This window comes from Hippoglossus stenolepis, chromosome 23, assembly GCF_022539355.2.
Source record: "Hippoglossus stenolepis isolate QCI-W04-F060 chromosome 23, HSTE1.2, whole genome shotgun sequence".
In the NCBI taxonomy this organism is placed as follows: Eukaryota; Metazoa; Chordata; class Actinopteri; order Pleuronectiformes; family Pleuronectidae; genus Hippoglossus; species Hippoglossus stenolepis.
In genome coordinates this window covers 11,792,610-12,044,292 of record NC_061505.1, presented here as the reverse complement: position 1 = coordinate 12,044,292, position 251,683 = coordinate 11,792,610, and the positions used below count along the sequence as shown (strand labels likewise).

At 43.4% G+C, this 251,683-nt stretch overlaps 13 protein-coding genes, 1 long non-coding RNA gene and 3 pseudogenes across 17 annotated transcripts in view; 2 read left to right on the top strand and 15 right to left on the bottom strand.

The window, feature by feature from the left end:
• Positions 1 to 3,798: 3,798 nt before the first annotated feature.
• On the bottom strand, positions 3,799 to 6,310 carry LOC118102468. Its single transcript, XM_047338886.1, has 5 exons — positions 6,086 to 6,310; positions 5,288 to 5,977; positions 4,487 to 4,600; positions 4,133 to 4,176; positions 3,799 to 4,036 (listed from the first exon to the last, which is right to left on the bottom strand). The coding sequence occupies exons 1-5, from the start codon at positions 6,141 to 6,143 to the stop codon at positions 3,917 to 3,919; spliced, it is 1,026 nt and encodes a 341-aa protein (XP_047194842.1). The 5' UTR covers positions 6,144 to 6,310; the 3' UTR covers positions 3,799 to 3,916.
• A 6,328-nt stretch (positions 6,311 to 12,638) lies between these two features.
• Positions 12,639 to 13,500, bottom strand: LOC124851387 (annotated as a pseudogene).
• A 1,615-nt stretch (positions 13,501 to 15,115) lies between these two features.
• LOC124851137 lies at positions 15,116 to 26,536 on the bottom strand (annotated as a pseudogene).
• Positions 26,537 to 28,196: 1,660 nt separating this feature from the next.
• LOC118102472 lies at positions 28,197 to 30,475 on the bottom strand (annotated as a pseudogene).
• A 2,773-nt stretch (positions 30,476 to 33,248) lies between these two features.
• On the top strand, positions 33,249 to 36,834 carry LOC118103063 (prostaglandin D2 receptor 2-like). The gene is made up of 2 exons (XM_035149733.2): positions 33,249 to 33,333; positions 34,788 to 36,834. The coding sequence occupies exon 2, from the start codon at positions 34,836 to 34,838 to the stop codon at positions 35,976 to 35,978; it is 1,143 nt and encodes a 380-aa protein (XP_035005624.1). The 5' UTR covers positions 33,249 to 33,333; positions 34,788 to 34,835; the 3' UTR covers positions 35,979 to 36,834.
• A 4-nt stretch (positions 36,835 to 36,838) lies between these two features.
• si:dkey-165a24.9 (G-protein coupled receptor 4) lies at positions 36,839 to 39,132 on the bottom strand. The gene is made up of 3 exons (XM_035149735.1): positions 38,675 to 39,132; positions 37,744 to 38,576; positions 36,839 to 37,598 (listed from the first exon to the last, which is right to left on the bottom strand). The coding sequence occupies exons 2-3, from the start codon at positions 38,322 to 38,324 to the stop codon at positions 37,175 to 37,177; spliced, it is 1,005 nt and encodes a 334-aa protein (XP_035005626.1). The 5' UTR covers positions 38,325 to 38,576; positions 38,675 to 39,132; the 3' UTR covers positions 36,839 to 37,174.
• Positions 39,133 to 41,679: 2,547 nt separating this feature from the next.
• On the bottom strand, positions 41,680 to 43,260 carry ugt5g1 (UDP glucuronosyltransferase 5 family, polypeptide G1). Its single transcript, XM_035149702.1, has one exon. The coding sequence runs from the start codon at positions 43,258 to 43,260 to the stop codon at positions 41,680 to 41,682; it is 1,581 nt and encodes a 526-aa protein (XP_035005593.1).
• Positions 43,261 to 45,666: 2,406 nt separating this feature from the next.
• Positions 45,667 to 51,238, bottom strand: LOC118103041 (cornifelin homolog A-like). 2 transcript variants are annotated; one of them, XM_035149705.2, is made up of 4 exons: positions 51,085 to 51,238; positions 50,001 to 50,117; positions 49,608 to 49,762; positions 45,667 to 48,443 (listed from the first exon to the last, which is right to left on the bottom strand). In XM_035149705.2, the coding sequence occupies exons 2-4, from the start codon at positions 50,104 to 50,106 to the stop codon at positions 48,324 to 48,326; spliced, it is 381 nt and encodes a 126-aa protein (XP_035005596.1). In that variant the 5' UTR covers positions 50,107 to 50,117; positions 51,085 to 51,238; the 3' UTR covers positions 45,667 to 48,323. The 2 variants fall into 2 exon arrangements, with proteins under 2 accessions (XP_035005596.1, XP_035005597.1); XM_035149706.2 differs by having other exon boundaries at positions 50,001 to 50,114; positions 51,085 to 51,192.
• A 199-nt stretch (positions 51,239 to 51,437) lies between these two features.
• Positions 51,438 to 57,107, bottom strand: LOC118103040 (cornifelin homolog B-like). The gene is made up of 5 exons (XM_035149703.2): positions 56,994 to 57,107; positions 56,856 to 56,919; positions 56,021 to 56,138; positions 55,774 to 55,928; positions 51,438 to 52,974 (listed from the first exon to the last, which is right to left on the bottom strand). Exons 3-5 carry the CDS (start codon positions 56,133 to 56,135, stop codon positions 52,804 to 52,806), a joined length of 441 nt encoding a protein of 146 aa, XP_035005594.2. The 5' UTR covers positions 56,136 to 56,138; positions 56,856 to 56,919; positions 56,994 to 57,107; the 3' UTR covers positions 51,438 to 52,803.
• Positions 57,108 to 60,142: 3,035 nt separating this feature from the next.
• On the top strand, positions 60,143 to 63,815 carry si:dkey-112a7.4. The gene is made up of 3 exons (XM_035149212.2): positions 60,143 to 60,498; positions 60,781 to 61,118; positions 62,042 to 63,815. The coding sequence occupies exons 2-3, from the start codon at positions 60,947 to 60,949 to the stop codon at positions 62,119 to 62,121; spliced, it is 252 nt and encodes an 83-aa protein (XP_035005103.1). The 5' UTR covers positions 60,143 to 60,498; positions 60,781 to 60,946; the 3' UTR covers positions 62,122 to 63,815.
• Positions 63,816 to 64,255: 440 nt separating this feature from the next.
• Positions 64,256 to 70,433, bottom strand: cldn7a (claudin 7a). Its single transcript, XM_035149211.2, has 4 exons — positions 69,924 to 70,433; positions 67,839 to 68,003; positions 65,986 to 66,070; positions 64,256 to 65,412 (listed from the first exon to the last, which is right to left on the bottom strand). Exons 1-4 carry the CDS (start codon positions 70,144 to 70,146, stop codon positions 65,244 to 65,246), a joined length of 642 nt encoding a protein of 213 aa, XP_035005102.1. The 5' UTR covers positions 70,147 to 70,433; the 3' UTR covers positions 64,256 to 65,243.
• Positions 70,434 to 76,172: 5,739 nt separating this feature from the next.
• On the bottom strand, positions 76,173 to 80,309 carry LOC118102688 (homeodomain-interacting protein kinase 2-like). Its single transcript, XM_035149052.2, has 9 exons — positions 80,226 to 80,309; positions 79,836 to 80,143; positions 79,518 to 79,703; positions 79,239 to 79,420; positions 78,900 to 79,023; positions 77,406 to 77,525; positions 77,182 to 77,267; positions 76,902 to 77,089; positions 76,173 to 76,745 (listed from the first exon to the last, which is right to left on the bottom strand). Exons 2-8 carry the CDS (start codon positions 79,878 to 79,880, stop codon positions 77,011 to 77,013), a joined length of 822 nt encoding a protein of 273 aa, XP_035004943.2. The 5' UTR covers positions 79,881 to 80,143; positions 80,226 to 80,309; the 3' UTR covers positions 76,173 to 76,745; positions 76,902 to 77,010.
• Positions 80,310 to 80,688: 379 nt separating this feature from the next.
• Positions 80,689 to 83,470, bottom strand: LOC118102689. 2 transcript variants are annotated; one of them, XR_004694729.2, is made up of 6 exons: positions 83,392 to 83,470; positions 82,356 to 82,515; positions 82,164 to 82,231; positions 81,942 to 82,052; positions 81,128 to 81,241; positions 80,689 to 80,837 (listed from the first exon to the last, which is right to left on the bottom strand). It is a non-coding gene; the product is annotated as an uncharacterized LOC118102689 (long non-coding RNA). The 2 variants fall into 2 exon arrangements; XR_004694730.2 differs by lacking the exon at positions 83,392 to 83,470 and adding an exon at positions 82,600 to 82,788.
• Positions 83,471 to 96,146: 12,676 nt separating this feature from the next.
• On the bottom strand, positions 96,147 to 107,347 carry chrnb1l (cholinergic receptor, nicotinic, beta 1 (muscle) like). The gene is made up of 11 exons (XM_035149017.2): positions 107,118 to 107,347; positions 105,342 to 105,475; positions 105,037 to 105,081; positions 104,522 to 104,631; positions 104,129 to 104,237; positions 103,880 to 104,027; positions 103,437 to 103,622; positions 102,030 to 102,253; positions 101,761 to 101,936; positions 97,047 to 97,185; positions 96,147 to 96,758 (listed from the first exon to the last, which is right to left on the bottom strand). Exons 1-11 carry the CDS (start codon positions 107,206 to 107,208, stop codon positions 96,618 to 96,620), a joined length of 1,503 nt encoding a protein of 500 aa, XP_035004908.1. The 5' UTR covers positions 107,209 to 107,347; the 3' UTR covers positions 96,147 to 96,617.
• Positions 107,348 to 109,851: 2,504 nt separating this feature from the next.
• Positions 109,852 to 129,221, bottom strand: chrnb1 (cholinergic receptor, nicotinic, beta 1 (muscle)). The gene is made up of 11 exons (XM_035148969.2): positions 129,009 to 129,221; positions 126,691 to 126,824; positions 124,426 to 124,470; positions 123,883 to 123,992; positions 120,963 to 121,071; positions 120,699 to 120,843; positions 120,143 to 120,328; positions 117,755 to 117,978; positions 115,760 to 115,935; positions 111,381 to 111,528; positions 109,852 to 111,220 (listed from the first exon to the last, which is right to left on the bottom strand). The coding sequence occupies exons 1-11, from the start codon at positions 129,067 to 129,069 to the stop codon at positions 111,065 to 111,067; spliced, it is 1,494 nt and encodes a 497-aa protein (XP_035004860.1). The 5' UTR covers positions 129,070 to 129,221; the 3' UTR covers positions 109,852 to 111,064.
• Positions 129,222 to 135,259: 6,038 nt separating this feature from the next.
• On the bottom strand, positions 135,260 to 216,047 carry fgf11a (fibroblast growth factor 11a). 2 transcript variants are annotated; one of them, XM_035149272.2, is made up of 6 exons: positions 215,633 to 216,047; positions 214,159 to 215,266; positions 175,827 to 175,937; positions 163,656 to 163,759; positions 142,551 to 142,749; positions 135,260 to 140,499 (listed from the first exon to the last, which is right to left on the bottom strand). In XM_035149272.2, exons 2-6 carry the CDS (start codon positions 214,349 to 214,351, stop codon positions 140,357 to 140,359), a joined length of 750 nt encoding a protein of 249 aa, XP_035005163.1. In that variant the 5' UTR covers positions 214,352 to 215,266; positions 215,633 to 216,047; the 3' UTR covers positions 135,260 to 140,356. The 2 variants fall into 2 exon arrangements, with proteins under 2 accessions (XP_035005163.1, XP_047194863.1); XM_047338907.1 differs by lacking the exon at positions 215,633 to 216,047 and having other exon boundaries at positions 214,159 to 215,513.
• A 32,709-nt stretch (positions 216,048 to 248,756) lies between these two features.
• tmem102 (transmembrane protein 102) overlaps positions 248,757 to 251,683 on the bottom strand; it is an 18,390-nt gene continuing 15,463 nt past the window's right edge. Inside the window, exon 6 of the mRNA XM_035148827.2 lies at positions 248,757 to 251,683. This exon is cut by the window's right edge and continues 1,114 nt beyond it. The gene's annotated coding sequence lies outside the window, so the exon portion shown is untranslated.

The following is a 251,683-nucleotide window of genomic DNA, read 5'->3' as shown; positions in this document are numbered from 1 at the left end:
ACAATAGAAAATATTTAAAAGAAAACATAATAGCACAAATATAAGAATACAAATGTTACAGATGAAAAAATAGAGTAAAATGATATATAGTCTAACATAAATAAATAACAAACAATTGGAAAGATCGGAGAGAGATTAGAAAATATTTATAAAAGTTACAGGTGAAGTCAGACCCCAAGGACTAAGACAGCACATGTATAAAATGTATCTCAAAAGAGGATAAGGAGTTTGGAACAATCTTCCTATGGAGATCTGTCTGACAAAGAGGGGGGGCTCTAACAGAAAAGACCTGGTCCCCTTTGGTGCTCCAGCCGGGAATGTGGAATGGTTATTAGGGCCTTTGCCGTGGACCTCAGGTTACAACAGGGACCACATGGTATAAAAAAGTCTGAAGTCAACAATAAAATCATGGAATAAATTCAAAAATTTACTACTACTCTACAATTTAGGCAATGAAGAGAAGTGATGAAAAGATCCTGGATCAGCCCCTTTTGTCCAGATCTGTACCTCAATTGAATGGGTTGTTTCTTGGCCCACGCCCTGTCCTTCTCCCAAGCAGCCAACCAGCCAAGACAGGGGTGAAAACATAACCTCCTTAGTGGAGGTAACAATTTAACATAAGAGTAACATCAACACTTCTTGATGAGAGCATTGGTGATTTACTTTTTTGTCAACTTCTGTTCATTTCATTGCTGTTCACTTGAAGTAGTCTGCTGGGGTGTAGTGAAGACACTGCAGAGACTTCCTGTTTGAAAGTGCTCATACAAAGAGAGCAGACGGTCTTTTGACCACACGGAGGCTAAATACAGATCCTCACATGTCAGGTACGAAATTGTTAAACAACTTGGGGTTAAGTTCAAGAAGTATATTCTATATTTAGTGGGAGTGGAGAATATGGCAACTGACAACATCAAATCATTTCGGCTGATTTAATATCTTTAATTTGTTTTGCATAGAGAAGCTTTACATTCAGCATGTATGGAAGTGTAAGATGTTCAGCTCTACTGCTTTACACTGGTGTACACACATTCACTCCCATCACCGTCTGTTTGTCTTCTTGCTCTGCTGAACCTGTGCTCCATTAAAGCAGCATAATGTGGGTGTCATGGTTTTGTCTTTTGAGTGTTTAGTTTCCGCCTCTTTTTGAAGAGTGTTTTCAGTTCATTAGTACCTCCTTGTGTTTCATGTATATCCTTGTGTTTATGTTTGTATGTGTTGTTGTTTCTGTGTCTCTGGTTTTCCCACTCCCTGTGTTCTGTTTCCTGTTTTATTTTGTAGGCCCTGCTCCGCGTGTGTTTTCTTTCTTCACTTCCTGTCTTTGTGATTGCCTGCACCAGTCCTCATGTGTTCCACCTGTGGTCAATTGCCCCTGCCTTCCCTGTGTGTATATAAGTCTCTGTGCTTCCCATTGTCGTATGTTTGTTGTGATCTCTTGTGCTTGTCGTTATGCCCTGTCTTAATGTCTGTCTTACTGCCTGCCGAAATCTCCTGTCCTGTCTATATGCTTCATCTCCTGTGCTCGCGTCCCCTGCTTCTTCAGGTCTTCTCGTAAGCTTCCAGTGTTTTCCCCTGTGTGTCTTTTGTTTTCTCAGTTTTTGACTTTTTGAGATTCTCCTTTGTTTGTTGTTTTTTCTGTTGGCCATTAAAGGGACACCTTTTGTTTAAACTCTGCATCCTGGGTCCACTTGCCTAACCGGACCTGACAGTGGGTTGTCTGCAACTTGATGACCCTGCTAATAAAACATAAGTCATTTGTCATATTAGGAGGACGTGTGTCTAAACATAACTGATGTAGACAAGTGTTGAGAACAGAATTATTAAAGTCTATCTTCACCCCAAAGTCCCTGGAAATTCAAAAACGCCTGTGGAATGTGGTGCTGGGAGGTGGGGCTAAGACACAAAGGAAAGTTATCTATATTGTCTATGGAGGACAACTCCCATAGCAGCACACACCTTTGCAACAGAAATGTCACGGTGTAAATATATATGAAAAGGTCAGGACGTCCCAAATGGTTTATTCTACGTAAGAAATGGTCCTACAGGTTCCAAGATGTTTGAAACACCGTTAGTTGGTGTTATGAGCCATGATCAATCCTCTGATGTAGATTTAAAAAAAATTTAAACTTGTGTCATACATGTGAAATTCAAACCAGCTTCTTAAGTATTGCAACACTACCACTCACCTCCATATTCAGAGCTGCTGCAGCTGCTTGAGATTCTAGTTTGTGACAAAAGACAACAACAAAAGTCTTATTCAAGATGCAGTGAACTGGATGTGGGGTGACTCTATTTACTTAGTTGGAACAAAAGTAATGAAGTAAATTTAAATGTGTCCATCACTTCATTGAGATTGAGTCATGGTGCAGTACTGAGTAAACAAACAGCGGCACTTTATTACCACTCTCAATCTGTGGCATGGACAATGTTTTCCCGTAGGTCATTTTCTGCAATGTACGATTAAGTAGCGCTGGGTTGTGTTTGTTAGTGTGAACGTGGATAAGCACAAATCAGCTCATGGAAAAGTTGGCATTATCGATACGAGGGAAACATCAGACAGTTTTAGTTTTTATTTCAAGAATTTGCAAATATAGCAAAACAATGTAACTTATTCCCATTAAAAAACTCAATTATACACAATATAAGCACATATGTAAATATAATACACAGGAAAAAGGAAACAAGCATTGAAACAAAAAGGAAACAAAGAGGGGGATATTTTTGATATCATGACCTACTGACACCTCTGACCACTGTTGTACCTGCATGGCCTACACTGGAGCCAGTTCACATGTAGCAGTGAATCCAGACGGCCAATCAGATCTTTAAAAACACAATTATCTTCAAGGATATAGGGTTAGTAATTTCTGGCATCCGTTTGATGTAGGTTATGGATATGTGGTGGAGGCTAAAACCTGGAACGCTAGCTGCTAGACCACATGGGATCATAGATGATGCTTCCAGGAAACAGCGAAACCTATATCAATGAATTAATATCATACTTTGCTGTCCCAGCACTTATTATAGGGACGAGTCATGAAAGTAAAGAAGAATGTATCATCTGTTCAAACCATCTACCAATGTAGCCAGAGCCTTGAACCTGATATGAGTAATACCCTTCATTTGGAAAAGATGCCTTTGATACTTGTGTCCACATTCTAAACCTCCTCTCGCCTCTCTTGGAGAAACGTGACAGAACGTTGTGACTTTTCATTTGTCTCCCAGGTCAGGGCGGCCACGCGGCCCAGATGAGCAGCGCTTGGGGTTTCGCCTATTTCCTCCACATGCTGCGTGCTGTTTCAATGTCTGTTGAATATGTCACAAATATATATATTTGCAACACTTCCTGTACCTGTTTCAAAGTAAAAAGCACTGTAGCGTTTCTGTCCACTGAATCCATTCACTTGTTTAAACCAGGTTTTTATTGTTATTATTGTAGGACCGGAAGATGCACAGCTTCATATCGTAGAGTCCTGGCAGTTAGTTGAGAACAAACCTTCTTTTATTCAAGGAAATACAGAAGTCATAACCTCACGTAGCAGCTCCTCAGTAGACACACTCCCTATGTGAACACACAGCAGATCAGAGATGCAGCCGTCACCCGCTGCACACACACCCAGACTGGGACACAAACTTTCATTACATGAAGTTTAATCATCGTTTTCCATATGTCATCGTCAAAGTGTCATTCCATCAAAGACCAACAGCAACTGTCAAAACATTGCCCCCACACACACATTGTCTAACCATAAAAGTGTAATTACATCATGAGTTGTTTTTTATCTTTTATCACAAAAAAGCCACATTTATATTTGGAAAACGAATAAAAAAGCATTACAGACAAGAATCATGCTCCACCTCTAAAGAAAGACTGAGAAATCCCTCATCTCAAACATAGACCGTTCTTAAAAACACAATTCTACAGTTTAACACTTGAGTACAAACATTCATCGTTTGTGTTGTCCCTCTGTCGTCTTGATCTGCTGGCCACGTTCACATTTACTGCAGCGTAATGGAGGTCATCTGCATGTTGGTTGCCCTAGAAACAACATATAAGTAGATCAAGATGGCTCCTGATAAAATAAACGTATTTATTGTCAAATGTAAATTTCACACTTAAAAAGATTGTATTTACCTCTGCATTTGTTGTGGAGGGAGATGATGGTTGTGTACGAGACTCTGGTTATGAAACACATACAAAGACAAAGACTTAGTCACTCTTGTGTTCACATATGTCCTGTTAGGTGCCTTTACCTCTTAACCTGGTTTTACTTCTTAACTAGTCTTGTGTTGTACGTGTTGAATTAAGATGTTTGCGTCTCTAATCCACTTTTAACACTTGGTTTAACTTTAATTCATGAATCATGGATTTACTTATCATATATTTTAAGGTGTCCTTATCTAGAAAGGGTCAGTGAAATAAAACGTATTATTATTATTTTGCTAAAAAGCCAAATTGAGTGAACACAAGCTAGAGATGAGTGGTTACCTGAACATCTCCAGCATCTTCTCTTGTTTATCTTGTACAGTAACACAGCCAGCAAAAGGCTGATGGTGAATCCCAAAGCTCCACTCAGGAAATACACCAGCCAGTTCACTTCATCTGCAACAGGAGAAGTTCTACTAATTCTGTCTCTTCTTTTTTGCAATTTTCATGGAACTTTGCAAGACAAGAGACAAAACATTGACAGAACAAAACAAAGAGGACAAGAACAGTAAATAGAGGACAGTTAAGAGAACAACAACGCTGTGTGTGTGTGTGTGTGTGTGTGTGTGTGTGTGTGTGTGTGTGTGTGTGTGTGTGTGTGTGTGTGTGTGTGTGTGTGTGTGTGTGTGTGTGTGTGTGTGTGTGTGTGTGTGTGTGTGTGTGTGTGTGTGTGTGTTTATGAAAAGAAAAAAAATTATTTATAATTATAACATTACTAATAATCTTAGAATAATAATATTCCGAGCACTGTTAAAATAATCTTATTATTAAAAATTATCTCACCGATACAATAATAATTATAGTGATAATATAATCTTGGAGAAAAAATAAAGAAGAAAAGTTGAACTAATACTTAATAAATTATTATTTATAATAATAAATATATATTTAGTCGTGGTGCACACCTCCACCGTCCACTGGTGGTGAAGCCTTATTGGGTCACCGTCAATGGGGACATTCAGACAGGACCAACTGGGTTACTGTTTCATTTTGTTGTTAAACAGTATTTTACCAAATGTTTGGTCCCGTCTCTTTCTACGTAACTGTCACTATTCATTAAATGAGTCTCTGGTAGTGACTCACCGTCAAACTCCAGCTTGGTCCCGTCTCCAAACACAATGTGTCCACATGCAGCGACAGCACAGTAGTAGGTCCCAGCATGAGAACGGTTCAGTCTCTCCATTGACAAGTTGTAGACACAGGTGTGTGTCTGTGTGTCGGGTTTCCTCTCACACTGATCGTTCCTGTCTCCGTGGGTGTAAATGAGTCCTGGCTGAGGTTCTTCAGAGTTCTTGAACCAGTAAACACTGTGTTCTCCATCACAGGTCCCAGTGTGAACTGTACAGCTGAGAGTCACAGAGCCTCCTGGCTGGATGCTCTCAGACTGATGCACCAGAGCCTGGATGTTAGACCCTGAACCTTTCACACTGACAGTGACGCTCTGCATAAACTGAAGCACATATATCTCTCTCTTTGAACAGTAGTAAGTAGCTGAGTCTGAAAGCTGCAGATCTGAGATATTTAGGTGACTCACAACATCATTAGTTTCCACAGTGAAGGATTGATTGTCCTTGAATTCATTCAATAACGGAAAATCTTTCGAGATTTTGTACGTCATTGAGATAATTCGAGGTTTCTGTCCTGGTGTTTGTTTGTACCAATACATCCTATTGTCCCTCTCCTCATATGAACACTGCAAAGTCAAGTTGTCTCCAACATTAACTGATTTAAATACGCTGTCTTGATGAGACAAGATAAAATGATGCATCTGAACTGAAGAGAAAAAGGAGAAAAGCCAAATAACTGTTAATGTTATGTGACAGAAATTAAATCGTAATCAGCATCAGGACTGAGTGAATATTTAAAAAACACACAACTCACCCATTTTCCCCAAGAAGAAACATGTCAGGTAGAGAACGAACTTGGGAGATGTCATCATGTTGAAATCGTCGTGTTGAATGACAAACAGCCCGACACTTTCTCCTCTCTTCAGAGTAAAGACTTGTGTTGATTGGCCAGCAGGGCAACACTGATCACATGATCACTGCTACCTTTGATCTGAATCTTTGTTCTTTAAAAAGAGTCACAGGGTGAGAGACATCTGAAGCAGTTAGAGTACATAATACTACTACTACTACAATTGTATTCAGTTATTCATATAGCACCTTTCAAAGCACAGTTACAAGGTTACAAGTTAAAAGTGAAGAATTAAGGGCAAACAATGGAAAACAATTAAAATAAACATAAGAGCACAAGTATATAAATGTTACAGATTAGAAAAAATTGTGAAAAATAATATATAGTCGAACATGAATAAATAACAAACAGCAGGTAAGATCGGAAAGAGATTAAAATATATTAATGAAAGTTACAGGGGAATTCAGACCCCAAGGACTAAGACAGCACATCTATAAAATGTATCTCTGAAGAGGATAAGGAGTTTGGAACAATCTTCCTATGGAGATCTGTCTGACAAAGAGGGGGGGCTCTAACAGAAATGACCTTGTCCCCTTTGGTGCTCCAGCCGGGAATGTGGAATGGTTATTAGGGCCTTTGCTGTGGACCTCAGGTTACAACAGGGACCACATTAAAAAATGTACTACTACTCTACAATTTAGGCAATGAAGAGAAGTGATGAAAAGATCCTGGATCAGCCCCTTTTGTCCAGATCTGCACCTCAATTGAATGGGTTGTTTCTTGGCCCACGCCCTGTCCTTCTCCCAAGCAGCCAACCAGCCAAGACAGGGGTGAAAACATAACCTCCTTAGTGGAGGTAACAATTTTAACATAAGAGTCACAGCAACTGCTCTTGAAGCTTTCAGTGACTTGTAGATGACACACATTCATAGTTTATAATGACGTGTGACTTGAAAACAAAAAGATATAAGCAAATATGAGGGCAGTGTTTTGTGTATTACATCAGAAAATGTAATTTTTAATGCTGTGGGCTGTGGGTAACTTGTTATATTGCTTCATCTGCCCCTATCAAGTCAAACATACTGGATCATGGCTACCATGTGGTTGATAGAAGAATAAATATGATTTCATGAGTAATGTTTTAACATTTTATTTGTGTATGTGTATCTGTGTAAGTTTATTTAACACTTTTAATCCCTGTTTTGTGACACTTCTTGATGAGAGTATTGGTGATTCTGTTTTCTGTCAACTTCTGTTCATTTCATTGCTGTTCACTTGAAGTAGTCTGCTGGGGTGTAGTGAAGACACTGCAGAGACTTCCTGTTTGAAAGTGCTCAGACAAAGAGAGCAGACGGTCTTTTGACCACACGGAGGCTAAATACAGATCCTCACATGTCAGGTACGAAATTGTTAAACAACTTGGGGTTAAGTTCAAGAAGTATATTCTATATTTAGTGGGAGGGAAAATATGGCAACTGACAACATCAAATCATTTCGGCTTTTTTAAAATCTTTAATTTGTTTTGCATAGAGAAGCTTTACATTCAGCATGTATGGAAGTGTAAGATGTTCAGCTCTACTGCTTTACACTGGTGTACACGCATTCACTCCCGTCACCGTCTGTTTGTCTTCTTGCTCTGCTGAACCTGTGCTCCATTAAAGCAGCATAATGTAGGTTGTCTGCATCTTGATGACTCTGCCAATAAAACATAAAAGAGTAATTTGTCATATTAGGAGGACGTGTGTCTAAAGATAACTTATGTAGACAAGTGTTGAGAACAGAATTATTAAAGTCTATCTTCACCCCAAAGTCCCTGGAAATTCGAAAAACAACCGTAGAATGTGGTGCTGGGAGGTGGGGCTAAGACACAAAGGAAAGTTATCTATATTGTCTGTGGAGGACAACTCCCATAGCAGCACACACACCTTTGCAACAGAAATTTGCATGTGTCAATATATGAAAAGGTCAGGACGTCCCAAATGGTTTACTCTACGTAAGAAATGGTCCTACAGGTTCCAAGATGTTTGAAACACCGTTAGTTGGTGTTATGAGCCATGATCAATCCTCTGATGTAGATTTACAAAAATGTAAACTTGTGTCATACATGTGAAATTCAAACCAGCTTCTTAAAGGGGACATAGCATGCAAATTCCACTTTGTTAGTGCTTCTACAGGTTAATGTGGGTATCTGGCATGTCTACCAACCCAAAACTCTGGGGAAAACACTTGCGTGTTTTGTTATAGTTCCTCTAAGTCAGAAACGTCATGCTTGAGCGACTCGATTGCGCTTCCTGGGTATTGTTTCGTAACAAGGAACTGGAAGTCTCCTACATGGTTTGGCCCCCCGTCCCCGGCCCCCCACACTCGTTACTTCCGGGTTTACACCGAGGCAGAGAGGCTGCGAGGCAGCGCAGCGCCGTCTCCCACGCAGCCGGGCTGTTCACACGGGACGAGCATTTCTCCGCTGGTCAGCCCGCGATTCACTCACATGTGGCATTTGTCTGGATCGTTGGGACTGGGAGGCTGCAGCAGCTGCTCGGGAGCGACCGCTCGCTCTCCCGTGCGTGAGCTGGAATTTGTGTCAGCGCCACACAGCGCACAGCAGTGTGGAGGACTTCCGCAGTGTTCAGCGCTACTGTAACCCCCGAACCCCGACATTCAACGGGTACAACAACAAGCGGAGAAAGCAGAATCGCGGGCTGACCTTATATATACAGTCTATGGGGCTGACCAGCGCGGAGAAATGCTCGTACCGTGTGAACAGCCAGGCGGCTGCGCGCTTGAGAACGGCGCTGTGCTGCCTCGCAGCGGTCTTCCACACTGCCAGCTGTGTGGAAGACTTCCGCAGTGTTCAGCTCTACTGTGGCTGCTACAGTAGTTACGCTGGGTACAGTAGTTACGCCGGGTTACAGTAGTTACGCCGGGTACAGTAGTTACGCCGGTACAGTAGTTACGCCGGTACACCGGACGCGGAAGCGCGCGGGCAGGCAGCGCAGCGCGTTTCTCCAGCACGCAGCCGCCTGGCTGTTCACACGGGACGAGCATTTCTCCGCTGGTCAGCCCATAGACTGTATATATAAGGTCAGCCCGCGATTCTGCTTTCTCCGCTTGTTGTTGTACCCGTTGAATGTCGGGGTTCGGGGTAAATGATGGTCTTCATAGCCCCCACCTCTCTTTCTCTCTCTGTCTGTCTGCTTGTAGTGGATGGGCAGAGGGGGACATTTAATTATGTGATTGGGAAAATTAAAACTCCAGGACAACAAGGGAATACAAAGTATGGGATGCATATTTGATAATTTATATCATATAAAATATGTAATTTATATCGTTTAAAATCATGGGGGAGAGGGGGAGGGGGCTGGCTCATTAGCATTTAAAGGAACAGGCACTCAAAACAGGTCACTCTGTGGAGGGCTGTTTTATACAGGGTAAAAGGGTGCTGTTTTAAATGATCCTTGTGGTATTTTGACCAAAGTATGTTACAGACATTTCATTAAGACCCCAAGGAACCATATCAACTTGTGGTAAAATGGGCATGCTATGTCCCCTTTAAGGTAACACTACCACTACCTCCATATTCAGAGCTGCTGCAGCTGCTTGAGATTCTAGTTTGTGACAAAAGACAACAACAAAAGTCTTATTCAAGATGCAGTGAACTGATGTGGGGTGACTCTATTTACTTAGTTGGACTGTATAATGAAGTAAATTCTAAATGTCCATCACTTCATTGAGATTGAGTCATGGTGCAGTACTGAGTAAACAAACACCAGTACTTATTACCACTCTCAATCTGTGGCATGGACAATGGTTTTCCCGTAGGTCATTTTCTGCAATGTACGATTAAGTAGCGCTGGGTTGTGTTTGTTAGTGTGAACGGATAAGCACAAATCAGCTCATGGAAAAGTTGGAATTATCGATACGAGGGAAAACATCAGACAGTTTTACTTTTATTTCAAGAATTTGCAACATAGCAAAAACAATGTAACTTATTCCCATTAAAAAAACCCAATTATACACAATATAAGCACATATGTAAATATAATACACAGGAAAAGGAAACAAGCATTGAAAACAAAAGGAAACAAAGAGGGGGATATTTTTGATATCATGACCTACTGACAATTCTGACCACTGTTGTACCTGCATGGCCTACACTGAGCCACAGTTCACATGTAGCAGCAATCCACACGGCCATCCTAGATCTTTTTAAAACATAATTATCTTCAAGGATACAGGGTTAGTAATTTCTGGCATCCGTTTGATGTAGGTTATGGATATGTGGTGGAGGCTAAAATCCTGGAACGCTAACTGCTAGACCACATGGATCATATGATGATGCTTCCAGAAACAGCGAAACCTATATCAATGAATTAATATCATACTTTGCTGTCCCAGCACTTATTATAGACGAGTCAAGGAAAGTAAAGTAAGAATGTATCATCTGTTCAAACCATCTACCAATGTAGCCAGAGCCTTGAACCTGGATATGAGTAATACCTTCATTTGAAAAGATGTTCTTTGATACTTGTGTCCACATTCTAAACCTCCTCTGCCTCTCTTGGAGGAAACGTGACAGAACGTTGTGACTTTTCATTTTGTCTCCCAGGTCAGGGGCGGCCACGCGGCCCAGATGAGCAGCGCTAGGGGTTTCGCCTATTTCTCCACATGCTGCGTGCTGTTTCAATGTCTGTTGAATATGTCACAAATATATATATTTGCAACATCTTCCTGTACCTGTTTTAAAGTAAAGCACTGTAGCGTTTCTGTCCACCGAATCCATTCACTTGTTTAAACCAGGTTTTTATTGTTATTATTGTAGGACCGGAAGATGCACAGCTTCTTGCTATCGTAGAGTCCTGGCAGTTAGTTGAGAACAAACCTTTCGTTCAAGGAAATACAGAAGTCATAAGCTCACGTAGCAGCTCTCAGTAGACACACTTCTATGTGAACACACAGCAGATCAGAGATGGAGCCGTCACCCGCTGCACACACACCCAGACTGGGACACAACTTTCATTCCATGAAGTTTAATCATTGTTTTTCCATATGTCATCGTCTTCAAAACACCCATCAAAGACCAACAGCAACTGTCAAAACATGCCCCCCCACACACACACACATTGTCTAACCATAAAGTGTAATTACATCATGAGTTGTTTTTTATCTTTAATCACAAAAAGCTTTATTTATATTTGGAATACGAAAAAGCATTACAGACAAGAATCATGCTCCACCTCTAAAGAAAGACTGAGAAATCCCACATCTCAAACATAGACCGTTCTAAAAACACACAATTCTACAGTTTAACAATTTGAGTACAAACATTGATCATTTGTGTTGTCCCTCTGTCGTCTTGATCTGCTGGCCACGTTCACATTTACCGCAGCGCAATGGAGGTCATCTGCATGTTGGTTGCCCTAGAAACAACATATAAGCAGATCACAACAAGATGGCTCCTTGGCAAATAAACGTATTTATTGTCAAAATGTAAATTTCACTTAAAAGATTGTATTTCACTTCGCATTTGTTGTGGAGGGAGATGATGGTTGTGTACGACTCTGGTTATGAAACACATACAAAGACAAAGACTTAGTCACTCTTGTACTACATATGTCCTGTTAGGTGCCTTTACCTTTTAACCTGGGTTTACTTCTTTAACTAGTCTTGTGTTGTACGAAGCTGGAATTCAGGTGTTTGCGTCTCCTAATCTATTTTTAACACTTGGTTTAACTTAATTCATGAATCATGGATTTACTTCTATCATATATTTTAAGGTGTCCTTATCTAGAAAGGGTCAGTGAAATAAAAACGATATTATTATTTTGCTAAAAGCCAAATTGAGTGAACACAAGCTAGAGATGAGTGGGTTACCTGAACATCTTCCAGCACTCTTGTTTATCTTGTACAGTAACACAGCCAGCAAAGGCTGATGGTGAATCCCAAAGCTCCACTTCAGGAAATACACCAGCTGAAGTTCACTTCATCTGCAACAGGAGAAGTTCTACTAATTTGCCCTCTTCTTTTTGAAATTCTCATTTAACTTTGCAAGACAAAGACAAGACATTGACAGAACTAAAACAAAGAGGACAAGAACAGTGAATACAGGACAGTTAACAGAACGGGAATGACAACGCTGTGTGTGTGTGTGTGTGTGTGTGTGTGTGTGTGTGTGTGTGTGTGTGTGTGTGTGTGTGTGTGTGTGTGTGTGTGTGTGTGTGTGTGTGTGTGTTCTATATGAAAAGAAAATATTATTAATAATTATAATAAAAATACTAATCTTTTAATAATAATAATCGGACCACTATTAAAATAATCGTATTATTAAAAATAATCTCACCATTCCAATAAAAATTATAGTAATAATAATATAATCTGGGAGAAAAAATTTAGAAAAAAAGTTGTACTAATACTTAATAAATTATTATTTATAATAACAGTAAATTATAATCATTACTATGATCATCGCTATCATCACAAATAATAATTACAATAATAATCATCAATAAAAAATATATATTTAGTCTCTTTCTACGTAACTGTCACTATTCATTAAATGAGTCTCTGGTAGTGACTCACCGTCAAACTCCAGCTTGGTCCCGTCTCCAAACACAATGTGTCCACATGCAGCGACAGCACAGTAGTAGGTCCCAGCATGAGAACGGTTCAGTCTCTCCATTGACAAGTTGTAGACACAGCTGTGTGTCTTATTGTCGGGATTCCTCTCGCACCGATCATTCCTGTCTCCGTGGGTGTAAATGAGTCCTGGCTGAGGTTCTTCAGAGTTCTTGAACCAGTAAACACTGTGTTCTCCATCACAGGTCCCAGTGTGAACTGTACAGCTGAGAGTCACAGAGCCTCCTGGCTGGATGCTCTCAGACTGATGCACCAGAGCCTGGATGTTAGACCCTGAACCTTTCACACTGACAGTGACGCTCTCCATAAACTCAAACACATATATCTCTCTCTTTGAACAGTAGTAAGTAGCTGAGTCTGAAAGCTGCAGATCTGAGATATTTAGGTAACTCACAACATCATTAGTTTCCACAGTGAAGTGTTGATTGTCCTTGAATTCATTCTCTAACGAAAGACTTTTAGGGGATCTGTAGATCTTTGAGATAATTCGAGGTTTCTGTCCTGGTGTTTGTTTGTACCAATACATCCTATTGTCCCTCTCCTCATATGAACACTGCAAAGTCAAGTTGTCTCCAACATTAACTGATTTAAATACGCCTGTCTTGATGAGACAAGATAAAATGATGCATCTGAACTGAAGAGAAAAAGGAGAAAAGCCAAATAACTGTTAATGTTATGTGACAGAAATTAAATCGTAATCAGCATCAGGACTGAGTGAATATTTAAAAAACACACAACTCACCCATTTTCCCAAGAAGAAACATGTCAGGTAGAGAACGAACTTGGGAGATAAGTCATCATGTTGAAATCGTCAGGTTGAAATTTATCAACAGCTCCGACACTTTCTCCCTCTCTTCAGAGTAAAGACTTGTGCGTTGATTGGCCAGCAGGGCAACACTGATCACATGATCACTGCTACCTTTGATCTGAATCTTGTTCTTTAAAAAGAGTCACAGGGTGAGAGACATCTGGAAGCAGTTAGAGTACATATCACTACTACTACTACAATTGAATTCAATTATTCATATAGCACCTTTCAAAGCACAGTTACAAGGCTACAAGTTAAAAGTGAAGAATTAAGGGCAAACAATGGAAACAATTAAAATAAACATAAGAGCACAAGTATATAAATGTTACAGATTAGAAAAAATTAGAAAAATAATATATAGTCGAACATGAATAAATAACAAACAGCAGGTAAGATCGAAAGAGATTAAAATATATTAATGAAAGTTACAGGGAATCTAGACCCCAAGGACTAAGACAGCACATGTATAAAATGTATCTCTGAAGAGGATAAGGAGTTTGGAACAATCTTCCATGGAGATCCGTCTGACAAAGAGGGCTCTAACAGAATGACCTGTCCCCTTGGTGCTCCAGCCGGGAATGTGGAAATTGCTATTAGGGCCTTTGCTGGGACCTCAGGTTACAACAGGGACCACATTAAAAATGTACTACTACTCTACAATTTAGGCAATGAAGAGAAGTGATGAAAAGATCCTGATCAGCCCCTTTGTCCAGATCTGCACCAATTGAATGGGTTACTTTTGGCCCACGCCTGTCCTTCTCCCCAAGCAGCCAACCAGCCAAGACAGGGGTGAAAACATAACCTCCTTAGTGGAGGTAACAATTTAACATAAGAGTCACAGCAACTGCTCTTGAAGCTTTACAGTATGACTTGTAGATGACACACTTCATAGTTTATAATGACGTGGTGACTTGAAAAAAAAACAAAAAGATATAAGCAAATATGAGGGCAGTGTTTGGTGTATTACATCAGAAAATGTAATTTTTAATGCTGTGGGCTGTGGGTAGCTTGTTATATTGCTTCATCTGCCCCTATCAAGTCAAACATACTGATCATGGCTACCATGTGGTTGATAGAAGAATAAATATGATTTCATGAGTAGCTGTTTTTAACATTTTATTTGTGTATGTGTATCTGTGTAAGTTTATTTTAACACCTTTAATCCCCTGTTTTGTGACACTTCTTGGATGAGAGTATTGGTGATTCTGTTTTCTGTCAACTTCTGTCTATTTCATTGCTGTTCACTTGAAGTAGTCTGCTGGGGTGTAGTGAAGCATTAATTGCAGAAACTTCCTGTTTGAAAGTGTCAGACAAAGAGAGTACAGACGGTCTTTTGACCACACGTGGAGGCTAAATACAGATCCTCACATGTCAGGTACGAAATTGTTTGACAACTTGGGTTAAGTTCAAGAAGTATATTCTATATTTAGTGGGGAGGGAAAATATGGCAAACTGACAACATCAAATCTATTTCGGCTTTTTTAAAATCTTTAATTTGTTTTGCATAGAGAAGCTTTACATTCAGCATGTATGGAAGTGTAAGATGTCTAGCTCTACTGCTTTACACTGGTGTACACGCATTCACTCCCGTCACCGTCTGTTTGTCTTCTTGCTCTGCTGAACCTGTGCTCCATTAAAGCAGCATAATGTAGGTTGTCTGCATCTTGATGACTCTGCCAATAAAACATAAAAAGAGTAATTTGTCATATTAGGAGGACGTGTGTCTAAAGATAACTTATATAGACAAGTGTTGAGAACAGAATTATTAAAGTCTATCTTCACCCCAGTAAAGTCCCTGGAAATTCGAAAACAACCGTAGAATGTGGTGCTGGGAGGTGGGGCTAAGACACAAAGGAAAGTTATCTATATTGTCTATGGAGGACAACCCACAGCAGCACACACCTTGCAACAGAAATTGCGGTGTCAATATATGAAAAGGTCAGACGTCCCCAAATGGTTTACTCACGTAAGAAATGGTCCTACAGGTTCCAAGATGTTTGAAACACCGTTAGTTGGTGTTACAGCCATGATCAATCTCTGATGTAGATTTACAAAAATGTAAACTTGTGTCATACATGTGAAATTCAAACCAGCTTCTTAAGTAGTGCAACACTACCACCACCTCCATATTCAGAGTTGCTGCAGCTGCTTGAGATTCTAGTTTGTGACAAAGACAACAACAAAAGTCTTATTCAAGATGCAGAATCGGATGTGGGGTGACCTATTTACTTAGTTGGATCAGAAGTAATGAAAGCAAATTTAAATGTGTCCATTACCATTGAGATTCGAGTCATGGTGCAGTACTGAGTAAACAAACACCTCAGCACTTTATTACCACTTTCAATCTGGTGGCATGGACAATGTTTTCCCGTAGGTCATTTTCTGTAATGTACGATTACGCTACGGGTTGTGTTTGTTAGTGTGAACGTGATAAGCACAAATCAACTCATGGAAAAGTTGGAATTATCGATACGAGGGAAACATCAGACAGTTTTAGTTTTTATGTCAAGAATTTGCAAATATAGCAAAACAATGTAACTTATTCCCATTAAAAACTCAATTATACACAATATAAGCACATATGTAAATATAATAATAATAGGAAAAAGGAAACAAGCATTGAAACAAAAGGAAACAAAGAGGGGGATATTTTTGATATCACAATCTACTGACACTTTCTCTGACCACTGTTGTACCTGCATGGCCTACACTGGAGCCAGTTCACATGTAGCAGTGAATCCACACGCCAATCAGATCTTTAAAAACATAATTATCTTCATGATACAGGGTTAGTAATTTCTGGCATCCGCTTGATGTAGGTTGTGATATGTGGTGGGAGGCTAAAACCTGAACGCTAACTGCTAGACCACATGGGATCATAGTGATGATGCTTCCAGAAACAGCGAAACCTATATCAATGAATTAATATCACACTTTGCTGTCCCAGCACTTATTATAGGGACGAGTCATGAAAGTAAAGAAGAATGTATCATCTGTTCAAACCATCTACCAATGTGGAAGCAGAGCCTTGAACCTGATATGAGTAATACCCTTCATTTGGAAAAGATGCCTCTTTGATACTTGTGTCCACATTCCCAAAACCCTCCTCTCGCCTCTTGGAGGAAACGTGACAGAACGCTGTGACTTTTCATTTGTCTCCCAGGGTCAGGGCGCTCACGCGCCTGTGATGAGCAGCTGGGGTTTCGCCATTTCTCCACATGCTGCGTGCTGTTTCAATGTTCGTTGAATATGTCACAAATACAAATATTTGCAACATTCTGTACCTGTTTCAAAGTAAAAAGCACTGTATCGCTTCTGTCCACTGAATCCATTCATCTGTTGAAACCAGGTTTTATTATTATTGTAGACCGAAGATGCACAGCTTCATATCGTAGAGTCCTGGCAGTTAGTTGAGAACAAACCTCTTTATTCAAGGAAATACAGAAGTCATAACCCCACGTAGCGCTCCTCAGTAGACACACTCCTATGTGAACACACAGCAGATCAGAGACGCAGCCGGCCACCCGCTGCACACACACTCCAGACTGGGACACAAACTTTCATTACATGAAGTTTAATCTCTCATTGTTTTATATGTCATCGCCAAAGTGTCATTCCATCAAAGACCAGCAACTGTCAAAACATGCCCCCACACACACACATTGTCAAATCATAAAAGTGTAATTACATCATGAGTTGTTTTTTATCTTTAATCACAAAAAGCCACATTTATTTGGAATACGAATAAAAAGCATTACAGACAAGAATCATGCTCCACCTCTAAAGAAAGACTGAGAAATTCTCATCTCAAACATAGACTCGTTTAAAAACACAATTTACAGTTTAACACTTCTGAGTACAAACATTGATCATTTTGTGTTGTCCTCTGTCGCCTTGATCTGCTGGCCACGTCTACATTTACTGCAGCGTAATGGAGGTCATCTGTATGTTGGTTGCCCTAGAAACAACATATAAGTAGATCATGATGGTCTTTATAAAATAAACGTATTTATTGTCAAATGTAAATTTCACACTTACAAAGATTGTATTTACCTCTGCATTTGTTGTGGGAGGGAGATGATGGTTGTGTACGAGACCTGGTTAAGAAAAACACATACAAAGACAAAGACCTCTAGTCACTCTTGTGTTCACATATGTCCTGTTAGGTGCCTTTACCTCTTAACCTGGTTTTTACTTCTTCACTAGTCTTGTGTTGTACGTGCTGGAATTGGAGGTGTTTGGCGTCTCCTAATCTATTTTTAACACTTCGGTTTAACTTTTAATTCATGAATCATGGATTTACTTATCATATATTTTAAGGTGTCCTTATCTAGATAATAGTGAAATAAACGTATTATTATTATTTTGCCAAAAAAGCCAAATTGAGTGAACACAAGCTAGAGATGAGTGGTTACCCGAACATCTCCAGCATCTTCTCTTGTTTGTCTTGTACAGTAAGACAGCCAGCAAAAGGCTGATGGTGAATCCCAAAGCTCCACTCAGGAAATACACCAGCCAGTTCACTTCACCTGCAACAGGAGAAGTTCTGACAATTCTGTCTCTTCTTTTTGAAATTCTCATTTAACTTTTGTGCAAGACAAAAGACAAGACATTGACAGAACAAAACAAAGAGGGACAAGAACAGTGAATACAGGACAGTTAACAGAACGGAATGACAACGCTGTGTGTGTGTGTGTGTGTGTGTGTGTGTGTGTGTGTGTGTGTGTGTGTGTGTGTGTGTGTGTGTGTGTGTGTGTGTGTGTGTGTGTGTGTGTGTGTGTGTGTGTGTGTGTGTGTATTTTCTATGTTAAAAGAAAAAGTACTATTAATAATTATAATAACAATACTAATAATCCTATAATAATATTAATCAGACTACTTTTAAAATTATTGTATTATTAAAAATTATCTCACCAATACAATAATAATTATAGTAATAACAATAGAATCTTGGAGAAAAAATTGTTAGTTCTACTAATACTTAAAAAAATATTATTTATAATAACATTAAATTATCATCATTACTATGATCATCCGCTATCATCACCAATAACAATTACAATAATAATCATCAATGAAAAAGATATATTTAGTCGTGGTGCACACCATCACCGCCCACTGGTGGTGAAGCCTATTGGGTCACCGTACAGGGGACATTCAAACAGGACCAACCGGGTTACTGTTTCATTTGTTTTGAATCAGTATTTTACCAAATGTTTGGTCCCGCCTCTTTTCTACGTAACTGTCACTATTTATTAAATTAGTCTCTGGTAGTGACTCTCACCGCCAAACTCCAGGCTTGGTCCTTGCCTCCAAACACAATGTGGCACATGCAGAGACAGCACAGCAGTAGGTCCCAAGTACGAGAACGTCTGGGTCTCTCCATTGACAAGTTGTAGACACAGGTGTTTGTCTGTGGCGGGTTTCTCAGCCACACTGATCGCTCCTGTCTCCGTGGTGTAAATGAGTCCTGGCTGAGGTTCTTCAGAGTTCTTGAACCAGTAAACACTGTGTCTCCTTCCATCACAGGTCCCAGTGTGAACTGTACAGCTGAGAGTCACAGAGCCTCCTGGACATGCTCTCAGACCGATGCACCAGAGCCTGGATGTTAGACCCTGGAACCTTTTCACACTGACAGTGACGCTCCATAAACTCATACTTATATATATTACCCTTGAACAGTAGTAAGTAGCTGAGTCTGAGCTGTGATCTGAGATATTTAGTTGACTCACAACATCATTAGTTTCCACAGTGAAGCGTTGATTGTCCTCAAATTCATTCAATAATGGACAATCTTTCGAGAATTTGTACGTCATTGAGATAATTCGAGGTTTCTGTCCTGGTGTTTGTTTGTACCAATACATTTTATTGTCCCTCTCCTCATAGAAACACTGGAAAGTCAAGTTGTCTCCAACATCAGCTGATATAAATCCACTGACTTGATGAGACAAGACAACATGATGCATCTGAACTGAAGAGAAAAAGGAGAAAAGCAAAATAACAGTTAATGTTATGTGACAGAAATTAAATCGTAATCAGCGTCAGGACTGAGTGAATATTTAAAAAACACACAACTCACCCATTTTCCCCAAGAAGAAACATGTCAGGTGAGAACTAATCTCTGGGAGATGTCATCATGTTGAAATCGCTTGTTGAATGGACAAACAGCTCCCACACTTTCTCCTCTCTTCAGAGTAAAGACTTGTGTTGATTGGCCAGCAGGGCAACACTGATCACATGATCACTGCTACCTTGATCTGAATCTTGTTCTTAAAAGAGTCACAGGGTGAGAGACATCTGAAGCAGTTAGAGTACATAATACTACTACTACTACAATTGTATTCAGTTATTCATATAGCACCTTTCAAAGCACAGTTACAAGGTTACAAGTTAAAAGTAAAGAATTAAGGGCAAACAATAGAAAACAATTAAAAGCAAACATAACAGCACAAATATAAGGATACAAATGTTACAGATGAAAAAAAAGTAAAATAGTATATAGTCAAACATAAATTATTAAAAAACAGGTAAGATCAGAATTAAATTAAAATATATGAATAAAAGTTACAGGTGAAGTCAGACCCCAAGGACTAAGACAGCACATGTATAAAATGTATCTCAAAAGAGGATAAGGAGTTTGGAACAATCTTCCTATGGAGATCTGTCTGACAAAGAGGGGGGGCTCTAACAGAAAAGACCTGGTCCCCTTTGGTGCTCCAGCCGGGAATGTGGAATGGTTATTAGGGCCTTTGCCGTGGGACCTCAGGTTACAACAGGGACCACATGGTATCAGCAGCTGAAGTCAACAATAAAATCATAGAATCAATTCAAGAATGTACTACTACTCTACATTTTATGCAATGAAGAGAAGTGATGAAAGATTCTGATCAGCCCCTTTGTCCAGATCTGCACCTCAATTGAATGGGTTGCTCTTGGCTCACTCGCCCTGTCCTTCTCCCAAGCAGCCAACCAGCCAAGACAGGGGTGGAAACGATAACCCCTCCCTTAGTGAGGTAACAATTTTAACATAAGAGTAACATCAACACTTCTTGATGAGAGTATTGGTGATTCTCTTGTTTTCTGTCAACTTCTGTTCATTTCATTGTTGTTCACTTGAAGTAGTCTGCTGGGTGTAGTGAAGACACTGCAGAGACTTCCTGTTTGAAAGTGCTCAGACAAAGAGAGCAGACGGTCTTTTGACCACACGGAGGCTGAATACAGATCCTCACATGTCAGGTACGAAATTGTTAAACAACTTAGTTAAGTTCAGTTATTCTATATTTAGTGGGAGTGAGAATATGGCAACTGACAACATCACATCAATCCTGGGTTTTTTAAAAATCTTTAATTTGTTTTGCATAGAGAAGCTTTAGACTAGTACATGTATGGAAGTGTAAGATAGTCTAGCTCTACTGCTTTACACTGGTGTACACACATTCACTCCCGCCATCGTCTGTTTGTCTTCTTGCTCTGCTGAACCTGTGCTCCATTAAAGCAGCATAATGTAGGTTGTCTGCATCTTGGATGACTCTGCTAATAAAACATAAAAGAGTCATTTGTCATATTAGGAGGTGATCGTGTCTCAAGATAACTTATGTAGACAGGTGTTGAGAACAGAATTATTAAAGTCTATCTTCACCCCAAAGTCCCTGGTAATTCGAAAACACCAGAATGTGGTGCTGGGAGGTGGGCTAAGACACAAAGGAAAGTTATTCATTGTCTATGGAGGACAACTCCCATAGCAGCACACACTTTGCAACAGAAATGTCGCGTGTAAATATATATGAAAAGGTCAGGACGTCCCAAATGGTTTACTCTTAATGCAAGAAATGTCCTACAGTTTCCAAGATGTTGAAACACCGTTAGGTGTGTTATGAGCCATGATCAATCCTCTAATGATTTCAAAAACATAACTAATGTAATGCATGTGATATTGAAACCAGCTTCTTAAGTATTGCAACACCACCACTCACCTCCATATTCAGAGCTGCTGCAGCTGCTTGAGATTCTAGTTTGCATAAAAGACAACAACAAAGTCTTATTCAAGATGCAGGAATCAATGTGGGTGACTCTATTTACTTAGTTGGATCAGAAGTAATCAAGTAAATTTAAATGTGTCCATCACTTCATTGAGATTGAGTCATGGTGCAGTACTGAGTAAACAAAACACCAGCCCTTTATCATCACTCTCAATCTGTGGCATGGACAATGTTTTCTGTAGGTCATTTTCTGCAATGTACGATTAAGAAGGTTGTGTTTGTTAGAGGAACGTGATAAGCACAAATCCTGCATCATGTGAATGCACCATAAGAGATTTCCCTTACTGTCTTTCAATGAATCTAGATGTCCAAGTAACATGTTGGAACACTAACTCAAGCGAAGATCTTTGCTGTTCTTCAATATCACACAAACTGAATTAATTAATAAATATAAATAATGAGGATTACCCCACCTGAGCACTGGCAGCAGTTTGTCTTGAACGGGCTTTGGCTGTGTGTCAGAGAACAACCAGGATTGTGGTGGAACGCCAAAAGTCCGGCCACAGGAAACAACAAGGGAAGATAGTCCACCACTCTGCAGAGCCAGACATATGAGACATTACTGAGCTTTCCACCACCATTCAACAAATGTCACAATCTTTGCTAAAATTCTAGTTACCTTCAAAGTCCACTTTGGTGCCGTCTCCAAACACAATGTGTCCACATGCAGCGACAGCACAGTAGTAGGTCCCAGCATGAGAACGGTTCCGTCTCTCCATTGACAAGTTGTAGAAACAGGTGTGTGTCTGTGTGTCGGGTTTCCTCTCACACTGATCGTTCCTGTCTCCGTGGGTGTAAATGAGTCCTGGCTGAGGTTCTTCAGAGTTCTTGACCAGAAAACACTGTGTTCTCCATCACAGGTCCCAGTGTGAACTGTACAGCTGAGAGTCATACAGAGCCTCCTGGCTGGATGCTCGTGACTGATGCACCAGAGCCTGGATGTTAGACCCTGAACCTTTCACACTGACAGTGACGCCTCCATAAACTCAACACAAAATGAACGACTCTTGAACAGTAGTAAGGTTGAGTCTAAGCTTTTGCAGATCTGAGATATTTAGGTGAGTCACATATGAATAGTTTTCACAGTGAAGGGCCGATTGTCCTGAATTCATTCAATAAACGGAAAATCCCAGAGAATTGAAGATCATTGAGATAATTTTGAGGTTTCTGTCCTGAATGTTTGTACCAATACATCCTATTGTCATCCCCTCATAGAAACACTGAGTCAAGTTGTCTCCAACATCAGCTGAGAATCCACCGTCTTGATGAGACAAGATAAAATGATGCATCTGAACTGAAGAGGAAAAAAGGAGAAAAGCAAAATAACAGTAAATGTTATGACAGAAATTAAATCGTGACTAAAGGGCCAGGACTGAGGAATATTTAAAAACACACAATCACCCATTCTCAAGAAGAAACATGTCAGGTAGAGAACGAATCAGAGATGTTTATCATGTTGAAATCGGGTCAGTGTTGAATGACAAACAGCCCGGCACTTTCCCTTCAGAGTAAAGATAAAGGATTGGCCAGCAGGGCAACACTGATCACATGATCACTGCTACCTTTGATCTAACTTTGTTCTCAAAAAGAGTCACAAGCAGTTAGAGCATATAATACTACTACAATTGTATTCAGTTATTCATACAACAGCACCTCGATAGTTACAAGGTGTTACAGCAAAGGTGAAGAATTATGCAAATAATAGGAAAACAATTAAAAGCAAACATAGCAGCACAAATATAAGATACAACTGAAAGACAGATGAAAAAAGTAAAATAGTATATAGTCAAAACATAAATTATTAAAAACAGGTAAGATCAGAATAAATTAAAATATATGAATAAAAGTTAGGTGTAGTTGACTCAAGGACTAAGACAGCACATCTATAAAATGTATTCTAAAGAGGATAAGGAGTTTGGAACAATCTTCCTATGGAGATCCGTCTGACAAGAGGGGGCTTCTTAAACAGAGAAGACCTGGTCCCCTTTGGTGCTCCAGTCAAATGTGGAATGGTTATTAGGCTTTGGCTGTGGACCTCAGGTTACAACAGGGACCACATGGTATAAAAAAGTCTGAAGTCAACAATAAAATCATGAATAAATCAAAATTAGTTTACTACTCTACAATTTAGGCAATGAAGAGAAGTTGATGAAAAGATCCTGGATCAGCTCCTTTGTCCAGATCTGCACCCCAAATTGAATGGTTGTTTCGGCCCACGCCTGTCCTTCTCCCAAGCAGCCAACCAGCCAAGACAGGGGGTGAAAACATAACCTCCTTAGCAGAGTGTAACAATTTAACATAAGAGTAACATCAACACTTCTGACGAGAGCATTAAGATTTACTTTTGTCAACTTCTGTTCATTTCATTGCTGTTCACTGAAGTAGGTCTAAGCTGGGGTGTAGGAAGGACACTGCAGAGACTTCCTTGTTTGAAAGTGCTCATAAAAAGAGAGCAGACGGTCTTGACCACACGGAGGCTAAATACAGATCCTCATACGCTGATATGAAATTGTTAAACAATCCTGTGGGTTAAGTTCAAGAAGTATATTCTATATTTAGTGGGGAGTGGAGAATATGGCAACTGACAACATCACATCAATTCGGCTTTTTAAAAATCTTAATTTGTTTTGCATAGAGAAGCTTTTACATTCAGCATGTATGGAAGTGTAAGATGTTCTCAGCCTTACTGTTTACACTGGTGTACACGCATTCACTCCCATCACCGTCTGTTTGTCTTCTGTTTCGCTGAACCTGTGCTCCATTAAAGCAGCATAATGTAGGTTGTCTGCATCTTGGATGACTTCCACAATAAAAACATAAAAGAGTCATTTGTCATATTAGGAGGACGGTGTCTAAAGATAACTGATGTAGACAGGTGTTGAGAATGCAAATTATTAAAGTCTACCACCTCAAAGTCCCTGGAATTTAAACACCCGTAGAATGTGGTGCTGGGAGGTGGGGCTAAGGCACAAAGGAAAGTTATCTATATTATTCATGGAGGACAACTCCTTAGCAGCAACACACACCTTGCAACAGAAATGTCGCTGCAAACATATATGAAAGGTCAGGACGCCCAAATGGTTTATCACGAAGATTTGGTCCTCTACAGGTTCCAAGATGTTTGAAACACCGTTAGTTGGAAAGAGCCATGATCAATCCTCTGATGTAGATTTAAAAATGTAAACTTGTGTCATACATGTGAAATTCAACCAGCTTCTTAAGTATTGCAACACTACCACCACCTCCATATTCAGAGCTGCAGCGTTGAGATTCTAGTTTGACAAAAGACACCAACAAAGTCTTATTCAAGATGCAGTGAACTGGATGTGGGGTGACTCTATTTACTTAGTTGGAACAAAAGTAATGAAGTAAATTTGCCCATCACTTCATTGAGATTGAGTCATGGTGCAGTACTGAGTAAACAAACACCAGCACTTTATCACCACTCTCAATCTGTGGCATGGACAATGTTTTCCTGTAGGTCATTTTCTGCATTGTACAATTAAGTATATTAAAATCTGAATGTATGATGCTGCCATTACAATCTGTTTTAGAGAACAACTAGAATGGCACTTTGAAGAGCGCACACTGGCACCAAGGTCCAACAGTCCCCTAGATTCAAACAAACTGGCCACTGATCAGCCTCAGGTGGCGCTGGGTTGTGTTTGTTAGAGTGAATGTGGATAAGCACAAATCCTGCATCATGTGAATGCACCATAAGAGATTTCCCTTACTGTCTTTCAATGAATCTAGATGTCCAAGTAACATGTTGGAACACTAACTCATGAAGATCTTTGCTGTTCTTCAATATCACGCAAACTTAATTCACACTAATAAATATAAATAATGAGGATTACCCCACCTGAGCACTGGCAGCAGTTTGTCTTGAACGCTCTTTGGGCTGTGTAAGCCAGAGAAACAACCAGGATTGTGGTGAACGCCAAAGCTCCGCTCAGGAAATACACCAAGGGAAGATAGTCCACCACCTCTGCAGAGAGCCAGACAACAGGAGACATTACTGAGCTTTCCACCACCATTCAACAAATGTCACAATCTTTGCTAAAATTCTAGTTACCTTCAAAGTCCACTTTGGTGCCGTCTCCAAACACAATGTGTCCACATGCAGCGACAGCACAGTAGTAGGTCCCAGCATGAGAACGGTTCCGTTTCATTGGACAAGTTGTAGACACAGGTGTGTGTCTGTGTCGGGTTTCCTCACACTGATCGCCTTCTGTCTCCTGGGTGTAAATGAGTCCTGGCTGAGGTTCTTCAGAGTTCTTGACCCAGTAAACACTGTGTTCTCCATCACAGGTCCTGAGTGTGAACTGTACAGCTGAGAGTCACAGAGCCTCCTGGCTGGATGCTCTCAGACTGATGCACCAGAGCCTGGATGTTAGACCCTGAACCTTTCACACTGACAGTGATGCTCTCCATAAAGTCATACGTGTATAAATAACCTGTTATGCAGAAGCAAGTAGCGATTCGAAATTTGCACATCTGAGATCTTCAAATGATTTTTACCTGTGGTAGTTTCCAGTTTAAAGCGCGTATCATTCCTAAATTCATCACTTAGTTTGTCCTTTTTATCATTGCTGTTGTGCTTAAAGAACTTAGACACCAGCTTTGGTTTCTGTCCCAGAATCTGTTTGTACCAGTATAGCATCACTGTAGAATCATCTTCATAGAAACAGTCCAAAGTCACGTCTTCACCAACTTTAGCTGATTTAAAGCGTGAAGATGGTGTCACTTCAGCTGAGGAGAAAATGGACAGTGAGCATATTGTAACGCATGGCAGAGAATGAAAGTTTAAATCGTGACCTCACTAGTGCCCTTACAAAAGAAACAACTCACCCATTCTCCCCAAGAGCAGACATGCCACGCACAAAGCAAAAGTCAGTTCCTTCATTTTGTTGGAGTTGCCGTGCTTAATGGAGAAGATCTCTTCACCTTCTCTGCTTTTCAGACACAAGACTGCTGTGTCGGCCAATCAGAGAGGAGCCTGCTTGATCATGTCACCAGTGCCCCCACCCCACACACACACACACACATTTCATGTCCACGAGAAGATTTGTACAGAGATAAGTGACGCAGAATTGGAAAATACTACTGGATATGCTTTCAGGAGGGGACTTTGATTCAGACTTATTGAGGAAAATGGAGATGCTATTTATCTCAATACATTCCAGTGTGTATGACACTTATATGGCTTCTGAAGTTCGTGAGGTACAATTTGTTTCAATCAACATGAGAAACCTACTGAATCGTCTGTCGTGTCAATAAAGGGGAGTGGTGGCCTAAATAAAAGGTCTGAGACGTCTCACGAGATGAGACTTCAAAAAACAGGCTGTGGCTGAACGGGTTGATGTTAAAAGTTGTTGAATGTATCTGATGTTTTTGTCAAGACACGCTCGTGATGCGTGCTTCTTCATTTTTAGTGTTCATGTCGACAAAATCACGAAGAAGATGTGTCTTATTTGGATTGGAAGGAGTAGAAAACTCTAATTTTCACCAGTAACAGACACTCCCACTTTTACTTACAGCCAATAGGTATTGATTTACGTTTTTTTTTTTGATCTAATGTGATTGGTCATCCCTGATCGTGCTGCATCAGGTAAGTCCGCCCACTGAGTTGAGGCTCCGCTCGCAGCTGACCGGTAAACATACGCCGACTTCAAATGGAACTGCGGTAAATCCAGTGAATTCTTTCCTTACACATACACCATGACGGCAAAAAAATAGGATAAAGGAGCTCGGTGCCGACCGACCTGATTTACAGATTCAGCAAGTGACGAGGATGAGCTACACCCCCGACTCCTCCCGATGTTGTTATGAGGAAACAGAGTTGACCAACTGGATGTGGAGTGAGCAAGGTTTTTTACTGCTTCCCCTGTTTTGCGAGACCTTAAACATCTCTCTGAAAAATGCAAACAGCATGAAAGCTGCCACGGTTACAATGAGGCTACATTTTCGAGGAAGGCTACAGGACCGGCATGTTGTGACAGTAGATGCATGTTCATGAAGGTTCGGTCTGATGTGGATTAGTTCCACTTCTTCTACCAGAGCAGTCGTGAACCTACATGATACTGAATGTCCTCTTTCTCAAAAAAGCTTATGTAGCACAAACCGGAAATGTCATTATGATCGGTTTCCTGACATGAGCATAAGAGGAGTGTAACTGTGAGACCGCAATGGATCACCCAAGCACATTGTGGTTATTCATCAAAAAGACTTTAGTGCATGCACGGCTTGTTATCTGCATTCAAGACGTGGGGTTTGTTGTCAGATGCTGTGACCCACAGCCTGGTCTTCCTGTGTTTAGGCGCTGCTACGACTTCTGTTTCCACCAATGGAAACTTGTGCTTTGCAGACATTGCCACCTTCACCACAGGCGTGAAAGGTGAGCGTGTACCCGGGTGCAGGTTGGAAGGTGCGACCTGCGCTTTCTGCTAACAGGAGATATTAATAGATCATAGGGGATTTTCACGTATCTGATGTTAGACTCTTGTGTGCGGAGATGCTGATGCTCTCAGAACATACTTGACATAACAACCCTGCAAACAAATATATATTTTATTTTATTTCTACATTATTTCACATTTGGTTTTGCAACAGTAAATGACAAATATGGAAGCTTCTGTGCTGACATGGTTGGAAGTTCACTTTCTGCAATTCTTCAATCGAGAGTAAACACAAACAGACTCCATGTTGTCCCTTCGATGACGTTGCTCGCCGTTTGTTTTGAGACACAGAGCAGCACAATGGAAAGTGTCTTCATCTTGGTTCTGTTCAGGACAAAGTAACAATAATGAGTGAATTATTCAGTACGAGAAGAAAAGAATGATACATTTGATTTAAATTGTATTATTGAGCAATACCTCCATACACCAACAACAGGTTTTTGAATTCTTTTAAATTTTAAAATTAGTTTTAATTAATCCTCACAGCCATATGTATTACTTATTGCATTATATTAAAAATATTGCTCTTTTTGTGTTCATCCCTTGTGCTCTGCTTCTCCACTCACCTCCATATTCAGAGCTGCTGCAGCTGCTTGAGATTCTAGTTTGTGACAAAAGACAACAACAAAAGTCTTATTCAAGATGCAGTGAACTGGATGTGGGGTGACTCTATTTACTTAGTTGGAACAAAAGTAATGAAGTAAATGTGTCCATCACTTCATTGAGATTGAGTCATGGTGCAGTACTGAGTAAACAAACACCAGCACTTTATCACCACTCTCAATCTGTGGCATGGACAATGTTTTCCTCAAGGTCATTTTCTGCAATGTACAATAAAGTATATTAAAATCTGAATGTATGATGGTGCCATTACAATCTGTTTGAGAGAACAACTAGAATGGCCCAACAGTCCCCTAAATTCGATCAAGCTTGACCAAATTGACGTAATTCTTGTCAATCACTCCAGTTGAATTATTTGTGTGACGTGATGTTGTGAAAGCCAATCAGCGCTGGCCGGTCCTGGCACCGATGCGAGCTAGTTGGTGCTCAAACTGGCCACTGATCAGCCTCAGGTGGCGCTGGGTTGTGTTTGTTAGAGTGAATGTGGATAAGCACAAATCCTGCGACGTGTGAATGCACCATAAGAGATTTCCCCTTACTGTCTTTGAATGAATCTAGATGTCCAAGTAACATGTTGGAACACTAACTCATGAAGATCTTTGCTGTTCTTCAATATCACGCAAACTGAATTCACACTAACAAATATAAATAATGAGGATTACCCCACCTGAGCACTGGCAGCAGTTTGTCTTGAACGCTCTTTGGGCTGTGTAAGCCAGAGAAACAACCAGGATTGTGGTGAACGCCAAAGCTCCGCTCAGGAAATACACCAAGGGAAGAGAGTCCACCTCCTCTGCAGAGAGCCAGACAACAGGAGACATTACTGAGCTTTCCACCACCATTCAACAAATGTCACAATCTTGTCTAAAATTCTAGTTACCTTCAAAGTCCACTTTGGTGCCGTCTCCAAACACAATGTGTCCACATGCAGCGACAGCACAGTAGTAGGTCCCAGCATGAGAACGGTTCAGTCTCTCCATTGACAAGTTGTAGACACAAGGGTGTCTGTGCATGGGTTTCCTCACACTGATCGCTCCTGTCTCCGTGGGTGTAAATGAGTCCTGGCTGAGGTTCTTCAGAGTTCTTGACCCAGTAAACACTGTGTTCTCCATCACAGGTCCCAGTGTGAACTGTACAGCTGAGAGTCACAGAGCCTCCTGGCTGGATGCTCTCAGACTGATGCACCAGAGCCTGGATGTTAGACCCTGAACCTTTCACACTGACAGTGATGCTCTCCATAAAGTCATACGTGTATAAATAACCTGTTATGCAGAAGTAAGTAGCTGAGTCTGAAATTTGCACGTCTGAGATCTTCAAATGACTTTTACCTGTGGTAGTTTCCAGTTTAAAGCGCGTATCATTCCTAAATTCATCACTCAGTTTGCCATTTTTATCAATGCTGTTGTGCTTATAGAACTTAGACACCAGCTTTGGTTTCTCTCCCAGAATCTGTTTGTACCAGAATAGCATCACTGTAGAATCATCTTCATAGAAACAGTCCAAAGTCACCTCTTCAGCAACTTTAACTAATTTGAAGCGTGAAGATGGTGTCACTTCAGCTGAGGAGAAAATGGACAGTGAGCATATTGTAACGCATGGCAGAGAATGAAAGTTTAAATCGTGACCTCACTAGTGCCTTTACAAAAGAAACAACTCACCCATTCTCCCCAAGAGCAGACATGCCACGCACATAGCAAAAGTCAGTTCCTTCATTTTGTTGGAGTTTCCGTGCTTAATGGAGAAGATCTCTGCACCTTCTCTGTTTTCAGACCAATGGAAACTTGTGCTTTGCAGACCTTGACACCTTCACCACAGGCGTGAAAGGTGAACTCGAGTGCCGGCCGCTTGCTGCTAACAGGAGATATTAATAGATTATAGGGGACTTTCACGTATCTGGTGTTAGACTCTTGTGTGCGGAGATGCTGATGCTCTCAGAACATACTTGACATAACAACCGTGCAAACAAATACATATTTTATTTCGACCTTTTTTTTTGGACCTACCGTGGCTGCAGAATATCCCGGGTAAGAAACGGTTCCTGCAAATCAAAAAACACGAATGGTCATGTCAAGTCATTACGGCAAAATCCCGTCGATTCGGAAAATCCTTACCTGAGCAGGCAGGGCACATGACGAAAGCCAAGACGAGCAGCCCGTTCAAGGACACGGCCAATGCCACGCTCAAGCAATAAGCCAGGAGTGGGGGGACATTGGTGAAACTGTCCAACATTGAGTCAAGAGAGATACAACAGTTCACATCCTAGTTATATGTATGTTTTTGAGAATCTAAGAATCTATTTAACTTGGGTATTTTTTTCAAATTGTAGTAGGAAGCAACATCTGACATCTACAAAATAATGAAAAAAGGAAATGTAGATAATTCATGTCAACAGTTTAATGGCAGTGCTGTCGTCATATGCCACTCAGGTCAGAAGTGGCAGTAGTTCCGACAGTTCACAGGACATCTTTATCATCATCATCATCATCGTCGTCGTCGTCATCGTCATCTTGTATTTGGAAGAAATCACATCAAAAGTCTACAGTATTACACAGAGCAAGTTTTAGTTTAATGCCAAACCACATGTAATTGTTTGTTATTGTTGCATCACTGCTTCAAATCTGGATTGAAGGGATTGAGGGGAAAAAGTTTAAGACAGAGTCACACAAAAATGTACCCACGGTCTGAGATCGCCTGGCCCCCATTCCCTGATATAATCTAGGATGTCTCATCATTACATGTAACTGACTTCACTTCTTCCTCAGAGCTTTATGTGAGGGATCCCTCACATGTGACTCAAGGGTAAAAGGATGTTGCACCGTGTCAAGCTCTATGAGTCAAATTGTGATTAGAGAGCGAAACAATGTTGTGCACTTTATTACATCCTTGAGCATGAATGTGGCTGCAATTTAAAGTAAACATTACTTATAGATTACGACGCAAACATATGAAACACTCACTGATTGTAACGTGTGGGTAAAATATTTCACTGCACATTTATTTGTGTGTCTACACGTGAAGGTACTTTGATGATCTGATGTGGTCAAGTTTCTGCATCAGTCCCCAATGCTTTGAATACCATTTAGTATGTTTGTCTCAGGCCTTCACTCTTATGTTTGCAGATGTAACGGCCCCGTTTGCAAATGCAGCTACCGTGTGACTCATATGTGTCCTGTGATGTTTGTGGTCTGTGCTTTTGAAAAAAAACAAACACAATTGTTAAAAGCTGTACAGTTGTTGACTGAGTCGAGGCGAGACACGACTGGCCAACACTCGTCTTACTTGAAACCATACTTCGTGAGTTGTGACATTTGGGCGGGCCCCATGTTCGCTGTTCTCTGCCGAGTCGAAGCTCAAATGGAAAATAGAACCTCCCTGACTTATTTTGAGAGAATGTAAGTCAGGCCGTGTGGTCTGAGATTAAAAAGAGGATGCGGTGTGATAGGAAGCAAACAAGGTGGAAACACTATTAAGACTTGTACAGTAAGTTGAGATGCACAGCTCTGCACTGTGTCATAAGGTTGTTTCAATTTCAATTGCTAAAAATGTCAATTAGCAAACATGGGGGCGGAGAATCTTCAGGTCAGCTGACCCCAACCTTTTCTCTCCTTTATTAAATATACAGATATAAAAGGCACCCGTTTTGTATCCTCACCATGGAAAAGAAATCAAAGTCTTTCAGCAAATATTTCCTTGCATTCGTTTATTTCCTGTTTTCAGTGTTGTCTTATAAGTGTGCCAGAAACAATGTGAGTTGACCACCACAGCACCACACTGGGCTGCAGATGCATCTTGTGGCCACGCTGTGCTTTTGGCATTTAGAAAAAAAAAATGTAGGTCAGTTTGCGGTGAATATACTTCTTTTGACAAAAGAGCAAATGCTTGTGTTGCATAAAGAAGAACTGTGTGTCTAATCCGATAAGATCTTTTTTCAGTTTCCAGTTGTGAAAGGTGAAGCGTATGCAGAAGTGCTTAAAACTGCAAAACTACAGAGACCTGGCAAGTGCTGGCTCCAAAAAAATCTCTGCAATAGACTCCAGAGGCTGCAATTCAAAAAACACCATCAAGGCTCAAAGAGCCACCTGATTGACACTCCGTAGTCCACAGGGTGCCACTGCAGCATCATTATGAAGTGTTGATAAAAATGTTTAATGTTGTCTGCTGCTACCTGTTGTTCAAGAGCTGAACTGCACACAAGGACTGAATAGAAACAGGAAAGACCTTGTACTAAATTTAAAGGAGCAACGCACAAAGAGAATGTCATGAAGAGAACTACTCAGTCTGGGAAAGGTCTGAAAATGATCAACCTGAGTACTTTCCATTTAGCAGCACACAGTAAAACATTTTTTCTACCTTTCTCCTTCTCACACAAACACAAGAAGAAAGACAAAAATGTGATCTGTTCAAGTGATAAAACATTAAGGTCAATAAGTAAATTACAAACCACCATTTCCTCATTGACAGTTTCCTTCTTGGAAAAGAAGTTCAAAAGGTAAAAAGACTTTAGCTCTACAAGCCTGAGTCCTCAAAGCTGTACTTCCTTTCTGGGGTTTTGACTTCCTATTACTCTACTTGTACAATAATAAGGCTGGGACAGGGCACTGTGTCATACAGCAGCATGACATGACACAGACCTCATCAAAGTCTGACATCCCGGTAAGTGTTTTTTCTTTTTCTAGTGACGAGAGGCTCTTCATGTGTGTACAGAGGGAAAGGGAAGTCAATGTTATGCAGTGCCGTTTTTTAACGCATTCATTTTTTTAAATTTTGAAACGCTTGATTATTGTCTCTTTTGAGACACTGCAGCAGAAGTTTTTTCTTTTTGCAAAGTTTGCATCCTCATCTGTGTAACAACCACAACTATCTAAACACACGACTGAACAAAAGTCATGTTTGCAGTAATTTCTGATTTTTTTAATTTGTGAATTTACATATTACTGCTATGTAATTTGATTTTAATATCCACCTTTAAAAGGAGACCCCAAGAAATCTTCAAAATTGTAATTTTGCATTAGGTGAGGCTTTACAACCAAACTTGAAACTCACAAACCGGTAGAGATGAACATGTTTGGTTAGAAGATCAAATCAGTCGGGGTAACATTTACAGAGTGAACATGGAGGATGCGGCAAATGTGAAAAACAAGATTGTGGAGATAAGGAGCTGCAGTGCAGACAGAGCAAAAACACTTTTAGAAATCCCCCTTTCTTAGAAGAAAGGAAAAATCATACTGCAGGGTGTCCCCGTCACGAGCACGTATTATCCATAGATATTTGTAATTATATAAGATTGGTAATTTTATCATATTACAGTTTGCTTTTTAAAAACTGGTGAGGTGCAACAAATGAAAATGATATCATATTACTAACTCTGGGTGATTTACAGTGTTTTGATTACTGTTAGTTTATTTTGTACGTCATGTATATATTTTATTAATCATTTGCTTTGGTATTGGATATATTTTATTAGAGGTTATTTGTCAATCAGCTGGTTGTTTTCACTGATTAAAGCATGTCACAGTTTTTTTTTTTGGACGACTTCAGAGAAGTGCTACATTTAACAACCGTGGTGAGACACAAAGATGACTTGGCTACTTCCTTCCTCATTTACACAATCATTTTAAAGCCTCTCACTGTTCTTTGTTGGTTTCTAATTAAAATCGTATCACTCGCATACAAATAATTTATTTTAAAAAATGAACGCACTTGATAAATGTATTTAGAGCTTATAATAAACAGCTTTAAACTACGTGCAGCAGCTTGCGTCATGCTCCTCTCACCTCTGCTGCATTTCTTCTTCTGTTGCAGAACAACACAATATGTGCAGAATGTATTTCAACCTTAAAATACAGCGTTTTACATTAATAACCACTGATTGTGACTGCTGGAGCACATTTGCACTAAACTGTAACTAAATGCCTGAATAGCTGTATACTGCTGTTGAAAGAGAAAAATATAAGTGTGCTCCATGGACCAAAACAACAGAAATAAGACATTTTAGAATCAATTTTCCATCAATTTCCATGTCATTTTTATATTTTAAAAAGCTCTTCCTGATTTATAACTTGAAATTGTCACCTGTTTAGTTTAACATGATCTAATCTCTGTTGCAGTGTAAAGCAAACGCCTGAGTGAAAGGATCAAGGCGTTTTCCCTTCAGCATGGCACACTTTGTTGAGTCAAACACCTCCTACCTCCCATCAAACCAAACAGACAATATGAGTTCTTTGAGCATTTTCGCCATTTCCCTCCACGGCTTGGTCTCTTCCATCGGCATCATAGAGAACCTCCTCATCCTCTGGGTGGTGGGCTTCCACGTCCGCCGCACCGTCATCAGCGTGTGGATCCTGAACCTCGCGGCCTCCGACCTGCTCGCCACCGCTTTCCTTCCCTTCTTCACCCTCTACATGGCACTCGGCAACACCTGGACACTGGGCAGGACCTTCTGCCGCATCTACTCCTCCACCTTCTTCCTCAACATGTTCGTCAGTGGCTTCCTGCTGGCGGCCATTTCTATGGACCGCTGCCTGGTGGTGCTGAGACCAGTCTGGGCCCAGAACCACAGGAGCATCCGACTTGTGGAGAAGACATGTGGGGTGATTTGGGCCTTAGCTGTGGTCTGCACCATCCCTTTCTACATATTCCGTGACACCATTCCCCTTCCAAATGGGAAGATCCTCTGTTACTACAATTATAATGTATCCCTCCCCAGTCAGCCGTATGACCTGCAAGCATTATTCAAGCAGCGGAAGGAGGCCTTGGTCTTCATGAAGCTCTTCCTAGCCTTCCTCATCCCTCTGCTAATCATCATCCTCAGCTACATCGCCGTGTATTCCCACTTGGCACGCAGAGGCTACCGACGCTCTTTTCGTTTCGTTCGTCTCGTGGTAGCCGTGGTGGTGAGCTTCATCCTCTGCTGGGCGCCGTACCATTTCTTCATCATCATGGAGGTGATATCTCCCAGCGGGCACCCTATGCAGAAATTCGCAAGCGGGGCCCTCCAGGTCGCGGCGACCCTTGGCTTCCTGAACAGCGTCCTGAACCCTGTTCTGTACGTGTTCAGCTGCCCCGACCTGTGCAGCAAGATCAGACATTCCCTGGGTGCGGTGATGGAGAGCGTACTGGCGGAGGACCTGGCCGAACTGGCCCGGCGCCGCAGCACCGCCCGCAGCTCGTTAAGCACCACCACAGAGTTTATAAAGAAGCCGTCTTCCGTCGCAACCCTCTGTCTGAAAACAGAGGACCAGGAGCAGGATGAACGTGTTGCTGAACCAACTGAACTAATGCTGAACCAACTGCACTGAGAACCAGCAGTCAATAGAGAAATGCTGATAGGAAATATATGAGAAAGGCATTTATTTACCTTTTCCCTTGTTTTTTTAACGATAGCTCATCATATTTACTCTTTAGCCAGCTTCTATTAGGGATTATTACTGGTTATTACTATTGTGCACCATCAGCTATCATGACCATTAGTAGACCGCTGGCTTTTCTGTTAGAAATTCAAATTTTCTAAGCTTTGTTATTCATTCCTGTCTTATTCCTTATATTTAAGAGTAAATGTTTGAATGATACACTTGTGCATCACCATCACTTCACTGCACGTCCCAGGGCAGGGACGGATGAGATGACTTGAAGTGGATAAAGTGTTGCCCACATTTATTTTAGAACTTACAAAACTGTCAGCTTCCAGGACAGAAATCACTTTTGCAGAAAATGGTTAGATTGCATAAGGGCATTTAGTCAGAATCACTATCAAGTATGTTATATATATATATACGTTTGTGCCTGTTTTGCAGCTCTTGTCCCTCTCAAATGTATGAGACCTTCTCGAACAAAACAGAACAAATACAGCGTTTTTACGTGGATGTGTCTGATCGATGTGTATAGGTATTATTGCTTCTGTTTTTCTCTCTCTCTCTATTGTGAAATAAGCTGTTTTCACATGTGGTCTCACACCAGATTTTATCAGCAGCTGCAGGAGCTGACATGAACATATCTCTGTGTGGGTTAGGGTTAGTGACAGTGTACGTCTTAAGTTTTGCATTGCACATCTGCTTCAGTTTCCAATAGTTCACTCCTTGCATTTTATATCTACACTTTGTAATACTTATACTGTAAAGTAGCTGTTCTTAACGGTAATAAAGACAACGAGAAGCACTCCTTTGTTGCAATATCATACTTCCCATTTAATTATGGAACTATAGTCATGACAATAAACAAACAGTTTGAAATGTCCACATTTCACTTTCAGTCTCTGGAAGTCATATTTCACGTGGTTATATATTTCTACTTTGATGATTTTATTTGTAACAACATATCAAACTGTGAATTTCTATATTTGTAGGTAATTACACAGTAGTGTAAGCAACAGCTCAACAGTTCTTCACTTTGAAATATTGTGCCACACAATTGCATGAACCAAGTGCACGTATTTCCACTGGGTGGTGTAGTTGCATTGACTCAAGTTGCCATAGTCATGTCAGTAGCCAAACCCAGGCTAAATTGCAAGAAGGTTATTGTGTCCAGTTTCACTCCCCCCCAGGTTGTCTGGCTGAGCTCTGGCACCGAGGGCCTCCTTTCCGCGGGTGTTTTGGCCCCGCCCCAAGCAAGGCAGGGACCTCTGCAGCTCCAGCCGAGCGTCAGCGCACAGGAAGATGTAGAAGAGGGGGTCCAGAAGGGTGTTAAGGCTGGTCAGGCCGTAGCACAGGCGATAGATGAGGAAAATGGAACTCTCCAATCCACACGGTTCATCTGTCAGCAGCAAGGACACAAACCTGTATCCGCCCACGAGGTGGTAGGGCCCAAAGACCACGATGAAGTTGATTGTGATGACGACCAAGATGCCCACGATTTTGTGGCGCTCGTGGTCGGAGAGGGAGGGAGACCGCCTGAGTGTAACCCCGATGTGGGCTGAGGTGTAGCTGAGGGCAGGAGCAGAGATAAAGATAAGAAACTCAGCCTGTTCATCAGAATACACAAAATAGGAACTTTACATGAACTTATTTGAAGACACAGTATAACATCTAGGATAAAGCAGGAATATCCTCGTGCTTGGAGTCCACTCACCCTAGTATGGCACATGGCAGCAGAAAACCGAGGACCACAGTGGTGATCTTGAACTGGGCATATCTGGGACTGACGGGGTACTGCTCCAGACACAGCAGTCTGTCAGAGTCAAACACAGACGGCAGCAGCCCGCTCAGGCAGAACAGGAAGGTGAGGGTCCAGACCGCCACACCGGACACTGCTGCCACCTTAACACTCCGCACCCTGCGGCTGCTCAGCGGGTACACAATTGCCAGGCAGCGGTCCAGCGCTATCAGGCACAGGAACATGACGCTGGCGTAGACGTTCACGTAGAACACGTAGCCGACCAGCTCGCAGGTCAGCTGGCCGTAGGGCCAGCGGTGCTTGCCCTGGAGGTAGAGGATCCACAGTGGCAGGGTGAGCAGCTGGAGGAGGTCTGACAGCAGCAGGTTGAGGATGTAGACCAGCTGGCAGCCTCCTCCGCCTGAGCGACCCAGTTGGTACAGTCCCCAGAGAGACAGCAGGTTGCTGGGGAGACCCAAAGAGAAGATGAGGCCATAGATACAGGTCAGGCCGAATGTGTCTGTGTCCAAGGGGAGGTTGCAGCTTTCGTTGTACATTTCTCTGACGGTCAAATACCTGACATGGGAAACGAGTAGACACCTCGCTCAAATGTGGATGGATGCTTGCAAGAGGATGAGTTGGTGTAGAAACACCCATTCATTCACTCAGAGCACAAGTCTGACTCTACTTGTTATTTGTCCATTGTTCAAAATTCATAAATGCATTCTCCTGTGAGGAAGGTCGGGCTCAAATTTTGTCCTGTCAGTCATCCAGGCCTCAAAGCATCCAGGATCCATCAGGGGAAACACCTGCACAACAGATAGAATGCCCGTTTCCAAGTGGTTTACTATCAGCAGCTACCTGAGGGATATAAACCTCACAATACAAACCAAGAGTTCTTACTCACCTTTCCCAGCAGTGAGACCCACTCTGTTCAACTGAGGCTCGCCGCCCGTTCTGCAGCCTGGTGACCTGTGCTCAAGAAATGTTGGGAACACGGTGTCTCGCCTGAGCCTCGTTCATTCTGTGATCGTTTCCTCCTCAGGAAACCCACTTTTTCAGCTTTAAAGGCAACATCCTGAGGCAGGAGAACGCCTTTCTGGCCCAGAACAAAAACACACACTCTCTCTTTCTTTCTCTCCGGGTCTCCTGCTCTCTCTCACTCCAGCGGTTGACACGATGATTGAGGTGGCTGTGGGCTGCGAGGGGAGGAACGAATGTGGGGTGTCCACTAATGCCCTTTAGATTGTTGCTGGCTCTGTGCCATTAAACACATTAGCCGCTCTGCTATGTGATTTCTTCAAACGTGCTGTTCAACCATATTGTTTACAAGGTGGAAATATGCAGAGGTTTCATTTGGCAGCTTTAGATGTGTTTTACAACACAGCAGAGAGTTAGGCTTTCCTTCCCGTGTTGGGCGTGTGTGTGTGTGTGTGTGTGTGTGTGTGTGTGTGTGTGTGTGTGTGTGTGTGTGTGTGTGTGTGTGTGTGTGTGTGTGTGTGTGTGTGTGTGTGTGTGTGTGTGTGTGTGTGTGTGTGTGCGCGCGCAATATCTGTTTGTGTCAAAGAGACAAATAAGGAGACACATGGGGACTCAAAAAGTAGTTTTGTGTCTTCCTTCCTCTTTTGGGCGTCTCACTAAATGTGTGTGTGTGTGTGTCTTTCTCATGGAGACAACTATGGGGGCACATGCAGTGATCTGTCAAGTTTTGCAATGTGTGTGGGTGCATGTGTGTGTGTGTGTGTGAACATGTGTGCAATATGTGTTTGTGTCAAGGAGATAAATATGGGGACACATGGGGATTCAAACAGTATCCTCTATTTTGCTGTGTGTGTGTGTGTGTGTGTGTGTGTGCTAAAACTTGTCAAAGTTTTGATTGTGGTCATGAACACTGTAGACATAGTCTCCATTGAATGAATGCATGTGCACGTGATGCTCTTCTGTAAAAGCCAAGCTGATGGCTGTTGATTGACAGATGAGATTAAAACCCTGCAAAGAAATAGCGAGCAGATAAACAACCCTATAGAAAAGTAAATTTAAATGTTGTTTATATATATCCAAAACATGCCAGCGAATATGTTAAATTTACCAGGATACATTTTTCTCAGGCACCACAGAGTGAAAAACAGTAACACAATTGAAATTGTGTTCTTGAAGAATGGGTACGTTGAGACAATGGGTGTTGGTACAAGTATTTTTATCACATGGTTTACAGGAGAGGAGGGTCTACTCACTCACTTTGTTTCTTTTAAATGTCACCGATCTCTGAGTTACTGAATAAGCCGCACATAAACTGATCAGTCCCCCGAGACATTATACTGCCACCCTGTTTGCTCCAGGGCTCTGCATGTAGGTCACCATGACCCCGTGCACGCCCCTGTGCAGTGTGCACAGACAGCAAATCAGCAGCAGGGGAAAGTGTCCCAGGATAAGGCCCCCAGCAGAGAGGCAGCCTGATAAACGGCTCCTGCAGCAGGCTGGATGTATACTGCACGAGGTTTGTACAGTAAACACAACAGCCAATCACGAAACACAAAATGGAAACTCTAGGTACCTGCTATTACAAGGCTAGTCACTGATTGGATGGACGCACTGGCCACGTTCTTTTGTGATCTATCATTGTGCCGTTGGGTTTTCTGATTTCTCGTTGTGCTCTGTATTTCTCGTTGTGTTTTCCAAACTGCTATTGTGTTTTTTTATTTGCCGTTGTGATTTGCACTTCAGGGCCACCGTAGTTCTCTACTCAAACTGCCATAGAAAAGCTCTACATACTGTACTATATACACATAGAAAAGAAGGGGATGGAGTCACTGCCATGTGAGCTTCACTACATTTTACCAGCAGCAGCCTGAGATACTCTGCTTTAAAAGCCCAGTAGGGAACAGTGGATCAGTAATATAGAGTACATAGTCTATAGTGTGTTACTGCAGAGTTACCTAACATGACAGATCGCACAGGAAGCTGCAGTGTGAAAAAAACGGCATTTCATTGAAAACACTCACCCCACCTAAAAGGTCAATACACCAGCTGGGTCGTTTGCTGCTTGATGACACAGAAGAAGGCAGGAAACACTCTAATATGTATAATATACAATATGTTTAATTTAAGTGTCCCTGTAAACAACAACAACACACTATTATTTTAAACATTTTCAGTTCTGCTACCAGTTTAAATTTCTGCAAACTACTTCTAAATTCTCCCCAGAGCTTGGCCTGAGGTCCTTTAGCAATTTAGCAGTTATGCAAACTACTGTGCACGCTATGATCGTACATCTGTTTGTGGTTCACCGCCCTGAACTCTGATCTCATTGATAAGACTGTGTGTTTCTGTGTGTTTCAGCTATATGCTTAAGGTACATTTAGCCTGAAGTATCATACATGCTCTTTGCATGTCCATTTTATGTTGATATTATATAAAGAAGGAAAGCTGGAAATGTGTATAATAATGTACAGGAGTTGGTTTATTAATAATTACATAAGATAAATACATTCATCAGCATTTTTTAAATAAAAATCCCCCAAAAGAGTGAAATAAAACATGGTAGAAAAACAGATGGTGCGGTTTTCTTGAGGTTTTAGATTTCATCTTCGACAACACACTCCACTCACGTTGCCTTTGCATCAAACAGGAAGTGAGTGAAACTAAACTAATTCACAAACACATTTTTTGCTTGGTTAATGTTTGAGGATGGTGTCTTGTAAAGTATGAAGGATTACTTGAGGTATAAGTGAACGTACTCCCCAAAACACATGTCACATGTCTGGGAAAAAACTATTATATGGGGGGAAAATTCTGCATTTAAATCTAACCCTTAACTACAATCTAAAATTTAGAATCTTTATTTTCTGAAAAATGTAAGTCTAAAATAAGCAGCTAAAATGTGTCAGCTGCCGTTAAATAATTTGAATCGTGTCACTCTCCTTTTATCTTCCTCCTGAACCTCCTGCAGCAGAGAACCTTAAAGAACAGGACTGTAGCCCAGACGAGGGCTCCGATGACGGCCATGATGAAAACAGCCACATCCAGGCAGAAGTAGGAGTACCAGGGCAGACTAAAACCTGCCGGCTGCAGATGGGCTGCTCCTTTGTTCCTAATGACGTACTCAATCCAAAAGATGGCGGTGTCCATTGGAGACACTGGCCGGTCGTGGTGTAGCAGGGAGAGATGCTGGATTCTGTTTAGGTACGTGGGGGTCTCCAGGACGTCCTTTAGAGCCTCGAGGAAGTTTTCTTTGGTGAGTGAATTGACCTCCACCACCCGCGCTGCCCCGCGCACCCTCAGCCGGAGTAGGTTGTCGAACTGGTCAAAGAGGAGCGGCAGGCCCACGACAGGAACACCGTGGCAGATGGCCTCATACATGCCGTTGGTGCCTCCGTGGGCCACAAAGGCACGAGTCTTGGGGTGTCCCAGGAGATCTTTCTGAGGCAGCCACTTCATTAGCCGGGTGTTGTTGCCCAGCGATGACGGCTTTTCTCCCGCGAACTTCCACACCACCTTCTGCGGGAGTTGAGCAAAAGCAGCAGCTATGGCCTCAGTGACTTCGCGAGGCAGGACTGACACATAGGAGCCTAGTGACATAACCACCACTCCGTGCTCTCCAGAACTCTGCATGAAGGCCTCCAGCTCTGCAGAGAGGGGTCTGGCCTTTTTGCACTGGAACCCACCTATGTAGACCACATTGGGCATCGTGGGTCGAGGGAACTCGAAGACAAAATCCGCCCTCAACAGCCAGATATCAGCGGCACGCTGCAACGACAGCAAGTCAGTCCCAGGGGGGAAGTGCCGCTGGAACAGATCGGAGTAGTGAGGGTTAATAATGAAGTGCTGTTCAACAACACTGTAGAGATAATGCAACATATTCTTGGTCCTTTCCTGAAAGTCCATCTTATCATGGAGTTCACTTCCTGACACAGGCACGTAGGAGACAGGAGAGGGAGCCAGGATGAGGTGACCCTCCCCGCTATTGATCCAGCGCACATTGAAAACCATCGGTAGCTTGAGGTAACTACCCAGAAGAACTCCTAAAGGCAGAGCAGGGTCCGTCAACATCAAGTCAAACTCGGCATCCTGCAGCTTCTTAATGAAAACAGGGTCATCCAACATTAAAGCAGCTGCTCTGGCAAGGAACTTATGGCCAGTTGCCAACATAGAAGTGAGCAATTTCTGCTGGTATAAGGTCCGTATAAAACTTTGCGACCTGCGGCATTCCATGACATCTTGTAGCATTTTATTTGCAAAGTCCTTGTCTGACTCGTCCTCTATCATAATCACGTCAATAGATGTATAAATAGAAGAGTTACTGGGAATGAACCAGCTCTTGGCGGAGCGCAGCACGGTGATGTTGTGGCCTCTGGAGTGCAGCTCTTGGAGGATCACCTCCATGTTGATCCAGTGGCTGCCATCAACGGGTAATACCAGAATCCTGCTGCCAGTGATGGGATTTAGCAGCAGGAGGCAGAGCCATGACAGGAATATTGGGATTGTGCCGGACATGTCCTCTGAGAAACAACAGATAAAACACAATGTTAGAATGTTTTCTAGTCTGTCTGAAGCTTTGCTGTGTACGATGGAGTATAAGGGCCATACTGAAGGAAAAAACAACTTTGTACACAATGTTGTAATATTACAAGAGTAAAGTCGCAATACTACGAGAATAAGGTCATATTATTACTAGAATAAAATCCGAATTTTACCACAAAATGTATGTAAAGTTTATTTCTGTAATACTACACCTTTTTTTTGGTCAAATTTCGACTTTATTCTCAATATCTCATAATTATTATATCTTTAAAGTGGCCCTTATACGCTGCTGTACTTTTGTGTAACACTATCAACAATAGTTTGAGGTTAAGTCATAGATCAGAGAGGATGCAAGCAAAGTGCTTAACTGGGATGTGGAAATGTCCAAAAAAGGGAGGGCTTCGAGCATGAAGAGGTTCCTGACTGAGTCACAGAATTGCAAAGCGAGTCTTCACATGCTTTCATCAGCAGAGGAGATCGTGGGGGAAATCTCTCGTGTTGTGTGTGTGTGTGTGTGTGTGAGCCACCTAAATGGAACGTTAGTTGAGAAAAGGGAACTGACGTAACAGCCTTACTTCCACCAACGCTGGACAAAAACCTCCATCAGAGGAGTTCACAGCGAGAGGAGAAATCCTTGTTTACTGTCGGTTTCTGACCAGCTGACATGCTGCACACACACACACACACACACACACACTAAAAATGTCACATCGTGCCATCCCTACTGCAATGAGCATGAGATGACAGGCGGTGGTGTCACAGCATGATTTTGCCTCTGCTGGGTCGTCACTGTGAGTTCTCCAACATCTCTCCTGTTACTCGACATGTCTGCTCACGTGCATTTCAAGACCATAACCACTGCTCATTCAGTTCAGGATCACAGCAAATCAAAAAGGAAAAAAAATGACTAGTTATGTTTTGACACCTGTATCATCACACAGTGTAAGTGTATATCAAAGCTACTGTAAATGATATGTTAAGGATCAGATGCCTCACCTGGTTCTTTTTGTGTCCCAATCCAGAAGTTTGGCTCAAACACCAGGTCCAGAGGGAGCCAGGTTATTCTGTGGTCTGTTTCCCCATAGTTTAACTTTGACACATATACCTGCAGCAAGGCCAAAGTCCAGTATGTGGATTACCTGTAGTTCACACAGGTCCAGAGAGTATCACTGGTATAGGTTAGAATCTTTGTGTGCGTACCGGATATCGAAAAAGGTTTTGTCAATGGAGGAAGCCAACATTTTGAATTTGTAGAAATTCTGTCAATTTGTTTCATGTTTTCGGGTCCACACATACGTTGCTGTTGTGCGTGTGATGGTGAAAAGTTACCCCTCAGTTCAACCCCTCAACTGCTGCCAGTTTTTTATTTTGTCAGTTTTTCATTTTTCTTGCATGTTCCCCTTTGGGTGCTCTCATGCACAACCCTCAACCCCCGTGCACAGGGCTTCCTGAGCCGGTGGGGGTGTGCAAATCCAAACGGAGTCACATTCATGGAGTGTGAGACGGGAGTGGCGGGGGAACGAGGGAAGGAGGAAGCGGCGAGGTCACGCAGCGGAGGGAAAATGAAGTGAGCAGTGGTGATTACAATAACAGCACGGGGTAGAGTCATATCAGTGGACTGCACCCTTCCCCTCTCCCCTCATGCCTCTGTGGACTCACATAAACCTGACTGTTGGGTTCAAACGTGACACGAGCATGTTCACCACAGTCTTACTTTTGCACCAAAATTAGCAGGTAACCGCAGGTTTTTTGAAGTAAACCTGCTACGAAAATGCAAGTTGCGTTTTTGTACCATGTGAACGTGTAACGCTATGCATCATAAAAAAAAAGTACAGATATTTGCTCATATATGTGAAGTAAAAGTGTTACAGGAAACCTCCTTTAACACAGTTTTATACTGAGTCAGGTCCAGAGCTGGCCATGTTTTTTCTTATATTTCACATTGTCTTTTCTGCTAAAAAGAAATGAAGATGAAGTAAAAAGTACTTTGTTGAGTCCCACCACTCATCACCTGCTCCTGCAGCCGGATGTGTCCCTCACCCCTCCAGTATTTCGACTCAGTCTTTTTCTCTCGTCTCTGTCACTTCGTCTGTTAACTTGAGTCGTGTTGGGTCCAGTGTTGGTCCTGCTCACTGCTTCTCTTGTTCCTGAGTTTTTGTGTGTTTGCTGTTTGAGGTTTAGTTTTGGACTCTCTATCTTAATGCAGTTAATGGACTTGGTTTGTCCTCACCTCTCCCAAACGAAACACCAATCACTCCCACACACAGATTGTGCTCTTAAAATGCATACACCCTTCAACTTTTCAAAAACTAATTCTAAGTGTGAACCTTTTATTAACTCCAATAAGAAACATGTATATTAAATAGTTATTACCAAAAATCGTTTTTTACAACTTTAATTAATTTTATTAAAGGTGAACATTTTCTTGAAACTCTTACACAAGTGGACAGGGAACTGATTAACCCTGCTATCAGTCTGTACCTTTCAATCATGTTAATTATACACTGGACTGTGTGCTGACAGGTTAGCTGTTCTGAACATAACCTTCCAGGTCAGGACCCACTGACGAAGAGCTGAGATCATTGGCTGAGAGCTGATAACTCATAACATATTGATGTTCGCTGGCTGGGCACAGAAGACAGTCACCAACAGTCCACTTTTATCTCCCCACTGTAGATGCACATGAAATGCAAAGAAAGTAATACCTATGAAAAAGATTATTTTTCTAAACCAATGGTTCTCATCCAGGCTCCCACTGGGGTCACAAAATCCGTTTTGGGGGTTGCCAAATGGTTGTGAAGAAACAAAGAATATGAGTGAGATCAAATATTTAAAATAAAAGACATATTTTAGACTTGGAATTGTTTTTACATTAAAGTATCCATACCAGTGACATCAAAGTCTGTTTGCACATGAGCTACTGCTTGGACAAATAGAAAGCAAACATCACAGAAATCCTCCTCCTCATGATTCATCGGGCTCTTTAAATAAGAAAACACAATTAAGCACAAATTAAATCATAAGTTTAAGGGTCATGACCTGAACAGGTTAACTGATCCAAACTCGCCTGGATTATGGAGCAGTTGTGCACATGGAAACAGCACATTGACACAGGTGAGAGGCCTGATGGGACACATAACCTCTGGAGGGTGATCCCCAGTATATCCACCAGGGGGAGACAGAAATACTCAGAGGAGGTGTAACAGACAAAGCAGCTATACCCCACAGCCCTGATGGGTTTGCAATAATTTATCAGGGGATTGTTTAAAATATTCTTGGACAATTTATAAAACATTTCAGATTTGAGCTTGAAACATTCAAAATGAAGACGTTTGTCCAGATGTGAAGGAAAACAACAGCCCAGGATTCGGGTGAAGTGCATCTGAAAGCTTGATGCTGCAGCTAAACAAGGTTGTTGGCCTTTACTACATCAGTGTTAAAAATATAGATATTGACTTATGGCAGCCTGACGTCTCCAGTGAATATTGATATATCACTGGAGAAGTCAGTGATGTATCAATATCACATTTATGATGCTCTGGCAACACGGCAAACAAGCAGGAGATATAATGAAATTATATGAACACAAATACCAGGCTGCCGGTTGTTGATGAACACATGTGTTGCCATGGCGATCACTCAAATAAGGAAGTCGTGAAAAAGTAAACACCTTTCATAATTTTTCTCGTGGGACACTTTCGGCATTCATTGCACCTTTCTTCAAAGTTGACCCGAAGCCCAAATATCTGAGCAAAGCTCCCGAGACGCTCGCCGGTTCCAAACTTTTCCTTCCTACAATTGTTCCTTGCTGTGATATGGCTCATTTGAATCCACATCACAGCGTTCACACCATTTACTCACATACCTGCCTTGTTCTGTCACTTGGTGACAGTTGTTTACTATCCATCAAAACACGTCCCTGCAGGAATTTCACACGAACCTGAAGTTTGTGGGAATATAAACTGAGTCTGGGAGCTTCACATGCACACTAGAAAATCAAGCCCAGCAGTGTTCAAATATGCTTCAGTGTCTTCTGGTTCAGAGTTTAGAGTTGAGTTTGGTAAATAGTCACCTGGTGTTGAAACGTATTTGTCGCAACTGGTTTTGATCACATGGAGGAGAATTTGGCATTTAATGCTTAATGCTGGTGTGTGTAGGATGTAGGAGGATCGATAGGGATAAATGGAATATGATATCCATGATTATGTTTTTTATTAGCTTATAATCCCCTGAAACTAAGAATCCTTCTGTTTTTATTGTTTAGAATGAGCTCCTTATTAGGGCTGTCACCTTTTATTTGAAACTCCAACGTTCATTCAAACGTGGGAGGAAAAGTTCTTATTCGACCTGTGATTACCTGTTTTAATTCAAAATCTACAGTCGAGAAGGACATCAGACCGTCTGAAGTAGTTTCTCGCCTGTTTCAATAGAGGGCGATAACTCTCAGCTTGACCTGCTTGACCTCTCAGGAGAGTAGGTCATTATTGTTACGTTGTTTTGCTATGAAAATGGAGGACGTTAGCAATCAACATCTTCCTGAGCGGACAATCACCACACCAGAGCGTCTTAGAAGCAGCGTGTGGAAGTACTTTGGGTGAAAATCACAGTTTATTCCCTTTGTACCATGCAACGGCCTCAAATGGGGGCTCACCTGTTACACACCAACGTCACACATATAGAACAGCAAACCATGTTTTAAATAGAAAAAAAAAATATATGACTGGAGAAAGATGCAAAGCAATTAAAACAGAAGGGAAAAACAGCCAGTTAAAAATTGTAATTGTAGTCTGTCAGTGGATTGTCGGACAGGCCAAAAACCTGCTTATCTCATTGTCATTCCAGTAAGTGACGAATCCTCTCGTGTGCTGATCTTGAATCAGCTGCTCAGTGACATTCCACAGAAGCAGACGTGCCGAGAAACAGATCAGAACGCGGTTGATTCAAGTGGCCCGCTCTCCTCCCCGGGCCCTGGCGATGAAGAGAAGTCCGTGAAGATGGCGATGATGTTTGCTTTACCAGTGATTAAAAAAGGAGAATCAGGATGACATGTTGACGAATGTGATGGGGTTGGTCCTCATCTTGATTTCTCTCGCTATCTGACACCAGCTGCAGGGCCCGCAGCAGCAGGCGAACAGGCAGTCCCTGCAGATTGTGCCCTGTGAGGATGGAGACACGATAAGAGGAGCGATGGGATATGACGTGTAAAACATGCAGCAGCTGTGGCATAAAACCGATGCAGCCAAGATAGTTCCGTGTCAACAATTACTTAACAAGGCTTACATTTAACATCATGCATTCATCATTGTTAATCTATCTACCTACTAATTCCACAAACGTCTGTCTGTCTGTATCTGGAGATCTCGAGAACCGTTCATCGTGTATGCTTCACACATGGCATTTATATTGTTAAGGGCCCAGGGAGGTGCAGTGTCGAGTTTGCAATGCATTAAAGAGGAATAAAATCTGAATCACGAGGCGACCAGCAGCACTGTGTAGCACTGTGACTTCAGTCTGTGGACCGTTGATCATGTCTTTGGATAAATAAAGTAATGGGTAATTGGGTCAAACTGAACAATAAATTGCTGCCGGAGTATTTTCTTATTTTGATTTCACCTTACCGGACCGACACAGACATTCTGGAGTGTAGCAGGTGCTGATCTCCGTCATGGCAGCAACATTCATAGAACCTGTTTGGTATTTTGCCTTCGAAGTTAAAGCACTATGTTGGTTTTGTTGCAGTAAATCTTTATATTGGGCTGAATTACAGAGCTTTTATTTTGAAAAGTTTTGAACAGGGGTCTGAAGATTGTGTCAATAGCTTTTCAGACCGCTGAATGTATGAAAAAATAGCAGCAGTTCAGTAAATCATTTCAACTTATATATAATAAATCAAAATCATTTTCATTTTATGAACAACAATGATTAGATAAAGATAAATGCAGATAAACCAGGTAGGATGAACACAAAGTTTGTCTATCTTCACTCTGCACTATAGACTGTTTTTAAAAGCTCTGCACACAACGTCCAGCACACAAACAATAAAAAGTGACAGTGTAATGTGGAACTGTTTGAGGAGGACTCACTAATGATCAGGAATAATTCTGATGTAACTCCAGAGCATCAACACAGCACAAGAGGACAGCCCATTACAAACAATGCACTAGTCTTAACGAGACATCTGGATACTGTTTTGTACAACAGACTGTTACAATCAGGTTTAAGAGTCATCAGAGATCAGATAAAGAGTGACGGCGACACTGACTTTTATGCTGGTGAACATTTTCCCCCTAAGTATCAAAGCGGTTGTGAATTCTGGTTACCTCGATGCCATATTTCTGGCGTACTGACACCCTGAGGGCTGTGGACATAGGCGGGATGATTCCGAAAGCGTCCAGCAGGGGCAAGCACACACACTCCCCGGCCTCGTATGATGTCTTACAGGTGAAGCAGGGAAGGCACCAAAAGGCCAAGCAACCTGGAAAAAAAACCCATGCAAATCACATCAGGAAAAGGATACGAGACAGATTTGTATGTGGCAACACCCATTGATGTCCAATCTGTTGGCATTCTCAAACCCAGATCAGCGTGCACGATCTGCACGCTTTCAAGCTCATGCACAAGGAACATGTGGACAAAACATTGCACCAGCTATCTCTCCTTATCACTCGCTAGATGTGCGCCACGCCAGATCGCATCTGCACGAGAGCACTCACACTGGGGCAGGTCTTCAAAGCAGTCGCAGATGCTGGAGGTCCATTGGCTGGATGAAGAGGTCGTGATGAAGGGCCGGGGTTGGGTAAACACCATCTTCCCAGACATGGCTCTAGCTTCTGAAGAAAACAGTCACTGTGAAGATAACTTTACAATCCGATTTTAAACCCCGACAAAGGCTTTTTTCTCGGCTAAATACTAATATTTGTTGAATTTCGAAAAAAGCTGTTTGATCACTGTCTATGGAAATCTAGCTGTTCATGTAGAGATTCATTAAAAATGGCAAAAAGTATGACATACTCAAAATGTTCTTTTGTGGGTTTGCATAATTTTCGTCTAGATCTTCAAACCCACTGGATTATTTCAAACGTGAATGGTCACTCAAGTGTCTTTGTTTCTGAAAAGCAGACTTGGTTTCCTCTGACTGCTGCAGAAACAAGTTATTTGAGGCAGAAAAGGCACCAGAATGGACTCAGTTCTATTGTTTAATTCATTCACTCAACTTTTATTTGCCTCAGAAATATATGGAGGCAGAGACCTCATTTATGACATGGCCGATGCAGAAAATGAATTAAACATTCCAGGACACCAAGAAAACACAAAGAGTAAACAGTAAAAGCAAAACATGAAAGCCGTAGGAATAAATAAAAGTATACGCAATTTTACTTAAAGCAAAAAAAATCTATTAAAACCGATGAATCAACTAAAACAGGAACAGCTGGAGGTAAAATAAAGTGAGATTCAGAACTCAATTGCCAATGAAATTTTTTCTCTCTTTCTCTTTTTCTGAAATGGAATAAAATGCAGAACAACATCTCCAAGAAATGCTGACTTGGTGGTTCCTAGAAACGGTCTTGAGAAAAGATTTGGTCTACTTCTGTTTTCTTTGAAAGGGTTTCATAAATCCGCAGGTTGCAGAATTTCCATGACAGCTGTGTATTGCAATTCTTCACCTCAAGTTACAGCATACTTAGTCTGTTGCAAAACCATTGAAAAAACAATTTGAGCCATCAAGTGTTTCTTGAATACCAACTCTAAAAATTAAATATTAAAATAACAAATTGCTCAGTTAGCGGATTGTCCTACCTTACTGTCTGTCCAATTGGAGCGAGAAGAGACTTTGGGGACAAATCCCAGATGTTTACGACTGGGGAATTTGAAGGGCACTGTGGCGTCTTATAAACCCGCCGAGATGTGGTGATCGTGACAGGGACAACGCAAGCGTGCATGTCCCCGACTGGTCCGTCCTGTCCGACGGGCGTCAGAGCCTTTTGACAGTCAGACGTCGGGACTATCTGGCCGTCACGCATCTGGTAAAAGCTCAGACGTCATTGTACCACAAAATGACCTCATTATTTAAAGTGCAAGTCAGTTCTCAGATAGAGGAATGATAAGAAGAAAAGAGAATGTCCTCCCTGGCACATGCGACACGTGCCTCTGAGCTTTCGTTTGAATGTTCTCCGTCATTCTCCTGTTGTTGCCGCTGCCATTTGCCTGGATTCAAGTTTTGTTTTCACCCTTGTCTGTTTAACCTTTATTAAATGTTTCCAGATCTGAGTTTTTATTTCTGTAGGAAGACAATGGAACACAAAAACATGACAATTCACAGATCCTCAGATAGAAACCTCATTGAGGTTAGATGGGAGAGATTGGTAGCGCATTTAAAAACCAACCAATCTCCCTTGGTTGATTCTAAGAGCTCGGTCACACATACGCGAATGCGAAGCAAATATAGCGATTCAAAGGAAGAGGCCAACAAAAATGAACTCAGGAATAAAACACAAAACCAGTTGCATAAAGAGATGAGTAAGTAAGGTCAGTGGTGAGTGGAAAAAATAGGTTGGCCTCTGAAATCCATTCACGTTTTTAACTCAGTTTTCACCCCTGTCAGTTTGTTTGTTAATACTGAAAAACAACAGAAAATGATTTCCATGAAACTTGGTGAAGGGATGTGGTGAGTGTCAGAGAGGACCCCCTTACATTTGTGGTGCAGATCTGGATCAGGGGGCAGATCCAGGAATTTTTCTTTTATGTTGCAAGGTGTGTTTCAACATTTTCACTGTTTTACCAGGGAATAATTCATGGATCTTGATGGGGAAAAAAGGCATATTTAGGTAGCTAAAGTCTATGAGTGTGTGGAATTTGGTGCGTCTTAATCAAATTAAAGGGGACTGGTAGAGGTATGCACTATCCTGTTGAAAATGTGTCTTAACTTTTGCTCTTTTGGGAAATATTGGAGTTTTTGTAACTTTTGGGAGTCAAATAATTATTCAGATAAAACCATGTTAGAGGATAAATCCTTTGTGGGACTGCTAGGTCTGTTGTGTTTTTTAGGAATCAGAAGAATGAACTGTAACAATAAATTGCATATTTATATATACATTTCACATGGGTGTGTAAAATCTTAATTGTAAATGTAGTTAGCTATTGCTTAGTGTGGTAAATATCATGATACTAACATTAGCCTACAATTGATATGAACAAAGTGAAAATATTGCATTCAAATAGGATTCATGAGTAAAGTATCTAACTACTTGAGTAAATGTACTTGATTACTTTCCACCACCAAAAGAATCTAAACAAATAAGATGATTGATGCCCCAAGCTAACTTGCATAATGACCCCTGCTTTTATCACAGTTCTTTTACTTCATCTTTGGACAAACTGAACTTTCCTCTCTGTGGGACACATTGTGTCCCTGCTGAATTCTCAGAGGTAACAGGGAGCGGCTGTAGACTGAAGGAAGTGTGATTAAATCAACTCCTGGGCTCTGGAGGACTGCTGAAGAAAAGTGGTGGATGGTGTCTAGACCAAGTGCGCCCCCTGCAGGGAGGTCAGAGCCGTGGATCTGGCCGATGAGGAGGAGGAGGAGGAGGAGGCGTGGGTTGCTGCTCTCCTTTTCAGCTCTCTGGAGATCTGGAGCCAGGATAGCGGATAGCAGCAGCATCCGTACAGGCAGTCGCTCCACACACTCCCCTGTAAGACACAGAGAGGCCTGAACACAGGTGGGAGGCTCGAACAAAAGGTGAACATTTGCATTTAGGTGCAGAGAAAGACAGTTTTCGCCGATGTACAATGCAGTTGAGTGTTTCGTTTACCTGTGGCACTGATGAGCACCCTTTGTATTTAACAGTATTCATTTAAGTTACAATTACACTTAAAACTACATTCCTTTACAATAAGAAGATCAACAAATTAAGTAAATACGCTACAAACAAAGTGCATGAAGTAGTAAGGTAATTTTATGGAATGTGTATTGGTCAGTGACACAGTAACAAGTGTCTTGCAGCCAAGTCTTTGCTCTTAGCAACAGGAGCCGCGATGCAGAGCTGGTGGGTGAGGGTTGATGAATCGATGAAGTCGTAGCGCCACAGTTAGAAGGCCTGTGCAGCCTGTGCATGTGATAATGATAATGAGTCAGCACTGTCAACTGATCGCCTATTATTACTTGCATCGTCGTCCCCGCTGGGTCCAAACTCAACATAATATCAGTCCCTCCAATTCAAAGTGGAACGTGACATAAGGGACCACAACGTCGATGTAAGTTTATTTGCGAAAGCTTTCTGCAGAAAGGATCACACAGGCGAGGTGGATGCTGTGAGGGAGATGTCTATGCTCGCATATCTCTGTGTGGGTTACGCCCCTGACCAAAAAGAAACGCGGGGTGTGTGTGTGTGTGTGAATGTATTGTTCTGTGTCTGGAACATGTACATGTAGTCTGTAAAGGCGTGACTATAGGCTGCCTGCTAAATGTGTTGGAGAGGAAATAGGGTTCTGTATGATAAGGGTGCTTGTCAGTCAGCTGAGTTCCTCGAACAAAGGATAAACGGAGTTCAACCAGAGTGCAGCAATAGGTCACTATAGAATTCAGATGAAGAATAACAGCATTTTCCCAGTGAGATGATCCAGAGCTTTCAACGCATATCCAAAGAGCTGCGGTCCGTTTAACATGTGTCCTGATACACACAAGCTGTACTGGAGAACTGTTGCCTTGCTTTATAAACAACCTACATGCTGGGACTTGTTTCAATAAGAACTTATCTGGCATCTTCCCGAAGCTCATTCTCTGGCAGTATTGACAGCGGCCCACGGCCCACTCCGCCTCCAGAGGAGCCAACATTACCAACCACCTCCTTCTAACATGGCAGCGCTCCAGCCGCCGCCTGCCTGGCCTCCAATCGCTCCCACCTCCTGCCTTATCTCCACTGTCCCGAAAACCGGTTGATCCGACGTCAAACTAGCATCTTGGCCTCAGATATGCGCTGTTTGCATGTGGATGTGCAGTGAATGGTGATGGAGAGCTGATGTCTGTGGGACATGCACGCAGAAGCATAGGCAGAGAAGCCTGAGCAGCTTCTTAAAGGCAACCACAACAGTTTGCTGTTTATTCTTTTAGTTATTTATAGTTCTTGGGCAGATTTATTAATTTTATGTCCTGGTTTCACTGCATCCTCAGTCTTCGTTTCATCTGATGTCACCACACAGATTCAAATCACTGTTTGCATCCCTAAAGTAATGCACAGTCATCACTGGCATCACTGAAACGTGTCATTATCTCAGCAGCAGTGGTCATTTTTTCAAAGCCCCAGCACTTCTTTGTTATTGAGGTCGAGACACAATGTGGTTCGAGTTGGTGCCCGGATTTTCCTGTTTCTCACGGAACTGTGAGAAACAGGAAAACATCCCAGGGAAACACATGTTTAAGATGCACCACATGTTAAAGGAAAACTGAATTAATGACTGCAGCAGAAAGCAACTGTAGACATGGCATAGTACATGTTTTAATCACATTTTCCACAAGGCGAGAACATGTGACTTCTATGCTCACAATAAACAGATCAATAGAGTGCTGCAGTGTGTATAAACCAGCCTGGAGTTTGACATCACCATGCGTATAGCACATTAGATTTACAATGTATTCAAACTGAAATAGTCAGGAGCAACCAATTCAGGGTTAAAATCAGGAAAAAGGCTTTCCAGTACTACTGTTAAAACGCTACATCAGGGAATATGCTCTGGAAGAATGTTGTTCATCTTGAGACCTGGAGAATCTTGGACAGGGAGGATTGAAAATGCTCTGGAGGCTCATAATGGACCAAAGTACTCTTACTACTTTTTGGTATAATTTGTAATTCCATAACCTCCGGCAAGAAGGTTATGTTTTCACCCCTATTGTTTCTTTATAAGTCGGTTTGTATGTTTGTTTGTGAACAAGAATACGTACGCAAAAACTACCAGATTGGATCACCTCGAAACGTGGTGGAACCATGCGGTATGCGTCAGGGAAGAACCTGTGAAGAGCCGTCTGGACTGATCTCTCACTTCCTGTTCATGGCCTCCAGCTTTACTTCCTCCATTTGTTCAGTTTCCCACCATTGCACTCACCACACATGCACCTCAACACAAGTCAGTCACCTGCACACACCTCTTCCCTGCCAGTTTCTCTATGAACTTCATGTCGAGCACTGCATGTATTCCTTTGCGTGGCCCAGCCATGACCATTGTCTATTCCCTGTAAGTTTTGCCCCTATTGAAGATCCAGATCAGTGGAGTGTGATGGAAAACAAATCCAGAATATTTAGGGGTCTCTCTGAGAGTCTGTGAAGTTTGGTGCAGCTTTAAGGGGACTAGTGGCAATGGGGACAAGTGGAATTTTAGTTTCCCAATGGCATTTGAAAAACAATGTCCAACAATCCAGTTGGGATGTACATGAGGCCACAAATGATGCATTTTAAAAACTTCGTACCTCATCATGTTATTATTATTATTCATTACCTGTATACCATATCGTTCTCTGACAGAAGCCCTCATGGCGAGAGCGGCCGGCGGCACACAGCCAATACAGTCCAGCAGAGGCAGGCAGGGACACGCCCCCACCGCACTGGTCACCTTGCAAGTGAATACTGGGAGGCAGCACAGGGCAAAGCAGCCTGAAAGTACACAAAAATATGACACCTGTTACTCAGCGCTGATGGTCAGAAATACAGTCAATCCACAAACATGTGTGATGCTGAGTACTTACAGTCCCCTATGTCTTTATGGCACTCACACAGGCCAGTGCTCCACTGACCTGCCTCATGATCCCTGCTCTCCGGCTGGACCTGGACCACCCGCCGAGACATACCTGAACTGTCCATCCACTGTCACAAATAAATAAATAAAAGGATAATGGAGGCTTGCTATGTACCAACACAGTCAACAACACATCAGTAATGGTTTTCAGCTTGTTGTTCACTCTTTACTGCCAACACTGTTAATTTGTTTTCCTGCAGCGTCTGTTCCTGGTGACTAAAGCATGATTAATGTTTTCTGTGGTTGGCTTTCAACAACGTAAAGAACATGTTTCGGGTGAGTGACGGTGATGCGGTGATGAGTGACGTATCCAACAGCTACACCATTACAAACATGCTATTTCAAGTGAAAGTTCACCATCTGAAATCTAAAGAAAACAGTGCACATGAATTCATTGGTATATTGCATTGCATTTATAAAGCGATGATAAAGTTAGTAAATATTATTATTAATAATAAAGGTAAAATGATCATGTTAATAATTATTATTGATATTGATTTGTGCTCTACTGAGTGCCCTTCTAGTAAATAGCACTTATATGAGATGTGTATGATATGAAGTCTCTATATCTACAGCTACAGCTCCACACATCAACCACAGTTAGAGAGAACTCAAAATGACTTTGACCGATCATCCACAGGAAACTGGGAAAAGAGAAGAGCGTCACTCCAGTGAGCTGTTTGCTAAGAACCAACTTCCACGCCCCCCCCCGTCAGAAAGCATCCAACCATGTCTCCACGTCTGGGTTACTCTTCAGCTCAAACTCAGAGTAAAGGATAACTGACCTTTTTTCTCTCAGTGTGGCTCCGATCCAACCTGCTGCAGTCAGCAGAATGATTTACACCACCTCTGTAGATAGAGTGAAATCTCAATAAAGAAAAAGATTCAACCAGGGTTGTTTAGATAAAGAATAGATGGCTTACCTGTTTAAGAGTTTAGTTTCCAAAAGTCCTTGGAGGAGCAAGTACAGGACGGTTTTGTTATCTACTGTGCTTCACTTTTTCCTGTCCAACTGCCTTTTCAGTTTGACTTTCGTGTGTGTGTGTGTGTGTGTGCGTGTGTGTGTGTGTGTGTGTGTGCACTCTTTGCTTGACTGCAGTGTTTTTGGTGTAAATATGGAGCCGTCAGATAAGATGGGAAAACAAGGCGCTCTGTTCCCCTGACTGCTGACCTACAATATTTTGGGTCCTCGAGTGAGAGATTATAGCTGATGACTAACAAGGAATCCCTGACACCGGGAGTTTCAGTCAAGCTATTTGCTTACCTACAGAGGTCAGTTCCACTCCATCAGTGGAAAAGAAGAGTGTTTTGATTTGAGAGTTACTCAACTGGAAGCCACAGCCACAAAAAAAACCACATATGTCATCACAGAATGTCCTTTCCTAAAAGAAGGAAATGTCGGATACCTCCTGAAAATTGAACTGCAGCAACAAAATAAATCAATCCATTGTAAGTGGTTGAGACATTGATGATCCTTCAGATATTATATTATATTGTATTATGGATAGGTGTCTATTTAAGTGTTATTTACCTTCCTTTTCTTATATACATTTATACATTTTGTATAAGAAACTGAAATTGCACCTTGAGCAAAGGTTTCCATCACTGAAGCACCATAATATAAAAAATAAATAAAAGCCTCCACTTAGATATCTGATGTCTGTTTGTGTGTGAACAAAACAAGAGATCGGGAACGGCCTGGTGGAGGGAATCCGACCTCAGTCGAGAAAAGCCACTTCCATAGGGGCTGCAGCTGACACCAGGGATCGCACAGGAGATTAACACAGGTGACATTCTTTGCATGTAGAAGGTAGATATCAGTGACAGCAGGACCTGATTATTAACGCTGTCAAATAATAATAATCATTTATATACAGGGAGATAAGATAATGGTACAAATACAGAGATTCAAAAGAGGCAACACTGTCTTCACTTGAATTTTTGACAACAAAGTATCAGTGTATGTATTCACCACATATTCCTGCTCCCATGACTTTTTGGGATGTATTTCTTGCTTGCTATAAAAAAGCTAAGTTAGGTTGTGTAGCTATGAGAGGTGATTCCAGTAGCAGCACACACACTTTGATGACAGAAATGGAATATTCAGTAGAGGCTTCTTGTCTCCAGCGTTTCGAGGCCACGGCCGTCTTAAGCCATTTGAATCACCAGCACAGGCGTCTGCATCAGCATCAGCCATTGTTTCCAACGTCCTCAATGATTGACACGATGTCCTGAAAGCTCCAGGATGGGTTTGGAACAGAACATGCAGGTTTAGAATGGGCACTGTACTCAGCTGCCCCAGTCATCAGTCTCTCTCATGGGTTATAGCATCACTGTGGAAAATGTTTAACCCAAATATCTGACTCACCCCGGTACCTTTTGCTTTTTGGTCACACGAAATCCGGCCGGTAAAGCTGCACACAGCGGAAAATAGCAAGATGTCCTTTGTGTGGAAAAAGAACAAATTACCCATCAACCATTTACAGTCTCCCCCCGTAGAGATTGACTTATTAACAGAGCGGTGTGTCAAAGTTTATATTTTACAAGTCAGACACTGTTGCTTAATTAAAAGTTGTAAAATATGCAAAAACTATGGAAATAAAACCTCTCTTTGTTATTAACCTGCGCTGTGGACAACAACCATGAGCAGGAGGGCGACGCCTATGATCCTGGACATGATGGCAGCCGCTGACGTGCAGTGATTTTCTCCGTTGACGTCAAAGCATTAAAAAAATGATATGAGAAGTCAGTCAGTTACATACCAGCACAGACAGAGCACATATGTGGGCCTGCAGAGCCTGATCTGCAGGCTGATCAGGGGGATTTTGCTTTGATAATCTCTCAACTCTGCATGGATTCATTCATAATATGTTTTATATTTGGAGATAGCCGTTTCAGCGGGTTTAACTTTTTATCCACCAATGCTTTAAAACTGAGACTAAAATCATCCTCACATTGATTTGTATACGTCTTAAATCCCACAGACATTTATTTCCACGCAATAGTTTAAATTTTCTAATTAGCTGATCTGAACAACAAAACATTTTAATGTCTCTGGGGGTAAATCCAGGGGTGGGACCAGGGGGGCACTGGCCCCAGCTTAAAAATTAGTTTGGCCCCTAAATTTCCCCTGTCCTGTCAGTAGGCTTGAAAGAAAGATTAGTCACTTACTGACCAAACTAACAATAAATATGACAATTTGTCACGATTTTCAAAACGTGTTCAATGATGAGTGTCTATGAATCAAAGCTATAGAGCTAACAGTAAACAAGGAGTGAAATATGAACCTTATTAAGTCAGGAATTGTAAATGGATGTTGGACATATAATTGGCCCCTCTGTGTAAAATGTGGCCCCTATTTGGCGCCCAATATAAAGGAATCCAAGATTGTCTGACTGTCAGGGGTATAAATACCAAGTTCATGCCTTATATATGTTACAACTTTTGACTCATAAATATAAAGAATAACAAAAATAATCCCAAATACTAATACGAATGCACTGTTTACGATGATTTATTGATTCATGACACTCATTCATGACATTCATGCAGTAACTTTATCTGAATTATTGTTGCGTTTATTTTTCGCCCTCCACAATAAGCAGCTTTGTGGAACCTAAATGTTGTATTAATTAATCAGGTTTATGTGGGTTTTGAAAATTGACAGCATGACCTTGAGTTTGATGATGTTACGGTAACTATTCTGTATCTCCTACTGAGATAAGAGAAGCAACATCGTTGGAGTCTTATAAATCTCTTTTTCAAATAGTTATGTTTTTATTTATGTTTGACACATATTACGTACAACTTCATTTCGTTCCCCTCTGTTTTAAGACCTGATTATCTTCATTTGATTGTTGCTAGTCATCGTTGTTTTTGTAGCTTTGTTGAAAAATGACAGCATTACAAAATAAGTTTCTTGTTATTATTTAAAGTGTGGTAACTTGAGCGGCATGTTACATGAAGACGTACATGGGTTATGTATTGCCTGGGGGGGGGGGTAATCCAGCGGCGCTTCTCATTGGCTGACGCCGAAGTCAGTCTCGCGCATGACCGCCGGTGCGTAATTACGCAGAAGGCGCCTTCGAAAAACTTTGGCACACCTCCGCTGCAACAACCCGAGGTGTCAGCACTGTCGCTCTCATCAGCCCCGGCGGTGACGTGCACATGCCGCTGTGAGTCAGGACACAATGCGAGGAAATCCCCAAGGCCGAGAACACGACGAGAGGCCCCTTTAAATCGACGCTTCCTCGGTGTGGTGCCAGGAGAGAGGGAGAGAGAGAGAGAGAGAGAGACACACACAGAGAGAGAGACAGGAGAGAGAGAGAGAGACAGAGAGAGAGAGAGAGCTCTGATAAACAACAACACAGTTCTCAGAGCAGCGTTCAGCGGATCCGGCTCTGAAACTGCGGCCTCAGCGAGAAAGAGGTGAGGTCTCTGTTTGTCACGTTTTAACGGCGTTTTGTAAAGGACCCGACAGGAAGCGATCGGGCGCCGCTGCCTTTATCGGCGGGGTTTATTACCGTCCGTCCGTGGACACGTTACTGTGGCGCCGCGCTGTTGTGACTGTCAGGGGGAAACATTGGCTTCACCTGCTCGAGGAGAGCACACATCGTTTATTTCAGTGTAAACAAGTGTTGGTGCGCGGCGGCCACAAGCCCCTGACGCCTGAGCGCCATTTGTGACGGACGTGTTTACTTCCATTCACAGGCACAGAGGACTTTCTCCCTCTCGCTCCCCAGCGACTTGTCGTGCCGTCCATACATTCATTGTCCAATGCCATTGCGGAAGTGAGCGGCTCCACAGACACGACGCAGCAACGCCTGGAGTGTGAGGACACCTAGCGGCCGGTCGGGAGAGGAGGCGTGCGGTGGAGATGTACGGAGCTTCAGGTATCCCCGAGCTCATCCCGCCCGCCGGGCCGCCCCGGCAGCCCGGCCCGGCGGGCCAGTACAACCCGGGACACCCCCAGGTCAACGGGGGGTCCAACCCGCAGAGACTCGGACAGAGGGCGCCCAAACTGGGCCAGATCGGTCGGACCAAGAAAGGTGAGTGAGGTCCCCTTTGGGTTGGACAGGGTGCCGGAGACTGCAGCTTTATATAAAATACACAAGCTGAGTTCAGCAGCTGCACACATACACAATGTAATTATACATAACAACGATAAGTATTAATTCACATGTTTTTCTTTCGTTCTTTTCTCTTATTTAATTTGTTACTTTCTTGATTATTCATTGTTTTGCTCTCTCTGAATTTCCCCCTTAATTTGTAAGATTATTGTTGTAAAGATTAGAGCATTAGTTTACTAATAAGATTATTATCACAGTGGTTAGATTATTAATATAATCATAGGATTTGTATTATTAGCATTGTTATTCTATTCCATTTTCTTGAACCTCCCTCCTAATGCTCCCCGCGGATTAGAATCAAACCACAGAACATGAAATACACCCAGTTGTATTTGTTTATTTTTTGCATATGCAACGTTTGCTGCAGAAATGAACAGACCATTTAGAGCATCACACATTGCGAACGTACTTCCACGAGCTGCCTATTCCCAGGGATTAAGATGAAGAAATTGGATTTCTTCCTTTTTTGAAGAAGAAGAATATTGAAATTTTAATAATCCAGATGATATTTGCAGCCCAAAATGTCGCCACGGGTGTGCAGGCATCACATAAATGTCATCTCCGAACACTCATGGTTATTTGAAAATTGTTAAATCTTCCAAGCAATAGCTCTTTGGAAGCATCATTCTCCATTTTCTCTTTTTAAAATGTGTATCACGTCTATGTTGATTAATTTGAAGCTAAAGCAAACTTATCTTAGCATAAAGAAACATGGAACAGTAGCCATGAACAAGCTGATCTCTTAATGTGGATCAAATAGATGCACTGTATCTACGCTCCAGTTTGACTCTCGGTCCTGTAGAGTCGCCCCCTCGCTGACCTTTCGACCTTTTCCTCCTCAGTGGATTTGGACGACGAAGACGTGGACGACATCATGAACAACAACGGGCAGTGTCCCGTCTCCCTCGCTCCCATCTCCTAAACTTCACCATGAAGTGCCAAAAAAAAAAAAAAAGAGTGAAGAAGCCCCCCCCACCTCAGCGGGAGACGCCAAACCTCCACGTCGGCGATCTTGGCCTCGATCCCGTCAAGTGTCCTACTGAAAGTGTCTGATGGCTCAACGCGGCACAAAAGCGGCTCGTTTAGCGCCGGCCGAAAGCCTAGGCTCTGATTGTATATAGTGTTTATTTAACTTTGGTCATACTGTGAAGTAATTGTATTGCACCCCCACACACACACACACATACAGACACACAGACTATCAGGATTATGAGTGGGATGTGGAGGAGAGCGTGTATATTTTTCAGAGCTTCTCAGAAAAAGGGCTACATTTCTAAAGTTGCACTGAGCAGGCGGTGAGACGACGAGCGGCGTCACGCCTGAGTGTTCACCGGCGAGGGTTACTGATTTGTCCGGGGGAGGGCGGGCGGGCGGGGGGGTAACACACGCCTGTTAATGTGTGTCACGCAGGTAAAACATTAAGCTTTGGTTGTGCAATGACTATCTTTCTCTACTCTCACACTGATGCAAGCGCTGTACTATTTTTCCAGTGGATGAAAGCTCGCTATTTATAAAAGAAGAAGAAGAAGAAGAAGAAGAGGAAAAAAACAACTACTGCTAATTATTTAAACAAACTGAGACACTTTCTTGTGTTGTTATGGCTTCTTCATTCTCGTTTCTGGACGGACACTGCTTCTGTCCCGTGTAACTGAGATTTGACTCTTTTTCCATATGGTGCACTTTGTGGGAATGCCTGTTATGTGCAGTGACATGTTGCAGAATTCTATGCATGGAGTCTGTGAAAAGCATCAGTGACCGGTTCTCCTGCTGCCAAGGGCTAGCTGTGTGTGAGTAGGGTTTCAGACCACGCCACCGTTTTTTGCTCTTTTTAGATGGCGCCGAGTCGCTGGAGCTCGAGCTGCAGACTCAGCGGTTAAATATCACAAACAACAACACGCTCCCGGAGGTTGTGTGTTTGTTTCCGACGCCGGGGTTTCCCAGTAGTCGGCTGCACCTATGTGATAAAAGGTCATAGAAATTTCTCAGTGTTTGGATGAAAAAAATAGCCAGATGCCAAATTATATGTAATATATTTACAACAGAGGATTGTTGAGCTGCTCCTACATGGCGTCGTAGTGAATTGCAGGTTCAGGTTGACTATTTGAAGATTATGTCAACCGTTGCTTTACAATTACAATATAAGATCCTGAAAACAAGCAGCCTAGGATTAGCTGGTATTGCTGAGACAATCTTAACATTGATTTATATTTTGAAATGGGGATTGCAGTGGACCTTGGAGTGACATAATGTCTGTAAAGGATCAGGCTGATGTCGCGTTACTTAGCTGGCTGTGGAATTGTTACTGGTTCACTTTGCGTCGCGGAAGCGCTGCGTTTTACTCACAGCTTATTCTCCGACTCGGAGGTCGTCGTTCAGGATTTTTCGCGGCCGCCGTTTGCATGGAAACGGTCGACGTCTCGTGACGCAATCTCGAGAAATATAAAGACAAATCTTCGTGGTATCTTTGCATTTTGTGTTATGTTAAGTGAATGTACTTAAACATGGCTGATTTGCAAGTTTTTTTTCTCTGTTGTTCCGATGCACTTTTGTCAGTTGTGTTCTGAAACAGCGAAATGCAGTGATTGATACTTAAAAATGCATCTACCTGACTTGTAATTTCTGTGTTATGATTCTTTTCACTTTTCACACGACACATATGAAAACTGTCAAGGTACAAAATGTTTGACCCCATAACCAGGACGTAAAAGGACAAAGAGATTCACTATCTGCTGTCTCTCCCCAAAAAAGGAAGGAAGCCAAATCGGCAAAAAACGTTAGATGTAGGTAAGATGCAAATGTTAAATGAGGAAAGGAGTTCAGAAGAGGGTCATCCAAAAAAAGACAATTGTCTTGCTTTTCTCAAGGAGAACAAGATTTTTCCAAAGATTTTTAAATACTTACCTTTAGTTATTCTATTGAGATTTAAACAAAAAAATACAGATACAAATACCTCAATTTAGCAATAGGATGTATATCTTTGTATTTTCAGAAGGGGGACTGCTGGGCCCTTTGCAGAGGTATTCTAGTTTATCACAGTTTGACCACCACTCGATTACCAATGTTGCAATGTCTTTATTATATAAGTTCTGTTGTACATGTTAAAATTGTTCTTTCATTCCTTTTTCCATGACACCATTACCTGCTGGATGAGCCAAGTGTATAAAACTATGACATTAAAAAAAACAGCCAGACACTGTTCAGAGCACAAAACATCTTAACAAACATATGAAAGCTACAAAAAGGGGCCACAGTGAACTACCAATTATATAAATCTACACATGAGCCCCAAAAAAACCTACAAAATAAATAGAGGCAGTTTATTCCCGTGGTGGCGAATATGGAAGCTATAAGAGCGACGGTGACTGCGCGGTGAAATATTTCGTCGCCGAGCAGGGTTTGTAACAGACTGGTACGAAGAGGTGCGGGGCCTGTAGTGAGTGTTGTCGTAAAAAAAGGGCCTGTGTGACACGCTCACCCTACAGAGTGAGCCCTGTGTGTGAAGTCGCACCCTGCTCGTCGCAAAAGCTATTTTAGAACCACCACCAGTTAATATAAAACACTGTATTGTCAGCCTGCGTCTCTGTTGTACAGACCCCCTGATTCACAGCCCAAACACCAAACTGGAATTGATTACTTTCAATTACATGGCAAACGCTAATAGACGCTGGTTCTGACACGGACGTGCAAGTGTTGGCTGCAACCCACGCTTTAGGCTACAAGAGGTTCCACCCTGAGGGTTGTCTATTAAGTCAGGGGATCCAATTATAATGTGTTTGCGAGGCCCACTTGTAAACAATCGTGGAATGTGTGGACGGGGTGTGAGACATTGTTCGTGGAATAAGTGGGATTGCAGCGTGATAATCGGGGGGGGGGGTTATCAAAGGCCTGAAAGGAAAGGAAAATAAATGTCTCATTTCTTTGCATCTGTGATTCACAACTTCAGTTTGACTCCTCGCTGATGCTGCAACAAGGTGTGTGTGTGTTGGGGGGGTGGGGGGCTTCTTTGTCTGAGTACCACCGCAGAGAGAAGGACAGGGGGCGCTCTCAGACGTATTCCTTCGTGCCGCTCTGAGCCCCGGAGCGGGAGCTGGCCATGGATGGATATTTGGACACCTGCTTCTTTCTCGGACAGGAAGCGGCCATCATGGCCCCGCCGAGGACGTCCAGGAGGGAGCCCCCCCACGCGATGAAGATGGCTGCGCCGAACTCGAACCTGATGGAGATGAGGCGAGAAAAGAAAGAGCAACACCACTGTGAAACTTATACTTATACAGCAAAAGTATGAAAAGTAGCTTATTTATTCAATATGGGCCCTCAAGTGGTTTACATAATCATTATCTACATTATATCAATTATATATTTTGTTGATCACTGATTCATTTATCTATAAACTGTATTATTGTAACAACTGTTCTGATTAATCTGTTAAAAAAGAATATATCATCATATGACAATATGTTTAGTATAGTAACAAATGTAGTACAGCAAATAGAAACATTATAGTGTCTGTACAATACATTCAAATTTAAAGGAATAGTTCAACATTTTGGCTAATACTTGTTTTCTTTCTGCAAAATGTTGGATCTCACGTCTATCTCTGTAAAGTATATAGATATGTATATATGGTACTTTCTTTATGAATCAAGCAACATGTTTTAAGACACGTTATTATTTTAGTCTTTAAACTAAGCTAAGTTAACCATCTGTTGTGGTAAGCTTCATATTTCACAGACTGATGTGATCGTGGTAATGATCTTCTCTATATACAGTTACTGGGGTTACTCACTTGGTGTTGACAGGAGTGTAGGGGTTGTAGAAAGCCCTGATGACATTATGAGCAAACCAGGAGCACGCTACGATGGCACAAAGCCCTGAGAGGAGAGAAAGTCAACCGTCAATCAGTCCGTCATCAAATCCTGAGAGATCAGACATTGCTTTTAATTCCCTTTGTAGTCACCAGGGAGCTATGGACTACAGCACAGTTGGCTTTCAGTGTTCCTGGTCTCTTCAGAGCCAGTTTGACCCTTTTACGTTAGAATCAAGTGAAGTGGTCTCATTCAGTCTTGTGACCTCTGAGGGGCCGGGGCAGAGGAGTGGGAGGAAAGCTGTTTGGACTCAGGATCAAACTTCCTCCCACCTATTGTGTGATGTACAGGAGATCTAAGCCACTCTGTGATGGTGAGGTGAGTCAGGGTGAAATATCTTACAACTGGGGCCGTATCATCACTGGAACCACACATGATACTCTCAAGTATTTCAGCTGCTCACGAGTTCTGCAGCTTTACTTTACAGGCTTCACTGAAAGGTCAGATGAGTAGGAAAAAGAGTCTTAGCCAAGTTGAGTATAAGTAAAAAAGATTTTTCTTTGATTGCTAACTTTAGGGGGGAATTCACATTCACAGCTGACATGAAAAAGTGCGTGTAACAGGGTAGAAAACTATTAATACCATCACACTGGCTCACTTTCGCACTAGTTGGTGGCTCACTGCTTGGGAGGGGTTTTGTGTGTGTGTGTAGCTGTGTCCAAAATCACTCACTTATCACTATACAGTCCACTATATCATGGGTTCACCATTTTGTAGTGGTGTCTGAATGTTAAGTGAAATGTTGTATTGCCTATATAGTGCACTCATTGTTTCCCATGATGCGTCATGAAAAATTGTCTACAACTTATGGTCACTACCAAGCAATATATACCATCATGCACTGCGCTCGCAGCAGAGACGAGGAGCAAATGTAAATACGAGCGGAGTTTTTTTCCTAAAGGTATAATACAAAGTGTAAATAAACAATTTTACATGTGACACAGCCTGTGACTTCACGTTTGCTGTGAGCCGATGGCTGTGATTTAGGTGAGGATTGAAGGCAGGTGTCTGAGTGTGCCTCCACGCTGCAGTTTATTTAAACCACCTGCAGCAAACACAGTGACCCCTCATTTCCTCCTGTGCTCCTCTGTGCGCAGGTAAGTTATGCATGTGAGACTAAATGAATATTTAAAAGGGCTCTCACCTCAACTATGCCGTGTGCCTGTATGATGCATGTACGATTCAAGTGGATATCTGTAAAGAGGTCCCTCATTTCCCTCATGTGTTCTGTAGGCCAGGGTCCACGTGCCGCGGTTTTAAGACAGAGTTGGGCTCCTTGAAGAGCAAAGTAAGCCGCTCTCAGACATGCACTGAACTGAAGAAAGGGGCTGTATGTCAGAACGCAACCGTCCGATTGAGAGGCCACAGACTTTCTGAGGGGTTTCTCCTACCAGCCCCTTCGGGAAAACTCTAGATAATGTCCGAATGAGCAGATGTAAGAACGTAGCAGGAGATCCTCCGCATGATTCACCAAGAGTGAGTTGGTATATACATGTAAAAAACACCAGTGAAGTTGTCAAGAGAGCTTTTGTTCATAAGGGCCGAATATTGCCACAAGCTCAGATGTTTTGCCTTCATTTTAGTGTGGTTTACCATGGTTTTATTATTTATTAAATAAAATGAGCTCTTTAACTTATCCAGTGGTCTTTTACCCTTTGCTGAGACTGGTTGGTCAAAGAACCTTACATGCACTGTAAATCACTGCAGTGGCTGTGTTACATGTGGAAACTTATCGGTAAAAATTCAATAAAAGGAGCATGCCCCTCCTCCTCACCGCCCACTAGGAGGATGATGCCCCCTGTCATGGCGATGCGGGACTTGCGCAGTTTGTTGTTCCCTCCACAGGTGGTGCACTTCATTCCCATGCAGGCCACGCCCAACCCTGCGATTGACACGATGATGCCAACTATCATCAAGGCACGAGTGGCCTGAAGCGAACCTGGGGGAGACGGAGAAAGAGGGGGAAATAGTTATCATTTTTACAAGCGGAGTACAGTAAATGTGTGCTCTGTTGTGTAGTGGAATGTGGGAAGGAGCTCATCAAGTCAAATATTGAATCCTATTTGCAAAGTGCAAACGTGCGATGCAGAAAAACAATAAGGAATGACTAATAAACCGTCCTATCAAAGAAGCTTCATGAGTGTGTGCAGAGGCTGTGAATTACATTCATAGAAGCCTTTCAGGACACTTTAATGTGAGCTTTTCCTGGAAGAGAAACCATGGGATACACACGGTCACACATCGGCACACACACAAACACTTTGTGTTCCACTGTCTCCCCTCCCCATCTGGTGCTGTTTGAGAGGTGGAGGCCGGCTCTACCACGACTGTGAGGATCCCAGGATCATCATCCGTCAGGAACCCCCTCTCCCCCTCTTCACACTGTAAACCTACCACAAGGGTGCCCCATCACCCCCACCACCACCACCCTCCGTCCACCTAGAACCAGTCTGTGCCAGTCTAGGCCATCCCTGCCCTGTCCAAACAAACAAAACCCTCCAGCAGCGAGGGAGGGATTGAGGGATGGGTAGAGAGACACTGAGGGGAAGAGGATGTAGAAGAGAGAGAGAGAGAGAGCGAGAGAAGAGGGAGAACTCTATAAAACCGAGGGAATGGGAAACAATAGGGTGGATTAAATGGTAAACGCAGATTCTGTCAAGTCATTCGGTCACACACAACTGAATGACTTGATTTTAGCCAATCATGGGTCATGAATCCACTTCAAAAATGAGCCCCACTTTGTTTTAATTCAGGAATCCGCACCATAACAACATGTATGAGGCCCCTCGTACATGACGGACACACAAGGCAAACCCTTGTTGAGGCCCTTTTAATTTCACATTGTATGAATCAGATTGTCTCAGACAGACAAAGGGTCAGACACCAAAGGCTGTTTGGCCATATATCCTGTTTGTTATCCAGCTCATTACTAAGCCTACTGTATTCAGTCAACATAATGCAATCAGTTATTATCACTTAGATCGTATACATCAGCAGACCAAGTTTTAGTTTTAAATGATGTTTGCAAAGAAGGTATTTGTCCATAATTGGCATCGGAACTCAAATTTACTCCAGAGACTTTGATGACCTCCATCATTGTCAGTCAGCAAATTAGGTGTAACGCAGTTTTCGCTGCCCGGCCGGTGGGCACGTCTCCTTGAATAACTGTCATTAATCAAAGTAAATCATCGTGATGGTTTGTGTCCAGCAGATAGTTGTGATGCCTGCGCGCTCCGTAGTTTAGTTACCATGGCCACCGTGTTGACACAGATTATTTTGGCAACATCTTCTGCAGCAATTGCTGTGGTGTTTTGTCTGTTTTATTTCGTACAGAGATTCTGGTGAAGCAGAGCTGCAGTTTGTCGTATGGGACGGTAAGATAAGATCAACTTCATTGAGCCCACGCTGGGGAAATTCACTGGTTTAAGCAGCGGCTAGTGATTAATACAAAATAGAAATATGAATAGGCAATAAAATTAAAATAGTTTTCTGGGCCCATCCAGAAGGAATGATGCTTGGTTCATGTGTCACCTTGTAAGTGAGTTTATGCATTAGGAAGTGGGAGGAAGGTTTCCTTGAGTTTTCCTTAACTTTTTAACCCTCATCAGTTCCTTTTGTCTATCTGCTGGTGATAACAGTGGATGGTAATTATGGGATGTGATGAGCAGATTGCACCCTGGGTCTGTGAAGCTGATCAGTAAAAACAGTGTGGCTCACAGGGGGCTTTTAAATGAAGGATGGATGGAGGAGGAGGACGCAACCCTGCGCCTTGCCTGCCACTTTAATTGAATCAAATAATAAACAAAAGAAGAAGTAAGCACATGCATGCACAGGTGAAGTCAGATTGAGTCCTACTCACTGTCCAGCTGCAGGATGGAGTCGTAGATCTTGCACTGGAGCTGCCCGGTGCTCTGGAAGGCGCAGGACATCCACAGTCCCTGGTACATGGCCACAGCCGTGATGATGTTGTCCCCGATGTACGCGGACATCTTCCACTGCGGCAGAACGGTCCCGATGATCAGCCCCACGACGCCAATGAGGGACAGGAAGAATCCCAGCAGCTGGATACCGGAGTTGGCCATCGTTAAAAAAAATCAACTTATCCCCCCCCCCAAAAAGAATCAAATGATGCGGCTGCGCACGAATCAGCCTCCGCAAGTTGGAAATCTCCACGGATTCAATGCTTTCAAGTTCTGATAACGGTCGTTAAAGGAGGCAAAAGCGGTGTCCGTGTGGCTCCTGAGGTGTGTGCCGGGGGTCTTGAGTCGGGGATGGGCTTCCAAGATGTGGCTGCTGGTGTGAAGTGGGTGTGTAATTATCATGCCTGCTGATGCATGGAGCCGCGAGCCCCTGGAGTTGCTGCTGGGAAATGTCTCCACACGCGTTTCTAGCAACAGCAACAGGTTGGTGTTGTTGTTGTTGTTGTTGTTGTTGTTGTTGTTGTTGTCACCGTTCATGGACCGTTTTTAAACCTTTGATTACAAAACGCATCCCCACGACTTTATTTTAAATTCTTTCTTTATTTTTGAAACAAGATGTTTCTTGTGCCAAGGTGCATTTTGGGGGAATTTGTTAAATAAGTTATGTCTGCGTTTGGTATGTTGAATATTCACATGACAAAGGCTATATGACCGTCCCCTTGTGAAATACACATTTAACTTCACCAGGTCCAGATTTTTATTTGCACCAAAGTGCGCACACTCAAAAATAGCAGTCCCCTAAACATGCCTGATATTATTTGGTTCCCTTGTGGAGATATTAACAAAAATCACGAAAACCTTCCTGATGCAGATCTGCACCCAAATTCAATGGCTTCTACTTCACGTCATGCCCCACACCCCCACAAAATTGCATGCAGACGTAAACATAACCTTCATACTATAGCACAGGAGCGCATACCTCCTCTAAGCCCCAAAAGTCCCCTTGTTAAAATACATTGAAATGGATTATTGTTTGCACCACTGATACATATCAGTCCCCTAAAAATGAATAAAGATTTGTGAATTATTCTCTAAGAAATCAATCCACATGTTTAAAAAAGTCATATCTCAAAACAAAAAAAAGCTCCTGGATTCACCTGCTGATGCAGATCTGCACCAAAATTAAATGAGTTCTTCCTTGGGTCATGCCCCAGCCCTCTGTAAAATGTCATGGACATTGGGCAAGTAGTTTTTGTGTTATCCTGGTAACATACATACAAATGCAGACAAAAACATAACCTCCTTGGTGACTAACACTGCACCAAATTGTACACACTCATATAGATGTCAGTCCCCTTAATGTGTCTGACAGTTTTGATTAAGATCCATGAATTATTTCAGGGGGAAATTGGTGAAATTGTCCAAAAACAGCACTTGCGATGTTCAAGAAAGTGAAAATACAAGTGAGAGTGTGTGTGTGTGTGTGAGAATACAGTATACACACAGTCTGCAGTCACCCCTGAGCCAGGCCTGAGCTGTAACTCAGCTCCGCGTCTCTGCACAAAGTCCTGAACTCCTATAACTGAGCTGCGATCATCAATCACACGCTGCTGACAAACCCTGAGCAGATTCACGACCTCTCTGTTTCCAGTGAGGTGATAATGAGGTGCTGTAAACCGCTGGAGGAGAACACCGTGATTTGAATGTAGAAAGCGCATCTAGTCACGGGAATGTTGCGTATAAATAGGAAATGACATCGAAGTAAGGCTTCGGTAAAAAAAACGAAAAAAACTTGAAATTGCTCAGCTTACTGCGACTCTTGAATGAAGTGAACAAAGACTATTTAATGGAAACGTAAACCTAGCAAATTACTTGCTGCCTTCTAACTTTTCAGTTTCATTTGTAAATGTCGCCACCAGTGCATCATTAAGGGCGTGAAAACACACCGAACACAAGCCTTTGAGGCCCCATAGAGATGCATGCCCCTTGCTAGATGCATTTTCATCATTGCATTCAATGTTACGTGAATGAATCGGATGGGACTATTGCGTACTTGGTGTAAGTTAATGACGTTTTACGATATATCTGTTCCATTAGGTCCAGTAACTTGGAAATAGAGCGGAACTGTGAGCGTCCTTCTAGAGCTGCTCTGGTTCCGGAAGTAACTTACTCTCTTGACGTTTCAGAAAATCCGTTTAAAAAGATTATTAACCTGGAACCAGGCCGACCAGCTGTGATATGAATTGTGACCAAAACAAATTTGATTTGCAGACAGTATATTGGAGTAAAGGTAAAGCTACATCATTATTTTAAGGGTAAAGGAAGTAGGCATTCCATAAACCAATGAAAATCCTCCCTTTCCGACCTTATTTTAGTGATTTTCCCTCTGTTGGACTCTTTTCCTCACCCCTCCCCATTGTGAGAAATCATTGTGGTAAACATAATGTAACACCGAACCATCCAATCGACATAGCCGACATGATATTTGTGATTGGTGTAAACATTTCCATGGTAACAGTGAGCTCTACCAATCACAGACGTCACATGGGGACATGGGTGGTGTAGTATGTGACACTGCAAATAAAAGTGGATATCATACGGACTTGTGGTTTTCTACAGGAGCAAATAACATCATTTGACGGTCTTGTTCCTTGTGGCAAGTCCACCTTAAAATATTATGGCGGATCATCAAAATCTCTATTCAGAGAATGAATGGCATCAGTACCCCTGAAAACATGTTGTTGTGCTCTGTTCCAGTGTAGCAAATGGAAGGGGGGAAAAAACAAGAGACAATAGCCATCATTGTCCATATCAGAGAACAGGCTTATCCCTGCAGTGTGCATGACTTCACACTGGGGCAAAAACAATAGTGCTACAGCAATGGGAGAGGAAGTAATAACCCGTAAGCCTGGAGGAAGTTATCCCCACTGCCAAGTTAATGGGAATGTGCTCACCTACTGGCTGGGTTACCTATTTGAACTTAATGAGGCTTTGCCAGATTCCTCTCACAGGTCTGTCCGTCCCCCCTTCTTTTCTTCCTCCGCAGCTCTTCTGCTCTTTCATTTTCTCATGTTGTTGCCCTTTCCCCGCACCTTCACCCACAATGTTCCCCCTCTATAACTCCCCCCCACCCCCCCACCCCCGACCCCCCTACTGTATCCAAGCTGGAGTAATAGGCCTCGAGTTTTGGCTGTATATAGAGGCTGAGAAATGCCGGGTTGTTGCCGGGGAGGAATGGGCTGATAGTTCAAGGAATCAGGTCGACCTGAGCCCCACTGGTCAAAAAACCCACCGACACCTACCAACATCTGGGTTTCGTCTGCAGTGAGAATGGATACAATCAGGTTTGTCAGGTTTTTATCGCCTCTGGCTCCGATTGGCAGTGATGGAAACGTGACACCCGGCTGAATGTACTAACTTGGCCTGACAGCGAGGGGACAGAGCACTGACGTGTGACTTTTTAAAACGGCATATTCCTGCTAATTTTGGTTTAGAAGAGGCATTTGATCGTGATGTTTGGGGGGGTTGAATCCGTCCCGGGGGTCAAGGTTGGAAGGGAAAGATGAAGAGGAGGCAATGAAGAAGTACAAATATGTGGGTAAGAAAACATTGAGCAAGAGGTGAAGGGGGGGAGGATGAGCAGGAAGACGATCGGGGCCCGGTCTTAGGCCTACCAGTGCTGTTGCTACCGGAAACCTGATTTATATGATGTCCTCTTGGCCGCTTTTTCCACCCAGGTCCTGGGTTGCAAAGAATACAAAAAGAACATTGCTTCGCCCCCCCCCTCCTCTTTTCTCTTATAACTACTTTCCTTTTTCAAAAGCGTAAACACACATTCGTCTTGCCGGTTAAGCCGTTGCTTAACGTTCAATAGGAGGTGGAAAGGAAAACAGCTAAATCAGCCCAAAAGAGGGGCACTATAACAACCTTCTCTCAGGGGGTGCTCTCCCTCCCGCTCCTGAGGCCTCATCTGGGTCTGAAACGAGTGGAGTGCAAATCTGATGATTGAAGTCCTTTAAGTGCCCTTGGAAGTCACCGAGGCATTAGCAATAAAACATGCTGGGCCCACGGCTTTTCCCTGAAAAGCTCTGAGTGCACAAATGAGGGGGATGGCGCCCTTCTCTTCACGTCCCCTGTCTTTTCCATCTCCAGCCGTCTTATACAACAAGACTTTGCTTTTGTGCAGCAGCAGTGGGACGGGACCGATAGATTGTGTCCTTGTGGCTCTACGCTGCACACCAGCGAGCAGGAAAGTGGCAACAGTGTAACTGTGGAATGTACTTGACTGTAAGACAAGCTAATCCACTGGGGAGCAGATTGAGAGAGAGGTCCTCGTTTGTCAAATTTGAAAAAACGTGTTTGGATTCAAATTCAAAAACCCGCTTCTGCTTCTATTGTTCCTTTTACCTCTCTGTATTGATGTGATATCATTTTGTGGTCGTTTTGTCTCAGTTTAGTTTCAACTCTTTTTAGTTGTTTTAAATTGCTTTTGCATCTCAAACCAATATACAACTAGAAGACTGACATGTTGCTTGATTCTCCATTTATTTTAATGCATTTTACCATCCTGCTTACAAAATATAGTTCTCACTGAGATAGGAAGTTTGTCTCACACTGGTTTCACTGATGGCGGACAATTCAAACTCAAACTGCACCTGGGAAAAAATATATTTTTAAATATATATATATTATCCATGCTGCTGTACAGCATAAGTCAACTGATAAGCATATTATATCATCTTATCTATGCTGTACAGTATAAATGTGTTAATTTTCATTGAATGCTCTATCAAAGTGTTATGTCTAATAATTTTTTTAAACATGAAATACTAAAATAACAGAAATAATGTACTTGTTTAACTCGTCTAGGTTGAACCATGTCATGTCTCAGACGTGCCACACACATACAGCAGCACAGGTAAAAAGCATTATTTGAATCTATTGATATTTTTCTATTATACAGATATAGTTGATTATAAACATAGCTTCTGGGCAACATTACATATATAAGTGTCTCTGTATGAACTCAGAACTTGGGAAACAGAGTGATACACAGGCAGACACATATAAAACTCCCTTTTAGCTTTGTGATTCAGAACCATGTCAGTCAGGATGCAAGTCCCAGTCCGGACCGTACCGTCACCATGGAGACATCACAAAACACACTTTTAAACTTTTAATCAAACTTTACATTTTGATTTATTTTTCACAAACAGTTATATGGTGCTTTACCATAAAAAAATATAACAGGAGTTTCCTGAGTTTCTTCTTGAATTGTTGTTTTTTGCTTTGTAGAAGAGAAGAGCGCTGCACAAATGCTGCAAAAGCCTGCCACCCAGTGGATCGAAGTGGTACTACTAAGGCATGCATCTATATTGCACTTATTTACCTTCCTGAGGATAAGAAATTAAATTAAAAAAAGATGATTAATATGATAAATATATTAACTCATAGTGAATCACAATGAAAATCTAAGTATTTTCTCTTGTTTACTGTTATTTTCTTTTTAAAATAAATGACGATTTGGTCCAAATCAACTAATCAGATACATGAGCAAGCATCAAAGAAATCCCAGATATAGAGATTACATATATACATTGAGATAATGTATGCTCTGGTTTAGTGCTTTATAAATACAATTTAATTGAATTTATATAGATGCATGAAGGGTACCATTTCCAAATAGGTGATTAGAAGAATGACATCAATTGGTGATTGCAACTTTCCAAACTTGGTCGTCCTCCGGTTCGATCCTCAGTCTTCCCCATCTGCATGCCGAAGTGTCTCATCTCATAGATGTTGAATGCACTAATTGTAAGTCGCTTTGGACAAAAGCGTCCGTCAAATGACTTTGTAATGTAATGTAATGCTGCTTGTTACATTTTAGAAAGAGTGGAAAAATAGAAACATGCTTTCAGGACACCAGTGCATAGGTTCACTCTTTAACTAACGTAACTATATAAGAGAATGGGTATATACTGGGTTCCAAAGGCATTTTTTGAATTTCCAGAGACACACACTTCGGCCAAAAGCTATGTTTGAAATTACACTTTAAACTAGGATTGTTGTATCATAATTATTTACATTGGACCACTGTTTATGGATGAATTAGGATGCATAAATCTGTGTTAAATGTGCAGTTTGGTTTTCCTTTCTTTGGGAAAAAGATAACGAATTCATTACTCATCTCAAAGGAATAAACCGATTTATTTACAAGTGCCATTTATTTACAAGAGCCATCTTTCATTCTGACTGTCAAACATTATTTCTGTTTCTGGGGATGGCGGGTCTCAAGATGGGTCGACGGGTGTTAGCGGCCCGGTGGCTCTGTGGTCGGGGCTGCGGGTGTTGGTGGCCCTGTGGTCGGGGCTGCGGGTGTTGGTGGCCCTGTGGTCGGGCTGCGGGTGTTAGCGGGCCTGGTCCTCTGATCCGACTGATGATGGCAAGTGTGCAAAGGATCATGTCTGCTGTTTGACGAGGGAAGAGTGTTTTTCTTGTGAGGCTGCACATCATCATGCTCAATCTTCCTCTTCCTTGACCCCTCAGTTCCTCTGGTCTGGGTGGTGGTGGTGCAAGGATGTAGGGCGGTGTGGTGGGGCTGGTCAGTTTTTCTCCCCTCAGCACGAGATGGAGGATTCTGCTGGACGGGGTTGGTAGCTGTGCACCGGGGCGGCTTCAGTGGCCCACACACAGCTGTGCCACTGCCAGAAGTCGGGATTTTCTTCTGACAGATTTGCATAATTTGAAAACAGGACCTGACACTGCAAGAAAATGAATCCTTTCATTAGCTAGGTTTATCACTGTAAGGACCTGTACATGAACTGTATCCACAGTAACAAAGGTACAAGTGGAATATATATAGAAAATGATTAATTATACATTTAAAAACATTTAACCAGATCACATTGTTGACTTACTAGTTGCTTTGATGGTCCATGCTCCCAATGTGGCGCATGCTGATGAACTTGTGCTCCAGCACCTGACGGGGTGTGATCCTTCTGTCAGGATCAAGCTGAAGCATCGCCTTCAGCATGTCCACAAACATGTGGACGTCGGCCATCTCTGCAATTTTATCTGCAGAGTTGTGAGTGCTGATGCGTCGGATCTAAAACACGAACATGTCATCGGTTAGCTCCAGTAGTGAATAAAAAAACCTCTCTAGGACATTCCGAGTGTTTTCTTTTTGAAGAACGATACATGCAAGAGGCCGTCAGGGAGGTGAACTTAAAACACCTGTTCTCCATTGGCTGCCTTCCCGTCTCTTTGCAGTACTCCTCTGGTGTCTGTTCAGAAAGTGGTGTGGTTAGCAGAGTGCATCAGACTCGCACAAACGTGTAGAGGGAACCAAATATGTTACAGCAAGACAGACACGAGATGGAGAAAGGGATATTTGAATATAACAAGCTGTTTCAGGTCGGCACCTTGAGTTTCCAGACAGAGGTGGTGGAGTCGACTTTCCTCGTGAAGAATTGTGGAGTTTTACCTCCATGGTTCAGCATGGTGTCGGGTAGCTGACCCTGAGTGTCCATGATGTATTTGATCTGGAAATACAACACAACTTAAAATTCCACCGCAGTCCAGGTGAAGTACTACTTATTAATTTTAATATTATGCACATGTTATTGCCTAGAAGGGATAGGGGTTAGGTTTAGGGTTGGATTCTGCTCTAAACTGTTCACCCCTGAGACTCCTAAAGTGTTTTGATAGTAGATAATGACTGAATTTTCATTTCTGAGTGAACTGTCCCTTTAAAGGGGACATAGCATGCCCATTTTACCACAAGTTGATATGGTTCCTTGGGGTCTTAATGAAATGTCTGTAACATACTTTGGTCAAAATACCACAAGGATCATTTAAAACAGCACCCTTTTTACCCTGTATAAAACAGCCCTCCACAGAGTGACCTGTTTTGAGTGCCTGTTCCTTTAAATGCTAATGAGCCAGCTCCCCCCCCCCATGATTTTAAACGATATAAATTACATATTTTATATGACATAAATTATCAAATATGCATCCCATACTTTGTATTCCCCTTCTGTTGTCCTGGAGTTTTAATTTTCCCAATCACGTAATTAAATGTCCCCCTCTGCCCATCCACTACAAGCAGACAGACAGAGAGAGAAAGACATTCAACGGGTACAACAACAAGCGGAGAAAGCAGAATCGCGGGCTGACCTTATATATACAGTCTATGGGGCTGACCAGCGTGGAGAAATGCACGTCCCGTGTGAACAGCCAGGCGGCTGCGCGCTTGAGAACGGCACGGCGCTTCCGCGTCCGGTGTAAACCCGGCATAACGAGTGGGGGGGCTCTGTGTGTTTGTGCCAGTGGTACAGTAGTGCTGAACACTGCGGAAGTCTTCCACACTGCTGGCTGTGTGGCGTTGACACAAATTCCAGCTCACGCATTGGAGAGCGAGCGGTCGCGCCCGAGCAACTGCTGCAGCCTCCCAGTCCCAACGATCCAGACAAATGCCACATGTGAGTGAATCGCGGGCTGACCAGCGGAGAAATGCTCGTCCCGTGTGAACAGCCAGGCGGCTGCGTGTTTGGGAACGGCGCTGCGCTGCCTCGCAGCCTTGCTGCGTCCGGTGTAAACCCGGCGTAACGAGTGTGGGGGGACCGAGGGGGGATGAGGTGGGGGGTGGGCCAAGGCCATGTAGGGAGACTTCCAGTGCCTTGTTACAACACAAAACCCAGGAAGCTCAATCGAGTCACTCAAGCATGACGTTTCTGACTTAGAGGAACCATAACAAAACGCGCGAGTGTTTTTTCCCCAGAGTTTTTGGGTTGGTAGACATGCCAGATACCCACATTAACGTGTAGAAGCACTAACAAAGTGGAATTTGCATGCTATGTCCCCTTTAAGATATTAATAAAATTGAAGAGACAGTGCATTTCAAGTAGTATCTGTACCATTTCATATTCACCCAATCCAGGGTAGAGCATGGTCCCGAGGTACATCGCAGCAGCCATGCAGCCCAGAGACCACATGTCTATGGCCTCTGTGAAGGGATGCCCCAGCATGATCTCTGGGGATCTGACAGAGGAGCAACAACCACGATCACATAAACCATGAAAAATATGTGGGTTGTTTTGAAGGACACCTTAATAACCTTTACTGCTACAGGAGTAAAACACCTCACAAAGACATTTGTGTGAATGGATAAAGACTGGATGTTTTTATTCTGAGTTTAAATGTTTTTTTCAGTTAATAATACGCCACTAAGATCCGTCATGGTTCCAGGTACTCACCGGTATGGACGGGTCTGAATGTAGGAACCCAACTTGGCAGCTGACACCTCACACGCCAGTCCAAAGTCGATCACTTTGACCCTGAAGGGCTCCCGTAGATGATCGACCAACATGATGTTGTCCAACTTGAGGTCTGCGTGGACAATCCCTGCAGCCTTCAAGTGGTTGAGTGCATGGGCAATCTGAAAAGTTCATTTCATAAAAATGTCAACAATGTTCCACCTGCATATATTTTCATACTGTTTGTTAGTGCAGAGAGGAAAACAGGTGGACACATACCTGCTGGACAATTGGTCTGATCTCTTTCAGAAGGAGAGGTCTGAAATGTTGTTCCTTCATGAAATCAAAGAGACTTTTGTCCAGGTGCTCAAACTCCAGGCAAATGTGTCCTCTGTCAACGAAGTACTGGTACCACTGGACAAGGTAGAACGTGTCCAACGATCTCAATTTCTTCAGAGTAGCCACCTGGAGATACATGGCAGGCCACAGAAACATTGTATATCAGCTTGATGTAAACTTAAACAAGGAAGTATGTGTACATATGGATTGCACATGGTATAATTAAAACTGTGATAAGCTCACAGATATGTTTCTTACCTCTTGATTTGCCGCCTTTACATACAAGCCCTGCAGTTTAATCATTTTGATGGCCACAGTCTTGTTGTCGTCCAGTCTCTTGCACTTAACAACTTTTCCAAAAGTGCCCTGACCGAGAAAAGACTGCAACTGGTAGTAAGAGGAGCCGGAGCTAAGCAGGCCCTGTGGTCGGGGCCGTGGGTGTTAGCGGCCCGGTGCCCGGTGGCTCTGTGATCGGTCCTGCTGAACAGAGGCCTGCTGGTTGTCATGGTAATGAAACTATAGTTTCTCTGTATTGACTTCCTGTTTGGCATGGCTAAACTGGCCACCTGGAAGAGCAGGAAGAACCAGATGTTAGGTGAAGGCTGGACAGATGTGGTCAAGTGTGTCAAGGGCTTGGTAGCAGCTCACCTGAAAATAGAACTCGCCTTCGCCAGCCTGACCAGTAACCTGGAAGCTTTCAGATCTCAGTGGGGGATCAGACAGGTTCTACACTGTAAAAAAAAAAAAAAAGTGTACATTTTACGTTAAAATACTGGCAGCTGTGGTTGCCAGAAAATCACGGAAAAAAATACAGTGACAACGTATACAACATTACAGTATGCCTTTTTGGAACCGTAAATTTCACAGTCGAGAACTGTTGTACTTTACGGTAATTTACTACGAAAAAAAAGTATAAACTGTAAACCGGTTTACGGTCATTTTCTTTAAAAAAAACTGTTGTAAAATAAACATGCTTACAGTAATTTTCTTTAAAAACAGTTGAAAAAACATGTGTGCCCATATACATGAAGGACAATCCATGGTGGACTGAATAAACATTATGAAAAAATTGTCACTTGCCCTTGGTTAATCAGGAGTAATGATTCCTAACTGAAGAGGGGGCTCAACATGGGATAGAGTGTCACACGATGTCCAAGACATTGGAACTTGAAGTATGTGTTGTCACCAGTTCTGCTTGATGATTGACATGTTGTCCCATCAGGGATCCGGGTTCACTGTAGACTGGCACTATCCTTTCTGCTGCCAGAAAACAAACAAAGCCAAAGTTAGATTGATTCAGTGCTTAAGCATGATGCTTACATATAGACAAACTCACAGCCTTCCGTTGTTAATTGAGCCCCTTAAACGTAATTAATGATTGTTTTACAGCAGTTAAGTTCTAAAGCAAAAAAACTATCCACTAGAAGATGTTGCATTGTTAAGATTTGTGTAAACACACACACAGAATTATGACTACTCAGATTTAAACAGTAGACAACGGGAAATATAGTTATAATTAACATGCAGCCATAGACGATACCACTGCTTACCTCTACAAGACTGGTGTCCTAGTCATTGGGTCCAGACTTGACAGCAGGTTGAACAGTCACATACAGACATGGTACGATGTTCAGGAAACTTTTTAGTAGGTCTTTTCATCATCGCTGTGGATTGACAAAAAAAACCAATAATAGTTATATCCACACTAATAACACAACAATTTGCATAGTATTTAAACAGTGGCTAAGTTTGTTTCACAACAAATATGAAAAATAATTATACGAAACATTAAAGTTAACAAAGAAGGCCATAAATGTTCAAATCTACTGAGAAATCCAGCAGTAAAAGCAACAGAACCAAGGTGGTTTAACTAACCTGTTGAACATCAAATGGCAACACTGTGCTTACAAAAAGAGATAAACGTAAGGTCTTCTTTTGTTAAAAGTTCAGTGTGTAAAATGTAGTGATATCTAGTGGTAAAGTTGCATGTTGTAGCGGAATACCCCTCACCTCACCCTCCCCTTCCAAACATGAAAGAGAACCTGTGGTAAACTTCACTTTTCACAAAAACTCAAAGGGTGTTTAGTTTGTCCAGTCCGGGCTATTGTAAAAAAAACATGGCTGCCTCTGTAGAGAGTACCCACTCCCGATGTAAATATAAAGTATTTCTATATAAAATAGCCTAATATAAAGGGTACATTCTAGAGTAAAGAAAACAACAATTCGTACAATTTAGATGAAACACACTAGTGAAAAAACGACTACTATTATTTTATATTAGATTTCTGCGAATAGATCCCTTTCACCTAAATCTTACACACTGAATCTTTAAATGAACATACACTTAACTGTACAACCACTTACCACTGTTTATCCTTGACAAGACTGGTAACTGATCAGAGGGTAGACTGATGGGGCAGCTCAGAGGTTGCTTAGGTCCACATGAAGTAGAACCACTGGTAGAAGTAATAAGACCTGAAAGAAAGTAAAGACATATAGTAGTATCGTAGTCATATATGGAGGAACACATACTAACTTGGGTCGTTTGCTGCAAATCATCATTTTTATTTCGGATCAGAAACTCACCATTTCCTTGGTGTCCCAAAAGCCAGCATGTTGTTCCCTCCCACTGCTCAGGAGTTTTAATACAATGTCTGAAAGGTGGCAGGAGTGAAATTCTTAATATCTTTGACATGAGGACAATTTATGCAAGGTCAGTGGGTACAAATTATTAAGAGAATTTACTCTTAACATGTTAAAATAGTTAAGTTTACTTACCTCAAAGAAGATCCAAAGAACTGAACAATCATGCAGTTGCTGTCAACCCAATCAGCAACTGTAATTGAGTGACTGGGTGAGGGGGAAGGAGAGAGTGAGGAGCGTGATGAGGAAGCTGGAGAGGTCAACACTGGCTCGTTGCAGAATTCAGTGCTCTGTCCTGTAAAACAAAAATAATAACATTAACAACATGTGTAGAATGATCTTTTCTCTACTAAAATAAATTTTGGCAAAATGTATTTACTTGTCTGTTTCCAGGCAGCCACCAAATTTCTGGCTTGAATTGGTTTTTAGTACTGAAAGAAGATCAGCTTGCTGGATAAAGGAAAAATCCTCAGTGGTCTCCACCCCCAACGATTGCAGTGTCTCCTCCAGAATTTCTAGACTTGAGCCTGGGAGGTCTGGCAAAACCTTAGTAATGGCACTGCTGAGGATGTTTTGCTCTGCATCATCCATTTCTGATTTCTATGAAAGAGTCAAGTGAGCTCAAGTAACACCAGAATGACAGCCCAAGACATTCATTAGTGTGACAACACACTGTGCGTCAATGGAACCATTTGATATCCATCCTTCATATAAGATGGCAATGGATAGAAATCAATCAAGTCATTGATGTTCAGACACTGCATCTTTTCATTGTCTTTTCGAACTGTGTAAAGATGGTACTGGGGAAGGAATTCTGCTACCTGCTTTGACACCAAAAAATGAACAGTGTCAAAATAAGCTCTCTCTCTGTCATCTATTATGAGAGGCAGCAGCCTTAAAAAGTTCCAGTTCTGTACGGCCTGTCCTGAGAGTTTATATGCTGTAGGGCTGACCTCACTTGGCTTGGTCGAAGCATCAGAGGCGCAGTATTTGAACTGTTTAATGCGCCGATTGAGAGTGGAGTAAGTGAACCATGCCTTCTTCTTTATTAAATATTTAAGATACAGTGCCACATCATAGGACAAAACTCCCTCAAATATGTCATGTCCTAGACAAGGTGGCAAACCTGGCTGACAGATGTTATAAGTATTTTAAAGAATTGAATACTGACTTGAACTTTACTCCTTCCACATCTGGTGTATCTTCAGTCTGGAGGCGATCAACAGCAGAATTGTAGCCGTCTATGGTCCACAGAGATTTGGATCATCCCCCTGAAATTCAGATCGCGTTATTAGGCATGTACCTACAGAAATATTGTGCGCGACTGAAATTCTCAATGAAGCCACCAATGCGATGGGAGCCTAAATTATCTCCAGCAATGCGATACAAGCTTCCTTTGACAACTGTTCCATTTGATGCTAGAATTCCATTCTCCTCCAAGTCTGCTAATAATTCAGAGGACACCTTAGCACGCCCAAATGCTTTGAAATATTTCTCTCTGCACAATAAAAACCAGTGCCAGGTGGTCTGTGTCTGACCGGACATGAAGTGGCACCTGCCTCATATACTTGAGGGCAAAATCGTAATCATCTGATTCATTTTGAGCAGACGATGACTGAGATGCAGACTCTGTATTTTAAAATCACCGATTGTGCTGTCGGGAAAATCTGTGCGTTTCCGTGACATGTGGGCAGTAAATGAAGATTTAACTTTGAAAATAGTTGCGCATCCCGTCACTGGACATGTCACGGCACGTCCCTCCACAATATGCTCCTTCAAATGAGCTGTTAAATCTTGAATATTTTGAGACTGGCGTTCACACAGCGCCGTTCCGCATTTGTAAGGGGTGACGTTGACGGTAACGGTCGTTCTGACAGAAGCAGTTCCGGCAGGAGCAGACGCATAATGCCTCCGGTAAAAATGGGCCTTAAACGCTCCATAGCGACAAAATGTCTGCTTGCAGCCGTCTCCGATGCACTCAAATAAGCAACGCGGTTCATTTCTGTGAAGTTTGCAATGGAGCACGTAACCCTTCGATGTCTGAAAGCGACTTGCCACAGAAGCTACAACTTGACATTTCTCTCAACCTTGTGTAAAGTTAGCCAACAGTAGCTACAGTTGAACACAGCACGCCCCGAACAGACGACGCGAAACAAAAGTCAACTCTCTCTCTCAACTCCGAAAACGGCGAACGTAAAGTTAACTCACCCTTGAAAGCCGCAAAAATGCGACGACACGGTTAACCACAGCTCAAGAAAGCGTTTACTTTCAGACTGGAGGACACTTACCTCAAGGAGGAGTGTTTGAACCTGTAAGTGTAGTTTCCCCCCCCGCGGAAAAGCGACGCTAGGCACGGAGAAGTGGCGCCAACTGCGAGCGTCGACCGTTAGACGCGCTCCGAAATTCAAAGTACGTCAGCGTTGAAGTTCGCGCTCTCCACATGTATATGTGGTTGAAGCCGACTGTCTCCACGTAGCTCACTCTCCCATCTGACTTGAGTTTACCGTCTGGCTCTACGTTGGTTTGTCTGTCCACTTGTCCGTCCACTTGTCCGTCTGTCTGTGTCTCTTCTTTCGCTCTCTGCCGTGTACTCCGGAACCGGAAACAGTTAAAGCACTCTCCAGGTGCATGCGAACAAATAGTTCACTGTCACATACCCACAGCAGTGTTTCACAGGCGGTGCGGCAGGTCGAAAAGGAAAAGAAATCAAATATATATCTACGCGTTTCGAAGTTTGTTTTGCAAAAGTTGCATTATTAGGAATTATATTGCACACAAATTTGAATTAATTTCTTTGGAACGGTATACAGTGGAGGAAATAAGGATTTGATCCCTTGCCGATTTTCTAAGTTTGCCCACTGACAAAGAAATGAACGGTCTATAGTTGTAATGGTAGGTTTATTGGAACAGTGAGAGACAGAATTTCAAATAAAAAAAAATCCAGAAAATCACAACATATAAAAATTATAAATTGATTTGCATTAGATTGTGTGAAATAAGTATTTCATCCCCTAGCAAAACATGACTTAGTACTTGGTGGAGAAACCGTTGTTGGCAAGCACAGAGGTTCAGATGTTTCTTGTAGTTGGGCACCAGGTTTGCGCACATCTCAGGAGGGATTTTGGTCCACTCCTCTTTGCAGATACTCTTCAAATCCTTAAGGTTTTGAGGCAGTCGCTTGGCAATTTGAAGCTTCAGCTCCCTCCACAGATTTTCTATGGGATTGAGGTCCGGAGACTGGCTAGGCCACTCCATGACCTTAATGTGCTTCTTCTTGAGCCACTCCTTTGTTCCCATGGCCATAGGCTTTGGGTCATTGTCGTGCTGGAAGACACATCCACGACCCACAGTGTCCTGGCTGAGCAAAGAAGGTTTGTCGCCCAAGTTTTAACGGTACATGGCCCCGTCGATCCTCCTCACGATGAGGTGAAGTTGTCCTGTCCCCTTAGCAGAGAAACACCCCCAAAGCATAATGTTTCCACCTCCATGCTTGACGGTGGGGATGGGGTTCTTGGGGTTATAGTCATCATTTCTCTTTCTCCAAACACGGCAAGTCGAGTTGATGCCAAAGAGCTTGATTTTGGTCTCATCTGACCACATCACCTTCTCCCAAGCTTTCTCTGAATCATTCAGGTGTTCATTAGCAACCTTCAGACAGGCCTGTACATGTGCCTTCCTGAGCAGGGGGACCTTTGCGGGCGCTACAGGATTTTAATCCATAATGGCGTAGTGTGTTACCAATGGTTTTCTTGGTGACTGTGGTCCCAGCTGTCTTGTGATCATTAACAAGTTCCTCCTGTGTAGTTCTGGGCTGATCCCTCACCTTTCTCATGATCATCAATACCCCACGAGGCGAGATCTTGCGTGGAGCCCCAGACCGAGGGGGCGATTGATGGTCATTTTGTGTTTCTTCCATTTCCGAATAATCAGTTGTCTACTTCTCACCAAGCTGCTTGCCGATGGTCTTGTAGCCCATTCCAGCCTTGTGCAGGTCTACAATCTTGTCCCTGATGTCCTCAGGCAGCTCTTTGGTCTTGCCCATGGTGGTGAGGTTGGAATCTGACTGATTGATTCTGTGGACAGGTGTCTTTCATACAGATAACGAGTTGAGATTCAGAGTATTTTCCGCGAGAGGACTAATCTAACCGGTCTGTGGGAGCCAGAATTCACAGACCGGAGAGCACACACACACACACACACACACACACACACACACACACACACACACACACACACACACACACACACACTCTTACTGTAAGCAGAGTCAGCATTGCACTGTACAGTATGTAAGCAATGACACGTGAACCTCACTGCGACCTGTTTGAACCACTGTGCTCAGGGGCTGCAGAAAGACAGGCATAGATAACAAGCTGCCTGACAGCCTGGGTCGTGTCATGCCATGCGTGCACATTCTCACCGTGTCATCCGTGTCCTGCTTCTTCAGCTGCTCGGCCATGTATGTCACTGCGGAGATGGCCGACTTCAGGTTTGGAGGGAGGATGAGACAGTAGCTGTCAGTGTTCGGGAGCCGCTGGAGCTGCACCGTGCTCTCACACCTAAAAGACAGAAAGAAAGAGAGAACTTGGAGAGCGGGAGGCAAAGGAGCAGAAAGGGCCTGGAGACATAGACACTGGCTGCAGTATTTAGTCCATAAACTCTACTTTAACATAAAATACTACATGAATAAAACTAAATAGTAATAACTCAAGATTGATTTAGGAACTTTTAGGAAGATTTTTCTCTCGATTCTCAAGAATCAAGGATAAACTCAACCTCAAGTGAGTGTTGGGACCAGAGGTGGGGCCAAGTGAATTCTGATTGGACCCTTGGATGTGTAGGGTGACAGTTAGTTTATCTTATAAATTAACAATAAGAAAATAAAACTGATTGAATGATCATAATTTCAAACCTTACTAATTTTGGACTTAAAATTATGGAATATTAATGGAGAAAATAGTGAAAATTATAATCAATGTTATGTTGTTGTCATAGCCAAATTAAAAAAACTAAAAGTTCTAATTTACTGTCATCGAAGACTAAGAAAGCCAGGTAGTGATCTGTAAATATAAAGGTTTGACTCCAGACAATCAAGAGTGTCTGGGCAAATGCCATAGAAAACAATATGAAAAAAATGGAATAACACGTGAGAAAATATTACATTGAATATTTTTTTTTTAATAAAAGGTAAAAAAGTCAAGATTAGAAATACATAAATGGGTAAATATATTTACCCATTTATCTATTATAAACATAGCTTCTGGGCAACATTACATATTTCAGGCAATACAAGTGTCTCTGTATGAACTCAGAACTTGGGAAACAGAGTGATACACAGGCAGACACATATAAAACTCCCTTTTAGCTTTGTGATTCAGAACCATGTCAGTCAGGATGCAAGTCCCAGTCCGGACCGTACCGTCACCATGGAGACAACATCACAAAACAGACTTTTAAACTTTGAATCAAACTTTATATTTAGATTTATATTTAAAAAAACAGTTATATGGCGCTTTACCATAAAAAAATATAACAGGAGTTTCCTGAGTTTCTTCTTGAATTGTTGTTTTTTGCTTTGTGGAAGAGAAGAGCGCTGCACAAATGCTGCAAAAGCCTGCCACCCAGTGGATCGAAGTGGTACTACTAAGGCATGCATCTATGCATGTGCCCTATGTTGTGTTTATATTGCACTTATTTACCTTCCTGAGGATAAGAAATTAAATAAAAAAAGATGATTAATATGATAAATATATTAACTTATAGTGAATCACAATGAATAAGAAAATCTAAGTATGTTCTCTTGTTTACTGTTATTATTTTCTTTTTTAAATAAATGACGGTTGATTTGGTCCAAATCAACTAATCAGATACATGAGCAAGCATCAAAGAAATCCCAGATACAGAGATTACATATATACATTGAGATAATGTATGCTCTGGTTTAGTGCTTTATAAATACAATTTAATTGAATTTATATAGATGCATGAAGGGTACCATTTCCAAATACGTGATTAGAAGAATGACATCAATTGGTGATTGCAACTTTCCAAACTTGGTTGTCCTCCGGTTCGATCCTCAGTCTTCCCCATCTGCATGCCGAAGTGTCTCATCTCATAGATGTTGAATGCACTAATTGTAAGTCGCTTTGGACAAAGCGTCCACAAATGACTTTGTAATGTAATGTAATGCTGCTTGTTACATTTTAGAAAGAGTGGAAAAATAGAAACATGCTTTCAGAAGGTGCATAGGTTCACTCTTTAACTAACGTAACTATATAAGAGAATGGGTATATACTGGGTTCCAAAGGCATTTTTTGAATTTCCAGAGACACACACTTCGGCCAAAAGCTATGTTTGAAATTACACTTTAAACTAGGATTGTTGTATCATAATTATTTACATTGGACCACTGTTTATGGATGAATTATGATGCATAAATCTGTGTTAAATGTGCAGTTTGGTTTTCCTTTCTTTGGGAAAAAGATAATGAATTCATTACTCATCTCAAAGGAATAAACCGATTTATTTACAAGAGCCATCTTTCATTCTGACTGTCAAACATTATTTCTGTTTCTGGGGATGGCGGGTCTAAAGATGGGTCTACCGGTGCCCGGTGGCTCTGTGGTCGGGGCTGCGGGTGTTAGCGGCCCCGTGCCGGTGGCTCTGTAGTCGGGGCTGCGGGTGTTAGTGGCCCGGTGCCCGGTGGCTCTGTGGTCGGGGCTGCGGGTGTTAGTGGCCCGGTGCCCGGTGGCCCTGTGGTCGGGGCTGCGCGTGTTTGCGGCCCGGTGCCCGGTGGCCCTGTGGTCGGGCTGCGGGTGTTAGCCGGTGCCCGGTGGCTCTGTGGTCGGGGCTGCGGGTGTTAGTGGCCCGTGCCCGGTGGCTCTGTAGTCGGGGCTGCGGGTGTTAGTGGCCCGGTGCCCGGTGGCCCTGTGGTCGGGCTGCGGGTGTTAGCGGCCCGATGCCCGGTGGCCCTGTGGTCGGGGCTGCGGGTGTTAGCGGCCCGATGCCCGGTGGCCCTGTGGTCGGGCTGCGGGTGTTAGCGCCGGTGCCCGGTGGCCCTGTGGTCGGGGCTGCGGGTGTTCGCGGCCTCACCCGTGGCCCTGTGGTCGGGCTGCGGGTGTTAGCGGCCCGGTGCCCGGTGGCTCTGTGGTCGGGGCTGCGGGTGTTAGCGGCCCGGTGCCCGGTGGCCCTGTGGTCGGGGCTGCGGGTGTTAGCGGCCCGGTGCCCGGTGGCCCTGTGGTCGGGGCTGCGGGTGTTAGCGGCCCGGTGCCCGGTGGCCCTGTGGTCGGGGCTGCGCGTGTTAGCGGGCCTGGTCCTCTGATCCGACTGATGATGGCAAGTGTGCCAAGCATCATGTCTGCTGTTTGACGAGGGAAGACAGTTTTTCTTGGGAGGCGGCACATTGTCTTCATCACCTCGTTTTCTTTTCCGTCCCGACAGAGCCTGACCCTCAGTCTGGGTGCTGCCTGAAGGACCCGTGTTGTGGTTTTGGTGGTGATCAGCAGGCCTGGTCCTCTGAGCCGACTGATAATGGCGAGTGTGCCGAGAATCATCACTGCAGGTGGATCTGCCTGCAAAGTCATGCCTGTCTCTTATCCTCTCATAGTCCCTGTAGTCCCAGTTTCCCTGGAACCTTCTGTTTCTATCTGAACAGGGAAGAGAGTTTCTCTTTGGAGGCGGCTCATCGTCTTGATCACCTCCTTTTCTTTTCAGTCCCGACAGAGCCTGACCCTCAGTCCGGGTGCTGCCTGCAGGACCCGTGTTGTGGTTTTGGTGGTGATCAGCAGGCCTGGTCCTCTGAGCCGACTGATGATGGCGAGTGTGCAAAGGATCATGTCTGCTGTTTGACGAGGGAAGAGAGTTTTTCTTGTGAGGCTGCACATCGTCATGCTCAATCTTTCTCTTCCTCGACCCCTCAGTTCCTCTGGTCTGGGTGGTGGTGGTGCAAGGATGTAGGGCGGTGTGGTGGGGCTGGTCAGTTTTTCTCCCCTCAGCACGAGATGGAGGATTCTGCTGGACGGGGTTGGTAGCCGTGCACCGGGGCGGCTTCAGTGGCCCACACACAGCTGTGCCACTGCCAGAAGTCGGGATTTTCTTCTGACAGATTTGCATAATTTGAAAACAGGACCTGACACTGCAAGAAAATGAATCCTTTCATTAGCTAGGTTTATCATTGTAAGGACCTGTACATGAACTGTATCCACAGTAACAAAGGTACAAGTGGAATATATATAGAAAATGATTAATTATACATTTAAAAACATTTAACCAGATCACATTGTTGACTTACTAGTTGCTTTGATGGTCCATGCTCCCAATGTGGCGCATGCTGATGAACTTGTGCTCCAGCACCTGACGGGGTGTGATCCTTCTGTCAGGATCAAGCTGAAGCATCGCCTTCAGCATGTCCACAAACATGTGGACGTCGGCCATCTCTGCAACTTTATCAGCAGAGTTGTGAGTGCTGATGCGTCGGATCTAAAACACGAACATGTCATCGGTTAGCTCCAGTAGTGAATACAAAAAAACCTCTCTAGGACATTCTGAGTGTTTTTCTTTTTGAGAAAGACATACATGCAAGAGGCCGTCCAGGGAGGTGAACTTAAAACACCTGTTCTCCATTGGCTGCCTTCCCGTCTCTTTGCAGTACTCCTCTGGTGTCTGTTCAGAAAGTGGTGTGGTTAGCAGAGTGCATCAGACTCATACAACCGTGTAGAGGGAACCAAATATGTTACAGCAAGACAGACACGAGATGGCGAAAGGGATATTTGAATATAACAAGCTGTTTCAGGTCGGCACCTTGAGTTTCCAGACGGAGGTGGTGGAGTTGACTTTCCTCGTGAAGAATTGTGGAGTTTTACCTCCATCGTTCAGCATGGTGTCGGGTAGCTGACCCTGAGTGTCCATGATGTATTTGATCTGGAAATACAACACAACTTAAAATTCCACCGCAGTCCAGGTGAAGTACTACTTATTAATTTTAATATTATGCACATGTTATTGCCTAGAAGGGATAGGGGTTAGGTTTAGGGTTGGATTCTGCTCTAAACTGTTCACCCCTGAGACTCCTAAAGTGTTTTGATAGTAGATAATGACTGAATTTTCATTTCTGAGTGAACTGTCCCATTAAGATATTAATAAAACTGAAGAGACAGTGCATTTCAAGTAGTATCTGTACCATTTCATATTCACCCAATCCAGGGTAGAGCATGGTCCCGAGGTACATCGCAGCAGCCATGCAGCCCAGAGACCACATGTCTATGGCCTCTGTGAAGGGATGCCCCAGCATGATCTCTGGGGATCTGACAGAGGAGCAACAACCACGATCACATAAACCATGAAAAATATGTGGGTTGTTTTGAAGGACACCTTAATAACTTTTACTGCTACAGGAGTAAAACACCTCACAAAGACATTTGTGTGAATGGATAAAGACTGGATGTTTTTATTCTGAGTTTAAATGTTTTTTTCAGTTAATAATACGCCACTAAGATCCGTCATGGTTCCAGGTACTCACCGGTATGGACGGGTCTGAATGTAGGAACCCAACTTGGCAGCTGACACCTCACACGCCAGTCCGAAGTCGATAACTTTGACCCTGAAGGGCTCCCGTAGATGATCGACCAACATGACGTTGTCCAACTTGAGGTCTGCGTGGACAATCCCTGCAGCCTTCAAGTGGTTGAGCGCATGGGCAATCTGAAAAGTTAATTTCATAAAAATGTCAACAATGTTCCACCTGCATATATTTTCATACTGTTTGTTAGTGCAGGGAGGAAAACAGGTGGACACATACCTGCTGGACAATTGGTCTGATCTCTTTCAGAAGGAGAGGTCTGAAATGTTGTTCCTTTATGAAATCCAAGAGACTTTTGTCCAGGTGCTCAAACTCCAGGCAAATGTGTCCTCTGTCAACGAAGTACTGGTACCACTGGACAAGGTAGAACGTGTCCAACGATCTCAATTTCTTCAGAGTAGCCACCTGGAGATACATGGCAGGCCACAGAAACATTGTATATCAGCTTGATGTAAACTTAAACAAGGAAGTATGTGTACATATGGATTGCACATGGTATAATTAAAACTGTGATAAGCTCACAGATATGTTTCTTACCTCTTGATTTGCCGCCTTTACATACAAGCCCTGCAGTTTAATCATTTTGATGGCCACAGTCTTGTTGTCGTCCAGTCTCTTGCACTTAACAACTTTTCCAAAAGTGCCCTGACCGAGAAAAGACTGCAACTGGTAGTAAGAGGAGCCGGAGCTAAGCAGGCTTCCTGGAACCAGCTGGTTGTCCTGGGCAGTTAGTGTAGCAGCCATGTTTCCTCAGTTAATGGCGTTAAAATGGAGAAAAATGCACAAAGTGTGCTGTAGGTTCGAGAGCAAAAGGTGAAATGCTGGGACAAATATATAATTTGTAACGTTATCAAATTCTGTCAAGCCTTGTAAAAACTCAACTGATTTCCTTTAAGTTATACATTATTGTAATAAAGGAATGATGATGCAGATAAAAGGTTAAATTGTAACCTTTGATGTTCTGTCAAGTCTGGTAACCATGGCTCTCCCCCCGCCCCCTCTCCTCCTCTCCTCCTCCCCCTCTCCCCCTCCCTCTCCTCCCTCCCTCCCCTCTCGCACTGCATGCTGGGAGTTTGATGGTGGTCAGCGTGTGAGAGTTTGCGTTTTCTCGCAAACTTCTATACTTTATTTCTAACTGTGTTTTTGTATGATTGTGTAGTTGTTGTATTGTTAGTGTGTCTGTGGTTGTTTGGCGGACAGTGAGCCGTGTTTTCTCGGCGGGATGGCGTCCTCTGGACCGCTGTCCCTGAGACACAGAGCGAGGCTGGTACCGCAGCGGGACAGCCCGGTGCAGCAGGTGTGGTTGGCGGTTGGAGAGCAGGTGGGACACGGGAACATCTCCTACAACTCACGCATGAACAAAGCGGTGGTCGTGTTTCTGAAGGAGCTGAAGTTTGTGTCGCAGCTCGTAGAGAGCGGTCTGGTGATCCAGGACCAGCTCGTCCAGGTGTGGAGATGTGGGTCACAAGCGGATCTCCTGTCCCCACAGCAGCCACAGCGGGCCGGGGGAAAGGAGGCTGTTCCTCCGGAGCTCGGCGAGGCAGGCGGCGGGGGCCCGGTGGTCGGGTCGGCTGGTGTCAGCGACTCGGTGGTCGGGTCCGCGGGGGCCGGAGGCTCGTTGGCCGGTGTCATTGCTGCCGGTGGCTCTGTTGTAGAGTCCGCCGGGGATGGCGGGTCTAAAGATGGGTCTACTGGTGTTAGCGGTCCGGTGCCCGGTGGCTCTGTGGTCGGGGCTGCGGGTATTAGCGGCCCGGTGGCCCGGTGGCCCGGTGCCCAGTGCCCGGTGGCTCTGTGGTCGGGGCTGGGGGTGTTAGCTGCCCGGTGGCCCGGTGCCCGGTGGCTCTGTGGTCGGGGCTGCGGGTATTAGCGGCCCGGTGCCCAGTGCCCGGTGGCCCGGTGGCCCGGTGCCCAGTGCCCAGTGGCCCGGTGCCCAGTGCCCGGTGGCTCTGTGGTCGGTCCTGCTGAACAGAGGCCTGCTGGTTGTCATGGTGATGACGTGGACTCTGTCAGATCCTCCCTGTGGCGTTTACTGATCATCATCTAGTTTTAATGGAGTTTATTTTATCCTCCACAGTTAAACCGAAGTCTTTTTGGCATTTTAACGTTAAATTATTGCATGATTTTACTTTCTGTGAGAATTTTGTCTTGGGCCTTTTGGAAAACTGCAGACAGCGCAGAAGTTGTTGTACGGCTGCGGTCTCTGCTGGTTGGCTCCTGCTCCTCAGACAAGCTGGCCGGCTGGGGCTGGACAAACATCTCTTCACGATGTCATCATCTGAAGCTGACCTGCCTGGACTGACGCCTTTCTACAGCTCGGTGGTGAACGCCTGGCAGACGCTGGAGGTCAAGCGGACTCCTGACCCCAGACCAGGGACGTGGCTCTTTGAGGAGCCGCTCTTCCACAATGACTTCCTAAAAACAACCACATTTTCCTCTGCAACACTGAGAACTAAGTTTGTTGAGGCTGGCATCGTTAAACTTTCCTGTATAAACCTCCTGGGGTGAATTATACATGGAGCTTTAGCTACAATCAGACACAGAGCTCACCTGGACCCGAGCACTGGGGAGGGATGCGTGTTCTGTGACGACTGGGAGACTCTAGAACACCTAGTGGTGTCTTGTCCTTCGACTAGAAGTTTTATTTAGACAAATGCAGCAGTGGGTGGAGGCTCTGGGGGAGAACTTTTCTCTCCCGCTGTTTGTTTTTGGTCCTAAATACCTGAAAGAAACAGAAACTATAGTTTCTCTATATTAACTTCCTGTTTGGCACGGCTAAACTGGCCACCTGGAAGAGCAGGAAGAACCAGATGTTAGGTGAAGGCTGGACAGATGTGGTCAAGTGTGTCAAGGGCTTGGTAGCAGCTCACCTGAAAATAGAACTCGCCTTCTCCAGCCTGACCAGTAACCTGGAAGCTTTCAGATCTCAGTGGGGGATCAGACAGGTTCTATGTTCACTGGAGGAGGACGGTTAACTGGTCCTTCATTTTTAAACTCTGTGTATGTGTGTGAGACATGTAGTTTTCTTTTGTAAAATGTTATCTGATTGAAGTGTTATTTATTGATCTAAATGATCTAAATAAAAGTTATCTTAAAAGTCAAAAGTCTCTCTCTGTCTCTGTCTTCATAAACTTTATTTAAAACATTTTATATTATAATTATAGAAGTAATGTTTTCACCTGTGTATGTTGGTTAATTTGTAATAACAGGTTTAAAAAAAAAAATATTTCTCATATTTCTACTATAAGAACTAACCCATCATGTGTAGGATTGTGGCGGAGGTATCCGCTCTGACTGTAGTTTCAGTTATTTTTTGATTTATTACACACACACACACACACACACACACACACACACACACAGTCATACAAGGACTTAGAGCACCCCCAACTGGGAGACAACACTGACAGAGAGAGACAAAGTGAAACCCTACAAGATGCAAACACAAGTTGTACATTCAAATACATGAGGCACATACAGTATTTTACACTCACTGTATGTTGTATGCGTACTATTCAAGTATCCTTTCACTCTATTTGTTTCCCTCCTACTCTCTGCACTTACACACTTTAAACTCCTTATGTGTGTGTTATGTAGCTTATAGTGTTTGAGTAATGTAGTTAGAGCAGAGCAAATGTTTTCCCACACACGGTCCAAACAAAAGCCAGGTGACTTCCACATCCCCACACACACACACACACACACACACACACACACACACACACACACACACACACCATGAAAGAGGTGCAATTGGAGCACCTCTAAACAAATCCACATTGGCCCTCCATTGTGGCTGTGCTCGAAAACAGTCACATGGGAAACAGCATAAAAGCTCCAACCGTATTTCTCCTCCTGAACACGTGTGCGCGAGATGTGTGTGTGTGTGCGTGTGACAGTATGTGCGCACCGACTGGCAGTGGTTGCACACTGGCACAGAATCCGGGCTGCTGTGATTGTGTTGGTGATGGGAAGATTGTGCAATCAGTGGTGGGAGGAGAGTGAGAGGAGGTAGAGAAGGAGGGAAGAAGCTCAGCAGAGAGGAAACTCGATGTAGCAGGGACAGGGTGAGTTACAGCTCTGCTCCCAATTTACTTTAAAAAGCTTCTCATATTTATATTAACATGTTTCTTACACCTACAGGTTGCGATGAATGAGAAGAAGTGGTAAATATAAAAAAATACCCCTCATGCTTTAGAGAATAACTGTTTAAAACCTAATAATAAAATGTCAATAAATCAGTTTTGCCTGAAATATTGCTTTGTTTATATATTTTTCTCCTTATCGACAATAAGACTGCAAATAATGATTGTTAACATTAACAATTAAGCGGAGCATTGTCTTTATTTTCATGTCAACTACAAATGTGTAGTTTTTTCCCAAAAAAACACTCCAGATCCCAAATGTATTTACTTTACAAGGACATAAAAAACAATAAATCTTCACCTTTAAGAGCCAGCAAAATTCATAAAGTCAAAGAAACAAAGACAGTATGCATAAATTTACATTTCGCATTTGTGAATATACAATTAAACAAACATACGTGGCAGCTTGTAAAAGATTGCTATACCACTTTTTTTCTGTATTTTGAGAACGTCAATGCCGATTACTTCTCGTCAAATTGAAATAACTGGTCATTTCGGGCACAAGAAACAGGTTCCAGGGTCTCACAATGATGACTGTAGATCTACAGCTCGTGTGTGTGTGTGTGTGAGAGAGAGAGAGAGTGTATATTAGCCTCAGTGGGCACACACAAAGGTCTGTGGCACCATGGCCCGCTGAGAGACAGAGTAAGAGAGAGAGAGTGTGTGTGTGTGAGTCTTCTACGGGAAGGGGTCATCAGGAGTGTAGTTGAAGCTGGCGTCTAAGAACATGGCCAGAGTTCCCAGGGTGGTGATGATGACAAACAACCACAGGAAGAGACGGTCCACCACCAGAGCAATGAACTGCCAGTCTCCTGTCATCTGCAGGAGAGCACACACAAACACACACACACACACACACACACACACACACACACACACACACACACACACACACACACACACACACACACACACACACACACACACACACACACTCTTACTGTAAGCAGAGTCAGCATTGCACTGTACAGTATGTAAGCAATGACACGTGAACCTCACTGCGACCTGTTTGAACCACTGTGCTCAGGGGCTGCAGAAAGACAGGCATAGATAACAAGCTGCCTGACAGCCTGGGTCGTGTCATGCCATGTCGTGCACATTTCTCACCGTGTCATCCGTGTCCTGCTTCTTCAGCTGCTCGGCCATGTATGTCACTGCGGAGATGGCCGACTTCAGGTTTGGAGGGAGGATGAGACAGTAGCTGTCAGTGTTCGGGAGCCGCTGGAGCTGCACCGTGCTCTCACACCTAAAAGACAGAAAGAAAGAGAAAACTTGGAGAGCGGGAGGCAAAGGAGCAGAAAGGGCCTGGAGACATAGACACTGGCTGCAGTATTTAGTCCATAAACTCTATTTTAACATAAAATACTACATGAATAAAACTAAATAGTAATAACTCAAGATTGATTTAGGAACTTTTAGGAAGATTTTTCTCTCAATTCTCAAGAATCAAGGATAAACTCAACCTCAAGTGAGTGTTGGGACCAGAGGTGGGGCCAAGTGAATTCTGATTGGACCCTTGGATGTGTAGGGTGACAGTTAGTTTATCTTATAAATTAACAATAAGAAAATAAAACTGATTGAATGACTTAAAATTATGGAATATTAATGGAGAAAATAGTGAAAATTATAATGAATGTTATGTTGTTGTCATAGCCAAAATAAAAAAACTAAAAGTTCTAATCTACCTATAAATATAAAGGTTTGAATCCAGACAATCAATTGTGTCTGGGCAAACGCCATAGAAAACAATATGAAAAAAATGGAATAACACGTGAGAAAATATTACATTGAATACATTTTTTAAGATTACAAATATATAAATGGGTAAATAAATTAGACCAAAACAATATTAACTAGGGGAAATAATAGTAAAATGATGAAGCAAATAAAACCAATATAAAAGTCATTTTATAAGACAACTTTTTAACGCATATCCAGACCAGCAGGGGGCAGTTAACTCCTCTCCAGTTCTGCAGGAGATGCAATGCAAATACATATCTTTATAAAAGCACTTTAAAGTGTAAACACTTGTTTAAAGAATTTCTTAAAATTGCTGCATCGTGCTCTCAGATTGCAGCACTTTTCAGTTTAATCATGGGTGCGGTGGAGAAATGATGTATTTACTACAGTTTCTTTTCTAAATTATGCAGTTTGTGTTTCACAGAATTCCAAACCAACGTTACACTGGACACATTGTTGTTGTAGAACTCATATTCTAATCTGGGAATGTCCCGCGAGTCAAGCTTGTCTGCTAAAAGAAATGAACGATCCACAAATGCTAAGATTGTTGTTGTGCAACCCGCACAGCATCGTTCACACACCAGCGCTGACATTATCTGTCCCGTGGAGGACGTTCAGTATGGATGCAGGTGTCAGTGTTGCCTCTTAGTCACATACATAACGTGTTGTGTGCCCTCTGGCCACTGACGAGCAGTCTGAAGGCTCTGAGCTCTGACGGACAGCAGCACACTCCCTCCACAAAGGGGTGACATTGACACAACACATGGGTCAACACTCGTGCGACGCCGTGACCTACGACCCCGTCATTCGTACCCTCGCACAGTTGTTCCATAAGGCAGATGAGCGGCGAGTTAGAGGCTCTTATTGACGGCATTGTTGTAGTGCCAAGCCAAAATGCCTATTGACAGATAGATAGATAGATAGATAGATAGATAGATAGATAGATAGATAGATAGATAGATAGATAGATAGATAGATAGATAGATAGATAGATAGATAGATAGATGGACAGACAGATAGCTAGATAGATGGACAGACAGATAGATGGACAGACAGACAGATAGATAGATAGATAGATAGATAGATAGATAGATAGATAGATAGATAGATAGATAGATAGATAATGGACGGATAGATAGATAGATAGATAGATAGATAGATAGATAGATAGATAGATAGATGGATGTAGACAGATAGATAGATAGATGATAGATAGATGGAGATAGATAGATAGATAGATGGACAGACAAGATGGATAGATAGACAGATAAGGTATAAGAATGTCATATAGTAAGGTATCAAAATTGTTATGAGATGCTAGTGTGAACCGATATAATCTCCCAATCGTTTGCTCATGTGTTCTACTGCATCACGAGCTTATACCTAAATAGCTTCACAAGCTTTGGTTCCATCCCTTATCATTATATCATTAGTCCTATACTGTATCTATATGTCTATCTCTGAAACATTGAGATTTCAAGGATACGTATGTGTCACCTTGTGAAGAAGTCTGGCTCGGCACCACGTCCACCTGTCATATTGACCCCTTCACTACATATCTACATACAGTCCACGCGTGTAGTGTACACAGTTTTGAGGTGTGCATTGCGTGTGTGTGGTTGTTTATTATGTGCGGAACCTGCAGGAGGTGTCAGAGACGGAGCAGGAGAAGTTACCAGTGTCACAGAAAGATGGCGTGACAACAGATGGGTTGCAGGATAATAAAAAATGAGTGACCACAAGCTCCCGTGTGTGTGTGTGAGAGCGAGAGAGAGGGCTTGAATGTGTGCATGTCTGTGTGTGTGTGTCTGTGTGTGTGTGTGCTATGTGGTGTTCGATACGCATCATGCATGCCATCTGCATTCCAGAGCTTGTATTCATTACCACAGACAAGGGGCACCTTCTCACCGTGACACACACACACACACACACACACACACACACAACACACACACACACACACACACACACACACACACACACACACACAGAGTACATACACATATGAATATACATATACTGACTGATATCCTTTTCATAACACTGTACTCACTCAAACACGCACCCTTGGGTATTCAAACTGATGTTCACACACCAGTTAATACTAGTGATAACAGTTAAATACACACAAGGGGTGACACATATGAAAGTAGCTCACATCTTCAAACATCCAGAAAGTTCCTTCAAATGTGTCGTCGAGGGCAACACCTGCTCTGACTAACCCTCAGAATAACAAGATGAAGAGAGGTGGATGAGGGAAAGACGTGTACATGGGTTGGAAGATGGCGCCCGTTAGCTAACCCGACCGCCATTTCTTCCATATCAGAAAATGACAAAATCCTCCCAATCACTCAGCGCTGGTCTTCCCTTTCACTCATCTACCCCCTATCTGTTGTTCACCCCCTGCCTCCGCCTCCACTCTGTGGGATTACCCCCTAATGCCCAACCTAAACAGAGGCTTAGTGAGTGGCGACTGTGGACGGGGGGGCGCAGGGCTTAGCTGGGGCTGAATGTGATGCCTTTGGAACGGGATGTGAGACGCCCAGCCCTGGGACTGGTTATAGTGCCAGGGCTGGGTGGCAAGGCAGAGGCCTACCGGCACATTAACCAGAGTGAGGCCCTGCGTGGTCGGACAGACGGAATCTGAAGAGAACATATCAGGTACATCTTTTGATGGAGGAACAGTTTAAGCAGCAACAACTACCACGGCCGAACGGAGAGCCTCGACTAAATTAAAGGTCTATAATTGATAAGACACAGTTGTTAGGCTGCTAATGTTTGGTAACATTACACAAAGTAGAGATGATGAAATGAAACAAATGTTTTGACGATTTGATTGTTTAGGTATTTCGCCCCAAAACCACAAGAAGAAAACTTGAGTCACTCACATTCTCCCTCTGGGGATCATGAACATCTGTACAAATTTCATGGCGATCCAATAAATAGCTGTACTTACAGTCTTATCCCTGAGGCCGTGCTATGCGTGCAATTACAAATGAGAGAATCAGATTACGACAAAACACGATAATAATGATAATAATAATAATAAATGTGTGAAATGTGCATTGAAGTACACTGAGTTTAGTCGTTCTTTGAAGACTGTACGAACCAGTATCCTTACTTCATGTTGCTGTCCTGACACATTCTCTGAGCTGCTGTGGTGATGCCTGCAATTCTGCCAAGTCTATAGCACACGGTGTACTTTACTGGAATAGCTGCTCTGGCAACAGATCCAACATTCACACTTTGGCAGAGTGTACAAAGAAGATTCATGACTGCGCTGGCTTTTTATTAACATTAATAGAAGGAGCTTCCCCCCCCGGTGTAACATTGGGATCAGCACATCTTAGCCTGGAATTGGGCTGAATCAGGACGGACGAGGCCTCGTGCTCATCACTTCTGGCCTCCTATTATTCATTGTTAGTAGTATTTTTAGTGGTAGGTGTAGCAGAAGTAGTATTACTGATTTAGTATTTCTTATCAAAACACATTTGTGTGTGTCTCTGGTTGGTTGCGAGCAGTGTTCTTCCTCTTTACCCATATTAGAGAATTTCTATGTTTGTTGGGACTACTGCCACCAACTGTCCATCGGCAGAAGAGCTTTGAACCTGGTGTCAGGATTTAATTGCAGAACAACTGCGCCTCAGGTGAGAGAGTGTGCCGTCTACAAACAAAAATGGGAGCCACTCGCAATAACTGCTCCATACACAGGCTTTGACTCCTGGGTTTTAAATCCACTCTAAAAGTGGAGTAAGGACCAAAAAACTGTGATTTAATCAACCACCTCCAAATTGGTCAGAGCACTGTAGAGAAATCGAAAATATGATCACGTCGCACCCATTTCTGCCTCATTGCACTGGTTACCTGTGGTTTTTAGAATTGATTTTAAAATTTGATTACTTCAGTGAAATCACTGAATGACCCTGCACCCCTGCTCATAATCTTCAATTCTGCTAACCAGGTGATATTCTCGGTACCCAGGGCAAGATGAGGTTTCACTCTTTATCTTTTCAGTTTAAATAAGATGAGACAAAATGAAACACGCCTCGAGGAGACTCCTTGTTGGTAAATGTCTCTTTACCTGTCTCTCCAGGGCATGACGAGATCAGGGTTGATCTTGCGAAAGAAGTACTCTCCTCCGGGCTGCCGTCCGTTGAAGCTTTGTATTGGCGCGTCATCGTCAGGCTCCTTTGACATTGGTTCCTCTGGGTTTGGCCTCATCATGCCGATGTACTTGGGCAGGAAGTGAATGAAAACCTGCACATTTGACATTCATTCAATTCAGGATTCTCAAAAAGCACTGAAAATATGACCGGTGAGTGAATCTGGACTGTTCCGCCCACACCTCACCATTCGAACCCAGTTTGGCATGATGTGCGTGCTGGGCGTGCGGTGGTGCAGATTGAGGACGACCACGCTCAGGATGACGGAGAAGGTGACCAGGATCATGGTGAACATCACGTAGTTGACGATAATTGGGATGGCGAGGGAGGTCTCGGGGACTCTGTCAGCCAGCAGCAGCATGAAGACAGTCAGAGCGATGAGGACGGAGATGGACAGAGTCATCTTCTCTCCTGCAGGGAGCAGAGACGGAGGATTAATCATGACAACGCAGCAGCAAGTATTACTCTGCTAGCTTCTCCTACATAGGGCTGGTCGGCTGTTTATTCCAAGTTTATTAACATTGAATGTATCGCGTGTCCAATTCGCTGCAACAGCGTTTGCCTCCTTGCTTTCCCAGCCACTCATTTTGTGTAATTGGAAAGAGACCAGACCCCCCAGTGCTTTATTCAGTGGAGCCGTTGCTCCAAATTTGCTTTGAGTGGATCGTATCAGAAATTCGATGAAACGCCATTTAATTAGATATGTTAAAGGTCTTTCATTTCCTGTGAATTAATGATCTGTCACTGCGATATATAAATATATTGGCGGAATGAATCTGATAACAGTCCTATTATGATGCCACAGCTTGGATTATTATTATTAGTAGCAGTAACAATTTAGTTTTTTCCATCCATCCATTATCTATATCACTTATCCTTTGAGGTTTGTGGGGGGGAGGTGCAGCCAACCCCAGCTGACATTGGGGCGAGAGGCGGGGTACATCGTTCATAGGTTGCCAGTGTATCAGGGCCAACATGATTTTAAAATGTTTATTATATCTAATTTCTCTTAATACTACTTACACATTTTTTATATTCTATATTAGAATATGTATGTATATTAGTATATATATTTTATTAGCATTTTCTTTGATATTATTATTTTTGTATTTGCGTGACCCTGGACAGGGGACAGAATCAGGTTAGTGGATATCTGTGTTTGGCATATTGAAAATGGAACCCTAATAAAAAATAAAAAAGAGTGTGAATCTAATAAGATGAATGGTTCCCGGGAGATGCGTTCCACATACAGACAGACAGACAGTGGCGACAGTAGTAGACCGCTATTGCAGAACAAAAGCATTGATCGTTGTTGTAAAAATCACCGGCCCCCTGTCAGAGACGCATCAGTCTGTAATCTGACCACACAAGGCCAAAGATTGACAAAGTGGATTCCTGGTCAAGGTCACTTTCCTTCAATCCATAACAAATCAATAAAACATCTAATCCCTCAAAGGCTGCTCCAGTGTGTATTAGACACATGACTCTTGCCATGACTTTAGACAATGAATCAAAGGGTAGTCTCACTCCCTATAACCCCACTCCTTGACAGTGATGTGTAGTCACACTGTCGGAGCATGTCAGATGTGCAGACCTGCTCCGGGAGGCAGGTAGAAGACAAATATGGCGAGCACGCTGGTGAGGATGCAGGGCATGATGATGTTGATGATGTAGAAAAGAGGCTTCCTCTCTATGATGAGATAGAAGGTGATGTCCTCATACAGGTCTTCCTTCACGTTCTTCCTCGAGGGCTTGTGACAGATGGCCCATTCTCCGCTCTCTTTGGGGAGGAGACAAAGGGCGGTGGAAATAAAACACCCGACATTAGTGGATGATATGCAACCCCATAAACCTCCAGTTAAGAGGCCGTCTATATTCCATAAATTGTTATCAACCTCGATAAAACTGGGCACCATTTGGAATCGGTTGGCCATGGCAGCTACTGAGGACACTCAAATTATAATAGCTAATAAGAATAAAAAGTTATTGTGTTTTGACAAGAGAAAAGTGCGATAAAAAGGAACTGAAGTTACTTACCAGTGAAAGCATTCTCATCTATAACAATCTCGTGGATCTCTTTGCCCTCATCATCCAGGAAGTACTGCAGTTCCACCTCAGAGGCGTCATAGGTGTAAGAGCTGAAAACCATGCTGCAGTTCTGCCAGTCGAACGGGAAGTACGCCACCTGCGGGTTGTTGGATGTAAGCAGGCTGTGCATATTTACTGTAACATCAGCCACGACGCGTCCTCTCTATGATCCCAACAGAAGAACGAGGTTGACTGTACCTCTATGGAGCAGGAGCTGCGGTAGATGGCCGGGGGAAGCCAGTTGACCGTCCCGTCGCTGTAAACCAGGACGTTGACGTACAAGGCCACGTCAAACTGACCGTCATTACTGTGGGGAGGGAAAACAGAAATGACCATCATCAGTATCAAATTATTATAATTATTATTATTAGAAATAATACTAAAAATAATCTTACCGCTATGATAGTATGATTATAATCCTATTATAACAACAATAATCTTATATAAAACAATAATATAATAGCATTATTATTATTATTAATATATATTTTTTATAAATGTTATAATTCTTATATAGAAAAGAAATGCAATCTCTCTCTCCCTTTCTGCTTCGTCATTCCATTTCTGTCGGGGTCTTGCCTCGACACTCACTTGTTTATGAGGTAGATGTCGGGGCGCCACACCTTGTTGGGAGGAATCCTCAGAACATCAATGTTGTCATATTCCTCCGGCTTCCATGACAACCTGTAGTCTGTCCAGGCCTGGAGTGGATGGAGAGAGGAAGGAATGAAGGAAGGAAGGAAGGAGGGAAAGAGGAAGGTGTAATGGGAGACGGGGGAAAGAACATGAATAGCCCAGCAGACAAGAAGTGAAATCATTGCTGTCTCTGTCGTTTACATCCTTGTTGCCCCTGCCTTTGATAAGTCACTCAAATCCCACTCATCTTGACACAGACTCTGTCACAAACACTCAAGACACTCTGTATTCTGATTAGCCGGGGCGAGGGACAGAATTGAAAGAGGGAGTCCGGATGAGGCGAGAAATCATTTGTGGTTATAGAAAGTGACAAGTCCATTTGAGGGCCGAGCGACAGAGCAGACAGGAGAGAGGAGTCGGGGGAGCGGAGCGAGACTCGGTGATGAAGACGAATGTTTTCACGCTCGTACCAGATTCATGAACACGTTGGTTGTCATCTCACCGTTCTTCTCATTCTGTGGCGGGATAGAGAGACACAGAGAAAGAGAGAGAGGGACATAAATATTAGGGATGCCACCATATTTTGTGATGCATGGGAGAGCTGATGACCCTGCCGCAGTCAGCAGTAGTAGTGTGTGTGTGTGTGTGTGTGTGTGTGTGTGTGTGTGTGTGTGTGTGTGTGTGTGTGTGTGTGTGTGTGTGTGTGTATACTGGAGGATAGCCTTTTCGCGATAAAGGCTAACTTGATATCAAGATGGTTCAAAGTCGTTCTTACCAAGCTGACAAGTTGAGAGAGGGTCATCCCTATGCGGACCATCACCTTATCCTCCCAGTACCGAGCAGGTCTGACTTTCATGTTGTAGTTCTGGAAGATCTTCTGATGGAGCCTCCGCTCGGTCTCTGAGGCTCCTGGATGGAAGAAGTCGTAGGCTGCAGTATATGTGTTTTATGATGATGCTCCAAACATATGAGCACTGACTTCACAATAAAACTTTCAGAATCTCAAAGTAAATTAAAATGTTTCGATTCAAAATAAACGCACAGATGGAATCCACATTTTCACATGTTAATTGCCAGAACAACAGCAATGCCTCCATCCATCCATCCATCCATCCATCCATCCATCCATCCATCCATCCATCCATCCATCCATCCATCCATCCATCATAGTTTAAAATTAGATGAGCACACAACATAGGCCCAGACGCCCAGACCGCAGCATATTTGTTGCCAGGGCATCAGTGCGTCCGGCCTGCAGTGGTTAGGGGTTCAATTCCCTCCAGAATGACCTATGCTAAAAATACACTGTATTCTCGGTATGGACCGATTGATACTGGTGTTTTGTGATTCATATTCTAACAGTGTAGAGCAAATAGTGGAGAAATCATTATTATTTAATCTGAGAATAAATCCATGATAAATGAAAAAAACTGCCCTGAGGCAGAGCAAGAAAAAACCATTATTGAGAAATAAATTGGTTTCTCTTTAGTGCCTAAAATTCAGTATTGGGAGAAGTGGACAAACTGACGTATTATCATTTAGCAGAATTAAGCTCTTATCTCCAATAAGTGTCCCTCAGTAGCTACGATGGTGGACTGACTGACTCTCGTTCCAAATATGTGACGGAACAAACACGTGGAAAAGATATAGAAGGACAAAAGAAGCAGGGCAGGTGCTGGTGGTGTACGATGGGAAGCAAAGGTGACTGAGCTAATGTAATTGATATGCAGCAGGGGGAATGGGATCAAAGGGATGTCTGGGATACCAGCTCCATCGGGGACGGAAATAGACTCTGATTAACAAACAATGATCTGCTAATATGATTCATTATATGTTCTCACAGCAGCCTCCTTTTGCTTTTCACGCGGAACAACGTCTACGACAGGACATTCAATACAGGACTTCTTGCCGTGGGATTTCCCTCCGTGTGTCTCCCGCTCCGTCGCTATGTCCTCTGCGTGCCGTGCCCTTCTCTTTGGGGAAAACAGATGTAGCATCAACCCGGACGGGGAACAATCCATCACAACCTCTCTGGAGGTCACAGCCAATTCAGGGAAGCCGTTTTGCTTTCCGCTCCCACTGAGGGTCAAAGTCAGAGCCCTTCAGCCGAGCACAGATAAGAACTAGTCATCGCAAATCGATTCTAATTATGATTTTATCCGAAAGAAAAACACAGAGGGAGCGGAATCAATAGCAGTTTAACTGAAATGACAGAATGCAGAGGGACGCTTGTCTCTTATCTGATTATAATGTCACTGTCCCGAGAGCTTCAATCCCTAAGTGTATCTGCTAAATGGAGGTGGAGAGGGTTGTGTTCTAAGGTAGCAGTGTTAGGACAGACAGAGGAATGGGAACCTTGCAGAACAGGTCGCCAGCGAGCACAGGGCAACGGTTTGTTTTCCAATCCCTGACTCGAAGGGGTGGGGAGGGGTCAAAGGTCAAAGTCAAAGGCAGTCAGACACTAGCTTTTCTTTCTTCCAATGTCCTTCCATCCCTGACCATTCAAAACCATCCACAAAAACACAGCCACCTTCAAATGAAATGTCCTTACCAGTGAAAGTGAGACAAATGCTGCTGCATACGAGGAGAAGTGTGTTGAATCTCAGGTTAATGTTGAGCTCCATCTTTAATCCTTCAATCATGACAGTTCTGACATCTTCTTCCGCTTTAATGTGCCAGTCAAAGGCCCCTCTCCAGGTTTTTACACCCCCGCCCCGGCACCTTCACCTGGAACCTATTGTAGACACTCTAATACGGCTCAGGCAAACAAATGCACACACTGTTCAGCTAACGTCTCTCTCTCTCTCTCTCTCTCTCTCTCTCTCTCTCTCTCTCTCTCTCTCTTCTTCACTTTGTGCCCACGGCTCCATGGGTGAAACCACGGCCTGATTGGGCGCGCAGCGCTGGGAGTGACGAGAGGGCGGAATGTTTTTGTACTGGGAGGCCTGTGGGCCAGGCACCTGTTGGTGCTCACCAATGTGAGGTTGGGAAGAAGAGGAAGTGGAGGGGGGTGGGACGGGGGTAAAGGAGTGGCAGTGGGTTACGGGTTGTGACAATGGAGATATTTTTGGGAGGGAGGGGGACAAGTGGGCGGGTGGAGTGAGGAGGTTGTCATTTTCTGTGGACGGAGAGTAATTGGCAGGGGTTTGGAGCTGAAGTGGTTAAAGCTTTTACTGCCTCGCTCATCCTGTAATTGACCTCTCCTCTCGTTCTTATTCCCCTGTTAGATCAAATCTCCTCAATCATTACACTGCATACCCCCTGTACTGTTTCCTCAGCCTGTTCCAAGCAATGCCGGAATTCAAGCTTTGCATGTATATCTCCAGGTTCAGTTGTATATTGTTAAAACATTTTTTGATTAAATCGTCTCTTACTGTCAGATTTGAATGGGGGTCCTTTAAAGAGCTACAGTACACATGCAGAGAGGGGGTGGGAAGGGGTGAGGGAATTATTAAAACAATGTCCCATGGATGTGGTTGTCTATGCTTCCTTCAGGCCAGATTTGACTGGAATTCTTTAACTTTTCACTCATTCATTGATAAATAAGTTGCTTAAACCCCAATAGTGGCTTTAAAGCAACACCAGGTCATTTTTATACCTTAGAATAACATCTTCAAAATCATTTTGATGGTGCACAATCTTATAACAGGGAGCATGGCAGGTCTGTCTTTGTCACAGCGCCCCCTGGATGCCTGGGACTGCACTAATCTAAGAGGTGTACTGTGCTGGTACATTACGGCAAACGTCACACACTAACAGCCAGAGCTCACCATTCTCAGTGGGGACAAGAGTAAGAAATCGAATAAGAGTGAATATCAGAGCGGTTTTCACTCATTGGTGAGATGCAGAAGTCAAAACCTTTGCTTGTTTGCTCCGTCTGTTCTGCTTGCTTGATGTCGGGCTGCGAAAGTGAAGTTATCGACTTGCTAATTAATCATAAGAAGCAAGATAAACCCATTTCCATAGAGGTATAGCAAGTTGGGCCAAAGTTTCTGGCTACCTGCTTCCTGTGTTAGCTCGCTTTTACGACAGTGAATTACACATCCGATCTGTAGCATTGTGTCGCTTTAAGTAATATGAACAGTATGGAACTACCTTTTTATAGTCCACCAACGAAATGAGCCATTCTTAAGCAGCTCTGATGTTATTGTATGGAAATCGGCGTGGTCATGGCAAGTGAAATAAAGACAAAGAGGGGGGAGCAGTTAGAAGAGCTGAAACTGCGTCATTCAGCAGAGCGACGCTAACATGGTTTGACTCGATATGTCTCCAAACCATTAAAGCTAATGCATGTGTGGGAATTAAAATGAAATTCACCGGCAGAGTGTGCTCTGCTGTGACGGATGCTCTACGGTGAGTCTGGGATGACCGAACCTCTCAGCAGGAGGAGACGTCGTCGGCAGTGATGGAGAAGTCCAACTCATCCGGAGCGCGAGCAGAGCAAGAGCATCTCAGTCTTGCTGATATTGAACTTGAAGTGAGCTTGAGGGAAGAAAATTATGTCAAATATATAAAATAGAGATGGATGTTGTCGCCACAGAAATGGTGAGGCGAGACCTCCTGGTAAGACTTATCGATGGAGCGAAGGACTGTGAATGGACTTCATGTCGCCTTTTATGATGTCTGTATTCCGAGGGTCATGAAGGTTTTTTTTTGTATCTGTTACACGAGATAAGGAAACATATATACACTTCATCTCTGTCTCAACTTTCAATTACCTGCCTTCTTTTGTATTTGAGGTCATACTATCTGATCTCGCTCATCCCGGTGAGGGTCTCCAGTGCACAAACGCAACATAAATCAGAGCCACGTGGAGAGTTGAGAGAAGGAGAATGTCTCCGACTTGCCCTCCTGCATGCCGCCACTCCTGGTATAAATACATCAGCCAGAAGGGCCCCCTTGGTGTTTCCGTGCATCTGTCGAGCGGCCCCGTCTTCTCGATGCTACAGTTTCATGCAAGGTCAGAGAGTGAGATAATAAGCCGGGGATAGAAACGAAAGTAATTCTCAACAGCACTGGGGCGATGCTGCTGCAGCCGGGTCTATAACATTGCAGGGCTGTTGCCACAATGAGCTGCAGACAGTCTTCGGATGCCTCAGCTGACAGGGCTCACGCCTCACGTATGCATGAGTGTACTTACACACAGGGAAATGTCAGGGAAGCCCATGCGGCAATGTCCAGTAAGTGGTGCCGTGTGTGTGTGTGTGGGCGGTTATTAATAGCAGAGCAGGCAGGTGACGGAGCGAGGGTCGCAACTCTCACGGCAACAATTCTGACAACAGATGGAGCTTTTAATATCCTCCCCTCAGATCTTTATTTTAAAAAAAAAGAAACACACACAAAAAAATGAAAGCACAAGATTAAAAGGGCAGGCGTGTGTTTGTGTCATGTGAGAGAATCATGTGGCACAGGTCTTGTGCATGATGGAAATTCCAGAGGCCATCGGTGCGACTGGTGAATTGAGTTAGCGTGCTGCCCCGCACTCACACACATGCACACCGCTGCCGAAAATACAAAGAGGATTACTTCAGTGGCCAAAATATCCACGGAGCATGTGCCACGCTCTGGCACATTCTGACACAGGGAAATGAAAGGCACACAGCTCGCTCATTATAGCATCTGGTTGGTCTTGGTGTTTATGTGTTAACACTATGTATGAGTATCCAACGCAGGATCCACACTCTTCAGACCTACTGAAAGTAATACACTGAAAAACTCCCCAGTAAATCCGATAAATATTTTCTACATGTCAGGCGTTTCTAGCATTGGCTCCATATCGTTATATTTCATGCAACAGGCTAATCGATGCTACTGGACGTGCACGGCAGTTTGTGCTGGTTTAAATGATCAATGTCAAGCGCTCACATTTTCATGTTTTTGTGCACGGCTGCTTATTCGGCCGAGAAACCTCAAGATGTCCTTTCAATTGCACCTACTTGCACATTGACAACAGGCCTTTTGCTTAGGAGTAATTCATAAAAATGTTATCAGGTACATCATTTTTATAGTTGTATAGTTGTATAGTATAGTTTGACCCATGTCCCATCCACTAACATGGAGGAGGCACGGTTTTTGACCTATACTTAGGGAGCTGTCATGTCGTACATCCTTACGGACACTCTATGGTTTGATCCGAGACAACCAGTCAAATTGTACAAACAATGTTAGTGAGTATACTGTGGACACGTGTACTACACGTATATGTACTAAGTGAAGTTTTCAATTTGAGACACGGCAAGTTTCTACCCTCTATTGGTTTTGTTGTATTGTATATAGTCAATATGTGCTTCATCTGTTTTGTCTATGCTACATTCAAATGAACAAGAGAAACACTTTGAGGTCATTTTGCAAACAGGCAATGTGAGGTGCAATGTGAGGTGCAGGCGGCACAATGGTGAACTACACAGAGAGAATCACTGGCAATACAACAATGTCCCATTTCCCTTATTCTAAAAGGCGGTACATCAAGGAGAAGATGGCTGATGAAACTCAAACGTTTCAGTGATTCAGTTGGACTTGAAAAGGGTCAGTGGGCGTGTGGTTGAATTTGGCGTCGGAGAAGATGGCCAAGGTTCCCACGGTGGTGATGATGACAAAGAGCCAGAGGAACATGCGGTCCACCACCATGGCCACGTACTGCCAGTCCTCCTTCAGCTGGACAAGGCCGTCAGGTGGTAGAGATGGCGATAGGATGGACGGACATAAGCATAAGAAAGGGGACAAAAGAAATGATGGCCAGAGTGAGAAACAAAGTTATGCAAAATCAAAGATTATTGAAACATAAAGTTATGAGACATCAAGAAAAGACACTTACAGCCTCGTAGTCTTTCGCAGCCTGTAGAGCCTCTGCGATATATGTGATGGCTTCTATGGCTGACTTCAGCTCGTCCGGTAATGAAAGGTAGCTACTGGGGCCGTTGATAAACTTTCTCATGTCCGTGCACATGCCCTCTGGCTGAAACCTGCACACCACAAAATGCACAAAACATCACATGGTCAATAAATATCGCATCGGTTCAGGAGTAATCGAGCGGGTCCACATGCAGTGTCAACACCTGAGCTGAACAAACGCACACGGGCCTGTGGAATGTAGCAACGTGCGAGCAGACGTCAGGCCGCACTAATTAAAAGCTGTAAAGTAGTGAAGCGTGCAGGAGGCCGGGCTCCGTGTCTCCTCTGCACTCCTCTCGTCATTCAGAGGGGAATAAAAGAGAGAAGGTCAGAGGAGCTCCCAGGGCTCGCTGTACCGGCGTGGGAGTCACCGCTCTGCATCTGCTGACTGCGCTGTTCTGGCTGAGAAACCCTGTGTGTGTGTGTGTGTGTGTGTGTGTGTGTGTGTGTGTGTGTGTGTGTGTGTGTGTGTGTGTGTGTGTGTGTGTGTGTGTGTGTGTGTGTGTGTGTGTGTGTGTGTGAGTGTGTGCGTGTGCGTGTTGCTGTGTTTACTTGTTGCCTTCCGTTACCAACTGTCAGCTACAATTGGGTGCCAGGGGTCGCTGGGGGCTTGGGGCTGGGTTAGAAAGTTGCTTCCTATCTTTGTCACTCGCGGGGTTTTCACACATCAGATGTAATCGAAATCCACGTTTGTTTGCCTCCTCACACTCGAGCTTCCCGGTTAAACTTAAAACCCCCCACTGCAACAGTCAGTTCCACAACAGACACATTAGCCACAGCAACCAACTGAGCTGTAATGGTAAATGTTGACATATACTGTAGTGTAGCAGCAGTACAATTACAGAAGACTATTTTTGGATTGTGTATATGTACGAATATCAGCATATATAAGCCTATATATACATATTTATCCATCTATTGGATCTATCATATCATATTGTATTGTTCTATTTATAGAAATGGGGGCCACATCCAATCAAGACAAGCTATAGCCTCAAGAACACCTAAATAAATAAAGTGAGCCAGATCAGCTCATGTCTTCAACTTTTCAATATAGTGTTATTTCCTGTTTAAAAATGTCCTGTGGTTCTGCTTTGACCCACAGCGACTGACCAAACTCCAAGCGTTTCTCATCAGCGATTTATGCTCTGATTTTCCCTGCTGCATTTCCATGCGTAGTAGTGCAGCATGTCCTTGAGCAATGACACATGGATTTCCACTGGCCGCGTCCAGAAGAGAGACATACACGGACGTCTAATACTCCTCTCACATTAGGCAGTGATACAGCACGACTCAGACAGCGGGACCCCGCAGCTAAAGTGTCTGGTAGAGAAATGACATTGTCTCAGGAGGGGAAGAATGATTCTAGTCTCACTTTGAGGTGTGGGCCATCACATCTGTTCGACATAATATGATCCTGGATCTAAATGTACCTGGGAACTCTGTGACATGACACTATATCTGTTGCAGACACTATTTCGTGTCCTCTGCACAATACTTACATTTGTTTAATGTATACCAATTACAATATTTCATATGTATGCCTCTTACTGTGACATCCTTCTATTTCATATAGTCTTCTATTTCATATAGTCCACCTGGTGACTGCATTCATCAGTTATTGTGCAGAAAATCTGAAAGTGGCTCTTTAAATCCTGTCTGCTACAATTGTCAGACATATTTTTTGTGATGTCACTAAATTCCACGTGTAAAAGGACTGAGGGTCACGGATATAAAAGAGTATGATGCAAAATGAATAACAATCTACAAACAGTCACAGGTGCACAGAAAAATGCATTTTGAGCAGTAAAACTCTTTAACAAAGCTTGTAAAACTGCACCTGCTGTTCGTCCTTTTGACCTCGTCTGGGCAAAAGTAAGTGAATCCTCTTTGCAGAACAGCTGCACTCGGCAATCTGTGTGCTTATGAAACACCTGGAGTATGAAACACCTCGTCCACGTGCACTTTTTAGAAGTTGGGACATAAGTGAAGCCAAGGAAAGAGGAATTGCAGGTCAGGCAGCTCGACACTAGAGGGCAGTGTGGCACCATGTCTGCAAGAGAGCATGACATCGCGGAGTGGGGCCTTGCAGGCAGGGCAGGGGTGGGGGGCTGCTTGGTATTCAGTGCAGGACTTTGGGGGGGTTTATGATGCAGCGCAGCCGTCGCTGCTGCTCCTGCGAGTGTGGCAGGTGAGGAGGCTGCGACCTGAGAGAGGTGGAGCCTCATCATATAGAGAGAAGGAGATAAGAGAGAGAGAGGGGTGAGGGAGAGACACAATTTGGCCTCTTAACTTCATCAGCGAGAAGTAAATGACTGTTCAGGAGACTAATTCAACTAAAACTGGCTGCGTCTGGTGCCAAGACATGCACTAAACCCAATTAAGGAGGTGTGTGTGTGTATGTGTGTGTGTGTGTGTGTGTGTGTGTGGACTCAGGAGAGATACTGCTGTCTCATCACACTGCTCTAATAGAGGCCCTCCCCCTCCCCTTCCTCTGTCACCCGTTCTTTCACCTGGACACACAGCGTCCCGCTCTATTGTGTCAGAGTTGATTTGCGCAGGTCATTATTATTTTAGCAACGATTCTCTGCCGCCTCCCGTCCTCCCCCCCCTGGACGTACTTCAGTTCTCGCAGGAGGTGACGGATGGAGAGGTGGGGAGATTTTTTTTGGCGGTGTATCAATAGAGCGGTGGGGGAGGCATGGCTCGACGAAGATGTAGATGACTTCCTGCGAGGGCCAGAGTCTACCTGTATGCCAAGGTCATCTGTTTCCTTGTGTCCAGCGCATTGGAGACCGCAGTTAGACTGATGGGACAGTTTGTCACCAATTTGTGTGCCAGCGCTGGCCGACATCCAGCTGCTCACAGATCCAGCTCCTTACTCAACAGCCTCAGGGACAGCGCTCTGTAAAACCTTTAATGAAACTCATCAGTCTGGGTTTCACTGGGGGTGTTTGGGAACTAAGGTCCAAATACCCCCTTTTCTATGCACCCAAGCAAAAATACCTCTACTCTGTATAGTCCTGTTCATGCATGATGTTCATAGACTGTATAAAAAGATGGCTGACAACTCTCCATTTCCTCCTACTGTTCAGAAATGAAGCCAAAATATTCTGGATACGAAAGTTGCCATCTTGCGCCGATTACATTATTTTACAATCGGGATGTGAAACCATGATGTTTCAGTCCATTTTAAGAGCAACAAATAATGAATCAAATCCAAATGTAGAGGCAGAAATGAGCCTTTGAACATCAGTTAGTCTTTCTACTTGGATCCATGTCCCATCCGCTAACATGAAGGAGGCAGGATTTGTGGCCCGTACCGCTGGCAGCCACTAGGGGACGATCGAGGAACATTGGCTCCACTTTGGGGGCCATCTTAATGTACAGTCTCTGAATTTAACACCAAAGGTCAGAAAGTGAACCTCCGGCTTTTATGTCTCATATGACTTGTTCGCTGATCAGCTCTTGGCTTGCAACTGCAGCTTTTACTGGGAGCTCATAAAAAGTGACACCGTGATGTTTACATACAGGGCGCGTAATGTTCGACTGTGACTTTTAGGAATGTGTTTGCTCGGATGCCTGAGCACATCGCCTCAGCTCCTCATTCTGCGGCAGATTAGAAGTGAGATACAGGCACGGGAGGAAAAGGGGAGTACATGCACAGCAACAATTCCGTCTCTCCATATTTGAGGCAACTGCTCTGAAAAATGCAAGCTGTGGGAAAAACAGAAGGTGCCCGGGCAGCTGACTTCAAAGATAACCTGCTACACGGACTTATACATGAAATTCGATGAATACTAAACACAGGACATGAAAGATTAACTAACGTGTTTCACTTTAAAGTGCTATCTATGGAAACACATTGGCAGTTTACTTTGAATGTGTTTTTAATCACTTAGATGTTATTCCTTTCAGATATGGATAAAATATTATCATGGGAACACCATCGACACGCAAAACACAGTAGGAGGCTAGTGTTAGTTACACACGCACATGTAAACATACACACATATGTGCACACACACACACACACACAAATATATATACACATCAGGGGAGATTTCCCTGAACATTTTTGTGCCATTAAAGTCAATATAGAAACAAGTGTCAGCTCTGAGATCTGTCAGAGGCTGAGCTAACGTCAGCACAGTCTGTACTGCATAACCATAAAATCACACACGAGGCAAAAAAAAAATTCTATCATCCGAACACATCTGCAGGCATTCAATTATTGGGGCTAACATGCACACTCACATGCACAAGCACAAATACGTTCACCTTGAGGACGCCTGGTCTCACCTGTGGGGCTTAGGGAACAAGATGGACGAGTCTGGTTTGCGGATGAAGTATTCATCGGCCACTTTGCTGATGGCGATCTTGGGTTTCTCTCGGCGGGGCAGGTTCTCCAGGAACAGGGGGGTCTCCACTTTGGGCCGCAGCATGCGAAGGTAAGGAGGAAGCATGTGGATGAAGATCTAGGAGGAGGGCAAAGGAGTAACATCCACAATTTACAGTTCAGACAGTCTTTCTTCAGCATTTCTTCCTGCTATTATGCAAAAACAAGGACAAAACAAATACCCATCAAACGCACTGTATTGTGTTTCCTTACCAATAAACCACATTAGTAAACAGAAGGTTATTTAACTGTACTTTCCGCTCTCAGTCGATAGCTTGTTGGCTCGCACCGACCTCCCAAATCCATCGCCTCTCCTTGTATTAAAAATCCATTTGTTTGGCTCCTCGTTTCATGATTTATGGGAAAGCTGAGATGTACTCGCCTCATATTTGCCTATTAAGGGTGAGAAATGACTCAAAATGTGGAATTTAGCAGCGAGATAACCTTTGAGAACAGTTGCTGCTGAATGATGTGGGCGGGGAAACCAAATGGGAAACGCTCTCCAATTCCTCAACGTCTACTCTCAAGGTGTCCTTGAGCAAAGATCCTAAACTCCGGACGCTCCAGTGGAGCTCCTCAGTGAAGGACGAGAGTTGTACTCTGAGATGTGCGTGATTAAAGCTGAAATGAATGTTTCTTAAACCCTCCGATTTTGTCTTTATAAAACCATCAGCTGGAATTCCTTGGATGTCAGACGTTCAAAAGGATTTCACAGGACTTGAAGATAAAACTGGGCCAAATATCAGACTTGATCAATATCACGATGCTGTAAAATGGCTTCTTTATCTGCACTTTGAAGTGCTTTGATATCCATCTCTTGAAATAACTCTTGGCTTGCCTGTATTGACACATGGATATCAATAATATCCCGCTGGCAGGGAACACGCTGTAGCTGCAATAGGGAATGTAGCAAGAGGCCTAAAAAATGAAATGTGGCTTGTATAGTGATTTTTCTTTAATTGAGAAGTAACTAGAATGGCACTGAGTCAAGGCCCAATAGTCTCTTTATGAAATCATGTTTAAATACGGATTTTAACGTGGACCTGCATTCATTCAGATACTTAATACTGGCTAGATCCCATCAACCACCCCCAGTGTGAGGAGTTTCCTGTACTAAGCACAGCATCCCCCCCCCCTTCCAACCTTGAGGACATCACGGGGGGGGGTCTAATAAGCGCCAAATGGACTCTCACGTTCTGTGCACAAATCTTTCCTTCCCACGCGGACGCTGAACATCTGGAGAGTAGCAGCGATAAGAGGCTGAACTTATAATGCTCCTGTCACCGTCAATCCAGCACCGACCCCCCCCTCGGTTCAGTTAAGACATTGAACCTGTGTGAATCAGCCGTATGTGTCAGAGCCTTGTCGCAGCGAACGTTGCAGAACCCGGAGCAAAGTGTAGAGCTGCTGTAATTAGCTTCAGATAATGTGCAGCGAGGGCGGCAGCCGCTGATGGAGGTTAATGGTGCAACATGACGTTCAGGGCGTTCGGGACTGTGTGGACTTCATTCAGTGGACTGCCCGAAACCTGAACTACTAATACATCCATTACCGATTTAACAGTGAAAATAAGCAATACGTTAATTGTTCAAGGCCCACAATTAACGTCAATGACACCACAGTTCAATAGACTGGACAAAAGAATGGAGGACGTTACAGCTACCCAAAACCGAAGCCAACACATCTTTATTGCCCCCTTGTGGCAGGCTGCTGTATAGGCCAAACACCCTAACTCCTACGTGTTAATGGATCAGACATGGATCAAAGTTCTTTTATTAAGATATACTTAATCATCCTGTATGCCACCATTATGTCATCATAACACACCATGAACCCAACACACACACATAGAATCCAACCAAGTGGATCCACCTGGCCTCTGTGATATAGGGCCTCACCTTACGGACCCACATGGGCATCATATGGGTGTTGGGGGAGCGGTGATGCAGGTTGAGGACGACCACACCGAGGATGACGGAGAAGGTGACGAGGATCATGGTGAACATGATGTAGTTGACGATGATGGGGACGCCCAGGGACGTCTCGGGGATCTTATCAGCCAGCAGCAGCAGGAAGACGGTGAGGGTCAGCAGCACGTTGATGGACAGACCCATCTTTTCACCTGGTGAGGACAAAAAAAACATCTGGAGTTGAGGAGAGTTTCACCCGGACAAAGTTTGTTTTCCCCCTGTGTGGGTGAGATAGTATTTTAGCAGCATCTGGCCCATGCATTGAAAAATTCCTCTGGCGGAAAAGCACAAAGTTCAACATGTCCGAATTCTTCCTCCCCTGACAACTTAATCCAAGAAAGTGCAACGCATAAAATTATTGATCAGCAGCCAAAAAAAAAAACCTATTGGATTATTACTACTTAAATGTCCTTGACTTGTCTGTGTATCAGGGATGAGGATCATTCTTTATGATCGGGCACACATGTCTGCAGATTGTGCAGGGGAGCAGACCTTGAGCTGTCCCACAAGCAGAAACCTGAAAAGATGGGGAGAATTAAAGCACAGAGGCTGGAGAAGACTTTGCAGGGACACCGGCCACCCACAGCCAAAGGAAGACATGGTCCCAGTAAGGGAGAAAAATGACAACCACCTCTTTCTTTGGACAATGTGGCATGTTGTGATTTTCCCTGGTGGGAGAGGGATATAAGGGATTCGCTGCTGAACCCAACCCGAGAATATCGGAGGAGAACGGGATGATGTGTTTCTCCTTCTAAAGAGAAATTACACCTGTGTCAAACGCTGCAGAAACAACAGCAAATGGCTTTAGATATAAAGGAGAGAACAACTGGGCCGAAAGAAGAAGACAGGAGGATTTGGAACAGAGGCGGTTGTGTCAAGGCTGATAACTGATGACGACCCGAATGAGGCCGACACGAGGAGAGTTCCAACACAGTCTTTAACCTAGTTTATGAGTTTGGTAAGCAGGTAGGAAGTCGTGGTGAGGTTCCCCACAGATTTTTTACACCGTGATCAGGGAAATCAGGCGATCGCCATGCGTATGAGGGACAGAGTGACACAAACTCACTGCAGCTTCTATTCACTGCATTGGACTGCATTGGAAAAGCAGAATGTCTGTCGGGTTTGGATCGAGCTCGGTTGGTTTTTCTCTCCGGCTCGGGCAGGTTTGGACATAAAGAGGTGCCGCTCTCAATTCTTCACAACTGACGTCCACTGAGGCGTTTCACCTCCTCCAGCGTGATGTGTCATTCTGTAGCAGGATGACACAGCAGAGCAGGAGGATCAGTCAGCTTCTTTTCTCGCCTGTGTTTTTGTGACTGAATGTAGTTCGGGGACCAGTCGGCGGTTTTCTCCTGGTGAAAGATTGTTTAGCGCGTTGACCTCCGTCACCAAACAGTCGTGTAATGTGAACTACACAGAGATCCAGTGACTGTGAAGCTTTAGAGATTTTTTGCATTTCATAATACCATCTCTAAAACATACACATTTACTCAGTGAGGAGGAAGTATAAATTCTTAGATCACGGGACACAGGCGTCGGCTCTTATCACCACAAACTCTCCCGATATCTTTGTCGGTGTCTTCTACATGTGTGACTCGGCTTTTTCATCCTGAGAGATTTCTTTTCTTTTCATTTTTTGCGTCTGTCGGGTGTTAGAGCCCCCACCCCCACCCGGCTCTCCCGCTGTTTGCTCATCAGCTTCTCTGGAGTTTCTGCGGACTTTATACGAGGGGGCCAGATGGAGAAAGTCTGCAGACACTCCAGAGGCTCTCACTCGGACACTCACTGCCTCTTTAAATCGTTTTCTTGCAGGTTTTCCAGTCATTTATTACTAGAGCCTCTCTGCAATATGCATAACTCTGTGGACACATTTAAATCTGATTCACTCGGGCCAACATAAGGGCACATATCCATGTTACTACCTGCACTACCATGGGAGGTGCACAAATAGACTGATGACCTGATGAATCAATGTAAACCAGCCTGTTGGAGGAAGCACATTGAAAGCGAGGAGGTACAGCGAGCAGGGCAGAGTGTCGAGCTGATTACTCTCAGTAGTTGGTGGGCTGATTTCTACCGTTTTCATTTTCCAGGTTATCGATTCAGCTGAGCGCCAGGAAGCGACTATCTAATCTGAAATGAAATCCCTTCTGTTCCAGCGATTGCACGAGTGTGTGACTGCCCAATTTAAACAGACCACACAGGCACAGTTAGGAAAGCAGTAAAACAGTGGAATAACTGTCCTGCTCGCCATAGCGATGCTGACACAGTCGCCTTTACCTCAGGCTCTTAACAAAGCGGCTTGTGTCGTCGTACCTGCGTCAGGTGGCAGGTAGAAGTTAAAGATGGCGATGATGGTGATGAGGATGCAGGGGAGGATGATATTCAGGACGTAGTACAGAGGCTTCCTCTCGATGATCAGGTAGAAGACCATGTCCTCGTACATGTCGTCACTCACCACCTTCCTCGCCGGCTTGTGCTTGATGTGCCACTCGCCGCCCTCTGGGGGGAACATTTCAAAATCATCACTTTTACTGGACAAAGCAACACATCTGCATACCACAGGGGGCACACAGTGAGGAGAAACACTCTGGTGAATGATATCAATCAAAATGAAGAGGAAATATAGAATAAAAAATACAGAATAAAGAAAATAAAGAACATGGAAGAACTGATTCAGCCGTTTACAGTCGTTTACTGTGCATACAAATATGACTACTCTTCATATTTTTTTACTGTTGCAATCTACGGAAAGTTTAATTTATTCTTTAATTCAGAAATGTTGTCAGTGTGTCATCACACCTTTCCCTTTATTTAACAGAGCTCACTATTCCCTTTATTCTGCCATCCATCCTTCCATCCATCTTCTCACCGGTGTAGCCATCGTCCAGGAGGATCTCCCGTATCTCTTTGCCCTTTGAGTCCAGCGCGTACTGCAGGTCGATCTCCGTCGAGTCGTACGTGTAAGAGCGGAACTGCATGGTGCAGTTCTGCCAGTCGAAAGGGAACAATGTCACCTGGAGGGACAGACGTGGACGTGAGTGGAGACACAGCAGGGGAACGATCTTAAGAGGAATTGAATGAAAACCAGGGTGTGTGTGTGTGTGTGTGTGTGTGTGTGTGTGTTGATGTTCACCTTAACTCCACAGGAGCTGCAGTACAGTGCAGGGGGGGTCCAGGTTACTCTGCCGTTACTGTAAGCCTGGACGTGGACTTTCAAGGCCACATGAAACACGCCGTCATTACTGTGAAGTTATAGTAAAATGAATCGATTTGTTTTGTGTATGTATCTCCACACACACTGAAATCAGAGCAGCGTCACCACTTGTGTTCTGCGCTACATGAGATTGCCGCTCCCTTTCTCGACCTCACTCGAGCTACACGTGTACAACAAGTGCAGCACATGGACAGTCATCAATGTTGCATCAAAGGAACAGGAAGAAGTAGCCGTCTGGCAGGAGATGTTGCTCCATACAAGCAAAAAGAGTCTTCGACAGCTTCTTCCCACAGGCAATAAGACAGCTGAACTCGGAATGAGCACAATAAGTTACCTCAGGCATTTGATTGCAATATATGATTATCGTGTTTGTGCTAACATATCCTGAGAATGTATGTTTTACGGATATTTTACCATATCCATTTTACGGATATGGTAAAATGTATGTTTTACGGATTTTCCAAGACATTTAATGCGTAATCCAGCAAGCAAACAAACAAACGCTGACAAACAAATAATCTCCTCGGTGGAGTTAATTATATTTCAAGAGAAACGCTGACTCAGCGGTCACCAGCAGCACCGTCGCCTCATAGGAATCTTATGCTGGATCCTAAATGTGATAAATTGTGGTGTCTAGTATTTCGTTGACTGACTGAAGTGCTCACTTTAGGGGAAACTCCCCCCTGTGGCATGAAGTGGCAACAACTTGTGAGCCGATCACATTGTCCAGACTACTTTTATCTGGAAAGCGACCTTTGTTGACCCTTACCAGAAGTGCTCACTCTAGGTCATACCCCCCCTTGTGGCATAGAGGGGCAAAAACTTGGTAAACTGGTGTATTTCCAGTGATCAACTTTACAGTAAATTAGGTTTTAATTGGCGATCGGATGCTATAAAAACAGGTGAAACATCATGATTGACAGCTACAAATCTGTAAAATGGCGGCACCTGGGATATTTTGGCTTCGTTTCTGGATAGTTGGAGGAAGTGGAGACGTGTTTGAGCAATGCCATTCTGTCAGTATGTTGGCCAGAAAACCAGTTAAACCAGTCATTGTGCAGTTTGTCATAGAGGTTGGTTTTGACGTGTTTGTCACAGTAAACAGGGTTAGAGGTGTAACCCTGACCTCCTTTACCTTTTACAGGCTGGGTTCAGATGTCAGGTCCAACACGAGGCACAAGTGTAACAAAGGATGTACTGGTCTTTGTAATCATTAGCATGTTAATGTAGCGTCCTGCAAACTCCATCATGTAACAGCAGCATCCAGCCCCCGAGGCCTTCGTTTTAATGTCGTCCCACTTCCTCCTACTTTCCCCCGTCTCTTTGTCCTGCACGATGAAGCAGAGTTTTACCTAAGAGGACGTCAACATTTGGCTGCAGTCCCGTTCTGAGAGACCCCCACTAAAACATTTTAATTGACGCGGATAAAAAAAGGGAAGAACTCCATTCATTTCACCTGACGCCTCGGAGTGCAGCGCCACTGCACACAAAGCTGTTTTCGCTCACAGCACGATGCACAACAAAGACACAGAGTCAATTAGACACAGATTTAGTCGTCTGTCGGGATGTTTTGTTTGGCTTTTATGGCTCCGGATGATTTAACAGAGAGAGGCTTCATGTGTCCTTCATGTAGGGCCCTCCTGAAACCCTCGTGCCTGTGAAGGGGGCTGCTGCTGCTGCTTCGGTGACAAACTCTCACACCCACACACCCACCCACACACACACACACACACACACACACACACACACACACACACACACACACACACACACACACACACACACACACACACACACACACACACACACACACACAAAAGGGTATAGACATGTTTGCATTCGTGTAAGTCTGTGTTTGTGCCTCCTGAGCTGAAGAAGCTGAGCATCAGAAGAAAAAAAGGATTTTAAGTGTCTACATATTTCATTTAAAGGTGTGATATATGTGTAGTCTTTCCATTACTGGACCAGTGTGGTGTTCGGGCTCCATCGCTACAAGCCGTTCTGGTAAAATACAGCAGGATGTAAAGTGGGGTCGTGGAGAAAAGTGCCGACGTAGCTGTGACCGGTGGATGTCGGGGGTGATGGGCCGTTATAAGCTTCACTACGCTTTTACAACACAGTGCAACCGCGTCTCCCACGTCACCTCCTCTCACAACCAAAACAATAAATAGTCCTAAGAAGTGATTACGACCTTGAGTAGAGGTGTAAGTGATCGAGAGGCGAGAATTAAAGCGGACGGACATGGATGAATCTCTGTGTATCAGGAGCAGTGGAACAAGCAGCAAATACATCTTTACTGACTCATGAACAGAAACGACCTTAACTCAGAGTCAGTGGAAGGAAAAGGGGAAAATATATTCAGCACATGTTGTTTTTTATTTATATAATTATGAATAATATCCTAATACAAAATGTATCAAAATGGAACAGGAACATTAAAATGTATGGGAGGGAGAAAAACACTTTTCCCTTCCCATTTTTAGTTTTTATATCTAATTATTTTTCTCATTGAATTCTGACTTTATTCTCATAATATTGGAACTTTTTCTCATTAATCTATGAGTCTTTAGTACTATCATGACTTTTTTGCATTAAATTATGACTTTATTGTCATAATCGTACCACTTTATTCTCGTAATATTATAACTTTATTCTCATAATCTTATATTATTCTCACGATATTACAAATTTATTCTCGATATCTGAGATTTCTTTCTTCACAATGACCCTATCCTACGTCTTAACATCCTATATTTAAAAAAGAAACATTTAAAAAACAGAGGAGATTAAACAAATAGTTTCTGAGTTCATATTGATGAACGTCAGTGTGATTTCTTACTTGTTGATGAGGACGATGTCAGGCAGCCAAACCTTGGCAGCGGGGATACGCAACACCTCAATCCCATCATAATCCTTGGGTTTCCAGGACAACCGATGATCTGTCCATTCCTGTTTGGAAAATGAATACAAAATATTATTTATAAATGCAGGGATTTCCCTTTGCATTCATCTAACCAAACCAAAATGTAATTTGCCTAATGTTTAACTTTACATTTGATCCATGTTGTTATGGCTAGTCTACCCTGCTTGTTTGTGTGGTGTATGGGCAGTGGGCTGCACACGGAGAGTCAGGTCTGATGTTAATACATTTATTTCCACTGGTGCTGGAGTCACGGTTGAGTTGGTCAAAATGATGAGAAATAGCAGGCGGTTGTTCAGTGTTTATGAAGTGGAGGGCTTCCCCCCCCCATCACGCAGCAACGAGCCTGTGTTGTCGCTCATAGACCGTTTGTTGTTGTGCAAGATGGCCAAAGCAAACTTCACTTGGTAGTCAAAGGTGCAACAAGGTCTGGGAGGGCGGAGCTGATGTGAACAGACTTACCAGGTCCATGACAACAACCGTGCTCATTTCTTCATTCTTCATATTCTGGAGGGAAAGTACAAGTATCTGTGTTATCAAAGCTTCTTTTTCTAGCACCATATTTTCCTTGTGAAAACCGAACATTATCTCATTTATTCTGAGGTGAATTTAATAACCTTCCTTACAGCACAGTTCTCATTACAATAAATTCAGTGGCAGCTACAAGTGTCTGTAAAAATTATAGCAGGCACCTGAAGCTGCTACTGAATTGATTGTGCGTTCGGGTCTCATAAAACACTTTGGTATCTTCCAAGCAGTGTGGCCATGGTGAACCCGAACGGCAAAACTGTCACACAAAAGTATTGGCAGAAATTGAATATAAAATAATCTAAATTGCATGAATTGTTTTTGTAACCCTAACCCTTTATATCTACATACTTTATATTTACATCAGGAGCGGTTCCTCTCTACGGAGGCCCCCTTGTTTTTTACAGTAGCCAAGACAAAACAAACCTTTTAAGTTTTTTATGACAGCTGAAGGTTTCCACAGGTTCTCTTTCATGTTTGGAAGGGGAGGGGGATTCAACTGCAACATGCAACTTCACCACTAGATGTCACTTAATTCTACACACTGAACCTTTAACTGGGAAGATATTTCAGGTTCAAGACTTTGGATTTGAGCCACTTACAATGCACTAGCTGGATTAAATGTTGCTTCTGTTGCTTGTTGCCTACATTTAAAAGCGGTATACAAAATTAAGCTGAAATATATAATGTATTGAGAATAATTTTCATGTGTTCTTTGGCATGTCCCTTTGTGTCCATACTGCATGTGAGCAGGTTCGGCCGGTGGAGATCACCCTGCACATGGCGGGTTACGATGCACACGCAGGTAGAACAGCTGAGAGCAGAGACACTGGCTGGTGATTGTCCGTCCAGCTCGAAGGAGACCGGGGCTGCTATTTAAAACGCTGGGAGGAATGTCAGGGAGACAGCTGGGACAGGGGCTGGGAGAGAGGGGGGGTCGGGGGCCAAGAGACGACGACTCATACCACACCACACACACACACACACACACACACACACACACACACACACACACACACACACACACACACAAACACCATATCTCATCACCGGCCTATTGCCCACTGATACTTCCTGTAACTGTGTGAATTTCCCTCTGGGCGAATGTTAATAATAATATTGCAGCGGTTATCCAGCTGACGGGTTCCGGGCGGACGGGGACCGAGCGTCAAAGTGGGTCCGTTTTCAAGACAACTTAGGGACCCCACGTGACTTCCTCCCCAGAGTGAGAGTGACCTTGAGTATGTTAATGTGACACGGTGTGCACGCACAGTGTGGGTCTGCTGGATTTCATACTCGCATTTTACCTTCTTACGGAGCCACGCAGGCAGAAACACTTTTGCTAACACACATTTCCCAAGCATGGATGAATGGAAATACAGATCTTCCCATCAGGAGCATGACTCTACGTGCTATCGGACTCAGCAGGCCAGCAAGCACTGAATCTAGCCCCATATTGCTCAGATGTTTTAAAAAACATTTGCAGGTCCCGTCGTGCGTGACTACAAGGATGGTGGTCCTCAGCGTGGGGAGCTCAACCCTCATAGAGACGCGTTAGTCTGTGTCAATCCGATTCTGAGTTTTAAGCACTGATTTACTTCAGAGGCAAAACTACATTTTCTGGCTGAGCCCAGTGAAATGTGAAGGGAGTAAGAGAGCAGGGTGGGAAACAGACGCCCGGGAGATTCTGTGCTTCTACTGGAACAGGAAACCCTTCAAAAAATCCCATTTTTGAAGAGGACCGATAATTAACCAGCATTTTCTATTACTAGTGCAGTGCTTGTGTGGACTGGGCTGTTTGCTTGGCCTGTGGTGATGCTGGTTGCAGCTTTTCTTTCTGAAACTGTATAAGTGACCTGCAGTACATAAGCCACAGCAAGTAAAGACCTGCTGCAGGACTCTGAGTGCCACACACAGTCTGGAAATATAACATAGATAAAGCATGAGTACGGTAGCGTGTTGTATTTACTAGAGAAAAAAAAAATCAGCTTGTTTTTCTGAATTAACGGCTTAATTATTTCATTAATTCAGAAAAACAGGGCTGTTTTTCTGAATTAATGAGATTTAAACATTTAAAAAAATTTATTCTGCTCGTTTTTCTGAATTAAAGAGCCTCTCACAAACATGTCCCCTCTGTTTAGCTTAATCCGGTTGTATTTTGGTTAGGGTTTGAGACATTTTGAGATTTCTGTCGCTCACCAGCCCAACGAAGGAGGACAGGACCATACCCACGCGGACCACCACCCTATATTCCGGGGTGGGGGCTGGCCGGACCATGAGGTTGTAGTTGGTGAAGATCTTCTTCATCAGAACCTGCTCCATCTCCGCGGCGCCTGGACGACACATGGAGAAAGGTTTGGGTTACGACCTCAGGCATCAAGCTGACTCATCAGTTTGATTTGTTAACAGTGGATAATCAGATCTTTAGCTTCAGAATTTCCCTGAAGCTAGTCAAGTTGTTTTTCTGCCTTAATGTCCCTAGTGTACCTGTTCCACCTCCTTAAGTGTGTATTTATTATTGTTACCATTCTGAACACAACCTTTATGCCTGCATACTGTCAATCTGTGTCCTCGCCTGTTAGCGGTGACAGGGATCGCTGCAAAGTTGTACTTCTACTCCATTTTTATGCAAAAAGCTCCTGTTTTATTCGCAGCCATCTCCTGCTCGGTGCTGGAAGGTTAGAGGCATTTATAATCAGCAGCTCCGGCGACGCTGCATTCATCACGTTTGGCACCGCCGTGGCCCCAGCACGATCTGACCTGACAGGAATAAATGACAACGATCACCCGGCACGGCAGCCCCATTAGCTAGGCACGGGGCTGCATGGCTGCTGATGGGCGGGAGTGGGAGTCGGTTGAGGAAGGCTAAAAAAAAGAATTAGCATTTTCTTCTCCCTGGCTGGTCCTGACTTGGTAAATAAGTCAAACTCGAGTAGGAGACCGGTGAGACCCGATGAGGTGGGACATTATTGAAGGCTCGTGTTGCACAGAGGGAAATCTGAATGGTCGTTTGTGAGCTTTGGTTTTCTGTTGTCGCTCTGATAAAGGACAGGGGAGGAATTTATGAAACCTCCAGAAAAGGCACTTTAATGGGATCGCAGCCGTTTTCCCCACTTGATGACTTGTATTTACTGATCAGTGATGAACATTCATTCAAAATTGTCAATACAACACAATGACCACAAGTCATAGAATCCTCTGAGGTTTCGTGGAATGGTTAAGGTAACATGAGATGATAAATACAAAACACGTAACTTATTTAACACATCCAGTTCTGATCTACTGAATGTGCTGCAATAGTTACTTTCGTATAGTATAGTATAGTATAGTATAGTATAGTATAGTATAGTATAGTAAAGTGCAGCATAATATAGTATAGTATAGTAATGTGCAGTATAGTGTAATACATTGTGGTATAATGTTGTATAGAATAGTCCAGTACAATAGTATAATGAAGTGGAGTAGAGTATAGCAAAGTAAAGTGTAGCATAGTATAGTATAGCAAAGCATGATAGTATAGTATAATATGGTAAAGCATAATAGAGTAGAGTAAAGTACCGTATAGTGCAGTACAGTGTAGTTTGATATAGTATAGTGTAGTAAAGTTCTGTTCAGTACAGTGTAGTATAGTATAGCACAGTGTAGTACAGTTCAGTACAGTATAGTGTAGTATCATATAGCAGAAATTTGATTCCTCCGAAGTTTGTGTATGTTGTGTTTGGCTTTGGTGTCTCTGATTATATTTAGTTGACCTAATGAGTCACTGTGTGTAACTTTGTCAGTCTGGTCTCTGCTTATTTTCCCTTTTATCCCTAAATAGTCTCAGAGGCGGAAGTAATCGCAGCAGCTTTCCACAAAGCTTTGTGAAAGACTGTGGTTAAAGTCAAGGAAGAACCCATTACATTTTCACTGGGAATAATTCATGGATCTTAAAGGGGGGAAAAAAGGCCCATTCAGCGGACTGATATCTCAGAGTGTGTGAAGTTTGATTGAATTCAATGGAACCTTAAAGTCCTGATGGAGGCATGTGTCCTAATGCTTATTGTTTTAATCTGGTGCCTGACATTTTCAGCCATGCGAGCAGCTTTGCTCGGGGGCAATGCTGCTTTGTTGCTCTGCTCCAAATCTCGACTGGGACCGACCAAATACCTCCAGATCTTACGACTTTTCCCGTCATCATCAGCTGCCCTCTCTGTGTGGTGCTAATCAGCGTATGAGAGGGGCAGCAGGGAAAAGGCCATTGTACACACTAAAGCAACATGGGGGAGTATAGAGGCCATGCAAAACTGAATTGACCAGACCTGCATTGCAACACACTATGAATTAAGCTGAGCCAACTGTCACTATCACTCCTCTTACACAACAATAATCCAGCAATATGTTTTTTTGATGGCTTCCACTGGTTCATACTGATGGGTTTCTGGTGAACATGTGCCATATACTACATACTGAAGTGTTACATGACCGCTACAGCTCTGTTACAGGACCTGGTTATGTTGTGTCGACCTGTCACTTACCTCCCAATGTGCCCAGGCTGCACAGGCAACATGTCAGCAGGAGCAGATCCGAGCGTTTCATGTCCCCCCCTCTTCAAAAACAGATCCTCACTGGGTTAATCCAACTCCTGCGACTTCTCTCCCTGTTCTCCAGTGGAAGTGTACAGTGCGAGTTTTTGGTTTGGACTGTTGTTGCCTGTCACTCAGGCCGGCCTGGCCAACTGCTGTCTGCTCCGATTACCTCCTGGAGGGAGGGGGTTTGTGTGTCACTGTTCCCCCCCACCCCTCCACCCCTCAGTGTGAGCCAGAGAGCGGCAGCCCCCCACCCCACCACATGGTTCTCAATCTGTAGCTGGACTCCCTGTGAGGGTCCATGAGAAAAGGAGTAAAGATAACATTACAGAAATATTTCAGGGGAGAATAACATGGAGGTAAAAAAGGACTTGTTTGATAAAAGGGTTCAGTCGTTTTAGTTCAATACCACACAAGTCAAAACATGACAATGTTTGGGTCGAGCAGTGTCCACCTTTACAGATACAAACCTATTTATATTATTGAGATGATATTTTACAACCCCAGAAATCTAATCTGACTAACCAAGAAGATATGTTTGTAAAGTCCAATTCATTCTGTATATAATACGTAAAGTGACAAAGCCTAACAAAGACACGAAAACCAAACCTGAACAGACAAACTGTGACAAACTCACTCGACACAAGTGAAACACATGAGGAAATGAGACAACATGAGGGATAATGAAAGGTTGTCAATCACCTCCTGTTCATGGCATCAAATAAATTCAACCCAAACTTACTGGAAGAATGAGCACTTGAACATCAGTGTGATAACAAATATCTAAAATAACAAAAACAATCTTTGAGAAAAAAGTATTTGACATGTACTTTGACATGACCTTTTTAGCTTGATCCATGACTCATCAATTAACATGGAGGAGGCAGGATTTAGGACCTGGTGTGCAGCCAGCAGGGGGCGATTAAAACTCTTTGGCCTCATTTATGGGGAGCAGTCATGTCGTCCGTCTTTACATACAGTCTATGATTCTAACATTATTTCGGGGACAAACAACACAACCTGGTCTCACCCATTTTCCTGTGACTTTCTGTCCAACATTGTCACATCTCCCTTTTCTGCCATTTCTCACATCACAGTCTGTCAGAGTCTGGCCCTGTTGGCTACTTACCATGACGTGACCCTGAAGGAGCCAGTAGTCTTCAACCGATGACCTTGATGGACTGTTGCAAGTGGCCGAAACCTCTTGGCGTCGGGTCAGTGTGAGTCTGAGAAGCGTGCCCGCTAAGCCAGGCGTGCAGAGACGAGAAAACGTCCAGAATTTAGAATAGCCAGAAGTTAATACTCACTTTTGACTTTCTGGGGGCCAACTCGTGTTCTTGTCCATTTTAGTTGTGATATAACATTTGCTTTTACATGGCTGTCCTCCACATGCAACCACTGTACTAACAGGACATACAGAGGTGAGACAGGGGCCATTACTCTCTTTGTAAATTACTTCAACGCTAAGTTTAAAAAAAGTTTGATCGCCAAACGCTGCTGTGTTTTTCCGAAGGCCCCGGCTGTAAAGCACCTCCATCCTCCCCTTTATATCCTGCGTTCTCATCTCTTTATGCCACTCCGCTCTCGCAGACGCTCGTCGGCCGTCCACGCCGCTTTAATTTACGACCCACTGTCACTGCCGTTTGGCCCGCCGCCAATTTAATTACCATAGAAGCTAACTATTAAAAGCTAGCGGCCAGTGTCGAGTCACACATCAAATGGTCCGGAGGGAGTGTATAAAGCGCCTGTTGGCAGTGACTCAATTTCGGTGATCTCTCCCGGAGCAACTGTTATAGATCACTGTTTAATATCAGGAGTAAGTCGTCAACTTAAATTACACTGATTGTTTACACAGGTAACAAGTAATTTTAGAGATTATCTTTACACTGTTCCAGGACAGAGTCAAAAGTCCCCACTTTATTTCCTGCTTTAATTACAGTCAAATTACTTTGTGTGATAACTTTCTTTTTTGTTGACTCTGCTAACTACCTCAGAGATAAAAGTCTTCTTATCTGAGTTCTCAAATTAGAAGCCAGTTAAAACATGTTTTCAGACTTTAACTGAGTCATCAAAAGAACGCTATGTCACCCAAAAAGTTTGGAGACGCACAACATGGCCATAACAGCGAAACGGCATCGTTGAACAAGTTATCACCAAAATAAAGACATTAAAATGGTGCTGATTCTGGAATCTGGCAAATTCATGCAAAAAGCTTCATAGTTTACTCTGACACAAGTGCTGATGTGTCCCCAACATCTGCTGGTGGTCGGAGGACCTTCAAACATACAAGGGACATTCACAATTTTATCCCATTAAAAATATTGTTTTGCAAATCTTCTCAGAGTCAAAGCTCAGTCAAATTTGAACACAAAGACATACAGTTTTAGAGTCAGGGTGATTTTCCAATGACATCCTTATATTTGATGTCCATACACTTGCTTATACAAAAAAGGTGATTCTAATAACTCCAGAACTATTATGATAATCATTACAGGGCTGCCACTTTTTATTTGAAATTCGAATGTGAAGGAAAAGTTCACATTGAATCCGACTGGTTCTAGAAGCGCATGAGAGCATCTGAAGCCGTTGTGTCCTGATCCAGCAGAGGGCGATCACTGTTGTGTTATTTTGCAGTTAAAATGGAGGATGCTAGCATGTAAAGCCGTCCTGAGCGGGCAAGCTACACCGTAGACAGCAGAGTATTGATCAAAGGTGAGTCTGTTTGTCGTCTTTGTACCAATGAAACTGCCTTTTAACAAATCTTTGGCCTCACCTGGAGACACCACAGACGAGCGGAGCAATGTCAAGCGTTCGACCTCGTCTGACTGCAAGGAATTGTGGGTCATGTCAAACTGACTGCCCTATTTGGAAAATGCCGTCGAGGCTGGGCGGGCGTGGTTACGCATTACAAAACCCAATAGGAGACCTGCAAACACCTAAATGTAAACATGCACAGCAGGTTGTACGGCGAAGGAACAAAATCAGAACACACGCCAAGAAATCTCTCAGGAGACCAGTGTTACAATCATACAAATATATTAGTTCGTTTTTATTCAATTATATCCAATAATACGTCTCTGTTGACTTTGTGTAAGTTATTATAGAAATAAATACAGATCATATTGCAAATGCAGAGACAGGGGTTTGGGGATAATCAGAGTGTCGGAGGGAAGAAGGGGGGGGCGGGGGGGGGATTAGAGGGTTAAAGAGTAAATATTGGGTAATGACTGTTTCTTCGAAGGTGTCCAGTAAATGATTGGCGCATGCATGCTTGTAATCCCGCCCATCAGAGACCATCTCACCCAACCCAGGAGTCTCAAACTGCAAGTCCCTCTCAGCTCCTTTCTCCAAGTGATCCATGGGTTCGGATGGCGTTTGGCTGTCGTGTTGTTCCACCTAGGCAGCAACAGGGGGAGTTATTGCACCCCCCCCCCAACCACATTTGCATGGATATATTTATATATATAGAGATATATAGATATATTATTTTTTTTTGCCCCATTTGAATACAAAAATAGTGTCATTGTGGCTTTGATAGCTGGAAGACTGAAGCACTCTTTGTATTTGGAAGACAAGGAGGAAGATTAAGGTGATTTCCTTAAAATCTTTTCGATAAGTCGGATCGTCCATGCAGTAGAAAGAAAGAAAAAGTCCCCAAAAAAAAAAAAAATCCTTCAAGGATCGATCACAGAATCACACACACACACACACACACACACACAGGTAGAAGAGGTGTGTGTGTGTTTGAGGGAGAGACGGACGGCGAATGAGCAGTCCACATGCTGCAGGTGAGCCAATTAAAATCCCGTTAAGAGATCAGAGGGCGGAGGCTGGCGAGTGGGGGGGGGTTTCTGGGTAGCGGGGGGGGGGTCATGAGGAAGAGGTTTGAGGCCCATCAGTCCCGCTGCTCCTTGTCGTCCTTTCTTTTTGTTTTTCCCGAAATCCCACACATCAAGTAACAGGAACAAACAGACACGGATATGCATTGAAAGAAACACACGTCAAATCAATACAAACACACGCGGACAGACTAACAGTGATTTATAAAGGGGCGTTACAAGTCATTACATGTCACAGCACTTCCACTGAGAAACACCCAAAACACAATCCGCTCTCTCTCTCTCCAACAAAGTACACTTGACAGAGAAAGAAATCTGTACTTTTTTTCCCCAGCATAGTTTACAGTGTGAAGTCCCCACTAAAACATTTGAGGGGCATTAGCTTGTAAGAGGTGAAGTCCCTCCATGTTTTCATTGCAAAGGTCACCCCACCCCCAAACCCCTTCCCTGTTTAGCCACATCTGTACCGGCGTGGTGCAGGGTGCTGTGTGCAATGCAGATGTGTCCGGGGATTGTGGGTGTGTGCGCCTTTAAAGAGAAACAAGCAAAAAAACACACGGCCAGATTTTTAGATGTGAAGTTAATGTGTTGGTTCGAAAATATGAACAGGATTTGACGTGAGATTCCAAAATAATTTTTTATGAAGCAGCTTAAAAGGGGAAAAAAGTGAAGGAGAGAGAGAAGAGAAAATCCGTCCGAGGACAGCGTCACTCTTTTGTCGGGAGCACGTGAGCCTCTCTCTTCCTCCCTCTCTCTTTTTTTTGTGTTTTCTGCTGCATTGCAGATGTGGTGAAGGGACTCCACCTCAAAGTAACACACTCACACGCACATGCACACACACACACACACACAAACACACACACGAGCAAACTCAGCTCCAAAAAAGGGGAAAAGTGTTAAAAAAATAAAAGCTCTAATAAAACAGTTGGTTTCTATATCAATATTAATCTTTTCCCCCCCCCACACACACACGCACGCACACACGCACGCCCTATCCCAGATAATGTGGCTGCACCTTGTTAATAGAGTTTATTGCTTTCTGCCCAAGGACTCATGCTCATTGATTTGGCCTCTGATTTATGCTCTGTTTCCTTCTCTCTCTCTCTCTTTCTCTCCATCCTTTATTCCTTCTCGTCTTGGATACACGCAACGGACACACAATGTCATTCAGTCACAGTTGCGCAGTGACAAAGACCAAAGCCGATGAGTGTGGAGCATCTGTGGGATCTCTCCGCACACGCACGTACAGCACATACATACATTCTGCCTCCGGGTTAAAGGGAAGTTGCAAAAGTGATGGCGGAGAGGAAGTGAAACTTCAAACGGAGGCTGTGAGGGAACGAGTTAGCTACACTACAGTATGTGAGGCCAGTCGCTCTCTCTCTCTCTCTCCGAGTCCTTCACAACCCCAGATGACCCTCTCTCTGCAGTTGTAATCCGCTCAGTAAGCGGGGAGGGCCCTGACTCGGGAGAAATGGGAAAAAAGGGAGTCCCCCCGGGGAGACAAGTGTGTGTGTGTGTGATGTGTGAGGTGTGCATCTGAATCAGATATACATAATTTAACCCCCTTCGATACACACACACACACACACATTCACACGGCACACACAAACATCTTTTCTCACACACTCTAAAGAAACAGAGATGCTGAGCTCTCCAAAGGGCCGATATTTGACATTTAGAGCCCAATCCTGAGACATTCAATCAGCGGGTTTAAGTTGAAGCGTACTGGCAAGGGTGCTTGTCTCACTAATCAAACGCGAGCTCAGACAGACGGGCGGCCGAGATAAACGGCGATCTTTTACATGCTGTAATTCACGCAGAAGCGTTTGAAGTGCGGCCTGAAGGCCGGCGAGCAGACGGGCTGGAGCAGAGAGGCTGATCGCACACTTCACAGAGGACGCAGGCGGAGAGAGAGGAAAGAAAAAGAGGTAGAGCTTGAACATGGCAAAACACACACACATACATACACACACACACTCGCGCATTCATGCAAACTTTCCACACACAGTGAATGACTTAATGATTCTACCTTTCTGCCGCCAAAATCGACAACACTGCAAACCGATATTTTCACGCTTTCCTTTTTAAAAAAAAATCTTAAACCTGTCACTTGAAAATAATCCAAGAATAAAAGGTTGCATCCATTACTTTGATAAACAAAGATAAAATCACACAGTAATTCTATTATGGCTGAAAACATAGGTCACTATGGGCAGCAACGTTTCACAAATACAGAATCCTGGTTGATTTGAAATGACTCAACTAAAAAACAGTCTGCAAGCTGCAATAGAAAAAAGCTCATTTAGCTGCATATTCTACAGTGGAAGAGTGAGATACTGGTGATTGATGCAATGTGGTGGGAACTTCTCAATCGAGAATCGTTCGCTGGGTGTCACTGTCGACTGACGGCCCCGTCGCTAAAAGCAAACAGAGCTCCTGATGGCTTGATTTCAAATAAATCGTGGCTCTCGTTTCGTTATATAACTCAGAGTTTGAGGCAGGTGATGAGACGACTGTAACCCTACAAATATCATCTCTTTTTTTTTTTTGCATCTGTACAGGCTTATGAATCAACAGAAAATAATACTGCATTCATTCTAAGGGTTGAATTCCAACTATTAAGTATTTCCCTTCCATAGTTCCAGATTCTACAGATTAAAATGTTTTTCTTCCTATCTTTATTCAAGACGTGATGGTCTTTCAATTCAAGAGCAGGACTCGTTGATTTCACGTCCAGATTTTCTAACGCTTTCACTCAAACCCTTGCGTTTGCACTCAAATAGCCTCTGCTTGTGCTTAAATTCCCTGTGCTCCAGCTTCAGCTCTTCTCCTCGCGCTTACGCTGCTTCTGTGCGAGTGCGAAACGTTTGCTTTCTGATTTCTTCTTCTGCTCTTGGATTTTTTGATGCAACAAATTTGCCCACCCAATAGAATGCCAAGTGTAGTGTTGACGGATGAACTGTTGGTGCTGTTCCCATGAAATACAAGGAGAAAAGAAACAGGGCGGGGTCTATTTAGTTTTTATAGTGTTTAAAATTCCTTGATTTCTTTTTTTCTTCAAGCACACCAACGGGAAGCCGTGGTTAAAGTAACCGCCCGTACAGGACACTCAAAGACATAAAGCTAACACACCCACAACGAGGGTGGGACAACTTCACTTGTCACCACTACACCTGGCATTCTACTTTTTGGGGAACTTTCACAGACTTGCTGCACAAAAAAGTTCGAGAGCAGAGGAGAAATCCGTGAGCACACGTTTCACCAGTGCACAGAAGAACCATGAGTGTGTGGAGAGGAGCTGAAGCCGGAGCGCTGGAAATCGAAGCACAAGCAGGGTAAATTGAGTGCGAACGAATGGGGGCTTTGAGTGAGAGCATTACAAGATCTGAACATGAAATCAATAAAGCCTGATCTAAAACTGATGGACCACGCTCTTGAAACAAGATCGGAACAAGTGCTTCGCTGTTTGAACGCATCTTTAGAAAACAGTTTTCAACAGTTTTCAGCTGAGCTCTGTGTTAAAATCTGAGGAATGCCCCTTTAACCCCCCCTTGTGTGTATTCAAGCATTTAATGCATTTAGCATCGTCTCTTTTTCTTTATCTATATCAAAGCGCACAAACTTTTGTCATCAACTTATTAACGCACATTAACTACTTGAACTATTTTAGCCCTTAACCACTTTTTGTCTTTAAATTCATAGTCTGCCTGAATTCTGAAAACAACAAATAAGACGCTCACGTGACAAAATATTGCAATGCAGATTTTTCAAAGCCCTTAAAATATAGAGCAGAAGGCGTGAGTGAAGACGTTGCTGCTACGTCTGTTCGCTGACTTCTTCCTCTCCTCTAACAGTATCTCTCCATCTTGTCCCACACGCCCCTAAATCTACTCGAGCAGGCGGGAGCCTCATTTAATTAAACATTTGTGTAATTACTTTGCGAATAATCGTCAAACACTGTGTTCTGGGTTTAGTGATCCATAGGGGGTGACTGGTCAAACACACCAACCTGAAGGTCTATTTAACAGCTTAATTAAGGTCTTTGGTGTGAAAGTGAGGTTTTAATAGTAACTTGTTTTGATAAATCTAAAACACAATGGGAGTAACTCTCTAACGCGCCGTAAGTCACCGAGCAGTAAATGTGGCTTTTTCTCACGTCTCCTTCTTCCCTCTTTCTTTCTTTCCTCCATCATCACTTTCCCACTCTCTCCTTCCTTCCCCACTTAATTTGTTTCTCCTCAGGATATCAGAGGTAAAGTTTGCTTCATCATCTCAGGAAGCATGATTACTTTGCTCAGCAGCTCGCCGCCATTCTGCACCGGTTATCAGCTATTATTATTTACAACTGCAGGTTACAGGGGTGCCGAGGATTATGCATAGAAGGAGCAGTGTGTGTGTGTGGGTGTGTGTGTGTGTGTGTGTTCAGGGGACGCTGTTCTCATTCCCATAATTCTCTCTTAAATCTCTCTTTGTTCTGCTCATAATCACAAATTTTCCTACAGTGAAAATCTCTTGTGTTTCCTTTTTTGCATCGTCCCTCTCTCTCTCTCTCTCTCTCTCTCTGAGTCCTAATCATCAATCCATCCTCGTCTCTACCTCTGCAACACACGAGACTCCCTCGCTTCCAACAATACATAAACGTTAGGCAGAAACAATTACCCCGCCCGGCATATTGTAGCGTGAAAGTTCGCTATGAAAAATTATTACTTTTCCCACTGAATGGAAACAACAAATGCAAACACGCGAAACAGGGTATCCTGAAAGAGAAATATGAAATTTTAAAAAAATGCTAAATTTACTTTCTTCAACAAGAAGAAGCACTGACAAAAAATGTGATAAAAAAAAAAATACTGTACATAATACATCAATCTTTCTGTTTCTCTTTTTTAAGAATCACAGTACGTACTTTAGCTGTCAATTTCATTCTCTATACAATGCTTTGGTTTTTCGTTATTTTCCTCCAGAAATCACAGAAATCAAACTTGAAACAGCAAAGAACAAGTAAAGCGTGAAAGCACATGAATCATGGAGTTGCACATATCCATGAGCAAATAAAGACTGCTGTCACTCATATTACAAAATGAATTCAAAACGTGGAGGGAGAAGTTCATCTTCAACCTGTAATGACCTGTTCGATTTCAAAAAGCGCATCAGACCGTCTGAAGAAGTTTTTTATCCTGATCCAGCAGAGGGCCACCTAATGCCTGCCCTATTGACCTCTCAGTCAAGTAAGCCTGCAATGTTATGTTGTTTTGCAACAAAAATGGTGGATGCTACTAAGCAAAGTCGTCCTGAGCAGAGGATCGTGACACCAGAGGATCTGAGAAGCGGTGTGTGGAAGTATTTTGGGTTCTACACCTTAGGCGGCAAAGTAACGATCAAAGGTGAGGCTGTTTGTCGACTTTGTGAAACACACCTGCCCACTTGAGTGTTAATGTTCAAATGTTTATGTGTCATGTAAACTTGTGTAATTTGGGGAACTCTGATAAACACTAAGGCTCCTACACAAAGTACAAGCTATTTGGATCAGGTCAGAGTAACACAAAGTCAGTTCAGCTTACATTAACTGCATCGGGCTCCATTTCCAACACAAAAATCTGAATGCCTGTTGGGTTGGGGTTAGGCCAGTTTAGTTTTCTTTTGTGCTCCGACAGGTTCCAAAATTGTGGCCCAAGCCGCACTCGAACGTACAATATCAGCTTTTCCTCCATTGTGCATTCTGTGCCTGGCTGGGTGCTTCACAAAGATCCATGAGTAATTTTTGCAAAGAATAGTACGTTTCAATGTTTGACAGTTGGATAGCTACTCTATTTCCCGCGTGCACAGCATTGTGGGTAAAGGTGTGTACCGCGCACTGCAGAGTCAAGCATGTCTTAGGTAAAATACTGATGCCTTGTGTATATATATATTTTTAGTGTAGAAAATCATCTGGTTTTTAGTGAACACAGCTTTAGCATAGCTGGTGTGTTGCATCAGCCTTCAAGTCGGGAACGAAAGAAATTAAGCAAAAACTGTTCTCCCAGGGGGATTAGTACTCCCCACGGCATGTTTCCTGACACTGACATATGGTGTGCCCTTTTCAAAATGAGTCGACATGAGAGGAATACAGTATGCAGAATATTTCCGGTCAGGAGAAAGTGATGGGGGTAGCCATGCGGCTGCAGAAAAGGCTAATATATGCACAAAATGACTATATATGCATATACCTTTCAACAGGAACTCCACACAGAGTGAAAGACGGTAACAGATACTGTGTGGGCATCAGGTGTTTGTGCAATGCATGACCACCGACAGTGAGAAGCTATTGCAGTGCAAGCTTCACAGGTCAGGCTCCATCAGCACCACATCTCACTGGTGATGTCCCCATCATCTCCCAGAACCTGCACACACACACACCTCCCATGTTACCATCTGTGGATGTGTGTGTTAATGCATATCATTGTAAGATCATTGTTTTGCGGTTAGCGCTCGAGGATATCAGGGAGCTGAAATGTGGGGGCGACTACCTCCACGTGTGTGCGTAAATGTCAGGGTAATAACGAGGGTGTGTGTGTGTGTGTGTGTGTGTGTGTGTGTGTGTGTGTGTGTGTGTGTGTGTGTGTGTGTGTGTGTGTGGTTATTGTTACGCCGAGTGGAAAATTGACTCCATGTCACAAACTAATCAAAACGCGCCAAAGGTGAATGGAAGAAGAAGGGAACACACGCACACACATACACCCACAAACAAGGCTGACAAGTATTCGGGCCATCTCGCCAAGTCGCTGACACGGACAGAAGACGTGGACGGAGCAGATGGCTGCAGAGCAAAAGTCTGCGAGGGTCCGCGTGTCAGCCTCAGCGTATGCATGGCCCTTGCGTCAGGCTAACATTAGCTCGGAGCCCTACAGGGAAATAAAAACACAACCCATTTGTAAAGTATGTGCTGCAGGGGGACGGATTTGACCGCCACACCCGCCGTGGTGAAACCAGGGCGACTTGACTTCGATATTTGGTTGACTGGGCGGATGTCGCTGATGACACCTCGAGGGTGTGTGGGATTTCCTCGCAGCTGGTTAAACGCGCCGCGGTGACATTCTTTACGATGCTCGGCGACCGTCCACCTCTTTGTGGAGTTATTGCTTTTGTGTCCCAGGCTCGGATAATCATGGAAGTTATTACATGAGATTACATGCGCTGGTGTGGAAGTGGAGGGTGGGGGTCTGTGAGGGTAAATGGGTGCTTCCCATTGGCCAGCATCACTCTACCCAGGCCTGCTCCTTTTTCTTCAACGCTACACCGGTGCATTGTGGTATGCAGAGTTTTTTCGTGGGGGGGTCAGTGTTGCAGGCAGTAGGGGTGGTGGAGGGTGGCGTGGCCCTCACAACCCTTTTCAGGTTTCCGCTGGTGCCCAGTGCCCTGTACGCTTGCACCCCGACCCCCCACACCCCCCACCACCACCTCCCGTGTGTCTGAGCGCTAGGAGGTGGACGTTTTGGTTTTGGATTGAGGGTCTTTCTTGCCGTTCTGAAGCACGGGCGAGTTACTGGAGGTCTTGGGCGTTTTCCTGGGCGGACTCTGCTCTGCGACGTCGTGTAGAGAGGGCTCCCTGTACATGGCCACTGGGGAGAGAGAAAGGTGGCACAGAGTTACATGAGGCCGTTCTTTTGGAAAATGCCTCATTATTTCAAAGAGTTAAGAGTTAAAAATCTGTTTATGGCACAAGATGGATATTGGTGCCACTGATAAGTTGCTGTTGGCTGACCATGTGCAACCATAGACTGTGTATAAAGATGGATGCCATGAAAGCTCCCCAAAAGTGGAGCCAAATGATCTTGACTGCTCCCCGGTGGCAGGCTGCAGTATATATTATCAACTCCATGATTGACAGCTGACACCGGATCATGATTGGTCGAGCGCCCGTATCTGCAGGGCCTTAATACCGCGGCTTAACTCCGTCATCACTACGATCATATCCGGGGTTATTTTGTCTTCAATCTTGGATATTGGGATTAAGTGGAGACCTGTCGTCCATCTTTAAATACAGTCTATGGTACCGACCTGCATGTCTGCCAGCGACAGTCTCTCCATCGAAAACTACCTCTGCACACCATCAAAGCCAGAAATACAAATCTACACAGGGGCTTTGACGATGTGAACATGAACTTCATTCACAGTGGGAGTGCACTGTAAATAGACAGGGATAAAGCAGTGTAGAAGGATCATTATGGGCTGTGGTTAAGGTTTGGATTATTATTATCTTTTAGAATAGGTTTATAAATAAAAGGTCATGTCTGCCTGAGGTGAATTAATCATTGATTTATTTCACCAGCTGCTGTGCAGGTCACACACTGTGTTTTTACTGCGTCTGGGTCGACATCCACATGTTGTCTGCTCTGGGACGACACTGTTTCATTTATTATTAATAAATACTGTGACACTGAGGTGTACATTGTCCTTTTCATCTATAGAACATATTTGTTTCACCGTTTTGAGTGTTTCTGATTAATACGAGAGTGGCTATGCAACAAAAGGGAGCTGTATATGTGTTCGTGCACAGGCTGCAAAATGCCTTCATGCACCCAAACCTCAATTAACTAACTCACCTGTTCTAACATGACTCACCTCTGCAGCAATGTTTGTAGGTGTAAATAAGGCCAAACATATGCTAGTGGGCCTTTGTTGACTTAAACCACCCACCTACCACCCTCTGCAGATTGTGTTCTTTCCCTGTTACACTGATGAGTACAGTGAGTAAATAATCCATGGCAGCTTAATTATATGCCGAGAGGCCAGCGTGACCTTCTGTATTAACATGCTTGATTGAACTCAACTTTATTTACAGGAGTTTGCACCACAAAAAGAAAAAGAATCAAGGTTTAACGAATATTTTGACACAGCACCATTATACAAGACAAGGAAACTAAATTGACTATCAAACGTGGATCTAGCATAGGTTATGTTGTAATTTGGTTGTGCACGTTTCCTCCCTGACTGGCTGCTACTTGAGCCTTGAGCCTTTAGGTCAATGACTTCATTGTACTGGACACATTGTTTGATCTAAAGGAAATATGACGAGAGTTCCTGCACCGTGGTTATATGCCTCTACCAACTAGTTTAGTTTCAGTCAACACAAATTTCTTTTTCCAGGTTCATATGAGTGACCTTTGACCTTTGATCACAGACGTCTAATCAGTGAATCTTTGGTAAAAAAACTGTTCAAAATTGGAAAAAAATATCCAACGGCACACTTGAGATATCATGTTCATGAGGAGAAATTCACGTTTGTTAGGTCACTGTGACCCTGACCTTTGACCTTCAACCAACAAAATCTAGCCTAATCTGTGAGCCTAGGTGACCATGGGAACGTTTGGTGAGGTAACTGTGACCTCGACCTTTGACCTCTACTTTCTAATCAGGAAATGTTTTAGTCCAAGTGAATGTTTGTAACAGAAGTAATGAAATTCCATTGGCACAAAAATTCCCTCAAGGTGATTCCAGGGCAAAAATTGTTCCCTAAAAACCTTCTTGATATATCATGCTCACAAGAATGGAACGGACGGACAACCCGGAACTGTAATACCTCCAGCCACTGGGTGCCACCAGCAATGAGAGCTTAGCACCAGAGATGGAGACAAAAGTCAAAAAACACTAAAGTATGCCTGTGCTGTACCTTCGATGAGTTTGGGCAGGAAGTGTGCAGCTCCCTTGGTCTTCTTGACGCGGTTCCCCTTCATCACCTGTCCGTCCCGGTTGATGCCGATGTACCACGCTCGGCCCGACTGGGTCTGCCTGTACAGGATGGACGAGTAGGTCACGTAGTAGTTCTCGAACACGCACTCCTTAAACTTGCACTCTGGCGTGAAGTGTTCCTGAAACACACACACACAAAGAAAACAGCACCCGCATCAGGAGTGTTTGCCTTTTTTTTTTTAAATGATCTGTTCTATTATTTATATATTTACTTTCCAATTCCACCGGGCTCAGCTGGGAATGGGTGGAAATGGGTGCCACATTTCATTGTGACAGGGTTACAGGAGCATCTGTGGCTGTGTCAAGAAACTGCACTAACACACACACACACACACAAACACACACACTCATTCCAACATGTGCACACGCCCATTTACCACATGGGCAAAGTGCTCCGTGAGTCGGGATGCCATAACTCAGCTGATTCGGTTTACCTGTAACAAACAACAATCAAGCGGATCCTTCACCCCCCTCCATAGTTTAACGACCTCGCCGTCGGCCTTCAGCTCCCGCAAACATACGCACAAGACACACACACACACACACACACACGCCAACACGCATTGCTCTGCATTAGACAATATGTCATCACCAGGACACCCCCCCCCCTACACCCCCGCTCATCTCTCTCTCGTTACAGCTCGCACATATCCCCTCTCTATCTCATATTCTGCCTCTGCTTCCCCACTTCATTCCCTCCATCCCTCCGTCACTTGGTAACCTTGTCAAGGAACAAACCAATTTGCAGGATTGATTTGGAGCCTTGATATGACAGGTGAGCAGAAAATGCCTGAATAAGGAGTTTGCTTTCTCTTTTCTCTCTCATCTCTCCTCCTCCTCCTCCCGTTCTCCATCTTCCCTCTCCTCTCCCTCCCTCCCGCTGCTCGTCTGCCTACCGCAGGCACGGGGCCATCGCTGCCTGCCTATATCCATTGTACCACACATAAACAAGCTAATTACATTGACTGTATCACCCACTCTTTAATTACACAGCCATTCACTTCGGCAGCCATTCATTTCCTCACCCGGCTATTAACTTTGCCCTATAATGACACAGAGCGGAATCCAAAGGTCTGGATCGTCTGGGAAGGTGTTGCTATCATTACCAGTGTTTGTGTGTGTGTGTGTGTGTGTGTGTGTGTGTGTGTGTGTGTGTGTGTGTGTGTGTGTGTGTGTGTGTGTGTGTGTGTGTGTGTGTGTGTGTGTGTGTACAGCCTGCCTTGTAAAGCGTGATCATCACCTCCCGCACCCCCGAGACAGACATGCTCAAAGTTATTCTTTGGGATAATTACGTCAATTAAACCAAGTGTGGCGACATGAGCAATGTGTGTGTGTGTGTGTGTGTGTGTGTGTGTGTGTGTGTGTGTGTGTGTGTGTCAGTAACAATCCGTGACCCACCTTTGAACTAAAGGGTGCCTTCTGATCAGACATTATCATCAGAATCAGGGACTCCACCCTGAGTATCCGACAGAGGAAAGATACAGGGAACGTCTGACTATCTGAGGGAAGCAGAACATTTTCTGTGGCCCATCAACATTGTTTTGCTGCAGCAAAATCACGTAGGACATTACAGATTAAATACCAGACATGAAAAGATCGGCGTCTGAGTGGAGAATCCAATGCTCTGTTGTTCATGCGTGAAAGGCAAACTCCGGAGAAAGTCCAGACCCAACTGTGCTGACATCCTCCGGAGTTTATGTCAGACAAGAGCTTTAGGCAAAAACATGATCATCCATTTTTGTTCTTCTTGCAAACCCACTATATCAAAATATTTGAAATTAATATTCTATCATATTAGGATGCATATGCAGCAGAACCTTTTAGGGAACTACTGTAATGGTTTTGTATTCTGAGTGTGTTTATTTGTCCGCCTCTTTATTAAGAGTGTTTTCTGTTTAATTATTACCTCGTGTTTCTTGTATATCCTTGTGTTTATGTTTGTATATGTGTTGTTTCGATGTCACATGTTTCCCCTGTGTTCTGTTTCCTGTTTTATTTTGTAGGCTCTGTTCCTAGTGTGTTTTCTTTCTTCACTTCCTGTCTTTGTGATTGCCTGCACCAGTCCTCATGTGTTCCACCTGTGTTCAATTGCCCCTGCCTTCCCTGTGTGTGTATATAAGCCTCTGTGCTTCTCCTTGTCAGTTTGTCGTCGTAATGTTTGTCATGATCTCCTGTGCTTGTTGTATCCCTTGTCTCCTGAGCGCCTGTCCTCTGCATCTCCTTGTAATCTTCTGGTGTTTTCCCCCGTGTGCTTTTGTTTCTTCCGTTTTGACATTTTGAGATTCCTTTGTTTGTTGTTTCGTTCCTGTTGGACATTCACCTATTAAAAGGACACTTTTTGTTTAAACTCTGCATCCTGGGTCCATCTGCCTAACCGAACCTGACAACTTCCTACGTTTCCACCAGAGGAATCAGGGTTTCATTTCATACTCGTGTCAGATACTAGAAATAAAAATGAACAGGGTGATGCATCAAATGTCACATGTATGTTTAAGACGTGCACGGTATGAGGTGGTAAAATATACCTAACAGTCAGCACACGTGACTGGACGAGCAAGAAACACGAGTGAGAAAAACTGCTGTGCTTCGAGTCTTTAATTTATGATTCCATCATGTAAAATACACCTTTTAATATTTCATGTAATTTGACTCGGCGTAATGTTGCTACAATGACTGAATCCCCCAGCAGGAAAACAGAGGGACTTGTTTGCAGCTTGGAATCCTGACTGCATGAGTATACACACAATACAGGTACAGCTAATGTGGTCCTGTGTATTTATTTGATGTGAGGAGTTATCGCTTTTAAAAATAGATTCTAACTAAATGCGTCTTTTGTTTTTGCCAGAAGCCACTTACTTGTACATACTTAGTCACAGAGGTGCAATCGCCATCGCTGCTTTATGGGACAACACACTGTTAAACAGCCATTTACAGAGGCACATTATTCACACAGCAGACACACAGGGGACGGATGCACATCTGTCTGCGGAGCGTTTAGTCTGACTGCACTTCAGGCTGATTTCTGACTGATGGTTTCCTCTTTATCATAAACTGCAGAGGCCTGACTCCGTTGCGCCTCTGCACCCAAAACATCCGACAAGCTACTCAGGTAGTTGCCTCCAGCTAATGAAGACGGCCGATCTATCTGTCACCTGAGTCCAATCAGTCTCATCTCCAAGACGAGGGGGGTCTTCATCGTCAGGGATGCAGTTCCCCGTGTGTTCAGCAGGGGCTGCTCCGAACACACAGGCAGTGCGAGGCTCCTGTCACTGCTGCTGACGCTGCTCCAAAATTAACTTGTGTCCACTCACCACTCCATAATACTCAGCTCTGCCCGAAGGACCTTGTTTTGCAAGCTGAAAGCCACTCCAGCTGTACAACAGCCATAAACGCGGACAATTATTTATTTTGGTGCGGATTCTTTTGCACCAGGCTCAATGTTCCTTTGTATATTTGAAATTGAACTTTGCTGAAATGTCCTGTCATGTTGCATTCTGTGATTTACGATAATATCGTTGATTTGTAAAAACTCTCCGGCCGATCGGCCACTTCAACTTCTGCTCGGGAAGTAAACAATGAGGCAAGAATATGGACATAGAGACAGAAAAAACAACATGCCTACGAAGAAAGAATTTGAAAACACCCAAGAATCAATTCAAACACTTTTTGACACTAAAACAACAACTTTCTGTTTCACAGTTTTAGAGGAGACAACAGTATTCTCTCTGTGTGTGTGTGTGTGTGTGTGTGTGTGTGTGTGTGTGTGTGTGTGTGTGTGTGTGAGGGTGTGTACATCCACTCATGCGTGTCTGCTGTTGTGACAGGGAGACATGACGGATCCCTCTTACATCAGTGGGAGGCCACCGGGCGCCAGATGACATGCATATACACACACACACACGCACACCCTCACAACATCAACAGTGACGGATGGAGCGGTCGCCTCCCTCATCACTCACACACAGAAGGGGAGAAAGAGGTGTGGAAGGGAAGAGAGGGAGTGTTGGGGAGGGGGGGAAAGAGGGGACGGGATGAATCGAGGGAGAGAGAAAGAGTGGAGTAAAGAGAGAAGGAGATAAGCACACAAGAGTTGAAGGAGACGTGTAGATAATACAGTGGGATTATTCCCCAGCAATGACACACACTCTCATGCCGTTGTCTCATTTCCATCCGTCGACACCCAAAGACATTATTCAGCCCCGCTCACGGGCACATGGCTGTCATTAACCAGTGAGCCTCCCATGTGCTCAACTGGGGAATTGATTCCATGTAAGACCTCTGTGAAAAGTCAATAGGCATTAGGGCAGAAAAGAACCTGGATTAGGCTTTGATTGGACGAGCAGCGCGGCAACGCAACCGAGTGTGAAGAACTTAAAACGACTTACAAGCTGCGATCGGACAACCACAGGTTAATTCAGGGGCCTCCAGTCGCGGGCACTTATCGACCACGTCCCGGGGGACAAATGTATATCGAAGTGTTGATAGGCAACCTGTGTGTGAGTGTGTGTGTGTGTGTGTGTACTGTACATTAGATGTGCTGTGTTTTTACAGTTTTCAGTGAATGATTTTTTTTTCGCTGCTCCATGTGTCAGCAACTACAACTGCTCAATACAAAAGGTCAGGCGGCTTCATTCAAGCGAAATGTGCTTTTGTAAATCAAGTCACTTTAACAGACATTGACCAAAGTGTTGTTCAGATAAAATAGGGGAGATACATAAAAATTATAAGACATTGAACGATGGGCAAACTGTACAATTACGCAAACCTTTCTCTCTATATTGAGCATTAAAAAAATAACCTTTTCTAGTTTTATCTAATTTATTCTAGATTTGGTTTCTATTGTTGTTTTTATTTCATTTTCCCCTTGTGCTGCTGTGTCAACTTAAAATTTCCTCTATGGGAAATCAGAGAGGTATACGTCACAATGTCATCAACTCTAAAGGAAGTGACACAAAGACGTTGCACTCGGGTTAATGTGTTAATTGAAACATTAATTCAAGTCATCTCTATGCTAAAGATAAATGTGCACAGTTTTTCACGAGGGTCACAGCAAATGTGAAAATGTCCAAACCTCGGTCGGCTGCCTGTCGGTGAGATCACGGCTTCAGCCTCCCTCTCTCTGTCCTGCCTGTCGCTTCACTTCACAGTTCAATAAAACAGCTCTTCTGGAAACTGTCGTAAAAATATCCCGCAGGGGGGAAAAAGTTTAAAGTGATCGCCGGTGTTATAAAAATATATTGAAGTGATCGTGAATGGAGAAATGTTTCCTTTCTTCCAAAAAGTACAAACATTAATATTTTCTCATGCCCTTCTGCAACTCCCCCTTCGCTCGCGCACTCAGCCATCAAAAGCCAGACTTCTGTCGGTGCAGACTGCTGCTGCTGCGAGGCTGTTAACCAAAACTAGTCGTCGATCACACATCACACCCATTCTTGCATCCCTTCACTGGCTTCCAGTTACACCCAGAATTTAGTTTAAAATGTTGTTAATCACATACAAGGCCTTGCACGGCCTGGCCCCTGCTTCTCTAACAGAACTGTTGAGCCCGAACTCTGAGGGTCGGCCGCTCTGATCATCTGATCAAGGCCTTGTATCTGTTCCCCGTACATATTTTAAATCCAGAGGTGACCAGGCAGTTTGCAGTTGTAGCTCCCACACTTTGGAACAGCCTTTCCCAATCCATCAGATCTGCTGAATCTGCGGTTAGCATCGAGCAGCTGCTGAAAACTAATTTCTATAGGTTAGCCTTTCTATGAATTATCTCTATATCTTTTCTTCTATGTATGGTTGTCTGCATGCAAGTTTGTATGTATGTACATAAGGATGGATATAGTCCTTTTGTGTATACCTTATCTTCTGTGTTTTACCTGTTATGTGAAACATTTTGTAACGAAGCTCAAGCCTGTGACACCTAATGTTCCAAACTGAGATTTTGTGATACAGGACGTGAATGTAGATCGTCAAAACTTCTAAGACGAAGCTGTTGTTGTGCTACAGCTGTGAATGTTGCTTTGTCTTCCAAAACAATTCATCAGAAGATGATAAACCTGGGAGTGAAATAAAGTTTATGTTCCTGTATAATGAATGATGTAATATTTACCTGCACCTCCTGTCAGAAGGATAAGAATCAGCACTAAAAGCACACAGAGCAAGGTTAGCCTCGCAAGAGCTTGTTTACCAGAAGAGCTGATTATTATCTGAGCAAATGAGCAGGAAAACAACTTTAATTGAGGACAAACAGCTGAGGAAGCATCGCGGGAGCTCGAAAAATAATTGTCTAAAGATAGGAGTAATTATCAATGACTAATATATGCATGGACAACATGTAGCCCCACTGGCATTCTCTGCAGTGTTATCATCAGCAATGTTCTTTTTGAAAATTCTGTCTAAACGATCACTCTGCATTTGGGGGGAAGAAAACTGTTCAGAACGTGCATTGTATTCTCTGGTGGAAGGGATGGCCTGCTCCCGCGTTTAAAACATCAACTTCTGCACAAAAAACACAACCTCTGACATTCAAGCAACTTTGTCAACTCCCACAGCAAATAGTCTGTTTGGTCTGGGTTTTAAAAAGCAACGTTTTTCTCGCTGACTTGTGCCACAACTGATTGGAAGTGTTATTAAGCCTTATCATTTAAGTGATTGACCTTCTATTTGAGTTTGCTTATTATTTACTTCGAAACGCACCATACTAAGAGGATTTATCCTTGAAGTAATCATTTTGGGCTTGACAGCATTTTTTGTTCAGTCAGTTGCTGTTTTCAAAGTCAAGAATGAACTTTGAGCCCCACAACATTTGTGCTAATAGCACAGTGAGACGTTTTCTTAACAAACAATGGTTAATTTAAAGTTACCGAGCAACGTTACTATCCATCAGGAGTCACTTCATGGGCCTTTTTAGCTCTGTTTTTGGTCTCCACCACCCCTGAGGGAATGCTTTGGTATTTTGCTAACTGCTCCACTGTGTTGACTAGCTAGTTATAAAATAAATATCTATTTGTTAGGTGATGGGAAGGTAGCATTTAGAGGGATTTTGCTAGAAAATGTGGCCTCCTGGTGGTTGCAGTAGGAAGACTCAACCAAAACAGTAAAGTTTCTGGTCTTAAAACAAAAACAAAGAGTTTAAAGACCCTTAAATGCTCTGTGGAGCAGAGGGGAAATGCAGAATCTGCTGAAAACATTCTTGTCAATTCATCTCTGTGAGCACCCCCCTTTTCACATGCATCTCATTGGATCATTTGTTAAGGTATAAAGGTTTAATATACCAGGCTTAATATATTGATATATTATACCTATAGGCTCAGAGAAAAGAATACTTTTAAATATCCTAAGTTGAGCAAGGAACAGCTAACATCTATATGCCCTAAAGGTCTTTTTTCTGTCTTCCTCTGTCTGCTTTTCACTTTTTGGACTCTAACTGCTCTTGTGAACTCTCATGAGTGTCTGAGTTGCTGACCGACAGAGAGGAGAAAGAAGTTTTTAGTTTAGGCGGAGAGGGAGTCCTCGTCTGTGCCAACATTCTGGCATTTACAGGCGCCCTGAGGAGTGCTGGAGCTCGACCAAGGCTGATGGACTCACACACACACACACACACACACACACACACACACACACACACACACACACACACACACACACGCGCATATACACGTACATGTAGACCTAAAGGCAACTGACACACAGGCAGGCGAGGGAAGCATCATCCACAAACAGAGTGTAAACACACATTCATGATGTCTGGCTGCACAAAAGGATGAATAAACAAGATTTACGCATGAAACAACCCCTTGACACAAACACACGCAGACAAATGAGTGGAGAAGAAGCACACACGCACACACGGCGTAATGAGAACAGCTGGAGAGGGTGCAGGCGGGTGCACAAGGGGGAAGAAGCAGAGGGGGAGGGAGGGTTGTTCTCTGCTTCTCACCTTGACTCTGCCAGATCCTCAATGCACGTTTGGGGTTTTTCCAAAGGGAACCAGAGATAACCTGCCTCACCTCTACACTACCTTTTTCATCTCTCCGTCTTTACTCATCTTCCTTCTTCCCTCCCTCTCTCTTCAGCTCCCTTCTTTTTTTCCTCTGTTTCTCTTTGAGTATCCTCCATCCTTCCTATCCCTTTCCTTCAGAGGAGACATAGACACAACTTTTTGTGTGTGTGTGTGTGTGTGTGTGTGTGTGTGTGAGGTGAGGTGAGGGAGGGTTAATCAGAGTGTGAAAGAGGAAGAGAAAGACCAGAGAGTGAAAGAGAAAGAAAGGCAAGCAGAGGTAAGGAAACAAGAGTGCTGACTCAAAGAAAAAGAGACAAGCAGTTTCTGATTCGATGGGTGGATGAGGAAGGTCAGAGGACAGGAGCTGGAGCGGGGAGCTTGAATGGGGGAGTGTGTGTCTGTGTGTGTGTGTGTGTGTGTGTAAGTAGTACTTTTATATACTATTCTTACAGGGTATACTCTTATATATTATTATATGTGGCTGTTATAGACTTGTATATTACACACCGCTGTACTCCATGAGAAAACACAATCTGAATCGACAGTAGAGTACACGTGTACACAAATATAGACAGTAAAATTATTTATGACTACATAATAAACTGCTCACTATTTTTGAACAAGGGCCAGTCTTGGAGTTAGCTTTTTATTTGACGTTTTTATTTGCGTTGTAGTCGAAACCTGCAGGAGGCAACTGTAACTGAACTGGAAGGTACCCAGTGTAGTTTTGGGGGAAAAAGCTGCTTTTTGAGGGAGATCTTAATGAATCTGAACAGGGACAAGGATCCTATATGAGATCTCATCCCCCCTTAATAAACACATATATGAACATGAATGGGACTTTAAACAAAATCATGAACTACCACATATGGAGGAGTTTGGGCAGTGAAGGTGCTGTGCCAGGAAAGTGCACTGTTACGAACCCCTGAATTGATTTTTTTTCATTTATTTAAGTTGTCATGTTTGGCACACCCTGCTGGCCTCGTTGTTGTGGTGTTTTGCTGTTCCTCTATTTCATTCCCCAATAAATGTTGCCATACCCTTTATGGGAGAGGAGGGAGAAGAGACAGAGCTGAGTTTGTTCGCGTTGCAACCGCCAAGCTCCTTGTGAGCTCTTTGACCTTTTGACCCTAGTTCGAGACTTAATCTCTCCATTTATGTTGCGGTTTGTCTTCTGAGCATTCCATAAGATGCACTGGCTAGTGTATCAGCAAAGCCAAAGTGACTATGTTTACGTGGACACCAATATTCTGATATTAACCAGATTAAGACAATGGTCTGAATACGATCACACTCAGAATAAGCAATTATCAAATTGAGACATGTGGAGTCGCATTGTGTATGTCTTAATCGCATTTTAACGTCCTATTGAAGAATTGAAGCTGTAGCTTTTGCAAAATCAAAGACAACGCGTAAAATGGAATATGGTGGCATGGTGTAGTGGATTTAATGACATGAGTTCATAATCAGACTAAGCTCTGTAACATGTAAACAGGAATACAACTGGAATATTCTCTCTCATGTAAACATCATAATTGAAATCATGTCTTATTCTGAAGAGAAAGTCAGAATATTGGTGTCCATGTAAACATTTTCTGAGTTCGAGGTCAGGTGATGATGTCCATGCTCTACACCTGCATGACTATAATTGGATGTTATTCGTCGTTGTAATGTTACCAGTCTTGCTTGCTAATGGAAATGAGCCAATAGTTGTGAAGTATTTGTCAGACAGCTGAAGAAGCCTTGATTTCTACTACTAGAAATCAAGGCTTCAAGTGCTCTGGCTAAACTAAAACTATTAAAATGTCCTTATTGCAAACTACCCAGGACTGTGTGATGCGGAGCTCTCCAAGGTGCTGATCCAGCTGCAGGCAGCAGTTCAGAAGCTTTCCCTGGTACCCTTTCTTTCTGTCTCTCGCCCTTATCAGTACTGGGCACTACTTTATATGTGAATGTGCAACTACAGGCAAAAAAGTGTTAGGTATTGTGTGGTCCTTCATGCAACTTCATATAAGTTCAGCGGTGACAAGTAAGGGCCAGCTGAGGTGGAAAATAAACCAGAGGGTGTGGTGGTGAATAAAAGTCAAATCACTTCTCTCCCTGCGCTAAAACAACTTGATCTTAGTGATGTATGATGACAGAAGCTCAATCAATAGAAAGAGGCTTTTCATAGAAATTAATTAGCCATCTGGAAGGTGTAGAGCACTATGATCTGAGAGCCCAACAGCTTGTTTATATGAGCATATTAATCTGATGCTATTAGAATTTTATTCAAACCGCAACACACGTCATTAATTATCAACATGTGTCCGTTGGATTTTAATGAACAAAGGAGAAACTTAACTGTACATAACTGCATAGTACAAAAACTAAATATTCAAGTTAGTTAGCAACTAGCTGGTAAACACAATGTACAATTCAATAGCTCAACGCCCGGATATTTCTTCTGGTGGAGAACAAAACAGAGCTTAAAGAGAGTATAGGATTTAATTTCATCTGGGGTGCAGAAATGACTCCAAATGAAGGATATTACTCCATATTTGGTGGATGTATAAACAAGCAAGTATTTTATCAATAGGCTTGAAATAAATTATATTATCTCAATGTTGTGTTTACAGATGTTTTTTGCTGCCCCCACATCCGCTTTTTCAGATTTAAGTCCCTAGCTGCCAAACAGTACATATAGTTTAAATATGAAGATCAGAGGTGAAAAGTGCATAGAACACAGTATTTCATATAGTGATGCATAGTAGATGAATTCATGGCTGCCAGAAGACAATCAGACTGCAATGCATTTAAAAATGTAAAAGTACAAATTCAAAGATATAAAACAGATTTAGCTAAAAATTTAAACAAAAACATCTCTCTGTTACTTTGCCAGTTTGCCTTTTTAATTATTTAACACTGAGGAAAATGACTTTGATGTTTCTGTTCTCATAAATTAACAGGAACATATATCCCCCGTCCTGCATCATATGACCTACTCTCCACAGAGGCACTGCACGGAAACCATTGAACTACACGTCTTGGAGAAACCAACCCCACAGACTCTCCCTCTCACACACTTCCTCTCTCTACCTGTCTCCACGGAGAAAGGACCTGCTTGCTGTTATGCAACACAGCGCGATGATGAATGTGGTAACTCTCTATATCACAAAAGACCATCCATCCCAATTAAGTGGTTTTGCGAAGACATGGCAGCAGAATGCCACCGCATGAAATTCATAAAGAACAACTCTACCCATAGAAATTAATTTTGAGTAAAAAGCTTGTGTGCTTGAACTTCTTCTATCCATTTATATCTTTTAAAATAGCTTTATGCATACACCTGTATAAGCAGCACTGTGACGCTGTGTGTTTATGGATTGTTTGTACTGATCAGAATGCAGAACGGGGCTCTGCCCTCTCAGCTCGTTGGGACAGCTGTAACTCTTGTCAAAATGCAGCAAGGCTATTGCGTTGGCTCTGGATGCAGCTGCGGCATTTTTAGGTGGATATGAAATCCTGTCTTATATCCTCCTCCTCCTCCTCTTCCTCCTCCTCGATGCCCCACATCTATCTTTACCCCTTCCCCTACCCTTCCTTTCTCATCCCTTCCCCATATCACACATCCCTTGCTCTCCTCCTCCTTCCCTCTATCCCATCTCACCCAAGTTGGTCATGTGAAGAGGGGTGTTCCCTATTTAGCGGCCGGTGCCTCCATGCATCCCTAAAGGAGTCCCCAGTGGAGCGCTTAGAGGAGGCCACAAACAGAGGACAGGCAGGGAGGGGGGATAACAACAGAAAGCTTCTTCTGCAGGCTTGGTGATGACGTGATTACTCAGAGGTCGTTGGCGAACTAGTATAACGGGCAAGATAACTACAGCCAGCCAAGACGGTGCATATGTTGTTAACTCTGTTTCTTCCCATTCTCTCTGCACTGAGACAGTTACTGCCCTTGGCGTTTTCGTCTCAAGAGTCCACATTACATCATTTAATCGAGTTCCACCAAAGAGGAGAAAAAAGCTCTCCTGGCTAACAAAGGTTGCCAACTGCTTGCTAACTGTCAGCAAGAATGGTAGCGCAGCTCAGGACAATAACTTGTGCTTGTTCTAAACCTGCCTGTTCTTAATGCTCCAGAGCTACTTTAGAATCATTCCTTATCATTAGCGAGTCCTCCGAAAACAGTTCCACAATATACTGTCGCGCTTTTATTGTTTGCGTGCTGGACGTTGTCCGCAGAGCTTTTAATAAACACTTTATGCTGCAGAGTTAAGTTTGAAAACGTTTGTTTATCTTACCTGGTTTATCTGCAATGAAGATTTTAGAGTCCACGTTTGAATGTTGTAAAACTTGCTGAATAGGAAGTGATTCTATGAATGTTGCTGCTACAATGGAGATCAGCACCAGTGACTCTTGTGAATATCTGTGTCAGTGGGGAAATCGAAATAATCCGATTATCCAAACTATCTGGTCGTGATTTCACCTCCAGATTAATCCAGTTGTCGACTGCTGCGCTATGTAGAGGAAGTCACTTTCAACCTGGTCCACAGACTGAGAGACTTTAATAGGGTGAGGGTACTTTAATATACAAAGTGTTACAACTTACGCATTAAAAAAAACTCACAGGGTAGCTATTTTTGTCTCTCCCCTACAACTGCTTGTGAGAAAATGGGTTTTATTTCTTGCTCCCCATCAGTGATTCTCAGTGCTGGGTCACGGGTGGAACTGTGTTCGTTTATCCTCTAAGAGCAAATCCACAATGTCATCTGGAGGAGTAAAGTTTTACTTTTCCCAACTTTCCCCCCTGTTAACTGCAGAGAGCTTGGCCAGAAATGGTCCCGGGTATCGGAGTCCGGCCCAATTATGTCTGCCTGCCTCTGTCAAATTGTTTATACCTGGCTGAACATGTGTGTTTGTGGGGAAGTGGAGGGTGTTTAAATTGCACAGGGGAGTGTGTGTTTGTGTGTGTGTACCGGTTCATTTTGTGTGTGCGCCTTTGACTACATATCACAACACCACGCAGACCCCCACCACCACTCCTCCCTCCCTCCCCACTACCGACTGTCTCTCTGCCCGCGAGGCTTTTCCAGAGCGCACGGCTAATAAAGTGGGCCAGGTCCACGCCTGAGCTCTATTTTTATCAGAAAGCAATTTTCAGGAGGTGCCCACAGGTAAGCGGGTCCCAGCGCGCCAGACAATGGAGCCATGACAAGGAATTTCCCCCTGCCATTAACCTCTGCTGAGCTCCTCGCTAACGCCCTGGTACTCCAGGAGCACTGCACAGCCACCACAGAGGCCTGCATGGACCTGCACCAAGTCCCTGGATTTATATCGAAACCGCCAAAAACCCATTTATTTCACTATAAATCGACAGGACAAAATAGATACATAACTGATGACCCCCCCTGCATGCCTGTTATTTGCTCTTTAGTTCTCTCTCAAGTGTCTGTGTTTTCAGATTTGTAGGGCGTTACGACGTGATGGAAACGGAGGCAGTTGGTGGAGAGTAAAGAGAGATGTATAGTGACCAGATGAATAAAGGTACTGCAGAGGTGAAGGCGACAGGGGGATGATGAAGAGGAGGTGTGTGTTGTTGGGGATGTGTAAAGACAGATGGATGCACACAGTCCATCTGGCCTCTTTCCTCGTTCGGCTGGTCTTTCTGGCTGCGCTAGGAAAAAGTTTCTTCTTGTGCACGTTATCATTAACATTAACTGCACCAAAGTGAAAATGTTCAAATGTTTAGATGCAGGTCACTTAGTAACTGGAACAGTGGGGAGGTGTGACAGATTTGTTTCCTATCTGGCTTTTTCTCATACGCTGAATAAGTGTACAAAAGCAATGCAATTTAGAGCTGCACCTACTTCAAATATTTAAAATTATAAGCTTCACTGCGGGGCTGCAAGTTTATTTGGTTAGTAAAGTAAGTAAGGCCTGATCTACGTGTGCAAACTTGATTTCACCCGCAAAAAAACGCTTTTGGTATAATTTCATGCTAACACTCACAAACTTTTTCTGAGGTAAAATTTCAAATAGGCTACATGACCTTGAATGGGATCTTTTTACTTTGAGGTGTATATATTTCACTTAAACTTGCATTTACTTAGTTTTGACCACTTGGGGGCAGTGCAACAAGCTGTAAGCATAACACAGGTATGTTCTAACTTTATAATTGCATTGTTAAAATCAAACCTGAGAGTTTGTCAAACAATGACTTGCATAATGTGTCTGACCAACTAAAGAATGGACGTCTATCATTACCTCTCCTTTTAGTTCTGTTTTGGTCACCACCAACTCCTGAGGGAAATCTGTAGCTGCTTATTTCTCCACTACGTTCACCCACTTGCTTTTAACTTTGTATGCCTAGTCTGACTGTACAGAGTTGATCATAAAAAAATAAAACAAACTGAAAGATGCTTGAATGCTCCACATGGCCGGGTTGAACTGCAAATGTATTGATGGTTCTCTACAGGTTTTCCACTATAAGTAATGTATTTTACATCACATTGTCATTTGATCTATTGTAAATATAAAATATAGATTAATACAGCTTTAAGTATAATGTTTACTTCATGTCCACACTGGAAAATATTAAATATTAGTTTTGAACACTTGCTCCACCAGTAGCTGTGCATGTCTACCCCGGTGGAAATTTTGCTGAGTCAGCATCGACATGGAAGAAATAAAGGACTCTTCTCTACGTCTGCTCAGTAAAGAACATTTAATACAACACTCTCCACATATGTTTTGACAAACTGAACTCACATTATATTGCAACGTGAGAAAGAAAGGGTCTCAGAATAAATACAAAAAAAATCTGATTTTACTGAGCAATGATTCTGTAAAGAGACAGGGTTCAGTGAAAGGATTGGTGACACAAAGCAGTGGGGTGAAAGTGTGAGAGGGTAGAGCTGACCTTGAAAGGTTTTAGGACAAGGAGGCGGAGGACAAAGGGAGAGAGGGGAAAGGAGAGCAGAGAGGTAGAGGACAGAGCTAGGACAAGGACAGCAGATAAGGGACACAGGAAGACAGGGATATATATTCTGAATAAAAGAGGTTCATGGGGTGACAGAAAGCAAAGGGAGGAGGGACGTGGCGATGGTGGCGGGGAAAGAAAAAGGCAAACCACAGGAGAGGCCAAGAGACACAAATGGCTGGACAGGGAGCAAGACAGACTGACAGGCGAGTAAAAGCTGTACAAGTGAGACAGAGGGGGAGAAAGAAAGATGAGCGTGGCGGTGGTTGTTGCTCCCAGCGGAGACGTTATGTTCGGTATGAGTCTGGGCCTGTCAGGCCATCTTTCTCTCTCTCCCTCCAAGCTCCCCCCTTCCTCCCCTTTCTCCTCCCCCCCTCTCAAGTCAGCGACAACAATCAGCTCTGTTTGTTATTACTCGTGCTAAGATCCAGCGTGTCCTGTCAATCAAATTGCCCCGCCACGCTCGTACCCTCAAGGAGTGCGACGAGCCCTGGCCTTGAATACAGATTTGCATGTGCGCTGTATGGATACACGCCACGCAAGATTTACATTTCATGGATTGGAAGGTCAAAAATGTTTGATCTGCTACATCTCATTTTATTTTGACACCAGCTTTTCATTCCACTTGGAACTATATTTTTTTTATGTGTGGCTGTCAGCAGGGGCCTCGTTTGAAAGAAAACTCCGTCCCTGTCCCGCACATTTTTATGCAAATGCAGAAAACGCCAATGCTTCGCAGTGACTCACTCCCCCTGTTCTCCTCCTCACCTCTATTATCATGTTGTTTTATCCTCCCGAAAACAAGAGGCTCATGTGAGGACAAAAGGACATTGGCTCCATCATTTAGCCTGTCACTCCCACACTTTTATCCAGCTTGTGCACTCGCAAATCCACAAACAGTTTAAGGCATTTCGAATGTGTTCTAGCCCCACACAGTAGATTATATGGTGGAAGCACACACAATTAGCCCAGTGTCTCCCCCCTCTCCATATCTTCAGAGTACTAAAAGAAGCCCCCAATTGTTACTTGGCTCATCCTTATACATCTCTCAGGGCATGAAGTGAGATGTTTGGCTTCCTGCTTCTTCACTAGAGGTAAGTGAGTTAATTTTGTTTTATTATCTTGTGCTGGCAGGAGCTACTTTCACTGCAGCAATGTCCCCGGAGGTTTAAGTTGTGTCGTCTGGTTAAACAACACCAAAGAGGGGAGTTTGGGGATTTACTACACTTGCATGCGATCAATTATTCATGGTGTGTGTTTGCAAGGGAAACACCACTGAGCCTTTCAAACGTCACGCGCGTTGATGTTTAGAGTGTTTTTAAAATTAGATTTGTTCTCTTTTGTAAATAAAAACTACAACGAATGCAGCTAATGTGAACATATTTTCGATTTCATTTAAACTTTAAATGCTGTTCTGAGGCTCCCCTGACCTTTGACCTCCTCACAGCGGCGATCAGGAAAAGAGAATTTCTCTGTGGGCATCAGTGACCTTGACCAAAACTTGCTAATGGGACTTTGACTCTATAAACTGCCCGTAGCTGTGAATGTTGTTTGTTGCTAATTTTAGCTTTATTTGGCTCTAGCCTCTCAATACCCTCAATTTATAAGCGGTATAGAGAATGGATGGATCGATGGAGAGCGCCATATAACAGATCTCAAGTTCAATTTTGTCCTTGTCTCTCTCTGTCTGCTGCCCCACCACCACCACCACTACCACAAATATGTGTATGTTTATAAAAGGTGTCTTGATGAAATTAGATTTGCTGATTAAATTACATTTGCGTCGCTCTCCCGAGAGAAAAATTACAACAAAGAAGCACCGAGTGCGAACGATGCAACTGATGAATAAATATAAATGAAGGGTCTGAGGAAGGCGGAGGCAGAAAAACTACTTTTCCTTTTGCTCAGAGCCATTACTGGCAAATGTACAGCAGGGAGAAGGCACTTAATTTTCAAATCCTTTAAATAAGTGTTGTAATTATCTGCTTGTGTGTGTGAGGTTGCAGAGGGGAGAGGGAGGCCCATGAAAGATTAATGCTGAGTAGCCACTGGAGCACTGCCGCAGCCGAGGTGAGCCTTTTGTTATTGCTACGCAAAAAGAACTAGGAAGCACCTTTCCACCTTGGTCACGATTTTTACCTCAACACTGCTCCTGGAGAATCCGCTCTTTGATTCGAAAAAGTGAAAACAAATGTAACGCAACTGTCGGCTTTGTCTACTCAAAATCTTTTTTCTCATGAATTGCAACAGTGTATAGGTTTTACAGGAAACTTAATACCACGTGTGTCATGTTATTAATAAACAAAATCCTGAAACATTGTTAGTTATTGAATCGTTACAAAAGTGTTTGCAAATGATTCATTAACAATACAGTTCATTTGTTTTCCTACATCCCATCATAGCAGCCATAGCAGCATTTAAGCCTTCACAGTTATGGTTAGTTAAAAGATCAGCATCAAGGTTAAATGCTGAAAAAATCAACAGTGACTTGAAGCAAGGACAATATTTTTTCTATTAACATTTCACTGAAACTACAATGTTTATTAACCAAATATTGAAAAACCCCTCAGGAGTTTCCACGGCGTAAACACAGTCAGATGGAGCGCTGGTTGTCAGGCCGAGATAAACCGAGATATGATCGTATAGATTTGATGCATTTACACACAAGTAAAAGCATAAAAGATAGGACAGCGCAGGCGTTTCATTTAACTCAATATTTTTGTCATTTTTTTGAAAGCATTGAGAAATGGGAAGAAATTGTGAATCTGCTGATTCTGCTCTACAGACTGAATATACTAGGGAGGGGCAGGAAACCCTAAAACATCCATGACTAAATGTTGCTTGATGTTGTATCAGTTTTACAATTATATCTTTACATTTACAGCCTGGATTTACGTTTTCTATAGTACAAAACCCCATTTTTTCCCCATGCTCTCCATTTTATGTTTCTTGTGTATTTTGGGTCCAATATGTTGATATACTATGTCAAAGTGAAAATTATAATTGTCTGGTCATAAAGGCAATGTTGTGCTGAAAACAAAGGTGCCAAACAATGGCATGATCATTTTTTATGTGGGACATATTAAAAAGCAATATTCATAATCATTAAAAAAAATAGGCCAGGACCCCAAGCTATCCTGGAGGAAATATCTGACTTGTTGTTGTTGTGAGATTTAAGTACAACAGTAAAGTTCTTGGGCCGTAAAACAAAAATGAACTGAAGTGAATCCGCAGAGTCAGGTAATAACTCTCCATGAGTTTGTTGCTCTTTTTTTTCCTCTCGCTGCAATGCAGACCGAACCACCGCCCGCCAACTAACAGCCATTATCTCAAACATCCTCCGAATTATAACACTTTAAAGAAAGCACACATAAGTAATTAAACAACAACAGAGTTTCCCCTCATCCCGCAGAGCAGTTTCCACTTCAGACAGCAGAACACAATCAGTAACCATGACCCAAAATGGCACATGTACCAAAATCCTCTCTGAAATATTCAACATATTCATGTCAAAATATTACATTGAAGTTCTTTGACCCCTCCAAACACTTACACGTCAGGGAACGATCCAAGGGCCCAGTTCCCTGCACGTGCTAACACTTGCATAACAGGATGTAAAGGCTCTCTCCGGACCCTGAGGGCGGCACAAAACATGCCTTCTTTCTCTATTTCTGTTCTCCATCTTCTTCTCCATCTCTCACTGTGGTGCTCACGTTTATACATAACAATGGGAGACGAGGTAGTTTGAATTAAAAGGGTAAAAAAAAAAAGAAGCTTTGTCCTCCCTCCGTTCTCATCTCCGAGGGATTCTCTCGAAAGGTTCTCTTCTTCCCTCCGCTGCCTCTCTCCCTGTGGTTCTTTCCCTGTGTGAAAATGGGTCACCTTTCTTCTGTCAGGAGAATGCCCAGGAAAGTATAACCTCTAAATCCGTGTGTGTGTGTGTGTGTGTGTGTGTGTGTGTGTGTGTGTGTGTGTGTGTGTGTGTGTGTGTGTGTGTGTGTGTGTGTGTGTGTGTGTGTGTGTGTGTGTGTGTGTGTGTGTGTGTGTGTGTGTGTGTGTGTGTGTGTGTGTGTGTGTGTGTGGTTTTTACTGTCTAGTGGGGTTCCAAGCCCTGGAAAAGTCATGTTCAAGGACCATTTTCTGGGGCTCGTTATAGGGGAAAAGTTTCTTTTGGGGTTGCAGTCACAGTAAGATTGCATTTAGGTTGAAATATGGTTGGGGCTGCATTTGAACATTTTAAACCTGGGTTTTATTCTAATTATCACAGCCAAGAAACATGAATTCCCATATATTAAGGCAAGCGTGTTGGCCACTGTCAGGGTTGTGCTTTGTCACCGACTTCTGGATCTGCTGCTCTTTCGTGTTCAATGGAGCCAGTTCAATTTCACTTTTTCAGGCATTACCAGTTAGACCCAGAACATGCCGGAGAGACAATGTGTAGATGGATGGAGGAAGGGATAGAGGGAAGGAGTCGTGGAGGGATAGAATGGATGGATGGATGGCCTATTAAAAAAAGAAATGCAGTTAACTACAATAGCTAATTTAAGGAAACTGTGTTTGGAAGTGATCAAATGTCATTTTATCTATAAAAGGTTTAGGAGGCTTATGCCATTTGTCAAATTTCAGTTGTTTTGCTGGTGTTTCCCAAATCTCTAACACTGCAAAGCTGGTACGACCAATAGCCAGAATGGTAACAATTCGGTAAATGAAAGTTGAAGTGAACTTGTTGACTTCCTTAAATCAGAAGTAGAGGTTTAAAGCTGCAGCTGATAGATTCCACATTCCTAATTTGAATTTTTGTCTAGTCACTGAGGAGTTATCTCCCTTATTGAACATCAAGACACAAAAGAATTCAGGCGGCAAAGAGAATTCAGTCCGAGCTAAACTTTCCAACTACTTTATGTAGGAAGGCTTTGAACTTAAAGACATTAGAATTCTCTGGTTGGGGAAGCTGTTATAGGACAGACATTAATCATTGTGCATGTTTGTGTCTCAACAGATGCTCACACACTGCACACGAGGCAGGGGGAGGACTTCAGTGTACGGGTTCTTTCCAGGCGGATTTTTAGATTGTTCCAACCGATAGAAACCCTGTATCGCCCCTCCTCGTCTCTGCCGCTATGCGTGTCGGCAGCATTAGACGGACTTTGAAGTGAGGGTACCGATGCACTTCAAACAAGATCTCACACAATTTGCCTGTGTGCCAACGGGAAAAAAGGGCTGAAGAAAGAGCTTTCCTGTGCATCCTGACAGAGTGCACTCTGATCCGTGCCTCTGTCTCCATCTACTCCTCCATCTGCCTCTCAAACGTGCAGCGCAGCTCTGCCGCTTCTCTCTGCACATCAATGCAAAATAACTCTCAGGAAACATCATACGAGCTGTTTCCCCGAGTTGTAGCATACAAGTGCTGCTGTGACCGATAGCAGGAAACCGTTTGATGCGCGCACACACACACACACACACACACACACACACACACACAGTACATGTCATCGCCTCAGCCTTTCACAGTTATTGTTTGAGGGAAAAGAAACCAGGTCGGGATGAACAGACAGACTCAGACAGTCTGAGATGACAATTTGTCAAGTGATGCTGCGATGTCTATCGTCCCGACACAGTTTCACAAAGAACCTGCGCATGTGTGCTGCGCTATTTGCAGCTCCAATTGCCGTCTGCTTGCTTGCACTACCGTGTGCTCGCACTAGTGTGAGCTCCTGCAGGCTCACACTAGTGCATGCTGGTCCGTAACGTTTTTACCGTTCACGCAGTCAGTGGGACCTCATAGTTTCAGCTGCAGCATTGGAATGGAGTGCAGTTCTTTCTCCCTAGAGAGGACTTATCTTTCACTCTTTAGTCTGTGTTCCTGTCTCTGAGAATCTGTTGCACCTGAGAGCGACCTTTGCGCGCATGCACACGCACCCCTGTTTCCACTATAGATTGAATTCATTCTGTTATATTCGAAGACAAAAACAACGTTTCTAAACAACTTAATTTAACAAAATAAATGAAGGATCAGTAGGTCATATAATCCCATCATCATTGAGGCATTACTTCATTGCATGTGCTGACCGTACCGAAGTGTAGAGGTAGCCCTCGCTGTTCATGGCGACATAGAGCCCTGTCTTGGTGCTCTGGATGGCCACTATCCTGAGCCCCACAGGAATCAAGTTGAACTGCACTGTAAAAAGAAGGAGACAGGGAACAGTGGTGTTAGAGCGATCATTCTTTCTCTTAAATGTTCACAGTGCTTCCTCGTGGCATAAAAAGACAATTGCTTTCCAGCTGTCTCTTATTTCATCCTCCCCGTCGTACAGTATATCTGTCCCGCACGGAAATAGGAAGTGGGTGAAAAAGAGAGGGAGAGAAGGGGGGAGGGATTAGGTAAGGGGGATTTAGGAGGAATAAAGTCTGATTGCTGGTACACTGGAGGGCAGACAGACTCGGGAGTGACTGTACGGAGAATTCCCCTGCAGGAGAGAGAGAGAGAGAGAGAGACAGCACAGCTTAACTGAGAGCTTTCAGAATACAGTACATTAGAAAGTGACATCTCCTGAGCCTGCTTTGAATTCATTGCCTCCGTCCCGTCACAGTAAACAGCACTTTGCAATGGACTTTGCAGAGTTCCCTCCTGTGGAACCTTGGATTTCTTATGTGCATAGCTCTCCATATAAACTATGTTCAACCTGGCCACTGGAGCAGCACTCAGACAGTGTGTGTGTGTGCGTGTGTGCGTGTGTGCGTGCATGCGTGCGCGCGCATTTCTGAACTTGTCCGTGTAACATGTCCACCATGTATTTGTGTAAGTACATTTTTTCCTCGTAAATCTCTCAAGTATGTGCTTTCTGAGACGTGACATGCTAACTTGAGTGATGCTGAGAAAATTTGCGATGGATCCAGGCTCACGGTTTCCACATTTCCCATTTCCAGGTGTTATGCTAATGTTATGCTTCAATCACACTTACTTAAATTGACATTTTCCCAATAGGAGTTCTGCATTGTATGCTAAGGGCAAGGTTAGGCTGATAGGTGCGAATACATTTCAACCAGGGCATATCGGTTCAAGCTTCATATTGAAAGAACAGATATGAGAGCAGAATTGATCTTTTTGCCTAAATCCAAGCAGAAAGTGGATTTCCAAATACTACATTAAATATAGTACATATTTAACATGAAAACTGTAGACAGAAAAACAGGAAAATCAAAAAAAAACAACTAAAGGTACACTTATTAACTTCATTTGAGCTTTCAACATCATTTCATGGTCTTAATTGAGTTTATATATTTGTGAAGTTGCTTAGCTCCCATGGACAAGTCAGTACAATACACCTGTTTATAAAAGCTCTAACTAATGTTTTTCCTATCAAACTTTTGTAAGTATAAATACATTTTTCCCATTTTTATCAGCACATAATGCCTGAAACACAAGTTTTATTTGTCTTTTTTTTTCTTGGACGAATTATAAGTGTGCATTATAAAGCCGCAGCCTGGTTGTCAAAATGACACATCTTTCATACGGATGAAAAATGCAGTCTGGAGAGCATGTTTTCGACTCATGGAGCCATTAGTTGCTATCTGACAAATCAATTTCAAATCAGAAGTTCTGCCAACATAATGGATGGAAGTGCGGCTATCAGAGGGCGATCAAAAGCCAGAGCTGGAGATAGAAAAACAAACTCAAAACAAGTTTTTCACAGACAAACTTAAGCAAAGATCCGGTGTGGCAGATTCTTCCCCCTAGAGTTAAATTTCTACTTTCTAACTGTGTGCTGTGCAGCGGCAGAAAGTCTTGCATTTCCTTTTTCTCACCACCGGTGTAAACCACAAGCATCTCCATTGTCAATCACACCAGTGTGAATTAAATAAAACAGGCAGGACAGTGATGTGTGTCCAGTTTCAAGGTTCAAATGTCAGAAATGAAAACTGCACATACATCTCTCTCTCTCTCTCTCTCTCTCTCTTCCTCCCTCTCTATCCTCAGGGCCCTGCTTCTATTTGCTCGATCGATCGCTGCATCTCAAACAGTCGGTTTCGCAAATGAACAAAGTGTCACCAAAGACCATGGCTGGGATGACAAATAGAGCAGGACACACACACACACACACACACACACACACACACACACACACACACACACACACACACACACACACACACACACACACACACACACACACACACACACACACACACACACACATCAGAACCTTCGCTGTGGCGATGACCCCACATAACCCGCTGCACACCAAGCACACACACACACACACACACACACACACACACAGAAAGAACAACCACTGCACTGCCCTTGATTATAAAATGGAAATGTCTCCGATGTTTTCTCCAATGTAGCTGTAGTAAGAGCGATACTTTTGTTTGACTTTTTGGGCCAAAAAAAGAAAAGAATGTTTCCATATACAATCATTGGAAAAAGGAGCAGCTATAAAATGGTAAACTAGAATTGCACTCAGCAGAGCATATACCTCCGCCAAGGCCCATTAGACCCCTTATGAAACCCAATTTAAATTCACTAGAACCAGAATTGTATTTGAAACTGCCCAAAATTGCACACACTCATTAATATCAGCCCCCTAAGCATGTCTGATCTTTTTCATCAGGGTCCATGAATTATTCTCTAAGAAATCAAGGAAAATGTTGAAAAACTTTTCGCAATGTTAAATTAAATGTGACAAAATTCCTGGATCCGCCTCCTGGACCAGTTCTGCACCAAAATTCTATGGGTCATGTTTTTACTTGTCCAGGATAGAATTTGCAATATGTATGTAATTGAAGCGACAATTCAAATGATATTCACATAACCTCCGTCTATTTGTCCAAGTATATACGAATAGCAGCCAAAATTAGTTTACATTACAGTTAACATTATGTTAATGTCTTCTACATGGATATTAAACTTGGACATGCAGCGGTAGCCTCTATCTTTAAATGTGATATATATAAATTTTAGGCCCTTTTTACAGGGTTCTTGTTTTAAAACCTATAAAGATTAAATGTTGAAACTTTCAGCTCAGCTCAATTAGATAAACAGTAGCTAAACCCTGTTGCTATTTCAGCCAACGAAAGCAAAGACTGGGAAATGTATCTTTCTACCACTGTCTGACACCAAGTAAAATCTAAAAAGTACTAATATTTCAATGACAAATTTTGCCACTTCTACCACTTTCAACTGTGTATTGCATTATATCACAAAACGCTTGGCAACCAATTACTTTCCTATTCCTTTGTATTTTTTTCTTTTTTCCCTGTGTGCATATATCTCTTTGTATTTCCCCTTCAAAGAAGAAGTTTGCTTTGCATTCTCGACCTCAATCAAAAAGAGCTTTGCTTATCATATAGATCACATAACTTTGGGCCTGGATAACAGAGGCATGCCACCCTCCTTTTGTCCTCCCGTTTTCCTCATCCCTCCCTCTGTCCTTCCGTTTGACTTCCCTTTCTTCTCCGGCGCTACTCAAAGTGGCTGCTAGATTAATCAAAAGTCTTTCGAGGGGGCGACAGAGGGAGGGGAGAGGAGTAGGGAGGAGAGAGATGAAGGGGAGGGAGAAGGGTGTTGCCAAATCAATCCCACAAGTCAATTTGAGACTCGAGATCATCTACACAATAAATAAACAAGGAGAAAGTGGCGGCGGGATAAAAGAGAGGAGGAGGGGGGGACAGGACACAGAGGTAAGCTGTGCAGAGGGCATCTGCAGGCGGGCACAGTGCACTGCTGCTCTGCAGTGTTGTGTTGTGCAGCCCAGTTGGTCTCAACTGGAATGGGAAGAGGATTACAGTCATCTGTGGGAAGTCACACAGAGTTTAACTTCTGGACAGGCACTGGCAAATCTTTATTCAGTTTCCTGTGTGAATGGAACACAGTGGATAAGAGCATTTTCATGTTATAGTTGCACAGGTTTTGGGAATGGAAGTCAGGTGATGCCGTATATAAAAGGGACAAAGTCTGCAGTTAGTGGTGGATGGATGAGATGACAAAATACTGGACATTGAAACTCATGGTCACTGTTGTTTCTTGTATCTATTTCCATAGCACAGACTTAATCAGGGCTTTATTATTCCAATGCCAACAAAGATCATCTAACTGCTCTGCAACCTTGAAAAGAAACTGCACTGTTAAACGTGTATTTTGAGCGGTACACTGAATACTAGGACTGTACTGTGATGGAACACATTAATGGTGGATTTAACTTCTACATTTCTGACCAAATTTATAAATAACCAGCATTTAACGAGTTGAACAAGACTCATAACGACCCTGTGTTTTCTAACCATCTTGAAGTTGAAGCCGTCTGATCGAAGCCGTCTGGGGAATTGGTGTTTGCAGACAAACTGTGGTCTGGTCTTATTCCAGAAGCTATCGTTGTCTTTGGCACCTCCCGACAACACACACATTCTCTAAGGGAGACACATGACTGCAGCGCCCACACACACACACCTGGGTAAAGGATATTAAATACACTGCTTTCCTATCACTATGACTTTGGGTATTACAGTATTCATGTTACTATCACCGTGACTCACGATTGGTCAAGCATTGTGTATCGGCGGGACCTGATCACCACTTCTTCACAGACTCTGGCTCCCAATGTGCGAGGTGGCACATAGCGACATGAACATGAAGACGGAAATTAATTTACGCCATATACATAGAGATATGGTATATATAGTGTTTCCCATACTGAATTAATGTTAACAGCTGGTATATGGTTTAGTTTGCACAAACAAGAGGATCATATTATCATATTTAATACCAAAATCATGAGGATTTTTGCAGTTAAAAGTCAAACTTAAAATAACACCAACATCTTGAAATGAGACGGACGGATGATTTCACACGCCGTCAGAAAAATGAGCTTATAAGACTCTGTAGTAGGTTAAGTGATTTCTAGCTGATCTCCATGCCTGATTTCCCCGGTGGTCGATGACTCTGACGACAACTAACCACACTCTCCTGTTATTTAACTTCCACCTCTTCCCCCGGGCTTTTCTCACTCCTTTCAGTCCATCTGACTTTCCCTTCTCCTCTCCTCTCTCTCCCTGGTGCTTCCTGGGCTTTCTCCCCACCTTGTCGTGAATTAACAACCCCTTCCTTATCGCACTCTCTCTTTTAATGCATCTCTCCATTTTTCCTCCTTATTTGTTTCCATTCAATTCCCCCGTTGCCAGCTGTCATTCCCTCACACCTCTGAAACCAATACTCCTCCATCCGCATCCATTCATCTTTGTCCCTCTTTGCCCTGCAGCCTTCTCTGTCCGTCTCTTCGTCACTCAATCTTCTTGTCTCCACCTCCCCTCCTTTGTATTCCCCCGTCCTTACTTCTCCATCGTTTGGTATTCCCCATGCTCTTCTTCACATCCTTATGAGCCTCTTTCCTGCTCATTTGGCTGAGAGAGCGTTTCCTTTCCACATTTGTTCCTCTTTGAATGCCGGCAGCTCGCACACAGCGCAAAGTTTTCATCGTTTGTCTTTCAAGTCTTTGAATTTCTCTCCCTCTGCCCTCTGTGAAGCAGCATTATTGAGCACTGGGGAAAGTTAAACAGAGAGAGAAAAAGACGACTTGTTCCGGAGCACAGAGAGAGATAAGTCAGATTTTGCCCCAACAGTGGGAGATCGTAATTACAGTGGATGGAAGTGAGGGAAATCACACTCCTCCTCATGGCTTTTCTGATTTAGAATCTCCAGCTTTCATCTCTCCCTGTCCCCGTCTCTCTTCTCCCTTCTTCATTTTCCTCCTCTCTTTGTCTGTCAAATTGTCGTTCTCCTTGTGTCATTTGGGGTTTTTCCACTCCTCCTCTTCTCTGAGAAAAAGAATTCAGAGCGAGATTAAATCCAGTGACAACCACACCAGAAGCCCCATCACACAACACTGCGCTCTGTGCATTCTTTCTCTATTTCTTAATCCATCTTTTCTTTTAGTGATTTCCATTCTGTCACCTGTCTCACTGTTTTTTTCCTCATGGCTGAACCCCATCCTACAGATTAACAGATTCATTAACTCCCATGAACACACACTCACAGACAAAGGCATTTAAACATCATAAAAACCTTTTATTCTCATTCATCTTACTAAGAGCTGCGGGATCCTACATGAACACAAGATGATCTCGTTAGTTCAAAAAAAACAATCTCAGTATTTTCATATTTTTCGGCTGTTTTCAGTGGTTTGAAGTGGGCGGGCATCAGTTGGGTCTGCAACGTTGCAATCAGTTATTCGGGGTTTCCAGAACTTCCAATCAGATCTCTTCATAAATAATAACCAACTGGCTTTGAGATTTTCTTATAGTCATGAATATATAATGCCATAGAGAAGTGGGCTTTTAAGAAGTGATTCCCAGTCCTGGGCCAGTGAATCCTCCAAAGGGGGAAATATGACAGGTCATTGTATTATCACTGTATGTTATTATATCTATATCTTTTTAGATGTCTAGTCTTTTTTCCCCCCTCTTTTTAAATATAAGACATGGGGGAAACGGGGAAATCAGACATCGCTTTTCTCTTTTTGTTTTAAGGCGTCAAAAAAAAGGATGGAAAACCAAAAGTTTTACAACCACATGGGTATTTTTCTCCTTTTTTCACACTGTATATAAACCAGTCTTGACTTATATAGTTTAGGTTCTGCATGATTTGGAGAGAATGCCATAATACTGCGAACTATACTTGCATTTTCCATAGAAGTGCATACAATCATGAAGCTATTGAAAGCATCAAAATAGAAACATTTCTACTCATACAGTAAGTAGCCTACTTGCCAATTGGAAGGTGCTATAATCTTATTTATGTTCCTGCTAACTTCATTTAATAGCATATGCAGTAAATTGTATGCAGTGCACTTTAGTCCAACCTGAAATATCTCAACACCTATTAGATACAGTGCCATGAAATTTGGTACAGACATTCAAGGCCCCTAGAGTATATCTAAAAAGTTTGTAATAAAGTGAGTAAAATTAGCAAAAACACCAGTACAGTCCTTTAACAAATCCCTCTTCCACACTAAATAGATAATATATCTCTCCTCCCTCACCCTACTCTCCTGTCCCTCCTTCAGTCCTCTTCCAGCTTCATTACATAACAGCCTGGACGAGCCAAGACCGTGGACGGAGGGGGGAGAGAGGAGCATGTGGGCGGGAGGAGGGGGCAGGCAGCTCCTCTGACCTCCCACCAGAGGGGGGAGACACAGTTGTCAAGGCGGAGTCACATCAGCTACCTGCTCCTCCTGGCTTCCCTCCCTCCCTCCCTCCCGCCCGCCCCTCTCTCTCTCCCTATTCTCTCTGTCATCCTCACATTTGTCCTCTCCTGCTTGCTCCCTCTCTCTCTCTCTCTTCCTCTGCCAACCCGTCTTGTCTCGCTGGCTCAGTTTTTTTTTTCCTGGCATGTTCCACCGTGCCCTCTTTCTCTTCCTCTTCTTGTCTCTGATCCTCTTACTCTCTGTTTGCATCCCCTTTGTCGCTTTTTGCTTTAATATTCAGTCACTTCAAGCTTCCTGACAACTTCCTCTATCGCCTAGTTATGGAAGCCCTGAGGGAACTTGGTTAAAAAAAAAAAGTGATACAAGTATTGCAAGGCCATACAAAAAGCCACTCTCTTCACTTTTTGTTCTGCTACAACCCCTCAGGGCTTCCATACCTCAATCCAACAAATGTCCCTGCATCAGTCGTAGCCCTTCAATGTGTCCAGCCTTACTGACAGGAGAGAACCAGGAGGTGGGATGTTAACATTCCCCTTGTTCATCCATACTTCCTCCTTCCTCCTGGAAGTCATCTGTCTACTAATTCCACAAATCTCTGTTTGTCTGTATGTGGAACACGTATCTCGAGAATCGCTCATCTTATCAGCTTACAACTTGGGACGTGTATTACTAAAGGCCCAAGGACATGCAGTGTCGAATTTGGTGCAATTTGGACATGCGATGCATTCAAGACTAATAAACTTTAAATAAACAGGCAAACAGAGCTTTGCAGCGGTGGCAACAGGCAGTCTGCAGACTGAGTTGGATGACCGACAGTGATGGCAACAGTCGGCCCGCTGATCAAACTGACCCCACAGATTATTTTGATAATTTGATAATTTTTATTTCACCCTATTGGACTGAGACAGACATTCAGGGGTGTCTTGGTGTTAATCTCCATCATGGCAACAAGATTCATAGAATCACTTCCTCATAAAAAATAGTTTTTACTTTGAAAGGTTGGCTCTGAAGATTGTGTCAATTTCTTAACAGACCTAGTTTGAAAACACTATAAATCATTCAGAAGTCCCACAGAAATGAACAGTAACAAAGTGCATTCAGTTTTATCTTATGAAAAAAACATTAAATACAAATGTGCTGCTGCTGCTGCTGCAAAAAAGAATCTACTTAATAATGTAAGCACGGCTTTATTGCAGATAGACCAGGTAGGATGAACGCAAAGTTCTCTAACTTCCTGCCCGCAGCCAGTCTTTACTCGCCGCGGCTCAATTACTGCACTTTTGCAGTTTCACAAAACCTTATCTACTATCCCAATAGATCACTTTGCTCCTTTAATACAGGCTCACTTGTCGAGCCTTCAGCTGCTACGTTCCTCTCCCGTGGAACCAGGCAGACACCATCTCTACATTTAAGGTTAGACTTCAAGCTTTCCTCTCTGATAACGCTTATACAGTAATAAGGGCTGGTTCAGGTGAGCCCTGAGCCATCCCTTAGTTTTGCTGCTACAAGCCTAGACTTCTGAGGAAGCCTCGCTTTCTCCCCTATGTATTTATATCACACAACTGCATACCATTTACTTTGTGTTTCCACTCTCACATAGCTTCCTCTCACCTTGTCCTCATTCTGCAGGTATCTCTCACTACTCAAAACTGATTCATTATTATTCTTTCCCCCATTTCCCTCCTTAAACCCAGCCGATCTAAGCAGGACGCTTGACCTTACAATGTAAAGTGCCCTGAGTTAACGTATGTTATGATTTGGAGCTTTATAAATAAAATTGGAATTGAAGGGCACTAAGCGTTATCACCTTTTTTCTGAGGCTAGTTTTAGGCTTTCTATGTTAATGACCTAATCTGCAGAGGTCAGTTCAGACCAAGAACTACATTACAGCGGAAGCCCATATTCCTAAATTGGTTTACCAGTATTCAGTCAAAATGTATCCCAGCGTATTCATAGAACAGACAGGAGGAGGAAGAACAGAGCGTTTTCTGGTGCCCAGCGGCTCGTTTTTTTGCCCCATGATCCCCAAAGAAATTTGTTCAGCCATCTTAAAGTTGTCAGTGGACTTCTTGACAACATTAAGAACTACTTTGTTGATACAGTTAGTTAAAAACTTGATCTTAATTGGCTGTAAAAAATATATATAAATGAATAAATAAAAAATTTAGGGGGAAATTGAAATTGAGTGAAACTGAAAGCAGTCTGGTTCCAGGCCAGTTTGCATTATAGAGCAAGTTTCGGTTACCAGGGAGACTACTGAAGATAAGCCTGACAGCCTGCAACACGCTAACACACACACACACACACACACGCTCACACAGCAATTCTGACTCTTTCAATATTCTGTGCAGCCAGGTAGATGATTGCGCTGCTGATTGATGCTAAGTTACAATGATGTCAATCACTCTACAATTCCTGCATGAATGAATAAAATGTTTGAAATTGATTTTAAAAAAGAGCTCGATTTATGAGTTCCACAGGACTTGCCTGTCAACTCCCCCTCACACTGTCCACTGACAAAGCAACGAGCCCAGGACAACACGAAACCACACACTGGCATTGATGGAATTATCGTTGCAATAAAATTAACCGTAAGTAAGACCCACGTAATTATGTTGTGGATTGACCGCACGCTGACTGATGTTTAATACCCTGACAAACCAGAGACACTCCTACATAACAGGAGTCTTTACATCCGCCTGGAAATGAGCCCTGTTCGCCTTCGGATTTGCCCTGAAGTATTATGCGATGAATATTTCAAATTGGACCAGAGACTGTTTAAAGTTCAGTGTGTGGCGATGCTTGCCTCAGTGTAGGTGGGCTGTTACATAAGCGGGAGAGGGGAGAGCGGGTCTGATCGGTTACGGTGCTGCTGTGGGCCTAATTCAACCAAACAGATGTGGTTGGTAGATTCAAAACACCAGGGGACACATACCTGCTTCCTCTCACAGGTTTCTGTGCGAGTTTGCAATTAGTGAACACGAGTGAAGTGGTCATTCAAAACCTGCCTGTTTGGAATGGGCTGTTCCCTCGACCTGTGTTAATGCTCTGGAGGTAGTTAAGAATTATTCCTTGTCATTAGAAATTCCTCCTCAAATAAAGTTCTACAATATACTGTCACTTTTTATTGATTGTGTGCTGGATGTTGTGTGCAGAGCTTTTTATAAACAGTCTAGGGTGCAGAGTGAAGTGTTTGTGTTCATCCTACCTGGTTTATCTGCAGTGAAGATTTTATAATCTATGTTGCTCATAAAATTAAGCTGAATTTACTGTACTGTTCACGTATGTGGTTCATGTGACAAATTGCTGAGGAGAAAATGATTCTATGAATGTTGTTGCCATGACAGGGAACAGTAACTGCGGCCTGTGAATGTCTGTGTCAGCCCGATATGGTGAAATAAGAATAATAAAATTGTCAAAATGATCTTGCAGCAATTTTGACCTGTGATCTGACCCAGTTGTCCGTTGCCGTACTTTATCTGGGGACATAGAAGAAGATTCATCTGGGTCCACAGACCGTGGGCACACCGCCTTGCCACCGACTGCTAGAGAGCGCTGGTTGCCTGTTTATTCAATTTTAGATAATCCAGTGTCCAAGTTACACAAAACACACTGCTGAATTTTCTTTCCGGGACAAATGCCAAGGGAAAACCTCATTATGAACAACTCAAGGTCAAATCCAGGTTATTCTAACATGATACTTGCTGCCACATGTATTCTGACATCTCAATAAAACGCTGAAAACCCAACTTTACACAGGGAACCACAGCTGAGAGTCAAAATGGAATTTTTCCCCCCCTTCTTCCTGTAGATTGCAAATCCAAAATTGTGCTAACTCCATGTTTTCCATCCAAACTGGGGCTTTGACAGACAAAATGCTGTCTTGCCACATCAGGGATAAACTAATACACTATTGATCTCTCCGGGAGGTTTGGACAGAGTCCAGGAACTCGTGGGGGTATCATGGGATAGGATGTTTTTGGTCAGTAATCACCTAGGTGCTGACCCCTAACAAGGTGAGGCGTGTGCGTTTCTCTGGTTGGTACAGCTAATATAAAAATGTTCTACCCCCGTCCACATGAGCAGCAGTGAAAACAAGCCATGCAGGCACACGACATGCCCACCGGCCACCATCCTTCATCTTTAGCCATGCTAGCTGGCTGCATGACTCGATGGAAGGCAATGTCAGTTACTCCACCGCTTTAATCCAGACTGAATTATCTCAACAACTATAGGATTGGACTGTGCCAGGTCATTATATTTGATACTATTAACAGTTAAATGTAGAATATCACTTATGTACTAGATTCAACAGATCCATTTCGCAACATTACGGCAGCTGTTGTGACCTTTTATCCAGGATCATGGAGATTACAGTAGGCAGCAGAAGACACCCGCTGGCTCCGGTATAATTATACCTAGAGTGATTTGAGTACCCTGTTAAAAAATTCTATAGGAATCACAATGTAGTACTTGCATCTAGTGTCTGAGATAAGCTGGGAACATCGTCTGCCACTGGCTGCTTTACAGCACACAGCCACTAAAATACATCAGGCAGAATTTAGAGCACACAGACACACACACACCTTGACTACACTGAATACACTCACACAGACGCGTTATTCGTAGACACATGAAGCATGTACCTGAAAGGTCAGACTGATTGTAAGCAAAACAATTCAAAACATGTGTCTGAAAAGATGCATCCTTGCCAGGGATCTGCTGTGATTTATTGCGTAGCGCGAACAAATCCCATTTAGCTGGCGTTCACCGAGCGCACTTTGCCAAGTGTGCATACATTTTCTGCCTGACCGATCAGAGTGCGAATAAAACCAGAAAAGCGTGGCTGTGTTGCGGTGCAATTATGTGCTGTTGAGATGTTCAGATATATGACAGTCCTGCCAGGAAGTCTCCTTTTACATGTCCCTTGGCGCGGAAGCATGGGGAGAAAATCCCAGCGTTACATGTGCCGCCTGAGCCAAGAAACGCACACCTTCATCAAACTAAGTGACAATACCTCCGTGCGTCTGACTGTTCACTTACAGAAGGAGCTGCTTTCGTCCTTTGTGCCTTCCATGGTGCCATCCGGCAGCATCTGGAGGTAGAAGCCGTGTCTGCAGTAGAGCCGCGTGACGATGCCCTTCAGCTGGGGCTCTGCGGAGCAAACACAGGGTTAAACACACGTTAGCAACTTGTTGGTGAGCGTATATTAATGCGCACACCTTCCTACGAGCGTGCACATTGACTAAACAGCAGGCGGATCTTGATATTTACACGGTGAAATGGTCAAACAGTGAGGAGTGTGCGCTTGCATGTGTGTGTGACTGTGGCATTCAGCAGGATTGATGGGCCCTGTGTGTCTGCAAAAAAAAAAAAACTCTTTCACAGACAGATTCAAGTGATGGAGACACGCTGTTCATTTTGTGTGTCTGCGGGTTCTTGCAGCAGCTTCACATCACACAAGCAGGCAAGCAGTTCAAACTTGTATTAGAGCTAAAGGACTTAGGAGAACCGACTTAGCAGTACGTTGCATGTTTCACTACAAGGAAAGCCAATGTTACCGGTGACCAAAAACAGCCTGGACTGAAATGGAACTATACCCTGATTTAAAAGTGTCTTTGCTCTCAGTTGCCTGAATTTCTGAGTGAAAAAGGTTACGGCAAAAAAATTTGAGAGTAACCGTTCTGATTCTGTATTTGATTGGAAGCTTTGTTTTTTTTTCTGATATGCATGTGTGTGGTATAATATATTTTGGTTATACTTTGCCAACTATTGCATTGGTATTTTTGTATTTTGTTTGTTTAAAGGGGTTTGGTTATTATTTGGGGTTAAACAAAACTTGTGTCACTTTTGTTTTGACATTTCTGTTTCTTATAAGTTGTGATGACTTCAATTTAAAGAGGTACAAGTTTGTGGTAGCTTTTTAAGTACAAACTCAATAGGCCCCCATTAGTCTGACCTCAATCCATAGCATCAGACACAGGACAGAGTGTTGGGCTGCTACATAAAATGCTTGTAAGATGTAGACACCTTCTTGTTAGCAGTGTAGAGCAGAAAGTTCAATATCTCGGATGCAAGATGGCAAAAGCTCAAGAAACAAGCAACAGCACGTTCATCGTCATGCTGAAAGTTTAATGAACCTTCCCCCGGTCGTCTGTTTATCCCACTCTCAAATACCAACTGTCGTCATTTACTCAATGCACTCTGAGGCATCAGACTACTATTTGTTTCAGTGAGCCAATCGGGCGTTCTCCTCCAACGCTGCTCCGGAGTTAAGCTGGCGTGTGTTTCTCTAACCTTGTGTTTGTGTTGGGATGTGTTTCTCTTTCCCAGGCTGCACACGCATGGCTGCGAGGGCTCTTCCACTGGGAAGTGCTGAGGGAGGCTAAATAGTGGATCAGAGGGAATGTCAGAATGCTGTAGTGTTTCCACAATCAAGTTTTAATGAGACGCATCAAATATGGATGAAGACAGAGAAGTACGGGGGCAGCTGGCAGTTGGCCCTCGCTTGACAGCAGGGATGCGTGTGTGTGTGTGTGTGTGTGTGTGTGTGTGTGTGTGTGTGTGTGTGTGTGTGTGTGTGTGTGTGTGTGTGTGTGTGTGTGTGTGTGTGTGTGTGTGTGTGTGTGTGTGTGTGTGTGTGTGTGTGTGTGTGTGTGTGTGTGTGTGTGTGTGTGTGTGTGTGTGTGTGTGTGATGGAGAGAGACAGAGATGCACTGCAAGATATTCAGCATTTCCCTAGTTTTAAAAACATTTTCCATACTTCATTATAGTCCTAACACTTTTTCTAACTTTTTTTTATTTTACCACAATTACAATTTTACTGACAGGATTCTCTGTGATTTCAAGAAGACGCTTTCTAAAATTAGGAGAAAAAAGTTATAATTTTAGGCTATGTGTCGTCTTAGAGGGGGAATATGAGACCAACCTTTCACCTGGTTTCTAATGAGGAATGTGGAGGATCTTAAATTGTACTTTAATACAAGTTTCAAAAAATAACAAACAAAATCAGAACCACATTATCATGAGTATCAGGACTTTTGTATCAAGATTATGCAAGAAATGGAAGTGGAGAAAATGTCCTCTTTTTTTTGGAGGAGTAAATGGCTGGAAGTTGTTGACTGCAAGCCTATCGTTGGTTAAAGAGAATTCGTAGATTCTGGAGAAACAGTGAGATTGGTCAAGATTCTTTGGATCAAGAAGGACCTTGAACGAGCACGGGTTCTCCTTGCTGCCTATTTCCTAGAAATATATAAATATAAAGCATATCTAAAAAAAAACAGAGCTATGTCAGATATCCTGGTGGACTTTTGGATCCTACATTTCCAATATCGCCAAGTGACATATATTCAACTAGGGATAAGAGTGCAAAAACAGTTCTGCATAGTGTCTCAAGTTGACACTCATTAGGATGTGAGTTAAACCTTGAAGGCTGTGAATTAGTCGAAGAAACACCAGTGTGCAAATCCTTCCTTTCATGCTGACAGTGTGACCCAACATGTTTGGAAGCTTTTCTTTGGAGGTGCTGGCCTCAGCAGCCAGATTGAGTCTGTGTAACTACAAAAAGATAAAAGCTCATCCGTCCATCGTATAGGCTGACTAGACACAGAAGGTCAAACGTGGAGTGTGGTAATCTGTAATATCCTGAGTGTTAATCTCAAATTAAGCCTCAGACGCACTCCAGGCCATGTGCTGCTTAACACATCTGCCACAGTGCGGAGCAGAGCCGAACAACAAACACACGCAGGGGAGGCTGATGTTGACCTTTAGCATGACTCCGCCCCCGTTCTGTTTGGGAATAACGCTTTGATCCGGAACATTGAGAGGAAATACAGCTTGGACACAGGGACAAGGGAGACTACGGATGCAAGTGCAAAGCCGATACACACACAAACACCATCGCATACTGTTACTGATATACATACTGATCCATGCAGAGTGCAGAGGAGAAAATTGCCTTGAGTCATACCTGAGGCAGGATGTGACAATGCAAGGCAAGATGGTCATTGGCTATAATACATAAACAAAATGCCAAAACATCATAAATGAATCCTCTTATTTTCTGATATGCTCCTTCCCTGGTCAAAAGGTGGCACTGGAGGAAAGCTCAGAGTCCATCGAAGACAAAGTGGGATTCATCCTCTGAGGACCATGAATATGTCATTTTTGAACTTATCATTTCAGAACAAAACTAACTATTGTTTTTGAAATGCATTGAACAAAATGTTGACCAAAGAAGATTTTTGTTGTTGGTAGCATCCGATAGAAGTTAGGGAGTGGAGTGATCAGCATCATCAGAAATAATCCTCTGAGGAGCAAGACAGTTCATACCAGAGTCCAAAGAAATCCATCCAGCAAATGTGGAGACACCTTGGTCCAAAGAACAGTCTTGGAAAAGCGTTCAACCACTACATGTGCATGTATTATCAGCAGCTTTCGTGGTGTAACTTGTTTTTGTAGTACAGACAATTCATTTAATTAAGTCCACTAACTTTGCAGGTTGTTCACCAAGCCACAGCTGAGCTTGAGGAGCAGTGGTTTGCATACAATACTCTGCTCTCCGAGGAAGGATTGAAAGAATCATAGTAATGATGATTGTGCTGGGAGAACTAATCCTCCCTTAATAAACACACATGAATATTAATTTGTGGTCAAATCAGAACTACCAGAGGTTCAGCATACAGTTTAAGTTTAATGGGCAGTAACATTGGGGTATTACAGTAATGCCATTCAGCTGGTAGCCAAGTAGATGATGATACAGCCTGACTATTAGTCCAGAGTGTGCATCAAGTTAACAGGATCCAAAACACTGGAACCTACATTTACCATACTACGACTTGATAGTATCTTATGTCAGATGTTCAATGCTTGGTGAATGCCACCCGGATGCCACCCATTGGTTTGTAAACTGCCGTCGTGGTTTTTTGAAACCATATGTAACCATATTTGGAGTAGCGAGGGGTGGAGCCTGACACCCACCTTCACCTGCTGCCTGCACCCATTGGACGGTACTAGCTGTCAGTCAGACGGTATCTTAAGACCATATATATTGAGACCATTAACCTTTGAGAAAAATGTTTACTCACGTTATACATCAAGTACGAAGTAGGGTAATTTTCTCATAGAGTTCTATGGGGAAAAAAATATTTTTGCAACCAGTGGTGTTGCTCTCTGCTGGTCATTTAAGAGAATGCAGGTTTCAGGCCCTGAACGCACACTACATCCATTTTTATATCGAATCTATGATAAATGCCCATGTTTCTCCTCCACACCTCAATTTTGCAATGCTGGCTTTTCCGTAATAGTCAAAGTTCTTCCTCAGCCACATGAGCTGAGTAGTACTTTGAAGTGTGAACTGACTTTGAAGTGGAGTGTTGCTTGGACGGCCCCCGGAATCATTAAGGGTTTTACCCTTCACTCAGCCCTTGTTCAGAGGGGTCCTGAAATCGTTGATTCAGGGGTAAGGCTTTAACATCAGTTGAATCCCGAGTCCAGTCTTTGTTTTGACTGAGGGAAGCTTTAAATGCTCATATTGACATTTGGAATTAAAGCTGCCATTTTCATTTTCACATTTTCCAAATATTACAACATTTCAGCGTTTCCCTTGGAGTTTTATTCTTAAAAGGGGAGAAAAAGCCTCTGAAATGGCATTAGGAACATGGGGACTAAAACAAATTCATGCTCTTGGGGACTGCAATCAGACAGTCACATTAGAATGCATCCTGGGAATATAATAGCATTCGTCAACAAACATAAGGTTTATCAGACTTCATCACATCCTACAGCACAAGAGCGAGGGGCTGTGTGTGCATGTGTTTATGCATGAGGAGGATTTGTGCTCATAATCCCACAGACATTCAACGCTAATTATGGAGTGACCTTAATAAAGAGCAGGATTAATTTTACTTATTGAGAATTTCAACCATTAAAGTCACCCTGAACCCTCCAGCTGCCTGGAGCCTCATGGCAGATGACAACTGGGCAGCAGCTAGTTATTTTCACCCGCTTTCCTCACTGCACGTCTTAATGTGTGTGTGTGTGTATGCTGGACACCCACATAATGGGCTTGGCTGAACAAGCAGATGATCTGCCAAGGAGAATGTCTGTATGTCTGTCATCACAAACACATAACAGACACACATGGTAGATATATATTTTTGTCTCCTTCCCCCTGTTCAGCTCAGACTTTCTCCTCTCAAGTGTCCTCTAACCATTTACAGTCCAGCCTGGGGAATAACGTCCACATTGGACAACTGCAGAGGTCAAGATTTATGTTGAGTGCCAATGTTCAGTACCAGTGAATGAAGTAGTGTGCCCTATGTTGTATGTGGTGATGCAGAAAGTAAGGGTGAAAAGGAGAGGATGGGGAATGGATGTGGTGTACTGTAGAAAGAAAATAATAGATGCCACATTTAGGCTATAAGCAGTCTTATATATTCAATGTGCTATATAATATAAGTGTCATTTTATGTAAGACCTGATGAGCACACTAATATATTTATTCATTTTGTGGGCATGTGTGTGGTGTAGCTTTTAATATCAATTCTGTACAAGAACATGTGTAATTATAGCCGCAGGCCCTCAACAGAGGGGAGCGGCTCAATCGTCAAAAATAGATCCTTGTTGAGTAATGAGTGAGTTTCAGGTTTGAGAAAGCTAAACAAATTCGCATCAGCTGGTTAACTTCTGTTAAAAACACAGTGTTGAAACAATTACACACTTATTTCATGTGTATTTAGCATTTGTTTAATTGTGCACACAAAGGCCAAAGCCGAGCTGGGATTCAAATCAGGACCCTTCTAGCTGTGAGGTGACAGTGCTAACCATTCCACTGCAGACCAAGTTTGCGACCCTACGGTAAAGCAACTTGGAACGTTTATTCCAAATTGAATAGAAATTGCCCGAGCGACTGCTGTGACAGACTGACAGAAAAATGCCACCGATAAGAACAAACCCATCTACTAGCATGTAGCTGGGGTAAAATGAAACATTACTGAACAAGACAAACTGTGCTGGGTGTCAGACATGACACTCAGAGGAAGAGTAGGAGGCAAAAAGGGATGAAAGAAAAGGAGACAAGATAGAGTTATTGAGGACAAGATTTGTGATTGTATAGGTATGGATATGTGTTTCCCACAGGTAGTCAGATCACTTCAGCTACACTGGGATACGCAGACGACTTTCTATTGATGTTTCATTTAGAGAGCACGCTGATTCATTCTTTTCTTAGTCACTCAAGTCTGTCAAAGCACTTGAAGCTGAAGGCACTGCGACAATCGCAGATTATTGCACTTCCATCTGTTCGTCGAGACGCCATATTAAATGGTCTCCATTCAGTCTGTGTCAGCACCAACGCAGGAGTAAAACTCCAGGGAGCCCAGATGTGCTACAGCACTGACGCATCACTGATGAATTGTGGTCATTGTAGTTCGCTAACTGTCTCGGCGCTTGGCAGAGTTAAAGCTCCAACACTTCATTGGAGAGAATCAGCAGCTTCATGCATCACTGCGCCCGAAATGAATCCACAACAAACAGCAGACGGGACACTGGATATATTGTGAGTCGATTTTAAGTACTAGACTTGCACTATACTGAGTGCACCTCAACAAGTTTTAAACATGAGTACTGCACATTGCCACTACAAAATACATTGAATGATGCAGTATCAAGCATTATAATAAAAGGTTAGATTGTTTTGTTGCAATAAATCGGTTCTTAAGTGGTCAAATATTTTGTATTTAATATTTCGAAACATATTTTGTGGTCTCTTTTAGTTGGCAGACGTCGACAGCCACAGTTGCATCACATTTATTGCATCAGGAAGAAATAGGGTCTGTAACCCAATTCCAACAAAAACATCCATGAAGGGTTTATTGGAGAAGTGATGTATTGCATTGCATTAGGTTTACTATATGTGCCTAATAACTGGTAGCCGAGTGTATTTCTTCATACAAACCTGAAAAAACAATGTACTATAAATACATATTACTGTACCTTTACTATTTGTATGAGGTATGGAATTGGGACACTGAGACTCTGTTTCTTCCTGTTCAGATAAAGTTGATGCAACAAGAAACTCCGACAACATTCTCAGGGTTCCGACGTGATGAAAAATGTCAGCCGCCCTAGTGTCTTATAAAATGTCAATATGATTACTTGTTGGTAAAATTCCTCTCATACAACCCCGTTTAACACAATTAAATCAAAAGTAGCCTTTGAAAATGAGATCTAGTACTTTCCTCACTGCACATCCTAATGCGGGCTTTCCAACATGTATCACAGCAAAGCGTCTAGAGACGAGAAAGAGGTCCTATATGCTGAAGACTTCAGACTTTACTGTCCCCTGGGGGAAATTTGTTTTCACAGTTATTTCAGTGCAATCAACACTAAAGGACACATTTCAGCTGAGGCAACCCACCAGACAGAGGCAGCCTGCCGAACATCACATGAAACATAAAACCAGTACAGACAAGTCACAATTCACTGTGGCAATTTATTTAGTGCTGCAATGGCCCCTACTGAATCGGGCCCTTCTCTACTTAAGTGTTCTGTACCTCTGTCCGGACGGCAGTAATGTTAAGGTTAAGGGGGGGGGTCGGTGTCGTCTACTATGGTGAGTGCTAGACCTGTGATGGCTCGGTTAGTGATTTTGGGTGTGGGAAGTCCCTTAGTCTTGTCAATGTTAAGCTGTAAGAAGTTGTAAGTGCACCACTGTCTGAAGTGAACGATGGAATTGTGATTTGTGAATCCCAGCATGGCAGTGAATGGCACTGAAGTTGCATGGTTTAGACCTATGCAAGCGAAGCCCTAGAGGGATCTGTCAAGCATTTGTTAATTTTGATCAGGGGAGACGGTATGACTCGCCTGCAGTAGAGACCATATGCTTGTTGCAAGAATGTGGCATCTATCGAGTGTATGCTGATTCTTCCCTGCCTACCAAAGACGGTAAAATGAATGAGAGAGGAAAAGAGCGCTGTTCTTTTCGATGCCATTGTGGCCAGTGTTTAATCTCTGACCTCCTGTTTTGCTTTGGGTCCCTCGACACAAATATCAGGTGGTTTTGACTTTTAAAAATAAAGTACAGATCCCGCGATACAGTTTGCAGCCCTAACTATAGGATGCTCACCTGCACACACAAATTCTCCGTCTGCACACACACAGCACTCTAAGGGGGCGAGGGCTGAGAGCAGATTGCGATATTGTCAGGTTATCAAGGAGAACGCATTTTGACTTTGAGGGGATGCCAACACCCCATCGCCCGACAAATTGCCTACCGGTTATATAATGTAACACAAAACTCTCAGTCAACTGGCTGACACGTTGTTCTCTGTGCTGCCTGACAGGTGGAATCACAGCACAGTTGCATTTTTCAAGTAATTACTCCTTGAGGCCGAGCAACAGAGCAGCAGTAACAGACTGCGATCTTCTCCACTCTGTGTCTCTACTGGTGTCACTGTGTCGCATGAGGACATGTGTGCAAACTCACAGTGCATTCAGCTCTGTTATTATCGTATATTTGTATGCATATACGGTTTAAAAGTCAACCTGCAGTTAAGGCCATATGCAGCTGTTATTCCCTGTTATCAACTGCAGCACTGTGGGTAAACTCCAGCATGGTTGCTCCTGCTAAACATGCCGTGTCTCTGCACACTGGCCCGAGAAAGACTTCTCAGCTATCTCTCGAGTTAATAAGCTTGTTACTCCCCACTGACTCTAATATTGTCTTTCTCACCACTAGTGTGAGAGCCCGAAGCTATTAATCCATGGACATATGGATTTTACAACTGCTAGTATTTCATCTCGCGGCAGAATTACTGCATCCAAAGGTAAATGCTCGGCGGCAGCCACAAAAGCAATAACGCATCCAGTATTGAGATGAGACCAAGGAGTGTGATACTGTAGGTGGACTCTTTACACATCACAGTGAGAGCAGAGATTGTTGTTTTGCCATACTTTCACTCTTAATTCTGAAAACATTCTCATATTTTTTCAGATTTCACATTAAGTGCAGAGCTAAATTGCATAAAATTGGGGGCTCATATTGGCCCCAGCTGACAGTGAATAATGGGCATAAAGGCGGGGAGAACGTGCATGGTAATGGCCATATTTACAGGGACCATCAATCATCTCCAAACCGCCAGCAGCCTCATCCCTCATAGGATGAAGAGAGAAAAAGGGGGCGGTACCCCTTCCAAAACAAACTGCTTCTCCCTCTTTTCCATCCAATCAGTTTTCCCTCCCTCCCTCTCGCTCCCTTTCCCTGTCATCGTCCAACTTTAGCTTTTAGGGAAATCAATAGTGATGAAAGTTATGAAGTGCAACCTTGCTAAAAGTTTACCAGCCTTCAAGCATGGTCATATTTTGGGCTATGGGAATAATCATGTGAATGACAGAGCACTGTGCATGGAGCTGACAACACTGGCTGAACAGCAAGATGGAATTTCCCAGCCCTCGAACTGGCCAAATTGGAGAAAGAAAAATGAGCGCTTGGTAAGGGAAGATCAAGTTGACATTTGTAAAAATCTAATTCCGGTGTGTGTCAGGGTCTGTGATCCAGAGGAGAGATCAATGTCAACACACAAACAGCAGCAGAAACACTTGAGAGCGGAGAAGAAGCTGAGAACAGCGAGTGTACTTCAACCTTGAGGCTCTGTAGGCTGTATGTAATGGGATGACAATTACTACACAAAAAACCAGAATGATACAACCTAGTTGCTATGTTAAGTTGATAAGATGTGACAACATACTGTAAAGCAATAGGGTTTAAATTGGCTTTAAAAGCTTGTCTTAATATAATGATCCACATTTTCAGATTGTGACTTATCAAATGCTCTTTTAACGTAAATTCAACCCTGCCTACCTTCTTTTCCTTTGGCTATTTTGCTAATTAACAAAAAATGATGTGGGAGTAGGGGGACTGTAACCACAATGTCCACTGTTTAATACCAGACCGGAGACAAGGTCGTCCACTAATCAGAAGGTCTGAGGCTAAATCCCTCTCCGACTTTGGGCAAGAAACCCCTTGATGTCTGTACTGCCAGTGTGTGAATAGTAGGTCCCAACCCAGCCCAACGGTTAGGGTGCGGTCACGTTTGTGTTGGTCATGTTCTACTGCACTGCCCATGTATGTATTCATGGAAAATAAGCAATAACCATGCGTTCCAGGGACAGGTACGTTCGGACATAGAAAAACAGAATGCCTGTCGGGTTCTGGTTGGAAAAAACACTATTAAGTGTCAGGTTAAAATAAATTATTACATTTTTTTTATCCAATACCACATGATTATGGTTCCGTAACTACTGTGAAAAAACATGTGAAGACTGTGGTTATGGTTAAATAAAAAAAAACATCTATTGGTGTAACAGGACACAAACTCTGGTTTCTGGACTGAGAGTCATGCATTAACTGTCCATCTGCATGTGGTGCTACATGCTGACAGTATATTGACTGTGGATTGAAATCATTATGTGAACGTAAACTAAAACTACATCAGTATCACAGCAATGATGATTTTCACAAAGTTGAAGTGAGCGTACTTTAAGAAGCATCCATGACTCACTGAATACATGAGAAAAGTGTTCAAAGGGAACAAGAGACCACTTGAACAAGAAGTGACACAACATGCTCACACTTGTAGGTCGGGGGAGTAAAGTGGTGGATTCATTAGAAAACCGACGGGTGAACGTTTCCAGTCTGCGCTGAAAAGCTTAATGATTTAAAGCTCAAATGAATGGTCTGATGATTAAGTCAGAGAGAGAGTGAATGAGAGAGAGACAGAAACAAAAGCAGCTGTCTCAGAAAATGAGGGAGGGAGCGTATATGGAGAGGAAGATAAGGACAAGGAATAAAAAAAAGAAGAGAATGGGATGAGAGGGAGAAAGAGTGAGCCAGAGATGGTGAGTATAAATCAAGACAGCAGCCAAGACAAAGGGAAGGAGACACTTCAGCTAAGAGACGGGAAAGTTACCCTTGGGAGTTGTTGTCGAATGAGGGCTGTTAGTGAAATGTGACCATGAGAGAAGAGGAGTAAAGGAACGACTGAAAGAAAAGGTGAGGTAACCGGTGACAGGTCTAACCTATATCACAGAGGGGAAAAAAAATCTAATAAAAAATATCTGATCAGAGACAGAAAGTAAGGGGGGGGGGACAGGAGAAGGTGTCACAGGCAGAAAGTAAGTGAGACAGAAAGAGAAAACAAGAAAGAGAAAGGAGGAAAACAGAATTTACATCCAGAATTCAAAAGCCAAACAAACAACTAATCCAGCCCTAAATATAAATGTCACGTTCGGACCGAATTAAATGATTGGCTGACGTAGCAGTCTGTCTGTCTAACCCGCGCACACTCCCTGCCCGTGCTCTCACTGCATGTGACCAGAGTCTTCAGCCGAAGTGACATACACCACTGAAGCAAAGAAGACAACAAGAAGATAGCAAGCCAAAATTTGTCCTCTAGCAGTTGTCAGGTAGTGCGTGTTCAAATGGGCGTAGCTTTAACGAGAGGGCCGATGGGAGGGGATGGGATGTATCGGTTGCATTTTTTCAAAGTGTAGCCTGCTCTCGCTAGCTTTTCCAGGATTACCAACCCTAGCTTTAAGTTTAAAGAAGAAACGCAGCAAAGATTGAAATGAGCTGGCGTACCGGCGTCTTGTCTTCGCTTTAAAAACCCTGTAAAGTAACGGAATGCTGCGAAGGCTGAATCAAAACAGGAGTACACAGGTCGGTGCGAGACAGCTGGTGCAGAGGTTTTCAGTATCCCAGGACCCTTCTTTACCGATGTTAATTACAGCATCAATCAGCTGCAGACCCCGCCCACCCAGTGCCGATCGAGGCCAGGACCCGATATCACCTGAGGGGGAGGAAGGGAGGAAGGAAGAAGGGAGGGAAACAGTGGAGAGGACGGAGGAGAAGGTAGAGGAAAGGAAACAGGAGAAGGAGTAAGGCAAGAGTGAAGGCGTTTGGGAGAAAGAAAGTACAGAGGAGGTTCAAGAGAAGCAAGGGAAGAAGAAGATGAGAAGAGGCAGGATGGAGGAAATTGGTAAGAGACGAAGGAGTGGAGGGTGATCACAGGGGGAGAGAGAAGGGTGGGAGGCAAACGGAGAGATCAATTCCCAGTGGCCGTGGTGTTGAACCACTGAAAAGAGTCCATGGCAAATAATCAAACTTTCCACCCACGCTCTTTTCTCTCTTCATCACCAACATCTCTCTTTCTCTGGAACACCGTACGTCTCCACACTTTCTCTTCCCTGTATATTCTCTAAGTTTATCGCTTTCTTCCTCCGCCGCTCTAAACGACACCTTACATCTTCCAGCTTTTTTAAAACTGCTCTATATTGCTGCTCTTCCTTGTTAAGTGCTGGCCCGTACAGAGATAAATGGGGACACTCCCTCAGGAGCCATAAGAGGTGAATACAAGCCAATTCCCTATCTACAGATGCTCTCCCAATGACACTCATATTATGCCATCACTTGCAGCGACGCACAGGTGGAGGAAATAAACACACGAGAATGTGAAAGAAATACCCCCCAAGGCACAGACTGGTCAAATTCTCAAAAGTTTAAAACTCTGACCTAGTTGCAAAAAGCTTTTGGTCGAGAAACGTCAGTGACTGGAAAAAATGAACAGTGCATGATTTGGGATACGCAATTAAAGTGCTTGTTTCCTGCTGAAGGTGCACATATAAAGTGATATATACTATAAAGACCATATCCTGTTTGTTTGATACAACCCGATGTGTATGACATATCTGGGATCTGAGGACAGTAATGGTTGTCCTCATTCATTTGGAAGTCACGATGTGAAGTCCACAAACATACAAACACCATACACAAATATACACACACAAACACACACACATAAAGGTCATGATAAAAAAAAAGGTCATCACACTTGCTGCTCTCATTCTCAAATGGCTCACATGAGAGTAAACAAACAAAAACAAGAACACAAAATGTATTTGGATGCGACACCAGCTACTTTGAGGATACTCCATGTGCGTGCTTGTGTGCATGTGTGTGTGTAATGAATTCCTATATGTCTTTATGTTTGTGTGCACATCTGAAAACCGCATATTTACCGTATCCACCTGAGAATACCTGCATGTGTGTTTCTGTCTATGCTTGTGATGGTGTGTGTGTGTGTGTGTGTGTGTGTGTGTGTGTGTGTGTGTGTGTGTGTGTGTGTGTGTGTGTGTGTGTGTGTGTGTGTGTGTGTGTGTGTGTGTGTGTGTGTGTGTGTGTGTGTGTGTGTGTGTGTGTGTGTGTGTGTGTGTGTGTGTGTGTGTGTGTGTTCTTGGCTGAGACTCTGACAGAGATGGATGAGGCAGAGCCGGCCCTGCGAGGGACTGGTGCACTTTTGCGTCAGTGACCTCTGACCTCTGTGAGGCCGGCAGCGACAGACACGCTCTCTCCCACCGTGCATTAGTTAATGACCAATTGCTGTCTCCCTGAAAACACACACACACAGAGGGGGGGTTCAACCTCAGGAAGAGACAGTGCAGGTGTGTGTTTGTGTGTGAGTGCGTTTGGGTGTGTTTGTGCGCAGATGGGCAATGGGCTGGAGGGAAGGGTGAATCGACAATGACTTGACGAATTTAAACAACCTAGAAGGACTCTTTGTTCAATCCTTCACTTGGATCCCACCCAGAGACTCGGAGAGAAAGAGGGCGAATCAATTTGCTTTAACGTTATTATCAGGAAACACTTCACAGCTCTATGTGTGGTGCTTTTTAAACATCAGGGTGGCATTGGGAAAATTGTTTGTTACAATGTAATAAATCCTTCTTAACTAATATGATATATGATTATGATATGTATACCATTGATTTTGTCTTCAACATGTTCCTTTACTACAATGATAATGAGCATTGACCTTTGTTTTGACTCTTGAAATACACACAAGAGAATCAATAGTCGCCGACAAATGCCCTAGTTCCCGAATTGTAGAGGTTTTCAGAAGTGGGAAGCCGTACAGGTAGATTGGGGGTGAGGGTTGACATTATTTATTGCATTAGAGCAAGTATTAATAATTACCTGACCTCAGGTTGTTTGTTGGTTAGTTAGTTGGTTTGTTTCTCAGAAGGATTCTGCATAAACTGAATGGATTTCCACAAAACTTGGTGGAAGGATGGGCCCAAAACCCATTTGACGCTGTCATGGTTTCTGACCATAGATCTGGAAAAAGAGAAGTATCCATTTTTGTTTTACTTTCTTTAACAGTGCAAGATTGGGTGTTTTACTGGTTTTCCCAATTTTCCAGAGTCAGAAGCTAATAAAAAGCCTGAAAACTACTTTTTACTGTCTTGTGAGTTTTTATCATTTAACAATATTATGCGAATTTGTTTTCTTATTTGAGAATCTATGGGATCCAATAAATAATCATAGGCATCAGGAATTTGAGTGAAACTAAGCAAGTAAGCGTAATTCAGGGCCCAGCCTTGTTAGCAAATGATTTTGTAAAAATGAAATGATACTTGTAACCTGTTTTTAAGTTCACTATAAAACAGCTAGATTTTAATCAAATGTTAAAGTAGTGGGGAACAGTGCATTGGCTAGGGACTATTTTCAGTAGCGGATTACCATTTGGTGCTCTGATGAGTATTGCAGGCAATAGGCAGATGACTGTCACTCATTGAATAAAAAAAACCCAATATAGATATGGCCAAAACAGGGTATGCATATTAGCTGACCTAATAATGAAATTATTCAATAAAAACAAATTAAAGAAAACTGTGAAAAATGTTATATGATATTAAGTATATAAATCTCTTGATATCCAGTAGACATTTATTGCTGTCATATAAAGAGGTTGAGTTAAGTGTGTGTGTGTGTGTGTGTGTGTGTGTGTGTGTGTGTGTGAGTGTGTGTGTGTGTGTGTGTGGAGAGGGCTCCTACATTTTACAGGTCAACTGCATTCTACACGGTGCAAGATGGTCTCGTAAAAAAAAATCTTGATATACGTCGGACTATGCAACCTCCATTTCGGGGCATGTCAGTGTGTGTGATGAATGGTGGTTCTTGGTAATACAATGTAAATAGAATGAAAATGATATGTTGCACCACGGTCGTGTTTGCAAAGGTAACGTTAATTAAAAACAAATGAGCAAGAGGGAAAGTCCTCTGCATACTTCCATGCACATTGGGATCTGGGACAACAGATTGCAGTGTGTCTCGAGACTGTCGACTTTCATCTGGGACAAGTGTGCTGGGGCCTTTTAGACAATGTGACTAAAGGAGAGAGACGTTGAGAATCAATGTGTGTGTAAAAGAGAGAGAACTTCTCCAAACCTGTCTTTCTCCACACTGTTCCCTCCTCTGAAGATACAGACACAATATGTCTCTCCTCCTCTCCTCCTCTCCTCTCTCCTTCTTCCTTTGGCACAGTGCAGAGTGAGCACTTCTGCCTCCTTCATCCCTCTCTCTAACTCCCTCCCTCTCTCTCCATGCAGCGGCAGTGGAACATGGAGTACAATGCTAATCAGGCTCTCTCACTGTGCATACATCTCCCTCCCTCTCTCCCATTTGCCCACGCGGACACACACACACACACACAAGACAGAGACCCCTGTCTAACGAGTGTCAGGAGTCGTAATAAGGAAACGAAACTTTGCCTTTCATGTGCCTCACTTTTCCTCGTCCTCTCCCTCTGTCTCTTCCTCTCTCTCTTTTTTTATTCGTTTTATGTCAGCGTCAGCTCCCAAATGAGGCAATCAACAGTCATGGAACTGTAATGCCGTCTTTTCTTTTCCTCAGGTCATATCCCTTATCAAGGTCCAAATGTTGGTCAAATTATATGTTGGTGAAGAAAATAAACGAGGTCAGTGAACATTGGCGATGATTAGGCCAACTTCACTACAAACTTTATAACACTTACTGGTTAGGTGGATTGACCTTGTTTCATATTTCTTTGACTGACCCTTGCTGTCCAACATCGCAGTAGTTTAATGCAATAGATGACAATGTTTTGACATAAGGGCCCCAGTAGTGTTTGCATAATGAGATTAAAAACATCTAGAACAAATTTGAGCTTGTGTTTGGCTGGAGCCTGCACTGCGTATAAAGATGGCCTCAACTTCCTTCCACTACCGAGAACTGAAGGCAAAATATCTCGGGTACGAAACGTTGTCATCTTCCACATTTGGAGCCAAGTTCTGCGCGGTAGCAATTAGGGGATGGAGCTGCGGTATATCAAGGTTCCGCCGGTACAAACACTCGACCAATCGGGAGCAAGCCTCACCTGTCCATCGTGATGTTTCACCTTGTTTTTCTAGCATCAAAAACAAACACTTGCACATACATCAGTGTGATAACAACTACTTAAAGTGACAGAAACCAAAATGTGTTTGACGTGTAGCTTTAGTTTTTAGCTTGGCCCACATCCCATCCACAAACAAAAAGGAAGATTTATGACCTGTACTGCAATCAGCCACTAGGGGGACATCAAGATTCTTTGGCTACACCTTTGTGGAGTTGTCATGTCCTCCATCTTCATACTATACTGGCTGAAATATTAATAGTACTGTAGACCTTGCAAATGTCTCTACATTAAATCTCCTGACGGTTGGTGGTAGTAAGGTGGAATAGCAGTTGATGACAGTGTAGGAAATGCATTCAGCAATTTTGTAAAACCTCAAAGGAATACTGAGACATCTTGGGAAATATGCTTACTCGCTTTCCTTCTATGGGCTTTGTGATAAGAAAAATATCTCTGAAGTCCATCACCAATACATATCCTTAAATCGGCTTAGAAATCGCAGAGTCAAGATATGTTCTTTATGATGCCAGAACAAGTTTTCTTCAGTGTCATGCCTGGTCACAATGCCAAAAAATCGATATAATAAATCTGCTTTCAAACGAACTGACTCTACTGTCCCCAAAAAAGGCCTTAAACTTTGATTAGTGTAGCTCAGGGGCCATAGTTTCAAAATGGAATGGGGAATGGAATGAGTCAAACCCATAATCAAGTCTGTCTACCGGTCAGTTAAATACATCCTACTGTTACTAACAGCTTTCTTGACACTGATGTGAACTGGCTGCTGGTAAACCTCAGTCTGAAACTCCACGCAGGTTAATGCCAGACAACAGGAACAGTGAATCCAGTTTCATAACCACAGCGCCAGATACGTGATTGACTCTGAATGAAGTGTAAACTGGACCAGCAGGAAATGCTTTTTTTATTTTCATGACACTCAAATATTTGCCAGGGATCTGAGAATTGTTATTCTGAGAAAGTGTGATGTGGGATTCATCGTTTTCACCAACAAGGACACGGGACATAAAAGTTCCGTGGATGTTTTACCTGCAGTAGTTGTGCATCTTGTCACCAGATTCTGTATGACACAACTAATTAGGCTCTCACCGTCAGACAGGCGGCACAGCCTGAGATGTTACACCCACACACACACACACACACACACACACACACACACACACACACACACACACACACACACAAAAGGTGCTGCATCCTCTAGACAGGAAACACCATAGTTGCTGTGGCAGCCAAAGGAGCACCAAGGGACCAGCATTCTGTGCATCGCCACAGGCAACAGCCACCACTGGAGTCTCCCACAATATGGTTGCGTTTTCTTCCCAACCTCTCGCCATCATTCACTCGCTCCCTTTGTCTTTCTCTCTCTTTCTCCATATCCAATCTGTGTCTCTCTCACTGTGTAATCATATCCTTTACACCATAGGCTCCCAATCTAATCTCATGCATCGGTACTCTTTAATTAAACTGATTTGCAGAGACTCTCTCCTCCAGTGTGTCCTCAATTCATTCATGCCCCCCCATACCAAAACACACACTCTCTTTCTCTCTTTCTCTCTCTCAATCACACACAAACACACCCTATGTTGTCGTTGGCAGATCTGCAATCAACCGAAATGCCACGCAGTTCACAAAATGTTACTCCTAATTATTTCCTGATCTCATTGAAGCAGCTGCTCCCTATCTAGTACAATTGCTCTTTGATTGGTGACACCAAACAGCAAGGACTCGACGACAAACAGCCAACCACAATGTCCTGAAATGGCACCTCGGGGTGGGCGGAGTAGGCAAATCGTCGCTGGCCATTGTGCGCGCAGTTCGTTTGTCAGCTGAAATTGGACCGAGCGAGATGGGGTTATCCTCACAGAGCAGCGGGCTGCAGCTCATCATAGAGAAAACAAGAGAAAACAGTTGTACAGTAGCCCCTGCGCCTCTGAGGCTAATTTGCTGAACAGAGATAATAGGGAAAGGGAAGCTACAGTGCGCTCTTTTTTTCCTGCTCTTCCTCTTCTTATAATTTCCCTCTTTGTTCACCTGCTTATCTACCTCCTGCTCCTCCTCTCACAGTTCTCACCGCAGTTCTAAAGGGATTCAATTTCCCTCCAGTTAATAAACTGCACTGTAATTATACAAGCCGTTTTATTGAACTGGACGGGGATAATTCCCTTTATGCGCTCAGAGACGGGCCTTCCCCTTAAAACCCATCCGGGCAACCCCATCATCTTCAGCCGGCTCAGTGATTTCCTCTTACATCCGTGCATCTGCTCATCTGTCGTTTGTCTTCTCCCAGTCGTCCCTTTGGTACCTCTCTTCTTCCTCTTCTGTCGGCAGGTCAGCTTGCCTGGCTTACTGCTGGTGATTCATTTATTACTGTCGTGTATCTCCATTACGCTGCAGCAGAGCGGGGCTGCCTGCGAGGGTACAAAAACCCTGTGATATAACTTGGCACGCAGAGCCTGAATTGGCTTCAGCGAAATCTTCTGCCTTACTCAGTGACGGTCTGAAAAGACTCTAGTGTGCAAGTGTGAGGGAGTTACTGAGGCATTCAGGTGATATTTAACCAAGGATCAAATTAAAACTTAATCCTGAGGATGCATTGCCTCATTCTTCATTCATACTGTATGCGCTGAAAGTTGTCCAATTATACATGTGATTGTAAAATTCTAACTCACACAAGTAAAGACATTGAAACGCAATCACGCATACACACTCACTTTGTTGCTCCTGTCACTCCTGTCATGTACAGGCTGTCTGTGTCCGCTGGCTGAGGCAGTTAGACAAAGGCCAATGCTCACATCCGACAGGAAGAAAATATTTAAAACTGCACCAGATGAATTGTGTGACATTTTGCTACACAAACAGGAGATAAACTATATTACATTGTTTTTTACACATACATCTTGACTGTTGCACATTCTAATAATATTCAGTTTGAAAAACATTTCCATGAAGACTAAGAAGGTACCAAAGACAATTTCTGGTAGGTTGGGTTTTATTTAATTATTTAATGCTATTAAAACCGGTGAAACATCACAATTAACAGTTGAGAGAGTGCATCGATGAAACCTCAATATTGCAGCTCCTTCAATTGGATGGATGGATGGATGGGTGGCAAATAGGTATAACTATCTTGTATATGCTGTGATGATTAGCTGTACCATACTATTTTAGTGAACACATATTTGTAGACCTATAACAATACTAACACAGTACTTAATCTTACAGGAAATCTCTTTCCCCCTCTGGGAAGTCAGAGGTTAAGGTCAGATACAGAGGGCAACTCTGGGAGTGGCCGCATTCTGCCTTTCTGAAGGACAGGCAAGGTCGATGGTTCCCCGCCGGGTGGCTTAACGGGAGCTTAACTTCAGATCATCTTTCAAAATCCTCAAGAGCCAGAGATTCTTCTTTGGAACAGCTCTGTCGCTGTTTAAGGAGGAGTATGCAAAGAATCTGGCAACAAGCTCACAGACCCAGACCAACATGTAAAGCTATAATGACTATCGTCAGGCCAATCATTACTGTCAGGCATTAGGGAGGCAAAACAAGAGTAATTGGGTCCTTCTAAGGTCCCGGGAGATTCACTGTGTACACAAATGATGGCTTCTAAAAGGGGTAGAGAGGAGGGGCAATAGAGAGGCAGGTTTTCAATAACGTGATCAGCTTTTCCATTTTGCCAAATTCTCTCTCACTCATTTTCTCTCTCTCTCTCTCTCTCTCTCTCTTAAGTTTAATTGGAGGGAAGGTGAGGCGAGCAGGGGGTAGTGGTGGAGGGAATCCTCAGCCATTTTTGCCTCTCTAATTGCTGCGGGTGTGGGAGTAGGGTTTTTGTAATTACAGTTGAGTCACAGCCCCTTCAGGCGGCATGAGGATTGAGAGCTGGGAGGCTGAGATATGTGGCGATGGAAGGAATATTAAACCCTCACATTTGAAAGGTGAATGAGAGCTTTGAAGTTGAGTCAAAATAGCAACCAGCTGGTGAGCCGTGAAGATTGAGCTAATACCTGCATGTACACAAAATGATTTGTAATGGCAAGAAGGTAAAGTAATTGAAACACTACTGCTTGGTTAAGGGGGTGTCTATTTGGTGACTGGTTTCTATTTCATAAGCACTTCAGTAGCTTGTGCAGGAACAGGCGCATTAAGGAGGAGCATCCATTTTCTTTATAGTCCCCCTCATGTGCAAAAATTAAATCAAATTGGTTTGCAGTGAAGAGGGGAAAAAAAATAAAACGCTTCCACAAAGTTTTTTTTTTCAGAAGAAGACCAGACATCTCCTAGAAGTAGTTTTTTAGACAGCTGGTCTTGTCATCACTCCATCTACAAATGTCTTGAGTAATGTCCAAAGCTGAGGACTGAGGAGAGAACTATTCCTTCATTTACCGGCTGCAAGCTGCCTGGCTGCTACCATGCTGGTTTGGAACAGTCGTTCGCGACTTTTATGTCAGCAGTTGCACTTGCTTTCAATTAAATCGCGAAACTCTGGAAGTAGTTCCGCCACAAGAATCACAATCCATCCTCAATGGGTACGTAAGGTCAACCACGATCAAATTTAAACCAAAAATGTATTATTGGCTGAAATTGTTTCTTTGCCTTAGCAATGGGGCTATATTTTGAGATGTCATCCATGGCGATACAGCATAATCTGACGTACAAAAATAAAAATAGCATAAAGTCGTATCTGCTAGTTTTCCCGTTAAGTTGTCCACAACCTATCACTCGCGTTCAATTGAATAACCAAGTGCTGTGTGACTGAAAGCTCTTTTAAAGGACAGTTCTATTCTGGCTGTTATATTATAAGAAATAAAAAAACACACTAAACACACTGAGAAAGCCAATCGTCAAAGCAGTCGTCTCTGCGTTTCTACAGACGTTATTATATGCCATAAAAACAAATCCGGCAAATAAATAGGTGAATGTGTGTCCTATTCATAATCAACTTTTCTGGGTAGGTTGCCAGGGAACATTTAGCATGTGCATTTATTCATTAGACTGTCTGGCACAGGACAGGACCCTGGCAACGTCACGCAGGCAATAAAAAGTACTTCTGCTTTCGGCGAGATTAGAGCACTACAGCAAAGAGCCTGTTTGGATCGACAGTGTACATTCAGACTAACACTGTGTGAGTCCACAAAGTCACTGTCGGTGAACAATCTCCAGTGCTGTACGTCATGTTGACAGTACAGATTACAGTGTGGGTGCTGCAGCTTCAGGCCCACAGAAAGTAGTTGCTCGAGTGTCCAAGGCTATAAGTATAACCAGTGAGTGTTCTTAAATTGAATGCCAGTCCCTTTTTAAATAGCACCCACTGTGCAAAACATAATGTCCGCTCCATTTTCAGCCACATACGTTGTGTCCACTTCTGAGCAGGTTCCACGGCATTTTAGTCCACAAGAGCTGAAGGTAATTTTCAGTTTAAAACATCATGAGCACGGCAGCCGGTGGATGAGGAGCAGACGATAAAGCAGCACGAGTTCCATCTCCTCCGTGCACGTGCCACAAGCTCAGTGGCATAGTTTGGATCCGTCCCTCTCCACAGAGGGATTCTCCTCTTGTTTCCTTTTTCACCGCCCGGTGTTTTCCGCGGGTGACTCCCTTGCACGCAAACCTCGGCCCCCGGTGCTTTCGCTTGCTGAACTTCACACATGCTTCACACATGCTCAATCTAAACTGTGATTCTCGCACACTTCAACTTCCTATGTCGCATCCCTCGCTGACATAAGCACTCCCCCAGCTCCCTGACTGACAGTAATCTAACATTTATACTTCCGCTGAAAGCCTCACATACAACCCCGAGGGTGTGTGTGTGTGTGTGTGTGTGTGTGAGCTTCTTAATATTTGAAGCTGCTGTGTCTAAGGCTTGAGTGTTCACTTTACCTTGACATGTACTGGGAGGAGGAGGGCTCTACATTGATAAGCTATGCCCAGTTTATATATAAAAGCTACACTTTTAAAGTGGCTTTATATTAGGATCCAGATCTTAAATGTCTGAGATGATGTACGAGATCTTTTTTCGCTCACTTTTAAACCTGAATATTTTCATCGTCAGATTAACATACAACCCATGACTCAAACCCATAACAGCGTTTTGCTATTTTCACTAGTTTTCATTTTCTTTATTTCCCTTTCAAAGTAAAATAATGTCGTCTAATGGTGATTTTGCTGTGAAGAATTATTTTCTGTGTCCCTGTATTAAAGTTACTGTTCTGTTATTATCCATTACAATGTATCTTATTTTATTGATATTTGATTTCATTTTATTCATCTGATGTTGCATTATAAAAATCAACTGTATCTGCGTATAGTATGTGTTTCTTTGTATTCTTGGATTAATGATTTTATATATTTTGTTACAATACCGGTATTTCTTTTGCATACGTTTGCCATTATAAGATATTGGAAAAACCTATTTCTATTAAATAAGTGAGAAGTTAACTTGCACAGCCCTTCATCAATGGTATATCATTAGGGTTAGCATTGGAAACATTTAAAAATAAATTCCCACTTATATAAAAATGTTACTGTATATGTTAAGCAATTAATACATTATGCATATGCGAGTGTGTGGAAGTGTGTGTGTCACACATTGCCTAATGCAGAGATACTGTCATTGAGGCTACAAGGGCATCGCTAAAAGCCCTCTTTATGCAAATGGGGAGAAACAGAGATGACAGTGTGTACGTGTCACAGGCAGGACATATCTTATAATGATAACTTATCTCAGGCTGCAGATACGCCCGATACGGAATATAGGAGACACCCACTGAGCGAGTGTGTCTCCTCTCGCTGCTTCACACACTCGCATGCACACGATTGCACATGATCTCTCTCTCTCTCCCTCTCTCTCCGTTACATGGAGTGCTCATTATCAAATTTATTAATGGCCTCTTAATTATGTCGGCTTATCTTCGACTAAAGCCGCGGCGCTGCCCCCAGACTCCAACCAACGCTCATGTACATGTTTGCACAAAACCTTTCTCACACAGCTTATGGTGTGTGTGTCTCTTCTTGGTGCTGAAAGTGCACACACACACACACACACACACACACACACACACACACACACACACACACACACACACACACACACACACACACACACAGAATTGCTGGCATTTTAACTAACTACCTAACTATTTTGAAGGCTCCTCTGAGAGTCATTCCTTCATTTCACTCTTCATCTCCCTTTCTTGAAATAATTGAGCAATGCCCGTCTTTATCTTATATCCTCCTTCCTCCCTCCATCTTTCAGGCCTCCCATCTCTCCTTCATTCCCTCTCTATCAGTCCATCTCCCCCCATTGCTCCTGACCCCTCTTACCTCCCTCCCCTCCTTGCTTCCAGCCACCGACCGACTCCTCTCTCCTCTTTATCCTTCCATCTCTCTATCACACCATCTCCTCCTCGCCATTTTAGTGCTGCTTTTACTTCCTCGTCCCTATCTGTCCATCTCTCTCTGGCTCTCCAAGATATATGTTGTGCTCCCTCCCAAAGCGAGCAGCTTTCTTTTTTTTCTTCCTGTGCCTGTCTGCCAAGAACATTGGCTTTAAGATTTGTTTTTAATAATTTTCTCAATCAATACTTTATTGTTAATGATACATTAAGTGGTATTTTTCTGTCTGAAGCACTTCTAATGAAAACAATTAAACATAATGGTCAGTATGGGGCTAGATTATTGTCAGGGTCCACATTTTGTGGCTTAAATAAGCTAAAATAATGTTCATTGTACAAAAAGTTGATTCATTTTAATTCACTGCACCACCTTCTACCACTCACACACAGACACACACACATTTGGATGTGATTTCCTCCATGCTACAACCTAACACAGATGAATAATGGCTATCATTCTATTTGAATTTATAAAAAAAAGCACCAAGTCTCTTTTAAAAGAGTAGGTGAATACATGATGGCAGTGTAACAGTTTGTGTGTGAACACACACACTGCTGCTGTTTTTGCTTATGGATCTCCAAACCCCCTTAATAGATGTGTCCTCATATCACAGCCATTCAAAGTTAAAGTCTTCCAGAACTCTGTGGTTCAACAAGAGCTGACAAAAAGTCAATACTCTCCACGGGCCCCCACTTTGTAACAGAGACACCTGCAAAGTTCAGACATGACACAAGCTGCAACCAAAATAGACTCATGTCTCCAATTCATGCTCAGTGAGGGGATGCTGACACGTACAAAAACTAGAAGTTAGGAGGAAACAATCCCTCCATCAGCCTAATCGTCATGTTAATGAAAGATTATAAAGACAATCTAGTGTGATACAACATTATTTAGACCTGCTGACCTGTGGCATCACACTTATATCTCTCTCTCTCCATCTTCCTCCTCCTCCTCTTCGTCTTCGTCCTCCTCTTTTCACTTGGTTACCTCTGGCTCGAGGTCAGACTTCAGTCTGTCCTTGTCTGTTCTAATCACACCATCACCCAATTCACTTTAGTCCCAGAGGGCTCGAGGGGGTGGAGGTGAATGCTTCGCTTCACAACACACGTGTCTTCAAAAAAGTGCCATGTGAATTATTTACCCCTCTACGCTTGTTTTAATAAACTCAGCAGTTTCCTTTTCACACTTGTGGCAACTAAGAAACGTCGATTTACACCAAACATTGGCAAAACATGAGTGTTACAGAGTTGAATGGAAATGATAAAAATGGGTTTCCTCACAGAAAACCTGCTGGTTTGCCGATAGATTGTGACACCGAAGGTAAATTTGAACGCCTTTCCATGCATTAAGATCCAAACTGTATCTAATGGCAGCCTGCTGTTGGTGATGTTGCATAAAGGAACCTGTTGTGAGATAACTCCATCTGTGATACAGAAAGACACTGAAATATTATTTTTGGTATCATGAAACTATCTTGCACATACATATGGATCAGTTAACCTGCTTATCTACTGATGTTGTATCCTATAGGGCTTAAGCTTTGATATTACACGACAAGGCATTCACAGTAATCAGGGGTTAATCTGCATGCGTGAAGTACTTAACTATGGAGTTTGTACTGATGATGAATGTACGAAAAATCAAGACAGCAGGTAACATGATACCAAGTCTCTCAATTCCAAAAGGCCCCATCTCTCTGCCAGGGTGCTAAGATGGCATCCCGCCACATAGTCCATGTCCCTCATGGATCGAGCAGCCGCAAGGCCGACCACTGCCTGATGAGAGAAGGCAGAGCGGAGGGACAGCTGGTCTGGAGCAGGCAGCTTACGGGAGAATCGCGAGCCGAGTCCTTTACGCGCAAGAGAGTCACACAAATGAAACGCGTGTGCACATACGAATCTGAGACGGACCTGTCTAATTGGGATTCAGCTCTCTGGGTCCAGCTTGTTCTCTGTCACTTCTAATTTCAGCCACTGAGCCGCTCTACGTTTCTGTCAGCTCATCATTTATCCGTCCACTTCCATGTTCCAGAAGAAATGTGTACGATTATTCCTTTTGTTTCTGCGGCAGACGGCGACTCACAGGGCTGCGCTATATGTTCGCGTACAGCCTGACGAAAGCGGTGGGTTGAGTTTAAAAACTGATCTTCTGCAATTTTCAAAATGTTGAGCCTTGATTTAGGAGTGAGACATGAATTTGTGATGAGAACTGTTTGAATAAGTCATATCATCTGGTTTCATTATAAGGATTTAATGCTGCAGGCCTCCATCGCAGCATGTCCTTAAATGGATTACATGACACACACTGAACATGAATACATGTGATAATATATCTATTTATGCATTGAACATGAAGGGGGAGAGCTATAGACGTTCTCGAGATATGAGTCATCACAGTGGACAGCATCATGGGTTTGAATCTGTCTTGTGACCTTTGTGAATGTCAGCACAGAACCGCTGCTCCATCCCGTCACTTACCACTTCAAAACGTCTAATAAAGCTGAAATGGTTTTAAAATAATGATGATAAATATCTGTGAATGGCTGTCCTTCATGGCCCAACGGCCTTAAGGGGCTCGCGACGTCTCAACTCGCGAAGATTTGGAGCAGGACTTCCTGGCGGCTCTGTCTCTCTACAAATCCACCATGAAACCACAAGCTCTCTAATTAGACGTAAATGGATGGAAATTGTTTTAAAGGGGACATATCATGAAAATTCCACTTTGTTAGTGCTTCTACACGTTAATGTGGGTATCTGGCATGTCTACCAACCCAAAAACTCTGGAAAAAAAACACTCGCGCGTTTTGTTATGGTTCCTCTAAGTCAGAAACGTCATGCTTGAGTGACTGGAATGAGCTTCCTGTGTATTGTGTCGTCACAATACACTGGAAGTCTCCCTACATGGCCTTGCCCCCCACACTCGCAGCGCCGTTCTCAAGCACGCAGCCGCCTGGCTCCGCTTGTTGTTGTACCCGTTGAATGTCGGGGTTCGGGGGTAAATGATGGTCCCCCCCCCCACCCCTCTCTTTCTCTCTCTGTCTGTCTGCTTGTGTGCTTGTAGTGGATGGGCAGAGGGGGACATTTAATTATGTGATTGGGAAAATTAAAACTCCAGGACAACAGAAGGGAATACAAAGTATGGGATGCATATTTGATCATTTATATCATATAAAATATGTAATTTATATCGTTTAAAATCATGGGGGGAGAGGGGGGAGGGGGGAGCTGGCTCATTAGCATTTAAAGGAACAGGCACTCAAAACAGGTCACTCTGTGGAGGGCTGTTTTAGACAGGGTAAAAAGGGTGCTGTTTGAAATGATCCTTGTGGTAGTTTGACCAAAGTATGTTACAGACATTTCATTAAGACCCCAAGGAACCATATCAACTTGTGGTAAAATGGGCATGCTATGTCCCCTTTAACTGACTCCCCGCAAACTTATAGAACTTTCAACTTGAAGATAAATAGGATTTAGTGAGTCCTCCCACTCTCTCCCAATATCTGTCAACTGCTGTGCAATGAGCGACCAGTAAATACACACACCTTCACACATGGATTCATGATGAAAATTATCTTAATACAAGGCACAAGATCATTTTTAAAGTTATAATCCTTTAGATTTTCATCATATCAAATCCTATATGGGCAATACTGTCTCTGTGATCTCCACTGTATTTGCCTTGTAATATTTGCTTCTATATTATAATAATAGCTGGAATTTATATAGCATGTTTAAGTTACCCCATGCTGCTTTAAGGAGCTAGGAACATTTTAAAAATAGCATATATACTCTATATATAGTAGAACATACAAAAAGTGTAATTCGTAACATGGAAGACAACTGCTGGTGTCATAAAGAAAATAATTGTGATCTGAAACCTACATAACTTTTCATCAAGCTTTTTGGAACAAGGTCTCAAAGAAAATTTGATGGCATTGTGCAGTAAAACTAGTTACTATGACAACCAGTGACCAGAGGTGTCACAGGATCAACCAAGACCAAACTAAGGGTTATAACTTTAAACATGATACATTTTTTTGTCCCCTTCTTTCCTGCAGAGCTCTAAACAAGCGACATGTCATCATTAAGCACCAGTTCCTATACCTGTAATGGTTTTGTATTCTGAGTGTGTTTATTTTTCCGCCTCTTTATTAAGAGTGTTTTCTGTTTAATTATTACCTCCTTGTGTTTCATGTATATCCTTGTGTTTATGTTTGTATTGGTTGTTGTTTCTGTGTCTCTGGTTTTCCCCACTCCGTGTTCTGTTTCCTGTTTTATTTTGTAGGCCCTGCTCCTAGTGTGTTTTTCTTTCTTCACTTCCTGTCTTTGTGATTGTCCGCACCAGTCCTCATGTGTTCCACCTGTGTCCAATTACCCCTGCCTTCCCTGTGTGTGGATATAAGCCTCTGTGCTTCCCGTTGTCCTTGTTGGTTCGTCGTCGTAATGTTTGTCGTGATCTCCTGTCTCATGTCCTGTCGAAATCTTGTGTGCTTTTTGTATCCCTTGTCTCCTGAGCTCCCGTCCTGTGCATCTCCTCATAAGCTTCTGGTGTTTTCCCCCATGTGCTTTTTGTTTTTTTCAGTAGAGGACACTTTTGTTTAAACTCTGCATCCTGGGTCCATCTGCCTAACCGAACCTGACAATACCGGACCGGATGGCAACTAGTTAGCTTCCCCGAACCCGAGTCGATACGACAACAAAAGCCCTAAACATTCATCCGAAATCATAGTCATTCTCCTTTTAAGTTCTGGTTTTGTGTCCACAAACACTTAGTTCATAACTGTTTTTTCCCCCGAAAACAGCTGCCAAGAAGTGAAAATGGTGTTTAGGAGACAACTGAGATGAATAACAGTTATTCGCAAAAACAAAACTTTGAGCCTAAAGATTCTATCTGTATAAATGAAGTATGCATGACTATTCTCTGTGAGCAGCCACTTTTATTTAATTAGCGGAGGTTTAACTGTAAAATCTGTCTGCAGTCATTTGGTCTAATGTTCACTCTTAAGGCCTAATTTATGATGAGCCTACAACAATCAGGGTAGTGATAATTCCCCTTTGTTTCCGGGGGCAAACATTAAACTTTATCTTGATGTGACTGTAGCTTATTATTTCATGATATAATCTCTTGGTTTAGGCAAAAGCTAACAGTAAAATAGGTTTAACAACAACAAATTGTACTTGACTAATAAGATGTTAGATTTGGAGCCAGACTTGATGAACGGCTCGAGGGGCTTTCTCTCAGTCTGTCTCTCTCTCTTCCTCTGGCTCCCTCTCGGCAGAATGGGAGAGTAATTGCATGATGGATAATTTAATGGCGGAGGTAAAGCCCCAGTTTTAAAAAGGAGCTTCTCCTCTCATCTGCACGCAAAATCTCTTCTGAGACAGACATTTCTAGAGTAAGTATTGAACGTCCTGTGAGTGTGTGGGTGGCTGTGTGCATGCGTGTGTATGTAGAGGGCTGGCGAGGCTGGCGTGTCTCCAACTTTACAGATTGATAGCACATTAAAGTGAAGGACACATCACGCACCTGTGCTTTTGTACCACAGGGGGACAACACACAGGTAGACAGGGTGATGGAATCAGCAAGGTGCCCTGTGCGCGCACGCACGCACGCACGCATGCACACACACACACACACACACAAATGTACAAACGTGTGTTTTTCAAAAAGCATCAAACACATGACAAATCCTGACGCAAAGAACTCATGTATGTGCTGCAGGTCCTGATTCAACAGCTACACATTTGCTTTTGAAAGCTCACCATGCCCCGAGGGGGTTGATACAGTATAGATCCCAGCTCTGTTTGCACCATGTGCTCTTATGTCATCACCGTGTGTGTGTGTGTTTATATACTGTGTGTTTACAGTCAGTGTGAGGAAGTGAGGCGCTGCAAATGTAAACTGCTTGCCTGTCCCGGTGATTTGCCAAATTTCTCTCCCAAACGAGAGATACTGTTAGAGTTTGCATTTGTCTACGCAGCCTGTGTGCATGTACATTGTGTGAATGCCTGAAGTGTTACGTCTGCTCCGTCTCTACACTGCAACTTAATGGATTTCCCCTATATGGTCGGAGCTCTCGCCTCTGCTGTCTGTCTATAAATGCACGCAAGTTACATTATTCAGTATTATTCATGTTCTGACTGGGTGACAGCACTTTAAGTACAGCAACTGCAGCGTGCGTGTTTGAGGGCTGCACAGGAAACAAGACAGAGGGGAAATAAAAGAATGGCAGAGAGATGACCAGGGATAGGCCGACATAATAAAAAGGCGAGTTGGCAGAACCTGACGTAGTATGAAAACAAACACATAATAACCTGGTCCCATTTAAACACAGGAATAAATATCTATATATTATATAATATATGTTATATATAATATAAATATTGTGTGTCTGTGTGTGTTTGTTTTTAAAGCCAACAAAAACTGGACGCGTGGTGGATTTGCCTTCTGTGCCGCTGCACAGAATAATAACATCAGATCAGCTCCATTAAGATGGTCATACGCTAATACACTATTATCCACTATGATGCAAACAAAGAATGCACTTTCACATTATATATATTTTTTAAACGATAATAAAAACTGAAGCAGCAGGGGTCAAAATCCCCCCCACATTTTGGCCCAAGTAAAGCTCAAAGTGAGCCTTGTGTCAAATGTGATCCTACATATTTCATAATTCTACTCTACCTCTACTAATCTTTCAAAAGACACTTTAAAAAGAAATCTATATAGCTTTTTGTTGACACTCTGTCAGATTTGTAATCTCCAACCTGATCCTATTGTCATGGTAACTTTCCCCGACATTATGGCAGCTCTTTTCATCAGAAGATTGATTTTACAAGCTAAATAGAACCATAACAAGCAAAAATAATATCACGTCTCGCTCTAATATACTGAAAAACAGAGGCTCACCTTACTCTGTGTGTTTTTCCATTGCAAAGACAGTATATTTCAATTTTTTTTCTCTACAAGCAAAGTAAGGTAATATGACGAATGAAAATCTGTTTTTAAAAACTTTGGGGGCATTTGGACACGTTGTCTGACACGTGGTGGAAGGATTGATACCCAAATTAAATCTCTGTCAATAACAAAGCTCTCGGCCCAGTTTCTAAGCTAATCATACTCTGAATACAGTCTGAGAACATGAATACTAATTTAAAAGTTCACCCAAATTATATAAAAACAGCCTATATATAAGAGCCTGATATAAAAAGAGAGATCCTAATATAATGGAGGTAAAGGGAAGTGTATTTGTGGTGCTCACAGCAAAAGGACCTTTATACATATAACTCTCTCAAAAATATTTCCACCAATAAACCTACATTTAGCAGTTGAAGCATTAAGAATTTTAAAAAGGCAAAATCACAACTTCTTCAAAAACTTACACTTGCTTCATCTGAACTACATGAGGTGTATTTCAGTGAGTCACTGAACGAGTGGGGCCAGTTTCTACTCATTAAAGTTAACCAACCATCCACTTTTACAGCTGCCAGCAGCTAATGATCTCCAATTATTCTACATGCTAAAGGCTAAAGAATTTGTATTCTACTGGAGCCGCAGACTTGAAATGTTGAGAGTTTCTACATTTCTTTATCAGCAAAGTTGTATTCCTAATTATAATATTTCAAAGTTCATGTGACAAATATATTGTCGCAGGGCGAGATAAGATACATTGCATCTTTTCTGTCACAGACAAACGTTGAGACTGAGGCACAGTGTGCTGAGCTGTCGGCCCGGAACACCTGTCAGTAAATCCGACACCACCCTTGGGTGCCACGGTCTCTGTGATCAAAGTAAATTAACACGTAATCAGATACAGACGCAAGCAGGAAAGCATGCACACACAGGCTTTTCCCATTAGGCCGCTTTATTCTCGAGCATCACTCGACAGCAGGTTTGAAGTGTTTAGGGTGGTGTTTGTGCGTGTGTGTGTGTGTTTGTGTGTGTGTGTGTGTGTGTGTGTGTGTGTGTGTGTGTCTCTCTGCTTATCTGTTTATTGCTGTTGTGAATATATATGCTGTTTCATGCCTCTATATCGTGTTTGGAATCTAGTGAGAAGGCTTTAATGCTGTGTCTCAGTTGTGTGTGTGTGTGTGTGTGTGTGTGTGTGTGTGTGTGTGTGTGTGTGTGTGTGTGTGTGTGTGTGTGTGTGTGTGTGTGTGTGTGTGTGTGTGTGTGTGTGTGTGTGTGTGTGTGTGTGTCCCAAACCAACATCTCCATGTGACACACGTCGAGCTCAACTCGCGCAACGCACACAAACCATGCGACAAATTGATTGCATTAAAAAAAAAAAAGCAGCCTCCACTGTCCTCAGCATGTTAATATTGCGATTTAGACAACAGGAATTGATTAAAGGGACAATGCGCTCTTCCTGTGGGGAATTGTGACATTGAGGGAGGCAAGGTTGGGCGGGCGGTGGGGGGGCAAGATGCTGACTCAACGCTTGCCAGTCGTTTGTTACTTGGGTTCTCAAGACAGAAAATCCCAGCAGAGTGGAAATTGTCTCATGCAAAATAAGATGTCAAGTGCCGTTATAGATAAATGGATGTGTACATGAGCCCCGTGTGTATGTGTGTGCATGCGTGTCAGCTGGAGGTCATTTGAAGAGCAACGTCTCCAGATCTGAAACCCTTCACCTTCATTGCCCTGCTCTCGTTACACTCTGGTGTTCTCGGCGCCGGGCTGTGGCGTGCCGTGCCAAGAATGCGCCACATTGAGTCCAAGCAGCTAACCTCATTCCTACCAGGGCACTGCAGCGCTCATAAACACATGTCCCCACCAACTCTCTCTCTCTCTCTCTCTCACACACACACACAGAGAGTTTAGACACTTATTTAGTAAAACATACACAAGCAAACTTTTCGCTCACACTGAAATACAAGAGAAAACACACACACACACACACAGTCACACACAGAGGCGCTGCCACCAGAAATATTCCATTCTGTCTGATAATGATGATTGATGCCCATCCAAAAAGTGCTCTGCAGCAAAACAAATAGTGGTTGGCTCCATAAATCAATTGGTTGGGAGGGCCGACACTGAAAGTCCACATTGATCATCATAGGCTAAATGTTAGCATCTCTGAATCATTTACTCCAGGCACCATTTCATACGCAGCATCTGTCGCATTGGCAGAGACAGAGACCTGCCACAACCAACAGCGGCTGTCAAGTAATGCACAGCGTGAGGACGTGGCAATATTTAAAAACATAACCCCATGACCTTTGATCACCCAAATCTAATCAGATAATCTGTTGGTCCAAACAATTCTGTACCAAAAGATTTTTGAGGAAAAAAGGGTTTTGTGAGGTCACAGTGACCTTGATCTTTGACCTCCAAATTCTAATCAGGTTATCCTCTAATCCCAGTGAATGTTTGTCCCAGATGTGATTAAATTGGGTGTTCCTGAGATATCACATTGACAAGAATATGAAATCTCTCAGTCCATCTTTGAGTTGAAGTGAAGGTTTGTACCAACCCCAAGCATTTAGAGAGATCGACCAACCCCCCAAAATGCTACTGAAGCAGCAACTAAGGCATAAAAGGAGGAAGGAACTGTTGTGCGTTCAAACGTGAACCTGTCATTTTTTATCTGGGTGCTACAGAGAAGACAACACTGAACAGCCAATGCATGGAGTGAGTCAGCGCAGCACGTTTAGGCTCATAGTACAGTCACATCATTATTCCTCAGTTACACATGCTGTACATTGGCCTTTTCACAATATGTCACACAAGCCAGTAGGCATGTGTGGTGCTATACATGTACGTCAGAGTCGAGAAGTCATCCTCGGGTTCTCAGTGAAACAACGGTTGATTGTCAGGTTGTCAGTTCTGAAATTTACAAAGCATTTAATTTTCCTGTCGTATGTTCAATTAATGAAAACAACAGATTCGTTGAAAAAATGATTTTTTTATTTTGTTAATAACACTCCAAAAAATTCCATTTTGTTTCCTTAACCAAAACTACGGCTCTCATCCATAGGCAGAGATATGAAGATGCATCTCGTATGAGAAGAATAATAAACAAATTACATTAGACCTGCATCACGCTAGCTCCTGAGCCATTAACAATAGAACGGCCGTTACGTAACATGGCAGCACAATAGCTACAGTATCTCTGCCATGGTAGCATCCAGTGAGTAAGTGACTGGCCCAAAGACGAGATGATTAGTGACAGGGGGGGATATACAGCAAGTGGAGAGAGACGGGCAGACACACAGGTGGAGAGAGACGTTTACAAGAAAGCCAGATGTCCTTGAGAAGACAAGCGTGTGGGGTGGCAAGGGGACGGGATGATCAAAGCTGCGGGACAAAGGGAGGTGAGATAGGGAGCGGAGGAGAAAGCTGGTCAGAGGACGGACTGAATGGAAGGAGGAGAAAGGGAGAAAGCTGAGCGAGAGAGAGAGAGAGAGAGAGATATAGTCCTCCCTGGTGGGGCCTGTCCAGTGTCCGGTCTATGAGGCAGTAAATCGCCCCGGTTCAATGTGTGCTCTCCAAACGCTGCCACACATTATTGATAAATCAGTGTGTGTTAATGAGAGGAGCTGATGTGTCCTGATGAATCACGGCACAACAATGAGCCTCACACTCTCTCACACACACACACACACACACAAACACACACAATCTCAGACTGTGGCCGAGGTGGGTGTGCTGACTACTGTCACACTGTCATTTGTCATTTGTCTCCGACTCAAACGTGCACATATTCTCTTCCACACACACACACGTACACACACGTACACACACACAAACCAATTTGCAGTAGCTGGATGAACACTTGGCCCCGTGCTGCAGTAACAACTCAGAGTGTTATTCTATCCTGTTAACAGAAGAGAGGAGGGCTTCCACAGCAGCAGTCAGAGGACAACACAAGCTATTTTGGTTTCACTTTGATATCGAATAGGCGGCTTAACATCCTCATTAGATCATATCAGACCCCCCCCCCCAACACACACAGAGCACGCTACCCACAAAGCCCGGGACAAAATTATCTCCCTTCCACACTCTCTACCTAAATTATCATGAAATCTCATTATTTATTTTTGTTGTGATATTGTGAATATGAACGTGTGGGTGTATTTTTCTGTTTGTATTTGTGCAAGTGTGAGTGCATTTCTATTCAGACATAAGATGTGTGTCGAGCTAAACTTGAGTAAGTTTGTGTGGTGTGTGTGTGTGTGTGTGTGTGTGTGTGCAGGGCAAGCTGACCTTGTTATAAGCTGAGTGGGCTGTAATGCTGGGGCATCATTAGTATGGGTTAGGTGAGGGTTGAGAGAGAGTGTGTGTGTGTGTGTGTGTGTGTGTGTGTGTGTGTGTGTGTGTGTGTGTGTGTGTGTGTGTGTGTGTGTGTGGGATGAGAGTGTAAGAGAGGACATACGATGGGAAGGTATGTGGGTCATGCAGGGACACATACAGGTAGGTAGCAAATGTTTAAGGACACACACACACACACATACGTTTTTAGGTACAATTCCCTCCCCGGCTCACCTCACATGGCCTTCAACACTACAAAGGGTACCTGAACTGTCCGGCAACAATGGGCTGACACACTGGCAGGTCTGCAAGAAGAGTGACCAGATCTGAGGCCCAGCACATGTGAGCAGACACAGGTCGAGTCTCAAAGTTTTAATTCTTATTCAGGTTTGTTGTCAAATAAGTGATAAGTGACTTCCTGTTGCCACACACACTTTATGCATTAAAATACAAAACGCATCAGAATATCTCTGCAGCATTCTCAACCCAAAAAACACAGTAAGGGTGAAGGTGGGTGATGGTTGAAAAAAAACAAAAAACAAGATGGAAGCACAATCTCTAAAGTGTAACTTCGCCCCTGCTCTGAGACAACTGCAATTAGTACTAGTACTACCTGTACTGGTTTTGCACTGATGTAGAAGGCTGCCTATTCACTACTGGTATATGATGAAACTTTCCATTGAGTGCATTCATATTGCTCTGGTGCTATTAAGTGCGTCTCTCCTTGCAGAAAATAGCAGCAAACAGCAAATGCTACTTTTTAGTAGTTGCTGTAAAACACTATGTATAGGTCCCCACATTATATAATTTTTGTCCTTATTTTCGTGATGAAATTTGAGTCAAGAGTCAACATCAGCTAGCAGAAGGTATCCAGAGTAAGAGAATGGAGGCCATTTGAAAACAATGGCAACCAACCAAAATACTACACAATGCAAGAGACTGTAAGCCATTGGATGTGCAGAGAAGGCCAATAGAAGCCAAACAATGCCAGCAGAAACAATGGAGGCAAGCTGGAGGCAAAGTGAAGGCAAGCTGTAAGCAGGCCACTCTGAAGCCCTGCCAGGAGGAGGAGGAATGGGAGGAGGAAGTAGAGGAGGAGGAGGTGGAGGCTCAGGAATATTTGAGTTGTTTATTCCCGACCAGGGGTCAACTGTGGCCTCAGGCTGAAGCTCAGAGACGGAGGGAGAAACTCACACATGATGAGGATGTACACACACCGACAGCAGTTTTCGTGCACACACACATGGGAAGGGGTCAGCAGTGCCCTCCATAAGATGAATGCACATACGGAGACTGCTTGAGAGAAAGATGAAGACGCACAACGTCACACGCGAGACTTAACTCCTCCTTGACTCCTGTGATGGTAAAAGCCTGAAATGGGGGAGCTGGCATGTCTTACCACAGATTCCATACCTCGTCGCCACAATTACCATAATTAATCCATAAGAGTGTGAGGAGCACTGAGGCCATTAGGATGAAAATGGTTTCAAACAATGGGTATGGTGCACGAGTGGCCTTTTTCCAAAGAGCTGGCACTGCCATGACCTGTCCAACATATTTTACACCCGTAATTACAATATAGAGTGCAGCTGCCTCTATGGCAGATGTTGCTTCCCACATTAGAGGTTCCCCACATAATTATCATTATGAACTTGGCACGCAGAAGCATAAAATATAAAGCCACACACACACACACACACACACACACACACACACACACACACACACACACACACACACACACACACACACACACACACACACACACACACACACACACACACACACACACCAATTCACAGAGGTTGTACTGTATGTGGGTTTGCAGAAAGGCAGATGTGGGAAAAGGCGCACACGTGTCTGCAGGATGGTGAGGTGAGGACAAGATCATTCAGGAGGTACACAAATAAAGAAAGCTAACTTGGTAGATGCCGCTGTCACTGCGTGGGTTCGCCTAATAAACAGTAGCAGGCAGACCTCGACTTAACACCAGTCCTGCTGTTAGAGCATACCATGCATACCCCCACCCCCACCCCCACACACACACACACACACAAACACGTTATTGATTAGCTCCAAAAGTTATTAAACTGGAGATAACCCCCAACATTATAATCCCACCAAGCCTGGTGAAAATCCATCCATTCGTTGTTGTTATATTGTGCACACACACACACACACACACACACACACACACACACACACACACCACCACAACACACACGGTGAAAACAACACCCTGTGTAGCCAGAAACAGAAGAAGAAGAGTAAAAGATGGGGATGACCTGTCTTTGACAATGGATCTCGTCTTTGCGAGTTGCATCACATCCATAGTTGAGGACTGATGAGAAGACTGCTTCATGTGTTTACCGGCTAATGGCTGCCAGCTGACTATCTGCTACCTCGCTGTTGAGTAACAGTTGTGCATGAACACTCATGTCCACTCATCTGGTGGTTTTATGTGACTGACAATGCAATCCCACTTTCACTTCAATGTGGCTACAATGTGTCCCTGACCTCCTCAAGGTGGTTCGGCCAATCGCAATACGATCACCCAAAATTGATGAGTGCAATCCAATCACTCAGCTCTGCCGACTCAAATGTGTTTGTGTGTCAGTGTGTATGTGTGTATTTGTGTTTACTGCTCAGTCCTGCCTGTCATACCTTTAAAATAGATATGCATTTCAAAATAAAGTCACAAAGTTGCATTGAGACAACAGAACTTCTGAGGAACAACGTTATTGTTACGACACAATACATGCGGTATCTTTGTCTGTACTGCATATGGTGATTGTCATTTTGAGCCAAACTCTACATAAATCAAATGTAATTGTCTAATTTAGCTTCAATGAACAATTTTCCAATTACATTTAACAGACAAACACACAAGATAAATTAGGCCACACCGTGTTTCGCTTGCCTTGAGGGAAGCACAGGCAGAGTAATGGCTCCCAGAATTGCAAATGAGACGCCTCCTGACATTTTTATATCACCGTAAATCACCGTATGTATGAGACAACTTTGTTGTGTGCTCACAGATTACCCGCTTGCGTGTGGATGTGTTGACATGCACCTCAACAAAGTCATCAACACAGGCACAGCTCAGGATAGGTCACGCCTCTGGTACAGATCCGTGCGCAATAAAGCAGGAATTCGCTCTGTCTATTTCCTGTACTACCATAAATACAGGACATGTTGTGTACAGCCACCAGGAAGATGGACTGGGATGTTTCCCAGATTCAGATTAAGTCCTGAACTACAAATTGCAAGTCGTGGATGTTCTCCATTAAGGCTTTACAGTTGAGGATTAATCTGTGGTCTGGCAAGTCAACCATCAAAATCCAGTTATCCAATGCAGGCAGAAAATGGAGCAAAGAAGAGGGGAAGATGAACAGCAAGCAGGAAGGAAGGGAGAAACTGGAAAACAAGAGAAGTTATGAGAACGGCCTTTGGGAACTCACCTGGTCTTTTCTCCAGTTTTCTCCCTCGACTGCCACATAGTCGAACCTTGGATATTAATATGAGGATTTGCTTTTGGCAGAGCGACTTGTTGCTCTTTGGGCACGGCTTGCGCTTGCTGGCGATCTGCCGGTTTGCTTGGGGGTCCTTGACCTCCCTGCGCTGGCGAATGAGGGAGCTGGCGAGAGCGGCCATCTTCCCAGGGCTGACCCTTCCGCCGCCTCACCAGCCTCTGGCGGCTCGGTGGCGCCCAGGTGTCGGGGGGTACCGTGGGCCACCCCCCTTCCCGCTCACCCAGGGCGACGGAGCACCGCTGAGGGAGGGGTGCAGAGCGGAGGAGGGGGCTTCGGAGGATGGACCGTAGCGGCAGGGAGAAAGGCAGAAAAAGAGGGAGATGAGGGGAGGAAGAGATGGAGGTGGAGGAAAGAGGGGCGGATTCCACAAAGGCCCAGCCAAAACAGACAACTCTCGCTCTTAGAGGTTTGGATTGATGTGCGTTTGCCTTTAAATGTCTCTCCGTTTGTTTTCTGGTTTGGAGTCAGGTTCAGGTGAAGCCTTGGTACGTCGCTGTTCCTCTTTTCAGACAAGTCATGTCGTTATCAACCCAAAAACCAGTGCAATGTAATCACTGTCCTCTGATGCCTCCGTCCCAGTCCAAGTCTGCCTTTACCTTCCTCTCCTGGCTCCTCTGAAGTTTGACTCAATCCTGTGCCAAAGGGTTCAGCAACAGAACCGTGCACAACGTTGTTGACATTTTTTTGTGAAACAAAAAAGAACGAAATAAAATAAAATCACATTCAGTCCTGGAGATCAGAACCTGATCCGGTTCAGGGGGATGACAAACGCCCGAATACCAACTCTCCAAAATAACAGGAGTGACACTGTCGGGACACACTGCTGCTCCTTTTCTTTCTCTTCCTCACCTGAAAAATGTCTCCATTCAAAACAATGTCACAGCGAAAGAAGTAGAAGAAGTAGGGACCATCCGACCTGAGGTATCAGCTCCGCAAGCTGGGACAAGGATAAAGGGTTGCGGACAGATGCTGCTGGACAGAGTGCGGCTCGTTCCCTCTAAGCTCCACTGGCATCACCCTTGTGTTCACCCACACCCTAAGAGAAGAAGGGGAAACAGACAGTCGGCTTGATAAATCCAGCATTTCCCAGAGATAGAGGTGACATTCATAAACGAGAGAGCACAGGAATGGAGACACAGGGACACTGAAAGAAAGACAGAGGGAGGGAGTGCAGTGAGTCTATCTATCCCCTCTGTCGGCTTGGGCTCTCCAACTCTCTCGGCAGCGCGTTACACCACAGCAGAGCGCAGCGCTGTGTCCTTCAGCCAGGCATGCCACCTCGCAGTTGGGAGAACGAGGGATGAATGAATGGAAGGAGACAGAGAGGGAGGGAGAGGAGATGAGGTGAAGGGGGAGAGGGGAGGGAAGGGAGGGGGGGTGCTGGCAGGTAGCCATGCCTTACTGTAGATGGTGTCCTGCCGGCGCTCATGTGAGAGTCTCCACCGGTGGGTGACAGTCGTCCGATCTTGTTCTGTGGTGTCCAGCTGCACAGTGTGCGTCCATGTGTGTGTGAGGGGAAAGTGTGCGTCTGCCCGGAACAAGACACCTCTCAGCCTCAGCGCACACGTGTGGGGGAGTGTGTACATGCGTGTGTGTGAAGGAGCAGCACAGTGTGAAGGTGTATGGGTGTGAGAGTGTGTGACAGAGGCAGCATGTGTGCGTGTGTGTGTGTGTAAATGTGAGTGTGTGTGTGTGTGTGCGACTCTCTTGCTTGTCCCTGTTCACAGTGCATTACAGAGTGAGCGCTGGCAGTGTGCTTCACACGCTCGCTCTCCCTCTTTCTCCCTCTCTCTCACACACACACACACTCTCTCTCCCTCCTTCTCTCAAGTCTATTTCCCTAAACCCTCCCCTTTGCTCTTCTTTCTCCCTCCCCCTCTCTCACTCAAATCCCTCCATCAACGTCTGTGGTTTAAAGTCCCCTCCTCCCCAGTCTCCCCTATTCTCTTCATCACCCCCTGCTGCACCGGGCAAGGCTGATCTGGGCCGGGTCGGGGCTGGGGTGATGCCCCAACCTCCCCCCTCCCTCCCTCCCACCCTGAAGTGATGTTGTCTTAAAGAGACAAACTGAGCGAGGTTGTCAGTGCTGTTCCTTCAGCAACGACAAGGACGTACAGATGCTGTGACACAGTCTGAGTCAGTCAGGACCTTGCGTCACTGCCGTCACATCACCCCCGCATCTGTTAATAGAGCAGCCAGTCACACACACTTCTACATACACGCATGCACGTGCAGCACACAATCAAGTCTAACGGAGGAAGAAACGGTCAGGACGCAGTTTGGCAAGATTACGTCACCGAACGTGATTGCATGCAAACTTTGGATAACACGTCCATCCATTATCTCTATCGCTCATCCTCTGAGGGGTGCAGGGGTGCTGGAGGGGGGGGCCAATGTCAGCTGGAATCCCAGCATGGAGGAGGGAGGACATAACGTATCAATTCTGCTGCGGAGATTACGTGTTTTTGTTTGGGTCTCATCCCCAAAAGCTCTCGTATGTCGTTGTCGTTCCGAGTTGACATCCCTGTCGGCCACTCTTTTTCCTCCTTAGATATTTGCATTCTCTTGTTGTTGTTTTTTTCCGTTTTACATCTGCTGCGTATAAGAACTGTCGTCATTAATTCCACTAGCTCACGGTGAATCCTCCGGTTAATCTGCTGTATTCTCACATTTCTCAGTTCTTACAAACAGCCACCTCTCCAGATGATCTCCTGAAATTATCCGGAGTTCAGTGCATGTATAGAAGCAGCTATATTGAGACAAACAAACCATTCGCACGCAATTTAGATTCCTATTTCACAACGAGACAGAAACACGGTAATTTGTGGTCAAACTCACGGACCTCTGAATGAATCCAGCTGATTGGCAAGACAAGTCTCAAAGTTAGCCGGCAATTAAACCTGTGCTGGTGCAGGATTTCTGCAGGTTTCAACAAGTGAAGTTTAAGACTTCGTAAGACTATAATGAATTAAATTCAAGACCAATGTCAAGTACGACAGGTATACAGAAGAAGGTCAAGGAGGAGAAGTACTTACTTACACTTTCCAATGATTAAAGATAACAATAGACCTTTCTTAACAATTAAAGGCAATTTGAAGATCACACAGAAACACCCATAAAAATGGGTCTACGAGAGATTTAAAAGAAGAGAAGGAGTTTGCCAGACAGATCTCCTCTGGGAGATGGTTCTAAAGAGTGGGGGTCTCCAAAGAAAAGGCTTGGTCACTGTTGGTCTTCAACCGGGACTGTGTAATAGCCAGTAGGGAAGAAACAGCAGGTTTTCATAGTCTTTCCCAAAGAAAAGTTGAATGTGTCAGTTCCATGTTGGTTTTATTTGTAGTTTTATTGCTGTGAACATTACCAACTATGCATGCTGCCAAAACATTTCTCTTAAAAAAAATATTTTGTCCGTAACATTTGAACCAAATTAAACTTTTTAAAGGTATAAAGTTTATAAATTATTAAATCTAACACCTATTAGGCCTTGCGGAAAAACCAGTCAGACTGCCTCTAACTCCAAATGACATCTCCACAGCTTCTCAAAGTGTGTTTATTCAAACTTCAAAATTGATATTAATCCCAATTAGTGCACTTGCAAAACCAGACTGGACTGGTCATTTCACGAGATAATGTGACCACAGTGCTTTAAAAAAGACAAAAGAAAAATCCCTTCCTGTTTGTGATACAAGGTTTACATTCAATTGTGATGACAGCAGAGTAACAGTGTCTCGGCCCTACGGCACTCAGCGTTCCCCCGAGAGAGCAAATGTAAAATGGGATTCTGCGATTGCAGGCAGACCTGCTACTGGGGCTCCCCCTCTCCATTTTTGCTGGGCTAGCAGGGAATGAGAAGAGAAACCCCTGCAGGATTTCCTCTACGCACACACGCGCACACACACACACACACGGGTCACCTATCGTCACCGTATTGCAGTTTCCTGAGCTGTTAAATAAAGTAATTATCCCTCTCCCTGTCCTGTCCTCTTACTGCACCATGGCCAATCTTTCCCAAACACAACCCAAGGGCATCCCTCCCCCTTACACAGCCAAACACCCCACAATCCCCACCTCCAACTCTGCCTTTTAAGTCACATATTGGTCCGGTGCCGAGGCCGACAGTCCACTAGACTGTGGGGAGAAGCTAGCAGCTTCCCTGCAGACTCACACTTTTATACTCTGGTTTAATGGGGTGTAGGGCATCTTGCACATTTGGAAACAGAGCTTGTGCAGTAGTGATCGGGGTGCAGGAAGGGGGTCAGAGGCTGAGGAATTTAAATTTCTGTAAACGTTGGCATTTCTCATAACCCTCAGGTTTTAGGGGGTCGTTTTCAAACAATGCTCAGGTTTTGGAGCGTGTTTTTAGTCCTGAAGGCGCTTCAATTTGAATGGGTTCCTCCTTGGCTCAGGCCCCATCCCGCCACACAATTTCATAGGCAGTTTTTTATTAGGTTACTTCAGCTGACAGAAAGACAAACCGGAATGAAAACATTAGGGATAGGTAATAAAATACCATGTAATGTAACTTCCCACAGTAACATATATGTCCCTCAACATCTTATCTTATCACTAAGTCATTTTCTCCGGCTTTGTGTTTAAAAAAAGTGAATATTCATTCTCAATATTAAAGTTGTAATTTTCCTAAAGTACATGTTTGAGTCAGGCAGACAAACTCATTCAAATTAACATCAGTAGTAAAAATAAATAGCATCATTAGACTGTACCAGAGGCAACAAGTAAGGACTCTTAGAGTAGGGGAGTGACCCTTAGTGCCAACTGTTTCCAACTGGCTCACTGCTCCATCTCGGTAAGCCCTGAACTTCTTTTTCGACTCTCTCCATCTCTTCCTCTTCATGTTACTCATTTCATTGTCTCCACCTCCCTCCATCTCTCCATCTCTCCTCATGTAATCCTCTTTACTTTACTCTCTGACACTGCAGAGGTGACGGGTCCTGTTTAGCCCCTCAGTCTAATCTCAGGGTCATTATGTAAAAGCATGTTGGCGCATTTGGCTTCAAAAACCCTGACGTTTTTTTTCTTCTTATCTCCACCTCCTTCCTGTTATCTGTTAAGGTTAATGATAGCATTATTGTCCCAATAGAGAAGGGCCCTTTCGAATGTAGCTTTTTTCTTTTTATTCGATAAATAAATAAATAATTCGAAAACATAATCAACAATTTAAAAAATAATCTTTAGTTGCAGCCGTACATCACTTATCTGACACTGTTCTTTTCAAAATGAGAATGTGGAAACAATTATCAGCTGAAACTGCATGGGGGGAAGCTACGTAAGGAAATTAGGGAAATGCACAAGAATCAAAGTGATGATTCTTCTGCGTCTTTGCTCCTCCCAACATCAGCTCACTCTGAAAGTCTTTCTCATTCATCGGATTCAAGGATCCACTCTCTACAGAGAACAAACATGCCTGTGCATTATAGACAAGACTATATAACACACGGCTCAGGATTTGTCATCTCGACATCAGCTCGTGCATGTGGGGAGCTGAGGGCGCCGAGACATTATGACTTCATATTTCAGCCGATGTCCTGCTGAGACCTGGTGTCACAGATAAATATACCCAATAAAAGGATGAAGACACACACACACACACACACACAGTGCATCCATTAAACCACAAACAAAGCCGTGTCAAAGCTGACAAAAGTGCATGGTTATCATTTGTGTGTTTTATGAACTGTGCCGACCTGAACGGGTTAGTTTGTGTGTGTTTGTGTGCACGTTGCTCCATCTGTGCGCTACCCCCTGCTCACCTCCACGTCCCCTGATACAACTGTGGATTAGAGGCTGGTAAATTATGCCTCAGCGGCGCTGCGCTGCCTCAAATAACACAATAATGCACCGTCCCTGTGTGTCAGTCGGTGCCTGATAACCGACACAAGCCTGAGACAAATGAGCCCCAAATTGGGACTGATATCTTTCTGTGGGGAACTTTAATGAACACATGATGCAGGTGTCTGCAGCTTAGGCCTCCATAAATGCCGCAAACGAAACCTCTCGGCGACAGCGAGCGAAGCCGGAACAGGATGCTAATGTACGCTTAGCACGTTTTACTGGATGTTCACCGTCACACTTCTCGGATGTCAGCCAGCGAGACAAAAAGTGGACGTGGTTTTAAATACTTTCGCCTTTAGTGTTGCGCTTATTAAATGAACTTGAATATTAACTGGTGAACCAGTGAAAATTGGCAGTCAGCGCCCCCTGGGGTTATAACACTTTTACAGACTTTAATTTGCTACACTCCAAAACTAATGCGATTAGAAAGGTTAAAAAGGGATTAAGGAAAGATTGGGATGATACAAACATTCCATTAAATGTATGCACAAAAGCTAAAATATCATATAGTAGTGATTTTTTATTAGTATTTTTATTATTTTTTTTCCACAATGGCCAAAGGGCAAAACTCAATGGCAGTGTGGCCGCTCCAACCTGATAACACGGGCACCAAAATCAAAAGCAAGACGTTACGCGAGAAACACACACACACCGCTCAGCATCCAGTGTGGCCCGGACGTAACTGTAGTTTAATTGGTAGTGGCAGAGGCCAATATTCCTGCACTGAATTCAGTTTTTCTGCCACTTCGCAGGAAAAACTATGCAGCAAGCAATCGATCTCAGTGTCCACAGGTTATACAGCACAGTTGAGCGAGCTGTGATTCCCCAGAGCAGCAGATCCAAAGGCCAAGAGATGAAGGTTTCCAAACATTTCATCAGTGCGGGTATGAAGTAAACCGAGAGCAGTTTTTTAAACTTCTCCTCCAACTGCAGCCACACCACCGGAAACTAATTAGAAAAAAAGCCTGATTGAACATCCTCACACCTGATCCTCTGAAAAGTTGCAAAAAAACTCTCTATGATTAACTCCGACTTCAGCCAATCACAGAGCTATTCAAGCAGTCAGCCAATTCACCATCCAGAGAGTGAAAGTGGCTGCCCATGAAAACACCCCCCGGGAGCCCGACCCAGCAGAGCCAGGGCCGGAACTTTTCGCGAAATCCAAACTCGTCAGGCCACTCGCACAATGACACCGCATTACTCCGGAGGCGAATGAACACAAGAGGTGGTTTGGTTTTATCGCTTCTTGTAAAGATGAGAAAAACAAACATTTTCTCGCACATTTTCACCGGTTTTCTGCACATAAAATGATAATGTGGGTGCACTAAAGCAATCCGCTGCTCATTTCTGTGTCGGCAGTACAAGACGAGTAAGAAGACAGAAGCACACAAAAACGCATGAATGACATAATGAACCAACTCGTACTTTGCCATACTGGACTGGGACCACAGAAAGAAATTTAGTTCGAATTTTGTTATTTGTCTCTCTGAATAATGTGTAATAACAAAAGCTCTTGAGAGTAATTCATATTTCACATATTATAGCCAATACAGTTTCAACAATAAGATAGTGTTAAACAAAATATCTATATTTGCACAGCAGAGCCCTTTTGCCTCTAGTCAACATTGTGTACTACTAAGAGGTTCATTAGGTTCGAGGTTTGGCAGGACCTGTTATTTCCGTGTCATAAATATTGCACTACCCTCTGCCACCATTCATTTTAGCAAAGCCAGACCTTGGACCGTTTCTGCGACATAATACATTTACTGAGAGAGGACGGTGTAATCACGCCTGGTCAAGGTTGTTTTTCCTGCCTGTGGCGAGGAGTCACCTGGCCAGCCAATCAGCTATCGGGGCTGCGAAAGTGAAGATATGATGATACGATGTGATGTGATTTCAGATTATTTTTCTTAAGTACCGAGTGTTGGCCGTGAATGTTTACCGATGCGATTTGGTCAGTCAGGCAGCGGGCAGAAATGAATTGCGGAAGGACGGAAAAAAGGACAGAGCACAGGACACAGGAGCCATTTGAAGACAGAGGACGCGATGCTGCGTTAAACAGGAAATGACTCGACCCTTTCATAGAAAAGTCATAATCAAATATAAAAAGGCAACGGGAGCATCTTCCCTCTCTTTTTACCTGCACAGTAGTGACGTGCGAGTCACGGTTTTTATTTTATTTTATTTACCTGCACTCACCTGACCCTTTAAATGCTACAGATTCAAATCAGGAGTAAAAAACACATGGGTGAGTATATGTTTACGATAAAGAGAGGGGGATGGGGGGTGGACAACATAGTATAGCATGCAATTCAAGTACATAATGCAAAGCTTATTACATGCAATGTTTCTGTAAGTTATTTATAATTTACAGGCCACGAGTCACTAGTAGACCCACCCTGCCCACAAAACCACAATATTTTCTTGAAAGCTGACCTGCACATGTCCAACCCACGGGTCTATAAGCGATACCTACATGTTAAACTGCCCTTCCACCGTCTGCAGTGTTGTTAGAATAGCACAAATCACAAACGTGACTTTGGTGTGAAGGACAAAGGAGCAAACTGTGAATTACAGGTAACTGACAAGAGATGATCAGAGTAAATAAGCTTGCCCTAGACCAAACCGCATGAATATTGAAACCTACACACATTTTCTACCTAAAATACAGCACTTTGCATCTTTGCTCCCTTGAGGATCTCCTTAATACACACTTAAGAACAAAAGGGGTTGAAATACCTAAAGAATCAAGCCAATTAAGGCTGCCACTTCTACACCAAACGGCTCCATTACAGCGAAATGAAAGTGACTCAGTTCAGAAGGCTCTCTGGTAAATTCCTGAAACAATACATGGATCAAGGAACAGCCCTTTCCTCTCATCTACATTGCTGTGTGTCTCTGTGTGTGTGTGTGAGTGTGTGCGTGTGTCTCTGGCTGTGAGTATATAATATGTCCCACAGAATTTACTCAATCCATGGCAGTAGCAGGGGTGCACGTGCAAGAACGCTGCTCTCACACACACAACAGATTACGAGTGACAGCTACACAGATCTTAGCGAATACTGCTGGTCGAAGTTCACCAAAGTTGAAGCCACGCTGCGGATTCGCCTCGCCACGGGAAGCAATTGTTTTATTCGCCCCCTTGCTCTCACAGATTAAAATTGAATGTAAGGCAAAGGTTCGACACTGCTACATTTACAAGCAAATAGCGCTGCACACAGCTATACAACCCAGCAAGTCCAAGATCTGTGAGTGTAAAAATAAATTTGGGTTCCTTATGAAACTGTGGCAGGACAAATTAAAATATGGCAAGCCGTCACATTCTAGATAATTAGTGGGAAACACTGAGGTCCAACGAGCTGAGCTGATCAGCAGTTATTCCTTCTCTCTCACAGCCACAGATGACATCCATGAATATTCAGATGAGAAGTCCTAACCCTGAGCGGAGGTTAAATACGGGAAGGGTTCACGGAAGTTCTGTTCAGGAGACAGGACGAAACATGACGTGACAGGACAACAAAGAAGCAAGGCAGATTTTAAATACATGTTTTTTTTTTTTAAAAGGACAAAGAAGCAAGCAGACAAGAGGACGCACTGTGATTAAGCCCGGAGACAGAAAAGTGCTGATTAAGGGAAGAAGACATGAGAGGAAATGAAAGATGAAAAAAAAACTAAACAGAAAGACACGGGGAGGAAGCTGACAAGGGACGGAGCATTACACCCGCTCCATCTGACAGTAAAGAGGAGAGGAGGAGGAAAAAGGCTCGCAGCTTTAAATACTTAAAGAGCCACGGCGGACTGAGGGAGATGGAGAGAGAAGCAGTCAACTGACCCATTGTCTCGTGGAGATACAACACCCAGTCGAGCACAGCGGACAATCTCTCTGCAGCACGGCTCAGGACTCGGCTCTGTGGCCTCCGCCCGCTCCGCAGCCTTCATTCTGTTCATTAGAAGTTTCTTTGCTTCCTGTGAGAGATGCAGGAAAAGTCGGACACACACTATACAGCTGGTAAAACCCTGTTCTTTCCCACCATTGCCAGTGCCCCGCTGTGCGCCTGTGTCCTTGCAAAACGAGCTGTAATTCTTGTTTTTTAATGAAAGCGTTGGCGACTGGCGCGATGGCAGCGGCGTGCGTCGGTGCACGGTTTGGTGAGGGTTTTCTCTCCTGGGTGATTAGGAGGGTGATGCACAGCTGCGGTGATGCTATCAACACACAGTGATGTGTGGGGTGTTTTCATAAACAGACAGCTGGGGAGACGGATGGAGAACAGATTAAATACAGGGGGGAAATGAGGATAGTTTCACGGGCAAAGGCAAACTCTGTGCAACAGTGCATTTCCCTCAGGGAAAAAGGTGGATCACGTCTTCGCAGTACCACAGACAGCTGCTGTTGTTGGTAGAGCTCCCGCTGAGGGATGATTCAGGTTTATTACAACTTGGGTATTCTTGAGATCTGGGAACACGGCGACAAATCTAGGAGCTTATTATCCATTTGGCAGTGAAATCAAAAAATGTCTGTTTGTTGGTATTAATACCTCATTGCCCAAGAAAACAGAGTGCTTGCAAATATACTAGGTCAAAGCGGATCCAGGAAGTTGGCTTAGAAACTGTGATGGATGAAAATAAGCCCACAGTATTAATAAAATAGAATTACAAAGTGCTTGAACTTGACAAAACTTCACTAAAGAACAGTTTTTATGGGGCTATGACTAAACAGAGATACCTTTTTGAACTGGAGTGTGGAAAACTTGCATGATTGAACGCGACTTCCGAAGGAAATCACAAATGGAGGAGGACCCGTGTCGTGTGGATTGAAGAAGACATACATTTTGCAGTGCTAGCTGCAGGTGAATTGTGAATGTATCGTCGTCTTTAGCCGCAGCTGTACAAGAACTCAACCTCTCATTGGCTAGTGCGGTTTTCTGTTGGAGACAACTATTCCAAAAATCAAACATGCCTGATATTTACGATTTGAGGTCGGGGAGGCTCCGACTCAATCTGTAACATTCCGATTGTTTTATAAAACCCTCACACTTCAGGATTATTTGGGCAGATAATCGGCTCCTACCGACCTCCAGTCGGGAACGCCTCATGAAAAGCTGCTATAATCACTACGACAGCAGCTTTATCCATAGCTGCTGCAACATAATTGTAATATGATGGCTCCCACTTCCTACTTTTCCCAGGTTCCTTCAGCCTACAAACATGTGAGTGATACAACCACCATCTGTCAGCTGACTCCCTGTTTATAAACAAGGTCACTTGCAATAAGGCAACGGGAAACAGGGAAAACATGATAGCTAACCAGCTAGCCTCTATCAGCTAGTTAGCTGTGCTCATGAAAAGCTAGCCAAACCAACACAACTTTGTAAACACCAGCTAGTTTTTTTTAGCTAATTTTTATCTTTATAAGCGACTTCATAGGCTAATAGCCTGCAGAGTGGTACAAGCTAATGTGTCTCATCATCAAACAAACCACAAGCCCGATTCCTCACTTCCTCCTCTCGCTCTCTTCATCTTCCTGGGGTTAGGGTTAGAGCAACGTGTTTGCTCCGAACTGCAACAGGCTCCAAGGTCCTGTTTCCTCTTGTGTGGTGGGTGTGTCAGAGGCGTTATACAATCAACAGTGATGCGTATATAAACCCTGTCTTAATAAAAAGAGATGTTGCACAATGGATTCTAAAGTTCTCTACAGATGCGGATGCTTGGTCTTCACATTTATTGAAGATAAATACTAAATACTAAAGTATTTTATAATACTTCTAGATAGGTTATGTTTGTATCGGTTTGTTTGTTAATCAGCAGGATTAAGGAAAAACTGCCTCAACCGACTTCCATGAAATTTGGTTTGCTATGATCAGCTTCATTGATTGAAGGCAGAGACTGAAACATCAAGCGTATCTCAAAGTGTTAAACACGTAGGCTAACTATTTAAACTCATGACATCTACCTCTTCCACAAGAAGAAGGTCGGACTGACCCCCATCAGCCTTCTCAGCGACCATAGTTGCAACATTTGCATATCAACATTTGCAAATCATAATGTGTTCACTGCACCACTGCTTTTGTTTAAATAAGCGTTTTTGCAACATTTTGCCGTTCTTCATTTGTCACTAGTAGACTTTCAAATGAATGTACAGTGACTTCCTCTTTGTGGCCCAGATGCACTTTTATGTGTGAGAGGAGGCCGCTGTTTATTTCTCCACTGAGTCTCCCACCAGCCAGTCCGTGACAGTTCTACCCCATAATATTACCTTCGCCTGACCATGTTTACTGAGTAATTTCCACTTTACGAGACACTATACAGATAAAAGGGGGGGGAATGGAGACAACCAAAGGATGACATGTAATTTAACATGATTTTCTTTACAGTCTTCAATGTCCTCATCCAGGGGTCAGGAGAGAAATCATCAATCAGGTTAATATTTAAATATTAATGTTCATGTAAACACAGTAAATAAGGGGCCACAAGCAAAAAAGGAGGTGAACCCTTGTCTTAGTACCAAACATTTTAAATTCAGAATAATACAACATTCAATGACATTATGCAATTTAAATTCAAAGTTTTTAAAATATTATAAAGTTGCAGAATCTTGGTGCAGTTGTTAGAAAGGATTTTAATATAATGAGCTTATCATAATCATGTGATCGTGTTCTAATTATCTTTAAAAAGCTGTAATTTCTTCCTTTCCAAAGGTTCAATGTAATTAGTCTGCAGTGGTCAACAGTTGAAAGAACATTAAAAAGTGTGCACAAGTGGGAAATCCATCTGGGGCAGTTTTACAGACTGTGCTCACACTTTACAGGCACACACACACACACACACACACACACTGTAACATCTAATTAAACGGGTTTAGGCAATTGTTCACAGAGGAGCTCCCATCAAGACCTGGTTCACTGCTGATGAATTAACAGCAGCTACAAAAACTGAAACTGTCTCTAAAAACTGGTGTAATTTGGAAAATGTACCGGTTCCAAATGTAACCCATCGAACCGCATCAACTCCTGCCTGCGTCTTCATTACTGATGCTTGATCACGTGCAGTGCCGGTAAATGGACGTTCCCGCCAGAGGCCTGTGTCTACACGTCTGCTTATTTTTCTTAATTGATCTGGCTTGTCCTTTGGGAAGTGGAGCGTGACACCTCAGCTTAAGATGCACTTGAAAGAAAAACCCCAAAATGTGTGGAAAATGGCAGGAGCTGAGCGTTTGGATGAACTGTAATGTAGCGTGTGTGCGTGGCGTGCCAGGGCTCATGAGCCAGTGCCGGCTATAGCAGACAGCCAGAGCTGGCGCAGGGGGCCCGGCGAGCCCAACGGCCTGGCACGGCCACAGCTGTAGAGCTGTTGTGTGATATCACAGCGAAACAGATTGAGATTAGCCCGCCATGATCCACAGAGGAGAAAAGAGAGGGACGCAAGCGGAGAGCAAGGGATGGGGAGGGAAAGGGAGATAGAGCTGTGGAGCGGCTTTCATCGTTCTGGAGGGGCGTCCTCTGAAGTAGACACGGTGAGAGAAGATCTGTTCCTCTCCTTCTTTTTTCCGCATTCTCCACAAACACAATGACACTCTTGTTGCGGCCCAGCGCTGCCAACCTCACAATGGTTGGATGATATCCACTGTATCGCTGCAGCACACGTATTCATAACTCTATCTCTCTCAACTCTTTCTCCAACATGCCCTGTTCTCCTTATCTCCCCGTCCTTTGTCTTCCTCTGGGGTTTTGCCTCATACTCTGCGTCTGTGTAATCTCACCCCTGCGTTACCTTGACAATAACGCTACGCCTCCCAGTCGACCCTCTGGGTAAATTAGCCCTAATTGCAAATATGGAAGTGTCTCCCTGCTGCTCAGCGAGTCTTCATTTTCTAATTCCAACAATTATGACGTCTCCTGGTGTGAAACCTAGTCTACTTTTGCCTCCTTCTCTTTGCTCTCTGCTCCCCTCCCATCCTATAGGAGGTGCTTGACTGTTTTCCAGCCTGTCTGGCACATGAAGAGAGACACAGTGGCCTTTGATGGTATTAGCTCTGCGAGCGTGTGTTAGTTTTCCACGCAGCGTGATATCCTATGTGTATTCTATATTTATGTTCCATACTGTATGAAGCGCTGTATAGTTAGAGTCTCCGACAGTGGGGACTTGTTAAATTGGATTAGCCATTATCACAGAGGATTACAAATCTGATGGCAGCAGCCAGGGGACAGTCCTCTATACGGCATGACTGACGGCTCATCAGCTCCGCCACATAAGGCCCACGCCGAGTGGGCGGTGCCCTGAGGCCACTGGCAGCTGATTTCCTGGCTGATGAGAGTCGGGATTATTCAGGTCAGGATACAAAGATACAAAGCTTTTGTTTTTCCTGTTTACTGAATGTGTTTGTTAGCTTCTTTGCTGTTTGCATAGATTTTATTTAAACTTGTTTTGTTTAAATCTATACACGTATATGTGTGATATATATATATATATATATATATAATCATAATGACTTTCAGGGCAGGTGATTATTTGTCAGAGAATTACCCGGACAAAAGGGAAACAAAGTTAATAGTTAAAGATAAATAATCTACAAGTGACCATGGAAGTCTATGGTGGAATATACAGTACAGATACAGTGTGTGTTGGGATGAAGGTTCTTTTCATGCAGATTCCCCAAAATGTATCACTGTCCATGTCACTCCACGTTCACTCACACTAATTACAGAAAAAATTGACATAACTGAGTGCTTTGAAGATGTGAACAGATATAATTACAATTAAGTTGTAATATAAAAATAATTAAATGGACATTTTCATCATAATATAATAATGTAATAATGGCCCATGCATGCCTGTAATGGCTCTATATGCCTATTTGGCATAGAACTGATTAAGTCCAGCCAATAATGTCAATTTTCTTCATAAAAAATAGAACAATGTTGGATTTTATCTTATTTGTTCAGTTTATTGAACATGACTGAGGATGGTTAAATAAAGCTGTGACATCACGCGGCTGTGCTGAGTGTTGCCCGGGCTGATGGGAATTCACTGGGAGTTGGGGGTGGGGGGGGGTTGGGAGCTGTCTGGCAGTTAAGGAGGTAATAAAAGGGTTGGAGATGAGGCACGGCTGTGACCCCTGTCAATCTGCTGCTTGTTAGGGACGGGCGATTACGGGGCGGGGTCAAGCTGTCAACCTCAGCCGACTCCTGCGAGCCCTGAGTTATCTCCTCCGGTGTCAGTGTGCGATTGGGTCCGTAGCAGTGAGTGTGTTTGTATCATGCTACAGGGCCTGTACATCATTTTATACGTGTGTGAAAAACAGTTGTTGGCGTGCTAGAGAAGGGTTGACTCAATTACATCACATCGTGTGTGACAGAGCAGCTGTAAGAAGTGCCACAGGCTTTTCTCCACATCAGTCTGGCCTGACGTATGTTTCGTCTCCACAAATCTTCTCTGACTAGCACTCACTTAATATCCATAATGTGGTACACTCAGTCGAGCTAGTCCCTCGTCGGCTTCAGGGACAAAGGTTTCGTATAGGGAGGACACAGTGACTTAGTGTCCAGGCCCTCAACACACATCCACGCAACTGGGTGTGACCAGAGTCTTAAATCATGCAGCCCCTAGCTTTGCCAGACAAAGATAAAAGTACCTAATTGAGGACAATTTTAAGCACAGACCCTACAGAGTGAGGACATTTTTGGAAAGTGAGGACATTTTGACAGGTCCTCACTTTCTCAATTGGACTGTTTGAGAGTTAAGACTTTTAGGTTTAGGCATTTAGTTTTGATGGTTAAGGTGAGGGTCTAGGGAATGCATTTTGTCAATGAGTGTCCTCACTAAGATAGATGTACAAACATCTGTGAGAGAGAGAGAGAGAGAGAGAGAGGAGAGAAGAGAATATTACTTATGTTTTCCGTGTGTCACCTTTATTTGCACAACTGTCTCTAACTATGTGGCTCACACACACACACACACACACAGAGTCTTTAACCTTTTACTGAGAGGTTTTAACAGCAGGGTGATGACAAGATTGAGTCGCTGTAATGAATTACAATCATCACGGCAAAGTCCATTAAAAGTCAGCAGAGATAAAAAAAAAACTCACACAAAACTCAACACAAATTTAAGACCCATCCAATCACATGGATCCACCTCTGCTGTGTCTACCGGGGAATTAAACCAATCACTTAAGTGACAATTTCCCCCGTCGCAGGAGTAGAAAGTTCACTGCTGATTCACAGGAAAGAAGGTCAAATCCATCTGAAGCTTTGTTGTGTCCACATGGACGGTACAAATGATTCCTCATGCAGTACTACACTGCTGTTGTTTAAAAAAACATGACTAACTCCCACATTTCAACAGAATCACGTGAAGCTTCGTGAAATCTTAGTCAGGAGGACTGTCCCCTTGCATACGTCACATGCACTAGGGGTTTGACAAACAAAAAGGCTGATGGAGCCTGTGCCCTAACATGCACAGGCTCCATCAGCTTATTCTCTCCTTGCATCCAATCACAACCCGACGCGCTCGCCTTCAGCCAATCACACGTAAGCAGTCAAAGTTTCAAATGTTCTTTCTCCTCCGAGTGCCCGGCCTCCACCCCTCAACTCTGGATACCAGGTCATCTCCCTTCATTTGGACATCCACTAAAGTTCCCAATGCAATGTTACACTATTAAAAAAGAACCAATGTGCTAAATCCAAAGAAAAAGATCAATCTCATAATATAATAGAGGGGTTTTTTTGCTGATTTTATTCAGCCTGGTCTTGAGAGGCGCAGGTGTACTTTGGTTGGTGTCTGATAGAACCGAATAAACTCCAACATACTCTTCCGACACCAGTGCGCACTTCCAACAGCAGTACTTGGACACAGTTTTGGGACCCCCGCAACCCAAGAGTGACACACAGTCTATTTCAGGTGCTATTCTTCCAAACCTCCAGCACACACCCTTTATATCCAGCCACTTTGCCAAAGCTAAGTGTTGATACGATTACAGCATGGGACAAGGTACTCTGCTGGAAGACTTTCAAAGAGGCTCAGATGACACAGGACTATAGCAACAGACACACACACACACACACACACACACACACACGCGCGCCCTCATCTATCAAACAGACATGCTTACTGCCTCAAACATACTGTATTTCATTCCTTGAACAACCTTCCGCTCGCCAAACGTAATCCATTTACAACAGTGTTCAGGGAGAGAAGAGGATAAAGTGTGTGTGAGCCTGGAGGTTTTAACTCTCGTAAAACATTGATCGACTTTCTTTTTCCCCCCGCGTGGACTTCACCGAGAGGAGGAAGGAAGCCTTGGTCCACAGGCCGAGGGGTAACGGATTTGGATTGGCCACAAGGATGAATGACTCAGGGGGTTGGTTTCCAGCTTTTTATTCACTGTAAAAACACATTGCTGTAAAAACACATTGCTTTGCTGTGGTTATTTTACACCTCCTCCTGCATCTCCATTCTTAAACCCTCAGCAATGTAAAACAACACTCATTCATACTTTTAACAACAGTATGTAATAAACACAGTACAAAAGTGACATGAAATAGAAAGGTGCCTTCTATTTCAGGCACCTCTGTGGTACCACGCCACTCACACACACACACACACTGACCAGCTGTTACATTTCCTCTACTTTCTGACAAAAAACACACATGAAATGCATGGCTGATGAACACAGAGAGTCCAACTGCGCATAAACACACAATTCAAAGAAGTATCATGGATAATATGCAAACACACACACACATGCAAATAAGCAGGCTGCATAGGCAGATGCCCCACAGCAAGTGACCAGCATCATAAATATTCATACATTCCCATGATTGCAGGAATGTAAATAAGTCAACAGTCGTGAAATTGCTGGCATCTGGTCACTCTGGGAGGGGGGAGGAAGAGGAGGAGGAAGAGCGAGGTGAAGGGGAGAGGAGAGGTGGAGGATGAAGGAGGAGGGAAAAGAGTTGGTGATGAGAGAGAAGCGAGTGGAAAGGCGGAAGAAGGTGCGGAGGGTTCGAGTCAAATCACCCAGATTATTTTCCACTTCCAGCGTAATGAACCTCGCTCGGATTCGCGTGCAATTACTTAATGATAAATATCCTGGAGAGCCCATCCATTCTGTATTCTTCGGGCGGAGAGCAGCAGCTGTGGCGAGCGCTGAGGAATTGGGGGAACATCTGTTTTACATGAAGAGATTTAATGTGTTTGTGGGCGCTGGGAGATCACAGGTTGGGATCGGCTCTCTCACGCTGGTCTGGTGTCGGTGACGGTGCGCCGCGAAGCCAAAACACACTCGCCAGCCTCCTGTAAAGGGGAAACCATGGAGGATTATTAACGCTAAGCATTCAAAAAATGATTCTGCTTTTTGAGAGTAAACCTTTTCCATCGTGTTTGGCCCCAGGGCACGTGTCGTCAAGCAGTTGGCTAAATGATGATGCCGCAAATTGCAGTGGTAACTCAAACAGGATGTAATAATAAAGCGATTCAAACGAATACATGTCTACGTAATACGTCTACGGGCAGAATACTCCGCACTTCTTAATTTGATTATTGATTATTCTGAGTATGATATTATTTAGAAAATGCTGTTTACATGTTACTTCTACATTTACTTAATCGGGTTATATCAGAATATTAGAGTGCATGTAAACACAGTCAGTGATGGGAGAGAGAGTGGGGAAGACCCCCAGCAGAGGGACATTAAAGTCAATTAGGAATATACCAAACTACTAACATTATAGCTAATTTGACTACCTCTAAACTGGCTTTTAGCAGAGTCACAGAAGTGGTGTTGCTCGACTAGAGGGCTGCATGTATCAGACATGGTGGTGACTGCTTCCTGGAGGAGCCGGGAGCGGGAGAAGAAGAGCGAAGCTGGCAGTGGAGAGTTTGGCAAAGTGGCTCAGTCGCTCTCAGCCTTTGCATCGAGTCTTTCGCTTGGTGTTTGCGCCATTGTAGAGCGACTGAGTGTTGTCAGCCGGTCCAAGTCCTTGCACCAGATGGACGATGATGAAAGCCTTTTTTTTTTTTGGACCACCGGGAGCTGATGCTCCAGCCAGGTCAAGATCCCCGTCACTGCAGCTCCTCAGATGGAACAGGGGCTTCTACAGAGAGGTCTCCAGAGATAAGGAGGCAGGCACTATGCAACATGCTGATTAAGGATGGAGGCCGATGGGACCTCGTGCATGAAGGTGGGAGCGCTGCAGCAGGAGATGCAAGGGACAGAGGAATCCCACTCTGATGTGGACTTTGTGCAACCTAATAACTGCTGAGTCTTTAATAATATTCTTCAATGCATTAAATAAATACTATTAAATTTAATTTATTTCAAAAAAATCCTCTGTAGAACCTACTGATTGCCTGCTCATAAGTCTCATAAGTTTAAATTTGAATTTAAAGGAATCCATTCAGCACAGCTTATGATTGCACTGAATACACTGGAAACAGGTTAAAGGTAACAACCAAATCCATAATTTCCAACATTAATTCCAAAAACTCAACGTGAGGAATCTTTGGAATCAGGTAGCGATGTTATGAAATACAGAAAACATGCATCTTTTTTAAATAATATTCCACTAGCATTTCCTCTCTGTGCTTCTGCTGGATATGAGATGCAACTTTCGGCTGGTTGTATTGGACACTAGATTAATTCATGTTTAATATTATCATATTTTTAATAACATTTGGGCTCAGCTGGACACTTCCCTGCATGGCTCGCATCGCCAAGAGGTTTGCATTCACAGCGCAGTGTTTGTGCGCCAGGGTGGGGATTTTCATATTTTTAGGACAATAAAAAAAAAAACGTAACTAAATTACCGTAAGAGTATTTGCTCTTATCACGAGAAGATGGCTCCTGCTTCCGCTAAGCTGAGGCAAACTCATCTGTGCAGCCCCGACCAGGCAATGCATAAGTAACCACACTGCTGATGCTGAGCCGAAAAGGCACAGAGACGACTTATACAGGAGAGAACAGAGCTTTTATTACTGGTGTAAAGATTTAAAGCTCACGCAGCCCCGTCCACAAAGAGACGTTTTTTTCCTCACTGTGCATCCTTTCTTTACCTTTTGATTTATATACCAATTACTGTTGAGTTAAATTTGGGAAATGAATTTCTCTTGCATGCTTTTCTCCATCCTTACCTCCACAAAGAGGGGTATGTTTTTGTTTGTTTTGTTCTGTCTGTCTGTAAATTAGCAGGATTACGCAAAAACCTACTGGACCACAAAACCTAGTGGAGGGATGAGGTATGGGTCACGGAAGAATTCATTTTTTTCCACTTCCAATCTGTGCAAAAATGTAACTGTGGAAAATAAACCGAAATTTAAGTTTATTTTTTATTGTTTTGTTCAGTGCACTTTTTTTGCCTTTTTTTCCCACCCCTACTTCCATTGTCCCTGCATGAGATGCTTTCGTGTTTAATATTTTCACATTTTTAATGACTTTTCCGGCTCAGCTAAACACTTCTAAACAGTCTAATTCAAAATAAACCTATAATCTCAAGTTTGTGCTAAGTCTTTATTTTGACGAGGGTTGTAGATTTTCATAAAATCTTCCACATGTTCCTATTGATCTAAACAAGAGAACAGCTTCATAATTAATACTTCTGCCAGCTCTCAGAAACACTAATATATATGATGGTAATATGTTTAATGTAATTATAAATACCTTCTCGTTATTTGACAGCAGTAGCAATGCACAATGAAAAATCATGACAAGCCCTTTGTGTCATTGTGCTTTAAATCATGAAAGTGTGTGCGGAGGTTAGGGTGACCGATGAGGACGTCAAACAAAAACCTTGATCTCTATGTCAAATGCTATGACTTTCTCCCCTCGCCAATAATATGGCATAACTCGCCCATCACCTCATATATGTGGCCATACATGCAAACAGCCTTGTCGTCGATGACACCGTGTTTTACACTCAAGCGCACCTTTTGAAACGGTAGGAGCGCATCACACATGATATAAGCACACACAGTGTTTAGCCATGAAAGGTGGCTGTCCTTATAGCACATTATAGTCCTACAGTGTTAAAGGAGAGGTGTGTGTTCGCGTGTGTCCAAGGTCTGTGGTGATTGATGTTCCTTCAGAGGCCTCTGGGCTTTGGGGACCACAGATATGACCTCTGCAGAGGGGAGTGGATCAGCAGCTCCCTGCTCTGACTGACTGCCGACCTGGAGGAACGGTCCAGATGCCTCCTGTGACCTTCTCCGGGTATGGAAAACACACGGGACACTTAGTGTACATGTCCTGATCATAGTCCTGATGCACTGGTAGTTAAATACCAGTACACACACACACAAAACCAAAAACACCCGTTATCTCCCTGTGCTGGGTAATGGAGTGATAACCAAAATGCACCGCACGCCCTCCTGCGTATATGTAAGCCTCTGAAACGAGCCAATCACAGCAGAGCATGTCCTCTGTGATATAATTCTAACCCAATCACTCTGATACATCTTGGGCTCTACCCTAGAGAAACACACGCACGCACACACACACACACACACACACAACACACAAGCAGCATTTGGAGATAGTCAGTAATACAATCAGAGATATGCAAAGAAGGGGGGCAAATAAACAATTTCATCACAAATTTAAACAGCCCCCCTCTTTTTAGTTCATGTGCATGTTGACACACACACACACACACACACACACACACACACACACACACACACACACTTTGAGCATGTGTACATGTGTGCAGAGGCGTGATAGGCTAAGAGGCAGCCTGCACATAACCCAGCGTCCCCAAGGTCAGTCGGCGTGTGCGTGATGTTAGATAACTTTATAAGAGTGTGACATCTGCCTTTCCCAGTGTGACCATCCATTATACTGGTGGGGGGAGATAGACAAAGACAGATACGGTAAAGCAAGTGTTAACAGAGAGCGCAGGGAGAGGCACCCGCACACACGCACACACACACACACACACACACACACACACACACACACACACACACACACACACACACACATATACCTGGGGGAGGAGGTCCTAAATCTTCATCAGCTGTGCCAGCTTGCCTGAGGATCAACGCAGAAAAACTCACTGATGAATGGTTCTATATTAGAGAGAGGCAGCGTGTGGAGAAGAGGCAGAGGAGTGTGTGTGTGTGTGTGTGTGTGTGTGCATGCAGTCATCTGTATGAGGATGTATGTTAGTACTAATGTTCCCGCAGGGATTATAGCTCCAAACCAATCAGGGCAGCATGGTGTGATTAACACCAGGGTAATTCAACAAAGCAGGGGCATGTGCATCCACAAAACAAACATACCATGGAGATGATGCACACACACCCACCTTCAGTCAGTAACACGGTGCAGGATTCTTCAAGGTCTGGCTGCTTACTCCTTAAAATCTTGACCTTGGAAGCACCATAGCCTATTCCCATGATATTTCATGCCTCTAAGATCTGTCAAATCCAAAACAACATCATTCTTGATCGATTTTATTTCATTTTAATAAAGTTAATAAATAATAATAAAGTTACGAACTATAATAAAGTTACGAACTACATCTTGACTTTTGGTTGAAAGTCAAATAAAACAACTGCTAACATACGCAAACCGCTGGGTTGTTTACTACTTGTCTGATCATCTGACCTGTGTTTTTGCCTGATTGTAACGAACAGGAATTATCACAAGAAGCATCATGCATCCAGGTTATCAGGCCGACGGTGACCGAGACACACAGCAACACAAGAGGGGTTACCACAAACCGCTGAGTGAGCAGATCTTGGACGAAGCTTAATCTCCAATGCCGTCAGCCCGTCGTTCCAACTTCAAAGAAATCAAATCCATAGATCTCAATCGAGCTTCAAGTTGTTGACCAAACCACTGGCTCAGCAATAGCTGTCGATCACCCCTATTGACGTCTCCATTGTTTCTGATTTTGTCTTTGTCCCCCCTGACAGATGCTACCATTGGTATTCTGATATTGACAGCTTTGCTTTGATTTATTTGGATGCATAATCGCACCACGGTTTTCCTTTGACTTTCCTTTGCTCTTTCTCCCCAACGCATGTTCGGAAGCCTCCCCCTTTGCAACGAATGAGAGGTGGTGAGCTGTGACAAATGACTTAACAAGTGATTGGTTAAAAAAATTGATTGATGGGTTGATTGACCTTATGTCATTAACCTATAATTAAAACTGGTGTTCACCCGGAGGCTAAGCGCCTTGACATAAAAAAAAAAACCGGCAGAAAAATGTCATTGGAATCCAGTAAAGATGTGAGTCGCTGCAACCTCATGCACACTGCAGCGGTATTCTTTGGATGGAGACGTCTACGCAGCCGACGTCGGTTGCATCCTCCGTCCGGCCAAACAGAAATGAGAGGGTCTGTTCAACCTATTGCGTCCCCAGTTTGTCCCGCCGTTACAACTGTTGCCGAGCAACAAAGCTCAAGATGAAAGTGTTCTTTGGTTGATTAAAAATGTTGAACAGGTTTTACCTTTAGCTGTTCGGTTGAGCACTAAATAAAATACATTTTAGCACAAAATTTGTTCTCCTGACATTTTTGCCCGGCTGTTTGCCGCCATTATCTCTTTGAAAAACAGATTGTCACTGAAGCCCAATGAATCATGGGATGTGTTCGGCCGGGAAGGATCCACCTGGTGGAGCCTCCATTGCTCGGGGGTGGAAGGACACATTTGTCGGAAACATTTGGAGGAGCCTTCGAATTGGGACAGTGTAGTCGCAACGCAATTGGTCTACGAGTGCAGCAAACGAAGGATGGGGCCCCTAAGTTGGGACACAGCTTGCGAGGCCCCTCCTCTTCACCCCCACCTGCTCTAATCTGCCCGACGTCATCGGTGAGGCACAATGCACAGTCATCAGAATGCCAGGAGTAATGGAGCTTTTGGAGGGAGGTGGATGATTCAAAGCCATTACGTGATGCATAGATGAATTATGAGTCAGAGCATGAAACAGGGTGTAAGACACACATTAACAGAAGTAACCGGCTGCTACCTGTCAATGACCTGCACTGTTGTATATATCGTACATGGTGTCTGTGTCATGTATTCACTTTTATAGAATTTTGGGTAAAGCTAAAAGCAAATGCACTGATGTGGACAATAAAGTTTATCTATCTATCTATCTATCCTATCTATCTATCTAAGTAATACAAAAAACTTTTAGACACCAAAACAATGAGCTGAAAGATGCTGAAACACACCTTAGAGAGTCAACGATATCCGTGTGTTGGTCACTACCCCTTTTCACAGAGTCGTATTTTCCATTGTAAATTTCAATCGATGTATTAGTGCCTCGCAACTGGCAACTGTGCATGACTGCGTCAGCACATGAATGCCCCTCGATGACTCCACGCAAGTTCTGTTCTCGCCCTCCTCCCTGTGACGGCAACTCTTTCCCCCCTCCCACTTTCATTGACAGAATGTGAGGTAGACGTCATATGGTTGTGTGTAGATTTTTTTCTCCCTCTCTTTCTCACACACACACACACATACACACACTCTCTCTCTCTCTCTCTCTCTCTCTCTCCAGACACTCTGCAGGTGTCCCTCCCCATTCTGTTTCATTCACAGCGCAGTGCCGAGCGAGATGACTCATCCTACGGTGTGAGAAGACGTGAATGGCTCTCTGTGTTCACCCCCCCCCACCAGAACTTGGTTCTCTTCCAGTCTCGCTGTCCTTACCCAGCTCTAAGTCGACGACCCCCCCCGTCTATGAGGCTCTGCTCCGTAGCTCGGCTCCATCACATGCAGATGTTGATGGACAAGAGGAGTAAGTGGCTGTGACAAAGGAGCACATGTTATATATGCAGCTCGGGCTGTCTGACAGTCACCTCGCCGCAGCTGACTGTTACTGTTCACATCACTGGAAGCCTCGGTATCGGAGACCGGACACCAGAGGCAGGGTCCAGTCGGAGATAATCTCCCTAATAGAGTCCCCCAATGATAAGGAGGATGAAATTGTCCGCGATATAACTTCAACTATGACTTTGTGTCAAGAAGCATCACAAAAAAGTCGTAAATTACTGATTTGCTAAATTGTTTCTGTGTTAGATTCATATCACGATGTAGGTTGTAATTAGAAGTTTAAATTGCACATTGTAAAACAATTTTATGGGTTCATAATATAAAGGTACAGTGTGGCATAAATTGAATATCAAATTCATAATCCCATAATTTCCCCATGTAACCACATTTGAACAATATCCTCTTATGGCAAGGAAGTCAATACAAAGTAACAATGGTGTATTCCTGCACTGTTCACTGTGTGTGTCTGTCAAAGTATAGATCTTATTCAATGTCACACAGTCTTGTCTAATAGGTTTCAAAGAGTGCATGTGCCCTCCCACACTCATTCATATTCAATTTGTGGGATACATGTTCCTTTCTATTTATATGGGGATATGATTTTCTTCTGCATGAAAGCTCCATCTCTTCACCGATATGTTCGTGTTTGATGAACTGAGTCGCATTAATGCATCACGCTTCACTACAAAGACAAGAGTGTAGGAAGCAGCATCTACTTCTGAATCTAAAGACATGCACCAGGTGCAACATGGACAAGTCACCAGTCCATCACAGGGCTAACATGCAGAGACAAACAACCATTCACAACGACGGTCAATTTACAATCTCAGTTAACCTAACCCCAGTCTGCACGTCAGAGAACCTGGAGAAAACCCGCACAAACACGGGTAGAACGTGCAAAATCCACAAAGACAGTGACCCAACTGAACCCTGAACAAAAGGAAACGCACACACAAGCTACAACTGGAGCCCCTTTGATGGATGCAACAAGCAAAAAAGATCGGAAAACTTAGTTGACGGACGAACATTTCGGAGTGGGTGTGTAAACGTGATTTACACAATGTGAGGTTGTAGTTACCGTTAAACGTTCCGCAATGTTTGAAGAATGTATGTAGATTAACATTTTATTCCATTTCCTCTGGCAGATTAATTGGACTCCAGTTGTGCTAATTAACCCTCCCACTAAAGTCATTTTTCGAATGGTGGAAGCAGCGAGGACCTACAGGGTTTTTCTTCGTCTACACTTGCACATACTGTAAAATGTCGACGCAAAAGTGTGTATGTCACATGTTCATGTCAGTTTGTAATCCCAAGAACATACAGTACAAGGCAGTGAGTGTGAACAGCATTCTGCACTTAGCACGCCTGAACTCTGCGGTACTGGAACAGTGTATGTGTGTGTGTGTGTGTGTGCATGTTCATATGTGCAAGACATCCTGAATTTCTTATATCAGTGCTGTTGTGGTTTTCACTGTAATTTCTGTGTATGTTTGGGTTGTGGGAATGCTTTATATTGTAAGTACAAGATTCTAAAATGATGGATTACCCACAAACAAAAAATACACAAGGAGATATGTATGTGCGCACATACACACACACACACACACACATTTCTATTATAATCATTCCTGCTTCGATTTGGTCACAAAGAAAAATATGTTTCAGAAATAATCTAAAAAGCCAGGTAATCAATTTTTGCACGCAGGTTTTTTGGGGGGGGCCGTGTGGAGGGAAGGTTCAGAGCGAGGAAGGAAAGGAAGTGAAAACAGGCTGATCAGAGGAGAGGTAGAGTAGTTCAGGGAGAGATAATGAAAACAGATGAAGGGAACGAAGAAGAAGGTATGAAATGGAATAATCCACTGAATCTAGTGTGTGTGTGTGTGTGTGTGTGTGTGTGTGTGTGTGTGTGTGTGTGTGTGTGTGTGTGTGTGTGTGTGTGTGTGTGTGTGTGTGTGTGTGTGTGTGTGTGTGTGTGCTTAGATCCTGCATGCACATGTACACAAGGGCACACAGGACATATGTACTTTTGGGTAAAAAAATCAAGCAATTTTGCAAAAACTCACTGAAAAATACAAATAAATGAAGAGTCTTTGTCCTTTAGCACAATGTCAATAAATGATGGGACAACACACACACACACAGACCAAGTCCTGCATCACTCAATCATTCTCTATCTAACTCTCTCTCTCTATCACACACACATTCCCTGAAAGTGAAGGGAGAGGACATCGTATTAGAAATCAATTTAACTTCACCATGTGTCGTATTTCATTCGTGTGTGTACGCATGTGTGTGTGTGTGAGAGAGAGAGAGAGAGATTTATTTATTTTCATTTTTATTCAATCAGGTCCCATAGGTCCCATGGGATGGACACACACACAGACAGGTATTATCCAACATTTCCTATTAAACTAAGTGCAATAATAAATAAAGTCCCGTTGTAGAATTATTCATGTTGTCTGTTGTCCCCTGGCCTGAGTGGTCCCTGTCAGAGGAGAGGGGGTGGGGGTGAAGAAAAGGGGATGGCCGCAGCAGGTAAGCCTGCAGGCAACATCTCAACAGTTATATTAGTTCAGTCTGAGACCTCTGTGAGTGAGGGAATGGGGTCTGTGGTGTGATGACTGACACAGAAAAATGATTACGATGTAAACGCTTAAATCTGGCGGGAAGGTGTTTGTGTGTTAAAACCAAAACACACTTAGAAATTACACTTTCCACCTTAATCAGCTACGGAATTATCATGGGACATTAAAGAGTTCCACAGCAGATCAAAGCCAGTGGCTAAAGCTGGGTGAGGCATCGAATAATCAGTCTGTGGTGCAGAGTGAAGTTAGAAAACTTTGTGTTCATCCTACCTGGTTTATATGCGGTGAAGAATTCAACACAGTCTACAGTTAAAAATAAAAGCTCTATAATTTAGCCCAATTTCACCGCAACGAAATGAACGCTGTGCTTTTACTTTGAAGACAAATTGCCTAAGAGGAAGTGATTATGAGAATGGTGTTGCCATGACGGAGATGAGCAGCCGCAGAACCCGTGAATGTCTGTGTCAGTCAAACACAGGTGAAATAAAAGGATTGAGTGATGGGCCAGATATTATTGTTGGCGGACCAGCTTTAGTCCGAGTTTCATTCTGTAGCCAATATTTTATTGTTATCCTTTAACAATAGAACTTTGATAAATCTCTGTGGTTTGGGTCACCACAAGACATCCACTGCTAAAGTTACAGAAATCCATCCGAGGAGCTTTAACAAGTTAACTAGTCCAATGCAATGTGGAATATTTCAGCTTAGTCATGGTTTAAGTCACTATAGAGCTTTGAATACCGAGGAGCTGCCTCCCTGTCCCAGAAGCAGCTGATGAATACTTACAAGCAGAATAAACTATCAAAGATGCTGAGGGGAAACATTTGCTGTAAGGTCATGAAGTGAGGACAAACAGCCCTGATGAGCTTCAGCCTTTATAGATCCCTGTGGGGGCAACTCGTCTCTATCGTCTCAGCCGTCTCTCATTTTGCGACGGCAACAGGTGTGTAACCCAGGTAGGCTCAGTTCAAAAGCGGGCATTTTCCACGTTAAGATTTTAAGCCCTCACTTTTCCCTCGGAGCCATTACGGCGGCAATAAACTTTGCACAAGTAATTTTACTTCAAAGATACCGCGGCCGTGACCAATTTCCCTTCGCTCGCCTCAGATTCCCTTCCCAACGACAGTGATTACACACGGATTTAATTAATGTGGGAACGGGAGGGAGGAACGGGAGGGTCTTTCAACTGTATGCTTGGAGTAGTCGGAGAAAAAAAAGAATGGGAGATTAGCGAGGGAAGGCAGGGAGGGTTATTTTAGATCACAAATGTGTGTCAGAGCCAATAATCGTTGACGGGATCCGTAATACGTCTGTCTCTTTTCTGCCGTCGCCTTTATCCATCTGTCCCCTCTAATATTTTCCTCGTTGGAAGTTTAATGTGTCCCGCGCGCCGTCCTCTCCGTCACACATGACTTTGCTAGCCCGCCGTTAACTCTCTGTACGAGGCCCCTCTGGGACGATAGCTTCCCTCACTCTCCTCCTTTCCTTTTCTCCCAGGCTGCGGAAGCAAGGAGAGAGAGGAGGGAAAGAAGAAAAAAAAAAGCAGACGGCACAAGACAACTCCTTGGTGCTGCGTCAGCACCGGCGGCCTCGGGAGAATAATAAAGCGGCGGGACAATTCAACACTGACAAAAGGCTAATGAGGGATGGAGGGAAATGAGGGGATACGGAAAGAGAAGGCGGGTGGGTGGTTGCAGGTGGTCTGTCGTTCAGGTGAGACCACAATGTGAAAAAATATTGTTGGAACAGTACATGCAGTGAGTGATCTGTCCGGGATGCACCAAAATGACCATAAATGTATGATAACCTGTCAATTCTGTCATCCGTCATCCCAGCCGGGATCAAACCATCAACCTTGTGGTTAATGGTCAACCCTCTCTCCCTCTTGAGAAGAGCACTTTGTGACTTTGGAACCTGTTCTACCATCTGAGCCAATAAATCACCTAAATTATAATTTTTCCTCACCTCTGGGTTGGAGGTCAATTTGACGTCTTTCCTGCTCCTCCACTAAAGCGTATGTAAAGGAGTGAGACATTTCCTGCAGCTTCATGCAACAGTTTTCAACCGGTGATGCTCTGACTTTATCTCCTTTTTTCTCTCTCTCTCTCTCTCTCTCTCTCTCTCTCTCTCTCTCTCTCTCTCTCTCTCTCTCTCGCACACACACAGACACACACTTTACATCTGATGCCAACAACCGCAGCGTCTGCAAAGTTGAAAGAAGGAGAGTGAAGGAGAGGAGGTGGAGGTAGAGATGTTGATCAATAAAAGTAATTGTGTCCAATGACAGACATGACCACCAGCATCACAAACAACAGTGACGTCATCAAGCACCTTCTGCAAGAGACGCCTGCACGGGCGCGCACACACACACACACGCACACACACACACACACACACACACACACACACACACACAGTGGATCTTTCTTTCAACACCAGCAAACTTGATGACAGGCCCTAACTAACGACAACCCCTACAGTGAACATTCAGTGTGAGGAAGACGTGTGTGTGTGTGTGTGTGTGTCTGTGTGTGTGTCTGCTGGGGATTCTTTCCTCGCGAGTGTGAACATGAAAAGACTTGAGGCCACTGGCTTTACGTTACACTGGCCCAGCCACAAAGTCAACTGTATCGACAGCAGCGTGGAAAATCAATAGGCACAAAAATCATTTTGGCATCTCCACTTCAGCTCAGAGCCAAACATATGGTGGGGCCTCATTTGGATAAGGCACTCACGACCTCTCACAATGAGGGCGATTAGTTTTAGCTTAGCACGGACAGTCGGTGAGAATGGGACCCACCGGATATTTCACAGCGCTCCATCAGGAGGCTCAGATGTGTCACAGCATTGGACGAGGCCCCAGACGTCCGAGGCATTTGAAGCCGAGCTGACCTTCGACGGGACCTGGAGCTGTGGCTACCTGGCAGGGATTGGGTCCAACTGTTGTTGCTCATCTGAATCAGCGCTTCCCTGTGCGAAGTGCTCATTGTGTAGCATTAGCCTGGAATGGTGGGGTTTGGAGCCATTGACAGTGTTTGTGGCCTCATAATAACAAAACGTAAAGTGTCAAAACACTGTGTATATATGCTTATGCTAATAAAAGAGTATCTGGTGGATCCTTGCCGCCCAAACCTATCCCAGAATTCATTGCGACGAGACATTCAGCGCTTGAGTATTACGCTTTAACTCAACTGAACAGCCTATGATACACGTGTTAACCAAGGGGCATTAAAACGTTATTGTCGAGTCCAACTGCAGCTGTGTTGCCGGGCAACATCAATAAGGGGCGGGCCGAGCTGGTGACGCAGATCACGGAAATCCTCTGTGGAAAAGACGGTCATATGGGTTTGGCCTTCGCAGTCTCCGTGGGCCGGGTAAACCGTGTCCTCCGAAGGACGCAGCCCCTGAATTGAGACGCAGCTTATATGTGCTATGATGTCAGAAGAAAATTGGCAGCTATGTGCTTAACAGTTAAATACAGCCAACACCGTATATCCTGAGTAGCATTTTGTTCAGGAGACTTACAAAGCTGGTGTTTCCTGAAGAAGGTCAGACACTACTATTGTCAGTAGAGGCAGAGTTTTTTTACCTGGGCTCTACCTTTAGCAGCTCTGCAGTGGCAAAAGTAAAACGTGCAGGAGAAAGCGGCGCCGCCGTAGAGGAAGAGTGTGTTAATGAGCAGCTTTTACAACAGCTTCACTGCGTAACCAGTCAATCAGGACTGAGCTCAACGATGTGAGATGTACAAACGGCTACAATGGGGGCGTGAGGAGGAGTCAGCTCAGCCAGAAAGGGGCCGGTTCACACTGTACGGTACAAGGGTGAAAGCTGGGGGACAGCCGCAATGTGTGATCTGCACGCAGAGACAGACGCAGGGCTCTGTCTCTCTCTCTCTCTTTCCCCCTGGTTGTCCTCTCTATCTCGCCCCCATAACACACGTGGTTCAGTAATGGAGATTAATGCACACTGGCATTGGAACAAGTTCGACAAACACGTGCGCGCGCGCACACACACACACACACACACAATAGTGTGTGTTTGGAGGGGGTGTCCTGAGCGGAAAGATTTAAAGATTCAGTAACAGGAAAGAGCTGCACTGACCAGTCCCCAGTAACTAGTAGGGCTCACAGTCCGTTAGTTAAGTGATGCGGTAAAGAGGTTGCAGCATCCAGCTCGTCTGCCTAAACATGTCTAGGTCAAGGTTATGGATTTATGATAGTTGCACTGAGAATTGTGGGATTGTTTTTCTAACAATACTGTCAGGGGGGTGGACACACACACACACACACACACAATGGCAGACGCACAAACACACACACAAAACCTATTAATTTTGCAGGATGTAACTAGGAAGACAGGGAGAGTTTACAATGGCACTGAATACTGTGTGTGTGTGTGTGTGTGTGTGTGTGTGTGTGTGTGTGTGTGTGTGTGTGTGTGTGTGTGTGTGTGTGTGTGTGTGTGTGTGTGTGTGTGTGTGTGTGTGTGTGTGTTGGGTGGGTGGGTCTCAGGTGAACACATGTCCCCGTTCAGCCCCAGTTTCTCGGTGACAGTCCACTGCTATGGGGTTACAGCCTGGCCTCATTTACACCAACACACACACGCACACAACTTTGTGGCCACAGACACACACTGACAGGCCGCCCGAGGGCTGAGGTTACAGTGGCCTATTTACAATCGAGATTCGGTTGCAATCACAGGCAAGAGATGATGGTGAGGACACGCTCAACATGCAGGTGGAGGAATTAGGGACAATGAGACCAACGTAGGGAGCACTGTAATACGGCTGCAACTATCGATTGTTTTTTCGATTGATCTAACGTTCAATTTTTTTAATAATCTAACAATTAATGTTTATTACTCCATAATGAAGTTACCAAAATATTTTTTTAAATTGTGTTATTTATATTTATTTAATCATCTTCTCTTCAATACAAACAAATCGGTACAACAAACAAAGTATACACTGCAAGGCATTTTTTCCACAACAGCAAATAGCCCAGTCTGAACTGCTAATCTGCCTTTTATACAGTTCCGTACAAACAAGAGCTTGTAGCTAGCTTGGTGCACCCAAAAAGGAAGAAAACACCTGCACCGCAACACCTCACATAGACAAGCATCAACGTTTAAGGACCACTTGAACCATTTTTCTCATGTTAACTCCACTTGTTCCATCGTCAACGTCCGTTGTCGCTCCCTTCTGTTGAGATCGTGCTTTTGATTGTGTGGCTTTTGTGGTTATGTTGTCACTTTTGTCGTCGTGATGGGGCTTTTTGCATTCGCGTTTGCCACGAACGCGCTTGTGTGAGACCTCTCTGCCGCCATAGAAAACAGCTGTCTGGCCCGAAACAACAGGTAAACAGGATTCATCCTTTTGAGGTTCAAAATAAATCATCCTGAAAGACATCTAGGTTTTGCCCCGCTGCTCTTACTACGAACAAAGATCAAGAAGACACTTGTTTAGCCCAAGCCCAATGTCAGCTCGACTCCGGTGAAAGGCTGTTTGATAGTCTGACTCGCTCATGAGGTCACAGCGCCGACCCGTAACATCTGTAAGTCAAACAATCCAGCAAATTCCTGGTTTCATAATTGGCTTAATAGGCGTCAACAGATTGGTGCTGTCAGCGCGTGCAGCTCGGATTGATGGGAAATGATACGACGTGCGTTTGAAGCAACAAAACATCTGTGTCATCATCACGTAGCTAATGGCGGATAATGGCTAAATATTTCTAAATGTCATTGCGCGCCCGGGGGCACGACAGAATTATTCATAGTTATTCTTGTTCTGTCCAAATGCGACCACGTCCTCTGTGTCTCATGAACTTACAAATTAAACACACAACAGCTCTTTGTAGAAACTTCATTCAAAAGAATTCATGGAAAAAGAAAATGAAATAAGTTTGCAGAATAAGTGCAGATTTCTTCCTTGAGAATGATATCTGTGCTTTTTGTAAGGACATGTAAATTGTGCGTTTGTAGGAGTACTTCATATATTTGCTTCTCATAGCTGTGTTAAACGTCGTGAAATCAAGCACGTAGCGTAAGTATTCTGTATTTCGGAGTGTGTGTGCTGTCGTTTACGCGTCATCAGCGATTTAATAATAAGCATGGTGTTTCATCTTGAGCCATTATGCAAAAGCAGAGACCGCCTGTCCCTGCTTTAAAAGAAACAACCGATAAGCAATGCAGATCGGATGAGAGGCTTCCTCAGCCCCTAAATACCGGGTGATGCTGCAGAATATCACAGTGTGATGACGGGTCACAAAAGACCAAGAAGGAAAAATGATTTTACTTATAGATTAGTTGATGTTTAATAGACATAAAATGAAGGCTGAGTTTAAAGATGGCCATGGTCAAAGTCCACTTAGGCAAGACTCAGCACTCGGCAGCCCTCTTTGCATCAACCCCCGAGGGCAACTGGCGAAAATCAAAGTTTATCATCATCATTTTCGGAAGATCTTATCCCACTGATGTTTGTCCAAGTGCCCATTTTCCCAGCAAGTTTGGTTTTAATTGCGTTATCTGACGCGATTGGTCCTAAAGTTAATGGGTTCTTGCACTAAGTGTCAATAAAATGGATTCTGTAATTTTGATGTGCTACGGTAAAAGACTTCCAGAGGTAACGGAGCAGCTCAATCCAGAGCACAGTGACGGCGACAGCTCCTCCCAGCATGCACTTGACCGAATGTTGGTCACTCACAATTATGTGGATACAGTAACAACCACCACGTGAGCTCAAAGGTGAGCAGACAATTGGCTTTTGGAGATGGAGGGGCGGAGCTCGTGGGTCATTCAACAACCCTGTGGCTTTAAGCACTTTTCTATTCAGGTTTCTTTAGCTGACTTACATCTTCTCTGGTGTGGATCCTGACGACTCGATGTGATGACGCTGTGAGGACGAGTGAGTTCTCGTGCAGCTCCACTCCAGTGGTCCTGACCTATGACCTTTCCATGAGCGAGAGAAGGTATCTTATGATTTTAAGAATTAACTATAATCTACAAGCTGTGTAATTGTTGTAACTCTCTCTTTCAAGACAATTCCTGTTCAGTCACTATCAAAGATTTCATTTTGACAGCGCGTGTGTAACATCAGCCTGGAGCCTCCTCTTTCTCTCTGAACTGTGCGGCGTGTAGCGCTGACTCACGAGCAGCGCAAACACTGTCCTGGAGCGCCCCCTGTTGGCCTCAAACATGTCTTGCAAACTTTGACATTGAATCCAGCCCGTTGGCAACTGTGAAAGTGCATAAGAGAGAGCAATAGCTTTTTTTTGGACAGTGCAAAATTTTAAAAGAGACACGATTCCCACACGATATGATTTGAAATGCAGTGATTTATTTCATGCTAAAGCTTGATCAATATAAACCCCCCCAGTAAAATAACAGTAACAAATACAGCAAATCAGTCGTGATACAGAGCAAATTATATATATTTTTTTGAAAAAGGGACTCAAGTAATACAAGAGATTTCTCAGAGTGTAAAGTGATTCAGTTACAGATGTTTATCTTAGCACTTGGAGTTCCTGTGTGGAGATAAGGACGAGTGTTCTCCAGTCGGGAGCGGACTGAAAGAGATGAAGTGGGTACATTCATTGGATTTAGTCCGTCATTTTTCCCCAGCAGGTCAATGGATCGTCAGTTGATTCGTCAGAAGTTGCAGCGCAACAGAAAAGCTGTGATAATTAGAAACTCGGCGAAAGCTGATGTTTGGGAGCCTCATCTGTGTTTCCTTGCGACCCCCGTGCCCGGGCAGACAGTGATTTTTCCACCCCTCCTTCTTTTAACAACTAGTCAATCTACACTGATGCACGAATGGAGGAGGCGTTACAAGTGACAGGCCTCTCCACAGGGGGCTCTGATTGCATATCCATAAACCGACGCAGGATTTGATACTCGCCACAATTCCGAGAAAAACATTGATTGTTTTCCAGTGTCTAGTAATCTCCAACTAGGCCCGTTAAGGTACGAAGTGAGACACATTCTTAGTCAAACACGAAAAGTACCTTCACATTAACAACTATACTCTCCACTAAATAAACACTTGTGACTTGTGAACTTACACAGATGGGGGAGCGACGATCGCGCCCGTCTTGTACAAAAGTGCTGAGAACGCCACTCGATCCTCTGACACCCGGCAGCTGGAAACACACCCTTACACACTTTGGTTTTTCCTCGGATTCCATTCACTCACACATACATTGAACAGCAGTACAGACAGATGCTCTAAAAAAAAAAAAGAAAAATCCATTCAGTAGTGAGAGCATTAGAGCATTTGTAGACTGTGAGTGACAGGAATTCATACATGTGTCCGAAGGAAAAACCTTACAACAGTAGCTTAAAAATAAATAAACTGAACAAACCCACATCCCCTTGAAATCTATGTAAACCTTAAGTGTAAGTGATTGTGTGCTAGTACCAACAGTGGAAGCAGCGTTTCAGTGCTTGGTAAATCCAAGTTCAACCCAACATTTTGTTCGCAGTGTTTTTAGACAACTTTACATCTCAAATTCATGAAGTAAAAATGACTACTTGTCTGTTTACACTAGTTGTCGCCACTACATCATTACTAGTAGTGTAAACATAAGGCTTTCTGTGGCGACTAAAGGACAGAACGCCTGTGATGAGAAACGTGGATAGGATGAGAGGAGGGAAAATAAGGAGCAAAAGAACTATGAGATAGAGGGGAAAAAATAAAAAGAGAGAAACCAGGGGGAGTGGAACAGCAGCAGTCCCCAAGAGAGGCAGCTGTCCAGGCCCCGCAAGGCCCGTTCCCCCACTTCAAAAGTCTTCAAAAAGAACAGAGGCGCCCATCTCCCTTTATCCATCCCTCCATCCCCCCACATGGGTAGCCTCCGTCTGCTGAGAAACGATAGGGCCCAGTGACTAACACACACCCACTGAGGGGATAATTCCACGGGCAACATCTGGGCGTCTTGTCTGCGTCCTGCTGCGTGGTACGTCTCTCGCCGACAAGGGTGTGTGTGCGCACGCACGCACACGCACACGCACACGCACACCTCATTAAAACAGACCAACCAAGCAGAGGAGATGTTGGACAATTATCAGTCAGAACCAGACACAAACTTTCTTCAACAGAAAGCAGACAAGACAACCGCGCATGGTTTGCAACAAGATGTTTGACTTTCAGGACCTGTGCGTTGTTTTAAAGGTGAAGTAACTCGACTTATTCATGACTATGATGGATAAATAGACCAAAAAGCAGTGGCTCAATAGATATTCTTTACCTTCTGTCTTGTTGCTCAATCCAGACAATACACTACCGCTAATTTGATTCCTCGTCTCCATACACAGCGTTGAAATGTTCTAAATCCCTTACAAAGGGTCACCACGACACAAAATGTCTGCTCAGGTAGGAAAACAAAACTCAAACTTTGACGTTTCTCACATGCTGTCAGAACTCTTACATCTTAGTTCAGGATCAGCACATCATTCTGTTGTCTTACAATTAACCGGTTTTATTCAGTTACATCTGCAATTCTTTCCTTTTTTTAAAATTTTTTTATACATGACCCGTTTCCGAGGCCCAGTCGCACCAGAAAGTGGCAACGTGACATAAACCTGCGGCTGTATGTGGGACGTGTGTTTCTAGAAGCTTGGGGGTGTAGTCGGGTGGGTTGCAAGTGATGATATTTTTCTTTATCGACATATAACGGCTAGTGTTAGGCAGTCTTAAGAGCTTCAGTGGAGCGGTTTCTACCTGGAGGGTGCAAGACGGCGAACAAGCTGTCACAGCCTCCTCTATGACTCTCGAATTCTCTGTCCCCCTCGAATGTCGTCTATCAGTCACTAAGATGAACTTGACGTGCCTCATCTGAGTTGGTGTGACCGGGCCTTTTGCAGGAGAAAAGGCAAATTAACATTCTGGCCATGATTCAACAGATCCATCCAAATGAAGAGGTTTGGGATCACGCAAGACGCGTTTCTCTTTGCAAAACTGCTCAAACATTTGATACAATTTTGGTACATTCAAATACCCAATGAAATGTAAGCGGCATTGCAATCTAGTGAAAGACCTTAAAATTGAATCATACATGTAAAAAAATGATTAGTATTAAAAATACCTGAGAAAGACAAAAAAAAAAAAGAAAAAAAGAAAAAAGATCTCATTAATTGAGGCGTGGGGTCAAAGAAACAGCTACACTGTAGTTGAAAGAGTAAAGACTCTTTGTTCAAAGACTCCTCACAACATTACATTCAGTTACATCAGCCACACCTTGGTTTT

Excerpts from the sequence above, each read along its gene's own strand:
- LOC118103040 (XM_035149703.2), bottom strand. The coding sequence starts at position 56,135 with ATGGACAGTTCAGGTATGTCTCGGCGGGTGGTCCAGGTCCAGCCGGAG. Across the intron at positions 55,929-56,020 it reads CCATAAAGACATAGGGGACT|GCTGCTTTGCCCTGTGCTGC; the intron begins GTAAGTACTCAG and ends GTGTACTTTCAG. Across the intron at positions 52,975-55,773 it reads GAGAACGATATGGTATACAG|GGGAGTGTGTGGAGCGACTG; the intron begins GTAATGAATAAT and ends TGTGTCTTACAG.
- LOC118103063 (XM_035149733.2), top strand. The coding sequence starts at position 34,836 with ATGGCACACTTTGTTGAGTCAAACACCTCCTACCTCCCATCAAACCAA.
- chrnb1 (XM_035148969.2), bottom strand. The coding sequence starts at position 129,069 with ATGAAACGCTCGGATCTGCTCCTGCTGACATGTTGCCTGTGCAGCCTG. Across the intron at positions 123,993-124,425 it reads CGGTTGTTGTCATGGACCTG|GAATGGACAGATCATCGGTT; the intron begins GTAAGTCTGTTC and ends TTTTCCAAACAG. Across the intron at positions 111,221-111,380 it reads CTGCGAAAGACTACGAGGCT|CTGAAGGAGGACTGGCAGTA; the intron begins GTAAGTGTCTTT and ends GGCCTTGTCCAG.
- si:dkey-165a24.9 (XM_035149735.1), bottom strand. The coding sequence starts at position 38,324 with ATGTACAACGAAAGCTGCAACCTCCCCTTGGACACAGACACATTCGGC. Across the intron at positions 37,599-37,743 it reads CTGCCATGTGCCATACTAGG|CTACACCTCAGCCCACATCG; the intron begins GTGAGTGGACTC and ends TCCTGCCCTCAG.
- fgf11a (XM_035149272.2), bottom strand. The coding sequence starts at position 214,351 with ATGGCCGCTCTCGCCAGCTCCCTCATTCGCCAGCGCAGGGAGGTCAAG. Across the intron at positions 142,750-163,655 it reads AGGGCTACCTCTACACTTCG|GAACACTTCACGCCAGAGTG; the intron begins GTACGGTCAGCA and ends TGTGTGTTTCAG. Across the intron at positions 140,500-142,550 it reads CCTGCCCAAACTCATCGAAG|TGGCCATGTACAGGGAGCCC; the intron begins GTACAGCACAGG and ends CTCTCTCCCCAG.
- ugt5g1 (XM_035149702.1), bottom strand. The coding sequence starts at position 43,260 with ATGTCCGGCACAATCCCAATATTCCTGTCATGGCTCTGCCTCCTGCTG.
- LOC118102468 (XM_047338886.1), bottom strand. The coding sequence starts at position 6,143 with ATGATGACATCTCCCAAGTTCGTTCTCTACCTGACATGTTTCTTCTTG. Across the intron at positions 4,601-5,287 it reads GACCAAGCTGGAGTTTGACG|ATGAAGTGAACTGGCTGGTG; the intron begins GTGAGTCACTAC and ends CTCCTGTTGCAG. Across the intron at positions 4,037-4,132 it reads CCTCCACAACAAATGCAGAG|GGCAACCAACATGCAGATGA; the intron begins GTAAATACAATC and ends TGTTGTTTCTAG.
- LOC118103041 (XM_035149705.2), bottom strand. The coding sequence starts at position 50,106 with ATGTCTGGGAAGATGGTGTTTACCCAACCCCGGCCCTTCATCACGACC. Across the intron at positions 49,763-50,000 it reads CTTTGAAGACCTGCCCCAGT|GTTGCTTGGCCTTTTGGTGC; the intron begins GTGAGTGCTCTC and ends TTTTTTTTCCAG. Across the intron at positions 48,444-49,607 it reads GCCAGAAATATGGCATCGAG|GGCACAATCTGCAGGGACTG; the intron begins GTAACCAGAATT and ends CCATCCTCACAG.
- LOC118102688 (XM_035149052.2), bottom strand. The coding sequence starts at position 79,880 with ATGATTAAACTGCAGGGCTTGTATGTAAAGGCGGCAAATCAAGAG. Across the intron at positions 79,024-79,238 it reads ATTCAGACCCGTCCATACCG|ATCCCCAGAGATCATGCTGG; the intron begins GTGAGTACCTGG and ends CTCCTCTGTCAG. Across the intron at positions 77,090-77,181 it reads TCCCTGACGGCCTCTTGCAT|ATCCGACGCATCAGCACTCA; the intron begins GTATCGTTCTTC and ends TTCGTGTTTTAG.
- si:dkey-112a7.4 (XM_035149212.2), top strand. The coding sequence starts at position 60,947 with ATGTACGGAGCTTCAGGTATCCCCGAGCTCATCCCGCCCGCCGGGCCG. Across the intron at positions 61,119-62,041 it reads GATCGGTCGGACCAAGAAAG|TGGATTTGGACGACGAAGAC; the intron begins GTGAGTGAGGTC and ends TTTCCTCCTCAG.
- chrnb1l (XM_035149017.2), bottom strand. The coding sequence starts at position 107,208 with ATGATTGAAGGATTAAAGATGGAGCTCAACATTAACCTGAGATTCAAC. Across the intron at positions 103,623-103,879 it reads AGATGAGAATGCTTTCACTG|AGAGCGGAGAATGGGCCATC; the intron begins GTAAGTAACTTC and ends TCCTCCCCAAAG. Across the intron at positions 97,186-101,760 it reads GTCATGCCCTGGAGAGACAG|GTGTGAGAGCACGGTGCAGC; the intron begins GTAAAGAGACAT and ends TCTGTCTTTTAG.
- cldn7a (XM_035149211.2), bottom strand. The coding sequence starts at position 70,146 with ATGGCCAACTCCGGTATCCAGCTGCTGGGATTCTTCCTGTCCCTCATT. Across the intron at positions 66,071-67,838 it reads CATCATCCTCCTAGTGGGCG|GGCTTTGTGCCATCGTAGCG; the intron begins GTGAGGAGGAGG and ends CTCTCCTCTCAG. Across the intron at positions 65,413-65,985 it reads TACACTCCTGTCAACACCAA|GTTCGAGTTCGGCGCAGCCA; the intron begins GTGAGTAACCCC and ends CATCTCCATCAG.